We start from the raw sequence: 216,241 nt of genomic DNA on the forward strand, positions 1-216,241 counted from the left end.
ATACTAAAACACATATTTAGAAACGACTTGATTGCTCAACAATTACAAAGCCTAGACCAAAGTAATGTAAACTACAAAAAACAAAATACCTTCTTGGAACAAATATACCTAGAAAACAAGAATGAGTTTCAACAGCTATACTTACAACACACTACAGAGGTTCAAATCTCCAACGTTTCAATTTTGGATCAGATACCAGAAACACAAATAAGGAAAAAACAACAGTCACCAGAAGTAATGCGAAAAGAAGTCATGCACATGTTAAACACTCAATACCCAACCTTTACACAAATCTATACGGATGCATCAAAATATGCGAATAAATGCGGAATTGGAATATTCGAAGCAGACAATAGCAGAGAAATTAGCATGCATCTTGAAAATGAAGTTTCTATAACCACAGCAGAACTCATCGCTATAAAAACAGCGCTGGAAAACATCAACACTGAAACAACAGTCAGAACATTAATCCTCACAGATTCTCAAGCATCTTGTTGCATTCTAAAACAACAACAGGAAACAAACGAATTTGACGAATTGACTTTCCAAATTCTCAAATTAGCTGATACAAAGAAGACCACCATACAATGGATACCTGCCCATATAAACATCCCAGGAAACGAGAAAGCGGATACCGCGGCCAAACATGGATTATCGAGTCCGTGTATATTAGTAAATAAAACGAGATTCAGTGACAAAACGCTGAAGGCGAAAAAGGAATGGATGAATTCTATCGATAGATGGTATAAAGAATATACAAACACAGCACAAAAAGGATCAAAATTTTATAGATTCCAGTCATCGTTCAACAAAAAACCCTGGTACTGGAATAGTAAACTGAAAAACACACAAATTCGAACCATGAATCGTATATTAAGTGGACATGATTATTCCCCTTACTGGCTCGGAATAATGAGAATTCGCGACACAACATATTGCGATCTCTGTGAAGAACCCTTTACAAGCGAACATATCATCTTATATTGTATTAAATTCAATCATCTACGCAATTACTACGATTGGGATAAATTTACTAATCTTCTCGAGCTATTTCGAGATTTCGATGAAAATCGTATGAAAGAGGTCCTATCTTTCCTTGAAAAAACGAAACTTAAAATCTAAAAATAATTGGCAACATTAAACACGAAAAAATAGTCATAGTCAAGTTAGTGGTGTTATAGAGTAACGTTCTCTGGCCAAAACATTAAAACGAAGAAGAAGAAGAAGAAGAAGAATTGTTTCGAAGCAAAAAGGAATCGTGATCACAGCAAAATCTTGGGCATAACGTGCTCAGGATTTAGCGGATATTTACAGCAAATAAGAGCGTTTATGTAAATCAGCATTCAATCCTTGTCTATTGGCCAGCGTTCTTCAAGATGCTGCTACATTGCTTTCTAATTTACGCGATGGATACGCGAATAACTTGTATTTCCTGAAAGTTTGAGGCTCAAACGCGTTAATGGTTGAGGTGAAAAACTTACACAAAAGTACTGAGTGTACGTGTTTCTTGTATCAACATGTGTGTGTGAGTGTACCTTCCCTTAACATTATGAGGATGATTATAAAGGCTGATCGAGATCAACTCCAGACCAAATCAAAATCTAACATACAGAAAGAATATTCGTTGTTTTTATTGATATTCTATGCGTAATAATCATACAATTTTCATTTTAGCCACTTTAAAATTACATCCATGTATGCAATTGCCTCTTCAAAAATATTACAAGTGGGAATTTCATAGTTGGTCTATTTAAGGACAAAAAAAAAATGAAGAAGCCTAAAATGCAGTTTACTTATAGAGAGTCGACGACGCCTTTTGGAAAAATTAAACTCTATAACGCAAGGATAAACAGCTTTTGGTCACCGTTGTCCTCTTATTCATCCGCGATCTCCAGGTCAATCTTTTCAAATTCGTTCTCTTTGTTAATTTTGGCACAACGTTCCGTCAACTCCTCCTGCAAAAATTAAAAAACAAAACAAAATTAAATTCAGAGGAAAAAGGATTACTCTTTAAAGTTCTCAAGTACCTCCTCCAGCTCCAAGCACTTGCCCCACTCCTGCAGGGTGATCCTGTGATCGTCGTTGGGATCGCAGCTCTCCAGGAACGGAGCGATGCAGTGCTCCAGGGCCATCAGCGGGGCTCGGATCGGGAAAAGTTCATGCCGCGAGACGGAATTATCGTTCGGGTACCCGTCCAGGTCACACCACTTCCAGATCGCTGCATTGGTCCATCGCTTGGTCATGTTGGATTCGGCTTCGTGTTCCATCTCCAGATACGCTTCCGGCAGCTCGTTCCGGACGGCCAAGTCGCGCATCACGTTGAACAGCCACTCGCGCATACGCCTCGGGAAGTCGGACAGATCGTTCTCGGAACAATCCTAGGGAAATGTGGAGGTTTAGTTTCAAGAAATATCATTGTTAAGGTAGTCTTCGAATTACCGGCATGGTTCGGCACTGTCCGTAGTAATCGATGTGCACGTGATGTACTTCCGGTCCTCGACAGCGCGGATCATCCGTATTGCAGAGACAGCGCTGACGATGGACTTCACAGGCCGAATCCCAGGTCTCGTTCAAGTTTGTGCAGACCTTGCGGCGTACATCCACCTCCGAGGGGCACTCCGGGATACAAACGCACTTGGCTTCGGTTCCCTCGGCCTGGCAGATTCTTCCGGCACCGCATCGGACTCCCTTGCACGGATCAACCATCCGGGGAGCATTTTCGATGTCCTCTGGGAAATTGTAGTGCTCGGCAGCTATTTTGGCGGCAAGTTCTCGGGCCAGAGCATCCTCCCGGTCGTACTCTCGCTGAACGTGCTGGGCCTCGATCTGCCTGAGTAGTGCCTCGTCCTCTTCGTCGAATTCTTCCCCGGCCGAATCGTCGTCCATCAGCGAATCTTCGTTCATGATTTGAGCCCTTGTGCCTTGCACCAAGAACACCGATAGCAGCAGCAACGCTGCGCTTAACTCGATACGCCTCATTTTGCGCACCAGCAGCGTTTGTCGTCGTTCAGAACTTTTCTGATGCAGTGTCTACAACGCGTTCTGGGTCATTAATGATGTGAAGATTTTATCGGGCAGATATTCAATTGAAAGAAAGTAGAAGTGAGGAACGAGAAAAAACAGAGCACAATTATAATGAGTGTACCAGATTGGCTGTTGATAAGTTGAAAATCAGACTGCTGGAGTAGAAGTTTTATTTATTTATGATGCTGATTCGCGACCGAATGAACGGATACGATCGGTCTGGAAAATATATTAACATTAGGTTTGCCCTTAGTTGGCAAGCAAAAAATGCATGCTCGAATGATAGAGATGAACTGGCAGCTCCGATTATGTTTCGATCGGACGATATCTTTCGAAAGAAAAGATATTATACTTACATAAATGTCATGATATGATGAAATAAGTCAAGCTTTTCCAAATTTCAGTTTACTTGGAAAAACTACGACTGACCCCAGGTTTAACGTTATATAACCTTAAACAACAGAAAAATCTAAATCTTTGAATGAAGACCTGAACCAAGATGGTCAGGGCTGGAAACATTTTATTAATTTTTGATAAAGTAATGAAAGAATTGTGTTTTGGAATATTGCCGTCAGTCCGCTTAAAAAAACTGGATTTAGAACATCGTACTAATCCGATTCAAATTGATGCGATACCATAATGAACTTCTAGCAATTGACAACTTCTAGTAATAATTCTAGACATGAGAAAGTTTTCTTGGATATGTCTGATTTGATTTAAATTGATTTTAACTTAATTTATCCTCGAGCTTCCAAATATACCAATAACTTTTTTTATGAAGTTCGGTTATGCAGAAATTTCGAAACAGCTCGTAACAAGAACTTTGCAAAACTCTGTCATAAATGCCGTTAAAAATAGACAGTAGAGTGCCCCAGATGACCCGACTTTTGAAAAAGTTATGCGCTGCAGGCTAATATCGATCCTAGGCCTAGTACAAGATCTCATGCCAAATTTAGGCCAGATCGGATCACGGGAAAGGGTCGCTCAACGAGCCGGAAGTCTGTATGACATTTTGAGACATTATGTTCGGGAGAAACATGAAAACCCAGTGTTTATCAATAACTTGCGTTCCCGTTGGCCGATTTCTTTTGAATACGGTTTTTCCGAAAGCCTAAACTATGACACATATTTTATCTGAAGACTGCATTTCGATGAAAGTTAAGATAAAGGAGTTAATAAGCTTCAAAAATGGCCTAACTTTTTTAATGGTGATATTCATAACTGTTAATGAGGCGCCAATATGTTCGACTGCCCCGACTCATTAACAGTGATGACTATCACCCTTAAAAAAGTTAGCCCATGTTTGACGCCTAATAACTTTTTTACATTGACTCTTATCGAAATGCAGTCTTCGGATGAAATATTTGTCCTAATTTAGGCTTTAAGAAAAACCGTTTTCAAAAGAAATCGACTGAAAGGAACCCAATTTATTGATGAAAAACTGGTTTTTCATATTTCTCTCGAACAAAATGTCTCAAAATCTCATACAAATTTCAGGCTCGTTGAGCGACCCTTTCTCGTGATCCGATCTGGCCCAAATTTGGCATGAGATCTTGTACTAGGCCAAGGGTCAATTTCAGCCTGCAGCACATAACATTTCACAGGTTTTAAATTTCCCATACAAATTCGGGGCAGTCTGATAGACAGTCTCTGAGGACTCTAAGGATAGAATCCAGATTTTTTTTTGTTAATATTCTTTTAAACTTTGAACTCCATTCAACAGCGTTCTACGTATCAAGATAACAGTTTTTGCGCATTTACAGTAAGCATTTTAACAGTCCCTTAACAGTTTTCCTTAAACCTCAAAGTTAAAAATTATATAAAAATTAAACTTTCTAAAACCATTCCTACACGTAGATCACATTAAAGGGTGATCGGTCAAAATTTGGTCAATATCTACATGACGTATTTCTTTCAATGTTGCATTTAAAAAACCTGAACACTCCTGATTTTGAAGGTGTGTGTGGAATGTTGCTCCTATTTTGATTTTGGAATTCACTCTTCAGTTGTCGAAATGCCGTCCAAGGAAGAAGAGCAGCTGGCAAAATCGCTAAAAGTTGCCAAACCATCGTTACAAATGTAATTGAAGTGTTTGGAGAACGTTTGTCGACAGCCAGGAAGTCTGGATCGAGGGGAAATCGCAAAACCGGAAGCCGCTGAGACGACAAAAAGAGTTGTCGGTAGTTTCAAGCGAAACCCTAACCTCTCTCTCCGAGATGCCGCAAATAAGCTGGGTGTATCGTCTACAACCGTGCATCGAACCAAAAAACGAGCCGGACTATCGACTTACAAGAAGGTAGTGACTCCAAATCGCGATGATAAACAAAATACGACGGCCAAAGCCCGATCCCGGAGGCTGTACACGACGATGCTGACGAAGTTTGACTGCGTGGTAATGGACGACGAAACCTACGTCAAAGCCGACTACAAGCAGCTTCCGAGACAGCAGTTTTATACGGCAAAAGGAAGGGGAAAGGTAGCCGATATTTTCAAGCACATGAAACTGTCAAAGTTCCCGAAGAAATATCTGGTTTGGCAAGCCATCTGTACCTGTGGCTTGAAAAGCAGCATTTTCATAGCTTCCGGGACTGTCAACCAAGAAATTTACGTGAAAGAGTGTTTGAATAAACATCTGCTGCCTTTCCTGAAGAAACACGGTTGTTCCGTACTGTTTTGGCCGGATTTGGCATCTTGCCATTACGGTAAAAAGGCCATGGAGTGGTACGCCGTCCTTGGGTGTTTCCCAAGGACAAGAACCCTCCCAACACGCCAGAGCTCTGCCCAATTGAGAAATACTGGGCTATATTGTCAAGCGGAGCCTAAAGAAGACCAAAAAAACTGCTAAGGACGAGCAGCAGTTCAAGGCAAACTGGCTTTCTGCGGCCAAGAAGGTGGACAAGGTGGCTGTACAAAATCTGATGGCAGGGGTTAAGCGTAAGGCCCGGCAATTCGGATTTGGAAAAGCGGAAGCCTAACTGAAATTTTTCCTGAATTTTATACTAATTAAACTTGAAAAAGAAATTTTTTAAATAAACGATTTCACCGATTTACACGCGTTTTACCTTGACCAAATTTTGACCGTATCACCCTTTATTTCACATACATGTTTTCTTTGATATTTGATGTTAAATACATTCTCAACAATGGATCCCGATAAAGTACAATATTCACAAACAGTGCAGCGCTTACAATGTGCCACATAATGGTTGCCAGCCTTAGAACAGCCGCGAAGCGTGGTCAATTAAAATTTATTAAAATTGCAATCACATTGCATCAAAGCGGGTTTGCATTACGCTTATTTGTAGTCTGTAGGACTTGGAACGCATGCTGAATGGTCGTAGAAAATAGCTCAAAAAAATCTTTCTCCGATAGAGAGTGCATGAGTGAGTGTTGACGTGATGACAACAGAGCAGCGACGAAGCGGAAATGCATGTTGCCACTTTTACTACTCTATCATGCATTTGATCTAGACGTTTTGTGTTTTTTTGTTCTATGAAGTACAACCAAGATGTCACGAGTTGGATGTGAAGTTGTACAAATGTTCAGAAAAATCATAATTTCCCTCTATTTTTGAAAAAAATATAACTTTTCAACTACAAATACAGATTTCAAAACATTTTTGAACTACCCTTATGAAGTGGTATTTTATGAATCTTTTCATAACGCGCACTATTTCGCTTTCCATTTGAAGGTGCGTTTTTTCATCTCCGCGCACATTTGGAATGACATCACTTTGAGGAAAACAAAGTACCTACTGCAGCAAAATAATCGAATCACAGCTTCACACATTCTGTGCGGAAGCACAACTACTGAGCCAGCATTAAAACGAACAGATGTTTGACAAAATGCTCTTATTATACACATTGCATTTTGATTTTTTGCTTCAGAACTTCGGCTCCATCGCGTGCTTTGCAATTGCTACCTCATTCATAATTCTTGTTTTAAATCCTAGGTAAAAACTTAGCACCTACACGTGAATGTTTATTTTGTTCAAAGATAATAAGTCAGTATAAAACAGTTTAATCCAGAAGATTTTTGACCTGTAAAATGCGTCAAAACGTCCTTGCATAGCATATATTCAGGGCATTATAAAACTACGAGAGAACGCCTTAATCTTTATTCAAATTTTCATTTCGCTATCAGAAAATCATATTCCAAAACACTGGGAAGAACCTTAACACCTTATTTGCAATCCTTGGCCAAATTTTGTCGTTTTTATTCTGTTTGGAAGAAGAGTCAAGAACTCAAAACTGAATTTATGTTTGTTACTTGATTCATCGGCCTTATCGGTGAAAATTTATGTCCTTTTTAGTGAGAACATCTAAGGGGGCATCCATTTACTACGCAACGCTCCTAGGGCGGAGGAGGGGGGTAGTAAGCTCGAGCGTTACAAGTTTTGACATAGGGGAGAGGGAGAGGTATGCTCATCGTTACGTAACGATTTTTTCCACCAAAAATTTTATTTTAATCGCAGCTACTTTGATGTCATGCAATTTTTGCAGAGGAAGGATGAGCAAACCAAGTTTGTTGAATTTGGATGCTTCAACAGCTTCAAAGCCGCAGCCCGTGGCGTGGAGGATAGCCTACAAGTCTTCTAAGGCAGCGGGTACGAGATTGAATCCCGGTCACGACATACATAAATAGTACAATAGTGTGGTATTTATCACCGTTACGTAATTTTCAGAGGGGGTGCGTCGCAGCGTTACGCTTTGTGATACACGCGGGGAGGGGGTCAAAAAGAGCATTTTTGTGTGACGTAATTAATTGAGGCCGCCTGAAGAATTTGAAATTTAATACGCGGATAGAAAGTTAGAAGAAATGAAAGATGGTGAAAATGAGGGGGTAGAATTTTATTTAGAAGCATTATCATCACATATCAAATTTTTGTTCAGCATGGGCTTACAAGGGCATCAATTTTCACCGATAAGGTCGATAAATCAAGTAACAAACAATAATTATGGTGATTGTTCTCTTCTTAAAACTGACTTTAAGCTTTGCAAAGAATATTCCTACACGAGGAGATTTGCTACAAAAAGATAACATAAGCAAAAAAAAATCCAGGTGTGTCTTAATCCTTAAAGATTCTGATTTTCATAATTGGTAGATTATGATAATTGTATAATCTTTATTGATTTTAGAATTTTTTTTTTATTTTTTCTCTCGTTCTTCTTTCACATTCAGGCGAGGCTTTTCAATGAAAAATTTCTGACAGGAGATTCGCCAGGTGTCCGCTAGAAAGTTGTTATCCATTTCCTTCACGAATTTTTAAAAATTCCACCCCGCTAACGGTTCTACCATTTTGCGCACGATTTAACCACCGTATTTTGTTTATTTTATCGGTGGACAGTTTTTTTTATCATTAGGACACGATTCTTTGGTCTGTTTTATTGTTTGTTGGGCGAATCAGACAGAAAAATTGACCTGCTTCACCACTTATCCAATTGAAAGGTTCAGATGACGCTTTGTTAAACCCCTCACTTCACATACATACCTTCATGAAATTGATCATTCTTACTTTTATTAAAATTTAGGTTACTCTTAGATCCTCTAGGACTTCTGAAACGATTTACCACATGAATTTAGATCGCACAGTTGATTTCCAGCTGTTTTGGTGTCTTCAATGGGACTTCTCTAGATTTTTCAAGATCCTTCCCAAACATTTTGGCAAAAAATTCATTAGACGCTATCTCAAAAACTACTTGACAGATCACCACAAAATTTTGCACATGTTTTGCACATCGCATTTTTTCTAATACAGTCCTTAGAGTAATTCTACCTCAATGCAAGTTAGGTTGATGATCTTGACACTTGACAAAAAGTTTAACTAAACAGTTTAACTTTTCAATTTAAAATAAGAGACAAGTGTAGGGCATAGAGATCAAAAGAGGGTCAACAAGATCCAAAAGTTCAAGTGTTCGAAAAACAGTGACTTAAAAATTTAAAAAGATAATATAAAACATTTGTCTGTGCCCTATAGTTTCACAGGCAAATGAGAACTTCTAGTTCAAATGAAATCCAATTTGGAAACGGCCCCTCATGAGGAGGTCTTCCATCTAAACCGTCCAATGCACAATGAAAATTCGGGCCCAAAATCGAAAAAAATACGATGCCGCCGGTTTGTGAGTCTGGAATAGCATTTATCACACGTGAAATTTCCTCAGAAATCTGCCGCTGAATTTAACCGGAGCCATCTGAGTCAACTGTCATTTTTTTCTTTATATGTCCTACCAACATAAAGTTTTGTGTCATTAAAAATTTCATAGAATGAACTGAAAGATATTTAAAACTTTTTTTAAAAGTGCCTATTTACTGGTGAAAGGATAAAAGGACGCGATCTGTTTTGCCCCCTTGCACCCCTATGAAGATGTGATTTTATAAAAATGTTGCTTTAGTACTCACTTGGAAGTCGATCGATTTTTACATAATGAATATAAATTTAAAGCTTAAAAATGGACTCAACCACGCCCAAAGTTCGTATGATTTATTGAATACATCTTTTCAAAAATTAATTTATTTTGAATATCTTTTTCATGAAAGTGGTATTATTTGTTGAATGTAACCTCTGTAGCCAGGGCCGTAGGAAGAACCGACTCATGCGGGGGGGGGGGGGGGGGGGGGGGGGTTTGGTGACTAATTTTTACCTATGATTTTTTGTCTAACAACACACGAAAAAAATTAAAACAAATTAGGTTTGTAACCATATGATTATTCCTTTTAAAGTACTCGTTAATAGTTTTCGTATGAAATTGTAGCTTTAGAGAAGACACGAATGCTACAAGGATGGTAAAGTGTCATTAATAAAACCTTAAAAAAGTAACTTTAGAAAAGTTGTCCTTAGCCTAAAGGGTGAGCTAATTTTTTTTTAATAAAGCCGCTTGAAACAAAATATGAAATTTGCTTTCATCGATGGTTGAAATTTTTGAATTTGTTTAAAAGTCTGGTAGATCAAAGTTAGTTGATTTAAGCATAAAATAATTTCTGTTTAGGGTAGTCTACAATTTCTTTTAAAAAAACTTATTCAATACTCAAATCAAATAAGCCCAATTTTCTAAACTCATTTGCAAATTCCAAGATTCTATCTAACCTTTGATGAAAATTAATAAATTTTTCCGAAAGAAAAAAAACAGTAAAAGATACACAATTTTCTAATCAAATTTGCTTGATGCGAAATTGAACTAAATTTATGATTTTAGTTTGAAATTTAGCTTTTAAAAAAGCTTCAATATTAATAATTTTAAACAATACTCCGAAATAAAAAAAAAAGATTTTTAAGGTGAAGATCAGGTACATGTTTCTTAAACAGGAAATATTTTTCATAAAGAATCAATTCCATACTAAAAATCTTGTGGATGATTTTTTTTCAATATAATTTAGGATATTTTACATGAACCAAAATTTAGAAAATAAACTCAAATTCTACTTTATATTTGTGATTTCCAGCTGAATTGTGTGTACAAACTTATTCTGATTCAAAAACTTTGAAATCTGGAAATTGAATTAACAAGCAAATTTTTAGGTTTATGTTCTCTTGAATTTCTCAACAATATTATGTTGATTGAAAAACTGATTCACAAGCTAAATCTTTTTCTAAATTTTAAATCTGAATTCTATAAACCTGAATTCAAAAATTGGACTTTGAATCTGTTTCCGAATTTCTATACGATTTCCGAAATGTACAAAAATATGATTTCCGAATATAGATTCCAGATCAGAATTTCATGACTCAAATCTTAGAGCACTCATGAATCTTTTATTTAAATCCTGTAGCGCTGGTTTATCTTAATTCATTATTTCTATTATTTATTTTGGATCGCCACTTAGAAGCTTTGAATGTTAAAATTTTGTGTTAGAATAAAGTTTAAGAACTTCGAATTTGAATATAAAACAAATTTCTTCTTTTTTCCATATTCGGAAAACTTTTATCAAAATATTGAAAATCCATTTGATTTTCGAAAAACATGATTCAAATTTGATATGAAATTCAAAACCGAACTCGAACAAGGATTCCAAAGCAGATTTTCATTCCTGATTTCTTATGATTATTCGAACTGAAAATCAAGAATCTTAAACTTGATACAAAATCAGAAATACGAAAATATGTAGAAATAGAATTTCGGTTATAGGAATATGGAGTCAGAACCTCCAAAATGGGTTTAATTTAAAATTGTATATTTAGACCTGAATTTCTATGATAAGGTTACCAAATTGCCCGGTTTTAACCGGATTGGCCCGAATATTTAATATAAAATTTGGAAAACGTCCGATCCGACACGGTTGCCCAGATTTCATTGGAAAAGCCCGGATTCTCATTCTCATTCTCATTCTTAAATCAAACTTAAAAGAAACAAATTGTATTGTAATATTTTTTATTTATGCGTCCAAAATTTTTGCAGCAATTTTCAAAAAATTATCATGAAAATTTTTTTAAGTTTTTTTTTATGATTTTTGATGGGCAATTGCTTGGTTTGCCTGGTTTTGCCTGGATTTGGTAGACAAATTTGAAATCAAATACCAGGATTTCGCCAGGTTTTTATATAAAACAGCAAAATTTGTCCCGGTCCGGATGCGTGCTGAAAAAAAATCTGACAACCTTATTTTATGAAAAACTGTAGCAGAATTTTGAGTTTGAAATGGAGATTTGAGGTTTTTTTTTTATTAGTTTGTAGTTCAGATAGTTACTCTTGAATATCTTTGCTCTATAAGTATAATTTAAATATGAATTTAAAATTTTGAGTGGAGAGTAGTATACCTCGCTTGCTTTTTTGGACACTCATGGGGGGGTTTAACCCCCAAAACCCCCCCCGTTCTTACGGCCATGTCTGTAGAATTTCATCAATCTTCAAGAAACATTTATTCCACATTGAAATCTTTTCCAACAATTTTCCGGCTGAAAAACTGGCCACGCCAGCGATCATGGAACTCGAAATGTATTGTACGTTGCTAAAGTTTTGTGCAGGGACCAATTAAAAAAAACAATTTTTCTTTCCAAAAATGAATTTTTTCAAATGTTTTGATCTACTTCTTCATGTTTCATCCAGATAGAAGGTAGGGTTCTTCAGCATTTGAACACGAAACAGTGATGTAACTCACATACATTATAGCTGATTTCTTTGGTTAAATAAGCGTCCTCCTTAAGGTGGCTCTTATCTCCTCCAGTTATTCAAATATCGTAATTTTACAAAAACCTGATGATTTCACATTGAAAAAAAAAATTTCGTATACCTGCCTACACCAATAGGTAGTAAACCCTTAAATTTCACTAAGTTCGTCTTTGGCAAATGAATCAAACTTTGTTCAAAATTAAAAAAACGGTCACTAAATATGATTCATCGGCTAACTGATCATAAGAAATCGTTGCCCTCTTGATCAACTGCAAATCTCCGAAATAAAATTCGAAGAAATTTGTTTACAACAAAACCTAAATACACAAACTTCTGATTGATTTGTTGATCCGTACATGTGGAGCGTTAGTCAAAGCGGAAAGGAAATGGATATATGTATGTATAACACGTATATTTAGCTATATGTTTGCCTAACCTTGAGGGACGATCTTTTACGACGATCGTCAAAACTATCATCATCTGCCGGTTGGTTGTCGAAAAACGTTTTCTAGGTCATAAGATCGACTTGGATAAGCGGAAAATTTTGTTGTTGACTAATATTTGTAATATAATTTAAGATCATTTTTTTTTAAAGGCTTGCCTTATACAACACAAAAAATCTCTAAAAATTACTATAAAGAGGGAAAAAAATTATAGTTATTTAAATTCATGGCAACATCTTAATCGTTCTTTGATACATTTGAATACATGAATACTTCTATTTACAATCACCAAATTTTCTCATGTGAAAATATGACTGCAAAACCTTTTTTGTTTTGACACCGTTTACGCATTCGAAAAGAACCTCAAAATCCTTGAACTTTGATGTTATCGCCCGGATGGCTATACATAATGACGAAACTTTCCTCAGTCTTTTGACTGATTTCTTCCCAACAATCGTCTCATTTCAGTCACGATCATGTATGAATCCTTCCGTTTCAAGCTGGAAACTGAAGCAGCAACATATTCGTATGCGTACAAAATTCGAACAGACAGAAGACAAAAAAAAACAATCTGTTCGGCTCATGTGAAGCTTATCAACAAAAAACGCTCCACATTCATCACATGTCGGTTTGGTATTTTTTTTCCTGTTCTTTCCGTCTTCCCATGAGCTGAGCGATTGAAGACCACACATCCCGCGATAGGAACTGCACTCGTCACAGTTTGATTTCTGACTCCATTTCCTTCCGAAATCACATAACTCACCGAATAGTTTGTTTAAACCACTCTTTACCTGCACTAAATCAAGTTTGTACTTGAACACGTTACACCATAACAAAAATATACACAACACTTTACACCTCGTTGAACATTCTGGAGTCAGTCACAAACTATCAAAAGAAGCCGAAAATTTTAACCTTACGCCTATAAGCATATGCATTTGAGTCGCGGCTTACGCGTGGAGTCATAAATTTTCTGAGCCGTTGCTGGGTGTTGGCGTACTGCACTTTCTCAGTACGCCAGCCTGCAGTTGTTAACGATCGATCGGTTCGTCCTAAAAATAACAATGCAACAATCCCCTATCTTCAATGTTTCTCGCATTGGGAGCAGCAGAGGAAAAAAACCAATCTTTAAAACATTTGCATTGCTGCTCAACCCACCCAGAATATGTATTATTCGTTGGTTGCCCACACTTACTTACTACAGGGAGAGAGAAAGAAATTACACTTCCAGAATAACCGGATAACGATCGTGTTGTGAAAAACGGAGGAAAACCAAGCGACGATCTTTACCGTACGAGCTACAGGACTCGACTGAGCTCGATGAATGAACTAGTAAGTAGAAGTTCATACACAGCATCCAGCCATCCCGATCCGTTGATGATCGTCATTATCATTGTTTCGGTTACAGTGCAGAATACTTTTCTCTGTACTCTGGAACGTTGTAAATGTAACTTTCATTTAGCGTTGATATTTTCCCCAGTTACAAAGATACCTTCTCAAGAAGAAAGGGATTTTTTTTTTCTTGCTCATAACATTACAAATAACCAACCTGCTGGAATTGATGATGTTATAAACTATTATTCAGAATACTCAAAATTGTTTCAAAGTATTGATAGATTTGAAGTTTTTTGAGCTGGGGCTTGCTATCAACTACGGTCCATCTGCGGCCCCTCCTGGCCAATGGTTTAATGGTTGCACTCAGTGATTGGTTCGAGATGATCAACATTGCACAATGAACCAAAATGAAAGATAGCTGGGAACAAGCAATACAATCTCACTGTACAAGTTTGAGGATCTTCTACTTTCAAATGAACCAATAAAAACGCCGGCCAAGTCCGTGTAGTCGATAGAGGAAGGGAAGTGCAGCACATGTGATGATTTATTTTGCAGGAGACCGGCTGTACGCCATCCATCCACAAATCTCACGCTGAATGTTAGGGGACAAGGGTAATGTGGCATGGAATATCACTTCGGTAAGCGATTGGCCACGGGAAAGCTTCGTTCCTAAGCTCCTAAACTTCCTAAATGTCCTATTAAATCTAATGATTAATCCTAAAAATGCGAGGTTAGCAGTATTCGACAGCATTCGACTAAACTGAATAATAATAATGTTTAAGTTAATAATGATAGAATTGAAATTTCAGAACCAAACTCATTACAAAAGCAATCCGAAAAAGCTGTGTATTTCGAAATAAAAATCTTGAGACCCATTTAGTTAACTCTATGGAGCCGCCCAATAATGTTAGCCCTCGAGGTTATAATTTAAAAATACATTTCTTTTTGTAGTACCCTACCATGGATTCATGTTCCAAAGCTATTAAAAGATCACGATTTTTGAAGCTATGATTGCAGAATGATCTCCTGCTATATAAATTGAAATCTTTTTTTGATCAGTCGAACTTTCCACGTCTCAACTTTCCACCGGTTTATAAGGCATTCTTTTCATAACAGCTTCTTCTATTTTTGTTGAAAATGTTTTAGTGAGAGGGAAGATTAAATTTTCAAAAACTTGAAGATATTAATCATTTTAATACGAAAAATGTTTTAAAATATCGACTGTAGTTTAGAAGGAGTCGGTTATTTTTTCAACAGTTTTGTTTGATTTGTTTCGTTGAGCTCTTCAAACCTTTTATAGTAGAAATGTTGTATTCATTGATTTTATGCGATATTATACTTTATTTCCCCATTCGTATTTTCCATTTTTCCCAAGTTCACAGTTAGCATTTCAAGGATAGTTTTTTATGCACTTTTACCCTTTCTATTCCGGATAGGGTCTAAATTTAGTTCACCAGATTTTTTTCAGCCAGACAAATCCGGGCAATTTTATATAAATATTTTGCGAAATCCGGGCGTTTGATTTCATAAATGACGACCACAAATCCAGGCAATAACCGGGCAAATTTTGTCAAAACCCAGAAATTACTCAACAAAAATGAATAAAAAAAAATTTTTGTTTCACATTTAAACTCATCAACAGATTTTAAATTGTATTTTAGGCTTCCCAAAGGCATTTCATGAATATTTTTATAAAGCATTGTTTTAGAGACACTAATTTCAATTTTCCATGAAATCCGGGCAACCGGGTCGGACCGGACTTTTCCAAAATTTTGTATAAAATAGCCGGGCAAATCCGGATAAAACCGGCAATCTGGCAACCTATGACTAAATATATGACTTGAACTGTACCTTCCAGATGCGATATCCCAGGAACAGTTGAAGCTAGATACATGTAATTTTCTGACTTTTCATAGAATGAAAAGCTCTACAATCCTTCATTTTTAAATTCCGATTCTCCGGTGCATAGGGCCGTGGTGAAAGACCTCCACTGTTGACGATCCGGAGCCAGCGTCTTCACTTGGTCCCAATCAAGATTCTCGTCGACAGTTCGGATTTCGGCGGCTAGGCTTCGCCACCACGAGTTTCTGGGCCTGCCTTTTTTCCGATGTCCTTCCGGATTCCCAAATCTCGTTCTCATGTTTACGCAGCGTGTGCCCAATCAATCTCCACTTACGCTCCCGAATCTCGATTTCTAGCGCCTTTTGATGACGCCGGCGATGTACTTCCTCATTTGAGATTCAGTTGCCTAGCCACCAAGCGCGGATGATATTCCGTAGACAGCGGTTTACAAATACTTGCAGTTTTCGCGCCGTTACCGCATATGTGCACCGTACAGCAACACGGATTTGACGTTTGAGTTAAAGATTCGAATTTTCGTTCGTAGACGTGACGTGAGTGTCAGATGTTCCGGAGACTCGCAAATTGCAAATCGGGCTTTTCTGATACGGGTTTCGATGTCTTTCCTCCATCATACCTTTAAACTGGAGGGATTTCCAGTGTTGATCTCCATCGACTTGGTCTTTCCGACATTGACTTTGAGACCTGCTGCCTTGGAGCTTTCGGCGAGGTCGTCGAGTTTGCTCTGCATATCCGATTGAGTTTGGGCTAGCAAAACAATATCGTCAGCTAGGTCAAGGTCGTTCAGTTGCTCCATTGTTGAAGGATTCCACGGAAATCCTCGGTTTGGTGTACAGTCAATCGACCCAGTCAGAATCTAATCCATTACGATTAGAAAAAGTAACGGTGATAAGATACATCCCTGTCTCACTCCAGCAGTTACCGGGATTGGATCGGACAAGACACCGTCGTGCATGATCTTTAACGAAAATGTGTCATACTGTGCTTCTATGAGATGGACTAGTTTCTCTGGGACTCATCGTCGCCTTAGCGCCGCCCAGATGTTTTCTAGGTTCAGTCGGTCGAATGCTTTTTCGAAATCAACGAACACCAGCAGAAGAGAGTCCTGGAATTTGTTGATTTGTTCCAGTATGATTCATAGCGTTGTGATGTCGACACAAGTTTGTCCACACAAGATCGTCCGGATCGGAATCCAGCTTGTTGCCGTCGGAGTGTAGCGTCGATTTTTTCCGGGATCCTGTTCAGGATCACTTTGCAGAGCACTTTGAGGGTTGTACAGATCGACGTTATGCCTCGCCAGTTACCGCACTCTGTCAGGTCTCCTTTCTTCGGGACCTTTACGAGGATACCCTGCATCCAGTCGGCCGGGAATGTTGCAGTATCCCAGATGTCAGCGAAAAGACGGTGCAACATTTGTGCTGATAGGGCAGGGTCGGCTTTCAGCATTTCAGCAGGGATGCAATCGATCCCAGGTGCTTTCATGTCCTTGATTGCCGCTTCTATTTCAGCCAGCGAGGGCGCTTCCCAGTTGACGCCATTAATGCGACTTACTGTTGGCCATCACTATTCGTGACTCGAAAGAGTTGTTCGAAGTGCTCAGTCCATCGTTTGAGCTGATCCTTTCGATCGATCAATAACAAATCCGCTCGGTCTTTCAGCGGCATTCTTGCATTAGTCCTTGCACCATTAAGCCGGCGAGAAATGTCACAAAGTAATTGAATATCTCCAATGCTGGTGGCCCTTTCTCCCTCTTCGGCTAGGGAGTTTGTACAGGCGGCTCGATTCCGCCTTTGCCTTTCTCCGATCGTCGATCATCCTCCAAGTTTCATCCGACATTCATTCACTTCTTCTTCCATTGGGACAATGGGATGAATCATCCAATAGGATGAAAATCCCAGCAAAAAAAACTTCTTCCACAAACTTTACCGAGAGTACCATGGCTCGTCGTGATAAAGGCGGACGTCGTATCGACACCCAACTTTCCCCTTGCCGTTGGACACGCGCAACTCTCAGTCGTATCTCGCCAAGGACCAGGTGATGGTCAGATGTAATGTCTGCGCTTTATTTGTTGCGGACATCAAGACGACTCCTCCATTTTCGGCTGATGCAGATGAGGTCAATTTTAATTTCTGTTCGGCCATCTCGGGATACCCAAGTGACCTTATTTGCTGGTCGATGGGGGATTTTGTTGCCACCAATTTTACAAACAGATCTCCGTTTTCGCTCATCTGTCCTAGAACATGGCACCCCATGATGCGCTCAAGGTCCTGATTGTCGGAGCCAATCTTTGCGTTGAAGTCACCCAAATGAATTTGAATGTCACCCTTCGGAATTTTCTCAACCACGCTGTTCAGTTGACTGTAATACTGCTCGTTCTCCTGCAAATCGGGAACGTCAGTTGGCGCATAACACTGGACCATTGTAAGGTTTCTAACCCGTGTTCTGAATCTGGCTACGATTATTCTTTCGTTTATCGGTTCCCATCTAATGAGGGCCGCGTAGGTCTGCGGGCTTAACAGGAAACCAACTGCTCGTTCCCGAGTAGCATGTTCTCCTCGTATGCCAGAGTAAAGCAAGACTTGCCCGGATTGTGTCTTGTGTTCTCCAGTATTAGGCCAACGGACTTCGCTCAGTCCCAGAATTTCAAGCTCTCTAGCAAGTTGTTCCAGTTTGCCTTGTTGGGCAAGGGTTAAAACGTTCCAAGTTCCAATTCTAGTCCGTGTTTTCATGCTAAAAGTCGTCGCCAAAGTTCCAATTCGGTTATTTCTTCTCTCAGTTTCTGTAACAATACAAGATATCAGGACTAGTAGGTTGTTAGCCTAAAGTCCCTATCCCGCGATGGGGCTGCCATCTTGGATTTAGCTGGCGGGAGCCGCATTTCATAAATTCAGCCGCTCGCTGCGAGACAGACGCTGTTTGAGCCGCCATGACCTGGAGAACAGACGCTCGGTTGTTGTTGCACGCCGTCCCTGACCTGGGGAACAGACGCGTGCGTCCACCTTCTCAGTCTGCATGCGACCAAAGCATCCACCGGGGTTGGGTACCCGATCTCCGCTTAGGTTACTCGCATCCCAGCCGGTACCACGGGGAGGTAGAGATAGGAGTTGTGAATAAGAGGTGATATGACCACTATGGGGTCTCGTGTTGCACATTATCCACCGTTTACCAGCCATTGCAAATGAGTCCCAATGGGCTAAGTTTATCAAAGCTGATTTCAGATGCACGGAAAATGAAAAAAGGTAAAATTTATCGAGAAGCGAGGTGATTTCCCATTCACTGATTTGAAAGGTAATGCTAGTTGGTTTGATTGGTTTCTTCAGTGCAAAAAACACGATCGTTCACCTTGCTAAGCCGGCAAATTTTACCTTTTTATTATTTTCCGTGTGTGGCAAGTACTTTACAACTAATTTTAACATCCTCTTCCCATCTTTTTTATGGTAGAAATAAGTTTCCGTAAGTAGTCACGGTAGCCAGCGGCCTTGGCTTAGAGGTTAGAGCGTATATCTTCTCAGCCAGAGGTCATGAGATCGAATCTCGGACACGGCATATATAGTATGGGAGAGTGGGGAATCATGGGCCACTTTTTTCGTTGTTCCATAACTTCTTTATTATATAAGGTAAAATGAAAATAAAAAATGGTATGGTTTTCTACATTTTCAAGGTACCACAAGGTTTTTTTTTAATTTTTAATAAGTTATTTTCCCCAAATTCTGACTGTTTTAAAAAAAGCAATATTTTTTGGATTTTGAAAAAATGCTGGAGTATCGTGGGCCACTAAATCCAAATTGACCAAATAACATGCAAAGTTTATGGGTTGACCCAAAACTGTGATTTCATAATTCATTGCCTTATTTTAAAGCAATTTCAGATGATGAAATAAAAAAGAGAGCTGTGTATGATCGAATAGATTCCAAAACCTGGTTCGCGAACGTTTTGGCAAAATTCCTTGTATAGATGGAAAAAATATTTTTCATAACTCTTCATTTGGCATAAGAAAAGTTTACAGATAGGGAAAACGTATTTTAAGTTCAGAATGTGTATAAAAACATAAAAATATAGGTGGTTAAAGATGTGTGGCCCACGATTCCCCACAAGCTATGATTTGCAAATTGGTTGCGTTTGTGTGACTTATTGATGTTTCATCAAAAACTCCTTTTCCACGTGAAAGATCAAGAAAAAACTAAGATCATAAGGGTTTGAGCTTATTTTTGTTATGAACTTTAGGTTCCCCATCGATGCAATTAGCGGGTGTATTTTTAATTATGAAAGTAAATTTTTCTAACTTCTTTTAGCTTGATAAATAAAAGAAGCATATGATGCGTATTTATGTCAACAACATATAGAAATATATCAGCACCAACACGTGAAAAGGGTCTATGTTCATTTATGACGTTTCGAGAAAAACGCGTTTGAATATTTTGCAATCTTTTTTAAATCGCTAATTAAAATTCACGAGGAATCTTCCAAGTCTATATGGTCGAAACGGTGCGTAGGATCATTCTAAATATGTTTTTATCGATACGACAGTGTTATGATGGAAAAATAGCCCGCAATTGTTTATAGACCCTGTGCGTCCTGCTTCGGGCAAAGGAGTACTTACAGCTCGTATATCTAATAAGCTCCTTCCTGACATTGCCGGTGGTAACGCTCGGCTAAGGATTCCTGGCGCTGGGAGGAAATGCCCGTTGCTTGCTGTACTCTCGAGTTCGAGTCTCGCTCGAAGGAAGGGCACGATGGAACTGGCGGGCGAGCGAATGACCCAGAAGAGGGATGGATGAAGAGCGATGACAATATGGGTTTATTCACTCACACCTGGGCGAGGGAATGCGTCTGTCATTCAAAGGGTGGAAAGTTAGCAGCGTCCCACTCACGCTCATGATGCAACTGTATATTGTCAAACCACAGTCGACGTCATCGGGAGTTAGTCGACTAACGAGGGGCTACTTAGTAGCAACGCTATTGTATTGTAGAATAACTATCTAACTGCGATAATAAAGTACTATGCCATATCGACGCCCCACATCCCCCTTCCACTCCAAAAACAAGAAAAGATAACCATATAACCAAATTCAGATCGCCTCTTTGACAATTTTTTTGTTTTAGAATATTTCAAAAAGAAAATTAAGGCTTTTACACCCTGATCAAATGTTATTCCTGGTTCGTGAATTGATGTTCAGTTCGGATGACACTTTGATTTACGCATATTTTGATAGGTTTCATTTTTGCGTGTGAGGACGGATGTAAACAAAACGGAAAACTAAACTTTGTTTAGAATGTAAACAAGTCGATACATCATTGGATTTTTGTTTTAATCAATCGTTTTACAAAACCAAACCTCGCGACTTAACTTGTTCGTGCCACAAATTTGAATACGTTTTCTATGGTAAAGACTGCATTTAGTAAGTCTATAAATTTCATTCGAAAGATTTAAGGTTAATCGTTGTATGCAACTATATTTGGGACTCCACAAATTTGGCTCTACTTCATCAATGGTTTGCAGGAGATACAGATTGCCAGGCATCAACTCGTTACGCAGAGCAAAGATTACCGATTGGTCGGCGGAGATCACACGGCCTATGCATTCAGGAGTATCAGGCATACCCGGTATGATGGATATATGGGACGCGATATCGGAAAACAGAAGCAAACGGATCCAAGTAGTTTCCAAAGCAACCATTGGCGATTTGATAAGACTGCAAGGCCTGGATCCAAAGAACGAATTGAACACTTCAGACTACCGTGCAGAAGGTAATGATTAGATGCATTCAATTGCACCGGCGAGGGTGTGGAAAAGTTTTCTTGTTTCTTTCTTTTTTTTTTTAGATACTCGAATTTATACAAATAAACACTCTAAACGGAACGACATCAACGCGACAATGAACCTACAGCGCAGAACTTCAATATTTGTAGGAAATAAGCTCCAAAGAATGCGGAAATTGCTAGATCTAGAAGAAACGTTCAGTCGACGGTTTTTTTGTATGTTCATCTGATTTCGTTTAAGGACACGAGCACTTGGGCAATCTAAATGCCTGCATCGGAGCTGAGTTTTGTTTTCTATGGCGATATGACGTATGCAAATGTGAAGATGGCAGTGGAAAATCAAAGCGGTTCTGCACGTAGTTTTGGATCGTTCGGATCGCAGCTATTACTATGCGATGCCGGGGTTCTGGACGAAACATCCAGCTGGACCAATCCTAAATAGTTCCTCTTTTAAATTCAGAACAGACTTATGGAAAGAGGTAGCCAAACCTGGAGCAAACGGCGCGTTTCTGTATTGCATCGCCATGGCTATTTGTCGAGCGTACTGGTGCCCCCCTTCTCAAGACGGTCTTATGCGTTATATTCATTCTGATCCTGTACAAGATAAAAGTTTAGAAATACTGCGAACCACCAGACGAAATGCTTCATTTGTTATTATAGTGATTCGATGTGCAGAAGTCACGATTTCCTATTCTCAAGTTTGCTACAACCTATGTTAATCCTGGAACATAAACAAAAGATGAACACAAATGCTGATTCTTCAATATTCAATCATGGTGACAGTGACCGACGTGTGAATGTATGTGCTATCATAGCGAAATCATTCTGCTCTCTGGAAAAAAAACTAGTGGTAGGCATTCCAACAATATGAAGCTGTGCTTTCATGTACAAACCAGAAAACGTGTTCCTAATTCTGATTCGAAAAGTCTGGTTAAGCTTAAGTAAAGAGGGCGCTGCAAAAACAATAGAATAAGCTAAAATCTGAATCCAATCATTTGGGGTTTCCTTGTTTAAAATTCACTTGGACTACTTTGTCAGCCAGGCTAGTCCGATCTGAAGGAAAAGGTCAAATCTTTATTGCTTACGATTGCCCTTGCAATATGACTTCGTTCGTTCTATCTGTTCGATCAAATTCATGTGAACTGGATTTAATTTAAAATAACACTTCGAGCTCTCCAACATTGTTTATATGAGTTTTATAACACGATCATTACAGTTTGTTTTTTTTTCTTGTACTGGAAACGTTCCGTTCTATATTTTTTCAACTAGACGGCAAAATAAAAGTTCCGGAAGTAAGTGGAAGTAGAGTTAGCTAGCAAGTGCACAAGGCCGTTTATTTGTTCGCTGCGTTTCTCTAGCAGAAACAAATTAGGGGAGTCTGTATCACTTGAGGCTTTGAATCTCTCAAAACAAAAAAAAAATCTTCTTTTTACACGAAATTTAAATAGGATAAGGTCCTCATAGCAATCTCAAACACATTATCTTTGAGAGTTTATTCCGCGCTTTGCAAAATTGAAATTTCAAAGGTCTAGCTTGAAGGAAGTTAGTTCCTATAGGAAGAAACCCACGTCGTGCCTTTGAACTGTCTTTAAATCAGGCGGCTGCGTTTCTAGACTGGCGTTACGCAAGGCAAAGGCCTTCAACGTGCTATTAAACTCTCATTATTTCTGACATCCCACTAGACATCAAGTCAATTCAGGACATTCAACTAGGCGGAAGCTCTCATCGCGCCATCAACTTTAAGTAACACTGAGCGAAAGTACACAGCGCATCATCAACTCTGAATTAAACCAGGCGGAAGTCCTCATCGCGCCATCCATCTTTCGGAATACTAGGCGGAAGTCCTCATCGCGCCATCCATCTTTCGGAATACTAGGCGGAAGTCCTCATCACGCCATCAGCACTACGTCATACTAGGCGGAAGTCCTCATCGCGCCATCAATTCTACATCATGCTTGGCGGAAGTCCTCATCGCGCCATTAATTTTCCAATACTCGGCGGAAGTCCTCATCACGCCATCAACTCATATCATACTAGGCGGAAGTCCTCATCGCGCCATCAACTCTATGTCATACTTGGCGGAAGTCCTCATCGCGCCATTAATTTTCCAATATTAGGCGGAAGTCCTCATCACGCCATCTACTCATGTCATACTAGGCGGAAGTCCTCATCGCGCCATCTGCTTTGTATTAACTAGGCGGAAGTCCTCATCGCGCCATCAACTTTACAACATACAAGGCGGAAGTCCTCATCGCGCCATGTGCTTTGTATTAACTAGGCGGAAGTCCTCATCACGCCATCTGCTTTGTATTTACTAGGCGCAAATCCTCATCGCGCCATCTATTTTCCAATACTAGGTGGGAGTTCTCTTCGCACCATTCGTTTCACACGAAACGGAAGTTAACATCGACTCTCTCAATTTACACTTAATCATTTTTTTTTAGAAAGTGTCAACGACAGTCTATTGATATACGATAATAGGTCTGTTATACGGAAGAGATCAATATTTAGAATTAATCACAATATTAGCATTGCACTGCATCAAATATTCAAAATGGCCACCAAACAGCCATTCATTTAAGTACGTAAAATTTCTAATTTTTAAGTGATAGATTCTCAGGCTCGCTAAAACGTGTAAAATAGTGAATATCCGGCAGGATCGCCAATTGTGCGTCCTGCTTCGGGCAAAGGAGTACTTACAGCTCGTATATCTAATAAGCTCCTTCCTGACATTGCCGGTGGTAACGCTCGGCTAAGGATTCCTGGCGCTGGGAGGAAATGCCCGTTGCTTGCTGTACTCTCGAGTTCGAGTCTCGCTCGAAGGAAGGGCACGATGGAACTGGCGTGCGAGCGAATGACCCAGAAGAGGGATGGATGAAGAGCGATGACAATATGGGTTTATTCACTCACACCTGGGCGAGGGAATGCGTCTGTCATTCAAAGGGTGGAAAGTTAGCAGCGTCCCACTCACGCTCATGATGCAACTGTATGTCAAACCACAGTCGACGTCATCGGGAGTTAGTCGACTAACGAGGGGCTACTTAGTAGCAACGCTATTGTATTGTAGAATAACTATCTAACTGCGATAATAAAGTACTATGCCATATCGACGCCCCACAGACCCTAGCTGGAATATGAAATTCGTCTAAATGTTTTATACACCCTTTGCTTTGTACTGTACTTCTCATATGTGTGAGTGAGATGGAGATATAATTTCCCCTATTTTTTGACAAAGGCTTATGGTTCTCGCTATAGGAGTGAGTGAATAGCATTCTTCCCCTTTTAATGTTTTGCTTCAAGACCGTTTGCTTTGTTGTGGAGTAAAGGGTGTATAAAACAATCTGTGTGAGGAAAATGTCATTTTTTGGCTCTGATTTTTTTAGATCCTTTACTCAAACTGCATTATGAATCTTACGAAAACTGAAAAACTAAAAACGGTAAGTAGAGCTCATATTGGGCTATTTGAATCCACTGAAAACGGGTTTTGTTTACTTTGTCTTTTATACCCTTTTCACATGTTGGTGCTGATATGCTCACGCAAAGCGACGACGATGAAAGTTGGTTCGAGATTTTTATCTCAACACACATATGAGATATTCAAAGTGGCCCACGTTTCCCCATGGCCCACGATACCCCACTCTCCCCTACTTCTTCTGGAGGCTGGCGGTTCTTAGCTTTTAAAGCATGGTAGCTGCCACTTCTGGAGGTTTGTATGCTTGAGTACTTAGATATGGATGGACCTTTCAAGGGAACATACGTTGCACTTTAATCTCTTGTGTAAACTAAGGTAACGTAAGGTTGCACTTAGGATCCAACATATATGTGTGCTCATCAAATGCTCAAGCAGTTTTTACCTGGCACTTATCGCTAGTGGCAGTGTATCTGGAAGCATATAGTAAAAAAAATAACGCGGGTTAATGCTACAAAAGATATAACAACTGGTCGCTGTGCTCCCTCCCCCAAAAAGTAGTAACGGTCCAGATTGAAACTGATTTCGATGATTTTTTGAGACGAGTGGATGGTTTTCAAAACCGGGGTTTTGATTCGTGCAAATGGCTGCGAATTCAGGGTCAAATTAGATTAAATCGTATGAATGACTTTCGGGTCAATTCTCGACTGAAGAACAAAAATTCCCAATAAGGTGAAATAGTTGAAATTCGCACTGAGGACTTTTTTTTCGGCCAGTTCTGAGGAGAACCATACACCCAAGTGTTCTAGATCGGGCACTAAACATTTCCAAGCATTTTTTATTCGAAAGTTTGAAGAACTCGAATTAAGAACACGCTAACGGTCGTTTGCCAGCAGATCGTGGCCTAGTGGATAGCATACTTGTCTTCTAAGCCAACGTTCATGAGATCGAATCCCGGTCGTGACATAACCTGGCACACATAGTATGATGAAGGTTGGCGGTTATAGCATTAGTGAAATGCTAGCCGTGTATACCTTGGAATTGTACGCCTCAATAATGCAGCATGTAGTGTATTGACTATTATTCAGGATTGGAATAGTTCTCTGCACACCTTGCCATATCTACCTTGTATTATGTCATATTGCTACCACCAGCATATACACATACCTTGGCTTGCTGACGGGCGAGCTGTCAGGTAGCCCGCCACTCGATCGGGGATTAAGTTGCAGACTGCGAAGAAGGACGGACGCGAATCTTACAACTGGCGACGATTGGAAAAATCGAGGAAATTAGAGGTAAATATACAACTCGTGGAAAACTCTTCTTGTGAGGAAGGGGAGGAAAACTTTAGCTAGAAAAGTGAGCTACTGGTGGCGGCTTGAATAGTGTGTTTAAACGCGAGAATCAAGTAGGATTTTCCGTGGGTCGAACTTTGCGAGAACCAAAGTGGTTCTCATGGCGTTGGCGGGAATCATAAGGATTCCCCCTGTATGAATAGCGAGAATTTCTTAGAATTCTCCTGGGGGCAAAGTTCGAGAGAATGTGGAATTCTCAAGGAGTAAGCGGAAATCTTGGGATTTCCCTGAAGTTGATTCCGAATCGGAAGGATTCAGATTGTATGACGGGACGCAAAGCTTGATGTTCAAGAGTGAGGTTATGTCAAAGAAAACTTTGCTCTGTCCAGGATATTCCCAAGCATGTTTTCTTTCCCTCCAGGCGTCATATTCGGGGTTAATTCACGTTGGAATTAATCGGAGTTAGATTCACATTTACAAGTAAATGAATGTGTTGAGAGTAAAGTTTTGTTTTTGTCATTCCAGATGGAGGAATCGCGAGCTGTTCCACCCTTTCGTTGCGATAGGATCGAAACGGGAAAGCTTGCTCGGGAGTGGAAAGCGTGGAAAGAGTCCCTAGAGTGTTACTTTGCTGCCTATGACATAACCGATCAAAAGGTTATGCGTGCGAAGTTGCTCCACCTGGGCGGCACTGCCTTGCAGTCGGTTTTCAAGAACCTTAAAGACCACGACCACGTCCCACTAGTAGCACTTGTTCCACGATGGTACGATGTGGCGGTGGAGAAACTCGATGAATTTTTCGAGCCACGGCATCAAAGTACCTCCGAGCGCAGAAAGCTCCGGCTGATGAAGCAGAACCCTGGTGAGAGGTTTGCGGACTATATCATCCGACTCAAGCAGCAAACTGCCGAATGCGGATTTGAGAAATACGGAGCCGAGATCGAAGAAGTTTTGAAGGACATTTATCTTACCGACGCTGTGGTCAAAGGATGCTCTTCGAATGAAGTACGCAGGATGATTTTGCTAAAGGTTTGTTGCTGATGTTTTTTTTATGAGTCAGACTGGTTTAATAGATAGGTTTTTTTGTATTAAAGGATTTACCCTTCGCGGACATTGAAGCGATTGGTATGACCCAAGAAAGTGTGGATCAGCAGATGGTTGAGATTACTTCGACCCAGTCGGCATCTCGCTCAGGAGAGAAAATATTTAGCGTTCACCCACAATCTCGGGACCGCCGTGCAGCTCCCAGGAATGACACCAACACCACGTGGCAGATGAAGACATGTTTCAATTGTGGCCGTACTGGACATTTTTCAACTGCTTCAAAATGCCCAGCTCGCGGGAAAGAATGCCGCAACTGTAAAACACACGGCCATTTCGAGAAGCAATGTCGTAAACGAAAGTTGCTGCACACAGGACCCTCGGAGAGGAAGCAGGTTCGGGTGATTGAAACCGTCAGCACGGACAACGCTCTACGTGTCGAGCCACTTGAGAATGAATACAAAGAAAACTCTACGCCGGATAAGGTGTACTACGCCTTTTACTCTGGTAACGAGTCCAATGTGCTTACCTGCGTCGTCGGTGGTATCCCAACGCAGATGTTGGTTGATTCTGGCGCTGATGCCAACTTGATTAGTGAGGTGGCGTGGACGAAAATGAAAAAGGACAACGTTGCGGTGTACTCTTCAATGAAAGGAAGCAATCGGGTGCTGCGGGCGTATGGAAGCAACAATCCTTTGACCATTTTGGGATCCTTCGTTGCAGATATATCAGTGGGTGTTAAGACCGTTCAAGCTGAATTTCTCGTCGTTAAAGGCGGTCAACGGTGCCTTCTCGGGGACTTGACGGCAAAGCAACTTGAAGTGTTGCATGTTGGACTGCCCGTTAATCGTGTCGAGATTGCTGCGCGTCCATTCGGAAAGATCAAGGGAATCAAGGCTTACATTCATATGGACCCCGAAGCTGTTCCTGTATTTCAACCTATGCGCCGGATCCCTTTGCCGTTGGAGGAGGCTGTCGCCAAGAAAATTGATGAATTACTGAAGCGTGATATCATCGAGGTCAAAAAGGGTCCCACCAGCTGGGTATCTCCTCTGGTTGTCGTAGGAAAAGCAAACGGCGAACCGCGATTGTGCGTTGATCTTCGGCGAGTGAACGAGGCCGTTCTCCGCGAGCATCACCCGATGCCGGTCGTTGAGGACTACATTGCGCGATTGGGAAGAGGATCTGTTTGGAGCAAGCTAGATATTCGTGAGGCGTTTCTGCAAATCGAACTAGCAGAAGATTCTCGAGACGTTACAACTTTTATGACTAACCGTGGACTATTCCGCTTTAAGCGATTGCCGTTTGGCTTGGTAACGGCACCAGAGCTTTTCCAAAAAGCTATGGACGAGATGTTGGCAGACTGTAGCGGAACCTATTGGTACATCGATGACATCATCGTCGAGGGAAAGGACGTCGAAGAACACGATGATCGTCTGGAGAAGGTACATTGATCTGCAGATTATTTGATAAAGCTTTATTTCTTGTTTCTTTTCAATTCTTATATAAAATAAACTAAATTTCTCGAACTTAACTCCTATCGTTATGAAATAAATATAACTGGGTCTTAGTAAGTGTTTTGTTTCTAGGTTCTTTCTAGATTGAAGGATAGGGAAGTTGAGCTCAAATGGGAAAAATGTCAACTGCGCGTGGACGAATTGGAATTCTTGGGGTATCACATCTCCAAACAGGGAATTAGGCCTTCCGAGGCGAAAGTAGCAGCCCTAATGTCATTCCGCGAGCCTCAGAATGAAGCAGAGGTACGTAGCTTTCTCGGCTTAGCAAATTATCTGAACAGATTTATCCCACACCTTGCTACTATGCAGCAATACACTCAATAATGCAGCATGTAGTGTATTGACTATTATTCAGGATTGGAATAGTTCTCTGCACACCTTGCCATATCTACCTTGTATTATGTCATATTGCTACCACCAGCATATACACATACCTTGGCTTGCTGACGGGCGAGCTGTCAGGTAGCCCGCCACTCGATCGGGGATTAAGTTGCAGACTGCGAAGAAGGACGGACGCGAATCTTACAACTGGCGACGATTGGAAAAATCGAGGAAATTAGAGGTAAATATACAACTCGTGGAAAACTCTTCTTGTGAGGAAGGGGAGGAAAACTTTAGCTAGAAAAGTGAGCTACTGGTGGCGGCTTGAATAGTGTGTTTAAACGCGAGAATCAAGTAGGATTTTCCGTGGGTCGAACTTTGCGAGAACCAAAGTGGTTCTCATGGCGTTGGCGGGAATCATAAGGATTCCCCCTGTATGAATAGCGAGAATTTCTTAGAATTCTCCTGGGGGCAAAGTTCGAGAGAATGTGGAATTCTCAAGGAGTAAGCGGAAATCTTGGGATTTCCCTGAAGTTGATTCCGAATCGGAAGGATTCAGATTGTATGACGGGACGCAAAGCTTGATGTTCAAGAGTGAGGTTATGTCAAAGAAAACTTTGCTCTGTCCAGGATATTCCCAAGCATGTTTTCTTTCCCTCCAGGCGTCATATTCGGGGTTAATTCACGTTGGAATTAATCGGAGTTAGATTCACATTTACAAGTAAATGAATGTGTTGAGAGTAAAGTTTTGTTTTTGTCATTCCAGATGGAGGAATCGCGAGCTGTTCCACCCTTTCGTTGCGATAGGATCGAAACGGGAAAGCTTGCTCGGGAGTGGAAAGCGTGGAAAGAGTCCCTAGAGTGTTACTTTGCTGCCTATGACATAACCGATCAAAAGGTTATGCGTGCGAAGTTGCTCCACCTGGGCGGCACTGCCTTGCAGTCGGTTTTCAAGAACCTTAAAGACCACGACCACGTCCCACTAGTAGCACTTGTTCCACGATGGTACGATGTGGCGGTGGAGAAACTCGATGAATTTTTCGAGCCACGGCATCAAAGTACCTCCGAGCGCAGAAAGCTCCGGCTGATGAAGCAGAACCCTGGTGAGAGGTTTGCGGACTATATCATCCGACTCAAGCAGCAAACTGCCGAATGCGGATTTGAGAAATACGGAGCCGAGATCGAAGAAGTTTTGAAGGACATTTATCTTACCGACGCTGTGGTCAAAGGATGCTCTTCGAATGAAGTACGCAGGATGATTTTGCTAAAGGTTTGTTGCTGATGTTTTTTTTATGAGTCAGACTGGTTTAATAGATAGGTTTTTTTGTATTAAAGGATTTACCCTTCGCGGACATTGAAGCGATTGGTATGACCCAAGAAAGTGTGGATCAGCAGATGGTTGAGATTACTTCGACCCAGTCGGCATCTCGCTCAGGAGAGAAAATATTTAGCGTTCACCCACAATCTCGGGACCGCCGTGCAGCTCCCAGGAATGACACCAACACCACGTGGCAGATGAAGACATGTTTCAATTGTGGCCGTACTGGACATTTTTCAACTGCTTCAAAATGCCCAGCTCGCGGGAAAGAATGCCGCAACTGTAAAACACACGGCCATTTCGAGAAGCAATGTCGTAAACGAAAGTTGCTGCACACAGGACCCTCGGAGAGGAAGCAGGTTCGGGTGATTGAAACCGTCAGCACGGACAACGCTCTACGTGTCGAGCCACTTGAGAATGAATACAAAGAAAACTCTACGCCGGATAAGGTGTACTACGCCTTTTACTCTGGTAACGAGTCCAATGTGCTTACCTGCGTCGTCGGTGGTATCCCAACGCAGATGTTGGTTGATTCTGGCGCTGATGCCAACTTGATTAGTGAGGTGGCGTGGACGAAAATGAAAAAGGACAACGTTGCGGTGTACTCTTCAATGAAAGGAAGCAATCGGGTGCTGCGGGCGTATGGAAGCAACAATCCTTTGACCATTTTGGGATCCTTCGTTGCAGATATATCAGTGGGTGTTAAGACCGTTCAAGCTGAATTTCTCGTCGTTAAAGGCGGTCAACGGTGCCTTCTCGGGGACTTGACGGCAAAGCAACTTGAAGTGTTGCATGTTGGACTGCCCGTTAATCGTGTCGAGATTGCTGCGCGTCCATTCGGAAAGATCAAGGGAATCAAGGCTTACATTCATATGGACCCCGAAGCTGTTCCTGTATTTCAACCTATGCGCCGGATCCCTTTGCCGTTGGAGGAGGCTGTCGCCAAGAAAATTGATGAATTACTGAAGCGTGATATCATCGAGGTCAAAAAGGGTCCCACCAGCTGGGTATCTCCTCTGGTTGTCGTAGGAAAAGCAAACGGCGAACCGCGATTGTGCGTTGATCTTCGGCGAGTGAACGAGGCCGTTCTCCGCGAGCATCACCCGATGCCGGTCGTTGAGGACTACATTGCGCGATTGGGAAGAGGATCTGTTTGGAGCAAGCTAGATATTCGTGAGGCGTTTCTGCAAATCGAACTAGCAGAAGATTCTCGAGACGTTACAACTTTTATGACTAACCGTGGACTATTCCGCTTTAAGCGATTGCCGTTTGGCTTGGTAACGGCACCAGAGCTTTTCCAAAAAGCTATGGACGAGATGTTGGCAGACTGTAGCGGAACCTATTGGTACATCGATGACATCATCGTCGAGGGAAAGGACGTCGAAGAACACGATGATCGTCTGGAGAAGGTACATTGATCTGCAGATTATTTGATAAAGCTTTATTTCTTGTTTCTTTTCAATTCTTATATAAAATAAACTAAATTTCTCGAACTTAACTCCTATCGTTATGAAATAAATATAACTGGGTCTTAGTAAGTGTTTTGTTTCTAGGTTCTTTCTAGATTGAAGGATAGGGAAGTTGAGCTCAAATGGGAAAAATGTCAACTGCGCGTGGACGAATTGGAATTCTTGGGGTATCACATCTCCAAACAGGGAATTAGGCCTTCCGAGGCGAAAGTAGCAGCCCTAATGTCATTCCGCGAGCCTCAGAATGAAGCAGAGGTACGTAGCTTTCTCGGCTTAGCAAATTATCTGAACAGATTTATCCCACACCTTGCTACTATTGATGAACCGTTGCGAAAACTTTTGGTCAAGAGTACTAAATTCGAATGGTGTACTAGAGAATCCGATTCTTTTCAATCAATCAAAACTGCATTGAGTAACGTGAGTATCTTAGGATTCTATCGAGTAGAAGACCATACAGCTGTTGTTGCCGATGCCAGCCCTTCTGGGCTAGGAGCTGTTCTACTCCAATTCGACCATGAAAATAAGCCACGCGTCATCAGCTTTTCATCCAAATCCTTAACAGAAACCGAACGACGGTACTGTCAAACTGAGAAGGAAGCGTTAGCCGTCGTTTGGAGCGTGGAACGCTTCCAGTACTATCTACTTGGAAAGAAGTTCGACATTATGACTGACTGTAAGGTTCTTGAACTTCTGTTTTCTAAGCGCTCAAGACCTTGCGCACGCATAGAACGCTGGGTCCTGCGACTGCAAACATTCGACTACAACATCGTACATGTCTCTGGTGATAAAAACATAGCTGATCCTCTGTCTCGCTTAGCTGTCCAAGAGCCGAAACCTTTCGATACTGCGGAGGAAATATTCGTTCGTGAAGTAGCCATGCAATCAGCTAATTGTGCAGCACTTACATGGAACGAAATATTGAAGGCTTCAGAGGCCGACAACGATATTCTTGAGGTTTTAGATATTCTGAAGGATGGCAATCTACAGAACTTGCCTGTAGAGTATAGGGTAGTTGCCAATGAGTTGTGCAGCTTCCAAGGAGTGCTGCTACGAAGCGACCGAATCGTTATACCTGTTTCATTGAGGGAAAAAGTACTAACAACAGCTCACGAAGGCCATCCCGGTATCGTGATGATGAAGGGTCACCTGAGATCCAACGTGTGGTGGCCCAAAATGGACCAGGCAGTGGAACGATTCGTCAAGCGCTGCAGAGGCTGTGCATTAGTTGCTGCACCAGAACCACCAGAGCCAATGAATCGTAGTCGTCTTCCTACATCCCCTTGGCAAACTCTTGCGCTGGATTTTTTAGGTCCATTACCTGAGGGACAACACTTGTTGGTTGTAGTTGACTGCTACAGCCGGTACATGGAGGTAGTTGAAATGGAAACAACGACTACGAAAGATGTTATGCGGGAGTTAATGATCATGTTTAGTCGGTATGGCATTCCATCCTTCTTGAAGGCTGATAACGCGCCACAGATTAGTTCGGATTGTGAGGAATTTCGGGAGTTTTGTTCGACTAACGGAATTAAGCTGCTGAACACCATACCCTACTGGCCTCAATCCAACGGAGAGGTAGAAAGGCAAAATCGGTCGATTTTAAAACGCCTTCGTATCTCACAGGAACTCGGGAAGGATTGGAGAAACGAGCTACGGCTGTATTTACTAACATATCATTCCTCCAAGCATCCAACCACAGGAAAATCTCCAGGAGAGTTGATGTTTGGACGTCCGATCAAAAGCAAACTACCGACCATTTCAAACTTTCCTGAAGACGGAGAAGTGCGCGAGAGAGATGCTCTCGTCAAAGAAAAGGGGAGAGAGTATAGTGACAGAAAGCGGCATGCAAAAGAAAGCGATATACGACAGGGGGATGTTGTACTCGCTAAACGGATGCGCAAAGCGAATAAATTGGACACAGAGTTTTCGAACGAAGAGTTCGTAGTTCAGCGTAAAGAGGGGACTGATACCCTTATACAGTCAAAGCTCACTGGTAAACAATACAGGCGTAGTTCGGCGCACCTGAAGAAGATCGAGGACCAAGAAACCATACAGGAGACTCACAGCGATGAACTACGAGATGTTCCGGATCTTATGCCGGCAACGGCTCAACATGAATCCGGACCTATGACGGAAACAGAAAACACACCATCGGAGACAGCATCTTCCCTAAGACCTTCAACTACACGACGAAGGAATGCACCGTCGAAGTACCAAGACTATGTTCCGCATTGATTTTCTGATTTTGAAACATTATTAAATAAATCTCTTATCGTTAAACTATTTTGCATTTTTATTTCAAAGGAGGGATTGTAGTGTATTGACTATTATTCAGGATTGGAATAGTTCTCTGCACACCTTGCCATATCTACCTTGTATTATGTCATATTGCTACCACCAGCATATACACATACCTTGGCTTGCTGACGGGCGAGCTGTCAGGTAGCCCGCCACTCGATCGGGGATTAAGTTGCAGACTGCGAAGAAGGACGGACGCGAATCTTACACAGCACATGCATGTGGATGGATCTTTTCAAGGGAACTTAGATTGCACTTGGAGATCCTACCTTGATATGTGTGTGCTCGTAGTGCTACCGGTAAACAACTGCAGCTTCAACCAATAGTGCAGGGGTGTCAAGTAGCATAGCAAAGTAAAAATAGTAACGCGGGGTAATACCACAATAGATCAACTTAATGGTCGCAGTGGACTCTCTCCCCAACAGGAAAAAAAAAACGGTCGTTTAAGAGATATTCGTATAAGCAAGGAATAATTTCGAAGAACTCAACACAGTTTAGTTAGAACAGTTTCGTTTTTTTGTGAAATAATTTTTATACATTTTATTGTTTTCTTCTCTGTTTGTCTCTTGTCACAACAGCGCGCATCAAAGACCTTCAAAATTTGCCTTCACGCAAACGTTTGTATCTCACAATGAATTTCTCGCATTTTCTCGGTGTTTTCTTAATATTTGAGTAAAAACAGCACAATGAAAGATTTAAAATATAGGGGAACCATTTTAAAATAATTAAAAAAAATATACGGGGAACTATTTACGTCTCTGGGTTAAAAATTATGTCTGAGAATTCGGAAAATATGACTTGGTGGTACTGTTGATGATGATGTTGTTTGTATGCTAAAAATGACAAAAATAAATGAAAGATCGTTACTTTTCTGAAATATGAGGGTGTGTATTATTGCAAATTGATAGTTTGATTTTCACTGGTTGTCTATACATAATTAGTTATGAGATTCTTTCGTTTTTTTTTCCTTGCTACAGTTTGACTTGGTCGTGTTTCTTGTTACACTTTTTTTTAACAACAGTTGTTGGAGGAAATTCTTTTTAGAGAGTTTAACTTTCGTGTGAACATATTTGCCTCGTAGGTGGGGACAAAAGTTATCGAGAAAGAGAACATAATGTTTTTTTTTATTTATTTACTACACTAGTTGCGCTAGTTAAAAATGTGTCCGCTTCTACAACGCGGCGCTCTTCTATATGCTATAATCAGTTTTCTTTAATTTTTTGTTTTAAAAAGATTCTCAATAAAATATTACAATAATTTCAATAAAACGTATATTTCTATACTTTTGACTATTTACAACATCTACACAGAACGGGGTTCTTAATTTTTGCGTTAAGTTGTCGAAAGAAATTTTGCTGTTTTCAAAGAAAACAACTCTTCCTTCACAAGGCTACCTTCCTGAATTGTTTTTTTTCATTTTCATATAAATGGAGCACATTTGTGGCTTTTAACCCTAACTTAAAATCAGACCATTTCGTTTGAGTGTTTTTCTGTGTCATTTTATGCTTTTTACAGAGGAATTAACTTGTAATATGACCGCGAAAAAGTCGCGAAACGTTTGTTTCCTGTATCAATAATTTAACGTTACAATGGATGTTCCGTTTCTTTAGCGCAATTTCGTTCGAAAATACTCCGAGTTATTACCTACTATTTCTGCTTTTAAAAATTAATATATTTATAAGTATATTGTACATTTTGTTTTGTCTTTTTCTGCTAAAACAATCTGTCTTTTAATAATAAAATTTCTAATAAAAATTTTATCCTTAATTGCGTCTGTTCAAGCAAGGAATCTACAGTTTTAAAATACTGAGGAATGGCTCTGGTTCCTCCTGATAAAACTTTCTTTTAAAAAAAATCGCACATACATAACTCATTCACACATTTTACGCACACATAAACTTGCATTTTAAAATTTTACGCAATCCACTTCGTAAAAGAGCACGCAAGTTTTTCGATTTGTTTGTTTGCTGAGTGGAAGTCTTTTTTGTAACAATTACATGCTACTAGAATTAGTTAAATTAACCAATAAATTATCACTATCGCGCTCCGAATGTGCTTGTGTCTGTGTATGTGTGTGGGTGTCTAGATCCGTTCCTACAATCGGAACTTATCGCTTTTTACGTGACACCCGTTAGATAGCAACTTCGGAGGGAATGGGACGCTCTGTACAGTAATGAAGCTGTAGGACGAGGCACTTGCTAGGTTTCGGAAGACGCGTGTCCACTGCCTACCGCTCTCATCATCAGATGTAGATGGCTTCCGAACCTTTGTTGGCTTGGTGGCCACCGGGAGCCGCACTCGTCACGTACACGTTCATGTTGGCGGCGGCCGGTGAGTGGACACCCTCGGACCAGTCCGAGGTAGAGTGAGGCGAGGAACTAGACCAGTGGCCGGGCGATTCCGGCGATGGCGTCGGGTAGCTGTCCAGCGTCTGGACCAGGTGCTGCGGCGTCACGCCACCGCTGTGCTGACTCGGCGGCGTCAGATACTGATAGAACGACGACTGCTGACTGTTCAGGGTCGACTGTTGGCCGCCGTGGGCCGACGCCGAGGACATCGGCGACAGGTGCGACGACGACATGGTCGAACTCGATGGCGACGCAATGTTGGCCGGATTCGACGATTGAGATCCTTGACCTGGTGGTTTGAAGGAAAAAAAAATAGGGTTAGTCTTTTGAACCTTACATCTCCATTTGTAGCGAGGTTAATTACCTGTGGGACTACAGAATCCGGCTAGTTCCAGTCCGGTGGAACCGTTGACGAAGTTCATCTGCAGGCTAGCCAGCATTGCACTATTGCTATTGTTACTACTACTGCTTTGTTGCTGTCCACCACAGCCTATACTACTACTCTGTTGCTGCTGCTGTTGTTGCTGTTGTTGTTGCTGCTGCTGCTGTTGCTGTTGCTGCTGTAAGCTTCCATTGGAGATCATTTGTGCTGCACCATGTTTCTGCTGCTGGGCATGTCTCATCGCTTGGATATGTGTCGGAGACGTTGGCAGACTTGGTCGCGTCTTGGCAGGAGATGGCGACCCTGTTAAAGAAATAAAAACCGTTTAAATTATTTCTCTTGTCTAAAAAAAGGCTAAACAACCAACTTACCAATATAACCTTGCGGTGATAGGGCCAGATTGCTCTGCACCGAATGCGGCGGCGATTGGTTCGAGTAGGGCGGACTCAGCCCGCTCTCGCCCATGTGCATTGCGTGTAGCATGTTGGCCGCGGCCTGACCACCTGCGCTTCGCTGGTTCATCAACAGGTCCTGGAACGGGGTGTTTCCGTTGCCAGCCGCCCCTCCTCCCATGGAGTAGCCGTAGTTGTCCAGGTTCAGGTTGTGTAGCGACTGCATAGATTGAGCACTCTGCGGAAATTAGCGGAAAAAAGAAAAATTAAATCACGTTCCGAGAACGATCTCACTAGTTCAGAACCTACCTTAATACAGTCTTCGTAACTCGGTGGCTTCTTGTTGCCACTCGGCATGGTGTCCATCTGGTGCACGGCCATCGCATTCGAGTACAGGCTGACCGTATCGTAGGGACTGGGGATGTTGGCCAGCGGCGATTCCACCGAACTTAGTTGATCCTCGGGGATTTGCATATCACCAACAAGGTTGTTGTTCTTCTTCGCACTGCCGTTAGGCTTCTTGGCAACGGCCTTTCGTCGGATACTTCCATCATTTTCGGGACTATTAGGGTTCTGAATACCCTGCATGCCACCGTTCATCTTGGCCCGTTTCTTCTGCTTGTTCTGCTTCGTCGAGGCGATGATGGTAGGATGCGTGATGAGGTGTGGATGCGTAGTCGGAGACATAATAGTGTTGGGGATCGTCGTCACCATCTGTGGGCTTCGTGGCACGTGTTCATCCAACAACCTCACGATATCCTGATGTATCCGCTCGCTGGCAACGTCCCTTGGCAGTCTGTCCATATGATCGGCAATGTCCCGGTTAGCAAAGTTGTCCAGCAGAGCTTTACAAGCTTCAAACGATCCTTCTCGAGCTGCCAGGAACAGTGGGGTTTCGTCCTTATCATCCTGAGCATCTCGATTGGCACCATGAGTTAGCAGAATGTTGACAGCATCAACGTTGTTAACAGCCGCAGCCCAATGAAGAGCAGTCTTTCCACTGTTGTCTGCAGCATTGATATCCGCGTCAGCCGTGATCAGATCTTCAACCATTCCTTCGATCGCTAAACGAGCGGCCAAAATCAGTGGAGTCGTACCGTCATGCATGCGGGCGTTCAAATTCGTAGCTCGGTTCCTCAACAAAATCTGGAACACACCCATAGCGTCAGCAGCTACGGCAGCATGCAACGGAGTTCTACCGGTGTTATCTTGACAGTTTGCATCAGCTCCAGCATCCAATAGTCGTTTAGCGGCATCCGCTCGAGCATACCGAGCCGCTAAATGCAGTGAAGTTTCGCCAGTCTTGTCCATTGTGGCGTTCAATTCTGCGCCTTGAGCCACCAAATCGGAAATAATCTGCGCCGTAGAATCGTCCGTCTGATCAATATCCTCACCGGAATCCATTCCACCCCCTCGAACGGCGGCCACCATCAACGGAGTCATTCCACAAGGTCCACGAACATCCACATCGTTGTGACCACCATCGTGATGCGTCGGTGGAGTCATCATGGCTGGATGATCTCGGATATCGGCCGCTTCGAAGTGTTGTTGCGCCCATACTCGTGGTTCCGTTTCTTCGTAGTCCGTAATGGCCGTATGATCGCTCGAATAACCCTGATCGATAGCCCGCAAACGTTTAGGTTGCGGCATTTCCGATTCATCATCGCTGTTGCACCATTGCTGCGAGTGACCCATATGGCCATTCGACATGTCCACCATCGAGGGATTTTTGTTCAAATTTCGCATCTCCTGACCATCCGGGCGACGTCTCGAAGGTCTACGCACGTTAGTATTAGTTGTGAAGAAGCCTTCCGGGAACCAGGTGACTCCATGAGCACGTTTGCGATTCGCAACGAGTACTCCGCAGAAAGCAAACAACAGCAAACCGATGAAGAACCCAACCAGAACATAGGTAGAGTTGGTAGATTCAGGAAGACCATCATCATCCGGATTAACTCCCCTAACTTGATAAATGGGGAACTGTTTGGAGAGCGAGTGCTTCGAAGCCGTAGCTGCCAAGAACTCAGCCGCTTCATTCGCGGTTCCGAAACATTCCGCCTCAATAGAACCAATACACTTACGGTTGTCCAACTCCAAAATTACCTGAATACCAGTTTGACGTGTTTCGGTGTAAACAACGTGGTGTTTCCTTCCAAATTCACTCTCAGCTAATCCCTGAAGAGCGGTCCCACCCTTCCACGGGAAAATCATTTCCATTCCAGCATTGTTCTTCTTTATTCTTACCGTGGTTCTCAACTGATGACCTAGATCACGGAGGAACTGTACGGATGTTTTTCTAAACGTCTCCAGATCCATCAACAAGATGATCGATATGGCACCTTCGGCCAGTTGTGCCGGTTCCTTTTCGTTTTCACAATCCAAACCGTCCCAGTTACATTCAGCATTGTTACAACCGTAGTCACAGAAGCCGTTGGCGTAGTGCTTCTGACAGTACGCATCATAAACCGGATTACAAGGTTGCAACTTCTTCTCGCAGTCCCTTCCATCAAATAGACACTGGGCATTGTTACATTCCTCGTTACAGAATCCATCCATGAACACCTCCCAGCAATTGATGCTAGCGGTACAATTCAGCCAAGGGTTGATACCCAATGAACAATCGTTTCCATCGAAATCACAAGCGTAGGTGTTACACTCTTCGTCACACCTGTGATTACCCTGCTTCTCTCGGCAACCCTTCTTAACGCATTGAGCCCGCTGGTATTCCAAATCAATGGCATACGTATTCAAGATACCCTTCTTCTTGCTGGCACTCTCAAACCAACCCTTGAACATCGGATCATACAGATTACAGGTCTTACCGGCCCATTTGGGAGGACAGAAGCACTCGAAGTCACCTAGTTTGTTCTGACAAGCAGCACCTCGCTCACATGGGCTCGAAGTACACTCATCCAAGATGTCATTCTCACAATTGATACCACTGGTACCCAGCGGACACTCGCATCGATAACCACCTCCGTCGGCAATCTGGCACAACCCGTTGATGCACGGGTTCGAATCGCAATCATGTCCACTGAACTCGCAGTTCTTACCGTAGTATCCATCGGCGCACACGCAGTGGTGACCAGATTGACGCGTCGAGCAACGACCTCCGTTCAAACAGGGGGAATTGGCACAGAAATCGACCTTAATCTCACAGTGACGTCCCATGTGACCCGGCTTGCAGTTGCAGTGGTAATCGTTTACCAATTGGACGCAATCCAGTGTTCCCGGATTGGAACACGGGTTCGACAAGCATTCGTTGATGTCTCCCTCGCAACGGGATCCAACAAAACCAGGGGGACAGCGACACTCGAATCCACCCACCTGTTGATGAGAAATTAAAAAAAAATGAGTAATCATCCTAAGCACCCTCAGTATTGACCAAACCTACCTTATCGATACAGCTTCCATTGTTGTGGCAAGCCCCCGGAACGCAATCGTCGGTGTTGATTTCGCACAGTACACCCAGCGTTCCCGGTGGACACGAACACTTGTAGTCGTCGATGAGATCGTGGCAGATACCGCCGTTGCGGCACGGGTTCGGTTTGCATTCGTCGATGTTCAGCTCACAGTTCTGACCCTGGAAACCCTTCTTGCAGATGCACTTGTACGAGCCGATCAGATCTTTGCAGTGGCCTCCATTCCGACATGGTTGGCTTTCGCATTCGTTGATCTCCTTTTGACAGTACGACCCGGTATATCCATTTTGGCAGTGACAGCGGTGAGAGTTGCCGAAATCTTCACAAGTTCCGTTATTGCAAAGCGTTTTTGGATCCCGTCCTTTGCGCATGGCTGCGTCCTTGCAGGAAACCATCTGAACGTCACACAGTTTCCCGGTCCATCCAGGACCACAAGTACATTGGAAGACGTTCTCCCGCTGGGTACAGGTGGCTCCATTTTCACACGGCGATTGCGAACACCAATCTACGTAGTCCATACACTGCTTACCGGTGTATCCGTACGAACAGTGGCAGGTGTAATCGTTGTCATAATCGTAGCAAGTAGCTCCATTGCGACAAGGTTGCGAGTCACACTTGTTGATCTTGTACTGACAATTCGACCCCGTGAATCCCGTCTGACAGGAACAGTTATAGCTGTTGATACCATCGATACAGGTTCCGCCATTCATGCAAGAGCTTTCCGTACAATCTTCGTCATTAGTTTGACAATTCATACCACTGAACCCAAGAGGACAGGTACAAGTATACGAATTGACGTACTGGGTACAAGTTGCTCCATGTTGACAAGGCATCGAGAGGCATTCGTTAACGTCTACTTCGCAGTGTTTACCTTCGAAACCATCCACGCACAAGCAAGTATAGTCTCCAATTCCATCTAAACAGGTTCCTCCGTTTTGACAAGGGAAGGAAGCGCAATCGTCGGTGTTCACCGTGCAGTCCCGACCTTCGTAACCTTTAGCGCACAGACATTGATAAGAGCCGTTGGTATTTCTACAAGTAGCGCCGTTGCGGCATGGTGACGAAAGAGCACACTCATTGATGTCTTCATCGCAAAGTCTACCGGTGTATCCCAAGGTACAGCTGCACGAGAAATCCAGATAATTTGGACTCGGTGAACATTTGGCTCCATTACGGCAACGATTCGGTAGACACGGATCCATCTGCGACTCACAATCACGGCCGGTGAACGGAACCCTACACACACATTTGTACCCGTTGACCAGATCAATGCAAGAGCCTCCATTACGGCACGGGTTGTTGACGCAATCGTCGATGTTGATTTCACAATTTCGTCCCGAATACCCCGGCATGCATTGACAAGTGTACGAGTTTAGACCATCTCTACAGATTCCTCCGTGCTGGCATGGGTTTGAACTACATTCATCGATATCCGTTTCACAGCGACGACCTCCATAACCAGGTGGACAGTGACAGATAAACTGGTTGACTCCGTCCTCACATCGACCTCCATTAATACACGGATTCGAAGCGCATTCGTCAACATCGCTCAAACATCTAGCGTCGAAGTATCCCCTCGGACATTCGCACCGGAATCCGTTGATCAAATCCATACAAACTCCACCATTGGCACAAGGATCCGAGGCACATTCGTTGATATTCGTCTCACAATGCGTTCCCGTAAATCCAGGAACACACTGACAGGTGTACCGGTTAATACCATCGATACACTTGGCTCCATGTCGGCACGGATTACTATGGCACTCGTTCACATTAACTTCACAATTCGGACCAGAAGTTCCCGGTTGGCACCTGCAGATGTATCCACCGACCAAATCCTCACAGTGTCCTCCAAACTGGCAAGGGTTCGATTCGCATTCGTTGATCTGAATCTGGCAAAGGTACCCAGTATAACCTGGGTTACACTGGCAGCTGAACGAATTATCTCCATCGATACAGACACCCCGATGGCAAGGATTCGACTGACAATCGTTGATATTCGTTTCACAGGACATCCCCGTATACCCCGGAGGACACTCGCACGTATAACCGGCAATCGAATCGTGACAGATCCCCCCGTTCCGGCACGGCTGCGACAAACAATCGTCAATATTGATCTGACACCGCAACCCGGTAAACCCGATCGCACAGGTACACTTGAACGAATTGATCAGATCCCGGCAGATACCTCCATTCAGACATGGCTTGGTGGCACACTCGTCGATGTCGATCTCGCACTGCGTTCCGGTGAAACCTGGGAAAAAAAATAAGAAAAAACAACTTATTATCTATCATTCGTTGGAAGGTTGCTGGGTCGAATATTAGACCAAAAGGCAATTTTATAAATTTTAACGAAACTACACGGGACATTGGCCAGAGTTGAATAATGAAATCGCCTTGAAATCAGGTTAGGGATTGCAATTCATACAGGGTTAATTCTAGTTCAGTTCATCGAGCTGGAAGAAATTCTTATATTCATCATACGTTGGAATGTAGTTGGGTCGATAATTCGGCCAAAAGGTAACCTTGTTAAATTCAAATTAAACTGAAACTAAAGGCAAACAGGTAGTATAAAAATCGTTTTAAAATGTTTCTTTTGATACAGTAAGAGCACGTGCGCTTCAAATGTGACATTCGTTTAAGCTTAATTATTTTACTGCTAGATAATCCGTCAAGAATAAATTTTTGGGTTTACTTTAATTTTTTTTAGCCTTTTATAAACATATTACTCGGGTCCGAATTTTTCACCCGCTATTTTCAATATTTGCTGTCAATTTCGTCTACATCGATAAAGTTATTACCTTTCATTACGTTTTTATCCCACTAGAACAATTTAAACAGGGGAAAAGCATGAAACACGACCTACTGGCTAACAGCATGTTTCAGCAACAAGAAGCTGTAATCTTTGCTCTTCGGGAGGATGTTCATATCCTAGGTAGGAGAATCAATTACGTCAATTACCGTTCTCGTGATTGAGCACGTGTTCTTTCAGAGGTTGCTGCTGATCCGCGCGCCAGATAGGTTCTATATTATTTAATTAATAACTAGTCACCGGACAGGTTTTTTCTGTTCTTCTACGAGGGAGCAAAAAAAAATCTGTCAGTGGGTTTAGAAACTGGGAAACAGTTATCAAATCAATCCCGCTAATCTGGATTAGAGGAAATGGAAAGAATGGAAGAGAATTTGGTGGTAGCAATAAAAGAAAACTGTGGGCTATTGATAATCCGCCTCGAGTTGCGATGACTAATGATAAGTAAACAATCTCCCGCGGCGTTCTGGATCTCGATTTTCGAAGCAAAGTGTGGCGAGATTTATTGATCAAACACCGGCGCAGGTGACCTCTTCCCGTTTTGCATTCTACTTTTTAAACCCACGCAGCAGCTCGATTGCTCTTCAACTCGAATCGAACGATGAGGTGTCGTCGCGTGGATGATATTTAACCTTTTGTAAAGGTGAGTGGAGGATGAAAGCTACGATAAATAGCTCAAATTCAGCACAAGTACGACAGCTAAGTCCAGGGACTCCTTTTAGCTTTGTAATTATTCTCTCTCTGTATTTATAGTTTTTTAAATACATTTACGATCAACTACAACTAAGGGTTCCAAGGCGTGATGCCTACTTGAAGTCTGGTACAGCTAAGCCATCTAAGGCCGTCGTTATATTAATGGCGGATGAACGAGAATAGAGCAGAGCAGCGGTTATTATGAATCGTACCAATGCTGCTGTGGAAAAAAACTCGGCCAACTCGCTGACTCGAGAGCCACTCAGGCGAACGGGTGATAAATATTCCTATAAATAATTTTCGTAAAACCGGTTTGAACTTTGGGCAGCAGCAGCAGCGACTCGGATCGCCTGCTAGTCGCGCTACTCGGAGCCTAGCCGTGCACAGAATAAGGCTTAATGTGAAAGCTAAATAAAGGGTGGCTCCCGTGTTCGTTCCGATATTGGAATTGTTTGGACCGAGATCTACATGTTGAGGTTCACCAGAAGTCGAGAGCGCCCTCCCAGCTCAACGGGGCCAACTCGAAAAGGTTTAACTTTTTTTTTTATCGCGGTCTCTTTCCTTTTTACCGATTTCTGTCATGACGGGATTTGGATCCCGTCGGAAGAGTTGACACATATGGAACGTATCAACATTTGTCGACTACCTGTAACAAATTGATCATGACATCTATTTGTCAAAATTCTTGTCGCCGAATGCCCCAAAACAAGTTGTTGATCATCTGGTAGCTAATTTTAAACCAGCATTTTATTGACCATTTTAGTATGCTAAACATCGATTCCGAAGCCACGAACCAGATCTAATTGCTCATTCCGATAACCGGAGTCGATCTGAAACGCAGCTCAAAACAATACTCTTATCGCAGATGTTATCAGCGAACAATTGTCTAACGAATGTGCAAATCGAACAGAACTCAAACGAATGAGTACGCGATCTGAATTCTTGAGCAACTCCATGCAAAGAAATTGCAAATTTACATAACAACTGCCCGACTAGCGCTGAGAGACCTATAAAGTTGCCAAGGGACCCCAATAGAGCGTGCAGAGCGCCACACCATTTCCAAGTCTAAGCCGAGTCTAAGCCTAAGCCTAAGTAAGGGCTGGGTTGTCCGCGATCAATAATAACAACAACCATCTTTCGTGACGACCGCTACATATTTCGTGAGACGACACAATACGACAGCCGAGCCGGGCAGCGCCTATCATAGGATTTTTAAATAAATCACGCCGTGCAACGAACCTCGAGGGAAAGGGATTGGAATATGAAAATTTATGACATTTCAGGAATACACGATGTGGTTCAGAGCACTCGATGACCTACTAGGTACTCTAATCGGTCCGGACGCGCCTATTGTGGTCAGTTTGCAAACGTTAGCTTGTACTTGGGTTTCGGTTCTCGAACATGACCATATGTTGTCTGGGGTCAGAGTTTCGACACCGAATTCGGATTATGATTTATGGTTCAATTTTGTGGTTTGTTTTTGAACTCTAGTTCTTGAACTGAATCCTATTGAGTACCTATAGAACACTTTGAACAAATTCAAACAAAACTTTCAAAAAAAAAAACAGTAAACAAATTTGTTACGTAACTAATACGTGCTCATTTTGTTGAGTGTACGCGAATCTGCACTGAATAAAAAATTATACTTCAAAAGTATGTGGAAGTTCTTGCGGCAGTAAAAATTGATCAACTTTTTCAAGTAAAGTTTTAAATGACCATATCTTTGTGAAAAAGAACACTCTGATTATTACTTTTTTCCTCTAGCCTTTGCGCTTTGCAATCTTCGTCAAATTTCTACCCAGAGAGTTTTCCAGTACACTCCATCTATCTATTGATTTATTTTATATTGCACGAGAAGAAAATATTTAAGAAAAATAAAAAAAAACGACTTTTTCCGAACAAATTTTGGCGTTTTTCCATACAAAACTCTAAATAAAAACACAGATACCTTTATCTTATTTAAAAATCTGGAAAAAAATTACACGTTCATTTTTACCAAAAGAAAACTGTTTAGGTGTTTTGAAATTCGAAAAAAAAAAATGTAATTTTGCACATCCTAATGCGCACTTACTTAATTATCATTTGAATTCTTAGTAATATTTTTTTTTACTGTTTGGTCAAACTTCAATCGTCAAAGAAGTAGAATCAAAACGAAATTATATTCCCGTAAGAAGTTCAAGACTAGCTCAAGACAGTATTGATAATTTTTCCTACACGAGGGAATCCAGCTTTTGAGGAGTTAAAAAGGGAAAAAAGATATTCCTATCAAGCGTATTATTCGAAAATGATCAAGTCTTTCACATGTGAACAGTCTGAAATTTTAAGTAAATTCATTTGATAATTATGTAAAACTTTCAAATGACGGTCGTTTTAAATTTAGATGAAACCCCCACACTCAGAAAAATACTATTATGTATGCCATAAGATTCTCTTATGAAGTGGCGCCATAAGAAAAATTAATGAAATTCATTAAATTGTCTTATGACGCGAATGAATTCTGAAGATGAACGCCTACTGCAATGAGAGGTTGTTGCTTTTCATAAGAGATTCTTATGGAAACAATAAATAACTTTCTAATAAGAATAATTCAAGATATTTCATGCTGAAAACATTCACTTTATTGTTGGCCAAATTTGTTTAAAATTTAATTATTCATGGTCAACATCAGCAGCGCATCAACAGACGGCTCCATCAAAGTTTTTTTTTCCGCATCTTGATCTTCGACCTTGCGTTTTTGCCGACCAGCTTGCTGAAAAGTAAATGGATAATGTATTTTAGTTTACTAATATATTAAACGTTCACACCAAAAACATCAAATCGAACTTACCATTCCGGAGATAACAATTACATTTAACATTGAAGCAAAACTATAATATCTATGAACTGGCGATTGCTTCGTACTGTTAGATGATGGAAAAAAAAACTGATGCAATGAATGAATGTGTTCATTATTTTTTCACAATGCCGTTTCTTCTATTTTTCATAAGAACATCGTATGACAATTGAAAGAATTTCATAAGACTCTTATGAAACATTATTTTACACTCTAAAAAGTGGTTCATAAGATGAATCTTATGAAAATTATAATAACAATTTGCCTGAGTGCATGGAAGCTACTCATTTTGTCATGTGAAGTTTCTCAAGTGTACGCAAATCTACATTGAATCGAAGTTCATACTTGAAAAGTACGTGAAAATTCAAGCGACAGTAGAATTGGTTGGACAAATTTGGTTTGAAGTGACCATTTCAAAGTGATCAAAGTCATTTATTCATTAAAGATCAAAGTTATTATTTAAATGATTTGCAACTATTTTTACTTTTTAATTTTTTTTAACAGACCAAATATTATTGTCGTGTGTATTTTCTCCAGTGTTCGTAAATGTACACTGAATCGAAGTTCGTACTTGAAAAGAACGTGAAAGTTCAAGCTACACTTGAATTTAACTTTTTCTTTTTTTTTTAAATAAGCACTTAATACTTAGCATTCATTTTTATTTTGTTTACTTTTTATAACAGGCCATGTATATTTTGTAGATTGGCCCAAAAATCTGACCTGTGCAAAATTTCAGCTCAATCGTATTTGATTCAGGGGTGCCTCAAGCCGCTCAAAATTTCGGGGAAGTTAAAATTTTGATGTCCAATAACTAAAAAATACATAAACGGCGTGTGTAATCTCAGAAAAAAAAAATCTGGCCTTAAGTCGTTTTACTCACGGAAAATAATAAAAAGGTTAAATTTACCGAGATAAAAAGGTGAAATCTCGTTAAATTCAAAAAAGGTAACTTTTCCCTCGTCGAGGTGAAATTCACCTCACAACGAGGTTAAGTTTACCTCAATCGAGCTGACAAAAAAGGTAGAATTCACCTAAAAAAAGGTAAATCCAAAAAAATGGTAAAGTTTACCTCGTAGCAAGTAGAAGATTACCTGAATTGTGCAGAATAAAAAGGTACAATTCACTGAGAAAAAGGGTAAATTAAAAAAAGGGACTTTCTACCTCTTCGAGGTAAAACTTACCTTGTAGCTAGGGGAAATTGACCTAGATTGAGCTGAACAAATCTGTACAATGCACCTAGGAAAAAGGTAACTATTTTATTAAACCATTTATTGCGGTAGAGCTGTTATTTCATTAAGGAACAGGTTTTGTATTCGTGAGCAAAATGTGAAAATCGAAACAGAATGGTAAATGTAGTTTAAATTTCATTTAGTTGTGGGTAAGTTCTCGTAAACTTTGCTTCCATTACAGATTGGCCCAGTTAGCTTCGAAGTGTTTTCTACATTATGATATTGACACATTATTGATATTGTTATGAGCGCATTATGAGCGAAATTTACATTTCTGCTAGGTGAATGAAAAATAGGTAAATTCTCATTTTTTCTAGGTAAATGGAAAAAAGGTAAGATATATCGAGAACGATGGGTGGAAAAAAATTACCTTTGTTTCTCGGTAAATTTTACCTTTTTTTATTTTTCGTGCAGGAACCAAGCCGTTTTTCGGAAAACCGGTGACTGGAATTTTTCAGAATTGCCTTATAAAATTGATCACAAATCGCTCCAAACGACGTCCGTCACATGTAAACTGTTTGAACGTTTCAGTAAAATTTACTCGACCGACATTCAGGATTTTCAATTGATGATCATTTGAATTGTAACAGAAAAGCCCTTAAAATGTTCATCTATTCATTAGTTCATGTGATTTATAAGTGAATTTAATTTTCAGTTTACACACGCTTGTTTTAATATAACCATATATGGTTTTATTTTATAACAATACACTTTCTGCCGACCTAGCTATTTAGACATTTTTAAAATTATCATTTCTGATAATTCCTAAATATCTATCAAGATTTTGAAAAAATTCCAAAACCAAACCCATTTGAAGTGTGTGGAAAAATAAAGCTCAATGACCCTCAGCATTTTCCCCCCATTTATCTGTTCATAATACTTTTGCGCGCTGATGAACTCAATTGGATTCGCCCACGTGAAGGTTGTCAAGTAACTGTGTGTACCACCCACAGGCCGTTTCGCGGTTGTTGTCCGACTACGATTCCGATTCCGATCTTGCACCGAGACAACATTGCATTGGCCAGAAGCCCAAATAAAAGAGATTAACGATTACCCACGGGAAAGGTTCTTCTCCACACTCTTGAATAACCTACCTTGAAGGAGGGAATTTAAATGTGCATCATCGTCGTTGTTTTTTCGTTGAATTTACATAACCGCACATGCAAACCTGTGTGCCACCCTGAGAATCGGCATTGTGGAGACCCCTTTTCCGTTTCCAAATCGAACAACACGAATCTTAAATTAATTTAATAATCATTATAGACCTATACATTGTGAAGTCCGAAGTCATAGGGTTTTTGGGGGTCCCCAGTAAATTCGTCTTGTCCGTGTCCTCCTTTTTCCTTTTAGTTGACTGACCACCACTCGTCGTCGTCGTCGTCGTCGTCAGTGCTTTTTGCGGCTTTTTTGTTATTGCCGTTTATGACTCGGTTATTGATCGTCCATCGCGTTTGGACCTTTTGGACCTTCTTTGCATTCGTTCATGTTTTGTTTGGTTGGGAATCGCGCCCAATAAGTTGAGATTTTCTGGTAATTTCACTTGAGGGCTCCCCGACAACCGGCAACCGAAATGGGACTGTGGAGCCACAATAATCGGCACAAATAAACATAAAACCTTTTGCGAAACCTACCCTACGAATTGCCCTGGGGCCATTCGAGGTTGGGCTCCGGCGCGGAGTCAATCGAATGACCATTTAGGGAAAACGAACCGCACAGTCGAGGGGAGAAATCTCGGTGACTTGTCACATTGTGTAAAGTACCGTGCGGTAAGTTTTCGACCTGACAGAGCGGTTAAATGTTTACCAGTTAAAAAATGAGGCAATAATTGGAAGATTACCACGACAGCATCCATCGGATGATGGTTTTTTTTATAGTTTTCGGTGAAGAATCTTAATTGTCATCCTTAAAATTGCGGTAGTAATCATTCAAGAGATGGGCAGGTCAGTAAAAAGTTAGGCAAGGAACAGTGTTCATGAATAAAGTTTTGTTGGGAACCCTCATAGATTGAATTTTTTGTTAAAATTTAAACGGTTAAACCAGTTGATTCCGATTTTTAAACACTTCAGGCAACTGTAAACAACGAGCCTGTGTAGCTGTGCTATCCCGAGTAGCATTGGAATTACTTTGGACTGAAAATAAACGCGATTACCGTTCCTCGTAGGCTGCGCAAAGACAATTTACAGAACAATTGAAGGAGTTGGAAGAATGTCGACCGATACAATTCCCCAAAATTTGGCCTTAGTAGTTATCTAACTGCAACAAAACCGTTGTCGGAATAATTTGATGGAAACAGTTGTTTTATCCACCAATTTTTTCTCCCGCTCTACGCTCTACTTTCGAATGCAACATTGCCAAACGTGGCCAGAAGCTTGCACACCGTGAGCTGAACGTGTTCCGCATAATTAGTATTAATCAATTGCACATCATGGCGATTGAGCGCATTCCCACTGTGTGCTGCTGCATGAGTTCCAAAGCAAAATATGGCCAGGGCAACCTTCTTTCTAGCTAGCTGCTAAAGTCATAAGACATTCCACACCATATCCCCGAGACGACGACGACGGCGTGATTCGATGCAATGTTGCGTCCCACGGATTGTCCCCGGGTCCTTTGGGGAAGCTATCTCCGGATTTATTTATCTTACTAGGGCTGGTAGTTTGTCTCGAGCTCCAGCTACCTACTGGGAGTACCTACCTAGTAGTGTACCATATTAGCTCCGAAGACGGATTTGCGCAGCGCAAGTTCCAGATCCCACCAAGATCGCCAGCCCTGCTGCTCGATGGTTTCGGGAATGATAACCCACTCCACCAGCATCCCGGCATGGCAAAGGAACGCGCGACGACGACGACGAAGAGAACATAAATATTTCCACTTGATTTTCTTTCCAGATTATGTCTCGCCCTCGCGCGTTTGTCGTCTTTTTTCTTACTTCTTTTTTCTCTTGTTGCTCAGTAAGAAGCTGGAAGTTGGAATAGACCCTCGATGATTTTTGCTTTCCAGTTCAACATTTTTTCCGCTGAGCAAGCAGTTTCCCATCTCATCTCATCTCTCGTATATATGGGTAGTTTCTAGAAGCGCGCTACTTGAGATGAGTTTGCCTTTTGTCCACAGAAACCCCACGTTTCTCCTCCGTTTCGAAACCAACTAGGTAAAAAAAAAGCTCGTGTACACTACTGGGACGAACGCGCGAGTGGCTTCCCCAGAAGTTTGTGCCTTCGCTGGAAGCGGCTAGAATTACCAGAAACATCTTAGTCATCACAGAAGTTGTTGATGCAGCATCATCACGGAGGGCCAAACCCATTCGGAGACGGACCACCGTTAGTTGCAACGTGATCTGATAATATGTATGTGCTTGGGTTCATTATTAAATACATTATTGGCACCGGGACCCCGAGAACACACGGGGTTGCGTTCCAGATGGAAGCAGCAACAGCAGCATCAGGTGGAGGACCTCTTCTCACGGAGGATTCTTTAAGGGGACACATTCCAAATGTTTGCCCTTTGTGCTCCCACACACATGCCCGAGTCTGTTGACGTTTGCGATGTTTGTGGGCTAATGAGCTGGAGCCTAGGTTGAAGTGTTGAGTCTCCCTTCGGGCTCCCAACCGGGACTATGCTGTTATGACAGGTTGTGCCAATTACTGTCTGCCAAGTTATTCCAGGAGAATTTTGTTCGGGAATCTTGGGGAACTTCCGGTCAGCCAATAATGGGCTAACGTTCCTTGACTACATTCTGGATGAGCAGGTGTGAATTTATTTCTCTGCGATTTTGACCCCGAGAGGGTCATTCGTCCTCGGCATTCCAGGCCGGGCAATTCCGAGCGAGTTTTTTTTTTAAACCTTGCCAAAACCGGCATTTATTTTAAAGAAATCCAATCAAAAACCGAGCAAATCTGGGAAGAATTCATCCATTATTCTTATAAAATCAAGAAAAATACAGGATAAATTCACTTGAAACTTTAATTTTTCCTCGAATCACATCTAATTAAGTGCAATACTTCCAAAAAATTCTAGTTAGTTTAAATGAAAATAGCTATGAAATATATGTTTTCGGACCCGAAAATAAAAATTTATCATTACTGAATTTTAATTTTTTGTTAATTTTTCAAATAATGTAAATAATACGGGAAAAATCTGGACATTTTTTTCATAAAATCCGGTCATACCGACCGGACCAGACGCGCTTAGAATTTTTTCCTAGAATATTCGAGCAGCCCCGAAAAATAGGGCAATCTGGAATGTACAGAAGCACATATCTACGCTCATTCACTTCTGAGATTCAGCCAAGTAAACTCAAATAGACGATTGAATTTGTTCAAAATTTTGTGACGATCCGTCACATCCGATAGCCTTCAATTAACAAATTTTTTTACTCAATTTTTTGGCAGGATCTTGAAAAATCGAGGAAATTGCTTTTAAGAGACCCCAAAAAAGCTGGATCAACTAATCATCCAAGTTGATGTTATAAATCGTTCCAAAAGTCCTAAGGAATCTACAAAATGTGGCAGTCAAGCCGTGCGCAAAATAGTTGGACAGCTACAGGGAAGAAATTTAAAAAAAATCGAAATGGGCGGCAAAACGAAAATTTGAATTTGTTCAAAATTTTGTGACAATTGATTTTAGAGAAAGCGTTCAATAAATAAATTCATTTACCAAAATTTTTGGGCAGGATCGTTAAAATCAAGGAAATTGCTTTTAAGAGAGTCCAAAACAGCTGGAAATCAACTATTCATCCAATTTGATATTATAAATCGTTTTAAAAGTCCTAGGAAATCTATAAAATATGGCGGTCAAGCCGTGCGCAAAATAGTTAGACAGCTAGAGGGAAGAAATTAATAAAAAAAAAATGAAATGCTGCAAAACTGAAATTAGAATTTGTTCAAAATTGTGACGGCCCATCAAGTGGTTTTAGAGCTAGCGTTCAATGAATAAATTCATTTACTAAAATTTTGGGGCTATCTATTCATCCAAGTTCATGTTACAAATCATTCCAAGTCCTAGGAAATCTATAAAATGTGGCGGTCAAGCCGTGCGCAAAATAGTTACGACAGCTAGAGGGGTGAAATTAATTTTTAAAAAATCTAAATGGACTGCAAAACGTACATATCTCGCCTGGATGTTCCGGAGAAGAACAATTAGAAAAATCTTAAAATTTCATGTACTTTTAAAAATGTGGCTAGCAAATCAGTTAGTGGTACATAACGATTGTCACAAAAACGGCCTAACATACAAGGAAGAATGCCTCTAAACAAGACCGTTTTACTTCCATTGCATTTCCATAGGTCTCACAAAGTTGATATACTATTTTGGTTGGATTTTGGATCCTGACATTATGAGAAAACTGTGGAGGAGTGATAAAAAGTCAGCGATGTTGTTTTTTCGCAGAAGGAGGACAATGGCTGATATGAATAAAGCTCTAGTTGTTGCTTTTGCTATTTTCGAGCAGTTTTGCTAAGCTTGTAATATTAGGTTGCCAGATTGCCCGGTTTTATACGGTTTTGCCCGAATATTTAGTACAAAATTTGACAAAAGTCCGGTCCGGCCCAGTTGTCCAGTTGGATTTCATCGAAAAATGCCCGGATTTTGCCCGAATTGATTCATTACATTTTCCAAAAAAAAACAAACTGCGTTTTAAAAAGTTTTATTCATGCGCCCAAAATGAAATTTTTTGCGCAAGTTTTATCAAAATAATCATGGAAGGTTTTTTGAAAACCTAAAATACGATTTTGAAACTGTTGATAAGTCATGATGACAAAAAAAAATGTTTTCAAGTTTTTTTTTCTTGATTTGTGTTGAGTAAGTCCTTGGGTTTGACCAAATTTCCCTAGATATTGCCCGGATTTTTGGTCGACACTTTGAAATCAAATGCCCGGATTTAGATAGGTTTTTTATTTGATAAAATAGCCCGAATTGGTCCGGCCCGGATACGTGCTGAAAAAATTCTGGCAACCTTATTGTAATAACTTCAATCAAACAAAAACATTTGAGTTAGTTTGTAGGACAAGGTTAAAGAAATAGAAAACACCATCCAAAAAATCCTTAGCATCGTAAAATAACGACAATTTGATTTGGAAAAGAGATGGATCATGGGAGAAATATAAATGGCGCACAAATATTCACAGATTTCACATTTTTTTTAAAACTTGTACGCATTTCCGAAATTATAAATTTTTGATTTTTAACTTTGTTTGGAAAAAAATTATAAGATTTGTAATGTTTACCGATTTTTTCTCAAGTAAAATGAAAAAAAGACTCAACTTTTCATGACTGTTTAATGAAATTTATACTATTTTCATCACAGAATTTTTCAGAATATCGGAAAAATTGAAATTTTAATTTTAATGTCAAATGACTTAGAAATGCATAAAACGTCGAGATCTGATGTTATCGCGAAATACGGCTTAGTCCCAGAAAGTCGATTGTTGACCAAGTTATTTGGCACCAAAGTTAAAATTTCGATTTTTCGGATTTCCTGAGGTCCTTCTTCAGTGATTTAATAAATTTTAAAATCGATTTTTGACAAAAAATCTTTTGAGTTAACACCATATTTCGACGTTTTATCTCAGCAAACATTTTTGTAGCGATATGCTCATGCGGTTTTGATATACGTTCCACATACAATATAGAAAGATCGTATGAAAGTAAAAAAAACAGGATTTACCTACCAAAGTGGAGGCAATATACATCCATGAATATCATCTTTTTTCTTAAGCGACAAAAACAACACCAATTTAGCGTTATCCGACACCTTATTCGTACCTTTCAGAAGAATTCAAGAGAGCGTAAGATTTTGCTCTCATAGCCTTCAAATCGTTCCCAGCGACAATATTTTCCAGTTCTCGCATTGGTCAATATAACTCAATTCCTCTCTGATTTCAAAACATCTGGGTGCACTGCTGGTTGTAGAGAGAACATTTCGATGATTTTCTCACTTGAAGCTCGCGCGGGAGCAAAATCATTTAAAAATTTAAACATGGCGAACTTTCTATCATATTCGATTTAAACTGACTTCAGGCAACATTTTATACGATCTTTTCACAATGCAGTTAGAATTACGATTCGCAACACCATTTTAAACGACTTAAGTTATCATTTCTGATACGATTACATGTTTGCTGGGATGCATTTTCAAGTCATTTGGCATTGAATTTTTTTTTTTTTTTGATTTTTCCGATTTCCTTTGGCCCCCCTTAGGTGATTTTTGAAGGTAAAAAAAAAATTAAACTTTGAGCGCTTTGAGGCACCCTTTAATCAAGTCCGATTGAGCTGAATTTGCGCACAGCTCAGTTTTTTGGGCCAATTTACAAAATGTATATATGAAGTCGGTTTTAAAAACTTGATCATGATATTTTTCCCATACATCTAATGTCACACTAGTGTATATCTTCAAAAAGTGTATATATAGACACAAACCGACCCTGTGCACAGTTTTCCCGAATGTTTGGATAACGTGTCGATATTATTAAGCTTTTTTTAATTAGCTTGCGTAATCTTACATCTTTCCCTTCCTGCGCAATTGAATTTTCTTAGCGAAATTACATACCATATTTTTTCTCGATTATCTATGCGCTATCAAAATAAGACGAGATCAGTTTTAGAAGAGCAAATGTACCATGATGTTCCGTGAATGATCCAGTTTTCGGACACCTCGGGATGAATATACCTTTGAATTTCAAATCCTACTTAACCCTCATCCGTTATTTTTACCGTTACAGTCCCTGGAGTGTCAATTTGACACTGCTGACTAAAACCAACATATCTCTTTTGTATCCCAACCGATTTTTACAATATTCATAGTTTTGGAAATTTTGTAATGTAACTCGAATATGTTTCTCAATATGAATTTTCAGAAAGTATGTCACATTTCTATTTATCATATTTGGGTGAAGCGCTAATGTAATTACACCACTAGAATCGGTATGATATTGGCTTTCTGGTGATTATAAATTTATTGCGAAAATCAGCCTTAATATAATTGAAATCCAGTGCAAGTCTTAGAAAATCTAAGAAATTGCAAATTCACAAAAAGTTTGAAAATTCGTCAAAAATTCTGTGTTTCGTATTTTGAAAATCTAAAGATGCGAAAATGCCAAATAACGTCAAATTTTCAATCCTATTTCCAAATTTATCTGGAATGGCTTAATAGACTGAGTCGATTTGGGGTCATTTTTGAATTTCTCTAACCCTGGGGTCTCAAAAGCTTCGTTTTGGTCGAAAACTCATCCATGATTTTTTGCAGAATTTTCAAGTAACGTTTACATGAGTAAATTTGAACTTTTAGGTTTGTATGGGAAAATTGAATATTTTGTACTGAAAAATCAACATCATTTTTGTTTCTTCTGTGGAACCGAGCCTGCTAATGTTTTTTGTGCCAATTTATAAATTTCTTGCAGGAAATTTTTCGCTGAACAACTTTGTCGAATATAATAACTTCGTATCTTTTCAGACAAAAAAGTTATTAGCTGTTTAACAGGTGTATATTTTTTTGGATTGATAAACCATGAATTCAATTGACACCACTGCTTGTGCCCCACGAAGTATGGCATGAAAAGTGGTCTTGCAATACTTTGCTAGGCACCCAGCAGTGGTGTCAATTGAATTCATGGTTTATCAATCCAAAAAAACATACACCTGTTAAAGAGTCAATAACTTTTTTGTCTAAAAAGATACGAAGTTATGATATTCGACAAAGTTGACACTCAAGGTCTGATTAGGGAGTTTTTTCCTAAGCTTTCAGGGTGCGTCCTTAAAAAAGTAATGATGCAAAATTAAGGATTTCAAGAATTCATTGAGGGTCCCGAAGAATTTTTTTTATTTGGATGCGCCCGAATATACCGTCAAACGGGGCATCATGCAAAAGCAGGGTTAGATGCAACATTTGTATACTACAACACTCATTCGATTTTAATTGCAATATGCCGTAATAAAGTTATCATTGAATGATAACAAATTGATGATGACATAGTTTTTAACATCCTGAAAGAGTTTTTTAAATTTTTTGATTCTCATAAAAATTTTAAAAAATCGAGCAATACATGTACAGTTTTTTACATTTTTCGATGCCGTAAAAAACTTTACCTAGTATGAAAGATTGGCTTAATGATATCGCCTATAAACTTTATATTGCTTCCATGATCCTATACCAACACTGTTGGTGTATACATATTTTTCGAACAATCTCCAAATTTTTTTAAATAAATATTTTTATAATTTAGTAAGCTGTCTGGGGCAAAATGCAACAAAATGCAAATCAGAACTAAATCTCAAAAATCGCGTTTCCACATGCTGGGATATGATTGTTTTGCATTATGCGTTTGTTAACATTAAAATTTCATCCAAACTAAGGTTTATTTACATGATTTAAGAAAATAGAATATTTTTTTGTAATTCTTACCCCTTAATTAATGTATGCAGCAGATTAACACTCTTTTCTAAAAAAACATTTTTGACAGAAAAAATGTAAAATTTAATTCGAACAAAAGCAAAAACTACTGCAATTGGTGCTTTATGCGTTATGACATCACAAATGTATCAAAAACTATAAATAAAGTCTGCTTCATTTAATATTGGAACAAATTCTTTTGCTCATTGTGGCGCTCCTAGTGGACGGATTTGGAAACTTTTTTCACCCACGTGTCGGGAAATTCATTACCTTTCACCATGTATTTATATCATAACACCAAACGATAGCATTTTGTAAACAACCGCCATGGAAGCCGAACGGAGAGATCAAATTGTGCACAGTTTTCTTACGAGTACGAGTACGAGAATTTCTTCGAAACAGCAATGAATAATTTTTTTAATTTTTTTTTTATGAAAGAGTAAAGAAAATGCTACATTTGTATGAAAAACAAATTATGAATTCGTTAATGAATGACTGAACTACACGCAATTGTTTGTGTTCCAATATTAAATGAAGCAGACTTTACATCCGTCGAACTTGGTCAGCACTTGGTCATACAGCTTTCGAGCACGGATTCTGGCCACATTGTACTGCATCAGCGTCCGATTTGGCTGTTTGCTGGCTCGGAATGACCTTATTCCTTCCCGGAGACGAATTCGTCGCACCGTACTGTGAGCGGCCTGGAACTTATTGGCCAAATCGCGGTCTGAAAGATTGGGATTCCTCTTGACGGCCTTGATGACTTTCCCACGCAGTTTCCGGTCGACAGTTCCACTCCGACGCTTCGAATGCGGCTTCCGAGCCGTCGTCAATGTTTCCTTGTACTGCTTGATAACACGTCATACGGTATTTCTGGGCATTTTAAGCTGTTTAGCTAGCTTCGATGCCGACAACAATGGATTTTCAAGAAAACTGTGCACAATTTGATCTCTCCGTTCGGCTTCCATGGCGGTTGTTTACAAAATGCTATCGTTTGGTGTTATGACATAAATACATAGTGAAAGATAATGAATTTCCCGACACGTGGGTGAAAAAAGTTTCCAAATCCGTCCACTAGGAGCGCCACAATGAGCAAAAGAATTTGTTCCAATATTAAATGAAGCAGACTTTAGTCAAACGTTTTCATTTGATTTTTCATTAATTATAGAGTTTGTTGCAACTTACCCCTTTTTCATAGTAGGGTGAAAATCGCATGTTTTTGAAAATTTCAGAATAACTGGTAGAACCAATAATTTATCTGACTACGTTAATTTGGTGTCCCATAAACCTTAAAACTTTTGATGTACAAGAGGTATGATTATCTGTAAGCATTAAGATTTTAGAAGCCATTGAAGTTGAAAAGTTTTGCATGTTGCCCCAGTTGACGGTAGCTATAAGTCGTCAAACTTCATCGTCATATTGACACTCAAGAGCGGATTAGGGTTAAAAAAAACTAGACTCCATTTCGTTTAATTTAATAGCTTTACGTTCCTGAAGCTATGTAAAATCGGTAAGCTTATAACATGAGTGTATCTTGGGTTGTTAATTGTTTTGCACTATTTTTTTTTCATAACTCTTCCCGCAATATTTTGAGTTGCAAAGCTATAAATGCAACTTATTGAACATCACTTTGGAACTTATTTTTCCAGATTATAAACCTCCTTACAAGAAAAATATCGCACCAATGCTACATTTTGAACTTCATTAAACCAATTTATGGTACTGAGTCCTGACGCGGTAATACCATAAAACTTCGGTTGGTTGGATATTGCACGCGCCCTGAAGCGTTGTCGCGATCGTTGTACACCTCAGAAAAAAAAACAAGATCGCAAACGGGACCATACGACACACTGCCATCATCGTCGTCGTTTTCGCAAAACGGCTCGTCGTCACGTCTGCGAAACTGTCACGACCGGAGGCCTTTAAGTTAAATAAAGCAAGAAAAAAATGAGTATTACTTTTAACACCAAATCTACATTATTGTTATGGTGGTTGGGGTCGTCGTTGTTGTCGCCGTTGTAGGACACAGAGTTAAGTTGCGCACTAATCCTGGCTCAATCCGATAGCCCGGAGGCAGAAGCAGCCTCCGGAGTCCGGAGTCAATCGAGTCGACCTTTTGGTCTGCAGAAAGAAACGGCCGGTCTTCTGCCCTCCTCTGGGTCTTAAGTAAGTAAGTGAGAGCAACCAACCGATGGAAACCGCGCGTGTAGGCGTTAAAATTATCCACGGACATCAACCTTCCGTACTCTTCCATAGTAAAGGTAGGAGGATCGCCGAAGCGGTGAGATCCGAACCGGTGAGATCCGAGATCGTAGCAGTAGATTTTCATGTACTAATCAATTGAGTTTGAACGAATTTGCTTACTTCCTCCTCCGCTTCTCTGACTTTTGCGGCTGCTTGCTAATGCTGTGCCAGGGACCTGTATCTGTCAGTTAGCCGTCCGCAAAAGGGCCGAGGGAGGAATTAAAAGTTCAAAGTAATTAATCGGAGTCTTGTTTACATACCGATTCTGTGCTGCTAGAGGAACGCAAGAGGGAGGAAGCCCGCGTTCGTCGTTGTTTTCACGGTTGTTCCGAACCCAGTAATGGTTATTGGGATCAGGTTCAGGCGCTGCCTGACGTGAACTTTACATTTTATCGCCTTTCACTGGAGAGCTTCCGACCGACGAGAATGAACCAAGACGTCTACGGCGAAATGCAACAGTGCTGCTGCTGTTTCGCTGACTCAATCTCTTGTTCCAGCACTTCTGCTTTTCTTTTATGGTGGAACGAAATAGTGTTAAATAAATAAGCACATAAAATTTTAATAATCTTCGACTTCGATGACCACGATGTCGGTATTCCGAGGGGAAATGAGGCATGAAGACGTAGTCTTCATGTTCGACCACTAACTGATGTTTGCTGGTACTTGTGCAATATACCCATGTGTTTTTAAGAAAAGCTTTGCGTGGGCTCAATGATTCTTCCCACTTTTGTTTGACGTTTGAGAAGTGTTCAGCTAATAATTTCATCTTACTTGACTCAGAAGTCAGGTAAACCCTGATAACCTACCAGAAAATACTTTTTTCGCCAGCAAAAAAACTGACCACTTGACCTTATCAGTGATTTGACTATAGCGAGATATACCCAATAGCCGAAACCGGTTATTTTCTACCGAATTTTCATTATTCGAAATACGTTGAAGAATTCGTTAATACCCGAGTTATTCAACAGCTATATTTACCGAACAAACAGTAACAAGTTTATTAGTTCGGCGTGTTTATTCTCTAAATTTGGGTCATGGGATAATTGCTCATAATTGCAGAAAAACATATCCTTGTGCGAAACGTATTCTTGGACACTAAGTGATATTTTTTATCTACAGTCTTTTTGTTTTTACGGATTTTTTCTTAGACAATGAATAACGAAAACTGAAGTGTTGTAGCTGAATACTGTTTGAAAAATTTTCAGATAGGAAAAAAAAAGAAAAAATCGGTTGAGAAACAATAGAGATATAGCAATTTTAAGCGGGGAGTGTCAAATTGACAATCAAGGTCTGAATAAGGGAGTTTGTATTGTCTAGGTAATGATGAAAAATCTAAGATTTCAAGAACGAATAAGGGTTAAGCCAGCTTAAATGTCTCGATTGAATCAGCTTTAGCATAATAGCCGGATTTCTTATCTCTCAATTGCTAAAATAGATCAACGTATGGTATTACGGATTAAAATTAAAATTGAATTATCCGAAGAATGTTTTCCCTACGATAAATAAAAAAGTAGTTTGCCCGTGCTGAACAAAAATTTGGTATGTGATGAAAATTCCTCTAAATAAAATTCTACTCGCTCATTTTCACCGTCTTTCATTTCTTCTAACATTCTATCCATCTACTATAAAATTTCATAGTCTATAAATATTCTTATTAAAAGGACATCCCTTTTACCGATAAGGTCCATAAACTTATTTACACCTTGTGGACCAAATACGAGAAATCTCGTTTTTCAATCGCCACGAGTTCGCCACACTTAGAAGCATAACTCAACTGCACCAAACTTAATAAGGATTCTAGATGCGACAAAATGAAACACAAAACTATGTGTAACTCTTAAATACTAAATTTGTAAAATTGGCTTTTGTGGTATCTGAGATGTATAGTACCGAATTTTTCGGCATCCATTTCTTTGAGGTCCTTAATGTGTTAACAAACATGACTAACGGTGAGTAAATTTTCATATAATAAACAACAAAATATAGAGTTCCTTTATGTTTCTGCCTAATTAAAGATCAGAATAAGACATACATATCACATATCAGAATAACACATACACATGATGTGAGCGAGTGTTTGTATTACATCACGGCACATTTGCTCTCCTGTTGTAAAAATGACATCTGATTGCGTCTTATTTTTGTAGTGCATAGATGATCGAGCAAAAAAAATGGTTTGATGGATCCAAACCAACACGGTCGATAAGAAAGATCAATTGCGCAGAGAGGCCTTTCCGCAAGCAACATAAAGTTTTAAAAGTGGAGGTTTTTCCAAATGAAAATAAAACCATTTTTTTTCTTTTTGATAGGAGTTTAACCCGTGAAGGTCATTCTTCCTCGAAAATAAAACCATGGAGTGATATGCTGCGCACAATTGAAATTATATTCTCTTCAAAGAGAACGTTAAACAGATACGAAAAAATAGTCACTAGGGAAAGTACAACTGCGATTTTCAATTATACATTCCTGGTTGACCTCTCACATTCATCTATAAATATGATAGAGTCATTTGTGATAGTATAATTGATTCAACTGTAAATATGACAGATTCAACTACAATTGTATGATTTATTTTATGCATTCAACTATAAATATAAAAGATTAAACCAGTGGTTTTCAAAGTGGTCCCTACCGCCCCCTTGGGGGCGATGAGAGCTTCCAGGGGGGCGGTGAGCTCAATGTTGAAATTTGGGGGGCGTTGGAAAGGCTCAGGGGGGCGGTGAGGTCGTAATCCACATTTACACAAATTACGAAACAACATAGATTTGGAATAACAACGAGTAAGTTTGATGCAAAAAATGAAATTACGTTACAAAACTAGACATCAGGTTGAAGACTAGGATATTTATGATTTCACAGAGCTGCAAACAAATGTTTTGTTCCAGTATCTCAATAATTATTTTTCAATGAAACTAATGCCGTTTTCGTTTTTCTCCACTGGCGCGGGGCAAAACTTTCTCCGAATAAACAAACAGAATCGTCACCCGGGACGATGCAAATATATGGTTGCTATAGCCAACCTTATGCTTACCCCCAACACTGACAACTTCTACGGGTTGCAACCGCCTGCTTGAAGTTCAAACCTCGGGCAAAACTAGTGGACTTCTGAATTAATAAACGAACACAAAAACAGCAGTTCGGGCAAAACTCGTGGATAACTAGGTTACCACTGGTAATAAACGAAAATACTATAAAAGATTTTTTTTTAAATTGTCACTGATTTTGTATGGGTTATACTAAAACAAGAATAATTTTAGATGGCAATGCTTGATAATCTTTAAAATGTATTTTCTCCAAAAATCTGATAAACAGAAAAAACATTTGAAAAAAATCTGTATTCAAAGGCGATATCTGTGATTTAGTGATGGATTTTTTGTTAAAGAAATTGTGTAAGAATTATTTTAGATTAGAGATTTTTTATTTTAAGTTCTTATTTGTTCATCTCTATTTCATTTGATGCAAAAAAACAATTGTGCCATTTGCCATGAATAAACTTTTAATCTTTTCGGTTATCACGAGCATTGCCTGGATTTAGTTATCAGAATCTTTTTTAAACTTTAAGACCCGTGAATGCTGCATAGCTTTGAACAGGACTCAAATTCAGATATCGAGAAGTAATACTTTTCTCACGTTATTTTACCGGCTTTACAGTATTTGTATTAAATAACGCAATTTAGTTTTCAACACTAAAGAAAATTAATGGTAAATAGAAAATTTTGTTTACCAATATTTAAGATATATGATTTGATATCAAACTTATTAATCAGTTTAAATAAGTGTCCAGGAAACTTTACATAGAATTAAGTGTTTACTGGAGGTTTGAAGCAATATGAGGCCCTTGGAACCAAATGGGTATACGTTAAGGTAGCCAGATTGCCCGGGTATTTATTAAAAAAAAAACGTCAAAAGTCCGATCCGGCCCGGCTGCCCGAAATTATTCACTTCATTTGCCAAAACAAACTAAATAAAATCAAATTGTGTTCTTGAAATTTTTATTTATGCTTTCAAATAGAATTTTTTCGAGCAAATTTAAAGGAAATAACCATGAAAAGTTTTTTGAATGCCTGAATAAAAACTGCTGATAAATGATGACGAAAAAAATTTTTTTTCAAGTTTTTTTTTCTTGATTTTTTGTTAAGAAATTCCTGGGTTTTGAGTCAATTTACCTGGATATTATCCGGGTTTTTGGTCGACAATTTTGAAATCAAATGCCCGAATTTTGCAAGGTTCTTAGATAAAATATCTCGGATTTGTCCGGCTCGGGTACGTGCTAAATGCGAATTAAAGCAAATTTCGAGAAAACACGCTTTTAATTTTTCATGTTTACTAATTTTCCATATATTTAAAAAAAAGTTCTTTTCTTTCGAATAAAATAGTATGCAAATAAAATTCTAAAAATCGGAAAAATTATGAAATATAGTTCGAAATATAAGAATCGATTGACATTATTAAATCAAAATCGACCATTTTGACACTTATGATACCCTTTTGGCTCTGCGGGCCTCATATAAATTTAAATGAATTTTTAGTTAAGCCTTACAACAACATCAAGTCAAAAGCTAATAGCTTTTTAACTATCCAAATTTTCATTTATTCAATAGATTTTCTGAAAATTTGCTTAGGGGGGCGTTGAGCTCGAAAATTTTGCAAAAGGGGGCGGTGAGTGAAAAAAGTTTGAAAACCACTGGATTAAACTATACATTCCTGGTTGACCTCTCACATTCAACTATAAATATGGTAGATTCAACTGTAATGGTATAATTGACTAAACTGTAAATATGGATTCAACTACAAATGTATGGCTGATTTTAGGCATTGAACTATAAATATAGTAAATTCAACTATATTTTTATGATTGATTGTGTGAAAGGCCAAAATCGAACGGTTTTTTCATCTTTTTTTTTATTACCTTTTAGTAAAAAATAAACCATTGTTATTATTATTAAGTCATTTTTTTTATAATTTTTTGATATTTTTTGTAATTTTTGTAATTTTTAATCATGTATTTGACACATTCATAACTTTTTTTTTGTTACGTTAAGAATATTCGTTATTTTTATTATATTTGTTATTTTTATCATTTTGCATCTATTTTTTAGATAAATTTTGTAATTTTTATTTTTTTTATTGTATTTATTTTTGAAGTTTTTGAAAATATTATGTTTTTTTTGTCATTTTTTAGTACTTTATATATTTTTTTAACTTTTTTTGTTGTTGTTAGATTTTTACAACTTCAAGAACGTAAAAACGCATTTATGGTGTTTTTTTTTAATTATATGGTCCTGTTATAGCGAAAAACTATATGTTTTCAGCAGCAGGCAGCTCGTGTTTTATCAATGGCAAAACAGGAGATAATTAGCAAAGGAGGTACAGGAAACTTTCAGTTTTGGCAACACGCTCGTTTTTTTTATCAACTGTTTTCTTACCTTTTAGTAAAAAAAAAAACCATTGTTATTATTATTAACTCAATTTTTTTTTTTTTTTTTTAATTTTTGGCCATTTTTGTTATTTTTTAATCATGTTTTAAACCCATTCAGAACTATTTTGGTTATGTTTAGAATTTTTCTTATTTTTATCATATTTGTTGTCTGCATCTTTTTTTTTTAGATATTTTTTGTTATTTTATTCTTTTATTTGTATTTATTTGTTTTATTTTTTTTATTTATTTTTTTTGTCATTTTTGAGTGCTGTATGTTTTAAAAAAAATGTTTTTGTTGTTGTATTTTATCAACATTCAAGAACGTAAAAACGCATTTCTGGTTTTTTCGTTCAAATTATATTGTCCTGTTATAGCGAAAACTATGAGGTAAAGTCGTTTTAAAAAACCCGGTCGTTTTTGGCACATGTGCCAAATTCGGATGATGCCAAAATTGAATGTTGCCGAAATCGAATGTTGCCTAAAACGAACCCAGTATGAATAATTGGATAGCACATTCACTTGTTTAAATTATATTATGACAAAAGTTTCAAGGTTAATTTTAGCCAGATGTGGCAGCAATTTAGTTGCAGCAAGCAAAGGGAACGATGTCGCTGCAGGAATCGGTAGTAGACATTCCGAGTTTGCGTTTCATCGAGATGCAGAAATGTCTGGATAGTGCCAAAACCATTGATGTGCTGATCGCTAATCCGAACAATGCATTATCATAATATTCGTTGTTAACATAATCTTGTTTGTGCTTACAAATAAACAAAATATGTATAAAATCGAAATGAAAATAAAAATAAATGTAGGAAAATTACAAAAAAAAAACGAGAAAATATAGTTGAACGCTTAAAATCAATCATAGAAGTATAATTAATTCAATCATAGAAGTATAATTGATTCTATCATATTTATAGATAAGCTGTGCCATAGCTGTATAGTTTAATCTACAATATATTTAGTTGAATTTCCAACATCAATCAGTATACATAGTTGAATTTATTATATTTTTGGTTGAATAAATCATACAATTGTAGTTGAAGCTATTAAATTTTTAGTCGACTTCAAAAACACAATCATACAAATATAGTTGAATATTTAAGAAATATAGTTGATCGAGAATCACTCATCAATATGATTGAACATAGGCGAAATATAGTTGATAAAACTATACTTTTTTTCTCGATGTAAAGCGACTTAAAAAATATGTCAAACAATGTGAAAAAATTCAAACAAAAGTTTCCTTTCCACTGAAGAAGATATTTTTTTTTATTACAAAAATCATAATTTTGTTTTGGAATAAACAGTCAATCCTGAAGGAACACCTTTAAAATATCAGGGTGATATCCATCGATAGTTGTGCCAAATTTATTGAATGGATTACAGTAGAAATCGTTTGAGTTAGAGTGTCTATTCTCGGAAAAATTTCATGGCAAATTTTATTGCATGAACAAATTGTGAAAAGCTGAAACCCTACGGATATCGGATGAGCGATATTCCACTAAAAATATGCTGATTTCATGAATATTAAACCTATCTCAAAAATTAAAAAAAAACTTAAACTGAATGGATTGTCAATTGTCATCTAACCCAGCTAGGAAAGCTGATGCCCCCAATCAATCAGACACGCTTAAAGCTCGCAAATAATTGGAAACGTCATCGATGGTCTATGCTGTCATCGCAAATTTACTGTTCGAACTGGTTTTGAAAAATTATTTCAATATGTGATTCACATAGGACTTCAGGTCCGGAATTTCCAGATTGAGTCTGTCTTCGATTGAAAAGCTCTGTAGTGATTTTCGGAAATTATTACCAAAATAGAAGAAAAAAGTTATTAAATGTAACATTGCAATTTTTTTTCTAAAACCTCAACACCGAGCTAGGCAATTTAGTGTGGTTTCCTAGTGTCCCAAACTTGGCCATGCCAGGACTAGGACTAATGACAAAAGGGTCCATTTTACGACCACCACAGTAATAAATCATAGCGCACTTGATTATCTCCCTACATGGCCCGGAACGGAGTTCGAACCCGCGAAAAGTAAGTTGGCACCGGGACTAATTCATCATAGAACGACGAACGCCTCCAGGTCCAGGTAAGCTAGCTAGTTGCGGGGGGAGACTTTCTCTCTTCAACTCAGCTCCAATCTGGACTCGGCCGAGACCCACCAGAGAGTGAGGAAAACCATGCTCACTCGCTGGCGTATGATGACGCCCAGCCGAACGAACAATAACCAAAAATGATTTACCGCTATGACCTTTCCCCGTGTGGAGCCTAAACCTTGTTTCGTTTGGGGTTTGTAGACTTTTTTTTTCCTGGGATGATAGATCTTGGAGGGACTTACCTGGCATGCAGACGCAGCGGAAGGTGCCCGGATCGTCCAGGCAGCTGCCCTCGTTCTGGCACGGATGCGATTCGCACTCGTTGACGTTGGTTTCGCAGCGGGGTCCGGTGAAGCCCTGGGTACAGTTGCACGCGAACGATCCCGGCGTGTTGACGCAGATGCCGTTGTGCTCGCACGGAGATCCTGTTGTTTGAGAGAGGTGGATTAGTTGTTAATTAACCAACGTTGTCTTAGGTTTAATATTTACCTTGATCACACTCGTCGATGTCCTCGGAACAGTCGATGCCCTTGTAGCCCATTGCGCAGGAGCAGGTGAATGACCCATTGATCGGACTAGTGTCACAGATGGCGTCCGCATGACACGGGTCCGAGGTACAGGCGTCATCCAGATGGCACAGGAGTCCAGTCTTGCCGGGCGTACACCGGCAGTAGAAGCTTCCGACTCCATCTATACAGGTCGCCCCATTGAAACAGGCCGCGTCCACGCAATCGTCGATGTTGTTGCTACAATCCGGTCCGTTCCATCCGTTTACGCAGATGCAGTTGTAGCCGCCGTGGGTGTTGGTACAGGTCGCCCCGTTTTTGCAGATCGTCGGCTGTTGAACGCACTCGTCCACGTCCGATTCGCAGTACTCGCCGCTAAAGGTCGGCGGACACTTGCAGTGATAGGCATTGACCCCGTCCACGCAGGTGCCCCCATTTTGGCACATATTACCCGGACAGTCATCGATATTCTCCTCGCAGTTCTTGCCCTGGAAACCTGTGCCGGAAAGGTGGACGAGAAAGAATGACAAAAACAATGAATTAAAAAAACGGTCAATGATCAGAGTGATGATCGGATGACACCTGTTCCAAAAAATTGTGATATGTCATCAGGTGGTGAGGTAACAGCCAAACGAAGGACTCAAATTTGTTGATCATACAGTATACTCCAAATGTCAAGTGTAGAGAACCCCGCTGAACATCACTTGACCCCGCGCTCAACGGGATACTTAGAACCCGTCGGGTTGCGCGGGTGACTAATGCCTATACATAATTTAGAGAGAGAGCCCTGTCCTGTGTGTCTCTAACCTGTTCCGAATCGACCTTAAATCGTTCATCGAGCGGCGAGGATATCGAGAACATCTCCCCAATCAATTCCCTTGCACGGCGACCGAACTAGTTTTTATAGCCCCGAGCGCTCTTTTCTCCGTATAGGAGGACCAACGCTTTTGTTGTTATGTTGCTGCTGCTGCTGCTTTTCCTCGAACGAAGTTCCAGCGAGCTAGCGCATACGACGATCATCGATGCTTATACGCGAGAAACCGAGCAAAACCAAAAGCAAAAAAAAAATCAGGCAAGCAGCATCGTAGTCGCCTTGTGGTGTGGTTCTGTTTTTTTTTTGCGCGATCGACGGACATCGTCAAGATTCGCCTCAGCCAGCCAGCCAGCCAGTGACGACAAATATGTATGCAGCCAGTGTACGGTGCTGCGCGCGCTCTTGCGCACTTTCCCACGGTTTCATATCTGTTTATAGAGGAAGTAGTGTACATTCGACGCTCTCGCTTCGCCTCGCCTCGATCGCCTCTTCGTGTTGCTCGCCGTGTGTTCCAGAGCAGCCGATCTCGTTCTGCTGGCAACGATCCGGTTCCCTCGGTCTCGAGTGATGTGTATGTGTGTGGGGAACACAAGCAATTTCGAGGATCACAAACACCACGAACGTTCGTATTTGTGTGTGGGTGCGGGTGTATGATTTCATTGAGGATCAACTCCATTCTGGTTCGGGCGGCACACAGCTATGTTTAGTTCGGAGCGCGATCCACACGTGCGTGACCGACCAACCGACCGTCGTCGTTTGGTGATCGTTGATGGTGGTTGTTACACGTGTGGCTGGCATCGGTTCCAGGAGCTCCCACCGAAAGTGGTATTGGTATTCGGTTCTTATGCTGCTGCGAAGTGGTTGTTTTTTTTTTGTTTTATTACCACTCGATACCACCGACGGAGGACTCTCGTCTTTGTTGTTTATTTTGCATTCGAGGTCCCCTCCCTCTCCAAGTTTTCGTCAAAGATGGAATGTTGTGTTTTAATTTGTCAAAGATGAAATTTCAATCCTTCTCGTTGCTGATCATTGCTTGTCACAGCTTTGGAGAATCCTCAGAATTGTTGTTTTATCATGATGTTCTTTGTAATATTTTTCTCTCTTTTCATCACTTTTCAAATATTAAAAATTAAATGACAGCTTGTGGCAACGTTTGACAAACGAATGAAATTTTAATTTTTTCAGTGTAGGTTCGCTGTGAAAAATTGATTCATTTTTCATGGTTTTTCTGAACTGGGTACTCAATACCCAGTTAAGAAAATCGGTCCGAATTTTGTCATTCTGGTTAAATGTTATAAAATGGTTGTAACCTAACCAATTTTTTAGTAGTTTTCGTTGTATAATGTAACTTCATTCTTTTATATTTCTAGGCAACTATATTTTATGTATTTTTACTGTATTTTTTGCTGATCTATTTGAAAATGTACAAGCATTGTCAAAATAACCCCTTAAATTTTAACAGCAATTGGTCCATTGAAAAAAAAAATTGAGAATAGGGCCATGATGGCCCGGTCATCATTCATTTTAAGATTTTCGAACCATTTTGTTATTTTTTAAGTCAACGATTTCGGATCATTTTTCCGAACAGAGTCAGTACCCAGTAAATATAATCGATCCCTATAAATAGTAAAACGATAAAAACTGATCGTTTAATGAAAATTTTCTGTATCTTGTTGTTGTTTGTTTATGATGTTTTTTTTCTTCTGTGGCATCCCTAAGTGCACAGTTTTTAAGATGAGTTTGGGCTCTTGGGATTTAGAGTGCGATAGAAGAGATAAAAGTGGAGGTGTATTTTCTATTGTTTCTATTGTTTCGTAGTTTGTAATATTGTGTAATGCCGGATATTATATTGGCGATCCTGCCACGAGAAAGCGATTCACGCTGAAAAGGTATGTACTCGTTTGATAGTGGACAAAACAACATTTTCGACAGAATAAACAAATTATTTTGGCTCTTAAAAATACATTACACTGAAACAAATGATTAGGTAATGTTTTCATGAATCGATTGTAGGTTAGCTATACTTAAAAAATGCTTTATTGTTCATTTTACAATGTGGATCAAAAGCTAACTTATTCCAATAAAATAAAGTAATCGAAAAGTCAGCAAATTAAAAAAATAGTTTTTTTTTAATATTTCTTGCTTAAAGAATTTTAGTCGAAGAAGTCATAGTCGAAGCTAAGTTCCTTGCCTGAGCTCCGTACTAAGAAATGTGTTTTTAAATGTATACATAAACACAGAAATAACTACCTTGAGTAGAGTTAAGCTCTTTGCCAAGGAAATAATTATCTACTGATATGTGTTAAGTAATCAACTGTTAAACATCTTGAGTAGAGTTCTGCTCCTTGCCAAAAATTATGTTTAACGATTTCAGTAGAGTTTGACTCATACTTGGTACGAAAGCAAACATTCAGTGGAGAAATATGCACACTAACACCTTGAGTAGAGTTTAGAACCTTGCCAAGGAAATGCTTATTGATTTGTGTGAAGTTGCCAAATGTTAAACATCTTGAGTAGAGTTAAGATCCTTGCCAAGAATCATGTTTAACGACTAGAGAAGAGTACGGCTCATCACTAAGAAACAACAGTAAACTGAAAGCGAAGAATTAAACATCTTGTGTATAGTTTAATTAGCTCCTTGCTAAGAAGGATGTTTAAAACCTTGAGTAGAGTTAAGCTCATTGCCAAGGCTATTTCGCTGAATTTGGTCGTCGATTTTGGTCGGAAAACTGACCGATTTTGGTTGGAAAACTGACGGATTTTGATCGGAAAACTGACAGATTTTGGTTTGGAAACGGTCTGGTTGTTTTGACAGGTCACTTGAAAAAAATATCGTCGTCAGAAAAGTTGTGTCATCAGGGCACTGAATTGTTTCGAAATTGGTTGGATTTCTAGTCCGATTCACGGGTTGAACGGACCAAAACCCGACCGATTTTGGTCCGATTTTTCGATCCGGGAAAGATGTGTTTCCTATAGTGAATATTGTTTCGTAGTTTGTAATATAGTGTGATGCAGAATATAACAGTTCCAAAATTATTCGTTGCATCGATTCATGGTCAGGCTAAAGATTACTCAAAATCGTACGGTTGAAATCTGAGGGCAATCGTCAAATGAACCATAAAAGTTGAAAATAAATGTCCTTTTTTCAACGAATTAAGCAGAGTTTCTACTAGTTACGATAAACTAGTAAATAAAAACCGAAGTTGAAGCTTTGTTAGTTTGAGGCTGTTATAGTTTTTATTTTGGACTGGTTTTGTTAAACCTTTGAGCAATCCAGTTCGGGTTTTTTGGTTTATCGAACCAAACCGATCAAGCGAAAAGAATCGCCAGAAAGGTTGTGTCCCCAGATCACGAAATTGTTTAGATATCTGTTAGTCTCATGATGAGATTTCTGACAAATCACTTAAACTTACAATAAACTTACACGCTCTTTTTTAAACTCAAAATTAAGTTATTTTGGTTCAAAACAGCACTTCAGTTGCAGCCTTCAACTTTGAGTTCGACTGGGTAATCGCAAAAACTAAGTTCTGACTGGTATACTTAAATCTAAGTTCGACAGCCAAACTGCAATTTGAACTTTCTTCATTCCTTTATTCGTAGCTACTCAAAATTCAGTTCGGCTGCCGAACTCGCTAAGTGCTTTCAGTTCAAGTTAAAGTTCATAGAACCGAACTATGTTTTGAACCTCTGTCAAACCTAATTTTGAGTTTGAAAACAGGAGCGTGTAAACCGATATCTGCCTAATTTTTTAATCAGAAGGCAGTTAAGGAAAAAAACCTATGTCGCACGTGCCTTGTTCTCCATAAAAATGACCGTGTCGATCTACGAATGAATGTGGCATTGGCGGTTGTCGAGCACCCCTGAATGAACGCACGTAACATGTTCGTAACTCTTCGAAAGAATTTGATCAATATGCTGTCACTACCTTTCAAATCAAGAATCAGAGAAGTCACAGTAGCAAAAACGGACAAAAATCTCTGTATCGAGTCACATCGAGCACTGTTCGTAGAAATATTCAGTCTAACTGAGTCCAATTTTTCACGGTCGCCATTGAAATAGTAAGATTACAAAAACATCATTTAGACGATCCTTGACTTAGTAGCGCAATTTCCATTGCAAAAATATGTCATGGAAAAGTGATCGTTGACATTTCAGGTCAATGAAAAAGAAAACTTTTTCTTGATTTCGGAATGTTTTTGTTCCAAGTGGTTTGTTTCGAGAGATGTCGAAATCTTCGACCCGTTGACTTTTATTTTAACTGACTGATGAGTTAGGTAACAACACCAATCAACGCATCAAAAAAAAAAAAAAAAAAATGGAATGCAACACCGAAAACTTGCCATAAATTTGCGAACTGCATACGCGCGTAGTTAACGCGCGACCGACAAAAAAAGAACATGTCGTTACCGTAATTTATATGACAGCGACGAGTTCTGTTGTCCCGCTTAACATCTGTAAGCGGCTAGGCTGCCTGACCTGAGCAGTGACAACGACGAATTGCATTGCATTTGCCACAACAGGAATGAGGGTCATAAACATCCCGACCGCGGATTGCGCGAGGAATAAAAGAAGCATCTACCACGCGGAGTGCCCTATGAAAGTGGACCGAAAGCAGAAGAGTACAAAAAAAATCTGCTATGGAACTATGAGAATCGGACCATCTTGGTTCGAGGCCAGCAGGACTTTTTGGAGGTGCCGCAGCAGCAATAATGGTGATGGAATTTTTACGGTAGTTCGAATGGCCCGGACTCGGACAGCGATTTTCGACCCAAAAGCATACGGTCCGATAATTACTTTTGAATCTAAACGAAATTAAAATAACTGCAACCGTACTTATCGCGGTTTTTTTTCCCTTCGGTTTATACTCTCTCGCGCCAAAGATCGCTTTGCATTTCTTTGGCCAGGCAAAAGAAAGCAAGCTAAGTGCTTGCTCGAAGGGTCACTCGCGTTTTTTTGGCTCTAACCTTCCAGGGCCGCAAGCCGGGACGTGCAAAAATGATCTTTGCCGAAAATTGCACGCCGCCGCCGATTCGAGAGATATCGTCTCGATCGGGAGGGGGGAAGCCAAACCTCAAAAAACAACAACTTAAATAAAGCAAAACAAAACCACAACCGATTTCGACTGGCCCGGCAAAGTAAAGTGGCTGTGAAGTGCTGCCCATGGGAAATATTTTCGGCTCAAGAGTGTTATTTCCCGTCATATTATCGGGGCAAGTTAACCGGTTTGTCAATCGACGATCGATCGATCGTCACAACCGGTATGTCATCCTTGGAAATTGAACCCTGGCCAAGTGCATCGGTTTGGTGTGACGGGACAAATGTGTGGCGAAGATCAGAACTGATCGATTGCGTATCGATCAACAACAGCAATTCGGAATCGTAAAAGTAGAATTTAAAAAAACGGACGAATCCAAACCGGGTTGCGTGAAGGTGATTGCCGGTGACACTTTGGAGAAAAACGGGTGGCAGCGACTTTTCGGGATGATCGAGGAAGAAACCGGGATGCTGTTATGGGAATTCTTTCGGAACGAATGACAATTTGATGGAAGTACCGTTTGTGTGCGTTATTATTATCGATTCTCGTAACAAAACTGTAACGTCGGTCATGCATAATTCATTTCAATTTCATGCAATTAATGCCGGCAATGTGACCAATGTCAGGTATTTCGATCGGTTTGGGTACTGATCGCTCCCCGTGAAATGCAACCTAATTTGTGAACCAAAAGCCTTTGAAAACCGTTACGGTTATTTTCGGGATACAATTCGAAAAAAACCTGAAAAAGTTTATCCGGTTGTGAAGGTAGAAGTTTTTTTTTTATCCGGCACGAGTGTTTAAAATATATTAACCGCAAGAAGCGGTTAATCAAGGTGTTTTTTCGACAATTCTTCCAGCCGGGACAGTTATCTCAATTTACATTATAAAACATGAGCTTGATCTAACCATGACGAGCTACTGTCAGTTTTATGAAATATTGACTGACAATTCGTCCAGATCTTCAATTTTTTTTTCGAGTGTTGTGAGAGTTTTTTGCTGCCAGTATAACAGTGTTTGACAACTGTTATACGATGTCAAATGCCACTTGAACTTGAGTGTTTGCGTTGTTTTAGTGTTTCCATTCAAAGACGCGGAAGCGTCATCTACAAACATTTTGAAAACAACAGGGCTTAGTTGAGTCCCTTAGGGTACATCAAAGGCATTTGAATAATTTGCAACGTATCTGTTGGTTTTGAAATGGTGGGAAACTTGTTCAGCTAATGCTTTAAATGATTAAGCATTTGTCGAAAGAATTATGTGCCTAATCGGTGGCAATCTAGTCAAACTAAAGGTCGCAAAATTCCACGCTTCATCTAATCGCAAAACTCATAATAAAAGTGTTTTACGATCGGGTCGAAACATGTTCAGCATAAGTAACGAGAGCCGAGGACCCAACTAAATTGTCAAAGCGTTGTTGTTTTGATTTCCGGGCCCGGTCGATCGTTCGGCTGTGATTCGAGTGATAAGCGAGAACGAGCGGCACCTCTCGCCACTCACTCAATATTCACGTCACGAAAGGGTAGTTTTATGTTGCGGTTACCCTGGAACGATTTCATTCATGGAATCAAAACTAAACGCGCGATAAGAGAACCACAACAGCCGAATCTATGCTATCGTATGTGCCGGCACTTGAACTAGCCAAAGGGGATCGCCGAAAGGAAGAGCACATTCTAAATCATTTTATTCCCCAGTGTGCCTCTTCTCCATTCATCATTCCGTGCCAACGAACTTTGGCGCTTTGGTGAGAAACTGATGAATGAATGGATGAATTAATTTTGCGCGGCATCAGGTAGGTACTTACCTGAGCACATCGGATCATAAAATCGACTCAATCGACTCAACCAAACCATGAGTGCGTGAGGCAAAACAGAGCAAAAACGAAAACCCACCTTTAGATGCTTCTATTATTATGTGTGGCCACGATCGGTTTTGGCGAACAAACACCAAACGGAGAAAAGCTCTGAATGCACAAAGAATTGGTTTTGCATTCAACTGCATTACCGATCCGCATGCAACGATCTACGCCTGCAAGACGCGTGATTGGTGGGTTTACTCCCTATCGTTTCGAGGCAAATGGAACCTGTCATTATGCTGTTTTTTCACGAACGAATACCGAATTTGGTTGTTTTTTAGCTAACGTGGCGCCTCATGTGGTGTAATCTTGAAACTTGAGAGTTTCGATCAAATTTTGTATTTAGTGGAATAATGTTTATCTCAGTTCACTCGTTAATTTTTTTTTGAACGATGAAAAACTATGCATGTTCATCAATTTCCTATAGGGTATAAACCACACACTCAGAAAATTCCAATAATAATTTTCAGAAGACATGTCGTGTGAATCACTTTTTATCCCAAAATGTTTTTTTTTAATAAGGGCACAAACAAAGTGAGCGCGAAGCGAATCTTATGTGCCAGGACCTTGTGGAGACTTCGAAAATCAAATTTTTGACGCCATTTTGAAATCCAAGATTAGGCGGCTTCCGCCTGGCTTCAAAAGGCTTTGAATGACTGAAAATCATATGAAACAATCACAATATGGGCACGGGGAGAAAGCGACTCAATTAGTAAAAGTCGAGTTGCGCTTTCTGACGCTTTGATATACCATCTTGAAATCCAATATGGCGGCAACTGTAATATATTTTAAATGACTGAAAATCGCATGGAAATAAAATTTTACAAAAAAATAGCAGAAATAGAACAAAATTATGGAAAAAATATGACAAAAATATGACAATATTTTGACAAACCAAATTACGAAACTCTGACGAAAATATGAGAAAAATATCACAAATGTGAAAAATGACAAAAAATGACAGAAATAATGACAAAAATATGAAAAAAATTATGGCAACAATTTGATAAATCTGACTATAAATGACAAAGCCACGACCAAAATATGAAAAAATAATAATAATAATATGACAAATGGCAGTAATTTTCCAAAGAAATGAATAAGTCTGAAAAAAAACTATCAAGAAAAAATTGACAAAAATATCTATAATATAGACAAAACTCTAAAATAAAACTTAAACAAAAATTTGACAACATTGTGGAAAATATTACAAATGTGATAAACACTGACAACTACAATAATTTAAAAAAATGACAAATATGACGAAATTTGGCATTAAAATGACAGACATCTGATAATACTACAAAAATATTACAAATCGGCTAATAATTTGACATAGTTACTACTATGTCATTATTTCGTCATATTTTGATCACATTTGTCATATTTATGTAAATTTTTTGTCATTTTACTGTCGTATTTATCATCATTTTGTCAGAACTTTTTTATATTTTTATTCATTTTTCATAATTTTATCAGATTTTTGTCGTTATTTTGTCATAATTTTGTCATATTCTAGCACATTTGTCATATTTTTATCATTTGAATGTTCATGTTTTGCGATATTTTAACCAACTTTGTCATAGTTTTATCACTGATCACACTGACATGACACGAAATCGAGTGTCCAGTCAGTATAGTCAGTGGTTTTATCACATGTTTGTCAGATTTTTGTGATTTTATTGTAATTTTTTTGTTATTGTTTTGTCATATTTGTAAATTGCTTGTCAAATATTTGTCCTTATTTTAGATTTGTCAGGTTTTTGCATTTTTGTCATATTTTTATCACATTTGTCATGTAGTTTAGGTATTTTTGACATTTTTTTTTTCATATTTTTGTCATAATTTTGTTTTATTTGTCATATTTTTGGCATAAACTTTTACTATATTAGTTGTGATTTATTCAATTTTTTTTTCATTTTTCACTTTTGTGTTTGTCATATTTTTGTCATAGTTCTTTGAGATTTTTGTCGTTTGATTGTCAAATTTTAATCATAGTTTTTTGTAAATATTTTTTCCACTGTTATCACAATTTTTTCATAATTTTGTCTTATTTTTATTTCATTGGTTTTATATTTGTATAATTTTTTCAGTGCTTTCACTGATTTTTGACATTTTTTTGTTAAATTTTTGACAGTCATTTGTCATCTACTTTTTGAGCCCCTTCACTCATTACCCATATTGTGGATGGTTCTTGGGATTTTCAATTGTTAACAGCATTTGGAATCGAAGTGGAAGCCGCCATATTGGATTTCAAGATGGCGTCGGACAGCAAAATTCGACTTGTACTTATTAAGCTTTTTCACCAAATATGTACCCATATGTGCCATCATGTGCTTTTCAGTCACTTTCAGCATTTGAAAGTTACACGGAAGCCGCCATATTGGATTTCAAGATGGCGTCGGACTTTTAACTTCCATCCATTCAGTCTCTTGACCTTATAAACATATTGTCAGAGTTTCATGCCACCGGTCGTTGTTTGCCAGTTCTAATATGTTTAAATTGATTTTTTTTCGAAAATCCGCTAAAAACCGCGCATTTTTCATAACTATCAAAGAAACGGCGATGACAATTTAAAAACCAAACTTTAAAAAAAGATTTTTTGAGAAATTATCATTTGCGATGAAAAATACCCCAGAGAATATTCTCAGTGTATGATCGGATGAACTCTGAATGAATTCGAGAAACTTGTGATAAAGTTTCGATCAAGTAAAATTTTGTATTTAGTGGAAAAATGTTTATCTCAGTTCACTCGTCCAAATTTCATCGTAAACGACGAAAAACTATGCACGTTCATCAAATTCCTATAGGGCATAAACCATACACTCAGAAAATAACTATTATGATTTTCATAAGAAATATCGTGAGGATCACTTTTTTCCAAAAGGTTTTTTTTTTTAATAATAGTCTTATTAGTAAGTTTTAAGTTATTTAAAACAGAAAAAGCCGAACAATGTTTGTTAAAAAGCAGTTGGGAAAATTTGCCCAAAGCTGATCGTTATTGTTTCGGTTCTGTCCTTAAAAGTTGAGCTACTTACTGCCCGTATGTTGAAAAGCATTAAACCCCCAAACCAAAGCAGAAGGTCTCCGGGGGTCAACTATCGCCAAATTGGGACCCCGAAAGCCTCGGGTTAATCGGGAACCGAACGCGCGAGAGAGGTCAATTATACACACTCAGCACAGCAATTCTCACATACATCAGCGCGGGCGAGCTGAGGTAGACAGCCAAATCGAACAACTAAACTACGGAGTCCCGGACAAGGCAACAAGACAAGAGACATGACCGCAAATCCGTTTCAGCCGTGTGTTGTCCAAAGCTTTTGGATCGGTTTGATATATTGATGTGGCGGCTGCGCAGCTAGCATGATGGAATTCGTCCGATTACGTACGACTGCATTACAATGGCGATCCTGCCGTGTGGTGGACCCCTAAAGTGCCGGAGTAACTGCTCCGGTTACCGTCACAGGAACTTTGGTCCGAAAATTCGACTTAGGAGGCTTTGGTAAGTCTAAAATCGGCACATCGACCTTAAGTCAAAGGGACCAGGTACCGAAAACACGGCCGTAAAAGGCGCGGCGCACTTAGGCCCTTTCCTGATGGATGTTTGAGTTTTTCGGGGAGCTAACACGCGAGGGGTTGCAAGGGACCTCTCAAGAGAGAAGCAGGTCGAATGAACAGCATCAGAGCTACAGCTCGGTGCGGGATTTGGATCAAGCCGGATGGCCCCAGGTAATCACGGTCGCGCAATATTTCGCTGTTATTATTACCGCGCTTGGTGCAGTGCCTCGCGATGTTGTTGTAGTCGTTGATGTCCTCTGGCGGTCGCAGATTTGTTGCGCGCTGCATCCACTGAATGTGGAGGAGAGTCGAAACGATCGGTCGGAAAGATGCCCAGTTCGAGATGGGTTGCCGTTGTTGTTGCCACCGCCCGGAGGCAAGATAAATGAATGATCATTGCGTCGTCTTTTGTGGAGCTTTACCTCCTTTCGGGGTCCCTACTCTCTGGTCGTCGTTGTCGGAAGAGGTGAAAATGGATGCGAGATCAAGTCGCTTCAAGCCGAGGAGGGATCTAACAGGCAGCATCCAGCTCTCGCTTGTGCTTAGTAGGTCGAACTGATCTAGTTCCATGCTGCGAATTGTTGATTCATGTTGTGGGTGGCTGGTCGTCGAAGCGAGCGGAAGGGGATAAAACCAATAATTAATGACCCTTTCACCATGTAGTCGTCAACTAGACTCCAAACCTAGATCTTGTGAAATCAAACTGACACCGCGCGATTTCGGTTGATGGACACCGCGCCCGTCCACTTTGGGGGAACTTGGCTACTTTTCATGATACAACATTCATTCGGTCGGACTTCCTAGAGAAGGAATAATCAATTTCATGGGGCTCTGAGTGCCGACAACCCGAACCAACTCGGTCTGAGTGCGCGATCGAAGTACAGACAGACGAGGGCGAGCGCTTTTATTAATTATGGGTTACCTTCGATGGGAAATGACCACGGGGGAAATTCAAGCTCGGGATTAGTTCTATGCTGTTTTTCCCCCACTCTTCTATTTCCCCATGGGAGTTTCTTGGCCTCGATCGCCAATCTTGGGAACAATGAAACTCGGAAAGAGGGATTGCGAATTCCTACTCTTGGACTTGAACGCCGCCGACGCGTATGATCATTATGATGGCGGTCGGCCAATGGAGAAGGGTTAACGCAAAGCAGATAAGCGGAAAATTATCAGGGTCGTCCCTGCACTCGTCATGCGGAACGATTTTGGACGGTGGACGGCCGCCTTCAAGAATATGTCCCCCTGGGGAGGATCGTGCACGGCTCAAAAAACATGATCGCTCCCGGATTACGCGGGAACAAGACCGGATTCTCCGGAACTTAAGAACAGGTCTTCGCGCGGTCGGGATGCGCCTTATTGAAGAACATCTCCCGCCCCAAAACACCCGGAGGACTTCACGAGGAAAGTATTGTTCAGACTTTGGACTTGTTTTTTTCGTCTGTTAATTTTAAGGGACCGAGGGTGGTTCCCATGGGGTTTTACCAGGACGCCCCGTCATAGATCACCGGAGCTCGATTGGCACATTTCAGCAATTACGATGATCATGATGGGGGATCGAGAAATTTGCTGTTTGCTGTGATCCGGTGTGATTCCACATCATCGATCACGCCCCAGCCATGATTGTCTCAATTCTCAAGAGAATTTGCATAGGAATTGGTCAATTTTCTCCGGAGGAAAATTACCTTCCATACCAGCCTTAATCGCGCTTCGATTGAAATTGACTCTATGATCACTTCCCAGGTTAATATTTTGCATTCTTTTTGCGTTTTAAAGTATTCAGTTTTTATTGTTCAATTCCAATCAGAATTTTCTCCATCATTCGGAACGACAAAGTTGTTGCAATTTGTTCTCCAGCCAAAACCACATCTCGGTTTTTTTTATCGGATGTTAATCAGAAAGAAATGAATTCCAACCTGCACATTGAGAACGATCACTGCCTTTCTGGAAACTCATCTTCGTTCCAAAGATATCGCAGATTGTGAGCACCTGCCTGCCTGTCGTCTTCAATGGGCAGCGCGCCCGATGATCGATCTGTGTTCAGACAATTGCGGTAGCACTTCTCATAACTTGAGGTATTTTCATTCATCTCAAAATAATAAAAAAAAAACGGGATAAAAAATGAGGCTGAGGTGCTACAGAGTTGCATCAAACCGCAACATCATGCAAGATCTCTTAAGACTTATTCAATTTGTCACAGTTTACCAATGTGAGCAGAACAAAAATTGCATTTCTGCCATTTCTGCTCACTGGTTGATAGGCTGAGATCAGCTAGCTATCTGAAGTGATATTCATAATTTAAAATCGTCATTCAGATTCTATCTTTATATAGATTTAGGATCATGATTTCCCACTGTCAAGCTTCAATTCCGGAATCATAGTCAGATTTTATCGGAATTCGGTTTCAGATTGACATTCATATTTGATATTAACCCTATTTGAGTAGTCTCACAGAAGCGTGTAGAAAAAAAACGAATGAAGATTACCCACTGTTCAGTATTATCGCCCAAGCACTAAATTTTACTTCGGAAGTCTGGACTTCCGACTAACTTCCGACAAAGGAAAATGAAGTATTAGATTATCGGAAGTTAGTGTTCAGCTGTCAGTTAACAAGCGATGTTTCTAAAAATTTTATTCAAATGAACAATTCGAAGTTTTTGCGCTGGTGATTGGCAACCTTCCCAACCAACGACGATGAAAAATTCACCAAACACTTCGGCAATCGGCAACCCTTTCTTTTGTTTGGTTCCGACACGTGGAAGATGTTTGATAGATGTCTGGTCAACATGCGATGTCGTCAGTAATATCGCCGTCGCTGATGTTGGCGAAAACTCCGGTTTGGGGGTTGGTAACCTTGTCAACTAGTGACGATGGAAAATTCGTCAATTACCTCGGAAATCGGCAACCCTTTCTTTTGTTTGATTCCAGCGTTTGGAAGATGTTTGATAGATGTTTGGCCAACATGAAATGTCGTCAGTGATATCGTCGTCGCTGCTGTTGACGAAAACTCGGTTTGGTTTTTTTTTTCTTGAAAAGTCTTTTTTTTCTACTCCTGTTAGATTACTCATTTAAAGAATTGACTAATATTTCTCCAATTTTGAGGTACTGTGGTGGTGTTTCTAAAGGAGACTGTATTATTAAAAAACTTGTCTACACTCTTCTGAAAAATTCGTCAAAAATCGTTAACAAATAACCTTTCTGAATTTGAGTTATTATTTTATCAATTTGATTTGAGCATTCCAGACTTATCCGAGCTAATACGAAATTCTGACAAAGTTAAGTCTCATTGCTCGGGTGTCAGAATTGTGGTCGAATATTGTTGCTGAATCTGACTATGAATCGATCACGATGACGTAATTCCCTTTTGTGGTGACAGTCCGCAGGTCTTGTTTACAAAATTTTAGAAACGAGAAATTGGGATTGGGCCTGCTAAAAAGAATAAAGCCTGCTCTTTACTCTTACACAGATTTCCATAAGAATGACAGCTAATCGGAGTGAAATTAGAGCGAAGGCTATTTCTCTCTCTGTTTAACACACGAGAAATCGTACACCGGGACTGCGAGCGCGCCCATCGCCCATGGGGGGCGGCGAAAATGTTCGTGTAGCTGCACGGTCACGAAATTTAACTCAAAACTCAGTTTAAGAATAGCAAAAAACCAAGTCCCATTTTGTGAGCTAAATTTAGCGCATTGTTTGGTTTCTTGACGGAAATCTCTCCGGAAATGTACAGAAAGTTTAAAATTTTTTTAAAGTTCGAAAACAAGGTTTGTTTATTGAAATGTTTTAACATGTCTTTAGTTCCCTTTTTTTCAACATATTTCTTCTGGACCAACCAACTTTGCATTGAATATTTTGGGCCAGCACTCTCCTCGAATTGTCAAAATGTGGTAACTTCTAAAAAATTCGAATGAGCCGAATTGAATGTCCGGAAGCTTCTTGTGTAGTTTTGACCGGAAACAGTGAGCAAGTGCACATACGACACTATTCAGGGACAGAAAATCCAATATAGGAAAATTCTCCGGTAAACGTACTGAAAGAAAAGGTTGAACTATTCTGAATTTTTACGATATGATATTTTCGAGGAATAGTTCGACTCTTAAGTTTAAATCCATTTATTCCAATATTTCTGTTTTCAGTTAGATTAACAAAAAAATATTGATTTTTCATTTTTTTATACTTAAAACATATTATTTTTAAATTCCTTTTCAATTTTTTTTTTCATCCCAAAATTAAGCTGAGAACTATTGGTAAAAATTTGTAAGTGAAAATTAAATGAAGACTCAAATGTTAGCTTTGTTTCTTCAGCGTGTAGAATTGGAAAATTAGAAATCAAAACAGTAACTGCGAAGTGTCAAAAACAGTGAGTGAATCGATTCATTCCCGGATCAGAGTGAGTCTCACAAACGGACGGATTACTGTCAAAAGAAAGGTTGTCAGTTGAAAACCGTTGTATATTTGTTCGTTTTTCCGGGCAATTTCCCCGCTGCCTACGAACAGTTTAGAATGACAGAAATCGAAATCGATCAGTTCGAATCGGTTCGGTTTTGGTTGGAATTCGATCATTTTTTTCTGGGCCGAGCTAAAACCACTTGAAAGCAACATACAGCAGTGCAGAAAAACAACAAAAACAACAGGACAGAGCGTACGGATCCGATTTTTTTGTCCGAATTTTGTCGGAAAATTGGCTGATTTCGGTTGGAAAACTGTCAGAATTTGATCAGAAAACTAACTGTTTGTTTTAAAAGCTCACTCGCAAAAACTTATCGTCGTCACGAAAGTTTTGTTAACAGGGCACTGAATTGGTCCGAATTCGGTTGAATTTTTGGTCTGTTTTCTAACCGATTCACGGGTGGATAGGACCAAATTCCGATCGATTTTGATCCGATTTTTCCATCCGGGCATGTGACGTGCTTGTGTAAACTGACCACTTCTCACATTTAAAGGATTGTCGGTGTGTTTTCACTTAGAACTAGATAAGAATTTTAACGAAAAAAAGATTATTTTTATGAGTTTTCTGAAAGAACCTTTTGAATGAGTTTTGTGGAAGCAGCTGAACAGTTGCTTGCTTTATAATCAAAATTTTCCAACACACTTTCGTGATAGTAGTCATTTATGGTTAAAAATTAAGAATAATTTTTTTTTAATAATTTTAGATCAATAATACGAATTTAAAAATTTCTGATCAAATCTATTTCTTGAATTTTCAAATCAACTTGAGACCCTTGGAAATGCGTATTTCAGAGTCACCCAAAAATTTAGCTATTAAACCACTCTACTTCACGCTTTAGATACACGCTGAGTCTAAATAAGAGACATTAAGTAAAAACTTTAAAAATTTGTAACGTTTAAATCTTCAATCCGGACTGATTTTTTCTTGTTAAATCTTAAATTAAAATTACATAGTTCATAGTTAAATAATGACTGATGTCCGAGAGATCAGCATCACTCAGTCATGAAATGCTTAATTCGTGTCAATTTAATCACTTCCTTTTAGGAAGTGCGTAGTACTGTGCGTCCACTTCAGAAGTGCGTAGAACTGTGAACTGCTTAAAAAAAGTGCTAATGGATCCCAGATTTGGCTTGCTACTACTCACAACTGCGTGGTTGTTGACCACCCAAATGACATTCTTTTAATTTAATTTTTAAATGTTCGATTTTTTACCTGGTGGGCACTTGCATTCGTAGGAGAACTTCGTTGACTGCTTGCAGGTGCCTCCGTTTTGGCACGGCGACGGCGAGCACGGTATGTAGCGTGATTCGCAGTTCTTTCCGGTGTAGCCGGGCTCACACATGCATCTGTTTGGGAAGAAAAGAGATAGAAATTTTGCATTAGTTTGTTTGTTTTTCGATAAATTTATTATGTAAAAAGTTGTTGCGACCACTTCAAAGTTGCAAAAGATCACGATGATTCAGTACATGAGGAAACTAGTTTGCATCAATTAAAAACACCAGTTAGTCAGTGGAACACTCTCGGAAAGTGTGAAGCGCACTAACTAAGATGAATGAACATCGTACAAATCGGAGTATCGTGACTTGTCACCGAATCCGAGAGATCGCGTTGTGTTCAGTTGTCGCTTTCAAATGTCACTCGAATATGTCCACAATAGTCCAACAGTGCCCAGCATTCATTCAGTCTTGAATTCGTCCGATCCCAAAGATGCCTCATTTGCATATCGATTTCAAACCGAAATTTCACTAATCAGTTGCATATGCGCGGCCGATCCGATCGCTAATGCCGATCATTTGTCCCCCCAGCACCCAGTAAGGTGGTTGTTTAAGGTGCCAGAACTGTCATTTGTTATACACATCGTCTCGATTGGGTTGAGGTTAGGAAACAAATTGACATCCCCCCTTGGTTGGCACAGACCGAAAGACTGGGGCAGGGGTCACTTCGCATTTGAGAGGTCCAACCAAAACAAAAACTTAAACGGGATTTCGCTCCCACACAGTTTTTGCCCTTTTTTTCGCCTCTCTCGCATGGAGTCGTTCCAAGCCACTTAGAAATTAAAAAAAAAAGCAGACCCCAAACTACCTGTCAAACGAAAACGCGTGCTGGCTGGCCGCCCCAATGCTCGTCAAAACGACTAACGACATCATTAGGGTAGTTAACTGAATATCATTTAAATTCTTGAATAGCAAGAGCGACCGATCGAATGAGCAAATGTCGTCGTCGGTCGGTCTTCAGGTACCTGTTGATCCATGCGTTTGAATCTGCCGGATTGGCGCAAAACAAACAAAATAAATAGATGCGGAACGACACCACTACTGCCGGCCGCCTTCGTCGTCGGCTGGGGTCAGTTGAGATGGGTCAGTTTGTTAAATCGTGGAATGAGGATTTTTTTTTTGGGGAAAAATGGGTCCATAACGGAACGATTAACGTATTTTTAACGAATTCCGGAAAAGTTTGAATGGGTTGTTTTTTTTTAAAGAAAGCAAACTAATGTTGGCTTATGGGAAACATATTGGAAGGACTGCATGTTTATTGTAAAAGCACATTGAGACAACAGCTGATATTGAAAGGTTATTCGAAAGGGCTATTCAGCAAGTTATCCAGAAGATTCTTGAAACTACTCCTAAAATTACGCACAAACAAATAGCAGCTTAGGAGGACAGCTAAGAGTGTGAGAGTTGAGAGGACCGTTTAGTTTTACAGAACGTGTACAGTAGAGTGCCCCAAATGACCAGACTTTTGAAAAAAATATACGCTGCATGCTAAAATTGATCCTAGGCCTAGTACAAGATCTCATGCCAAATTTTGTCCAGATCGGATCACGGGAAAGGGTCGCTCAACGAGCCTTAAGCTTGTATGGGATTTTGAGGCATGCATTTTGTTCGGGAGGAACATCAAAAACCACTTTTTCAAAAATAACTTTAGTCCCCTATGGCCGATATCTTTTGAAAACGGCTTTTCTTAAAGCTTAAATTCATTCGAAGACCACATTTCGATTAGAGTTGAGATAAAAAAGTTAATAACCTTCAAAAATGGGCTAACTTTTTCAAGGGCGATATTCATCCCTATTATTGCTGCCTCACAAAACGTTTGAAACAGTGTCTCATTAACAGTGGTGAATATCACCCTTAAAGAAGTTGACCGAAATGTGGTCTTCGAATGAAATATGTGTCATAATTTAAGCTTTAAGAAAAACCGTTGACCAACAGCAATGAAACTAAAGGGAGATACGGTCAAAAATTTGGTCAATATCAACTTGACGTATTTCTTTCAATTTAGCATTTAAAAAACCTGAACACCCCTAATTTTGAAGGTGTGTGTGTGTAGAATGTTGCTCCTATTTTGATTTTGGAATTCACTCTTCAGTTGTCAAAATGCCGTCCAAGGAAGAAGAGCAGCGTATCAAAATTTTGCTCGCGCATCGCGAAAATCCGAGCTACTTGCACGCAAACCTGGCAAAATCGCTCAAAGTTGCCAAATCAACCGTTACAAATGTAATTAAAGTGCTTGGGGAACGTTTGTCGACTGCCAGGAAGCCTGGATCAGTGGGCGATCGAAAACCGGAAGCCACTGAGACGACAAAGAGAGTTGCCGGTAATTTCAAGCGAAACCTTTACCTCTCTCTCCGAGATGCCGCAAATAAGCTGGGTGTATCGTCTACAACCGTGCATCGAGCCAAAAACGAGCTGGACTATCGACTTACAAGAAGGTAGTGACTCCAAATCGCGATGATGAACAAAATACGATGGCCAAAGTGCGATCCCGGAGGCTGTACACGACGATGCTGACGAAGTTTGACTGCGTGGTAATGGACGACGAAACCTACGTCAAAGCCGACTACAAGCAGCTTTCGGGACAGGAGTTTTATACGGCAAAAGGAAGGGGAAAGGTAGCAGATATTATCAAGCACATGAAACTGTCAAAGTTCGTGAATAAATATCTGGTTTGGCAAGCCATATGTACCTGTGGCTTGAAAAGCAGCATTTTCATAGCTTCCGGGGCTGTCAACCAAGAAATTTACGTGAATTTACGTCTGCTGCCTTCCGTGGTAGGCCGCCAACAACGTGCAGGTGGTTCCCAAGGTCAAGAACCTTCCCAAAACGCCAGAGCTCCACCCAATTGAGAAATACTGGGCTATTGTCAAGCGGAACCTAAAGAAGACCAAAAAAATTGTTAAGGACGAGCAGCAGTTCAAGGCAAACTGGCTTTCTGCGGCGAATAAGGTGGACAAGGTGGCTGTACAAAATCTGATGGCAGGGGTTAAGCGTAAGGCCCGGCAATTCGGATTTGGAAAAACGGAAGCCCAACTGAATATTTTTCCTGAATTTTATACTGATTAAACTTGAAAAAGAAATTTAATTTGATTTTTTAAATAAACGATTTCACCGATTTACACGCGTTTTCCCTTGACCAAATTTTGACCGTATCATCCTTTATAATGTAAATTCACAATACAAAGATAGGGAATTTAATAATAATTACATTACAGGAAAAAAATGTAAAATTTCGTAGGTTTTCAACTATGTTACTTTGTTTATGTTTTCAAAGCAGCCGCCTAAAATACTGTCATATTTGCCACTTAAACTGTACGAAAGTGTATTATCCTGTAACTCTAACTCTGATTTTCACACCGACTTCGGGGGAGAGTGATTGACTTACTGTTTTCTGCGACTTGACGAGAGTGTCACAAACATTCGTCAGTGTTCGGCCAGGGACAGCCTTTCACGATAGGCTCTAACTGTTTGAGGTCAGCCGATCCGGCTCAACAGAACCACCATCTACAAAAACAACGCTGCCTGTAGATTTCGAAGGAAATGATTAATTTTACGACCTGATTTTTAAGACGGAACACAATTCGAGGAATCCGTTTTGATCAATGATACCCTACCGTCGTCGGTCCCTGATTGTTTTGAGGGATGAGGAGTAGGAGGGATTTCTGAGGGCCAACTCGACAATCACTGCTACTCGACCAACCTTAGATGATTACTTATTTCGTTGAGGCATTCAGAGATCGGCGACGATCAAGTGCAGCACCCACCCATCAAGGAGAGGGGTTTAGCGCGCTGAATGAGCTCTGATCTTCGCGAGATTAACCGGAGAGAACCGGTTTGACAACTTGTCGCGCGTGAACACACGCAAACGGGAGGTGTCCGGCAAATGAGTCTTGAAAGTAGCAATCATCAAGAATCCATCGATCGCGCTGGGCGTAAGTCGGGCGTATTACTTTGTTTTTAATAAATATGCAAAATTCGTGTTGTTGCAGCGATCGAGTCAACCAAGCGCCATAAGTTTGAATATGATTTGTCGATTTTGCTCGGGTTGCGTGCTGTAAAACCATTTAAGACTACACCGATTCAGTATTATCCACAATTGGCGACCCTGCCAAACGACATCTCTCATTTGGAGACTCTCTTTGGGCCATTTTTCTTGCTACTGGTCTTGATCGTTCTTTTTTGTGCGCTGCAGACGTAAGACTTCTGGGTACAAATTACCCCCGGAGCGTAACTTCCTTTTGCTGAACCATGCAAGCAATCCGGAGGACCGTGTGACAACATCTAGATTAATGACACGGACAACGCTTTCTCTACCTTGGCCAACAAAAATGGAGCTGCGGACTGCAGGCCAAAACGTATCAGATTTCTTCCGAGAGCATTACAATCTTTAGTAGCGAGGGACCCCTCATTCGGTGCGGTGGGCGGACAAACAGGCAACCAGGCAACCGATTCCAGTGATAAATCATTTTCTCGTGCGGACTATAAACGGTAGAAGCGATGCTATCACGCCATGTCGTGGACTTCATTCGATGCTGGAATTTATCTGCGGGGATCTCTAAGCACTTTGAGACGAATCGTCGGTCGGAGGCATGGAGGTGTAAATTTGCTATTTCATTAATCGTCTCACCCGGGACGTCCAGAGGAACGTCTGCCTCGATTTGGAAAACTAAAAATTCAATTGAAGGAACGGCAACCTTTTTCCCGGTTCCAGTAGATCGATCAATTGTGAGCAAGACGTTCTCTTTGACGCGGGAAGAGCTTTGAGATGACGTCGATCAATCGACGCTGATAAGGTAACCGCCGTTTGGTTGGATCACAACCCACCTTAGATGGAATTCAAAGGTGGTTTGTGCTAATTGACTCTGTCATGAACGTCGATCAGCAATCACCTGAATATGGACCCGGTCGGTGGACAGGCCTAGTCTCCAGAATTAGGCATACGGCTAACGGAAAACTCTTCAGACTAGAATCATATTTCCAATAGCAGCGATTAGCAGTAAAATTTTCTTCAATTTCATAGGCAAACCTGAAGACACTCAGCAAAAAGTTACTGTACATTTTACTGGAAAATACATTAAATTTGGTGACGTAAAGATTTTGATCCGAATGTTGTCCAAAGTTAGTTTTTTGCTAAGTTGTGATGTCCATTCGCTAACTTTGGAACGACCTTCAAACCAACTTTAGAATCCCTACGAGCTCAGATTCAATTAAATGCATCGAAAACCAGAAGAGTCTGAAGGAGAAAATTGCATTTTACCAAGGCACCCCAGGACAGGTTATCCCTAGTCACGTGATGCCAATCTGATGCCGCGGCCATCCTCCTTCTCGAGAGAAGTGTGGGATGATTGCTCGAATCTTCATTTCTTCCCTCCTTCAATCCGAACTACAAAACCGCAACTTCAAAGTCGACCCGGAGTCGTTTGTGACCAGAAATAAAAAAAAGGAGGGCGGCTCATTTACATATAGATCAGCTTCGTAAGGCTCCCTCGCTACTTACCATATACCTACTAGGGAGTGACGAGAAGGATTACGGGAATCATTCGGAACCTTTCGAAGATGAAAGCTGATCTGTATGTAAATTGCGACTTGAAGTTGGAATCGTTTGAAAACGAGTGACTCCTGGAGGCCAAAAGAGTCCCTCGGGCGACAACGTCGCCAAAGTTGACGATGTTTTAGGGTAGACTATCAATCAAAAATCGTATTAGGAGGCTTTCGGAACCGGGCGATCACAGAGACATGAAGCCTATAAAAATTCCAGGAAATGCGCAGTAGACGCCCCCACCAAGATGTATTCCGGCGGCTGTGATGTCGTCGGCGAGATCGCGTGCTACTGTAAGCATCCTGATTGAATTTAACCCGGCAACGCCAACGACGACCAAGGTCAAAATCAGATCCGCAAAATTAGAAACAAGTCGGCGGAGCACGAAAACTTGAGATTCGACTTCAGATGGTTTGTTCTTCTTTCTTTCTTCCAACTACCACACGGGCGGCGGCTAATTTAGCTTGGAAATGAGATTTGTGCATAGCAATTTGAGCGGCACAAGGGGTCCAATTGTAGACCCGCAACGGGTCCCATCTATTCGGAGTGTTCTCTCCCCGAAAGTGGCTCATCAAAAGTTAAGGAAATCATCACTTCTCCCGTCGAAAATGGAAAGGTGGCGCTCTGAAGCCTGGTGTTTGGGGTTTAAAAATTATTTCGAACTAAAAAATAACAAACAAAAATACAAATCAAGCATCAAGAAAATTTCAACATCAAGTAAGTTTAACCCATTTTGGGGAAAAAAACTGGATTGAATTTATCCATAAAATGACTCATTTATTTTGAGAGTGTTTTCTTCCATTTTCTTAAAGATCATTAGAAACTGAAATTAAATAACTTTAAAACACTGATGGACGTTAAAATATCAAAAAATTCCAAAGTCAAATAATCAACCCGTTCGATCGCAAAGTAAAAACATCGCAATAACTCTAGCAGTCGAAATGGGGTTTTCTCTCCCAACGGATGATGGCTCGGGATTAGGTAACTTCTCACCTTCACCAAAATGATTGCAGCTAAACAAATCATGACTCAGTCATTGTAAGCTGGCCTCGCTTTGATTAATCTGGTGAAAAAGATGGCATGGCCCGTTTATTGACAGGTCGAACTAAAAGTGTCAGTAAATATTGAGGTCGGGTAACATTTTCACCTTTAATTTAATTCAATCAAAGATGAGGAGGGTTCTGTGTTCGATGGCTGTAATCGTATAGACGTTTTATGTAAGCTACTTCACATTTACATCACACAAAACAATCGAAATACGTACAGAAGAACACTTTTAAAGAAAAAAAGAAATTCAACCAATAAATTTTTAGGCATTTTTTCACTTGACCGTGTATTGATTTGAAGTTCACGCTATAAGCCGACAAATCATATTCGGAAATTTTCGAATAAAACTTATTGAAAACAAAATGTTCCCTGAATTCTGCGGAATGCTCAATTTTCGATAGCTAAAATGAAAATAATTTATCAGTGTGCATTTTTTTCTTCTTCTTCTTCTTCTACTTCTTCTTCTACTTCTTCTTCTTCTTCTACTTCTTCTTTTTCTTCTACTTCTTCTTGCTGGTATCATGTCTCCTTCTGGATGACATGAAAATTGACTAAGGGCCAGTCTCTCAGACTATATTCCCTAACATCCGTACATCTTTACACTCATCCGAAAACGAAACGTTAAATTCACCTGGATTTTCACGTAGGCGCTAATTACGTGAATTTTTGCTTGACTTACGTGAATCACTTAGAGGTCAATAAAAAAAACAATTTATCCTTACGTGAAACTCACATAATTATATTCTGTCAAAATGAAAACACATTCGATTCACGTGAAAATCCAATTATCCACCAAGTATAGACGGAAAGGGTGCATTCTATGTGATGTTCACGTAGCTCTTAATGGGTCATTCACGTTAAATCTCTTTAAAAGAATACCGGTACTCAATATGGCGTGGTTCCAAGTTCTAGCACAGTTGTTACAGGAAATAGAGACATTTTGAAGCTGTTTTTTGTAAGTATAAAGAATTTAGCTGTTTGATTGTTATTTACAACCTTTTCTATTTAAACAGAATGTGGAATCGGGACAGCTGCAACGTCAGACGACCGCTCTGGAGGCACATCAACTTCGGGAAATGCCATTTTTTGGACGATGTTATTGTGTCAATTAACTGTAAAGTGATAGTGTAAATAGTGTAGTTGTGAAAGTGAAAAAAATGGCACAGTGTTATGTAAATTATGTGGTATAATAAAAATCCTTAAAAATTAAACATTTTTTCAATGCTTGATACGAAAAAAAATCCTACATTCTTATTTCAATGAAATCTATGTGAATCGCATGTAACACAACGAATCCCTTTTCCAATTCGATCTACGTTATTTTCACATACAACGCATATGAAAATTACGTGAATTCTGCTTGCTGTGTGAGCTCTGTTTGCTACCTGAAGTTCACGTAGGTTCCACGTGATTTTCATGGTGGCAAAAATCCATGTATGTACATTTTCACGTAGCGTTCATGTGAAAAGTTTTTTCCGTGTAATAACATGGCATTCTACACGATAAACAAGATGAACTCATTTAAAGGATGTTGTACACGCTCATTCTTTTATAACCATTTATAGTTCATTAATAACAATTTTATGGTTTTTACTTCGAAGCAGCCAAATCGTTATTTTTCAAAAAAATGTCTAGAATTTTTTTCTATTTTGGAAGTTTTCGAACATTAATTTGTGATTAATGTTCGAAAACTTCCAAAATGGTTAAAAATGCTTGGAAATGCTTGTGATGGTTCATCGCCGTCATTTTGAAATTATTGATTCCGCAGCCGGATACGTTTTACGAAGAGAATATATTAATCGCTTTATACTGCTTAAGGAATCAAATTCATACAACGAACATCCTCTGCTGAAGGTAAGTAAATTAAAGCTAAAATGCAAATTGTTACCACTACAATAGGATGCTGAAATATGGAGGTTCTTCTTTAATCGGGAGCTTTGAGAGCCTGGTACAGTTATTTTCCGTACCATACGGAAAGCTGAACCGATTCGGTTTGCCTAAAAAATGCTGGCCCTTGTGGAACCGATCGATTTGTTTGCTGTCGCTTTTAATTTTACGGAATTTAATGCAACAGGGATCTCCCATCATAAAATGTCAGATGGCTGATTTGGAATGATGACTGGACCATCGGAAACACTCCGAAGCTGCATTTTAGCATTCTCAATACGGAAAAAAGTCGACTAGTCGATTCAACAATTTCAGCTAGTTTTTCAAATATATCAGTGTAGGGGAGATGAGGGCATAACGAGCACCCGAGGCATAATGAGAACTACGCTTTTCTACGAAAGTGCGTATTTTCTTAAATAAATTTTCATGAGGATTTGTTTCGTACTTCCTATAGTATTAATTTTTCACAAAAAAAGGAATCTCCTTATCATCTTTACAGAGATATTTAAAAAAAACTAGCTTGGTTCTCAAGTTACGAAAATATTATAATTTTTGAGCACCACGAAATAAGCTCTTATGATCTTCAAATAACCTTGATCTATAATGTACGCACTGCATCATGATGTACACATTGTTTCTCAATTTTTACCATCATAAAATTTTTGATTTTTCACTTTTATCAATTTCAAAACACGTTTTTACTTAAATTTGTTGACTAGGGGCATATAGAGCACCATATTATCGAGGCATAATGAGCATTTTCTGCCGTAGAATCTAGCAGCGAATTAAAATTGATTTAAAGCGCCACACCTTGACTAGTTTTCATCCGACAATTTAGCCTATTGGTAAGGTGTCGGAGAGGTAATCAAAAGACTAGAGTTAGATTTCTGTTCGAGGTGATTTTTTTCCATTCACAATTCATGATCGATTTTTTTATTGTTACATTATACGGCTAGTAGCATCATCCTCCGAACAAAGCACTTAATGTATGAGCGTGCGTGAATTGTTTGTATTCTACAAACAGACCTAGATTATTTTATTATTGCTTTGTTTGATGAATCTACGACTCACCTGACTTCATCGAATTGAATTCGCTGCTAGATTCCCCGGCAAAAACGTACATCTTGCTCTGATTAATGGTGCTCATACTGCCTCAGGGGGGGTTCTCATTATGCCTCCACAGTGGCTGGTTTTCAGCTTTTGGCAAAATTTTTTGAAATGCATTTTTTAACGTTTTCATTTAGTTTTTCACGTTTCAGCCCGTTAGGGAATAGGCTTTTCAAGTGTCTGAACACGAAACAATAATGTAACCTCCATTTTATAGCTATTTTCTATGGTTAAATAACCGTTTTCCTTAAGGTGGCCATTATGCCCCCATCTCCCCTATTTAAATTCAAATATAATTATTTTGAAACAATTATATAAATATTTAAATTTTTCGATAAGCTCGATTTGAACCCCAATTTAAGTGTTCTACTACAAGAGTGTAGTGTGTGCTGCAGAAAAAAGAAAAAAAAAGAATGGCAAAATCAAAAGGTAAATTTGTTAACTTTGTTGAATTTTTTCGTTTAAACAAAAATTGTTATATTTCTCCACTTCTTGGTTATTCTCCATCGAATGCAACGAGTTTAGAGCTCCTTAATCGGCAAATTGGTTCATCTTCAGTCTCGAAATAGCCCCACTAACCCTTCGTTCAAAACGTGAATTTGTTCGAAGCTCCAAAAAAACCGACAGATTCCCAGAAGATCCCCATTCCCCAGGAAATAAATGATATTTCCGGTCAGCTATTAGCCAAATCATTTGTTGGAGCGAGGAGTCATATGTTATCGAAACAACTCCGTGGTTTAGATAAGTTTGTCCAGCCCAGCTCCGAGGGCTGTTGGTGGAGATGGCCAAATCTGAAAAAATTCGCCAGGAGGAATCAACGGGTAAATTTGTTAAACTTGGCAGATATTGTTTGTTTAATACGAATATCAAACATAATGGTTATTCTTTAACCATAAATGGTTAGTTAAATTCAAGTGTGTAATGAGATGTAGATGGATCAGTGACTACGACTATATGCCCACTGATGTTGGAATTTTTTTTTCGTTAGTAATATGTTATCACCATGTTTGTTGAAAGCAAAATTCGTCAGTAATAGAATCTTTCTCAGATTTTTTTTGTAAATTAACTTTATATTTATTTCAAAATCTATTAACTTCTCGGAATCTAAAGATGACATTAGGAATGTCATCAAAAGGTGCCCTATTTATGTTCATAAAGCTGAAAAGTTCAGTTTCAGACATTTTCTTCCATTATATTGCATGACGTCTTAAACTTTAAGCGCGCCAAGGAATCTGTAAAGGCAATTTGAATCCCAGGGTCTCAATTGTCCCACCACCTTGTTGGGGCGCCCTTTAGCAAGTCGTTGCATATTCCGAAACAATTCCCAAACCGGACTAATGTATTCCGCAACTAAAGCTGAAAACACACATATCGAAAATATGTTTCTGCTTAACGAAATATAAATTATCTCCCCACGATTGGCCATTTTTGGACATCATCAAATCAGCGTAAATAGTCTCCGCCGCGGTCCGGAGAATAACATGTCCCGAGCGATGTAAAACAAGCAATGGTGTCTCCTTTTTTAGGGAAATCTATTTGGCTAGGACTCGTTAGCGATTGGGAAAATCTACATAGGCGCACCATCCAAATCGGATCGGATCCGAAAAAAAGACGGGAATGCAAATTTCCACCCGATGCGCTTTCACGAAAAGGTACCCCTTGGGAGTTCCGATTTGCATACATACATGCTTTTATTTAAGGTATTTGTTCGGTTCGGGGCTCTTTTGTGATCCAAATCGCGGAGCGAGCCGGTCACAAATATCGGATTTAAATAATCATCGATTTCGCTTGGCGACGACGACGACGACCGGGAAAAATGCATCTAGCCGCGAACTGAAACGGAATCAGTAATGTGGTTATTATTATTTCTGGTTTCGATCGCGGAAAACCGAAACAGAATTCTCCCGAGGAGATCTGCTCCGCGTTCCGCGGAATTATTATTCTATGATTTTATCTGCTCACCATGGTACACGATTCTGGTTTTGGTCTTTGCCTGTTCTGCATTAATCGAAGGACATGTGAGTTGTTTGTTGGAATCAAGCGACGAACCTCGCCAACAACGTTCATTCGGTGGAAACCCAATCAAGTTTGAAAAAAAGAATCGGAATCTCGCGTGTCTCTTCTCCTTTAAGAAGTACTTGATGTTGTTTGGGGACGTTTCGGTGGAAAATCGAGAATCAAGCTTGTGCGCACTCGTCGGGCGCAAGTTTCCTAAATTAGAACGCTAATATGTGGCCGTTGCTACCAGTTCGGTATTGGCTCTCTCTAGAGATGGAGTGAAAAATCGCAACTTCTGGTGTTTGGGCTTATCAGAAATGTGCGAAACTCAGCGACACAGTGGCTGGTAGTCAGCCTGCCCGGTGATGATGCAGTGCCGTTTCCGAACATGGTTGCCGTACGCGCATCGAGTTATTTCGAACGTCTCTTTTCGGTTCGGATGAAACTATGAAAGGTGCAAGGGGGAATCAGGAGTCCGGTGGATACGACGCGACAATTTGCGACCTTTTTACCGGGTAATGGGTTCAAATTGGGGTTATTTTTTTTTCAAAAATGCTTGGTTTTATTTGAGAGTGTATGCATATGACATTTTTAAGATGCTACACTGAGCCAAAAGCATGGATAAAAGGCACTTGAAGAATGACCTAAAGAAAAATTTGGTGAATTTTGTTTCAATTAAGTGCCTCATACACTTCACATGCCTGTTTCTTTAATTTGAGTTTTAAACCTAGAAATTCTGATTATAATCTACATATTTTGGGGAGACCTTTGAATCTCTAAAGATTTACGTATAGCATTTATCTACCACAGATTTCACTTATTTTTTAAGGGAATTTTATTTGGTGTGCTTTTATCTCCACATGGCGTGGCAATAATAATTTCCTTCAAAATTAGTGTAGTTGATTTATTTTATGAATAAACACATTTTTAAATTGCAGGTTGGATGTACTTTTTGTCAGAAATTACCCGAGAATATTAGAGATGTGTCAGGTTTGTGGCCCGAACATTTGGCCGAAATATTCAGATGAAGGTTGTTCTGCCGAATAGGACACTTGATGTTAGCTTGAATGGTCGCTATGCCGAATGGACGTTGGGCCAAATTTATGTTAGATCGAATGGACGATTAGCCGCATAGTCGTTTAGTCGAGTGGATACGACGTAACAATTGGACATGGGCCTGCTAAAAAGAATTAAGCTTGTTCTTTACTCTTACACAGATTTCCATAAGAATGACAGCTAATAGGAGTGAAATTGGAGTGAAGGCTATTGCTTTCTCTGTTTAACACATGAGAAATCGTATACCGAGATTGCGAGTGCGCTCATATCCAATTTTCTACCAGAGATGTCTTCAAGGGCACCGGAGAGAACTGTTCAGAAAAAGTTTGAGAAAGTGCAATGTAACCTCCAAAACAGTTGGCCTTCCCCATACTGATTAACATGAGCGTGTTGCTAATATGAAACCAAAAAAATTAAAATGCGTTAAAATGCGCCTAGCGTGCAATTGCGAGTTAAAAACACCCAATACTGAGATGACCACACGGAGCGTGTACTGAAACTGTCAAACCGGTCACGCCAAAAAAAACGCCATTTTGTTTCAAGTGTTGGCGTGAATTGTCGCGGAAAAAGTGTCGCGCCCTGAAATTGGCCACAAGTTCCGCAGGAAAAAAAGGGAGTTTTACCGATTGCGTTCCGGAACTGAGTTGCGAGATCCACCAACATTGCCCAAGGCAGCTGGTATGTTCAACTCATAGCGGGAAACACAAATTCCTTAACGCCATTCCCGAAACTAGCAGGAACCCAACAAGCGTGGCCCAAGCAAGCCGCTCGGCAACTATCAAAGACAGGGACCAATACGGCCATACAATCGGGGCCCCAGGCATAGAGCGGCCGAATAGTGAAGCAAAGGTAACTGTGGTGTCATGCAGCCGGCGTCCCAGGAAAAGGGCGACTTACTATCGAAGGTAGAGGCACCAAAAATGCCATCCAATCAGTGCTCCGAACGAAGAGCAGTCGAGTTCAGAAAGCTGCAGTCCCAAGAGGCGTTTTAAGCGAGGAGCCCCCGGCGTAGGCGGCCGACTATCGAAGCGGGGATACTTGTAGTGCCACCAAATCGGCGCTCCAGAAGGGCCACCAAATTTGTGCCCCAGGCGTAGGGCGGCCGACTATCGACGTGATGGCTTCAGTAGGGCCACCACAGCGGCGCTCCAGGCGAGGGCGGCCGACTATCGAGGCGAAGGCTCCAAAAGGGCCGCTAAGGCGGCACTCCAGACAAAAAGCGGCCGATTATCGAGGCGAAGGCTCCAGTAGGGCCACCGAAGCGGTGCTTCAGGCTAAGGGCGCCTGAAAGCTAAGAGAAGCCAAGAATCGGCATGGCTGCGTGGGTTAATTTTAAACTCAACTGAAAAAAATAAATGAATTTCACATAGGTTTTCGAAGGTCGAATGGACGAAATACTGAATGGAAATTGGGCTGAATATTCAAAAAGCAGAATGGACGATAGACCAACACTTGGATGGATAAACTCTTGGATTTCCGCCAGATTTGCTCGCATATTGCCCGGTTTTTTAGTTGAAAATTTTGAAATCCAATGCCTGGATTTTTCCAGGTTTTAGAGGAAAAATGCCTGACTTTGCCCGGCCCAGACACATTCGAAAGAAAATCTGGAAATCTTAAACTAGGCATAACAATTCCTACCAATTCCGACGCAAAGTAGCTCAATTCAAGTGATTACCAATTTACCCACAATTCCCCGGCTCGATGACTTCCCAAGAAGGCTGCAAAAGGTCCACGTTGGCCGATCGAAAAGTCCAAACCACACACCGATCTCGTCCCCGCTCCGGTAATGGAAGTTTGGATAAAGCTAATGACAAAAAAAAACACACAATTTTTGTGTGTGAGCGCTCCGCATTCTTCGCAGGAATGTTTCGCCGATCGATTTGCTCCCCTAGAAGGAAACTGGTAACTTTCCTCATATTTGGTGTGAATCTTTTTTGTTCTTTCGATTCTGCGAGCCACTTTTGGTTGGGCTCCAGGGCGTATGGTGCTGCTGCTTGCCCCTCGACAACGTGATAACATTTTCCTATCTCGGAAGAGACGACGACGTCAATACATCGCATCGGAGTGGATCTGTTGCCTCTCAAACAAGCTGACAAGTGTTTGTCGCATCATCGAGGAGGCCCGATGGACGGCCACGCTGATGTTGGAACACGTAATCCGGGCAAGGTAAGACTGGTTTTTGCGCTGAATGTTATATTTAGCTGAGGCTGAGGTCTACGTCGTCGTGCCTTGATTCCGTGACATCTCCCCTGAAGGCGACTTTTCCAAAGGGAGATGTGGAGGGTTGTCAGTTTCTGACGGAGTGATAATATTTGCAAAAAAAGACATCCTCACAACTGCATTCGGGGACAAATGTCAACTTGAGCTGAAATGTGCTAATTGTCTGACACTCACTCTACTTAACGGTAATTGAGGAGACACGTTGTCTCCCGTAGTTGCGCAAGCAAATTTCATCAAGAATTGACTCCGATTTTATGTAATTTTTCGAGAATCGAAGCACCACGACAATAGAGCACAATTTGGCTATCAAGATGACATTTTTGTTCACCTTCTTCCTTCAAATCGAGGTAGAAAGACTCCTGGCGGGGGGGCCTCGTTATCGTTTTCATCACCTCGTTCGGCATGTCGGTAATGATGCTTCTTCCGCATTCTCAGCTGCCTCACTAGCTAGTTGCTAGCTTGGGTTGGCTAGAGTTCATTCACTTTCTTCCAAACTACTCAGGAGGGCCCTAAACACCGAATTCGTTAAAGTTCAATCGGCGGTGGTGGTGTCGCCGCTTCAGTTTGCCACAACAAAACCAACCGAAAAAAAAACTGTCTTGCACAAGCTTTGAAGCGTTTATGCTCCACCAATAATGTTATGGGAACAGCTCTCCTGGACTGGAGACTTCTTCGGGTCTTCTTCCCGTGGAACCGAGACGTGATATGATTTACTGTCCTCGGGTGGAAAATTGGCCGTTAAAACGAGGCTGCCCGGGGTACCTGAAATATGTAACAAAAGCACAATAAAACACCCCTCGGAAATCCCTTTAGGGAAACGAGTTGTTGGCGCATGAAGCACTTTTAAGTGGGTATTTGAAAGTTATCTCAATCACACTTCTGGAGGTGCTCCTTGCTTATTTGTAATTTGTAAAAAAAAACCCCGAGCGAAATATTTCCCAATGGGCTAGAAAAGGCTAAGACGACGTGTTATTAGGTCACAGTCGAAAAGGTTTTGAAATTAGTTTGCAACAATGTTGTTGTACGGTGTCCTTGGATAAAAATATCGAACTTCGTTCCAACATTAGGCTAAAATTTAACCACTGATTATACTGACTGACTCGATTTCGTTTGTTGGATAATTTTTCCAGCAGTACGCAATGTTGATTCCAGAGTGCGCATCGATCGCTTTTCATCAAATTCCATCCCAGTTGGGATGTGCCACCCAACTTTCAAGGAAAAATAGACAATTTCGACGATACAATCGGGCAAAAGAGGTTAATTTTTCCCACAGGGAATTTATTGACAAAATTTTGCAAGGTTCGCAATACCGGCGATAGGTGGCAAAATTAGACAGAAAATGATCGAATTTTTGTTCTAAGTGTCATATCAGTATGGTCAGTGTTTTAACTGTCAAATCTGTCTTAGGTTGATCTTCAATAATATTTCGGTATCAAATTTTGTATACGGCGAATGCGCCAACATCACTGTTTCGAGAAAACCGCGTTCAAAGTTTGACAGCTCCATAAGCTCTCAGCAAAAATTTAATTTTGTTTTCTTCATTTCTAGAAAACCAAATATTCTTTAATTAACGTTGTACAATCAAAATGAGGTGTCCGAACGTACTTTATCACCCAGCTGATTACATTTGGCTCACTCGCCCTTTTCAAATTTCACTTCCGATTTGTTTTGAAAACAATCCGGCTCAGAAGTAAATGTTGACATCCCTCCTAAGGTTCTGCCAAGGTGTGTATCTGTATGTCAAAGGTCAAGTTTACCTTTTTTCTAGGTAAATGAAACAAAGGTAAAATTTCCCGAGAAAGATGAGTGGAAAAAAATCACCTCTGCTTCTCGGTAAATGTTACCTTTATTTTATTTTAAGTGCAGCCGGTAGAGATTTGAAAACCGGACCGATTACTGCCAAACAAACGATTGACAGTTAAGAACTGTCTGATTCTGGTCCGGTTTTTTGTCCGTTTTTCCGGACCATTTTCCCACTGGCATAAAACAATTTTAAATGATGGAAATCGAAAACGATCATATTGAATCGGTTCGGTTTTAATTAGAATTCGGTTAGTTTTTCTGGGCCGGGCTAAAACCGCTTGAAAACAAAACAATTAGTTTTGGTTTTTCGATCACAGCAATCTGGTTTTTCTGTCGTTTGTGAACAAAACCAAAATTGATGGACAAAATAAAGCACGAAACCTGACCGATTTTAGTCTGGAAACGACCCGGTTGTTTTGACAGCTCACTCGCCAAAATTTGGTAGTCGTTGCATCACCAGGCCACTGCATTGGTCCGAATTTGATCCGTTTCCTGCTCTGTTTTCGGACCTTTTTACGGGTTGAACGGACCAAATCCCAACCGATTTCTGTCCGATTTTCCGATCTGGGTAGTGATGAGGTTATTTGACAGCATCAATGCTTGCGAGCGATCGTGACCAAGGTCTTTTGATACACTAGGTTATCCGACTTTCACAGTAAGTAGGCGAGGAGTGAGCGGGGCTCTCAATGAGTTTGTTTATTTTTTGCTCAGCTTTTCGGTGGTTTGTTGGTAAACAAACTTTATGAGTTCCGCATAGTTGCATAGCCTACATAGCCAAAATGGCTGAATCGGTAATTCGATATTCGGTAACACCTCCTGAATATATACACACCTTGATCGTGGCTTCAATTTCAAACTTCAAGAACTTAAATTTCAACTTTTACCAGAGAATCCGAACTCCATGCTGCGAAATCAAGTTCAAGATTAATTTTCAACAGGAAATAACTAGTACCCAATAAGAATTTATCTACACATGATAGTAGTCACCCCATAAAACATTATCAAAACATACACATTACAGCCAAACCTCCAATGAAAACAAAAAATGTTGATTGTACCAAAAATTCAGCCCGTTTCTGGCACACGCTAGAAAAAATGCCGACCTCTACCAAAATTGATGCAAACTAAGCCCTGAAACGATACGATTTTGTACTGCATTATCCATCCGAAAAATGGACGGACAGTCCTATAAACATTCATTGACTTGGCCCGGTTAGAAAGTGTTCCCATCAGCGATTTTGGGTATTGTTTTTTTATTGGATCGCTCGAATAACGAAAACAGAAGAAAAACAGCTCAGCAAGGCAACGACGATCAATAATATTTCCCCTGGAGGACGACGGTTGTTATCATAACAAACGGACAAATTTGTCAAAATCAAGAGTCTCTCTCTCGCTTGTGGCCGATAACGGCCTCCTCGAGCCCACTTTCGAGACGAAATATATTTCAAGCTTTATGACATTTAATGTGCAATCCAATTTTGCAGCGCTGAGCACTTCTCTGAAATAGATCCTCGCTTCTAAGCCTTCAGGCCACTTTTTTTTCCTCCATTCTTCGGGAATATCGGAATAGACCTACTAGAGACCTGGCCACGGTTGTTGTCATTATGCGAGCAGATTGCTTTCAGATTGAAATAAATTTTATTCATTTATTATACATGATTAGGCGGCAGGCCGGACGGGGGAAGAAACCATTTGGCAGAGTCGCGATTGTCTCGCACCTCGGCTCAGGTGTGGACATCGAATTGGGTCCCACCTTGGCTCAATTTTGGTGCCTCGGTGCTTTTTCCCAACTTCCCAACATCGTTATGCAGCCGCCAGGAATTGGCCCGGGTGTGCGATTTATGGCAGACCATTTGTCTGCTCCTCTTGTGTGAGGGCATTGGGTCATGTTCTTGTTGAATCCGCGGCGCACGGTTTTTTTATGGCGTTATACACCTTCTATAGTAGGGTTCCGAGCCTGCAGTTTTCGGACCTGAATGGAAAGCAGAAAACTGCTTTATTGGCGAATAAAATTGATAAATGATTTGATTCCGAGCCGGCCGCAGCATAGAGCTCTTTAAAACGGGACCGGGGCAATTCAGTGCTAGTTTCTATGCACGGTCGGACTTCAGCGCCGCTGTCTTTTCGATTCTAGAACTCGAAGCGGGGGGATTTGATTCAACAAGTCGATCAGACAATGTTCCGAAATTCCATGATTGAATATCCCTATTGAAATGGTAATGGGTAAACACTCATGTTGAGCGCGAGGAATGAGCTTAGTTGGGAAAGTTATCTGATGTACCATAAGGTAGTCATTTAAGGTCGCCACTCTTTGTTTTGATGAACCGGTTAAAAATTTAACCTTTTTTTGGGATTCCTGGTTTACTCATGGTTATAAGTTAAGCTTATAACCATCAGTAAGTTGTAACTGAAAATACTTTTCAGGTTTTTACTCGCTTGGCAAACGAAGAGCTGATTAATGATGTTTACAATTTGTTTTTGCATATCCGCTAAAATAAGAACAACATTAGGCATGTTCAATGACCGTGCAGTATCCAAATGGGATTGACTTCAAAATAAAACGGAAATCCGGACCGATTGATGTCAAATTGGAAGGTCATGTCATAAAAAAAATCTGGTTTTTGTTCGATTAATTCTCGCACCACTAAGCCAGCTTGGATTATCCTTGGCGTTCGGAGACGAGAAATTCCGACAATAAGCAGCTACCCAGACAGGAAAAACGGTACAAAATCGGTTCGATTTTCGTATACGAAATCGTGCCGAATTGAGTAGAAAATCGCACGAAAATGGAAAGCTTTTTCCCACCACTTATTTCAATAAAGACAGTCGAACAGTTCAAAACGTTCAACCAAAAACCGATTTCGAACTAAAATCAAAAGCGGATGTCGAACCCAAACCAGACAGATTTCGAACCGAAACCGGACGGATTTCGAACCCAAACCGGATGGATTTCGAACCGAAATTTGACAGATTTCGAAACGAAATCGAAAGAATTTCGAACCGAAATCGGAAGAATTTCGAGCCGAAATCAGAAGAATTTCGATCTGAAAATTAACGAATTTACGAATTTTAAACCGTTCGCTGCGGAGGAATTTTCTTTAATTGTGTTTTTTTCAAGGCTAGTTTTACTTGAATTGATAAAAAAAAAACAAGATCCTAAATCCACGCATTTATTGAATTTAGAAAAAATAAGATTTTGAAGCACCTTTTGTAACACATTCCAAATGCTGCAACACGTTTTTCCTCCCAGTAAGCCTATGGAGGGCCAACTGAGACAGCGTCGGAAGTTTACTTTCCTATAAGCTATCCGCCACTTTCGGTAGTAACCTAAAACAGGAATGGCGTTCTTGGATTGTTTGAAGCTGACAAACAGGCCTTAACAGAATCTCACTCATAGTCTAAAAAGTTGATTACTTCTGCACCGGATTGTGTCAACGATATCCACACCCATAAAAGATGTTGCAAAAATCCAATGCCTATTTAGCAAATCTCTGTGCCGAAAATCCGCTGAAATGTGCACTGTGCCTAAGATGATATGTTTGAAAAAGCAATAATGGCATAAGGACTCGTGTTTTCAACCAAAATTAAGGATATTTGGTCTTTTTCGGTTAGAACTTTGGCAATTCTGTGGCAACAACTTAGAAAATCTTACAGAATTTGATACAATGTTTACTCGCACTGTGAGTTTCTCATAGTAATCGTGTATACACCAGAGATGTTAAAATCGCGAGTCTACATACTCGCACTTTGCCCTTCTTTGCAGAACGATTTTATTTCGTTAAACTCAATCTGCAATGATGCTATCTAAAGTTCAACTCGGAAAGCATCAGGAAGTAAGCTTCGGGTAAACTCGGCAGGAGTAAACAGCAATCGGGGGAGAAACATCAGCGAAGCAAACGAACAGTTCAGCGAATTAAAGAAAAAATCGTTTTCGTTCGGCAGCCGAACACATCAATCGGACAACGCATGGGGGCGTGGCTAAAAGTGATAGATACAAGGGAACGGGAAACGAGCGAGAGAAGGGTGCGAGGAATGTTTACTCGGTCCATCGGGCAACGATCGCTCGTGAGCATTCGTGTACGGTAAGCTTCGTTCTGTTGTTTCATTGGTGTGATTTTATTCCTGCGAGGAGGGGAAAACATCAACTCGGAACTGTTCTCTTTGTTTTGTGTGCAATCACGTCATGATTGGAACGAAGATAAAATCAATCTGCACACAACAAGTTAAACTCGGAAAAAATTAGCCGAATGATTCTTTCCGAGGCGAGTTTAAACACCGCTGGTATACACCAAGCTGCCAAATAAATACACTCAAGGAAAAATAACTTTAAAAATTACCTGGTTTTTCAGATAGACTGCACTGATTATATAGATTTTTTGCTAGAAATGATTTTAATTCGAGGTTAAATGTTCTGTGTATTTCTTGTTAAAATTGGTTTGGAAAAAATACCGTAAAAATCACGACACACACTTTCAACGAAACGAAAATAAAAATGGGAACAGTAAGCAGTAATAATACATTATAACGACCAAAGCCGATCGAAATGAGGTTTTCAATAATCATGACATGATTCTGATTAATTCGGCAAAATTATACACGCTGCTGATAATCTTTCCTTCCAGTTTGATTCGTTGAAAATCGAACCGGTTTTACAAGTATTATCGAGCCTTTTAAAACAATGGGTCAGCCTTTTCAAAAATGTATCCAAAATTTTCCTGGATAACTTCAGTAATTAGATGATGTTTCCCCCCTAACGGTACCATCATTTAAATCCAAATTGGTACATTTCTCTGATCCGAGATCGCTGATATCCATCGTTCGGAATCCTTCCTCGCTCCATTCAAACATTCCATTCAAGATCGACCAATCCTTATCGAAGGCCGCCGCCTTGCTCATCGATAAAGATATGTTCTTTTACTTATCTGCCGGACTTTCGTTTCAGTCCGGTTCGGTCGAGAAGATGAGGAATGTATACATAAACTCACTGCCGATCATAATTGCGAATACGTGACTTACGCATCCAGATCTGGCCATGTGCCACGACGTATGGCTACGAGTAAAGTCGATGCGCAGTCAGGTTCATCTCTTGTTGGATCATAATATCCTGGTTGGGAGGAGATCCACATTAAATCATCGCTTATGCTCCGAGGGCGCTCCCGAATGCCCTCTGCTTGAATGAAATGGCCAAGGAATTATCTCGGTGATGTGGTCAAACATAGCGTTTTGTTCCGGAGACCCGACTATCAACCCGGGCAGGGTCAAAATGATGCTGCAGCTGCCGGCCGCCCGTCAGTTCGAGCTAAAGTGCAATCAATGCACCCGGTTCAAAACACGACCCAAACGATCGACCCCACCTGGCCCAAAGAACCAAGGTAGGTAATTTACATTTCATTCTACAAACATTGCCGGCTGCTCTCTGGGTCCGGGGATTGTAATGTTACATGTGGATATCGGTTTTCCACTTTTCTCTTTCTAACATTTAACTCTCTGTTAACAACGAACAAAATGAACATGAACACATTCGGTCAGTGATCGAAAATGGGAAAAGGCACTTGAATGGAAGTACATACTGTTATTTAGGTTCTTTTTTCGCTGCAGACCTCATTCGAACCTCTGCTGGTTTCTGTTCCCTGGAAAATGGACACAAGACTTTCTTCGGCCCTGACATGATCTTCTGAAAGGGTTAAATGAGCTGCGGATAATCTGCCGTCAAGTGAGGCATTTTACTGCATGCATGCATGCATGTACCAGTCGGATTCGCCGTGTTTCGTGCTCTCTTTAAATCATGAAAACAGCGAAAAATACTTAATTGCGCAAGGAGTCCGAACGAGATGCCCGCATCAACAACAATGTGAACCTGAGCAGAGCTTTAAGTCCGGAATGAAGAGGAATTTTAAGGAGTTACACACGAAAACAGGAGAAAAAATACGACTGCCCCATTCGTGAAGTGTGGCGAGTGAATTTCGCCCGGCTAATTGTCTCTGATGGGAATCCGTCATCTGGAGGATTCGAGACATGTAAACTTTCTACCTTACTTGGTACTTATTCGAACATTTCAGAAAAGTTCCTTTCAAAATTTTGATTTGAATTTAGATTACAATTTTTGAGCTCTAAGCTCCGCTTCCTGAGTGTGTTCTTAGTTCTGAGTTCTGAATTTTAGGCTCAGTGTTCTGTGTTCTGATTTCATAGTTCTGTACAGAGTGCTTCCAGCTACGGGTGGGTGCATATTGAGGAAATGTAGGCAAGGGGTACCAAAAGTTTCTCATTGGTGGGGGGTGGAGACGGAGCGCTTTTTGACAGCCAATTGTTCGCCTACCATGCTTACGATTACGATTGCCTGTCACAAGATGGACGATTCCGTGCATTGGTATAAGAACACACCTGAAGCTTTACACGCCTTGGTTCTGTATTCTCAGTTATAAGATATGCTTAAAGATAAAAGGATATGGCGCGTGTCCCCCTACCTAGACAAGTTTAGTAAAAATCGTTCAAAATAACAGAAAAAATTATTGATGTTCAGCATTGAAACAGACGCCAGGTATTTTTTTTGCTGATAGATGACGTAATTCCTTACGAGAAAAGTTGAAAAAGCTAGAAAAGCTCCTAAAAAATTTGTTTATAAACGCAGAAAAGTGTAAATTTAATAGACTGGAATTTTCAGAAATGTTGATAAATGTTTGTTTCGAGAAATACAGATGGTGGCGCATCTTGCTTGCTCTGCGCATTTTGTGCCCAGTTCCCCAACATATTTTCAACTTCTGGCTAAAGCGATAAGAATTATACAAATTGAACGATATTCGATACCTTTTTCATACATACTGAAAGAATGCAAGAGAACACAAGTTTTTGCTCTCAACGCATGCGAACCGTTGCCAGCTATAATATTTAATGCTTGTCTCGTTTGACAATTCTTTTAAAAACATCATCTGATTATAATCAATCTGGTTGCACTGCTGGTCGCAGAGAGATAAATGAGGCTGTTCTCTCACTTGAAGCCCATACGCAGAACAAATTGAGCAGAATCGTCTTCAAAATCTGCAAACATTGCGGATTTTATATCCGATTTAAACCGACTTCAAGTAACCATTTATACGACCTTTTACTTATTTTGTAGGGATTGCGATTCGCAGTAATGTTATTAACGACTCAAGTTATCATTTCCAATGCCATGTTATGTTTGCTTGTTTTTGTGCTCTGAGTTTTGAGTTCTGTTTTCTTGAGCTCTGATTTCTGATTTCGGGGTTCTGTGTTCTCAGTTCTGAGTTTTGAGCTCTGTCTTCTGAGTTCAGAGACAGTTTAGAAATCTGGGTTTTCAGTTCTTAGTTCAGAGTTTTAAGATCTGAGTTATGAATTCTGTGTTCTAACTTACAAGTCATATTTTTGAGTCCTGAATTATAAATTCTGTACTACGAATTTCGATTGGGTTTCCAGTTATGACTTCTGAGTTTTAAGATCTGAGTTATGAGTTCTAACTTCTGAGGTCTTTATTTTTAGTTATGGTTTGGAGTCCTGAGTTATAAATGCTGAATTGCGATTTTTTAAGTTTTGTGTACTCAATTCTGATTTCTGAGTTTTGAGCTTTGTTGTTTTAGTTCTGTGTTCTCAGTTCTGAGTTATGATATCTGAGTTCTGTACTCTGTATTATGAGTTCTGAGTTCTATAATATATGTTCTATCTTATGAATTAGGATGTTTAAGTCCAATTTCTCAGTTTTCAGATCTGTATAATTAGTTCTGAGCTCTGAGTTTTGAGTTCTGTTTTCTTAAGCTCTGATTTCTGAGCTTTGAGCTCTGTCTTCTGAGTTCAGGGACAGTTCTGAAATCTGGGTTTTCAATTCTCTGTTCTGAGTTTTAAGATCTGAGTTCTGAATTCAGTGTTCTAACTTTTGAGTTCTGAGTTATAAATTCTGTACTACGAATTTCTATTTTTTAAGTTTTGTGTTCTGAGTTCTGAGTTCGGTGTTCTGTATTCTTAGTTCTGAGTTATGAATCCAGTGTTCTGTATTCTGTCTTTTGAGTTATGAGTTGTGTGTTACAACTTATGAGTTGAGATTTCTGAGTTCTATGTTCTCAGTTTTCAGTTCTGTATTCTTATTTCTGAGCTCTGTGTTCCTAGTTCTGTGTTTTACGTTCTGAGTTTTGAGCTCTGTCTTCTTTGGTTCAGAAACAGTTTAGAAATCTAGGTTTTCATCTTTTAGTTCTGAGTTTTGAGTTCTGAGTGATGAATTCTGTGTTCTAACTTACGAGTCGTAGTTTTGAGTTCTGAGTTATAAATTATTTACTTCGAATATCGATTTTTTAAGTTTTGTATTTTGAGTTCCGTATTCTCAGTTCTGAGTTATGATTGCTGTGTTCTGTATTCCGTATTCTCAGTTCTGAGTTGTGTGTTACATTTTCTGAGTTGTGTGTTACAAATCCTGAGTTAAGATTCTGAGTTCTATGTTCTCAGTTTTCAGTTCTGTGTTCTTAGTTCTGAGCTCTGAGTTTCGAGTTCTGTGATCTCAAGCTCTGATTTCTGAGTTTTGTGTACTCAGCTCTGACTTTTGAGCTCTGACTTCTGAGTTCAGAGACAGTTTGGAAATCTGGGTTTTCAATTCTAAGTTCTAAGTTTAAAGATCTGAGTTCTGAATTCTGTGTTCTAATTTACAAGTCATAGTTTTGAGTCCTGAGTTATGAATTGTACTCTGAATTTTGATTTTTATTTAGTTTTATGTCCAAGTTCTGAGTTCTATATTCGGTGTTCTCAGTTCTGAGTTATGATTCCTGTGTTCTGTATTCCGTCTTTTGAGTTCTAAATTCTCAATTTTCAATTCTGTATTATCACTTCTCAGCTTCAGTTCTGTATTCTTCTGCTCTGATTTCTGAGTTTTGTGTTCTCAGATCTGAGTTTTGAGCTCTGTCTTCTGAGTTCAGAGACAGTTTAGAAATCTGGGTTTTCAATTCATAGTTCTGAGTTATAAACTCTGTATTCTAACTAAGGAGTCTTAGTTTTGAGTCTTGAGTTATGAATTATGTATTCTGAATTTCGATTTTTTTAAGTTTCAAGTTTTGTGTTCTGAGTTATGTATTCTGCATTCTCAGTTCTGAGTTATGATTCCTGTGTTCTGTATTCTGTCTTTTGAGTTCTCTGAATTCTGTGTTCTCAGTTTTCAGTTCTATATTCTCATTTCTAAGCTCTGAGTTCCGAGTTCTGTGTTCTCAATTCTATGTTTGCAGCTATGAGTTTTGAGTTCAGAGACTTGAGTTTAGACATGTGGGTTTCTAGTTTTGATTTCTGAGTTTGGAGATCTGAGTTATGAGTCGTGAGTTCTCAGTTGTGAGATCTTTAGTCTCTAACTGCCGAGTCCTTAGTTTTTTGTACCTAATGGTTTGGAGTCAGTTATGAATTACGTGCTTTGAGTTTCGTTTTTTCAAGTTTTGAGTTCTCAATTCTGATTTCTGAGTTTCTTCGCTTCGCTTCTTTGTTTTCTTAGTTCTGTGTTCTCAGTTCTGAGTTATGATATCTGAGTTCTGTACTCTGTATTTTGAGTTCTGAGTTCTATGTTATAAGTCCTATCTTTTGAATGAAGATATCTGAGTCAAATTCTCAGTTTATAGTTCAATATCCTTAGTTCTGAGCTCCCAGTTTTCTGAGTTCTGAGTTTTCAGCTTTGTGTTCTGAGTTCATCTTGAGCTTAGAAATCGGGGTTTCCAGTTCTTAGTTCTGAATTTTGAGATCTGAGTTATGAGTTCTAACTTCTGAGTTATGATTGCTGTGCTCAGAGTTCCAATTTTTTCTAAAGTTTTGAATTCTGAGTTCTGAATATTCAGTTTTACATTCTTTATGAATGGAATGTCTGTTCTGGTTGATTTTTTAGGGATTTAGACTGATAGCCGTTAAAAATCCTTAAAAAAATAATTTCACGTTCTAAATTTTAAGTTATTAGTTCTGAGTCCTGAGTTCTAAGTTTAATTTCGTGAATTCTGAGTTATGTCTCGTGAGTTCTGAGTTTTTAATTTTGATTTTTGAGTTTGGCAATAGAGATCATAGTTTTATTCTTAGTTTTAAGTTTCAAGTTTTGGGTTCTGAGTTAAAAGTTCCTTTCTGAGTCCTGAGTTATGAGTTTTAAAGTCTGAGTCCAGATCAAGGTTGCCAAAATCACAGAAGAACCTATAATTTCACAGAATTTTGTGGAAATTTTGCATCACGGAACCTGTGTCACAGAACACAGAATTTTGGAAATATTCACAGATTTCACAGATTTAAAAAAAAAATGTACGTGCTCTCAAAATTAAATTTTTTTGTCAACATAAATTTTAGATTACCAGCTTTGTTTTGGAAAATCATAATATGATTTTTAATTTCAATTGATTTTTATTTATTTTCTTCAGTTAAAGTGTAAAAAGACCCAATTTTTCAAGACTTTTATAAGAAATTATTGTTATTTTCATCACAGGAAACCATCTCACAACTTCTGGGTGGAATCACAGGAAGTCAGAATTTTCTTCGAAAAAACACAGAATTTTTTCGGCAACCTTGATGTCTGTGATTTGAATTTATAGTTTTGAATTCCAAGTTGTTATTTTTATTTTCAAGGTGGAAATGTTCTGTAATTAGCTTTGATCTACTAGTTAATTTTTATTCTAAAACTGAATTTTTGGTTTTTTTGAAATTCTGTCTACACAATTTCGTATTCTTATTGTCACTAACATGATTTAAGTGCTGAAACCATGAATTTTTAGTTAAGTTTATCAATAGATTTTTCGTATCTTATTCCTATTCCTTATTCCTTATTTGATGCTGAACATTTATAACTATTTTTTACAGTTTTTTCAATGGATTTAAAATTGCTCGAATTTGAAAAAAATCATCTTCAGATTTACTTAAAATTAAAATTCAGAATATATATTCAGAAATGTAGAGGTAAGAAAATAACTCAAGATTCAAGCTCGTAATAAAATTATTGGATTTCAATGAAAATTTTGCGACAGATCGACGTTTATTTGCCAATTTTGTTTTTCAAGCATAATTGCATAATAAGAATAATATTGGGTATTTTTGAAGAAAAGTGTTAAAAAACAATCAATTTGCACATTTATGTGAACTCTCAAAAAGTCGAACAAACTTTGGAAATTTTGAGATCATCAAATAAATCGTTAAAAAAGGTAATGGCAAAGCAAAATTTAAAATCAAACTTGGAATTTTGCAAAAATTTAGTTTTTAGTTTGATTTAGAGATTTTTATTACAAATCTCTTTAGAACTCAAAATAAATGAACAATTTACTCGAAATAAAACTTTCTGTACAGTGTTCAATAATATTTTTCAGGCAAAACTCTTGAGCTGGATTTTCTAAACCCTAAACTGAAAAAAACTGTGCAGAATTATCCAGATGACATGTTCTCGTTAATGATCAAACGATACATTTCAACCTAGCACTATTTGAACAAATTACAAAATTTCAATTTCTAACTAATTTTTCTGAATATTTGTTTTCCCCAGGAAGTATAGAAAACATTTTCAAAGACTTCACCGTTTAAAATTTAAATTTTCACAATACTTTAAATCAATAAATTTTTCCAGCAAAGCGCGAAAAATTTAAACTTGATGGCCGGAAATTTCACGCCATAAACAGGAGCTTGACTCTTTACCTGTTAGGAATCGAAAAAAAATTGATTGCCCAACTGAATTGCCTGGATCAATCTTCTCATTTCACTGTTAAAAGTCACTCCAAATTCGATCAAACTTACATATATTAGGAACCGGGATAAGAAGTGATAATGTTTTAAATTAAACGGGTTGGCAAAAGGGACAGGTGGCTGCGAAAAGTTGATGCCTGAACACGCTCTGTGTTGTTATGCTGAAGCAAATCTTGAAGAACCTCAAAACCTTTCGAGCGCAGTTTCCGAAAACGACTCCCGAAAAGTAATCTAATTATCGGGGAGGTTCGTCGCTTGGCCCATCAGCTCCACCGTTCAAGTCTTTTGATTTTTTCGGGTGCAGATTTGAGCTGATGCGTTCGTTTTTCATTCTTTTCGTTCCGAAATTTGCGTTAGAGACACAAAATTCTGGTTTGGAACCTGCACATTTAATGCAAATTATTCTGAGTGCAGCACCCGTTTTGCGGTGGGATGATAATTTTTTTTTTTCGACTAATAACTTCGAAGCGAAGGTGAAAGAATTTCGCTTCGGATGGGCACCTTTTGCCGAACACTTTCGGTGAGAAGTTCTTCTACTCCGGGAACTTTCCATTTCCAATCGATTTTTATTGGACTCGATTGGCAGTAATTTGGTGGCACCGTTTGATTTTTTCTCTTCTCATTTTTCTCAACAGGTAATTATAATGCGGTGTGTGATTTTTTTTAAGGGGGAAACCACTTACCTCGTGGGTTTATTAAACGAGGTTGTTCTTTTCCTTTTTTCGAAGTCTCAAACATGTCTTGTGGCAGTAGAATGTCGATTATTAGATTATCGAGCGCGTCTTTGCCGAGGGAATGGAACGATGGCAATGTCAGCGGGATGCGCACCGAGCGTCGTCGCTTCTGAAGAAGCCGACCGAAAACCGGTGGAATTTGAAATGTGAGGCGGTTTTTGCCGCATTTTCGAAGGGGTACTGCTGTGATAATTGGCCGGAATTTACAGAAAACTCTAGGAAGTCTCAACCCGGAACTACTAACTCGGTGGGATAGATCTAGTCTTTGGATGGAATGGAGTTCTCCCACGAGGTGCTTCCTGCCGTCAGTATTCTACATAGAGCTATTTTAAGATGTTGACTACAAGACAATTACACTGCTAAACAACATTTGTATAATTTAGACTAAGTAAATACTTATTGTGATTCGATTTACTTTGAGTACTATAGAATCAGCTTGTTGTCTGGGTCCCTCGACAATGACAACCCTCAATTATTATTCACAGATCCACCAAAGTACTAATTCAATTCAAAGAAGTATTTCTTCCTTCTAAGACGTTTGGCTAGAGAAAAACTGAAGCATTTTTTCTCCTTACTCCCTGAGTCAATCAAGAAGACGTCAAACTGAATCGCTACCCACCCCGAAAATAAGCAACTTGAGTCGCGCAGAACATGCTTATTACTGTCCACAACTGTCCATTGGTTGCAATTTCAAGCCGCAGAGCTGGCTGGCCACAAACATCTGAATCGTGAGTGACACACCAACCGCCACCAGTCAGTTCGTTCGTTCTTATGTTTGTGAGTTCAGAGTGATTCAAGCTCTGTCTTTGGCAGGGAGGCGATCGCGTCGCGTAACACATAAACATAAATTATTATCCACTTTTGGGTAGACTTTTTGCAACGTGCCGCCTTGCTCGATCTGACGCGTACTAGTCACCCAGTCATTTGAGCCGCGTTAGGCGTCCAAAAGTGGCAATTTTACGAAACCGCCCTCACCAGTAACAGCAACAAAAACAGCAAAAAAAAACTGCAACCCTCAATGGATCCCGGTGGAGAAAATGTGCACACGCGGCAAAAAATTTCACCAAAGCTGGGGATCGATTTGTTGTCACGATCGCGCTTTCGGACTCCCTGTAACAACAAATGAGTTTGATAGATTTACTGTCGCTCATTTGCACCTTCAAAAGGAAGGGCTCTACTCACTGCAGTTGGAAGTGCGCAGACCAGAAAAAGGCACCTCCATTCGAAATTGATGATAGAAATGTGGCTTTCTGACAGCTGTCTTGGCCTTACGGCCGACCCACACGTTCTCCTGCACATGTGGAGGGCAAGTTTTAGTTAAGCTTTAAATAAGGTAAGGGAGTAACCGAACTTTGGACCTAGAGCCTACTTTGGTCCTAAAATGCCAAAAATTGGAAATGATTCATTTAGCTGGCATTGATGTCAGATATTCCTATGCAAACAAAGAGCTCTTATTTTTTCCTAAATCTCATAGGGTTTCCCATCAAATCTAAGCAAAATGAACAGTATTGACACAATTAAGGAACAAATCCATTTTTTTCACCTTTATGTTCCCTATAGTCTTTTTTTACACTGATTCAATAAAAAATTAGATTTGAATTTTTGGTTGAAGACTGCTTATTAGCTTCAACACAGACTGATTTGCGTTGGAGAACAATCATCTCCATCTGAGGCAGTCTGCCTATTGGCGTAAGCATGCATGACTTTCAGGTTCAAAGTTTTGTTCACCGGACCCGGTTTCCGCCCAAATTTTTTTTGCTATCCTTTTCTATCTAGTAATGTTATGTATACGCGTAAAGAATTTGGTGACAATCTGTCAAGTGCTTTTTGAGATATCGTTTAAAAAATTTTGGGCAGAATCGAGAAAAATCCAGGAAAGTCCCAGTGGAAGACCCAAAATCAGCATGAAATCGACTATTCGACCAAATTGCATATGATAAATCGTTTAAGGCAGGCATGTCAAACTGGGGGTTTGCGGGCCGCATGCGGCCCGCGGCTTTGGTCAATGCGGCCCGCGTAGCTCCGTCTTAAATTGTCACAAAAAAAACACCACTGATTTTTATGTAAAATATTACTGCAAAAAAACTAAAGTTGAATGTAACGTTTTCAACTTAATGCAAATGTTTTTCGATGTTCAAATTTCCTCTCAGAAAAACACGCGTAACCTCTGAAAAACAGTTTGAGGTGATTCCCGCTTCCGTGTAAGATTGTGTGTAAACATGCATAGCGTAAACAACATAAATATTTTCCAATCATTTTGGTCCTATTATTTTTGTTTTACCGAAGGAACAACAGACATATTGTGATATTTTTTAAATTGAAGATGTACGTAAGCTTGAATATCAACATTATTCATTGTAAAAAATGACATACTGAATAATCAAAAATTTTCCGTGATTAAATTTGAAGCTCTGAATAACTTTATTTCAGTGACCACTTGACTAACGTTCAGTTAATTTTGCGGTAAGTGTGTTGATTGCACCGGAATTGAACAAAAACATATCCCGCCGCTGAAGACTTCTTATTGTCTCAAACCTATCCGAATACGTGAGTATAAACAGCATACATTTTTAATAACACTTGTTAACAATATTTTTTATTCGTAAATCGAGAGTCATGGTATTGAATATCGGTCACTGAATTAAAAAAAAAATCCGAAAAATCTGATTAGAGCAATTTTTGGAATACTGTAAAATTAAAAAAAATAGTTGTGTTTTTTAAAAAATATCTACTGTTCATAAAATTATCTTTTTCTATAATCTGACCAATATACAGCTCTTCGCAGATATTTTTTTGATTTCTATTAAGAATCAGAGGTCGATTTTAAATTTGAAACTTGACGTCAATAAATAATGTTCAGTTTTTTTTAAGCAATTGCTTTCACATCATATGAGGCCCTCAGAGCTAAAGGGGTATAAGTGCACAAAAGCTACTTTCAATATAGCACGCTTCAAAGTTTCTTTGTTGTGCGATTTTCCATATACTTTTTGGGAATTTGTAGTGTTTGTCCGTTCAAAATGAAAATGAAGATAAATTATAAAAATCTGAAATAGGCACTGAATAAAGATCTTAATACAACTAATGGTGCAAAACTACTTGCGAAAATAAGGGAGACCAACAGCAATTTCAAATTTACTCATTTTGAATGTATTATTCACCAAGAGGAATTATGCGCAAAGCAATTAAAGTTCCAAAATGTGCTAAAACCAGTTTCAGATAATATAAATTTTATCTGCTTGAATCATCGCCAATTTCAACATTTTTGGAAGACATTGGACATGAATTCGATTGTGTTCCCTACTACACAGAAGTACAAATTTCCAAAGAAAACCTTGTGCACTCCCTACGTGTCAAGAAGTGAAAAGATCAAATGAGGCTGCATCATTTGGTAAATACGTACTTCACCTAGAATTGTTACTGCATTCAAAAGCTGTTTTCTTGACTTTAATTCATACGAGCAAGAATTTTCGTTGTTTGTATCACCATTTCCGATTTTTCCTGAAAATTCTGCTAATAATTTGCAACTACAGTTGATAGCGCTGCAGTGCGATTCTTTATTAAAAGCGAAATACATTGAAGTGGCTGTACCAAAATCTTACAGCTATTTGCCTGAACGCAACGTTGAGTTACAGAAATTTGTTGCCAGAACTCTTACTATGTTTGCAAGTATTTTTCCATAATGAAAGCTACAAAAACTTCTCAAAGTTCAAGATTATCTGATACAAATTAATATCAATAATGAAAGTGTCAGTGACAAATTAACTTCAACCTGATATTAATAAACTAGTATCTCAGAAAAGATGTCAAGCATCAGGAAAATAGATAAAATGCATTATAATATAAGAATGTTAAACATTAAAAGCTTTAATAAAAATTTTACGCAAAATTTCATTCCAAGTATACTTGTACCCATATTCCATTGTATTGTATCTAATCTCCGCGAAACTAATATGTTATGTGGCTGCGGCCCTCTACGTCATACAAAATTTGTAATGCGGCCCACCTAAACGAGTTTGACATGCCTGGTTTAAGGAGTCCTACAGTAAGGTTCCCAGATTGCCCGGTTTTATCCAGGTTTGCCCGGATATTTAATACAATATTTGGGAACAGTCCGGCCCGGCCCGGTTGCCCGGATTTAATTAAAAAATGCCCATAGTTCGCCTGGATTTATTCACTTCATTTGGGAAATCAAACAAAAAAAGCAAATTGTTATGTGATTTCTTTTTATTTATGCCTCAAAAACGATTTTTTTTGACAATTTTTTATAGATATAATCATGAAAGGATTTTTGGAAGCCTTAAATATGATTTCAAATCGTTCGATGAGTTTTGATGAAAAAATGATTTTTTATCAATTTTTTTTGTTGAGTTATTTCTGGATTGTGAAAAAAATGCCCGGATATTGCCCGGATTATGCTCGTCAGTTTTGAAATCAAATGCCCGGATTTTGCTAGGTTTTTATATAAAATTGCCTGGATTTGTCCAGCCCGGGTACGTGCTGGAAAAATTCTTGCAACCTTATCCTAGAGGATCTAAAAGGGAACTGAAATTTGAATAAAAGTAAAGATGATTTATTCCATGAAGTTATGGAACGTCAGAGGTTTCATCAAGCAAAATTTGAAAATTTCAATAGAGGAAGTGATAAAAATAAACAATTTTTCTGACTGGCGTAAAAGCTGCCCACCGGTAAAATAAACAAAAAACGGTGGTAAAATCGTGCGCAAAATATTTGAACCGCTAGCGAAAATTTTGGAATTGAACAGCAAAACAAACGCTATAGTGGGCACCTGGCAGGTTTCTAGCCAAAAACTTTTTGTTGACAAGTCTCACCTCACCGTTAAGCTTAAAAAAACAGAAAAAGTCATCAAAAATAACTTTCACTTAGAACAAAGGTCTTTCATAGTATACATGATAGATGTCGCACGTGGTGCCCAAAATTTATAGTCGAAAACTTTCTTCATTGGACGCTATTTGGGGAACAACTTGAATAACTGGGAACCAATTTTGATAACGTTCACAGTTTGTACGATGAAAAATCACTGGTATTTCGATAAAAAATATTATCGTTTAATCGGTACTTTTGCAGTTTTTGGAAAAGAAAAATTATTAGTGACTGTCTGATGAAAACTACTGCACATTTGATAATATTTTTACAGTTTTCATTGAAAAATACTTAAATATTGGTGAAAAATAACCAAAAAGAATGATCATACTCACAGTACTAATACTACTCATACTAACAGTAATGCTTATTGTAAAAGTTATCAACTGTTTACAGTTAGTAAAGTAATAAATTTGGTTACTCGATTAAAAATACCGGTTTTACTATATTTACTTTACAGTTTCGGGTGAAAATGATTTATAATTAGGTAAAATATACGATAGTGATAACAATAACAATATCAACAATCATATTCATGATAGACTTTGAAATACACAAGGTTTTTTACAGAAAACAAGCTTTCTGGAAAACGACTGGTAGTTCCGCAAACCTGTACTCATAGTTTGGAAAAAATAGCTGGCGAATCGGTAAAAAAGTGGGAAAGAATCATTTGTGAATATTCAAAAAAAACTGTTTTTCGATATAATTACAATAAACTTGCCAGTTAAAATTACTTTGCGTTAGGTTATACACATTTTCAAATTGTTGGAAATTTAGTATATACATATTTTTACGATTTTTACTGTTCAATAATAGCTGCAGAACGCAATGATGATATTTACAGTTCATCCGGTAACATTAAAGGGTTTTTTTTTCATAAAACCATGTTTTTGGATTTTAGGTGTTTTACTATTTTTTCGACCTTTGCCGATTCGGCAACGTTTACATCATGAATTAAAAAAAAAAGTGTTTATTTGGTAAAACAAGTGATAAAGCATACTAACATTACGGGCAAGGTGGTCGAAATCACTGAAAAAATCTGTATTGTCACAGAATTTGAGCAAAGTTTCGTCACAGAATCTGTGACATAAATCACAGATTTTTTTAAATTTTCACAGAATTCACAAATTTTCCAAAGTAATAACTTTTTATGTCACTTTCGACTTATTATTTCTGACTCTAATTCATAAGAATATGAAAACAAGGTACTGTTATCTTATTTTTCTGTTAAAACTGTAAGTCGTTTCAAGTTTATTGATGTTTCACTTGATTTCCCAAAGAACTTCATAGAAATAGCGTCACAGTCACGTTTTTTTGTCAAAAACACAGAATTTTTTTAGGTAACTCGTAACCTTGATTACGGGTTGTTTGGTAAAAATAGTCCAGTGTTTGCCAAAGATTGACCTATTGTCCACATAGAAGTAAATTAATCAATTTATCATTTAAGTGAATACCGAAAAAGGGAATTTTGGGAAAAAAAACTTTGATATTTTGACGAAGCAAGTTTGTAAGAAAGCCTAAATGTAATTTCAAATAACTATCGGCAAATTTAAAGGGAAGCTCGAGATGAAAATGAATATTTAAAGGCGAGTTGAGAGGACAGCTTGAGTTATTAATGAAAAATCAAGCGAGTTGAAAGGACAACTTGAATTTGAAAGGCGAGTTGAGAGGACAGTTTGAAATTGAAAGGCGAGTTGAGAAGACAGCCTGAAGTTGTTGATAAGAGATCAAGCGAGTTGAGAGGACAGCTTGAAATCGTAAGGCGATTAGAGAGGATAGTGTGAGTTGTTCATAAGAAATCAAGCGAGGTTGAGAGGACAGCTTGAATTTAAAAGGCGAAAGGCGAGCCTGAGTTTTGATGAGAAATCAAGCGAGTTGAGAGTACAGCTTGAAATTGAAAGACGAGTTGAGAGAACAGCCCGAGTTGTTCATTAGAAATCAAGCGAGTTGAGAGGACAGCTTGAAATCGTAAGGAGAGTTGAGAGATCAGCCTGAGTTGTTGATAAGAAATCAAGCGAGTTGAGAGGACAACTTATAATTAAAAGGCGAGTTTAGGGGATAGCCAGAACTTATTGATGAGAATGAGAGAACAGCTTGAGTTGCTTTTAAAATTAAGCGTGTTGCCACAACAATTTTAGGTGATAGTGAATAGAGATGGAAAAGAGATCTGCTAGGATTTATTGTTTCAAATTCCGAGTTGTGAGGACAACTCAAAAAGCGAGTCAAGAGGATAACCCAAGCATCTTACCGATTTGAATCAAGCGAGTTTGAAGAACAGCTTGAGATAAGAATGAATCGTAAGGTGAATCGGGAAAACAATTGAAAATTATAAAATAAGTTAGAAAAACGCTGATAAAAATTGGAAAGAAACTTGATAATGATAAGGTTGCAGGAAAAAGTCTTTGAAATTAGAGTGAGGTAGCGGCTAACGGCAAATTGAACGAACGGGATTGAGCATGAAATAAGGTATAAACAACATGAACATTTTTAATCTAAATTTTTAGTGTGTTTAAAAGATAGATGTCTTCGGCTTCGATGAAAAATTACCAAGTGAAAGTGAAATTCTGCATAATGCAAGAATTTTTACGAAATTTCTAAGAAACTTTTAAGCAAAAATGGAGTCTTTTATATATGTTAAAGCATAAGGCAAATCGTTTCGAGGACTTCATTGAGGTTGATAAATAAATGAGTTATAATTAATGTAAAATATTCTGATAGTTTCTTGAGTTACAGTGGCGTCTTTTTACCCAAGTTAATATGATTCATGAACAAAATAATAATATGGGTGTGTGTAATAAAAAAAAACAGTATTTTCGATTGTATCCCATTTACCCGAAAACCAATGCCCAGAATGACTTTTCCCCAGAATGACAAATACCCGAAATCAAACCCCAGAATGAACCATTTCCCAGAAAAAATTTCCCCAGAATGCACCATTTACCAGAAATTTTTTTCCTAGAATGGAACATTTCCCAGAATTTTTTTCCCCAGAATAGAACATTTCCCAGAATGACACAAATCCCAGATTATTTCCTCTTGTATTTTATTTTTATTTTTGTGCTGTTAAATCTAATGAATTCTTGTAAATTTCATATGGTTCGAAATAAAAATTTTCAAAATGATTTTTCAAATGAAACCAATTGTTTGAAAGTTTCCAACTAAAATTATTTCAGAACCGATATTATGTTTTGTGGTTTGGGTACTTGAATTAATTCAATGCCAACCATGGTCCTTCCAAAACCGTTTTGGTTTCCGACTCCTCACGCTGCGCGTTCGAACTTTTAAGAAATATTGTCCTTCACGCTGTCGCGTGGCGGACGGGGCTAAGGGATCACCCCTAGCTTTCACGCAGACCTAGGAAGCCCCGGCAGACCTAGACCAATGTATTAGGGCCGCCGCTTCCGACGGCGGGTCGGCGGCCACCTCGGATTTGGGAGCTTCGGCGGCTTTGTGCCACCTCAGCCCCTTCATCCTCGTTGGTTGCGGCTTTGCCGCTAAAGGATAAAGTAATGAAACCCAATTTTTTGTAACATTTCCTTTTTCTTTTTAATAATTTCTAGTAAGGATAAATGTTTTCAATTTTCTGGGGAATGGTACTTCTGGCAAAAAAATTTCTGGTAAATGGTTACTTTTGGTGAAAAAAATTCTGGGAAATGGCACATTCAGGCGAAAATTTTTCTGGGAAATAGTTCGTCTGGGGAAAAAAATTCTGGGGAATGGTTCTTTCTGGCGATTGTAATTCTGGGGATTTTTCATTCTGGGCAATGGTTTTCGGGTAAATGGAGTACAACCAGTATTTTCCGAAGCATCGTGTTTAGATCTCGTCTTCACGCCAAGCTACCCAGCGTCAAAAATATGATAATATTCATAACATAAAAATTATACACCATAACCATGGCTAGTTTCTGCCGGAATGGCCCATTTAATCGTAAACGTGTCACGTCTGATTACTGATTTCTCACTCACAAATTTATTCTAAAAGAGCACTCGAGAAAGCTACATAAGCAGATGCCACCCGCCAGGAACCGTCCAAATCTGGGCTCTAGGTTGTAGCTGACGACGATCGTAACGACACCGATTACAACTCTAAGAATTGCTGTTGTCCCTCGTAAAATAAGTTGGAAGAATGAACTAGCTTAAGGCAGGATGATGATGATCGCCGTCGAAGACGACGACGACGACGACGTTGTCATCTTCATCATTCCTGAAATCTGTAAAGTTCTTAGACGGAGCCTTTCCTCGTCCCCTTCGAGTTATGTTCTCTGGAAGTTTGTCGTTTTATGTTGAATCTCGATTTTTTGGGGCAAGTGAAAGATATCTGGTTACGATTCAAAACCCACCGGGGTAAGAATCTGGTCGTTGTGACAAGTTCGTAAAAATCTCCGTTTTATATCATCAAAAGTTTGTGGTCTGTGCCCGGTGTGTCTCAATTCTCGGTAGATGGAAACATGTCTAATATTTCATCATCGAAGCTCGGGCTCTCGAAAAGACTCAAAAGCTTGGCCGGAGCTGCAATAAAACGGACCACGGGTTCGTTCTTGAAAGAAACGGTAAGAAAGAGGAGAGAAACGTCTTTAAGGTGCTCAGGAAGGAGGCAAGAGGTAAATGAAAAAACGTGTACCACTTGATTTCATTGTGGCCTCCTCAGCTGGATCGAGCCCCGCTATTTATGGCAGCAGAGGCAGACATAAAGAACGGTTTTGTCCGGTCCTCCAAAATCTGACAGGTCGCCTGGCCGGGTCTTTTACACGGGCCAAAGAAACATGCTACATCGCGTATTAAAATACATTAACATACCTCCCAAAGAAGTAGTTGGAAACATCTGAGGTGCTCGTGTGCTTTCTGGGCCACTTCGAGAAGCAGCTCCGAGAGAAGGAAGCAATCATAAGAACCCAAAGCGAGTAGGACTCACACAAACAAATTTGGAGCTGAGTCAGAGGCTTCAGTCCGATTAAACCCAAATTCGGAACTTCTCTCTCCATAGTTCATTGACTTAGTCAATCTGGCGCGCGGCCCGAAACTGGAAACGTATGTATGTTGTTATAAGGCATTACGGCAGGCCAGCTAGCATGCAAAGAAAGACTTCAGCGTTGATTTGTGGCCTCTCTGAATTGATGTTGTAGTTGCCGTCGTTGTTCTTGTTGTTGCTTGATGATGAACATGATAGAGTTCATAAAATTCCGCAGCAGAATGTTGTATGAAGAGGGGGGTTCCTATCCATTTCGGTTTACGACTTCTCCGAAATGGATTTGACGCAATCCTTGAACCCCCGAGGTCTCTAGGGACCAATTCCGCTCAAACTGGTCTTCTACACAAAATTTTAAACCTTAATCAAAGATTGATGATACTCACTGGTAGGATCCGTGGGTGTTGACACATTTGCCCCCGTTTGCACACGGGCTCTTGATGCACTCCTCGATGTCCTCGGAACAGGTTGGGCCCTTGAAGCCCTTGGGACAGGCGCACTTCGGTTGCCCGTTGGGCCCCGGAGTGCAGGTCCCCCCGTTCCGGCACGGTGACGAGGCGCACAGATTCTGTTTGTCACAAAATTTTCCTGTGGGCGGGAAGAAAGAGAGAGAAAACAAATGGAAAACATGAGACAATTTTATCAAGTTTAAACATACATCTACTCTACAGAAGGAATGAAATTAAACTGGTTGATTGAATTAAAAAAAAAAAAGTTTGTTGAAACACCGGAAACATCTGAAAATTCGGTATTATTCGTTGACATCTGAACCCTGGAGTTATTTTGCACGAATAAGCAGTCACACACTCTGATTTATTTATGTAGATGGAACACTTGGAAGAAAAGTTCTAGTCAATTGATAAAACAGCTTAATTTAAGGAAATGCCAACGTGGCCACTCAATTTCAATTTTCGATTACCCGCATTTTTCCCGACTTTTTCCCACTTGGTCTCACGAAATTCCCGATTATTAAAAACAAAAAAAAAGTCAAACAGAAAAATATCATATTTCTACCAGCTTTTTCTGAGTAACAATTGGACTGAAGTACAAAATTATACCGTTTTTGAGTTACTCGAAGTTTCGTGTTTAATTTGTTTGGTTTAAGTGTAAGGCTCATAAATTTTCGGTTACTCTGGAGCATTGAATGCACTGAAAATGTGCACTGAGCAGCTGAGCCAAAAATTACCGGGTTCTTGGAGGAATTCCCGACTTTTTCCCGCTTTTTCCGATAGATTCTAAATCTCGACTTTTTCCCGAATTTCCCGTCTTTCCCGAATGAGTGACCACCCTGAATTGCGAGTCAAGAGGGCAGGCTGGCTGTGGCTGTGTGGTGGTGGCTTATAGAATACTACCACTGGGATACTGGTCCACGTCGTAAAAGGCGACTTATCCAGTACTTCCCATATGCGTTAGTCATTCTTCAAATGCGACTATCACATTGGGAGGGGGGAACCTTGGCTTGGTTCCAAGCCAAGTTTCTTCAGGGAGGATTCACCAATTGTGCTTATTGCTATTAATGCGCATGCACGAGTCGTATTCTCCTAAATTTTGTAAACACCCGCTTCAAGGTGGTTCTGTGCCTGCGGGCCCCAAAGTGGGGGTAGGAGGGTGTATAATAATCCTATCTTAAGCAGAACGTTGTTAAGGTCTGCACTATAGCCAGGCACTGGTGCAAAGGGCCGTATTTTTCCTGGCAACTCGTGGGATTCAGATTATACACACGATTTTAAAATTTTCATCCTGTATGGGATACCCCGCTTCATGCGTCGATATGAAGGTGCAGAGGTTCTTGTGTGTGATGGAAATATGTGTGGAATTCTTTGATAGAAATGCTTTCTATTAAGGTTGCACAGATAAATCTGCAGCACAAAAGAACCGCTACACTTAACTTATGTCGTTTAATCCTTAATGGAACTGCATCAATCGCCTTGGTCCAAGAACCCTATTTCCGAAATGGAACTTTTTACTTAGGGAATTTGCTCAAACCAAACTTTACTGTGTTCAGTGTAATTGGAATGACTAATGCCCGAATAATGCCTCGTGCATGTATATTGATAAACAATTCTTTAAATGCAACACTTATACCCAATCTAACAACAAGAGATATTTGCGTCGTTCAGGTTTCGCTGCCTGATAGAAAATACGTCTACTGTTCAGCATACTCACCATATGAACAATCATCCCCTACGGATGATTTAAAAAATGTCATTTCATTCTGTGAATCACAAAATATACCTCTTGTAATTGGCTGTGATGCCAATGCCCATCATTTTGTATGGGGTAGCTCAGATATCAATCTGAGAGGCTTAAATTTAATGGAATATTTAAGCAGCACTGATTTAGAAATTCTAAATGTAGGAAATAAACCAACTTTTGTTAGGTGTGACAGAGAAGAGGTGATTGACATCACACTTTGTTCTAGAACAATTTCTCAGGAAATTTCAAATTGGCATGTGCCTAACGAAGAATCGATTTCTGACCACAGGTTTATCTATTTTGAACACTCAGGTGAGTTTTTAGAAACAATTACATTCAGAAACCCAAGAACAACTAATTGGGACCTATATTTGGAGCATCTTGCTACTAAATTTCATGGATATACACCTGAAATTACTACTCCTTCTGAGTTGGATGAAGTGGTTGCAAAAACCACCGAAATTATTTTAAATTCTTATGAAGAAGCGTGTCCCTTACGAACGTTGAAATTCAACAAAAACAGTACACCATGGTGGAACTCAAATCTCAGTAAATTACGAAAAAACTGCAGACGCTCTTGGAACCACGACGAAGGCGCACAGAAGGTTTTGATGCTTTCAAGTTGGCTCGCAGAGCTTACCGGAAAGCAACAAGAGCTGCCGAACGCTCAAGTTGGCAGAGCTACTGCACAAACATTTCAAGCTTGCACGAAGCAAGTAGGTTAAATAAAGTCTTAGCCAAATCAAAAGATTATCAGGTTTCATACCTTAAAACCCCTAGTGGTGATTATACATCAAACGACGAAGAAACATTAAGTTGTCTATTCAATACTCACTTTCCAGGATGTGTTGATCAAGATTCATCGATAGAGCCTGAGTTCTTTTCTGGAAGTCTAGATTCCTTGCATTTTGCTCGGAAAATAGTTACTACAGAATCGATCAAATGGGCAATCGATGGTTTTGCTCAATACAAATCTCCTGGAAGTGACGGTTTATTTCCAGTTTTGCTACAAAAAGGTTTCGATCATTTCAAACACATATTAAGAAAAATAATGATAAGCAGTTTTGCTCATGGATATATTCCTAAACTTTGGCGGCAGATAGCCGTGAAATTCATCCCTAAAGGGGGACGATCATCATACGACGAAGCCAAAAGCTTTCGTCCTATTAGTCTAAGTTCATTTCTATTAAAAGCACTTGAACGTTTAATTGATCATCATATCAGGCAAGAATGCCTTGTCCAACATCCGCTTAATGCGACACAACATGCATACCAAACAGGAAAATCAACATTAACTCTTCTGCACAACGTAGTACATAATATTGAAAATAGTTTTTCACAGAAAGAATCATGTCTAGGAGCATTTCTAGACATAGAAGGAGCATTTGATAATGTCTCATTTACATCAATAATGGATGCGGCACAACTTCATGGAGTGCCTTGTGTTATAACTAACTGGATTAGCGCAATGCTAAGTAACAGGAATCTTCATTCGTCTTTAAGACAGGCTTCAATTACAAAAGTTAGCACACGTGGTTGCCCACAGGGAGGTGTACTATCACCTCTTTTGTGGAACCTAGTTGCAGACGGCTTGTTGAGAAAACTCAATGACCGTGGAATACCAACCTATGGATTCGCAGATGATTATCTTCTGCTGGTAAGAGGTTTGTGCATAAGCACATTATTTGATATAATGCAACAAGCTCTGCGCTCTGTTGAACGATGGTGTTCTCATGTAGAACTTTCAGTTAATCCTCTAAAAACTAATATTGTTTTATTTACTAAAAAACGTATTACCCGCGGGGCGCGCCCTCTGCTGTTTTATGGTTCCGAAATCACCGTGTCTAATCAAGTTAAATATTTGGGTGTCATTCTTGACTCCAAATTAAACTGGTCTGATCACATCGAATTCAGAATCAAAAAAGCATGCATGGCCTTCGGACAATGCCGACGTGCAATCGGGAAAAACTGGGGACTCAAACCCAAACATATTCAATGGATTTACTCCACAATAGTAAGACCAATTCTGGCCTATGGGTGTCTAGTGTGGAGGCAGAAAGGAGAAGTTGCAACAGTTCGGACGAAACTAAATCACCTTCAAAGAATGTGTCTTTTGGGGATGTCCGGATCGTTCACTACAACTCCTACTGCAGCACTAGAGGCTCTGTTTTCTATCAAACCTCTACACTTGTTCCTAAAACAGGAAGCCTTCTCATGTGCTTTTCGTCTACAGGCAGTTGGTCTCTGGCTGTCAGGAAATATCGAAAGTTCATCGAGTCATACAAATGTGTGGCCTGAATTAGTTAGATTAAACAAGTTTAATCTAGCGCCAAACGATTTAACACTCTCGAGTAGTTTTCCCTACATGGGGTTTAAAGTCAAATTTCCTTCTCCTCAAGAATGGTTATCAGGTTTCGTAGAGGACCAAATGTCCTCTCATATTGTATTCTATACTGACGGTTCATTATCAAACGGCCGTGCAGGTGCAGGAATTTACTGTCACGAGTTGAACATAGAATATGCTCAACCTCTAGGAAAATATTGTACAGTCTTTCAGGCTGAGCTATATGCTATTATGTATGGAGTGCAAATTGCACTTCAAAAGAAGATTATGTTCAGAACAATTTATTTCTGTTCAGATAGCCAAGCAGCTATCAAATCACTCAGTGCTTCCAGTTCTAGATCAAAACTGGTAATCGCATGCCGGAAAGCAATCGAAGAACTTGCTGAAGGCAATGGATTAAACCTTCTATGGGTACCCGGACATAAGGGAATTTTTGGAAACGAATGCGCCGACGAACTCGCTAGAGTTGGATCGGAAAAGGAATTTTACGGACCAGAGCCGGCTGTCCCAATATCACCATGTTGGTTCAGAAATCAAATTCAAACTTGGTCCTCTAACCAGCATAAACGATACTGAGAAGAGTTGGACACTTGTCGTCAAACTAAATTATTTTTAGAAAAACCATCTCCAATCATATCGAGTTACTTATTAACTTTAAATAAATTTCATTGCAGCATCTTGATCAGAGCACTCTCCGGTCATTGTAAACTCAACTATCACATGCACAACATTCAGCGTGCTGAATCTCCAGTATGTGGTAGTTGTGAATCAGATGTGGAAGATCCCTTCCATCTTATATGTAACTGTCCCTCATTTGCCAGACTACGTTTTCGTACTCTGGGATCTTACGCTTTAAGCGAATCTGAGTTTAAGAAATTAAACTTAAAAAACATTCTATCATTCCTTACCGAATGTAGAAAAGAGCTTTAATGTTAATAATCCCTAGTGGAAAGGCTTTATGCCATCTTAAATAGATTGAATTTATTTCTTCCTTTTATAGGTTTTTCAGGTTTCTCAGGTAAATGATGAAATCTTGGATAAAAAAAAAAGGCTAGGCACAATTTTCCCGTATGTTTGGATAACGTGCCGCTATTAAGCCTACCCCCATTCTGGTACCTGATACCTGAAGTGTAAGGCTCATAAATTTTCGGTTACTCTGGAGCATTGAATGCACTGAAAATGTGCACTGAGCAGCTGAGCCAAAAATTACCGGGTTCTTGGAGGAATTCCCGACTTTTTCCCGCTTTTTCCGATGGATTCTAAATCTCGACTTTTTTTCCGAATTTCCCGTCTTTCCCGAATGAGTGACCACCCTGAATTGCGAGTCAAGAGGGCAGCTGTAAAAAGAGAAACAGCAAATTGAGAACAAATCTTTCAAATCTATATGACAATTTCAAGTGCTTCGAAGGACAATTGGAAATTTTAAAAAAATTGTTGAGAGGACACCTCTTAAATTACACAAAAACTCAGCTAGTCGGGACGACTGCTTGAGAGTATTTAAAGTTAAGAAAACAGTTACAAGATACAAGCTTAGCAAGTTTGAAGAGAATAGTTCAAAAATGTTAGTTAATATGTAAAGAGGGTTAAAAGGACAGCTTGAAATAGGAAAATAAACTTCAATAATGGAAAACCATCCTTACGAAAGTACAGCTACAATATATGTGTAACTCCTCCAAGAGCGTCGAGAGGACAATAAGAAAAAAAAATATCCGAGAGGACAGCTTAAAAAGAGACAAAGTCAACGACTAAAAATGTTTGTGAGCATTTCAAGTGGACTTAGGACAGCCCGAAATTGCAAAACAGCGAGTCAATAAGACAGCTCAAACAAAAATGGGGTGACCTCATTGAAACTGAAAGACAACTGAAAGGATAGGCAAAATTGCTGAATTGAGACGGCAGCTGCAAAATGTATGTGAGTATCTAAAATTAGTTCTGTGCTTGAAGTTAAAGTTTTATTACGAGTAAAGTTGAGCTTATTGAAAGGAACATACTTCGCAAGTTCAGAGGAAAGATTCACAAACATGTAAAACGGGTTGAAACGACAGCTTCAAAAAGAAAAAAAAGTGAATTGAGAGGACAGCATATAACAACCATTGAACATGACAGCTGTATGATGTCAATACACATTTCAAGGAATCGCATTAACGTGAATGGAGAGGACAGCCTGAAAACAGAGACTTATTCAGTGAGTCGAGAGCACAGCTAAAAAAACTTGCGTGAACATTTGAAGTAGATTGAGAGGACAGCCTAAAATTGCAAAAAATGACGAGAAAACAGCTTAAAAATATAAAAAATTAACAAGTCGAGACTGAAGCTATGAAATGTTGCTTACAAACATTGGGGTTACGTTTAGAGTTCAGCTAAGAAATGGAAAAAAGTCGAGAAAACAACTAAAAAAAGATAGCTGTTAATAAACATTTCAAGGGTATTGTGAGGACAGCTTGAAATCACCATAACGTGAATGGAAAGGACAGCCTTAAAACAGTGAGTCGAAAGGACAGCTAAAACATTTGCGTGAACATTTGAAGTGGGTTGAGAGGACAGCCTAAAACTGCAAAAAAATACTAGAGATCAGCTTAATAATGTAGAAACTCAACAAGTCGAGATTGAAGTTGTGAAATGTTATTTACAAACATTTGGATTACGTTTAGAGTCTAGCTAAGAATTGCAAAAAAAGAAGTCGAGAAGACAACTGAAAAATGGTTGTGATGTTTATAAAAATTTCAAATGCGTTGGGAGGACAGCTTGAAATCGCAATAACGTAATACAAGCTTAATACAGAGACTTATTCAGTGAGTCGAGAGGACAGCTAAAAATTTTGCGTGAACTTTTGAAGCGGGTTGAGAGGACATTCAAAATTCAAATTCCTTATCAAATTTTGATGAGCGGCCCAAAATGATTCAGGAGTAACAATCTCGACTCAGAACTAAAGCTAAAACCTCGAAATCTTATCTCAGGTCCACAATTCTACTAGTTATTTTTTTAAATATTCTCCCTTGTTGAGATTTAGTCCCAAATATCGAATTTCAATAACATTAGAACCAGCTTGTCAGGTTGCCTAGACTTTGCCCGATTTTTTCCCTTTTTTTTGCAAAATCTAACAAAAATTTTTAAAATTTGCAATCTTATTTGAATTTTTTTTTTCATATTTTAAGATAAACCTTGAGGAAGGCCAAGACCGGAGGCCGAAACGTCGAGCAAATTGTAAATTGAAAACATTTTGAGTTTGGTCCTTCGAGCCAGATTTCTTGTACAGCTTCTCTTAATTCTTCTTAACTTAGAACATCAGATTGGTGTCTATGGTTCGGGAATGATGGGCAAAATTAGGCCTTGAAAGCCTTAAAACATTGTTTCAAAATCGTTTTTTCAAAATATTTTTAATCGATTAAGTCAACCAGCCTTTAAAAATTTAGAAAACCTTCAAAATGAATCAACTTAAACCTAAAACACTTACCCGAGTACCCATTCGCGCACAGACACACGTAGTCGTTGAGCGTCTTCAGCTTGCACGTGCCCCCGTTGTTGCACGGCGACGAATCACACGCGTTCTTCTCCGGAATCTCGCACAAACTCGCGGTAAACCCGATCGGACAACGGCACGAAAACGACGGTCGACCGTCGCGAAACGTCACCTCGCAGGTGCCCCCGTTCTGGCAACGCGGCCCGCTCCCGATGTGACACGGGTTGGAAAATTCACAAAATTCACCGGTGGTTTTCGTCGTACAGCTGTGAATGAGAGGAAGAAGAAACGGGAAAGAAGGGTGGTGAGTTGTGGTTATTAATTTTTATAATTATCACATAAAATCGAGAGAATTATGGCGGACCACACAGACAGGTGGTCGTGCGGTGATGTTTTTGGTTATGGAAGGCGACCTCCAGGCAGTGATTCTGAACGATCGAGTCCAACGAATGAGTCCCATGGCCAATCATAGGCGACCATAGCAATTCAATCACGCTGTGATAAACTATTTCTGATTGGTTTCCGAATCGATTCCGAAAATTGGCTTCGCTCCTTCTGGAGTTCCTAGAAAGACGATGAAGAAGACGACTCGGGATGATTAGAAAACCGACGATGACTTCGTGCTGCGAACAATCGGAATAAAACACCGTTGCAGATCACATTTGATTGGTCCATTAGCCATGGGACTGGTCGGTCTCTACAAAAAGCTAGCTTTTCTAAATACACACCGAGAAAAATAGGTTTTCGGTTTGCCTATGGGAACTTTTTGAGGTTGAGTAGCCTCTGAGTGTCCTTCAAGCAAGCAAAATTGAAGAAATGATCGGGGATAGAATTCCGGTTGTTTCATTCAACTCCACACTCCCAAGAGTCTCATATTTTTGTATTTCGATCAGAAATCGTACAAATTGCAACCTCCCTCAAGAACGAGGGACTGGAATGGTCAAATCGGGAAAAACAATTTGCACCCATTTCTGTCAATCGTTCGTACCCATTTCTCATCGCTGCGAAATCTCGCAAATGAGTTCCCGCAATGGGGCTGCAGCCCTGTGAGAATGAGAAAACTGATCGGTCGGTCGAGCGGACGCGTTTCGGATGATTGAGAAATTGCTGCGACTGGTGTTCCAAACAACAACAACCACCACATACCTATGTCTTGTTATGAACATTTTCTTTTACGCGGAATTCGATGCAAGAGTGTAGGGGGGCCTCCATACGACGAATCCATCATCTTGTTTTGCCCTACCCGATAAGACGGCTGCTGGCTGCTGATGAGCAAAAGAATGTGTCGCATCCAACTGCAGAAGCAAAAATTTCCTCTTTGGAAAGATATTTCCCATACTGAGACGTTCCCTTTCTCGGTGCGGTACAACTTCTTTTCCCGATGAGGTTGTTCGAAAAGGAGCTCTTAGTTTAGGTTATTTAGCAGCTAAATCGATTAATCATTCGGTAACTGTAAAAAGAGTTATGAAATCTTTGAAGAAATATAAATTTTCATGATTTTTATGAGAACAAACTGAGACTGTTCGGTTTTCAAAACACTCCAAATGTTTTCCAAAGAGAGATGAATTTTAAAATCGGAGCCATCTATGTTAGTCTGAAATCTCGTATTTGCAATCAGATTCTAGATCTAAAACCTAAATCTGGAAACAAAATTGAAATCTGTACTCAAATATTTTCTTCAAGTGGGGAAGAATGTGGGGAATTACTTTTGGAATAAGTTTTCCAATTGGCTTGAAAAACACCCCAGCGTTCTTCCAGCGTATTATGAATTCCATAGAATGATCCTGAGGGTAATGAGTTTGCCAATAGTTCAAAAATGTATTCAAAGGTGGAGGAATCAGAATGGAGATTTTTGAAGCAGCAGTCAAAATCCAAACTATTAAGGTTTTGCAAAATTGAAAATTTTGAATTTTAAATTTCAGGATTGTTTCATGAATTTCAATCGTTCCTTTCGGCTATGAAAACACTCCAACTTTCTCCAGAAAGTGTTGCCAAAAGTTAAAAAAAAGAAATCATAATCAAAAACTTTAGTTCATTTCAAGTTATGAATATCCAAGCAGAAACTCTATCCAAAAGTTCAGATTTTAAAACTTATACTTTCAATATGCTGCAATCAGCTTTTGGATCTCAGGTCATTATGAAAACATACCTAGACCGTTTGGCTTGAATAACACTCCTAATTTTTTTCAGACTATTTTTAAACCAAAGAAACAGTGTTCGTGTATGAAATTCTTATCGTTTTCTGCCATCTAACTTTGAAATTCGAGCTTTTAAACGAAATCACACTCTAAGAATTTTTGGAATTCAAAATATGTCATCAAAAGTCAATACCCTGGCCAAAATAAAATTTTCTCCTCCCCATCGGCTCAAAAAATAGTCCAACCACCTTTCAACGTGCAATGAATTCCAGTAGAAAGTGTTGCCAAAAGTTAAGGATGTGAAGCAATCAATTGAAAACTTCTTTCTCCTCAATGACTTAACCACAACAAACCTCAAAGTGGTCAAACGAAAACGGCTGTACAGATAACTCTTCCTTGAAGGCACAATTTGAAGTGAAGACTTGCGGAAAAAAGTTAATGACAAAATGCTCCACTTGAAGTGAGATTGCCGATGGCGTCCTGCTAATGAGCATATTAGAAGTGGTGGTTGGGGTTTTTCTTCAATTTTCAAATGAGTGTCTTCCAGCGTTTTTGCGACAGACTGCCGCTGCAAAGTCTCACGCGACAAGATGAATTCTCGAAATAAGTTAATTTTTCGAACCGAAAAATTAGTTGTCAAGTTAAATCGAAGGAAGATTTCAAGTTACATAATCTGAAAGTGATCATTCTGTTCGAGAGATGTTAGGATCAGAAAAAAATTATTCTGGTTTAAGGTTAAGTGGTATCGAAACGTGATTAAGCTGTTGCTAGTGCTCCAAAATAACAAGCTCTTCCTGTGTGACAACAAAACGGACCAACTAACTAATTGTCCCCGATTTCCACATTGGTCGGCGGCAGCTAATGGAACACCGACATGAGCGAGCAGGGAAATGAGATGAACATAACATACACACACTCGAAGTTCCAGCGGCCTTAAGTAATGAGAATCGTTTTCCCACACCCTTTTCGAGCGGGACCTGAGTAGTCGTCACCGGAAGGTTCGTCGTCGTCATTTGAAGACTAGAGATGGCTTTTGGTAAATCGATTACCTTCTCTACTATAGTTAGAGCTGCTCATATGAGCGCTAACTTTCTCTAAAGTTAGAGCAGCTCGTCGAGAAAGAGGCTCTGAAGGCGGCAGTCAGACAGTTTTTGACATTTGCGCCCGAGCTCCTTCCAGCCATCGATCTGATTTGGGTGAGCGAGCGAGTGCTGATCACGATTTTGATTGAAAGACTGCTCGTCCGCTAGAGAAAGAAAGATACCACCTAGCTACATTGTTGAGCTCCGGGCCCGAATTGTGATAAAGATCGAATTAAGACGATTGCACTGTGAATGCTCGCTTTGGTTTGGTTTTGGCTTTTTATTGATGGGGTTTTGGAAAGGCCATTTCACAATGGAGATCAACGACTCTGATGGATTGCAAATGTCTTCCGAGACCTAGCGCGCGATTGATGACTGTAAATTTTTTGTTGAGCTTGCTTCAACTTTTTTGCCTACCGATGACGAACGACGAAGCTGGCGATGATATGTCTTCTGTGTGGAGAGATGATGTGAAAATGATATCTATGAGTAGGGTACCCCGTTACCCTAGGGAGTTTCCTCTGTTCCAGATGTTTCTTATACGGAGCAAATTTCAAGATAATGGAAATTTGCGGTTGTTTTGGGTCTTCGAGGAAGACATCCCGATCGCAACCACTGATCGTTCAAGACGAACGGAAAAGAGGAGCATTTTTCTTGGAAGAATCTCTCACACGGATTGAATATCGGCGAGTGAGTGTAAGAGAAATACGAAACCGATCAAGGAGACGAAACCGCAAAAATATCAACAACATTGGGCTCGATTTTTTTCGGTCTCACAGGGCAGATTTTGAGAAACAGAGAGAGATCGAACAAAAAAAGGAAAGGGGCAGGATCGCCAATGTGACGGATACGTGCTTACAATTTCCGGGGATTATGGGCATTGTTTTTTTCGCTAGAAGTTTACCACTAATGGGTTCACTAATAACAATAACAATATGATTGTTGGCAATAATCGTAAAACTTGGCATCCGAGCGGACTAGCAGAAAGGCTTAAGTCGATCGTTTGAACGAAACATGAGGAAAAAGCGATAGGATGATGATGATAGCTGCCGTTCGTTGTTGCTGTTGTTAGAGACGAGGTGGCTAATGGCATTATCAGGGCCCAAGACTAGAATCGGACGGCCATTCTTGTGTGTGCGGTCCCGGTTGCCACCAACTGGGCCGAAGCAAATTGACTCATTGTTTGCGTTATTAAACATTATCATAGAGACTACTATATAGACGGAAAGGTCAATCTCCCTCGGTGCGCCAGTCCCAATTGAGAGAGAGTTATTATTACTTTACGATGGCACAGAATCCCAGCTAGAACTAAGGTTATGGGAGAATCGTCCATTGGCGGGTTCCACGTAACTTTGTTTCGGCTGGCGGGAGTCCCCCAGAAGACAAACGAAACTAATCTGCGTAACAGGAATCATGCGTTCGAACCTAGAAGAGGAGAACGCCGAAGTTCATTGTCCATGATCAGACCAGGTTTTCGGAACCGCATCAAAGAACAACGCCCGAACTCCTCAGTACCGTGTCATTATCATGACATTCCCTACCCAAACCGATTTCGGAGGAATGGCAGGAATCGTCCAGAAAAGAGCAACCAGAAATCAGTCAAATTCCAGCGAAAATCGCACCGAGCGATCATCAGTCTCCGGACAATCAGGTTGTTGGCAGGCAAAAATCAAGTGCGCGATCCCTCCGCCGATCATGCGGGACACATAAATGCTCGACTCGAGGACGACGACCACCGTCGATCGAAAAATCGGATGGAAAAATCCATCAACCTTCGCGACTATTTTCGGCCATTTCGGGCCATGTTTTTTTTCCCCCTTTTTGGAGGGTTTGACAGCTTCGAGAGAAGTTCCATAAAAGTGGAGCAATGCTGGGGCTAATTGGACGTAATTATGCGCTGCAGTTTTGCGTGTAATTAAACCAGTGGACAGGTTGCAGAATCAAGAAGGAAAAAACGCTTAAAACCAACAACACGACTATAAAAGGCTACTGCCACAGACACTGGAATGAAACAGAGCCTCGAAAACGGTCGAGATTTTTGACAGATTTGCACACTTCTTCGTCGTTGTTACCCTGCAGGTAAAATGCCAACGACCGGACTCGAGCTCGATTAACACGCGTTGTTTTTCAACTGGTGACAATGTAGAAATGTTATTTTGGGACAAGGTTTAACTATATTTTTTTTGTTTTTGCTTCAAGTTTCATAAATGAAAATTCACTTACATGTCTGTGTACTTGTGTGTGCGCACGGCGTTTTGTTCATATGATTTTAGCCGAATTGGCCAATCCAATTTTGATCAATCTAGGCTCAAAAGATGCGGAATGTTGACTTCCACGACTTTTGAAAAAAATGTCCAAGAATTCTAGATATTGAAAAAGTCATACGCAAAACACAAAAAGTTGAAATGTTTTTTTTGACAACCCTGTTAAAACATCAACTCGTAGATAGGGAAAAAAGAGATCAGGGAGCGAGAGAAATCCATTAAGGTTTCATTTTTAACAGTGCGCGCAGTCCACGATCGCACTGATCTCCCAAATGAAGCAACAACACAGTGGAAGAGGCAAAAAACACGATCGATAAAAACCTTTTAATGTTGCGATACGTATGAGTGTAGGTATATATTTGTACAGCAAAGGTTGGTTGCTAACTTTTCAGACGGGCATCGCCATCAATGATGGAAATCAATTAAAATCCCCGCGGATTAATTGCTGACTGCTGTTCTTGTCCGTACGTTGAGGGGTCTTGACTTGACGAACGTATGTACGTTATGGACTACCGGACCCCGGTAGTTCTGCCCAGGATCGAAAGCCGGTAGGGCCCCAATCGAGTCTGTCAGATTCCCGGATTGATGGGACTACCCACTCACTCACACAGTATTCTCAATTAGCAATAAAAGTCACTAATGTCTGTCAGTCCGGGAAAAATCAACGGCAAGAGAAATTTCTTCTGTGGTACATTCTTTTTTCCAATAAAACAGACAAAAACGGCGGGGAGTCTTCCTGCTGTCAATCGAACTGACTCCAGAATCCTAATTTGTTTTATAGTAAAGATCGAATTGAGTGCAGATTTCTTCAAAAGTCGAATTCAGCCTACAAACATAATTTGTAAAATTGAAACAATCTTAACACTTTCTATCACTTTACCGTTCAAAATTGATACATTAAGCCCTCTTGGGTACTTGCAAAATTGCTTAATTGCCCTTTTTGATTGCTTTCATTGGTCCGCCGCATCGCACGATGAAAACTGTTTTCCAAATATTGAAAACTGCCCCTTTTCTGAGGTTTCGGAACCTCCCTAATGCATTTCAGACTGTTTGGTATCAACACGCTTCAAAAGCTGACACTTTTTAAAGTTTAGGATTAGGATAAGGACAATGGCTTGGACAATGATTTTTTTTTCATCCATTCGGCTCTAAAAATACCCTAACGTACTTCCAACGAATAATGAATCCTCCAACAAAAAGTGTTGCCAAAAGTTCAGGTCTTTTTTCTTTTGTTGATTTCAAACTTTTCCGGATTTCAATGGCATTATGAATACATACCTATGCCATTTGGTTTCAATAAGACTCCGAAAATTTTCCAAAAAGTTGGGAACTCACTAAGAACATGATTTTTCGAAAGTTTAAGCCTAAGAAATGTTATTTATGGCAACCGCAATCAAATTCAGACACTGGAAGGGCTTCGACGAAGATATGCACCTTCCGAAAATAAGACAGTACAGTTCAAATTTTGAGACCAATAAAATAAAAACTCGCCTCAACCTTTTGGTTTTAAAAATACTACCGCATTTTTCCAACGAGTGATGAATGCCTAGATTAATGAAGGGTGGCCAAAATTTCAGTTTTTTTTAAATTTTACATTTTTTGTTATTGATCTTATATAATAAAAAAATAACAGGTGCTTGTAAATGTGATTAAAGGGAACCGTAATAATTTGATTGATGTGTAAAGAATAGTCTCTCAAACAATGTTAACCAACTAAAATCAAAACAAAAAACTGAAAAAAACTTTCACATAATGTTTTTTGTTTTTGAAAAGTTTGAACTCGGTTAACATTTCAACAGACTTTATAAAAACCTTAAATCAAAACGCAGGAAGTACACGTTTTGAAAAACACACATCAATGTGGGAAAATAGGAACAATTAACGCCTTCAATCGTAACAAGCGTGAACGAGATTCCATCGATTTTTTTTCGGAATCTCAGGAAAAATGCTTCAGGGTGGTACGTTTCGTGTTCGGTTTTTTTTCGAAATCTCCTAGAGCAAGCTCCGCTTAAGGAAGGGGTCTTTCTTGCGGAAGGTACCTTCGTTCGTTTTTCGCACGCAGCTGATAACGATCGCTGCCTGGGAGCGCACTGAAGCTCTAAGCAGACCGGCGGGCGCAAGCCTGCAAAAAAACGCTCGCTGCCGCCAATCGCTAAAGAAATCTAAGCTCACCGCGCCGCCACCGCTGGCAGCTTGACGATCTCAGATGTAGATCTGCAGCAGCTCTCAGGCCCAACAACTTTTATTTTCTAATGAGATTTTGAGTACATTTTATTGGAATAGATCATATCGAGCTAGGGCGAGTTGCACGCCACACCGCACTTTTAATTACCGACCAATCGATTCCCGGCCTAGAGAGCTACAGATCTCTCAACTTTTGACAGTTGTGCCGAGGGTACGCGCTGTGGGACTTTTTTTTTGTTTTTTTTTTTTGCTGTTGTTGATTTGCGTCAGCCGAGGAACATCACGACAGACGACGAGCGAAAAAAGAATTAATTATATAACAATTTATTAATGGAACTGGACACATTTCAGATGCATACTAAGTAAGTAAGCAAGCAACGGCGTTTGTCCTTGATTGAATTGAGCCCCGCGTTGGCCAAAGTGTTTTTCATTAATCTCGTTGATTGGACGCCTCGCTAAGAGCTAGTCCAACTAAACGTTGGATAGCGGATCGATCGCTTAGTCATCGATATAGGTGTATAAAGACCGCAAGCACCAGAAGCCAACATAACATACGCGGCCAATCGCAACAGGATGTCGAAGACGACGACGTAGCGAATCGTGACGATATTAAGTCAACTTCGATCTCGACTCTCTTACGGTCATGTAAGAGACCCACAGTCAAATCTAAGCGATCGCTACCAATAATAAATATTAATATCGTCACCGCTCCCCATCGACTGAGACGATCAGTCGTCGATCTGGATCTAGGTGAGCTGAGTTGGGAAAGATTACTTATTTTTACGAACATAATTATCCGTACCTGAACGATCGAAACGGTGCCACCGAATTCAGTTCGCAGTTTTCCACTCATTAACCACTCCATTTAGAGTGGTCGAGCGAGAGTGACAATTCGTTTAAGAGCTGTGCGGAAAATAAATCATTCACGCCACGCCACCCCGTTCGTTGGTTGTTGCGACAATCTCGTTGCTTTTCCCACTGCCACGGTTTTTTTTTTAGCTGACTCTCCAGCCGAAGTTGTTATTTTAGAAAATACCGATCACAACTATCATGGGAAACGCGCTGGACTGGATCCGATCGGGTGGATCACAGCGAGACCAAACGATGGCCCGCGTGTAAACAAACCATTATTTGGGCGGCTCGAAATTTCGTCAACTTCGTATTTTTTTCTTCTTTGGGCTGTCTGTTTCGGTGCGTGTGAAGTAGTTCATGTTACACTTTTTTTATTGGTGTTATGACTAACTAAAACAGAGGGAAGCAGTACAATGTACATTTTAGTAAACATTCGTTGATTATCTCACGAAAACGTGAGATATATATTGACATTCAGAACTCGTTGGAAGAATTCTGGAGTATTTTTAGAACCTAACGGGTTAGGAAGGATTTCGTGTTGATGATCCTGAAATAATGGCTTGACTTTCTTATTTGTTTATGACATATTTCTTTATCAAAGCCTTCAAACTGTCTAAATCTAATTGCTGTTTCCAAAAATAAGGTTTCTGAATCTTTTTGAGACTATTTCTGCAAAACCAACTTTCAGTTAAATGAAAACTGAAGTTTTTCTTGGTGTATGAGTTTATAACTCTTTGGAAACTTTTCAGAGTCTTATTGAAACCAATTGGGCTAGGTATGCACTCATAACGTCATTTAAATTAAAAGAAGCTTAAAGTTAACCAAAAACTTTTAATCTACGAAGTTTTGGCAACACTTTTGTTGGGGAATTCATCACTCGTTGAAAGGAAGTTGGAGTGTTTTCAGAGCCAAAGGGTTGGTAAGTGTTTTCTTATTGATGACCTTCTAACACTACCCCTCTTCATTTTCCTATTCCCTGTCCTTGCTCTAGTCCTAGTTCTTGTTCTAGTCCTTGTCCTAGTCCTTGTCTTAGTCCTAGTCCTAATCCTAGTCCTAGTCCTTGTCTTAGTCCTTGTCCTAGTCATTGTCCTAGTTCTTGTCCCAGTCCTAGTTTTTCTACTAGTCCAAGTTCTTTTATTAGTCCTTGTTCTTGCCTAGTCCTTGTCTTTGTTCTTGTCCTTGTTCTTGTCCTAGTCCTTGTCCTAGTCCTAGTCCTAGTCCTTGTCCTTGTCCTAGTCCTTGTCCTTGTCCTAGTCCTTGTCCTAATTCTTGTCCTAGTCCTGGTCCTAGTCCTTGTCCTTGTCCTAGTCTTAGTTCTTGTTCTAGTCCTTGTCCTTGTTAAAGTCCTTGTACTTGTCCTAGTCCTTGACCTAGTCTTCGACCTAGTCCTTGTGCTTGCCCTTGTCCTGATCTTAGTCGTTTTACACATCACCTCTGCTTGATTCAACTGAGTGCACGGATCAGATCGAAACAACCATATTTATAGCTGAATTGAAGCGTAATTTCACCGAAGGTTTCACTTCCACGGTTAATGTGAATCAGAAAACTTGTAATGCTGTTTTTACGGAAAATGGCAAACAACTCTGCCAACGTTGGCGAGCTCAAATGTCAATTTTGAGAGCTGCAACAAATTGACTCGGCTTTCATCCGAGAAGCTCATTTTGTCCATGAAATCACGATCGATTGAAGTGGTTTCCAATACAAAGATTGTTTACAGCCCCATAAAGATCGTTCCTACCAGCAGATGAACATCGATGTTGTATTTGTTGAGTCCAAATCTTTTGGATAGGTGCTATCCGACCATTAAATTCGTCGTCCGATCGTTTATGGTTTAACAATAAAAAAAAAAATGAGTAAAGCACCCTGTCCCAAAGAAAGGTTGAAAGACTTCGTTAAAAATTTGGATGTCCGCGAGCACAGCCGGACACCTGTCATATTTATCCTCCATAATGGAGTGGAATCTCACTGCTTTTTTTGTTAATTGAAAAAAAAAAACCCCATTGAAGGGGTCACCCCTTCGAAGATCGATCCAATGATCGATCGATCTCTACACGACTTGAAACGCATGTACCAGCACCCCGATGCGATTGGATACCTGTAGGTATTGGTAGTGATCTTCTGCGGGTGCGCGGGAGAGACTCCTAAATTGAATTAAGAGTATAAACGTTGATTGGTTCGATCTCGCTCGATGTGTAGTTGATCTACAACAAGTCTGCTTCTGCCGTCGTCGTTGAGTACCCGTGAGTCCAGTCCACTTAAAGTGAGCAAGTTTTACTTGGTACAGAGGCCGGGGCAAGTGTTCAGGAGAAATGGCCAACCAATAATTCGATTTAATTGTCAGTCTTATTGGTGGTAACCTCGATTTATATATGTGCGCGGTTTTTTCTTTAATTTATTTTCCTCCCGTCGGAATTAGCCGAGCCTACGGAGTGTTGACTTTAACGGTTCTTTTGAATTTGCCGTGGCAGAAAAAAAAACAAGACGCACAATTCGTGACAACTCGAAAATCAGCCCAATTATGCGCCGATCACGATCGATGAGATGCGAATGCGATCGTTTGCGATCCAAGAGAGGGAGAAAGATTTTTTAGGGCCAGTAATGATAATAAAAAAAAATGTGGTTGATCATCTACAGAATCGTACTACATCAAAAGGGTGTGTTGTGCTCATTTTTTTTGCGGAACCGGTTATTTTTTAGTGCAGGATTTTTTCGGGGATCTCAGATGGTTGAACTCATTTTTAAAGATCGGTTAATTTAGCTTCGGATAAGTACGCGAAGCTTGAGCGTTTATAAGGTCGAAAGTCAACCGAGAGCATAGAATTATGGTAAAGGTAAACAGAAATTCTGATCAAAATTAACCAACTGTCTCGATGATGAGTACCAGTATCAAACGCTATATGCCCTAGAGTCACCAAAAAGATTTTTTCTGAAATATGACTCTAGTTTAACAATCAAGTGAAAGTTGGCCCCGCGTAACCCGAACGTCAAACGAGGGGTCCCTCGAAAAGATCTTAAGCAAACATCCACAGTCGAAAACCCTTTCAAAAACGCAACAAGTAACAACGGAACCATTCGCACTTAAAAGCGCTCAAAGTGAGACAAGAAAGGGGAGTCTAGTTTTTATTATGATGCCTTTTTCCTCTCGGAGGAGGATGGAAGTTCCTAAACATCCGAAATTCCGGCTGATTGGCTCTCCTCCAAGCATGGGTTAATATAACCGAAGAAAAGATTTGCCCCCGGGGCATAGAGCCAGGTTTATTTTTATGATCGTTAAAAACTCCCATCTCTACGAGACGAGAGATTCTCCCAAACGTTTGTCGCTCCCGCTAGAGGTGCCTCTCGGAATGGGATCGGGAAATGACAAACTAGTATAATTAAGCAATTTTATTTATATGACTTTTGGGTGGCTCCAGTCGTCACCGAGCTTTCTGGTTTCTAGCGAACTGGAGACGTGTGACCCAAATGGCCAGCTCTTAATGTGGGCCTGACCAAGGCAAGACCAATTGACAGAGGAAATGATTTATGGATCTTGGAAACAGGTGCGGAAAAGTTCTTTACGCTTCCTTCCGAGCAGCGGAAAAATTAACTAATGTTAGAACGCTCGCTTGGGAAAAATTTCCCAACTCTTCCAACGAGATGGACGGCGCTAAATAGGGGGTCATTGATTCGCGTAATTCGATATTTCTCTCAGCACATTCGGTGGGATTCGTTCGACAGGTTTTATGGTCATCGAGATCGTGTCTTCCTCAACTGGACATGCCGTCCAATTTGACTGCTGGCGATGCCGTTGATGATGATGAATGTGATTCCGGTTTTCATAACTGATCGATGGGAGTCGTCGTCATTTGTGCCGGGGCAAATGACGAAAGATCTTCATCAGGTTTCTGGGAAGGTTTGAAGCGTGAATTTCGGCATTGGCAATTCCCCGGAACTGTTTGGAGATATAAACATTAAAACCTCCCAACATATTGATCACATTCGCTGGTAATTTGATAAATGCCGACTTTGGCGCTTTGCCTAATGAGATCCATCAGCTACGATTTCTTCAAAATAAACCAAACTACGGTTCACTTTTTTTTAGTTCAGTAAACAATTATTTTTCCGAGATTCGGTACGGTAAAATACCGAAGAATGTTTTAAATTCAAACTCTGCTGCTCTCAGCAACGAATGTTACCGATGCTTGGCTACTAAAATCTTTGGAAGTGTTTGTCGCAAACAAACAATCTCAATATATTATATGCAACAGCGTAAGAAATGTATGCTGTTTAGCTACTCATTCCGATTTACCGGACCAGAAAAATGGCAAAATATAGTTCATTCAGAATTCGTTGGAAGAATGTTGGAGTGTTCTTAGAACCAAACGGGTTAGGAAGGATTTTGTTTTGATTATCCTGAAATATTGACTGAACTTTCTTATTTTTGGACGCCGTATTTCTTTATCAAAGCCCTCAAACTGTCTGAATCTGGTTGTTGATGCACGTAATAAGGTTTCTACGTATTTTTAAGTCTACCTTCGCAAAATCACCTCTCACTGAAATGACACCCGATGTTTTTCTTAAGTTAATGAGTTCATTACCCAAGTAACCAAAAGTCACATAGCTACTTAATCTTGTACGTTTTAAGTTCACATTTCGCTGAGTAAAAGGTACTCGAGAGAAATAAAATCCGTTTTCCTTAAGTGCTTCATTTGGACTTCTGAACGAACATAAAAAGTCTAAACAAGTAGCATATAACATATTTGTGCGTTCTAAGTACCTTAAAAAGTCTGGATATCAACTCGGCTTATCGTGCTTCGTTACGAACTTCTTGCGAACTATTTGATTCCATGCGGAACTTCTTACGAACTTTTTGGTTCCTTGCGGAGCTTCTTACGAACTTTTTGGTTATATGCGGAACTTCTATGGAACTTGAATGCGAATTGAGTTGTGTCAAAATTTTCAATTTTGGTTTGTTTACATTCTCTTAGAAAATTTTTCGAAAGCATTCTCAATTTGTGAACAAAAATGGATTATTTACAAAAAAAAAGAAAGAATGGCTTGTTTTATTACCGTCGCCGGCTATTGGAACAAAATGGAATGAGAAAAGAAAATAATATTATGAGAATATTTTACTAATTAAAAGTCAAATTTCAGCACCAGCTTTCCTTGAACCAGAGTTGTCAAACACAAACTCTTTAGTTTTGGAACATTCTTAATTGGTAACAGTTCGATCTATCATGCTCATAAGTTTTCCCAAAAAGTTGCGTTATCCCTACTTCGCTGGTGAATTGGACAAACATGGGTGGAGGAAGAAACATAAATAAAGAAAAAAATATTTGGGAAATGCATATTTATCAGCGATTGTATATTATAAGGTTATAAATTTAAATTACATATGAATATTCACTATCAGACTACATTTCATGGTTTTAACGATTTCCGCATTAGTAGAAACATAGTGATTCCGATTCTTCTTGTTTCCCTTTTCAATGAAAGTAACTCTCACAGCAATATTAACGACACATCCAGCACCTAGTACATTCCAACAAATATCAAAGGCAGATTATTTCGACGGGAAGTTCATCGATGGACGAAATGTGGGTCGATTGAGCTCATTATTATTCCGTTGAATGCGAGGATTTGCCGTAAAAATCGATAATTTTCTTAATTTTTTTTTTCTTTGGTTTCAGCCAATCTTAAATGTACATGAAATGAACTGCAAATAAACATTATACAATGAGATACATATGTTACAAAAAAGAATTCAGTTCGTGCACTTACGTTCAAATTTAAATGTGGATACGAAATTGAGGCAAGGATAATTTATTTCGTACGGCAGTCCTCGTTTCACAACTTCTGTTTATACTTTTTGAAGCTGATTGTTTACTATTTTTCATCCCGCCTACTTTTAAAAGGATAACCCGTAAATTATTTCAAATAGATGTTTTAAATACCATTGAATCAGAAAACAGCCATGGTTCAAAGGTAACGTGCTCAGCTTACATTCCACAGGTTCAGGTTCAAATCTCCATGCAGGAAAATTTTTCAAGTAAGTTTAAAATTGTTGAAAATAGAAACAAATATAAATAGTAACAAAGATTTGAAGCAGATCCAAATTCAAAGTAAAAAAGTAACGCTTTATTTATGCAAGATTTTTTTTTTCAAAGTTTCACTTGAAGCTGAGTAGCCTTCTACTCAGCTTTGTTTATGGAACTTGAAAGTATCAATAAGAACTTAAAATTTCAGCTGAGTAGAACGCTATAAAGCCTTCAATCAGGGCTGAGTAAGCTTCTAAGAGACCATTCTATGGAACTTTTGGTTACTTGGGTTACTCTTTGGAAATTATTCGGGGTCTTTTTGTCACCAAATGGTATAAGTATGTCATTCAAATAAAAAAAAAGCTTGAAAATAACCAAAAACTGTAATAGCCTTCAAAATCTGTGCCTTACTGCCACACTCCTAGCAAACATGAAATCGTTTCAAAAATGATAATTTAAATCGTTTATAATGGTGTTGCGAATCGCATTTCCAACTGCATAGTGAAAAGATCGTAGAAAATGTCGTCTGAAGTCAGTTTAAACCGGGTATGATAAAAAGTTCTCCATGTTTGTAAACTTTGAAATAATTTTGCTTTCGCGTGTGATTCAATTGAGAAAATCGTCGTAGTGTTCTCTCTGCAATTAGCATTGCATCCAAATGGATAAAATCAGATGGGAATCGAATATATTGACCAACAAGAGAAGTTGCAAATATTGTCGCTGGCAACGATTTGAAAGCTATGAGACCAAAATCTTGCGCTCTCTTGCATACTTCCGATAGGTACGAATAAGCTGTCGGATAGCGCCCAATTGGTGTAGTTTTGTAGATTGCCTCCACTTTGGTAAGAAAATGCTGCTTTTTCAACTTTTATACGATCATTCCATAATGTATATTGAACGTATATCAAAACAGCATAAGAATATACCTACAAAAATGTTAGCTAGGACTCCGTCTTAGTTAACAGGGCCATTTTATTTTATTAATTTTCAACATATCCGGTGTTCGAATAAGAATAAATTTTTTCGTGGCAGCCGCCTTAAAAATCTGCGCTCCCTGAGCCAATCTGTCTTATTTACCGGTGGTCGATTGAGAAACAATTTTTTCACAGCAACAGCCTTAAAAATCTGTGCTCCCTGTGCCAATCTGTCTTTTTTTTACCGGTGGCCGTTTCAGAAACAATTTTTTGTAGCAGCAGCCTTAAAAATCTGTGCTTCCTGTGCCAATCTGTCTTTTTTTACCGGTGGCCGAAATAAGAACCAATTTTTTCGTAAAAGCAGCTTTAAAAATCTGCGTTCCCTGTGCCAATCTGTCTTTTCTACTGGTGGCCGGATAAAAGACTATTTTTTCACAGCAGCAGTCTTAAAAATCTGCGCTCCCGGAGCCAATCTGTCTTCTTTACTGGTTGCCGAAATCGAAATTTTTTCGTAGCAGCAGCCTTAAAAATCTGCGCATAGATCAAAGACTGAAATTGTAATTTTGAATTTTATTTTTCGTCAGTGTTGCCGAATTTATTGAAAAAACTCACTAGGTCTAACCCCTTTTTCAATATTTTTTGTCCCATTTCTTTTAAATTTAGATAGCCTTCCAGTACCTCAATTCAAATGAGTTTTCTTCGAAATAATTTCAAAATGGTCATGTCTGTTTCAACCATGCGTTGTCAATGGCGGACGGCAGCCAGTCCCTTTCCCAAAAAGGGGCAACCCAGAGTGGCCCCCGCGTTTCAGCTTTGAACCTTTCAGGAGAACCTTAAAAGGATCTACACTCCGGCAGCCAATATTCCTTAGGGATTGTAGCGCAGCAGAATATGAGAACAGAACATTCGTCGCCGGTTGCTTTCAAACATTCGTGTCTGTTTTCTTGGATTTGCTTTCGATTATTATTGCAATTATTGTCTCTTTCCCAATCTTCTTCCCGGCTTGCTGCTGGTGACGAACTTGGACCAAAAAGAATCCGCAAAAATATCGAGTGGGAAGCTTGGAATGATAAAATAAATAATATTGAAAGGCAAACTTTGTCGCGGTTCCAAGGTTGGTGTTTTCCTAGCCCAGGGAACGATGATAACTGTCTACGAGAGACTCGATGTGTTGGCGGCACCTCGAAGGTCCAGAATCGTTCCTCGGGAACGTTCGTTATCTTCCCCAGGACCCGATCAGAGAACAATGGAATCGTCCCCTTCAGCGAAGGGGATTCAACAATTGCAAATTAAAAAACAAAGACCTTTTTGGGAGGTGCGCTAAAAACCGGTTGAATCTATCAAGGCAATGCACGCACGCACCCACACACGCTCTCACATTGCTTGCGGTCTCATGATCATCGGGATGCATCGAATAAGAACACTTCTACATTGTTGTTTCCCTTAAGAAAAGAAAAAAAAAATGAAAACAACCGAAAACGAGAGGAATAATTTAATACAACCAACCTCGGCGAAGATGCGCGGACGGCAAACATCGAAAATCAATTGATATTCGATTACTGTCCGTCCGTGTCGGCAAGTCACGGTGTGTTTCCTTTTTTGTTCATCTCACCGTTCTTTCTTTTTTTATTTTTTAAGATTTTCAATTGAATTAAAAAAGAAAAGATTTCCAATTTCTTTTGTTCCAGTCCCGCGCTCTTTTTTTTTCAAACCGTAGAGAGAAGTGACTCGAAATTGATTTTCGAGAATTCGGAGGCTCATTCAAGGTCACTTGACAGTTTGTTGATATGTTTATGGTTTCTGCATCCCGATAATTTTTGGGATCCTGTCATTTGGCCTGGAGGCTCTGCTGCAGTTTCGAAATTTGTGTGACGTCGTTGTTGCCGCAATACGCCATTTCGGCGGCGGCCGGGTAGCTCGTTAGAAACCAATCAAATAGGTCATTGTGAAGCCAAGTCGTGCATCCGCCTCATGCTCCTTTTCTTCACTCGCATTCGAGCTAATGGAAGCTGTCGTTTTGTCGTCGCGTTTAATGAACATGTTACATAAATTGAAAAAAATATAGAAGCTGAGGAAAAAAAGCAAACTGAAACAAAGATCACGCCGTCTCCTAGGTCTAGGTGCTTAACTAGTCAGATCTCTCGAGACGCCGCAATTGCACCTCTAACACAACAGCAACAGCAATTCCTCGTCATATAAAATCAAATTTATTAGACACGTTTTCGATTTCAACTGAGCGCGTTTGTTTTTTTTGTCTCGCTACTTCCATATCTCTCGGTATTTCTAAACGAGCGCCCGTGTATTTGACATTCTTACGCTGGGCGCTCTCTGCGATTCAGTTTGGTATTGATACACGGCCTAAGGTAACCAAACGAGGTTTTTGTAACCTTTTTGTTACTGCTAGAGAAGTACAAGCGAATGGTTTTGGAGGATTTGACTGATTTGAAGTCAATCAGGATGATTTTCCATAAGAGGTTACTATTAAAGGACCTCTTTTAATGACACAAAGTCAAACCATTTCTAAATAGTCAAAGCACATTAGGCGGTTGAATCCTAAATCATAAAGTTGTGATCGTGATCACTTCTGACACGGTCTGTTTAAACGGAGAAAAAAGGCGACAATTGTTCCAATTATTCACCTTGTTATACCAATCATCGAAATGTTGATTTTATCACATTCAACTATAAATATAATAGCTTCAACTACAAACTGCTGATTGACCTTTTGCAATCAACTATGAATATGATAGATTCAACTGTAATGGTATAATAGATTCAACTGTAAATATGATAGATTCAACTATAAGTGTGATTTTAGACATTCAACTATAAATACAATAGATTCCACTACAAACTGTTGATTAACGTTACGCAATGTACTATGAATATAATAGATTCAATCTTGTTTTTGTTGAAAAACTCAAGTAGTGCTATTCTTATTTCGCACCCAATTTTTCACATTTTTGGTCCTCAACGCCAATTGCTACGTCCAAAAAATGTAAACTCATGCTTGATTTATCCGTTAAGCAATTCAGAACAAACTGTGGAAGAAAATTTTCGTAATTTTCAATCATTCATAAAATATGAAGCAAAACACATAGTGGTGCTATTCTTATTTCGCTCACTGTATTACCCAAGCAACCAAAAGTCACATATTTACTTGAATGAAGGCATTGAAAGTTACATATTGGTTGACAAAGAGAATCAACTGCTCAATTCCCTTTAGTGAACTTTATGTACTCATTAATGAACTTGAAAGTCGCAAAAGTGATTATTATGTACGTTGTATGTGACTTGTTTTGCCCAATGAGTGAACTATATGTGCTCATTAACGAACTTGGAAGCTGCAAAAGTGATCTATACGTACGTTATACGGGACTTAAGTCACATAAAGGGCACAAAAGTGCTCAATACGGGATTTGGTAAGTCACATAAAGGGCACAAAAGTGCTCAAACGGGATTTGATAAGTCACAAAAAGTGCATTGATGTGCTTTCGAATCAAATCACCTCTTCAAGTTTTAGTTTCAGTTAGAACAACATCTAGGCGTGGTCTCGTGGTAGCGTGTTCGATTCTCACCACGAAGGTCGGGGTTCGATCCCCAAGCCGGGCAAGTTTTTTTTCAACAAGTAAATTTGTACTTGAGTAACCATTCTGATGCGATATATGTAGGAAATGTAGGAAAGAAGCAATTGAGCAATTTGTCGAGTATGAAATCCGGCACGTGGCATCATGGCGGCACCGGTACAGAACACATAAATAATCAAGAGAAGGTGATATGAACCGAAGTCAACGGTTCAGTTGAGATAGAGAGAATTTTTTTTGCTCATTTTGCGATTTTTTGGAAGCTGAATTAAGAGACCGCTGGAAGCTGAATAGAAGATCTTTAAGACTTGTTTTGGAACTTGAAAGTATCAATAAGAACTAAAATTTTGAGCTGCATAGAACGTACTTCATATCAATGATGGGGCTGAGTAAGCGTTTTTGTACCTGTTTTATGGGACTTTTGGTTGCTTGGGTTAGAGAGAAAATAATCCTAGAAATTTTCTTTTGTCAAAAAGAAGGCAAATACTGATTTTTGTCAGAGTCACATGGCAGCACTGATTGAGGCCATACACTCACTAATGTTTATTCAGGAGCCAGCACTAATTTTTACTTCGAAAGTTTGAAATTCTGACATAGGAAAACAAAGTACCAGATTGTTCGAAGTCTGTGTTCAGCTTTCAGTTCACCAGCGACGTTTCTAAAAATTTTAATAAAATGCACAATACTTACGTCGGTTTATTGCCATTTATTGGCGTTTATGGATGGAAAAGAAAAAAACGCTCTAAAATATTCAGTGCAAAAAAACGGGCGGATAGCCGACAAATATGGTCGATTTTTTGGTTAATTTCCTCGAAATTGAAAAGTGTTAGCGAAACTAGAACTTGTCGATCTTTGATCGATCTTTTCAACTCAGTTATTCGATTTTTTAGATCGATTCTTTAGCATGAAAAAAATCGGTTTGGTAGTTCGGTTTATCTTCGATTCGATCCATCGATTTTTGGAACCAAATTTTGATAACCAATTTTATGTCAAACAGTGCCATCTGTGGGACATCTATTTAGTCGATATCAATACTAAAAACTAGATTGGATTTGTTGAATGTTTGTCTGCATATTAAAATATATACAGTACCGAAATTAAAGCATTTCAACTCTTTTTTATCATTGTCATAGAATGTCAATGCGTCTTTGAAACTTCGTGTCCTTTTTTTTTTATCTGGTTTTTCTTGTAAAAAATGGAAAAGATCGATCGATCCTTAAGCTAAAATTTTTTCAGTGGATAGATCCTACGACCATCTATCTGAATCGATCTTGTTGATCGATTTTTTCCTGAAGATCGAACAATCCTAAATAAATGCCCAGAATTATGTCACGAGTAATACTAGCGGCTAATACGACTCCAGAGCAGGGTTGCCAATGTGCCTGATTTTTTTTAATTTGCCTGATTTTTGGAGACCCATCCTGATAAGCCTTCATTTTTCCCTGATTTTTGGAAATAAGCTTGAAGCCTGATTTTTGTGAATATGGTGGAAAATGAGTAGTACGGAACTGCATTAAAGACATAAGTGGAGGTCTAAATGTGAATTGTGGACTGATTTTTATTTCTCATACTCCTGAATTTTGAAGAAAAAAATTTAGCAACCCTGCTCCAGAGTTGTTTTTGACATTTCTTTCGCACAATTGCTGACTTTAGAGTGCAAAAATGACCTCAAGAAATATCAGTGCAAAATCCGGACAGGCAGCTGAGAAACACTAGTGGCAATTTGGAGTATACCGATGTTTAGGAGCTCAAGAGGACTAGATCATCACCAAGAACCTATAGGTTTTAATGACCCATTGAACCACGTCAGCTAGTCACCCTAAGCACAGTTGACGATCTCATAACGTTCTGGTCAGCTTATTCTTGTTGGAGAAAAAAACAATTCAATTACCTTTGACGTCTGTCTCCACATCCAATAGTCTAGTTCAGTCCCCATCCGAAGGAAGCGAGGTTAAATAGGAAAAATGGACCCTTAACCGATCACGTTAGCTGCTGAGCTCAAGGCATTACAGCAGCACAACCGTTCAAAGTTGACGCAATTAGTCGAGTAAATGCTACCGATTTCATGGTTCGAAGGACCAGTAGTATACGGGACATATTCCCTCTTCGTCTGGAGGGGCAAATATGGATATGGTGGCTCCTTATTCTCCGAATAATGACAATGCGAGCCATTGTTCTTTTTCGGAGCTCACATTACCTATACGAAACATGACCAGAATGTGCGGGACAACCCGTCACTTATCGGTTCGCGTTTCGAGTTCTGACCGCCTCCACTCGTCTTAACGGAGGACGACGCGTCGAGAAGATAAAGAAATAAAAACGTAAGAAATTATTAAATCCATAAAAAGACAAGAAAAGATGAGTGCCGCTCCCTGCCAGCCAATAACAACAACAACAACAACGCTGGGATGTGTCGTTCGTTCGTTGTGGGCACATTTGCAAATGTGCAATGTGTCTTATCTGCGCGTTCCTTACCTCCAAGGAAGGGGCTTACCGCAAACCGTAACCCTATCGAGCGTGTTCTTTGCTCGGTTCCAATCCTGTCGTCAACATTAGAGAGCCTGGCTTAATGTGGTGCCGTGTTGTGTACAAACATTTCGGTCCGAAGCAAGATATATTGCCTTGTGCTTGTGCTTGGTTTTTTGCTCGCGTATTCTCCTCGAATGCCAAGATGTGGACAGCACAAGTCAAACGCTGCTATGTGTCTGCTTCTTCCTGATCCTTTACCCCATCCTCTTGAACTCATAGCTGCCGGAACCGTGCGGAGGAGTCGCTGCTGCTGTTAGCAGACTGGTCGCTTTATTGGCTTCGTTATCTTGTTCTGCTGTCTTCTCTATCCAGAGGCTGCTGCCGTTATTGCTGCGCACAGCGTCGTTGATCATCGCAAGGGCCGAGCCCGTCGTGTTCAATTGAGCCCCGATGCATCTTCTCCCGTGGCTGCTGCCCGTTATGTCTGTAAAACCGCATCAGCAACGTGATGGGCACGCGTGGGCGGAGATGTGAGAACGCGATGCTCACCGTCGAGTCATCCCCGCCACTTGGAGATCCTGCCCAAACGACCGGCCGCAATCGGCAAGGCTAAATTTATCATTGTTTCGCATATAAGCGGATTTGGCGAACGAAACTGGTTCCATCATCGTCGTCGCCACTTCACCGAGAGCGAGCGAGGGACGAAGGGGGCCAATTGCTTCCAGCTACAATTTCATGAGTCTCCGAGTACACTCCGTCAAATGGCTCGATGTACTGTTTCTATTTGAACCATATTTGCCGGGGCCGGGGCACACGAACACCCCTTCGGATGGCTCCAACGGAGAGTCGTCGTTATCCAATAAATTGACTCTATCGCCCGAGAGCATTTATTATGGCGGGTGATAATTTTACATCTTCCATTCCGAGTTCAAGAAAAAGATTCAATGCAAAAAAAGAGCTGCGCATCTTATCTCCTGCTGTGGTGAGCTACTTTACGAGAGAAACGCGAACTACCCACGTGTTTTATGAAAGACACCGCGCGCCGCTCCAGGATTTCGATTTTACTAGGCACTCGAAGCTAATCTCAATTCCCCGTTTTCAATTGCTATGCACCACCGTCATTGGAGCCAGTGGGCTCCTCAATTAATCGGTTGTTTAACCCGGGTGGACTCCATATTGGCAAGTCAGCGGCGGCACCGAGATTTGCGAAACATTGTAAACAGCAGCTTAGATAACCTATAAGCTGACTGATCGTTCATTGAATTGTGGTCACCCCTTGAAAGGGGAGAAAGGGTACAGGTTTTACAACAAAGAGAAAAAACACTCGCCTATTGATGGTCGCCGCAGAATTCAATCGATTCGAGAATCTCTAAAATGTATTAAAGATTAAAAAATGTGTGTGTGTTTTTTTCTGGCATTGGACAGGAAACAAAAGTTTAAAATACTAGATTGGTAATCCAGACTTATAACTGGTGTAACGGACGGCATATTTTTATCTTCCGAGACATCCGGACAGCTAAATTCGCCTTAAACTCGTTTAGCCCTTTCAACCAATACCCATATTGTGAGGTTTTCATGCGATTTTCAGTGATTTATAGCATTTTTTAAGATAATCGGGAGCCGCCATTTTAGATTTCTAGATGGCGTAAGTTTGCGAAATTTGACTTCTACTCGTTGAGCCATTTCGGCTAATACCCATATTGTGGATGTTTCATGAGATTTTTAGTAATTTACCGCTTTGAAAAGGAAAGCGGAATCAGTCATCTTGGATTTATAATGGCATCAAGCCATTAATTTGTATAACACAAAAAGTGAAAACACCCCTAAATGAAAACTTCTACCAACGCAAGTTTGAATCAAACAAGTTGTCGAAGATGTAATATTTCTCCTGGTATTATTATATATTTCATAACTGAAAAATTATTCATATTTCATAGCTGAAAAATTATTTCTGCCACCTTTTACAAAAACAAAATGAAACTATCTTTATCAGTAGTTTAACTTGCAACAAAAATAACAAATTTAGGATAACTGTATCATAATAATAAAGAAAAACACTTATCTTATCACTAAACAGTTTTCCTGAAGATTAACTTCTTTTCCGAAAAAAAGGTGATCCTGCACCATTCCGGAGGGTGTTACAGCAGTCTCTTAGTTTCAATCAGTTGGATTGAAAGTACATTTTCATCATTTTCATGATTTTCTTCACTTCACTTTACTTAAAAACACACGACACGAGTACTCTTAATTGCTTAGCAGAAATCACAATTATCTAAAAATTAAGTTATATTAATGAGAGCAAAAATTTGAAGCGAAAAAAACACCCGTCATAAACAGTCACAGCCTACCAAGTCATTTTATGTATATTTTTTTTATTTAACTCAAAAACAACAAACATGACTTATCAAAAATGAGTAAAATTAAGAATTCTAATTGAAATATATTTATTAAAAAAGTTCAAAAACAGCTTGGAGCATACTTCTTAGTTTATGTTTTGTTGGAGTTTTCATAGAGCATTCAGAGCTCTTTCTAAACAACTGTAACAGTATAATTAATAAAAGCTTTATTAGCGTTTTCAGAACTCCTACCTGAAAACAAATGTTTGAATCAAGAATCTAAGCATTTCCCGTGACCATGATAAAACTGTTATAAAACTGACCATAATAAAACATTCTAATGCTAGTTGGCTTAATCTGTGTTCCTTGGGCTTGCATTGATGGCCCTGTGGAGGGCTGATCTCGCGCTTATTAAGAGTCGTCGCCTAAGCTCCACTTCTTGGGGTCCTTGCGTTCTGCATCCTGCGCTTCTCGGCCCAATGGCAGTCGGCACGCAGACACGCGATTTCCTCTTTCCACCAGTGGACGGGTGGCATAGTGTCTTTACGCTTGGCCTTTCTCGTCATCGCAGATAGTACCCTCGTCAGTTCTTCCGCGGACAGGTTGTTCAGGTTCCTCTCCCAATTCAACACCTCGACAAAGACATTCTGGTCGAATCGTGTCGCCTCCAGAGGCGTTCAGCTGTCCTAGACTCTTGTCTACCTGTCCGCGTACTTGATCCCAACCGATAGCAGAACGCGAAGTGACCGCTATGCTTGTAGGGCTTACTAACCGTCCAATTTCGTCGGGAATCATCCGAGTCGTTGCGTTAAGTCCCGCGCGTGTGCCGTGACAGGCGCGAGTCTAGGATAAGCTGCTCTCGATCAGGCACACGACAGGCAAGGTGGCAAACCTCGAACCCTGAAGATAAGATGTCGGGCCTCGAGTCGTTAGAGGAGAGGTCAGGCCTTAAACCTTCAGGCGGAGAGGTTTGTGTGGTCAACCCCGAGTCTTTATGATAAGAGGTCGGGTCCCGAGTCGTAAGAGGAGGGATCAGGCCCCTTACCAACAAGAGGAGGGGTACAAGTGGTCACCTCGAGTCATTACGAGGAGAGGTCAGATTTCAAGTCGTTAGAGGAGAGATCGGGCCTTGAATCGTGCAGAGGAGAGGTAAATCTCGAGTCGATGCGAGTAGGGGTCGGATCTCAAGTCGCTAGAGGAGAGATCAGGCCTCAAGTCGCGAAGAGGAGAGGTTTGTGTGGGAATCTCGAGTCATTGCGAGGAGATGTCGGTTCTCAAGTCGTTAGAGGAGAGTTCAGGCGTCGAGTCGCACACCAACCCCGGGCTACCGAAGGTGGCATCTATGATTGGTTCGCTCCCATTCCAGTGGTAGGTGAGTTACGATCGTCAAGTCTACGTTCAGTCTTGCTAGGGCTTCTAGTAGGATTTGACCTCTGGGGTTTGTGAGACGGCTACCCCTTTCCTCGGCCCATGCGTTAAAGTCGCCAGCTATAACAACGGGGCTCCTCCCCGTAAGTATCTCTACAATCTTGTCAACCATAGCGTTAAACCTCTCCAAGGATCATCTTGGAGGAGCATAGCAACTACAGAAGTAGATCCCGTTAATCCCGTTTGGCTATCAGCATGCCTTCGTTTTCAATCGCCACCACCTCTGGTATGGGGAAGCTACCTGTTACCCAAATCGCGATGTCCAACTTTCCCTCAACTGCCGTACGCCGCAACAGCTGGTGTGCTGTATAGCAATAGTTGAGATTGAGTTGGACGATCTTTATGTTCTTGGTACTGCCTGTGCCTTCTTATGAACGGGGCACCGAGGGTTGCCATCAGCGTAGCTCTGTCTTGTCCAGTGCAGTTAAACGACTTATGGCCGAATTCCGTGCACATATCTGGTTGCTGGGGAATGGATATCTGACAGATAGACCATCCCACATTGAGCCGCCCACACTCAAGTGCTACGTTTGCTGATGCAACCGGAAGCTTCACCAAACCGGTCTTCATTCCCGATCTGGGGGGAGGGGGGATCCGTTCCTCAAGCTAACTGACATCTGGTCTTTTTTCTCTGTTGTGACCTCCAGGTTTCTAATCCAGATGGTCACCTCTTTACAGAGGGCGCGTACCTCAGTCTTGTCACCAAGGGCTTCAGTCGCCTTAGCCGTGAAGGTTTTGCTTAGCCGTGAAGGTTTGCCGCGCCGCGCTTAAGTTCCAGGATCAATTCGCCGGTGCGGTTCCGACGGATTCTCCGGACGTTGATCGGCGAAGGTCTCATCGGTACGCATCTGTCTTAAGACATTTGCGTACGTGCCCTCGGGTGCCTGCCTTGACGGCAATCAACCCTCTTCCTGACGCGACGTTTGCGTCGTTGGGTTCAAGGTTTGGCTTTCTTCGTCTCCGCGTCCCTGGACCTCCCCTTTTTACGCGATACCGTTTGTCACCCGGTATTCGGGCTTCTTTCCCTTTTTAGCGCTGGCCGCAGGGTTTTGCCGGACTGACGGATCCTGAGCTCTTTTCTTTGGGTCCCCGGGTCTAAGTTCACATGGGGACCCTCTCTTGCGTTTGCCGTTACCAGCAAATACAAGTTCACCCTCGGGTTCTACAAGACGTTTCAGCACAGCTTTATTGACTGTGATGGAAAGCTGCATCACCCTGGCTAGAGTTTTGCGTATGTTAGACTTCCCCTTCACACATTCCACAAGGTCAGTAATGCCAGGCATGGCCGTCACGATTTCCACCGGTGATTCCGGGACTTGGAGTTCCGGAGAACTCGTATCCACCGGGTTGGAAGGATGAGCCGGTGAGCGCTTAAACCTACTCCCTCCCACGAGTAGCGAAGTTAAAATATGGTCAACTGCGCTAGTGACCTGCTTAGCGCAGTAAGGACTGGGATACTGTGGGGTGTGTCCTGGTGTCCCAGCCTTCCAAGCTCATTCGCAAGGCCCAGTGAGCAGCAAAACTTGTGAAGACGGTTTCCAATGGGGAATCCATGGTCATATTCAATATCCGTTGCGAGGGTATTTATACGGGGGAGGGTGTAGTACATCTGCAATTTGCAGACAAGTTTCGGCTCTGTACCACGTGGAGGTGGAACTACTTCGCAGAGGAAACTAACGTCACTAATTTGTATACCTATTCGTTGTGGATATCCAATCCACACACAAACAAAAGTAAGTGAACATTATTACAGTATTGTGCAGTAGACTGAGTCGATTAGGGGTCAATTTTCAATTTCTCAAACCCTGGGGTCTAAAGCTTCGTTTTGGTTCAAAACTTATCCATGATTTTTTGCAGAAGTTTTAAGTAACGTTTATATGAGTAAATTTGTCAAAATCGACTCAGTCTATTGATTCAGTATTGTGCAGTGCTGCCGAAGCCTTGCAAAGTTAACTACATAAAACTATCCAATAATTGTCGCATTCGGTGCCATCTCGTATACGTCGATTTTGAATGTCATTTATCATCTCCGCCATCATTCGCCGGTGATTTTAAGTCTTAAAAATCCACTGAAATATAAAAAAGCTTTTTGTCATTAACCATTTATTGAACATGACTTCGACGGTCGTTTCGAAGCTCACCACCAACTCCCCTGCCTGTCCGGCGGCCAGCTCTCAGCATGTGACATAATTCTACCGGTCATTATAAAGTGGTGGCTTACGCGGCCGGACTCCTCAAAAGTCTCCAAAACCAGACAACAGTCACCGTCCAGCTCCATTCGAGAGAATCCGAAACCCTCAACAAACCCAGCAGGGGGTGGTTCTTGAAGCGTCTTCAGCCACCAGCCATTTGGGCAAACTTCTACTGCAGCGAGTATCGTCGACACATAAGTATAATGAAGTCAACCGGCGCGGGCACACGGTTAACCAAAAAAAAAAAAAAAGAATTGATACACCTCCTCCTCCAAAATGTCAAACGATTTGTAATAATTTATGAATTATTTTTGTATATTTTATCGTTTGCGTCGTCGTCGTCGTTTGATTTTCCTTTTATTTATTTGCCCTGTTCGAAAGATGTGTTCTTTTGGAGGGACCCACTGGGAGAGCGCGTTATTATCGAAAAATTTTGCTGTCGTTTGGGTTTTTATTAATTAGTTTTAGATTTCGTGCGTTCGAGCGTGTAGGCCGACGGTGAAGGAAAAAAACCGGGAAAATTTTGTGAAAACGCATCTCGCCCACGGTTTTTCCCACAAAGTTCGCCTCGGCACTCGTGATGTCATCAACACTATCAATTACTAACCATCGTTTTAAAGGAAGTAAGTTGTATCTGTTTTATGCAGTCGGAACTATACTGATTGTTTGTCGACTTGTTCAAAAGTAATGGGGGGGAGATGTGACGCGAAGCACTTGGCCATATGTGCGCCATCGCCGGGTTTCCTATGGGTTCATCTGACAATTGAACGCAACATTGTCTAACAGCTTCATGTGTGATGAAAGATGGGTTTGTTGATTTTCATTCATCCCATCCAGCTCCGGATTCCGCCTGAGCGCTGGGATGAAGAAGAGATGGAAAAAAATCCGGCGTCCGATTGTAATTACCCCTTTTAGAGAGTTGTTGGATTGGTAGAGAAGTCTTCAAATTCTACGCTCAGCTATCAGATCTCAGTGTAGTGGTTGTTTCGGTGAGCCCGGCTTAAAATAACTATTCATCAAATTTTTCCTTCTCTTTCCTCTATTTTCGAGCCAAGGGAAAATAGGCAAAAGCGATTGCGTTTCCCTCAACAACAACAAAAAAAGCAGTAGGGGAATATGGTTTGATGATTGCTGAAGAACGGAAGTGCCGCCGTTCGTTCGTTCTGCTGGTATTGGTGGTGTTTTTTTTTTCATCAAGCACCAGTAAAATGTGTATAATTTTATTAACAGATGTTCTAGGCCTATGCGGTGGGAAAAGCGGTTTTGGAAAGTGTGGCCACTGCTTTTCGGGCGATGAACGATGAGTGAAATTATTCACAGGTGGCACTATTCACACGGTGAATTATTGGAGCGCGCAAAACACGCGAAGTTGTGCGACCACATTTTTGGGAGTTCTTTCCGGTGCGTGGTGGCATCGCTTGTCGCAATGAAAGGAATTTCTCGACCGATCCACTTTTTACAGTTGGTCGACCCCTCGTTGACTTAAGAGCCCAGAGCACCGAAATTAAGCTAATGGATTCCGGACTATCTCATACATCCTAATGACCTGGATTCTTTGGCCAATTCTTCGCAGACGTTTGATACGCGCAAAAACGTGCTAGCATTTCGACCTGGAGGTTTTTATTAAAAACAAAAAAACTCGCTCCAGGTTAACGATTTCCAGAACAGTAGCTTCTTCCCGTTCTCGTTCGATCGAACACGATTCCGCAAAACCGATCGAACCGAAATCGAACTAACAATGATGATGTCTCGGATGCATTCCCGACGGGTCCCATTGTATGCTAAAGAAGTCATTCTTCGGAACGACGACCGAAGTCCTGTCTGAATAAAGGGACTTTTGGGACTTCATACAGCAAAAACAACAGACAAGCAAAAAGAAAGCCCAACTTGGGTATATTGTTGCAATTTTCGCTTTGTTTATCCTTCGTATTCCAGCTGAACATCCCATGAGGATTCGATCGGAAGAAACCAATTTCGGTTGGACCACAGAGGCAGTGCGAAAGATTCTGGATCGGGATCCCGAAACCCGCCACTTAGCTTTGCTTGGCTCAGCACTTTCGTTCGTGTTGAGAACAAAAACAATCGTCGTCGTCGTCTTCGTCGCTTCGTCTCTTCCGAAGGTCCCATCCCATCCGATGTATTGTTATGTGTCAGTGCCCAGCTCCTGCCAATGGCTAATTTAAATAATTTATCGATATAGTCTCGTCAGAAAACGTCTCGCCCCTTGCACCCCTTCTTCCAAGTTTGTGTTTGGCCATTTTTTCGCGTTGTTATTGTGCCTTCAATAGTGGACTGACTGAAGTTGGTGACTACTTTTCGGCGCGAGCATACACGACGGGTATTATTGAACACGTACCGGTTCGTTATGAATTTTGATTAGGTTCTCAGAGACGCCCGCCCATTTATCCGGACCTGGAGGACCGGTTCATTCCTCGTATGAATATGCGACCGCGACACGCTAAGAACACGGTTTGGTTGAAGGAGGCTTTATTATTGATGTCACTTCGTTCGATCCTATCCTACTTATTCGATGGGAAGACGATTTTTCGAGTTGTCCCTGGATCCGCAGTTTGGTACCGAAACTGTCCCACACAATTGCTATCATACTTAAAGAATGTATGACAAAGTTTGAGTTAATAATCTGGGAAAATCGTGGAATATATAGTTTTCAAGAAATAAGAACACCACATATGTAGTTGATAGGGACAATCCAGAAGTAAGCTAAGATAGGTCGATCACTCTTAACCGGCAAAGTTAATTCAAAATGAACGATTTTCGCGTAATATTGCGTTATTGGCGTCCGTGATTTTTTTTTATTTCTGTTGCATTTAAGTTTATACCTACATCATTACGAGCGATTGGCAAAAGTAACACAAAAAAAACCATCTCCATATTGATTAAAATTAGCGTGTTGCTAATATGAAACCAACGTTGATTGAAATGCGCCAAGCGTGCAATTTAGAGTTAACGACACCCAATAATGAGAAAACCAAACGGAGCGTGTATTAAAGTTGTCAAACCGTCCACGCTTAAAGAACGCCATTTTGTTTCAAGTGTTGGCGTGAAGGGTCACGGTAAAAGTGTGGTGCCCTGAAACTGGCCACAAGTGCCGCAAGGAAAAGTGGATTTGACCACTTGCGTTCCGGAACAAAGGTGCGAGGTCCACCGACATTGCGCAAAGTAGCAGCAGGAACCCGACAAGTGTGGTCCAGGCAAGCCGCTCGGCAAAACACTCCACACCTTAGGGCATGCTATCCGCTAGAATAAGGAGATCGCATGGGGCAGCTGACTATCGCAAGCAGAGGCACCAATCGGGCGGCCGAAGAGCGAAGCAGAGGTAACTGTGGTGTCATCCTGCTGGCGCCCCAGGCGAAGGGCGGCTGACAATCGAAGGCAGAGTCACCAAAAGTGCGATCCTATGGGCGCCCCAGGCGTAGGGCTGCTGACGATCGAAAGCAGAGGCACCAATAGTGTCATCCAATCGGCCCCAGGCGAAGGGCGGCTGACTATCGAAGGCAGAGGCACTAAAAGTGCCATCCAATCGGCCCGAAGCGCGAAGCAAAGCCACCAAAAGTGTCATCCAATCGGTCCCAGGCGAAGGGCGGCTGGCTATCGAAAGCAGAGGTACCAACAGTGCCACAGGCGTAGGGTGGCCGATGCGCGAAGCAGAGGCATCGAAAGTGTCATCCAATTGGCCCCAGTCAAAAGGCGGCTGACTATCGAAGGCAGAGGCACTTAAAGTGTTATCCAATCAGCGCTCCTGGCGAAGGCTAGTCAGCAGAGGTAGAAAGCAGAAAGCAGAGGCACCAATAGTGCCATCTAATCGGCCCCAGGTGAACAGCGGCTGACTATCAAAGACAGAGGTACCAACAGTGCCGCATCAAAAGTGTCAACCAATCGGCCCCAGGCGAAAGGCGGCTGACTATCGAAGGCAGAAGCACCAAAAGTGCCATCCAATCAGCGCCCCAGGCGAAAGGCGGCTGACTATCGAAAGCAGAGGCACCAATAGTGGCATGAAATCGTCCCCAGGCGAAGGGCGGCTGACTATCGAGGGCAGAGGCACTAAAAGTGCCATCCAATCAGCGCCCCAGGCATAGGGCTGCTAACGATCGAAAGCAGAAGCGCCAATAGTGTCATCCAATCGGCCCCAGGCGAAGGGCGGCTGACTATCGAAGGCAGAAGCACTAAAAGTGCCATCCAATCGGCCCCAAGCGAAGGGCGGCTGACTATCGAAGGCAGAAGCACTAAAAGTGCCATCCAATCGACCCCAAGCGAAGGGCGGCTGACTATTGAAGGCAAAGGCACCAATAGTGTCATCCAATCTGCCCCAGACGAAGGGCGGCTGACTATCGAAGGCAGAGGTATCAACAGTGCCATCCAATCAGCGCCCCAGGCGTAGGGCTGCTAACGATCGAAAGCAGAGGCGCCAATAGTGTCATCCAATCGGCCCCAGGCGAAGGGCGGCTGACTATCGAAGGCAAAGGCACCAATAGTGCCTTCATACGAGATGGTTTTGAATATAAGCAGCATTTAGTATTTATGGCTATTTAATTTTGAGTATGTAGCTAATTGTGTAAGTTCAAACCAAAGCTGAGTGTCTAGGATTAAGAGTGTGAATGTAAAACCTAAATTCCGGAAGCTTTCTAGGTTCGATATCTGTAAATAAGCTACATTGGTAATCTAAGCGCTTTTAAATCAATTGAAAGTTAACTTGGAAAAACAGTTTCTGTTTTTCAATCAACCGCAAGTGAACTTTTTAGTTCCAAGAGGCTCAAGTTGAAAATATCAACATAGATACACTCACCTTCTAATACCTTGGCATCCTTAGAAGAGCTAAGTAAGCTTTTAGGAGTACGTTCTGGGTCTTTTTGTTGCTCGGAAAATTATTGTAGCCAGAGCTTTTAAAGATCAATTCTATCTTAAGCATTGATATGCGTGTAAACTATGCACTAGCCTCAAAATACACAATTCTGAGTACAAATCAACCCCGAAAAATGCACTGTATCCGATCAAAGCAGTCTTTTGTACCTTATGTACAATAGACAACCAAGATAATAGATGTTTACTGAAGTAGTAGAGTGGCAGAGTATGTCAAATTTAACAAATTTTAGAATCATGAATGAAAGAAATCTACTTGAGACGTTAGTAATGCAAAATTATCGTGTACAGAAGCGTTTGCACGCTCACGAATATTAACGCATTCATGCTTTAATTTAAACAATGTCGAAAGTTTTTTGTGGGATTTATGTTACATATAGCCAAATGATTTGGACTTCTAAATTTAAGAATTCACCAAAAAGGTAAACAAATTTCATAATAGACCCACATAACCACGCTCAAGAGGGTTTTATTAAGAAATTCGTTATGTCACCATAATCGATTTTGACACAAAGCTCTCAAACGAAAGCGAAAAAAAGGTTCTCAAAACAACAATCGCCATAGCGCCCCGGTTCCAATCATAATCTGTCTGCCCCCTTTCGCTGATCAAGCAAATCAGCATCCATATGAGAACCGCAAACTCCGTGCAGACTCAGACGAAGACGACGACGACCATAGGGTAAACAACAATCAAACAACGAAAAATTGTCGTGACTGAAAATTATTTTAATTGCACCATAGGCTCAACGGGCTAAACCTTAAATAATCTCAATTCACGACGACGACTCACCGGAATCGTAAAAGGTGGCTTCAACTTCAATTGGAAAGGAAGGTGGAAAGCGGAGGTCGTCGGTCGATACATATATATTTTAATGGTTTTTAATAACGACCTCTCCTGTTGGGGTTGCGGTTTTATGCGATAACTTTCCTAAGATCCTCGCCTATCCTCTTTAGCTCTCATTCGACAAATGTCTGACAGTTCGAATCCATTGTTTTTCGATTGTCGCGATGCATATGTTGGTTCATCCAGTCGACTGCCTTGTGTCGTCAATAAAACCAATTTCGTAACGGAATGTCACACAGAGAGCGAGCTCCCTTTCTATGAGGCTTCAATCGAGGGGGAAGTGATGTCTAATTCGCGATATGACATTCCCTGTCGACTGAATGACTGCCTTGCGTCGAGTTGAGTCGAGTCGTGGTTTAGGAAAGCACAGTCATTGAAAGCGAAAGTTTGTTTTAGTTTCTTCACGCGGTGAAGATTTTGCCAATTCTACCGGGAGGTCGCCTCGCACGATCATACGTGAGTATCATATGTGAGCATGTAGACAAACAGGGGTTCAAAACATCGACACTTACTTGCAGTAGGATCCTCCATTCGGTTTGCTGACGCATGTTCCGCCTTGTTTGCAGGGCGATGGAGAACACGACAGAAAGCCTGTAACGAGAGAGAAACAAAAAAAAAATGGGAAAAAGTTAGTATTGGTTGTTGTAAGTACACGATCAGCGATCGATCGCGGAATTGAAATGTCCACCTTCCTTCGGAGGAGGTAGCAGTAAAATTAGATCAAGTGTCCCCCCTCGGTGTTCCCTTTTTTGGTTTAACAGCACTGCAGCTGGCATGTTTTATTCAACACAAACTTCTACTCGGTTGGTACGATTAAGCTGAATTTGGCTAATCTTTGCCAATTATTTTGTGCACTGCAAATATCCCTAGAGAATTGGTTAACAAACAAACCAAAATGCCATTGCCAATCGGGATAACCGGTTCTGTTTCAGCACCAGCTAGGGACATTTGTGAGGTTAGTTGTTGCTGGTTTGGGAGCACGTGGATTGCTCCAGACGCTGTCGTTTTGTGTTTGATTGTGCCCTCGTTAAAACAAAGTTCTTTTGGAACAATTTTTTTTATTATGACTCATTTTATCATTTGTGGTACCAACAAGTACTATTAGTTGCAAAAATTACCCAACACGAGTCAGGCTCGTTATTTTCGCTTACGGTACAACTTTGGCTCAAGAATTAGACACGTGTTTTCACTTATAAAACAATTTCTTTATCATAAGTAAGTATTCACTTTTTACAAAATTTCTTGGCCACGAGTCAGACTCGTTGTTGTTGTATAAAGCACAAACTCATATCACGAATGAGACTCGTGGTATTTTTTTAGGACACACTGTTTTTAGCGAGGTAAACTCAGCAATAGAAGGTGAAGACTATTTGAAATTAATCGAAATTAATCGAATGCGTTTTGGATTAAAGAATTACCCAAACATTTTTCAAAGCGAAATTCATGAGGTGCCTTTAGAATTTTGTACATTTTACGAGCTGAAATTTATCAAGCTTCTTTTAGATCTAAGAAAGTATTTAAATTGTTGAAAACGATATTCATCGAAAGCCTCTGGTAATATGGATCAAGTTCTTTTTCGATTAAAGATTGACCCAAGCATTGATAAAAGTGAAATCAAACGAATGCCTTTTGGTTCGAAGAAAGTTCCAAACATTTTCCAAAGAGAAATTCATCCAAAACCTCTCGTAATTTTTATCAAGTGCTTTTATGATCTGACTTCATACAAGTAAATTTATTTTTTTTAAAAGAATCAATCGGATGCCTTTTGGCTCGAAGAAAGTTCCAAATATTTTCCAAAATGAAATTCATCGAATGCGACTTGAATCTGTGGCATGTAGAATTGTTCGCATACCATTTGGATTATCAAATGCTCCTGATAATTTTCAAATGTTAAAATATGGGAGTGCCTTTTGTTTCAAACTTTATCGCAACTATTTTTCAAACTGAAATCAATCGATAACCTTTTGAAGCAATCGGATGCCTTTTGGCTTGAAGAAAGTTCCAAATATTTTCCAAAATGAAATTCATCGAATGCGACTTAAATCTGAGGCATTTAAAATTATAGAACTGTTCGAATACCGTTTGGATAAACAAATGCTCCCGAATATTTTCAAATGAGAAATTTGCGCGTGCCTTTTGGTTAAAACGTTATCCCAACTATTTTTCAAAATGAAATCAATCGAATACCTTTCGGATCAAACACTGTCCCGAATATTTTTCAACGCGATAACTGCCCTTTTCCAGATATTATAGAAACACTTGCTTGAGCAATCACGGTCCTTTAGGTCGTTTGGTGCTAAGGTCTTTAAATGCTTCTATTATTCTCGCAGGAAATTTACCATTTCCTTCGACACAGAAGATCCCAGATCCCAGCTAGGGTATCAATTTAGGATCCGGGACTGTTTGTTCTAACCGCCCCCCGACTCCAACAAACAATGGCACTCTTCCGCGAGTGATAAATCAATGCTGCAATGGCTCAATCTAACCTTCCTTGTTATCCGTAACGGTCGCTGCTAGTACTATCATTCAAAAGTGATAAATAATAACCACCCGCTTGGTGCCTCTCCAAGTGGATAATAATCTCATTAGAATTATGAACCACTTCCGGAAAAGGCGCTCAATCAAAGGGCATCCAACCGTAGAAACAAAAGACGACGACGACGACAACGACAACGTTCTGACTTGGAGGCGCGCGTAAATGTCAATAACTAGAGTAGGTACTAACTAGTAACCGCGGGATCGCGTTTCGGTTTCCCACTCTTTCGGTTTTGTTTCTCCGGTTCATAACAATTAAGTAACTATCGCGTAGAACAACAAGACGAGAAGACGACGCTGCACAATCGCGGCGGTGTACAACAGCAACAACTACAGCGATTGAAGCATAATTAGAGTGTAAATCGTGTGTATGTAAAGTCAGCCAGCAAGACGATCATCAGCGCAGCTCCAGGGGCTTAGCTTTGACACGAAAAATTAAAATCTCATTTGCATTTTATTAAAAAATCGTGTACTCTCTCATCTTCTTCACGATGCCGGGCGGCCAACTTCAGGTTCGGAACCGAGGAAAAACAAAGCTGAACTGGATCAGCTTGCTCGTTTCTGCACAAGCAGCGCGATCTCGTGCCACAACGATGATTGAGTAGCGGGTGGAGGAGGTTGGGGTTCAAAGCTTGCAAAGCTCTTGTGGACTTTTTTGCTGCTACCTCTTTCAACATTTTCCACACCGCGATCGCGCGCTTCGCAAATCTGTTGAACCGTGGAGTGTATTAATTAAATATAAATAAAATGTAATTTAATTTACTTTCTTAGCCAACTACCTCGGGACTGACTTCGAAAGCAAAAGATAGGAAAGGGGGTGGGTGTCATGGCTCAAGCATGGGAATCGAATCGGGCCACGGCGGCAGACTTTTGCACGGCGAACGAGCGAGAGTCTAGAGAATTTGGTGCCAAGATGATGATCATCTTTTTTTTCTTATTAGAGAGACCCAGAGAAGCGCAATGAACCAACATTTCGTGCAATTATGGTAATTAATTGAGCAAACTAGTAGAAAACAATACACTTCTCCTACTAAATAGTACGGGGGTGACGGTGATCGAGGCTTCAACATGCAATATTCCCATGTTGCATGGTGATCGTTATAATCATAATTCGAGGTTGCTTCAAAGCAGTACCTTCTCAGGTGCTCGACTTCATATACGGAGAAGAACCCAGAAGAAAAAAGCTCGGTAGCATAGTTATGGCACCATAACTGTCAGATTAGTCACAGCACATTCGTTGCAACAATACTCTCTATTGAATGGGATCAATTGAGATGCGCACTATAGGTTGGTACTCGTACCACAGTCGATGAACGACCCAGGCAGGAGAAAGAACGACCCATCTCACATAGAGACGACCGGTTCTGCAGGAAGAAACGAAGAGAGGTCGTCGGATGTCGTATCCGAGAGGAGCCGATCGCGTGCTCAATTGTGCGATCGCAACCGAACACAGTCAGGCGATCGCCGGGTTTGCATATTCCACCAATCCTATATGTATTCGAAGGGGCAGCAGCATGTTTTGATTGAAGTCAGCCCATAAATATTCGCTGATCGTTGTTGTGGTCATGTCGTTCGGTTATTGTGGGTATTGAATTGAGAAAAAAAAACTGAAGTTACGCGCACTGTCCGAGCTCCATGAATGTGGCGCGCGGACAGTCGCTGCATTATTGTTATTAATTTACGAGACGTCGAGGACATGACTTGCGTTTGGGAGTGCTTTCAGTTTTGGCAGAAAAATTGACGGAAAATGTGTAGGTTTTTAAACAAGGGATGAGCCTTGTCAGCTCGAGGAATCCGAAAAAAATAGGTGGGGTTGGCCTTCTTCGGACTGCAAAATGATGTAGCCAGAATTGGCAGCTATACATGACGTAAGCGTCCTCGTGACAAATATTCGGACTGGCAAGTGTAAAACACATGTTTTCGCCGTTTCGGAAAGTGCGCAGTTTTTCGGATTTTTTTTGTCATGAATAACGCACATAAATTAAGCTTACTCATCAGCGTTGAAAGAGTTGATGAATAAATGGATCATTTCTTGAAGTCTATTTCAGTAAAAAAAACTTACAAACTTTTTTTTAAAAAAATTACCCCTTGTCGACATTTTGATCACAACCAAATAAAATTTCGAGTGTTTTAAATTTCAAAATTGCTTTAAATTAGGTTGATCTCATAACTTTTGGATCGAAAAATGTCCCGGATGTTTCCAATTTGAATTTTTATAAGGCCCCCCTTCTTTTGGGCTCTGGAAGTGATTCCAATAATGTTTTGTGGGTCTGTCCCAAACTTTTTACAAAGGGATACCCAAGCAACCAAAAATCACATATTAACTTGAATGAAGGCTTTGAAAGTTACATATTGGCTGGCAAAGAAAATCAACTGCACAATTCCCTTGAATGAACTTTATGTATTCATTATTGAACTTGAAAGTTGCAAAAGTGATTAACATGTACGTTGTATGTGACTTATTTCGCCCAATTCCCATGAGTGAACTATATGTACTCATTAATGAACTTGAAAGTTGCAAAAATGATTTATATGTACTTTGTAAGGGACTTAAGTCACATAAAAGGCACAAAAGTGCTCAAAACGGGACATATTGCCCGATTCCCATGAGTGAACTATACGTACTCATAAATGAACTTGAAAGTTGCAAAGGTGAATAATATGTACGTTGTATGGGACTTAAGTCACGTAAAGGGCACAACAGTGCTCAAAACGGGATTTACTAAGTCACGAAAAGTGCATTGAGGTGCTTTCAAAATCACATCACCACTTCGAGTTCTTGTTTCAGTTAGACCAACATCTAGGCGTGGTCTTGTGGTAGGGTGTTCGATTCTCACCACGAAGGATTCGATCCCTAAGCCAGGCAAGTTTTTTTTTTAAATAAGTAATTGGAACTTGAGTGACCATTCTGATGTAGGAAAACTAGGAAAGAAGCAATTGAACGATTTGTCGAGTTTGGAACTGGAAGCTGAATAGAAGGTCATTAAAATTTGTTTAGGAACTTGAAAGTATCAATAAGAACTTTAAATTTGAGCGGCATAGAACGTACTTCATATCAAGGATGGGGCTGAGTAAGCTTATTTGTACCCGTTTTATGAAACTTTTGGTTGCTTGGGTATTTATTGAGTACCTTTTGTGTCCCGAACATTTTCCAATCTGTAATAGATCTCAAAATGAACTAAACATCTCCCAAAACGATACTCATCAGATGCCCTTTATGTGCCGAAAAATGTTTCCCATTCTGTACTTAATGGAATATCTGTTGGATTTTGGACTGCCCCTAACGATTTCCAAGACCAAATTGCCGAGTGCCTTTTATGGGCTGCAGATTTTCCTATCTGAAACTAATCGAATGTCTTTTGGGTCTAAGAGTGTGCCAAACATTTTCCAAAACGATATTGATCGGATGCCTTTCGAATTTTGTCCCGCTTTTTTTTCAAAACGAAGTAGCTTTGGAGTACAAAAATGAACCGGAAATAAACCGGATAAAAATTGATCGATGTGCTGTTAAAATAAATTTTGTCAACAAGAACCTTTTGAGTCTTAAAATGTTCCGAAAATTTTCCAATATTTAATAAAATCAAATATCTTTTGGATCAGATACAGTCCCAGAAATTACCCAGTGAGTGATATTTATCGAGTGCCATTTGGATTGGAGAAAGTCCCAAGCATTTTTCAAAGTGAGATTAAAAGAATGCCAACCTGAGATCATTTCAATAACTTTTGGATCAAATATTAATCCGACTATTTTCCAGTCTAAAACTGATCGATTACCTTTTGGACCAATCTAAGATTACTCAAATGCTTTTTGGATCAAACATTAACCCGACTATTTTCCAGCCTGAAACTGATCGATTACCTTTAGGACTAAACACTGTCCCGAGTATGTTTCAACGCGAAAATTTCAAAATGTCTTCAGCCCATCAAGACTACAGTAACGAACATCTTTTGAAGTGATTTTAAACAAGTACCTTTGGGTCTAAAAATGTTCCGATAGTTTTCAAATAATAAGATCAAATATCTTTTGGATCAGATACAGTCCCAGATATTTCCCAAAGAGTGATATTTAACGAGTATCATTTGGATTGGAGAAAGTCCCAAGCATTTTTCGAAGTGAGATTATACGAATGCCTTTTGGCACTAAAAACCATCTGAATCTTCTCCAACTTGAGATTATTAGAATACCTTTTGGATCAAATATTAATCCGACGATTTTCCAGTCTGAAACTTATCGATTACCTTTTGGACCAATCTGAGAATATTCGAATGCCTTTTGGATCAAACATTAACCCGACTATTTTCCAGTCTGAAACTGATCGATTACCTTTTGGACTTAACATTGTCCCGATTATATTTCAACGCGTATATTTCAAAATTTCTCTAGGCCATGAAGACTACAATAACGAACATCTACCCTTGTTCCGATAGTTTTCAAATAATAAGATCAAATATCTTTTGGATCAAACACAGTCCCAAATATTTCCCAGTGAGTGATATTTATCAAATGCCATTTGGATTGGAGAAAAGTTCCAAGAATTTTTACAAAGTAAGATTACACGAATGTCTTTTCACTCTAAACACTTTCTGAATATCCTCGAATCTGAGATTATTCGAATGCCTTTTGGATCAAACAATAACCCGACAATTGTCCAGTCTGAAACTGATCGATTACCTTTTTGGACCAATCTAAGATTAATCGAATGCCTTTTGGATCAAACATCAAACCGACTATTTTCCAGTCTGAAGCTGATCGACTACCTTTTGGACCAAACATTGTCCCGAGTATGTTCCAACGTTTATATTTCTAAATTTCTCTGGGCCATAAAGACTACAGTAACAGTATATGAAGTGTCTACCTATGTTATTAAAATTAGAATCCAATTAGCAGCAGATCCCGAAAAAGGAAATAACCGTTACTATTCCACACCAATCGGTAACATCTGAGCGTTCGATCGCCTTCGAATAACGAATTGCTCGCTAATATTCGTACCCCGGGCAACGATCAATAATTGCCCAATCACCACCGGCCGAGTGGAGCGTCGGCCAGCAGGACCAATTTGTCTACATTCGGAGATCGCAGCAGCGCTGACGAAAGTGCGCTCCAAATTAGATAGGAAAGCCCACCAATGGACAGTTCGTCAACACTTTCGCCTCTAGTTTGTTGGAGCCATATCGGCGCGGCTTATGGCAGCTGCTCCAGATTTGGATCACCCATATGCCGTCGTCGGTCGACCAAGCCAGTTTGAACTGGGGAGCCAGAGTTTGGGCAGAAAAATGTTAATTCCAACCAGATTGAGATGCCATAGAGAAAAGCTGACGACGACGACGACGACGATGGTGCAGCTTGGCAATATCAACAACTTTACAAGTGGTGGTTGCTGCTGCCGAGACATTTTCCCACGAGTTTGTTTTCATTCTCCACTACTTTCAGTCAGCCACACACAACTAGTAGCAGTCCGTCGAACTCATCGCGCCAAGTTCGGTTGTTGGTTGCTGCCAGTTTCTCATTGAGCATTTTTTCTTCGGTTTTTGCTTATTTTTCTTTACCACTTTTTCACCATCTTCATGGCGTACAGCAGTAGCTTCGAACCAAGAGTTCTGCGGCGGCAAACTCACGGCAGCAGCGTTTCTCGTATATTTTAATAACAACCACCGAGTTAGCACTGCTCCATAGTCTTCGGGCAGCTCCTCGCAACTCGGATTGTTTAATGGTATAGTACGGGAATGTATTTATTGGTTCGTTGCTTCTGCTTTTTCGATGCGACATGATATGGTATATTAAGCGAAACACACTAAAGAAAAAAACTCACAGCGTCGCAGTATCAAGAACCTGTAAGAAAAAAAAACCAGGCTTATGGGAAGCATCACATTAAGGCTTAGCGCATTTTTCTCAAACAAATACTTGTCATCCGGGAACCGGGCGGCCGTCTTCGTCGTCAGTAGAAAAAGATGACTAATGTCCTCGATTACGAGGCGATGTGTCCCGTCCGTCGATCAAACGCGGAACACATGTGCAACCAATTTGGGCGCGATTGTTTGTCTGTCTTTCACTCGAAATCCGTTCCATTTGGGAAGACGTTTTTCTTTCATCACTTATTCCGGAATGGGAGGAACCATGGTGTAGAAGAAGGGAAAAAAATTGGTCAACAACTAAAGTTATTTCCATCGTTTTTCCGGCCATCAATTTGCCGAAAAAAAACCAACTAACTTGGAACGAGCGCACTTCACCAAAAACTTACTCTCGCGGTCGAAAGAAGGAAGAGGGAAGAAAATATGAACGAGTTTTCACACGGTTCATCTAATTGCAATACAGCCTAAAGTGTAGCAACGGCCATGCCTCTAATCACTAATTACGCTCTCTTTCTTGCTGTTGTTTTTTCTTGGCGCAACTCCGCCATAGTCTACTACGATAATTATGTTTGTTCGCAAACATTTGAACGATCACACTTTCCGACGACGACCAATTCTACCCAAAGCTAGAGAGTGAACATCCAACGTCCGACTTCCTTCCTTTTGGGGTTTTACGACCACCACCGGACCAAGAGCCCGGGGAAAGGTCGGCGGCACGCCGCCCATGCGAAAATTGCCCCTTTCTCCTCATCTCTGGAGCGCCACTAACTGAGTCGAACCATATCGGCTCGAAGCCGCCGGTTGATGGGAACCAAATCGTGTCCGGACACGTTTTGCCGAGTTCCGAGCTGATAACGACACTTATCCGCGGTTGCCGCGGGTGAAAGTTCTCATCAGCTGCTTGCTAGTGTATTCGCACGCCCACGCGACCTTCGTCCGCCCATCCATTGCAGCCAGCCGCCCTCGCTAAACGTCAGTCAGGCGTTTTTTTTTTTCGATTATTTTTAGAAGCGCAACTTGCTGAACTTTTTTCATCGCCCGTCCCTGTTACTGAGAGCTTGCGGTTGCGAAAAGGTTTCTCTCTTCTCCCTTTTCAGTGGAGATTTGTTTACACTTCATGGGAATCGACTCCCTAACCACATCCGGTCACCGGAAGGGACCTGTACCGGTTTCAGTTCAGTTCAATTCAATTCAACAGATTTGCAAAGCCAACTGCGTTAACGATTACTTGAGGTGTCAATTGATGCCTTAATTGACAGCTGAAATGTTAACAATGTCAATCGGTTATTGCCGCCGCGTTATATGTCTCAATTCCCGATCAACGCCACCGCCGCAATTATTCGATCGATTTTAATGAACCCACTTGAGGCTGGAAAACTAGCCGTCTCGCCGCAGCCATCGTCGGCTGAAGCGCTTGACATTTTTCACATGGTTCGTCCCCATTCAACCGTGTTCGTTCCCTTTGGCTTAGCTTAGCTTCGCCTTGCGCCGGCAAGGCGCATTAACAGCTCCGGATTGTTTACAGTAATTTTCCAATTGAGCCGGGCACATATTCTCGAAGAAGAATACACATACTCGACCGAACTCGACTCCTCAAAATACCCCGGGTCTCTCTCCACGGACGAACTATTTGGTATAGATAGAGATAGACAGAGAGCGGCGCGTCCGTCGGCTGAGGTTTGTCGAGTGCCATTCGTTATCGATACACAAAACATCAAATGGCCGCCGAAAGCCGACGCCGCAAGGCAAGGGGTCCAACGATTTTCGAATGTCATACGAACTATCACCGTGGAGATAACTGTATTTTTTTTCGATTCAAACACCATTGCAGTGGGGGAAGAGGAGCAGGGAAGGGCGGCAATTGTTGGCTCCATCAATGAGCGAGAAGCGCGGTCACATTTTGGCGTACCCAGGCCTCAGAGGTATTTGTGACCGGCCTGAAACTAGAACTACCGGGGAGGGGTCGCCATAAGTGGTCACCTACTTCCAACTGGCCAATTCATTGTCAACCGTGTAGAGTCGTTTGTTTTATTAGTGGCATTTTGAGTTGTTTTCTCCCTTTGGCTGTGAAAACAATGAGCATTTCTAATTTTTTTTTTAAATTTTAACACTGACAAATTTACCAAGCAGAATTTAGTAGAATTGCTTTAAAATGGCACCCGCTTAACGAAAAATTAGCTTGGAATAGTTTTAGGCCCAGTGATTTAAATTTGGGTGGATTATGACAAAAATTTGATATTTATTCCGGCTTAATTGAGACGTAGAATAAGTTGACTCGAAATGTCAACAGTCACTTCAGTGAGTTTTTTTAATTGATCAAAATCATGAAGGAATCTTTCGGAATTTGTTTTAGTCGGACACGATGACACGTTTGACAAATTTCCGGTAACAAGCCGCAGCCCGTAATGGCAAATTATTGTTGTTTGTCAAGTTTACAACATTCATTAGTTTATTTTCCTCTCGTTCGAAGAAAACTGAAAACCTTCATCCATATCTCGGTCCGAAGTAAGTATTTTTTATCCGGCGACAGCCCACGGACTTCGGAAATTAAGATATTTGATGTGTTGTTGACTTTCAAAAACTTCGACATACTCTGGTCTTCGGGGCGGACGCACGCGTATGTCTATTTGCGCAAGGTTTGTGTTTTTCTTACACCGCCTCGTTTCCATAATGCAAACAGTATTCACTTTCGGTCGCGCGCCTTCATATGTTGTTCGCTGTGCGCAGCAAATCGTTGATGGATCAGGCAGAATGTCAGCGCGCTCTAAAACCTAAACTTCAAAACATACCCAGCCCCACCTCAGCACGGAACCATTCGCGTCCGTTGCCCGATTAGTTACCAATAAAATGATTTATTTAAATATCAATTTCCTCGCTCAACAGATTGTTGTCCCCCAGCAAACTTCCAGCTCAGCGCTTATCGCTCCCCAACCCCCGGTAGACTTCCGACCGACCAAGCGATTGTGCCCTCCGAACGGCCGAATTGCATTAAGTACAGTAATTGTGTCCACTGCAGCACGTTCCCCGGGACAGGCCGAAGAACAGTTAGATTGCGCGGGATCCGATTACAACAGAATGGCGGCAGCCGTCGATCCTCAATCGATCGATACCGGAGTTGTGCTTACTGACTTACTTTATTTACAAAATCGGGCAACACCGATGGCTGCTTTGATTGCAGGAGGTATCGAATGCCCCGCACTCGATTGCACTCAGTGAATCGAAATCGACTAAATAACGAGAAATTATACTGTCAACAGTGGCGCGACGAGCTTTGTGACACGTGGCTATATATACAAAGCGGTTATCGGGTTTGGTCTGTTGATATTTCCGATTAAAGTTTTCTGTTCCAATAACTTATTGTTGCCTTCAGTTTTTTTTTTGAAGGCAATCCTCAGAACAGATTTAGTTGGTCATTTTTTTAACTATTGAAGTCATTTCCTCCCAACGACCTTCAAATAACAACGTCTTTTAGGCCAAAATCGATCACAACAAGCTTCATGCTTTAATGAGGTTTAGCTTCATTAAATTTGGGGCGCATGGCGAACTTCAGGTCGCTGGACAGTTTCAAGACCGTCTGACAATTTAAAATCCGCCCGATTACGTTGAGGCTGTCGGATGACTATTAGGTCGTGGAAGAACTACAAAGCCTCTCGATCATCGAAATACCTTCGGAGACCAGAAGCCTCTCGGAGAACTGAAGACTCTCTGAGACCTAAAGAACCTCGATGACGCAAAGATCTTTAGAGACCTTAAGACTATTCGGGACCTGAAGATTTGTGATCCTCAGAGATCTGCAGACTCCTTTAAACCTTTGGCGACCGATGGATCAAAATTTTTCGGAGTTTTAGAGAGTCTCGGATGACTCAGGTCGTAGGACAACTTCGAAGCTTCCGGAAGTTCCTCGGAGAAAACTCTCTGAGACCTAAAGACCCTCGGAGACCTAAAGACCCTCGATGACGCTAAGACCCTTAGAGACGATAAGACCATTCGGGACCTGAAAACTTGGAACCCCCAGAGATCTGAAGACTCCAGGAGTCCTTCAGACCTTTAGAAACATAAGAACTGTCGGACCTATAGTTCCTCGGAGCTCAAAAGACCCTCGGATGACTATCAGGCCGTAGGACAGCTTCGATGCTCCGATTAGTACACTCTCAATTATCGAATGATCTTCGGAGACCGGAAGCCTCTCGGAGAACTGAAGACCCTCTGAGATCTAAAGATCCTAATGATCCTAAAGACTTGAGGACCCTTGATGACGCAAAGACCATTAGAGACGTTAAGACTATCCGGGATCTGAAAACATGGGATCCTCAGCGATCCGCAGACTCCGCGAGTCCTTAAGACCTTTGGAGACTTGTAGACCGTTGAATAAAAGTTTCTGGTAGCTCTAAGGGTCCTCGGATGACTATCAGATCGTAGGACACCTTCGATGCTCCGACCAGTAAACTCTTGTGATCGAATGACCTTCGGAGACCAGAAGCCCCTCGGCGAACTGAAAACTCTTTCAGATCAAAAGACCCTCAATGACACAAAAACCCTTAGAGACGTTAAGACCATTAAAGACCTGAAGACTTGAGACCCTCAGAGATCTGCAGACTCCGTAAGTTCTTAAGACCTTTGGAGACCTGAGGACCGTCGGACCTAAAGTTTCTCGGAGACTTTAAGACCCTCCGAGACCTGAAGACCCTCCGAGACCTGCAGACCCTCGAAATCCTGGAGACGCTTAAGACCCTCGTAGTCCTAAGTATCCTCAGACGCATTAAGACACTCGGTAACCTAAAGACCCCCAGAGGCCTTAGAACCCTAGATAACTTAAGACCCTGACTGAAGATTCTCGGAGTCCCAAAGACCCTCGAAGACCTTATGACCCCCGTAACCTGAAGAACCTTGAATAGCTCAAGATCCTTGAAGACCTTAAGACCTTAGGAGACCTGCCGAGCCACGGACTCCTGAAGATTCAATAACATTGAAAAAAATATGCTTTGCACTATAAGGGCCCATTAAGTTTACATTTTCAGATCTCAGAAACCTCGGGACTTTAAGACCCTCGATGACCCAAAAATCATCGAAGACCATTTGGGACCGAAGATTTGGGACCCTCAGAGATCTGCAGACTCCAGGAGTCCTTAAGACCTTTGGAGATCTGAGGACCATCGGACTCATAATTCTTCGGAGCTTTAAAGACCCTTGGAGATCTAAAGACCTTCAGAGACCTAAAGATCCACGTAATCCTGAAGAAACTCGGATACCTTAAGACCCTTGGATTTCTAAATAACCTCAGACGCCTTAAGATACTCGGTAACCTCGGAGAGCTCAAGACCCCCGAAGACCTTGGACCCTTAGATAACTTAAGACCCTGACTGAAAATTTCCCGGAGTCCTAAAGAACCTTGGAGACCTTATGACTTTCGGTAACCTGAAGATCCTTGAAGTGCTCAAGATCCTTGGAGACCTAGAGACTCGGAGACCTGCAGAGCACTAAAAGGGCCTTATAAGTTTACATTTTCAGATCTAAAAATCCTCAGGACTTTAAGACCCTCGATAATGCAAAGACCCTCGGAGACCATTTGGAACTTGAAGACTTGGGACCCTCAGAGATCTGCAGACTCCGGAAATCCTTAAGACCTTTGAAGATCTGAGGACCATCGGACTCATAATTCTTCGGAGCTTTAAAGACCCTTGGAGATCTAAAGACCTTCAGAGACCTAAAGATCCACGGAATCCTGAAGAAACTCGGATACCTTAAGACCCTTGGATTTCTAAATAACCTCAGACGCCTTAAGATACTCGGTAACCTCGGAGAGCTCAAGACCCCCGAAGACCTTGGACCCTTAGATAACTTAAGACCCTGACTGAAAATTCCCCGGAGTCCTAAAGAACCTTGGAGACCTTATGACTTTCGGTAACCTGAAGATCCTTGAAGTGCTCAAGATCCTTGGAGACCTAGAGACTCGGAGACCTGCAGAGCACTAAAAGGGCCTTATAAGTTTACATTTTCAGATCTAAAAATCCTCAGGACTTTAAGACCCTCGATAATGCAAAGACCCTCGGAGACCATTTGGAACTTGAAGACTTGGGACCCTCAGAGATCTGCAGACTCCGGAAATCCTTAAGACCTTTGAAGATCTGAGGAACATCGGACTCATAATTCTTCGGAGCTTTAAAGACCCTTGGAGATCTAAAGACCTTCAGAGACCTAAAGATCCACGGAATCCTGAAGAAACTCGGATACCTTAAGACCCTTGGATTTCTAAATAACCTCAGACGCCTTAAGATACTCGGTAACCTCGAAGAGATCAAGACTCCCGGAGACCTTGAACCCTTTGATAACTTAAGACCCTGACTGAAAATTCTCCAGAGTCCTAAAGACCCTCAGAGACCTGTGGATTTCTGAAGAACTCAATATTCTTAGAGACCTAAAAGCCATCGTGGACCTGCAGAGCCACGGACTCCTGAAGCTCCTCTACCAACCTTTTGATTAAAAGACATTCAAAAGGATATGCTTTGCACTAAAAAGGGGCCTATTAACAGCTTATTATTTTTTTTGATAGCTCATCATGCCATTCCTTATTGTGCGATGTCTCGGAGTCACCTATATCACCGATCCAAAAAGTCACCCGAAACTAACATGATTCTATTCCAAATCGAACGAAACGAAAACGAATAGTTTCCCATAAAATTTCCATGTAATCGCTCGATTCCGGTTCAATTTGTCTATTCGAAAACATCTTTTAGGAAAAAAAAACTGTCACCACAAAAACCGCAAATAGTTGTTCAATTAAATCGTTCTCGGTTGGCTCGAAAGTGGGGGATGCGTGAGGGGGGTTGCCAAACAATTAGAGATGGCTTATTTTCACGTCGTCAATCATGGTGAGCTAGTGGACAAGAGAAGACTTTTGACGAAGGTGGTGGGTGTCGGACAAGTTTTTAGTCACTCTCATTGCAGCAGCATCCCCACGTGAGAAATTGAAGGAAAGAATTGGAAGCGAAAGTACATGTTTGTTGGAGGTATCCCACACCAGTCGAGTCGTCGGTCCCGATTGCCAGGTGAGTGGTGGAAATGCTAAAATCTCAGTGATTTTTTCTTTCTTCTGGCGTTGGGGAGACCGACCGCAGAATAGGTGGAGCGGGGTGAGCTCTGCATTATTATAAACAACATGGAAACAAATTGTTTCGACAGTCGGACCAATCTTCGTTGTTTCGTCTCGGTCGGCAAAACGAGCCCATGATTACAGAGATCGAGATGGAGAGAAAGGGAGGACGCGCGGAGTAGTTGCAGGAAAAAAACAACACTCATTTAATGTTCTTGCGACGACGAGGACGACGACGACGAATGGAGTTCGTTGTTGCATTTCTGCATTCGTACAATCGTCGATGGCGGTTTTTAAGAGACAAGAGGGACACGAGGGTTGCGGGACCAAGCTTTTAATGAAATAGGATCAGCTTTGAGACGAGCGGATATTTACCGAGAGGAGTGCACGAGGGCAAATAATTATAAAAGCATTCAATTAACATTACACACCTGCACCCAACGCTCGAGATGCAAGCTGATTATGTTACTTGAATCTGAGACTGAAGACCGACAGGAAGTTTAGCGAGATTTAAAAGTATACGACGACATTTGAAATTTTAGTTGAGTTTAATTAAGATTTATTGAAAAAGCATCCAGATTTTCAAAGGCCATCCGAAAATCTGAAGGGTTCCGACCTCTTGAATACCATCCGGATGTCATCCGAGTTTCAAAAACCCTAGGACTTTTAAAGGCCCTCTGACATCTACAGACCTCAGGCTTCGCAAGATCCTCTGATTTCTTAAAAAAACATCCAAAATTCCAAAGACACTCCGGAAATCTGAAGGCTTCCGACCTCCTGAATACCATTTGGAAGTCTTAAAACCCTCAATCTTTTAACGACCTTCTGACTTCAAAAAATTCTCGGATAACTTAAACCCATTCGAGTTTCTAAAAACCCTCGGATTTCTGAAGACCCTCTGACATCCAAAGACCTTGGCTTCTCAAGAACCTCCGATTTCTTAAAAAGGCATCCAGACTTCCAAAGACTATCTGGACTTCTGGAGGCTTTCGACCTCCTGAATACCATCCGGACTTCTTAAAGCCCTCAATCTTTTATCGACTTTCCGACATCCGAAGATTCTTGGATAACTTAAAACCATCCCAGTTTCTAAAAACTCTGGGACTTCTAAAGACCCTCGGATATCTACAGACCTCGGGGTTCTCAAGATCCTCTGATTTCTATAAAAATAAGCCATCAAGACTTCTAAAGACCATCCGGACTTCTGAAGGCTTCCAACCTCCTAAATACCATCCGGAAGTTTTAAAACTCCCAATCTTTTAACGACCTTCCGAGTTCCGAAAATTCTCGAATAACTTAAAACCACCGAGTTTCTAAAAACCCTCGGATTTCTGAAGACCCTCTGACGTCCAAAGACCTTGGGCTTCTCAAGTTCCTCCGATTTCTTAAAAGGGCATCCAGACTTCTAGCGACCATTCTGAAGGCTTCCGACCTCCTGGATACCATTCGGACGACTTAAAACCCTCAATGTTTAAACGACTTTCTGACTTCCAAAGATTCTCGGATAACTTAAGACCAGCCGAGTTTCTGAAAACCCTCGGACTTCTAAAGACTCTATGACATCTGAAGACTTCGGATCTTCTGATTTTTTAAAAAGGCATCTAGATTTCCGAAGACCATCCGAAAATCTGTCGGCTTCCGACCTCCTGAATACCACCCGGACGTCTTAAAACCCTCAATCTTCTAACGACCTTCCGACTTCCAAAGATTCTCGGATAATTTAAGCCCATCCGAGTTTCTAAAAACCATCGGACTTCTAAAGACCCTCATTCAGAAATCTGAAGGCTTCCGACCTGCTGATAACAATCCGGACGTCCTAAAACCCTCAATCTCTTAACGACTTACCGACTTCCGAAAATTCTTGGATAACTTGGAGTTTCTAAAAACCCTAGGACTTCTGGAGACCCTCTGACATCTAAAGACCTCGGGCTTCTCAAGATCCTTTGATTTCTTAAAAGGGCATCCAGACTACTAAAGACCATCCGGAAATCTAAAGGCTTCCAACCTCCTGAATACCATCCGGGTGTCTTAAAAACCTCAATCTTTTAACGACTTTCTGACTTCCGAGTTTCTAGAAACCCTCAGACTTCTATAGACCATTCTGGTTTCGCAAGACATTTCGTCTTCTGAGCACTTTCGAACTCTAAGAGCATCCGAACTTCTAAAGACCCTTTGACTTCTTAAGACCATCAGACTTTAAAGACTTTAAAGATAGTTTCGAATTTCTTGAGGCCATGCTGACTTCGAAAAACTCTAAGACTTCTGAAGACTTTCAAATTTAAAATGATCATTCGGACTTGAAAAGACCCTCTCGTATTTTAAGACATACACCGTCTTAGTCTTAGCCTTGGCTTTAAACACCTTTGATAACATTCCGGACTTATAAAGACCCTCGAACTTTTAGGAACCATCCAGACTTATAAAGAGTCTTCAAACATCCAAAGATCCTAGGAATTCTGAAGATCATTCAGAATTCCAAAGACCACTCGGATTTCTAAATATCCTCTGACTGAGACCATTCAGTTTTCCAAAGATCATTCGAACTTCCAAAGACCTTTGAACTTTTCAATACAATCTGGACTTCTAAAGGCTCTCACAATCTAAAGACTCTAGGATTTCTTAAGATCTTTCGGGTTTCTAGAGACCCGTGGAATTCTTATGATTATTCGGGAGCCTGAAAACCCACAGATTTTAATACAGCCTCGGACTTCTTAGGACCTTCCGGACTTCTAAAGATCTTCGAACTTCTAAAAACGGACTAGAAAAAGGTTGCTAAGGAAACTCGACCTTCAGAAACTACGTTAGGGCTGAAGGATGACTATCAGGTCGAAAGACAACTTCAAAACTTTGGAGACCGGAAGCCCCTCGTAGAGCTGAAAACTCTTTGAAACCTAAAGACCCCGGGATTTTGAGACCCTCGATGACGCAAAGATCCTTGGAGGCATTAAAACCACTCGGGACCTGAAAATTTGGAACCCTCAGAGATCTGAAGATTTCGGGAGTCCTTCAGACCTTTAGAGATCTGAGGACCATCGGATCTAGAATTCCTCGGAGCTGTAAAGACCCTCGGATGATTATCAGCTCGTAGGACAAATTCGAAGCTCCGACCTGTACACTCTTGGTCATCGAATGACCTTCGGAGACCGGAAGCCCCTCGTAGAAGTAAAATCTCTCTGAAACCTAAAGACCCTAAAGGACCTGAAGGCTTGGTTCCCTCAGAGATCCGAAGACTTCAGGAGTCCTTCAGACCAATATAGATCTGAGGACGGCGAACCTAAAATTCCTCGGATTTATAAAAAACCTTGGAGACCTGAAGACCTTCCGAGACCTGAAGACCCTCGAAATCTTGAAGATGCTTGGATATCTTACGACCCTTTGAGTCCCAAATATCCTCAGACATCTTAAGGCACTCGGTAATCTGAAGACCCCCGGAGACTTTGGACCCTTAGATAACTTAAGGCCCTGACTGAAGATTCTCGGAGTCCCAAAGGCCCTCGGAGATCTTATGACCCTCGGTAACCTTGAAGAGCTCAAGATCCTTGGAGTTCAATTTTGGACAACTTTCATGGTAAGAACAGCTTAAATTCTTTTTTTCATTTCATTTTGCTAAAATACAGAAATTTTTTGAACTAATTGTGAATCACATACCATTGTCTGGCTTAGTCTAAAGATTTCCCTCTTTTTTGTTGAAAAATTTTCAAACCGTTATCTTGATAATTTCCGATTCAGGGAATCGATGCTTCGAGTGGGGTGTTTTAGTTTGATGTCGACTCAGTTGTAGTAATGAACTCGTGCCTCCGGGGCATACAGGAGGATAAACCTGATCCATGATTCCGAACCTGCCGATTGCCGTCGATCAGTTCAGCTATTGAAGCGATTACGTGCCAACGGCGGATTAGCCCGTCACCAAATCATCGACGATTCTCCAACGAGAGTGTTTCGTCGAAGATAACCATCATAAGGCTAGTGATTTTATGACACCCGTTCGAATGGGCTTGGGCAGAAGTCTGCGCCCAGTTCACGCACCTTCAGTAAACCGATCGAAGCCAGTTGTCGTCTGCCTTCTTTTAAGGTATCAAGTCGGCTGGATCGGCGTCAGCGCAATAAAAATCAATTAATAGTGACGATAAATTTCGCTGAGGTTTCGAGTCTTCTGCGGAGAGCCTACCGTTATAAATGAGGCTATGTGGCTTCGCTTAAGATAGCTTTCAACAGCGCGTACGCGCAACGATTACGTTGCATATTCCGCTGTATTCTGACTTTCAACTTGAGGGTTAATCAATTTTTATCTTGGGCACGATCTTTGGACACTGAATTTTAAAGTGACAGTTCTAATTAAATGATATAAATGGTATAACCTAGAGTTTGTTCGAAAAGTATTTTCAAAAACTTCCTGCTTCAATCCACTTTTCAAATCGAAGTCAACTAACGGTACTCGATTGCCGAGGTCCCAACCTAGGCCAGCGAATAGCTGAAATCGCACAAATTGGTCAACCGCGGGGCCCGGGGGATAAGTAAATGCATTTTGTGCTTGCAACTGCAATCTATTTACAAAGCCGCTGCTGTGCAAACATCAAAATGCTGCCCCACCTATATGGCGACCGTCGCACAATTCCCCAGTCCATTCATCACCCGGGCACAAACGCAGGACAAAAAAACGACGACGGGGGCAAATATTTGTTTGAATTACCCTTCTACAATCAAATGCGCGAACGACCCGGTCGGTCCATCATAATAGAAGCAATAAGCCCGGCAGGCCGGCCGGGCAGCAGCAAAATGAGAAAAGCAAAGAAGGAAAAAAAACGCTGATGCATGCGGGAATGGTCGCGCGAGCCGCAAATCCGCAATAAATATGACACACAGCTCAGTAACAACAATACCATATCAACTAGTACGTGTTGTCCCGGTTCTGTCCCCAGCAGCAGCACCCCCAAGTCCAGCGGAGGATCGCGGCTTGGACCCGGGACTTTCGGAGACCGTATCAAGTCTCCAGTGGCATGCGTTATGAATTAATTTGAAAGATAATACTGCTCATCCGGGATGCGGGAGCGAATCATACCCACCCGTCAAATGGAATTGCGCGCGCCTACTCCGTTAACGAATCATCCCGGTTCACGCTCCTTTTTTGGTACTCTAAATTAGGTTTGACCGTGGTTTAAAACAAAGTTTGATTTCATGAACTTTTAGTTGAGTTCCATTTTTACTACTTGCGATGGTTCAAATCGGAACTGCATTTTGGGTAGCTACGAATAAAGGCATAAAAAAGTTCAAATTGGAGCTCGGCTGTCGAACTTAGTTTTGAGTATGCCATTCAGAACCTAGTTTTGCGGTTGCCTAGTCGAAGTCAAAGTTGATGACTGTCACTGAAGGACTGTTTCGAACCAAAACAACCTAATTTTGGGTTTGAAAAAAGGAGCGTGTTGGTAATGTGTAAATGGTACATCACATCTCCCCACGTTTGGGTTCCGAGGGTTGAGGTTGAGGTTAGGTTTTGTTAACAACGACGCGCGCTCCTTATGACTCCAGAAAAAAAAATCATCCACACAATCGGCACCCGATACTTTCACTTCTTTGGATGGGCTCGAAGAAGTCCCGATTCGATTGAAACTCAAACCGTTCGAATTTGAATGCCCGGTGAAGATCATTTACCTCGCTTTGTTGGTGTTGCTGTTATTGTTGACGGGGTCACGTCAATGATGAGCCTTTCCCCAACTTCAACTTCGTAAGAAAAAAAAAACCCAACCGATAGTGAATCTTTACAGCTACAGGCAGAGATGTCCGGGCGCAGCCATAAATTCAATTGGCAGAAGAGAACTATAAAATGTCAAAAACCTTTCACCCGAATCACTGCCTTTTTGACGGGTTATTGGTTGAAGACAGAAAGCAGGCAAAAAAAACAAACGAAAAAACTACACCATCGCTGAGCTTCACGTACTCACGCTTGGCTGAGGTGAAAATGTGCCAAGAGAACGGGCGCTGAAACGATGGCGTTGAGGAGCTGAGCGCCACCATTTTTATGGTTCGTTACCTCAGTTGAAACAATACCGGATTCAGCTTGCTCACCATTCAGTAGTAGTTAATGGTTTGGTGGCTTAAGACAATTAATTAATCTTTCAACGCCACTCTGGGCTTTACCGGCTTGTGAATTACCAGCACCTGTATTAAGCTGCTGCACCTTCTTCGTCAAACGTGAGCTTAGACTATGCTATATGGCGACCGTAAGAAAAGATGAACACTTCTCGATGTTACTTTTTTTTAAATTTTTATCCGTTCCACATATTCCCAGGCAGTGCTATGATGGATGAAGTAATTTACTCTCGGTTGTCATAATTGTAGTAGATTTGATTTTCCTCAATTTGTACAATGTTGTTGCTGCAGCGAGTCGATCTAAACAAATCGTGGCAGCAGAAACAGTTTTGAACGCTCGCGGTGGGTGCTGTCAAATTTAATTATTCGAACAACTACAAAACAATGCAGCCGATTTCGAGAGCAAAACTTTTCGTCAGTCTTCGTTTAGTTTCGTTTTTTTTTTCGTTGGGTACTTCTTAGATTATGAGAAATGACGGGCTGAGATGTTGTTTCCAATTAGCCGCCCACCCTTTAACGTGCTTAGCTTTCCGAAAGGTGCTAGAGGGCTCTGTATGTTAATCAAAGAAATCTTTATTTGATCCCAAACTGGAACAGCTGAACTGAGCTTAGTATTTCGAAAGAAAAATTTGCCTCTAACTGCAAAAAGATGGTGATGTTTCCTTTTATGGTAAAATGAATTTCAGCTTTTTTTTCTGAGATTTTAGTCGAAATGGTTAAAAAATTCAACATCAAATGTTACGAAAATGTTCCCAGAAAAAGGTCGAGGAAAAAAGCTTAGAAACATCGGCCAAATATGACCAACTTTTTGATGATTTCCGAAAATATCAAATCCTTGACTAGGAACTTGAATCTGAACCTGAATCCTGAATCTAAATCTGAGTTCTGAATTTGAGTTCTGAATTCTGAATCTGAATTCTGAATCTGAATTCTGAATCGGAATTCTGAATCTGAATCTGAATCTGAATTCTGAATCTGAATTCTGAATCTGAATTCTGAATCTGAATTCTGAATCTGAATTCTGAATCTGAACTCTGAATTTGAATTGTTAAATCTGAATTTAGATTTTCAATTTGAATCTGGATTGTCTATCAAGATTATGATTCTGAAATGCTGGATACTTTTTTGGAATTGGAATTTGTTTGCTTAATTTAACACTGCGTTTTGAGAGAAATTTCAATTCTTAAAACTTAATTACAAGCATTTTTTCCTGGATTTAAAGTTCTAAATTAGAATTCATATGAAAATTCTGTATTTCTGAGTAAATTGAGATAAAAATTAAGGAAGTCATGATCCAAACTTTAGAGGCACCTCAAAAGTGAAACAACCCAGTCGATTTTTGGTAAATTACACTCCCTTTTTAACCCTATCATTGTCGTCGTTCGTCAGTCACCGATCAGCAGTGGGTTATGTTAAATTCTTTTCAGTGGTCCTTTTCAAATAACATTAGGCCAATTTTTTTTCGGGACCCTATACTTCCCGAAAATCACAGCCCTCCGAAAGCACTTTGAGTTGCAACCCAGCCAAAAAAAAAAAAAAGAAAACGAACAGAGAGCAAATGGTAAATTAATATCTTTCAACATCCTTTTTTCTCGGTTTCGTTGTGCGCTCCGGTTCATCATTTTGCTTTCCCTTTTGGGACCGATCACACCGGAGCTCTTAAAGAATCTCGGGCACAGGCTGGGCCACTTTCCTGGGCCAGAGAACTTTGTGTGAAAGAAGAAGTAAAGTACAATTCCGAGAGGTGGTCGTTATTTTTCCTATAACACAGCACAACACAACACACCCAAACATCCGAGTCGTTTCGGCATGCGTCTTGCTTGCTTGCTTGTTTGCTGCTGTTTTCCTCCTTTTGAGTCGGTTGAAGGTGTCTCACCTCGATCGGATCTGGTCCGGTCTTGCAAGAGCACGCACGTGTTGGTGTACTTTCCACAGTTGAAGAAGGGTCTACCTTGCGTAGTTGTAGTTGTAGTGGCACCATAAGCAAGCAAGCAAGCAGCTGCAACCTCCCGCAGATCCTAGCAAGCTAGCTAGAGTCGACGAACACGGACGACCTACAGACAAGCAAAACATAGCACAGGGCCTACTTGTTGCCCCGAACGAGGCAATCCGTTGAATCGCACCAATACATTGACATTTGTGAACACCCCTCGGGTCTCGCCTTGCCTTGCTCGATACTAGCTGGAGATAGGTTAGGGTAACGAACGTGCATTAACAAGAAGAACATGAGCGAGCACACAAAACGACAACATATGGTGAAGTGGCGGTGGCAGCCTGTTGGCGTAACAACGGACAACCACCGGCAACAGGATCAACTGCCGTACAATGCGCAGGCGACATGAGGGGTGAGCTCTCATATGGGGAATCGAGCAACCCAACTAACTACTCATACATCGGTAGGATTAAGTGGGCCTTTTAAACACGGGATCGAGCGAACACGCTAGGGGGAGCAGAAGAGGGACCACATCGAAGGGCAGAAACAACAACGGCAGCCACCACACACAATACCAGGAAGATATTAAAATGTGGAACGCCGACGCGACGATATCGCGCACTCTCTCTCCGAAATCAACCACTGAAAGAAGGGTCCTCTGTGCTCCGTTGTCGAAGCGAGTTAATGATGATGATGAGGATGATGCATTGTGACAGGAATATGACGACGACGAAGACAACAGAAACAGCAAGGGCAAGGAATTGGGTTGCAGCACCGCCGCCGTCGAGATTCCCGAATGGACTCAATGGAAGCTACACCGGGGTTGGATTTCAATGAAGCATGCATGGTACCTTCACTGGAAAAGGTTTGAAAACTGATACCTTTTCACAGTTATCAATGTTGCATGTTGGGACGATTTTGTTGCTGCTTCGGTTTCAGTTTTCCACTCACTCAAGAATCGCTAATTTACTGCAGACCCAAGAAATAGCAACAAATAACAACAAAAACAGGCAACCCACATCGTAGTCGTTGTCGACGTCTTCCGGTCGCGGTCTTCGGTGTACAGGTAATACACCTGGAAGAATTTCGAACCATTATCAGTGTCGTCACCAGAAGACAGGGCCAGGTGACGACTTACTTGTTGCTGTTGTTGCTTGAAAAGACCACCTCTCTTCTAAGACGATACACAATTCAACCCATTGTGATCGCAATACATTCTTTTTCGAACGAGAAGCGCGCGAGGGCAAACATCAAATACCAGGTGGATGACTCCTGGAGCAGAAAAAAACGGCCTTTATCGAAAACATTCATGGTTTAGCGATTTTTGCATACCACCTTCTGCAGACTATCTCTGCAATGGATAGGTGATAACGTCATCAAAATGGACACTCACTGTTGTTTTACGCTCAAACAGGAAATTTTTCAGACAAGCTTCAGGTACAATTTGGATTTGGAGCTGCAAAAAATTAAAAACTTCGAAAAGTTTTGATGAATTTTTGAAAATTTCAAGGAAAAGTCAAAACAAAGTTGTGAAAAATAATAAAAACAATTCAGACCTAGGAATTGAGATTCATGTTATTTGAAGGTTTAACGAGAAATTTAAAATGATTTCTTAGGTAATTGAGAACAGGAAATTCTTTCACGAATTCTCTCTTTCGGAAACGCGAAATTTTTTTTTTCTTTTTTAAAGCTCCAGCTCAATAACCTGAACGCCTGATGATCTTAAGTTGGTCCGACGACCTTATAATGATGCTTGACGAGTTTATAAGTTTGTAAGTTGTGTGATAAAATAAAATTCTTATTCAAAAAAAAAAATGCAGTAGCGTTAAATATACCATTGGGCTTGTGATATAGCTCAGTTGGCAAGTCTGTTGCTTCCTGAGCCGATGTCCGCGAGTTCGAGCCCAAAAGTAAATATCGAACACAGTTGTACCGGATAAGTTTTTCAATATTTGTCCGCCAACTGGAACGTTGATAAATTCGCGAATGCCATAAACTATAAAGATGGTAAAACGACTATAATCGAAACAAAAAAAAAAAAAGTTAAATATACCAGGCGAATCTACAATATCTACAGTTGGCCTCATGAAATCAATCATAAAATTATGATTGAATCTATTATATCTATAGTTAAATCAACTATACCTTTATAGTTGAATCAACAATATCTATAGTTGGCTTCATGAAATCAATCATAAAAATATAATTGAATCTATCATGTCTATAGTTAAATATAACCTTATAGTTGAAAGTAGGGCTAGGTGGGGTAATTATGAACAAAATTTCTTCATTTGGCACACTCACAGCCACCATATGTTTATTTCTTATCATAAATTCTGAAAACCTGCCAATATTGAATGTTTCCGTGCTCTTCATCATTCTGTAGAGCAACTTTTTTTTCTTGGTCGCAACCCACGTCCTTGAGACGTCTGTTCATAATTACCCCGTCTGTTCATATTTACCTCCCTGTCTAGGGGGTAATTATGAACACGGATTACGGACTTGGTATAAAATTTTTGAAAAGTAACAGTATTTATACGTTACATTTACCCATAGTAAGCAGTGTATGGTGATTTTTTTCTTAAAAACTTATGTTCATAATTACCCCAAAACCTGTTCATAATTACCCCGAGACTTGTCCAATATGATTTATATGGTGTCAGACAATCTCAACTCAACACCAAATAATGAAAATAATAATCAGTTATAAGAAAATGGATTGTTTTATAAAAAACTCAATTCAATTCATGTATAAAACTTATAAGTTAAAGAAATGTAATCAAAATTTAGAGGTAAAACAACGCAAAAATAGCTATTTAGTGTTCTTTTGTATTGATTTTTTCTATCTTTTTTTTTTGGTAGTTAAATTTTTTGTTGCATCTTTTACGTTTGGTTGGTTTCTTTATCTTTCATATCTTTATGTCGTTGCAGATCATTTTTATTTGATAGAACCTCTCCATACGAGTGAAATTTTAGGCGAGTTAGGCTACTCGATAGTTTTTACATCCGTTTTGAATGTCCTACGCAGCAAACATAAAGTTTTCACCTCAATGTCGTAGGTTATGCTTTTCACGTACGTGCGATATCATGAAATTGAAGCCTATACATATACAGAAAATTCTAATTTTTTTGAAAGATGGTTGTTTTACAAAAACACCCATTAAAATCTTCTTGGATCAGTGAAGAGTCATATTTTGCAAGGCTTGTCAATTCTATATGATCGACTGTTTTTTAAAATATTTACACTAATTAATTTTTTTATCACCTGTACGAAATTTCACATTAGTAGCTCTATTTTCTCAAAACAAAATTATTACTGCAGAAGTTTTCATCACCAAACTGAAAGAAAAAATCTTCAAACAAAAGATTTTCATTTTGTTCTAAATTTTAGAAAAATGTATTCGAACAAATAAAGATTGAAAAAAGTAACTAAGTATAAAAATAAGACTGCAAGAAAATAGATTTTGGATCTTTGTTATCCGAATGTAAATCATAAACAATTGTTCTTTGCTGTAATTCTAATGCTCTCAATAGCAGCACGTTGTCCAAACATACAAGAAAGTTTGTCTTTTTGATCTTTGTTTTGTGAACTTATTCATCTATTAAATTGATCGTGGTTTTTCATATATTTTACTGTTGACCACAGAGATTTAAGGTTCATAATAATGTTAAATTTCACGCGGTAATACATATATAAAAGCTCGAGCAGCAAACCTTTTGTTAAAAAATGGTGAATTTTATTTTTAGTATAATAAAAAATTACTCCAAGTTTAGTTTATAACCTTGTTATTTTTTTTTTTTTTTTTTTTTTGTTAATTCTTTATTTGAAACGGCTCATACCTTTAGGCTTTAAGGAGCCAAACTCTTTTTGTTTTTTTTTTACAATAGTTTGCTTACTTCTAGTTCACTTTTTTTTTAAAGAAAAGAAAATAGATAGGGAAATATGAAAATAAAAAGAATTATAGACGAAGATCAATAGCTTTAAGGAAAAGATATATTTCGAACATGTAGTCCAAGTCTATCACTGCCAGCACATCTCTCACTGGAACATAGGGTGGTTTTCCTGGGGCCCGAAGGGAGTCTATGAAATTCGTTCTAGCGACAAGATGGACCTCGCACGACCAAACAATATGCTCGATGTCGTGGTAACCTTGGCCGCAACTACACAAATTGCTGCCAGCAATATCAAAACGATAGAGTACCGCGTCTAAGGAACAATGATTGGACATGAGACGGGAAAATATACGAATAAAATCCCGACTCAGGTCCAATCTATTAAACCATGGTTTAAGGCTTACCCTTGGGATAATCGAGTGCAGCCACCGACCATCCTCATCCTCGTCCCATTTGCGTTGCCAGTTGACAAGAGAGTTTCTTCGAACTGAAAAGTAAAATTCGTTGAAGGCGATTTCACGCTGATACGTGTCACCTTCCATCGCCCCCACCTTTGCCAGAGAGTCTGCCTTCTCATTACCCTCTATCGAACAATGGGAGGGAACCCAAACAAAGGTGATGGTAAAGCGACGTTTTGATAAAGCACTCAAACTATCCCGTATCTTCTCGAAGAAGTATGGCGAGTGCTTTCCCGGTTTTATTGAGTGAATTGCTTGAACAGAACTCAGACTATCCGTTACAATAAAGTAGTGCCCGACTGGCCTTGAAGCGATACTGTCCAAAGCCCAATGAATTGCTGCTAACTCTGCTATATACACAGAGCATGGTGACTCGAGGCTGTAAGAGGCGCTAGATATTTCGTTGAACACTCCAAATCCTGTTGATTCCTCTATAAGTGATCCATCAGTAAAGTACATTTTATCAGCATCGACGTGTCTATAGGGGAGAGTGGGGATACTTGATCCCCTTTTCTTATTTTTACCATATCTTTTTGGAAAAATTTAGCAACTCGCCGTCTTTGACATTTTCTGACAGCTTGTAACTTTAAGTTTCTATGCTCCAAAAATTAGAACGATACTTGAACCCGTTGATGAACTAGAAGCATTTTCGTGGGAGTAAAAAAATTGCGATTTTTCTGAAGTTAGGGGAGACTTGATCCCCTATTGAAGGAGACTTGGTCTTTTATTCAGGAAACCTAATCCTTGTATAAAAATCAAACAAAACCCCAAGATAGAATGTTAATTTACTATTTTGGTCATGTTTGTTCTCATTTCACAATTTATAGCAGACATAAAAAGAAAATTCTATAACTTTGTCTCAACGCTAATAACATTGCTTACTTAAAGGGGCAATTTTTTATAGTTAAGAGAAAATTAATTATTTTTGCTCTTTTCTTCAGACAATTGTTTGATAAATATTAGTTTTTGGATAAATATTAGTAATTTCGTAATCAGCAATCATAACGATCAATTCAGAAGAAGAATACGCCGTTTGGAAGGGGGATCAATTGTGCCCAACTCTAGGGGATCAATTGTACCCATATTCAACATTTTAGAAAACTTTTTCTGAAAAAAGTTGAGAGTTTTCCATTGCCTTGAAAATATGGCATTATGAAGTTCATTTTACGCTCGAACGATTGATACATTGGACCAATATTTTTTTCATAATTTTCCCATGTAAGGAACATTTTAAAGTGATGGAAAGAGATCTTCAAGTTACATTTTGTGAAATTTTTCAAACAAAGTTCAATTACTCAAACAATTATTTTGTTAAATTTTTTTAAACTACAAGCATTGTTATTTTGCTCATTTTGGCACATTTTTATAGAACATTTGATCTTTGTAAGACATTCCAGTTTCGAGATATAGCTAAGGAATCAAGTATCCCCAGGGATCAAGTATCCTCATTCTCCCCTATTTAGCTTCGAAAATTCTTGGAATCAGAAGTGGACGATGCGGATCCGGGATTCCACGAATTTCCTGCTGCATAGACAAATCAAACTGAACAGAAGAATTATCGTAGTCTGGGCTACAAACACGAGCAGGAGAATACGAAGAAGGGTTTACCTGCATTGACATGAAACCTTGTTATTTATCAATACAAAAAAAACTGGTTTTGGAAGGCCTTAAAACCTTTCTTCGGTGCTAGAAAACTATTCCTGGAATACAGGTTTTCGGTTTCGGTATTACTATCCGTACGCACCACTCACTAAATCTGAGAAAACATTTGACTGCATTTTTTTCTATCAACAAAAAGCAAGTTCTTACCATTATTTTTTTCACAAAATTAAGACTCGTTTAGATGCTGATTTAGTTTTTTTTTTTTAATTTCTGCACAGCAAGAAAAATTCGTGTGAATTTAGATCGAAAACGATGCACGAAAACGGAACATCGATTTTGATGTAAAATTCTATCACGGTGTATTTTTTTCATGGATGTAATTTTTGAGGCGTGTAAATTTAGATCGAAATCAATGCACGAGATCGGATCACAAAAGTCGTCGTGTAAAAATACACAGGGATGTAAATTTTAAAATTTATTATCGTAAATATAGATATTTTTGTTAAATATTCAGGTTTTTGTATTGTCTTTGAATGAATACGCCGCATGTATCATTTTTAAATCACATTTATTTCCAAAACTGAACATTAAAAAAACCATCACGGAAAGTGTCAGGCTGGAATTGTTGTTGGATCCGATGATTCCCAGCACGGGGATGTTTTTCGGATCAGCATCCTCGAATGGTTCCGGGATGTCATAATTTTTCTGTCAGCATCACCTGTACACTGAATTGTTCTGACAACACTTTCTCTGGATAATCACATAGTCCGGATATCAGCCACTGCGAAAAATCTGACCTTTGCTGTAGTGGAGAGAAAACTTATCAGTTTCAACCGCATTATTCATTTCACGTCTCATAAACTTACTACTTTAAAAGACTCTTAAAGAAAGTGCTCCTGTAACTACCGCCTTTGAACGACTCGTTTCCGAATAATTTTCCGACTTGTTTAATTTGTGCCCGAAGCGCAAACCAACTTGAAATATAAAAAGGCACAAGTTAAATATTTGCATTCAATTTTAAACCAACAAACATAATTTTACACTGTTTGGGATATAAATTTCATTGACCGGATGATTTTTGCATGACGCAATGTAAAATTAAATCGCAACAGTTTATTTTTATTCAATTTTGGAAAACAGACTAATATTACATCGAAAGAAGTTTAAAATTACATCTTTTTGTAATTACATTCAAGAAAAAATAGATCAACCGTGTTTTAGATTCCGTATACTTTTAGAAATTTTTTGCTGTGTGCTTTATAAATTTTTTTCACTCTTGAAGTTTTATTAAGTTTTGATAAAGTTGTGTGCGAAACATTTTTTCAAAGACTGAAAAGAACTGGCATAGCATTTTTTCTAAATCCGAATCTCGTTTTTGGAAGAAAAAAAAATCAATTTCTCAAAAATTCAAAACAAAACACATTGCGGACTTAATTTAATTATGAAATTTATGAAATTTGGTCCAGTAAGTTCCTGGGATATAGAATGCCGAGTGTTGATTTTTCCTGGCTAAGATTTCTTCACGGTCCTGTGTTAAGATCTTACAGAAGGGGGAGGGGGTATTTTTGTGAGAAATTTCTTACAAGGGGAGGAGGGGGAAGGGGGTCTGGAAATGCTTGGGTAATAAATGAATGGCCCCTCAAGTTGATGAATAAAACATTTGACCATCAAAAAGCCAAAGAAATGTCAGGAAATGTGTGTTCATAATTACCCCATAGGACGAAAACTATGGGGTAAATATGAACACTCATCTGTGCACCAATGCGAATAAAATTTTTCAAAAATTTTTCAAAATCAAGATAAAGCATCATAAACTGGATGTAAAACAGGTGATAACAACATTCCAGCTGGATTTCCTAAGATCAGATATTCAAAACATTGAACATTGTCGAAAACGATTTCCGTTTCTCGAGGTAATGGTTTTTTAAAACCTCTGAAATGATATCATAAGGATTTGAAAATAGATCGGAAACAGTTTATAACTATCAATTTTATGTTAAACTACCACTCTTGGAACTTTTTGTTTTAATTTATCCCCCACAGCAGCGCGTATGGCACTTGTTCGGAATTACCCCGTGTTCATAATTACCCCACTTGACCCTACTATACATAATGTTTAATGCAGAGGATCAATCATACGATTACAGTTGAATCTATTTTATTTATTTTTGAATGCATAAAATCAATCATATACATAAAGTAGAATGTATTATACATATGTATTATTGAATGCACAAAAAGAAACAGATTCTAAATTGTATAGTTAAAAGCTTAATATTTATGGCTGATCGAGAATCAATCAGAAATATGATTGTTGTGTTGTGATTGAAATAAGTGGATTGTTGTTAGAAAAACTAAACTTTTCTTTCCATGTAAGGCTGCTTGACGAATTCGGAGTCGTCTTCCGTAAAATCTTCGACAAAGTCAAAACCACCAGACGATTTCAAAATTTTCGGACGACTTCAAGATCTGACTACTTCAAATCTTTTCGACTAATCCAAAATCGACGAACAAATACAAGGCCGCAAAATGATTAAAAAGCCGTCACTAGACATCGAGACCGTCTGATGACTACAAAGACATCTGAGGCCTTCAACATTGCCTAATACCGACAAAGCCACCGGATGTTTTTAAGGCCGCCAAACAACTCTGAAGTAAAAGGCGTCCAGGTCGCATTTCCATTTTGAAGCCGCTCGCCGACTTGAAAATCGTCGGACATATTCAGAACTACATCAGGGAATCAACGTCAACAAATTAAAAGCCACCAGACGGTTTCAAGATTTTCGGACGATTTCAAGATCGTCTGACTGCTTAAATCTGTCTGACTACTCCAAAGTCACCGAATAACTGGAACAACTACAAGGCTGCCGAACGCTTTAAAAGCTGCCGTTCGAAATCGAAACCGTCATCTAGACATCTGAGGCCTTCATCATTGCCAAATACCGGCAATGCCACTAGATGTTTTAAAGGCCACCGATCTAATCTGAAGTTACAGACGACCAGGTCGGATAAGTTCAGAACTACCTCAGGGAATCAACACCGACAAAGTCAAAGCCACTAAACGAACGCAAGATTTTCGGACGACTTCAAGATCGTCTGACTACTTGAAATCTGCCTGACTACTCCAAAGACCGTCGAGACCTTCTGATGACTACAACCACTTCTGAGGTCTTCAACATTACTAAATATCGTCGTGGCCACCGGAGGTTTTTAAGGCCGCTGAACAACTCTGAGGTCACAGACGACCAGGTCGCATTTTCATTTTGAAGCCGTTTGCTGACTTGAAAATCGTCGGACAAGTTCAGAACTACCTCAGGGAACCAACGCAGACAAAGTCAAAGCCACCAGACGATATCAAGATTTTCGGATGACTTCAAGATCTTCTGACTACTCCAAAATCGCCGAACAACTACAAGACCGCTGAACGATTTTTAAGCCGCCGAACGATTTTGAAGTTGCCGAACAAGATGGTCCGATGACTACAAACACATCTGAGGCCTTCAACATTGTCAACAATACCGTCAAGGCCACTGGGATTTTTTGAGGCCACCGATCAACTCTGAGGTAACAGACGACTAGGACGCATTTCGATTGTGAAGCCGTTTGCCGACTTGAAAATGGTCGGACAAGTTCAGAACTACCTCAGAGAATTAACGTCGACAAAGTCAAAGCCACCAGACTTAAAGATCTTCTGACTACTTTAAATCTGTCTGACTTCTCCAAATACCTCCATCGAGACCGTCTGATGACCACAAAGACTTCTGAGACCTTCAACATTGCCAAATACCGTAAAGGCCACCGGATGTTTTAAAGGCCGCCGAACAACTCTGAGGCCACAGGCGACCAGGTCGTATTTCGATTTTGAAGCCGTCTGCCGACTTGAAAATCGTCGCCCAAGTTCAGAACTACCTCAGGGAATTCATGCCTCCACCTTCAGAAACCACCTTCAATCAGCTACAAGGTCAGGTTAAATGATTTGAGAGGCTTCGGACATCTTTGAGATTGCCTGAGGAGTTCCAGGTCACCGTGTAGCTTGCAAACCGACTGGCTATTTCAAGACCGCCTGTAGACTTGAAAACTACCAGATGATATCCAGGCCACGGCATGATTTGAAAGTAGCCGGACGATATCAATATTGCTGGACGACTCTAATGACTTCAAAAGACCAGGCCGTCGATCGACGTCAAGGCAGTTTGGTGATTTCATAACCCCCAAACAACTGCAGGACAACCACCATACAACTTCATTATCCGAAAGCCTCAAAACCATCAGTCGGCTTTAAATCTTCGTCCTGGTCGTCCGATGGCCTTTAACACGTTCGGTGGTCCTAAAATCATCTGATGGCCTTAAAATCTATCATGCGGCTTCAAACCCGTCAGGCAGTCTGACGATTTTAGCGTCACCGGATAGTTTTTGAGGCCGTCAGATGATTTTGGGACCACCGAAACCGTGTTAAAGGTCATCGGACGACCAGAACGAAGATTGACTTTAAAAGCGTTCCACAACCTGAAAGTCTCCGGTTTACCTCAAGACTACCTGGTGGTCTTAGAGTCTTTTTGAAGGCTTAAAATCGTCAGGTGACCTCAGGTAGACTTTCAGGTTGTGAAACGTTTTTAAAATCAATCTTCGTCCTGGTCGTCCCATGGCCTCTAACACGTTCGGTGGTCCTGAAATCATCTGAAGGCCTCAAAACCATCAGGTGACTTCAAACCTGTCAGGCAGCCTGACGGTTTTTAAGCTACCGGATGGTTTGGAGACCGTCGGATGATTTTGGGATCAACGAACGTGTTTAAGGCCATCGGACGACCAGGACGCCGATCAACTTTGTAGCTGTTTGACGAATTCAAGGCCGCCTGAAAGTTTGAACGTTATCTAAGGACTTTAAAGCCACCAAATGGTTTCTGAACTGACAAACTACTTCAAGCACGTCTGATGACTTCGAAGAATCAGACAACTCAAAGGCCAGCCGAGGATTTCAATGCTTCCGCCGTCGAAATACCTTAAGACCTAGACGCTTACCGATATTAGTGCCGGCTGACGATTTGAAAGACGTCGGACAACTTTAAGACAGTCTGAGGACCTGAAGGCCACCGGACGACTTCTGGATCGTCTGATTTCTTCAAGAACATCTGACGAGTTGGGATTCTCCTGGCAACTTCAAGGCCATCGAATTATTTTGAATTCACTGTAATATTCGATCGACAGGCAGCTTGACGGTTTTAAGCCCCTAGATGGTTTTGAGTCCGTCAGACGATTTTAGGGTAACCGAACGTGTTAAAGACCATCGAACGACCAGGACGAAAATTGACTTTGAAACCGTTTCACAACCTGAAAGTCTTCGGTTAACTTCAAGACTACCTAAGGCCACCTGACGATTTTAATGCTTTGAAACGACTCTAAGTTCAACAGGTGATTAGGTCGCCGATTAACTTTCAAGCTGTCTAACGATTTGGAAGCCGCCTGAAAATTTTAAGGTCATTTGAGGACTTTAAACACCAAATGGTTTCTGAACTGTTTAACTACTTTAAGCACGTCTGACGATTTCGAAAAATCAGACAACTGAGGATTTCAAAGCTTCTGACCTCGAAATACCTAAGGCTTAGTCGATCATCGATATCAAAGTTGCCGGATAACTTCAAGATAGTCTGAGGATCTGAAGGCCACCGGACGACTTCTGGATCGTCCGGCTTCTTCAAGACCATCTGACGAGTTGGGATTTTCCAGGCAACTTCAAGGCCATCGAATTATTTTGAGTTCACTGCAAGATTCGATCGACAGGCAGTTTGTCGGTCTTAAGCCACCGGATGGTTTTGAGTCCGTCAGACGATTTTAGGGCCATCGAACGTGTTAAAGACCATCGAACGACCAGGACGAGTATTGACTTTAAAACCGTTTCATAACCTGAAAGTCTCCGGTTAACCTCAAGACTACCTGAGGCCACCTGACGATTTTAAAGCTTTGAAACGACTTTCAGTTCAACAGGTGATCAGGCCGCCCGATTAACTTTGAAACTGCCTGACGATTTGAAAGCCGTCTGAAAACTTTAAGGTCATCCGAGGACTTTAAAGCCTCCAAATGGTTTCAGGACTGACTAACTTCTTCAAGCACGTCTGACGACTTCGAAAAATCAGACAACTGAGGATTTCAAAGCTTCTGACCTCGAAATACCTAAGGCTTAGACGATTATCGATATCAAAGTTGCCGGACATCTTTAGAACAGTCGGAGGACCTGAAGACCACCGGACGACTTCCTGATCGTCTGGCTTCTTCAAGACCGTCTGACAAGTTGGGAATCTCCTGACAACTACAAGGCGGCCGAATTATTTTTGTTGAAACTTTCGATTTCCTATCGGTTTCTCCGGCATCTCGCACGAGCAGAACCAAAACATTGTTTGTTTTGGTTTCTCTTGCTATGTCCAATTCGCAATTGATGATTTCTGTGAACATTAGCATGGTGGCCATGATGACAGTACAAATGTTTACATCATCACACGGTTAAGCGAGACTACTCAAACTAGGTTCATGGTAACACAACAGTGTTGCCAGAAATTCTGAGTAGAAGTACCAAATTACTCATTGAGAAATGAGTACTTTCCCGGTTAGGGAATTTAAGAGGTGGAAAGTGACAAATAGCTTTCACTTATGTATTGGGTAGTTATTTAAGGACTTGAAAACCATATGTGAATAAAAGATAACTCTATTCCACCAATGAAACCTGCGTTGATCACTCCTTCGAACAATTTGGAATTCTCTGCAAGATTCTAAAGCCGTCTAAGAACGCCTGATTTCTTCAGACTCCGAATCAAATTCAGGATCAGATTAAGGTTCAGAATTTTTATAAAAATGTCAGAATTTTAATTCCGACTTCAGATTCAATTGTCAGAATCAGATAAAAAAATCAGAATTCAGGAAAGCATAAAACGTGTGAAAATCTTTTCGACAAACGTTTCCCCCGATGCCGCACTTAAGTTGATCCATGAAAATTTGAAGTTAAACGATTACCCTACAGCGTTAATAAATAGATTAGTGCAGAAAGCGAACGAAACCGACACCACCAGCCAAAACACACAAGATACACCCACACAACATTACCGATCCATACTGAACATCGACGGCCTAACTGCGAACATAGTTCGTTCACTGAAAACAGACTATCCGCAAGTACGCATCGGCACCACGCAACAACATACAATACGCAGCCTACTGCCTGTGGTTAAGGATCCGATACAACCGATCGATCGTTCCAATGTGGTATACAACATTCCGTGCGCAGGCGCATCCGACCGTAACGAGACATGCTCAAAAGTTTATGTTGGGCAAACTAGCTACAAACTTCGTACTAGAATGTCCAAGCATAAATGCGACGTCACCAAATTGAACCGAATCATCGCCTCAGGGTCCACAGCATCAGACCCAGCCATCAGAGAGCTACGACAATCGGCCGTTGTTGAACATTGCTTCAACCAGGGACACATGTTCGACTTCGACAAAGCCACCGTTCTCGATAGCTCCAACAAGCACCGCCGGCATCTAGAGGTACTCGAAATGTGCTATATTCAAAGCACTCCGAATACCGTAAATATACAGAACGACACAGACGGAAGAGCGATCTCCTACGGCGGAGTGTTCCACACACTCTCTCGGACTGCTCACAAGCACTCATCGGCGCCGGTTTCTGGCTATGAAGAAGAAACCCAAACAACAATAACAAACTGTGAGTCGAGTGGATAAAGTGTTGCTTCGGGACGTCATTCGGAATACGGATTAGGCGCCGCCGCCCAGGCCAAATTATAGTACCGGGCACCCAGAAACCGACGATTGATGAACGCTTTAGGAGCGCATCTGTTTCAGACTATAGCACGAATGTTCGAGTAAGTGAACATTTTTTGGTTCCATAAGAAATATGTTTTATGCTTTATGTTTTATTTTAGTTCCTTGAAAAAGAATAAATATTAATTCGAAACGTTGGATGAAGAGCACATAAAAAGTGTTGTAAATCTTGACCGAAAGACCGAAAGCCGAACATAACCTATAGGAAAGCAACAGAAAAAAAAATCAAAATAAAAAATCACCGTTTTGGGATTGTGGGATTGGGATTGTGATCGAAGTTTTCTAAAACTCAACTTCTGTTCAACTGTATGAATTCGGAATATGACAAAGTCTAAGTGTGACCTCCGGGTGAACTCGTCACGCCTTTCGTATAGATTTATCGTAAATAATCCAAGAGCCGTAACTGTTCCGCCGTTCGAAGTGCTCAGAAAGCCCTTGCCCGAACGAATCAAGCAGAATGCGATCGATTGTTTCGTGTTCGGGCGTCTAAAGGTACAGCACTTTTTAGTACCAACATGTTAAAAAATACATGCTGTAGGTTACAGAACCCTACACGCAACACAGTAGCGCAACGAAACTCATCTTAAATCCAGCAGCAGCGGCGGCGGTAGGTGACACTAATGACTCAAAAAATTCAGTAGTCATATCCAATTAACAACCTGTGAGACCAAAGATGACGACGGACCTGGACGGAGACTTTTCTTCTCAAACCCGGTCGGTCTGTTTACACATTAATAATACATTCATGGGTAAACAGAACGCGATGGCGATGACTCGACCACAGGTACTGCACCATGGAACCTCAATTCAAGTTGGAGCTACCGTATTTTAAGAGTCCGATTCTTGGGGTCCGGGACCACGGCGGCGGGATGAGAAATTTATGACCACATACACCTTACTTGCTTGGATGCTTGAAACCTTACAGTATACGCAGCGAAGTGAAACGGTCCACGATCGATGCTCTAAGTCAACCTAAGACGACGGAATCGGCCAATGTTTACTCTGAAGATGGCGGCGGCGCGCGGTAGTTGGCTCTTGACAACAAAAGCAGTAGCCGGAAGATCTCCGCGTGCGAGGGTGTAATTTAACGGTTCTGTTGCCGATGTTGATAATTAAATATTTGAGCGGGAGTTGCCGCCACGCATCGGCCAAAGTTCCGCTTAAAGGTTGATTAACCGGGAGTCGGATTAATCTTGAGGTAGTTTTTGGGGAATCGATTCCCTTTCTCCAGAATACAAAAAAAACGGAGACAAAAAGTCACATTCCTTGTTTGTGACGATCGGTGATCGTTTCGGAGAAATCTTGGGCGCTGCAGACAGCTTCGGGGCAAATTTTCCAATCGAAACCCGCACGTTCCAATAGAAATAAAAAACGATAAAAATAATTTGTATTCTACACCCGATTGCCAATGAAATACAATATTTTCTCCAACAGCAGCAGAGCAACGGCTAGGCTAGACCATGGTCATTCGGGTTCGATCCGTTGTTCATTCTAGCGCGCTGGTTGAGTGAAGAAAAACCATTTCTCTGCCATTCCAGCTCATTCAGCTATTATTATTATTATGAATAAATTAACATAATTCCATCCTGTGTTCCTCTTTACGCATCGATCGCTCGATCAGCGCTTGACGGATTCGAGAATTCTGGATCGCCTCCTTCTACTTGTGAAGGTTAAATTATCAAAGTTCTACATATTTCCATCATGTTCGATTTCTACCTTCTTCGAGTCGAACTCGACCAGCAGAAACCGCAGCACCAATAACTATTTGCTGTTGCCTTTCGTGCTTTCTTAGAGGTTTGCTTGCTTTTTTGTTTTCCTTCTGTGTTCGAGGTTCGAGTCTTTCGCCTTCGGGCCATTCGTTTCCTGCCGTCTCCTTTTACACGCGAATCAGCTTTGGGTCCATCTTGGCTCGGGCTAGGGTGAACTCTGAAGAAGAAACCAATACCGTTACACCAACCACCGACCGAGAGACCCCTCCATCTGGTGTAGTTTAGTTCGGTTTGTTATGATTGTATTGGTGTCCAGTGCACTTCTTTTCGGTCGTCGTCGTCCGGAATGGAAAAGTTTAAGACGCTGTTTTCTTCTGTATGGAGAGACTGCTAAAATCACGGATCAAGATGACTGACTCGAGCTGTTTTGGGCGACCGCTGCGCGATTGTGTGCGTGAGTCTTCTACCTTCTTCTTCCAACCTCACGATTCGTGGTCCTTCGAGCCGGATTCGAGTTGAAAGGGTTACACGGAGCGATCAGATTGGGCTACTCGAAGCTCGATGATTCTTGCGTTTGGCTTCCATTATCATTAGCACCAACAAAAGTGGGATGCTGTTACCTTTTTTTTTTCTTTTTTCGATCGGCGGCAATCGATTGGGTGTGTGGGATGGCGGCAAAATGTGCGTGCCAGCTCCGTTAGAGTCCTTGATGGGTTTGTTGTGTTGTTTCCAAGGTTCTCCGCCCAACCCAAGTCAGTATGATTGCACATACTTGCATACAAATCAGGGCACCAACGCCGGATTTCACACGGCAACCTCTGTCTCTAGTCTAGCGATGCATTAGTCGATCGATGCAACGACGGAGGACGGCTTTCGTTTAATTATCACCCGAGGGAGGATGTTACATTCCGTTTTTTTCTGCCTTCTCGATTTCGTTGCTCGGTTTCCCATTGCTGTCGATTTGGAGAATTTGCAATCGCTTCGAATCGCCCGGAGCGATCACGCGAATCTGTGGGCTCGGTCTGGGTCCGATGATCATTGCGTATTATATCTGTGGTAGCCTTCTTCAAAACACTTTTTCGCTGATTCTTCTTTCCGTCAGGTCCGATGTTGATTACAAATCCGGACCACGAAGCAGTCGTATAAAACCGAAATCAGCGGGCTCAAAATTCTTCTTTATGAGATATGATTTAACGACCTGTTCGCTCACGGCTGCTTGGTATTCTACATGAATGGGGTCCTCAGATAATCGGGAGTGGTCTACTCAAATATTTCAGAAGGATTTGCGGTTTTCGTCCCCACAAACCGCGGATGATTTACTGAATTGCCCGAATTAGAGTTCTAACGTCAACCGCGATGGTTTTGAGGCACCATACCGAAAAATAATCAGCTCATTTATATTCTTCGATTGAAGTCCACCATTATCGTCCGGAGCAAATGTCCCACACACATGACGATCATGATGATGGTATTGTGCGAGTTGCCCCATTCAGCAGTTACAGCACCACGAAATTTGGGGCCAAAAGCAACGCGGCCACAAGATTCGGTCACACGGTCTTGCTCCGCACGAACCAATTCGTCAGCTCCGGACAAGAAAAAATGAACGAAAAACAGGTACGCGCGCACAAGGGAAAAACAAATTTCTTTCTCATTCTTCTCGCCGCCAGCCGCCGCCCTTCAACAACAGTTTATGTGAAGCTATTTCGTGTACAAGACCCCCTTCCGCACCCCGAAAGAAAAACAGTTCGCTTCCAGGGCACAGCAGCAGTTCCACAATTTTCTGCTGCGTCGCCGCCGCGCTACTGGAGCGCCAAAAAATCATTCAAGAAAATCTGGCTTTGTGGCTGGTAATTTGTTGTTGTGCAATCGCGAGAAGCTACTTTGTACGTGCTTCTCGGCGACGACGACGACAACGACGATCAGGGAACGCAATTTCCTGCCGCCTGGGTCGAGTTTTTCGCCAACCAATCTCACGGTCATCCCCAATCATCGTGGTCATCATCATTCGGAGCCATTTCTTTGGACTTTGGAAAGGCCGACCGACACGATGACAACGACGGCGATAGCAATCGCGCGTATGTGTCAGGAATGCACGAAGGAACGACCTTTTGATCTGCCAGTTGATAACCGTTTGCTGAAAGTGCTAGCCGAGATCTTCGTGAGCGGAATGTCAGCGTACTTTACTTTGGAAATTGCACTTCATTCATGTTCCTGATCCGGGAATGATATCAAACTTTGGTTGGATTAGATAAAATTCAAATTTCAAATGAGGGGCCGAAACTTGAATCATCAAAAATGGCGCTGATAGCTTAGAATGCGGCAATTGTACTGGTCGCCACTCATCCAGTTCCTTCAATATACTTCTAAAATTGAAAAAAAGCACAAAAAATTCCTCTTTTTTAAACTAGGTTCTTGATTTAACTTTATCGAAACCTTTTTACTGAAATCGATGGTTCGAATATTACGTTAACAATTTTACGTTCGGAGTACCTCAGTTTTTACCTTGAATAGTGTGCTTACAGATTCAAATTCGTGGCACATACTTGAATTTTCAGGTTCGAATATTATGTCAACTAATCCACGTACGGATTGTTTTGAAAGATGTACAACTAACTTCGCTTTAAAATATCCTAAGTTAAGACTGCATTTATAGCTTATTTTCAAGGTTTTTCGTAGTTTTTAGAACCAATCACTTCAGCTATTGAAAATCTAAAAGCAGAAATCAAAGTTCAAAATCAGGATCGAACTCAAAGATAACCTCAAATATTATCGTTTCAAATTTCAGTAAAAAAAAAACGTTAACCATCAAATAAACAACCTTTCGGAAAGATGATCGGGGCTGACAGGTTTCGGTTACATATTTAAACGACCCCATCAACGATGGTCGGAACAAATTGACAATAATTACCCGAAACTTGACCCACTTCCAAAACTCAGCAGCAGAAACGCCAGCAAGATCATCGCCATCGCCATCGGCTCGCCAATCACCGTCCACAAAACGGCATCACTAAACGATCTCGGTCGGTAGATGACTCGGATCGAATCACTTTCTAAAGGCGAATTGAAGAGATTCGAGAAGGAAAAAACCTCACAATCGAGCGCGTCAACCGAGGTTAGGTTGATCGAGAAAAAAAACCTCCTATAAACCGAAACGTCATTCGTGATGTTGGTCGTGCTCGAATCAAAGTCCAATATCATCCCCAGAGAGAGAGGGAGCCACCATAACAGCTCACATATGATCGTGCGTGACGAATAACCTTTCGTCCCTCTTCAGACGTTTCATCGTCGCCGAAATCATCCGTTCACATTGGCGACCCTGCCAAAGTGATATTAGATCGGGTCCGCCGCCATTGGATTGGACCACATCAACATCAACACAGCATCGTCGTCATCATCATCGTCATTCGTCGTGTACTGGAGCCAATCTCCCGAAAAACAACTTCGTCATTAAAAGCCTATTTATCGGAGGCGCGCTCGGCTCGCTGTCGTCGTCGTTTTAGACGCGCAAGAATACACCCAAAACTGCAGATAATTAACTTTTTTCTCATCGACAGCCAAGCCCACCGCGAGGGACCCCAAAATCCGTGTGGCGGCTGCGACGGTGAAGTAGCGTCGTCGTCCGTCACTAGTTTGGTTGGTTAAGTTGTTTAGAGATTGAGGAAAGCCTCTCCCTCGATGTTTGCCCCAAACAAGTTGGAGGCTGCGGAGGGATCGACCAATCTAGTTGCGTACATTAAGTAGGGTGCCATGCAGAAGATTTGCGATGCCTCCTATTGGTTCGGTTCCGTCAGTGCGATTAAGTAATGAACCTTTGACGGTAAAGCGAGGGGTAATTTCGAAAGTTGGTACCAGCTCCGGCAGAAGAGGTCACACACGAGCCCATGGTTGTTGGTTGATTGGGTGGTTTTGGGTGATGCAGATTTTTTGGGCGAGTGGCTGGGCCTAATGGACCCCATTGCTTTTCTTATGGGCCCCGGTTGCTCCGGGTCTAATCAAGTAGTTAGTGACGACCATTTTTGGGCTACGCTGGAATTAGGTACTCCAAGTGGCTTTTAGTGTGTACACAAATATTCTCGTTCGCTGGGTTTAATTTGGGTTCACCAAAACCGTACTCAATTGCTTGTAAATGGGTGAGCGAACAAGCTTTTTGGAATCTAGTATTATGATTAGTTTTTTATGAGACTGCTCAATCTTTAAACTCTGATTTTTGATTACATAATCAAGTAAAACGAAAACATAATCGAGATTAAGTGATGAATTTGTGTCAAATTAATTCTTGATTTTTCAACCTGTAATATTTTGTTAACATATTTACGTTCGGGTACCTTCAATTTTTTTCACGTTGTAGTATTGTGTCTACAAATTATTCATTCAATTCATTTTCTCTGTTGTAACACTGCAGTGTGTTTAAAAATTAACGAATGAGGTACTGTTTTATGATATGGTATCGTGTTAACAATTCTCGATTGAATCTTTCTAATATTTGACATTGAAAAAGCCCCGATTGAGGTACTTAATTTTTTCACGTTGTGATACTGCGTTTATAAGTTCACGTTTGGTGTAATTGAATTTTTCACCTCGCAATATTGTGTTAACAAATTCATGTTCGGAGTGCTAAACTTTTTCAACTTGTAATACTGTGTTTACAAATTCACGTTCGATGTAATTGAATTTTTCACCTCCCAATATTGTGTTTACAAGTTCACGTTGTGGGTAGTTAAATTTTGTACCTTGCAGTATTGTGTTCACAAATTCACGCTCAAGGTATTTTTCTTTACTCTGTAGTACTGAGTTTCGAAATTCATATTCGAGATAAGTACGTCATTTTTGTATCCAGTTAAACAGTGTTAACGTGTTCACGATCGTGGAACTAAAATTTTTCACCTTTGAATATTGCGTTTACAAATCTACGTTCGGGATTCTTGAATTTTTCACTTTAGAATATTGTGTTTACAAATTGACGTTTACACGGAAAAAAACAAAAAGGTACAATTTACCGAGATAGCAAGGTGAACGCTCGTGAAAGCCGAAAAGGTAACTTCTACCTCTTTGAGGTGGAACTCACCTCACAGCGAGGTAAAATTTACCTGAATCGAGCTGAAATAAAGGTACAATTCACCGAGAAAAATAGGTAAATCAAAAAAAGTAAATCTTACCTCGTAGCGAGATGAAGTTCACCTGAATTGAGTTGTATAAAAAAGTACAATTCACCTAGAAAAAAGGTAAATCCAAATAAGGTAAAACTTACCTCGTAGCGAGGTGAAGTTGACCTGGATTGAGCTTAACAAAATGGTACAATTCATCTCGAAAGATAGTTTGCAGAACCCATTTTTTGAGGCCAAACTGTTCCTGAACGACAAGAATAAGTATTGATTCGGGGGGGCAGGGCAGGAGGATTCAAATTTTGAATGAATTATGCTTTTTTTTTAAATTTTTATTGAAGAAACCAATCCAACCAACTAGTATTTAACTTTTAATTCAGTTAATGGGTAAACGGTATTACTTTTTATTTTGCTAGGTAAGTGCGAAAAAAGGTAAAATTTACCTTTTTGCTAGGTAAATTGAAAAAAGGAAAAATTTACCTTTATGCCAGGTAAATGAAAAAAAGGTAAAATTTACCATGAAAGATAGGTGGAAGAAAATCACTTCGTTTTTCGGTAAATTTTACCTTTTTCTATTTTCCGTGTATTGGATTTTGAATTTGGAAATTAAAAGATTTCCAGAATTTTTATCCAATTGAAACTTACGATGCAATTCTATTTTTGATGTGTTTCAAATTTTGAAGTTAAATTGCCTTATTCGCCTTGCATTGCCATTGCCAAAATAGATTCAAAATTTAGTATTCATTCTCTTTAAAATTGTTTTGGTCCTTTGAGCCGGATCTTCCTGTCACTTTTTTATGATTTCATCTTTTAACGGGATATTATCTAAAGAAATTTCAAGTTTTCCAAATGTTGAATTAAAATTGCCTCATCGCCATCATTGCCTTATTTTCTGAGGATATTACAAGATTTGGTACATCCATTTTAAGGAGTTTTTCCTCGGGCTGGGTTTCCCTTCTGGGTCAAAGTTCAAGTGCAAATATCGACGAGATTCTTATTATCAGTGTTTATTGAATTTTGTGAAAATATATTCAAAGGGTAATGAAAGTCGATTTGTGGCAGAAAATTACTTGACAACTCAAATAACCAAAATATTTTCACTTTCAAAAGTCGGTTAAGGAAACTTTTTCTGCATGTGAAAGAAACTCCCAGTTTATTTTTTATAATTTTGTAAAATAAAAAAAAACCAGTGAGTCTGACTAGTAAACTGATAGCTAATCTGGAAGTTCAAACAAAGGATGTCAGATTGCTCGGATTTATCCGGACTAGTCTGTATATTTGACAAAAAAAAAAATGAAAACAGTCCGGTCCGGCTTGGTTGCCCGAATTTTGGCAAGAAAGGCCGGATTTATTCACTTCATTTGTAAAATTTAACAAAAAACTATAAATGCGTTATTAGGAATTTTTATGGTAAGTAAGTTTTATCCAAATAATCATGACTGGTGTTTTGGGGCCCTAAATTACGATGTAAAATCTGCTGATGTGTTTTGACAAAAAAATATTTCAAGTTGTTTCTTCTTGATTTTTACCGAATTGGCTCGGATTTCGGGTTGAACATTTTTAAATCAAATGCCCGGATTTTTCCAGGTGTTTATATAAAATTGCCCGAATTTGTCTGGTCTGGATACGTCCGGAAAAAAAAACTGGCAACCTTACTTTAAATACATACATCATCGCCGAGTTTTGGTCCTTCGAGCCGGATCTTCCTTTGTGTTTGTCCTTATCTTATTTTGAATTTTTGTGATTTTTCGCACCAGATTTTTGTGTTATGACCCAAAAAAAACTTATTTGGGCTTTTGAAAAATGAAGTGAATTAGGTTGAAAAATCGGCATTCGCAAAGTCTTCGAGCATTCGCAAAGTCCTTCGAGCCGGATCTTTATGTTTCGTTTTTGTTGAATTGCAACTTTAAACAAGATTCAAAATTTTAAGAAATTCAAAGCTGTTTCAAATGTTGAAGTAATAAGCACTCATATTATTACAATTTCGTTTATAAAGGACCAGTTACTCTGACTAGTGGTCTGGTCCTTCGAGCCGGATCTTTATTTTGCCATTTTGTGCAATTGCAACTTTAAAGGGGCCGTTCAGATACCACGTGGACAGAAAAATGAGATTTTTGACCCCCTCCTCCCCCTCCGTGGACAAGCGTGGACATTTGGCAAACCCCTACCCCCCTCCCCGGATGTCCACGTGGACAGATTTGAAATAATTTTTTTTAAATACCTATAATTTGGCAGTTAGAAAACACCACTTTTTGCCTTTTTGTTATAGAATTGGCTGATTTTGAAAAACACCGAGTAAGAATTTCCTGGTATCACAAATTTTCAAAAACATTAAATTTGTAAATTAATATACTTATCACTTGCTTCTAAGTAGCTAATCATTGTTTAAACTTAAACTGGAAAGCTTTGCTATTTTAAGATTTTGATTTTAACCTCTTAATATTTATTCACCTTTAGAAAATATTTTTAAAGTAAGTATGTCCACGTGGACATGACCCAAACCTCTACCCCCCTCTCCATGGACAAGCGTGGACATTTCCATACCCCCATCCCCCCTCTCAGGTTGTCCACGTGGTATGTGAACGGCCCCAAACAAGATTCAAAATTTTGAGAAATTCAAAGCTGTTTCAAATATCGAAGTTATAAACACTCATAGTTTTACAATTGTGTAAAATAAAGGACCAGTTACTTTGGGAAAATATTAGAAATTGAGAAACCAATAGACACAAATTGGGACCCATAAACACACATCATGGGATCCAATCAAATGAACCCATTTTTCCCTGCAACTAATCCGGACGCCATTATCTACGCGGTCCCCTCTCATTAGCTGATGAATCCCCCAAAAAGCCGTCAGACGTTTGTCTGTGCTAAAAGCCTCCGAACCCAAAACCGCATCGGTCATCGGCCCTGCTGCTCCAGGAGGTAGGGGTGTCTCACGAATGGGATATTTTACCGGTACTGCACCAGCCAGAGAGTGGCGGACAGCCGAAAATCTCCTAATTTATGGTCTACTTAAGCGAAATTTGTTCCTGTGGTGATTGGAGCGACGATTTTAAGTCGATGTTGTTGGTGTTGCACCAACAACAACAACAACAACAACAAAAAAAGCACCGGACTAAGTGGTAAGGTTGCAAATTGTACGCAAATCCGTTCTGCCGTGGCTCTGAAATTCTTAGCGTGTGGGTTGACAGTGTGCACGAGATTCGCCTTAAAGGTGCGGCCGTAAAGTGTTTTTAAAAGTTCTCTCCGTGTCCTCCACCGGCATGGGGAGATGTCGCGCCCGTAGCTCGTGTCGCTTTGTCTTCGCGCTGCGCTGCCTGCTTTGATCGGGAAGGGGAGAGGTGTAACCGACGCGAGGTAATCTCTTGAATGCCCCCGGCGGATTTTCTGTGGAGTCATTTTGCGGTCATCCCCGGAGATGCTGGAGTTTCTGAAGACGACGATGAAGAGCAACGCGCAGCACCGATTGCGTCCATTATAATACCATATACATTTGTAATACTTTATATAGCGATGTTTTTTTTATCATCCTTTTTCATTGGCTTCTTTGCGCCACTCTACGGTGAGTCGTCCACAATCTGGCTATGTGGCTTTTTTCTTTCAAGCTTTAAGATTTTATTTTTCTTAGTTGCTTTTTTTGGACATGGTGTGCCTTTTTTAAGCCATGATCATCTTCCTCTCCGGGCTTTAGGTATGTCTCTCGTTCTACACACAATCTACCATCTTCTTTCATTGCTCGGATGTGTGTTTGTTATTCCAAGATTTGGCCGGAAAGCTCTACGCAATACCTGCCCCTTTGTGCGGTGCGGTGGAAGCAAATTTGGAAAGATGATGAGCAATGCTTTCGGTCGGACGTGATTGTACCCTTTCCTTCTTCGGGCTTTCGGGTCGATCAGCCACTCTCCGAATCTCTTCAAGGCGGTCTAAACTGTTGGGTTTGTTTCGATTCCGCAACTGGCAGCTAGAGCCACAACAATTTGATGTCGGACTTTGCGCGCTTGGAGATCAGATTAGCAGCAACAGCAGCCATTCTTCGTAGCGTAGAGTTTCATTTGTTCGCCCTCTCTCTCTTCTGGGCCTGTTATTACCTAGAAGCTGCTGGCTGGAGTCTGTAATCTTCCGAGATCATTACCCGGCCAGGTTGAGCTGCGGTTTAGGAGTTCTCCGCTGGAAGAATGAAGAACCGAAATGTAGCACACGTGTATCACGATAACCCGAACGGGATTTAAGATCCGTAGATTGTATGTGTGTGTTGCTCCCAAATTTGAAGGTTAATATCTCGGTCACCCAGCTAAAAAGACTGTCCGCGGAAGATCAACAATTGTTTCAATAACAATCAGACAAAAGTAGGTACCTATTCTCAATGACTCTTGTCATACTTTTGAGCCAATCTCGAGAGCAACTCGAAGCAACTCAGAGAGATCTACAGTTAGCTGGAGCTCGATCGAGTCGTGTGATCGGTATGTACCCCTTCCACACAAGTGGGTTCGATGATCTCGACTCACTTGGCTCTAGAATGCCCAATTGCTGCTACTTTGAACAACCGAAATCAACCGGCCGGATTCGATCGAGCCGGACCATCATGTGTCAGGGAGCCTTAGCCGTATCAAGCACACACCGGGACCGCGTGTTCCTCGTCCGTATAATCGGATTATAATTAGAGAAAAACAGAGAGTTGGACCCGTGAAATACTACCGGTTTTAAGGGGCCATATTGAGGGCAATTTGGGGAGGAAAACGACCATTTTAGATATCACTTTACGCTTGGCGAATAGCCAATTTTTTTTCTTTTTTTAAAGTCTCAAAATTTTTAAATTTTTTGTGGACAGGCTTTTTAGATTTGAATTACCTAACAATAATATAAGAAAACTACTTTTGAGATTCATACACAAGAATATTGTTAATTAAGAAATTAGCGTGTTCTATGTTTTGGTCCTTCGAGCCGGATTTTTTCTCAAAAGACATACACCGTCTTAGCTGATTTATGCTTTGCAGACTGAATAAATGATTTGGACAACCTAATATAAACATTTAACTCCCAGTACCGAGATGAGAATCGAACCCATGCTGTCATTGGACCAGCGATTACCGTCTTACCAAGCTAACCAAAGTTTGATCCTTCGAGCTGGATTGTTTCTGCCATGAGTCTAAAGAATGCCTAAATTACCATTTAAGCTCCCATTTATAGCAGAAACTTTCCATTTTGTACAGCAATTCGGAAATATGTCGCTCAACTGTCGAACATAAAATTTTAGGTCCTTAGAGCCGGATATTCTTGTTTTGTTTTTGAACAGTTGCAACATCGAAGAACAATTTTATCTACTTTCCATTTTCATCCAATTCAACTGTCATTGTTGCCTTACAGTTAAAAATTACGATTGCATGGCTCACAGGAATATTTTTATTTTAATATTTGTTAGAAGTAAGTAAAATTGTGTAATTTATATTTTTCTTCCCAGGACCTTATTTATTTTTTAAGTATTTCGTCTTACGACATAACCTGATGAGCGTACTTCCTCCAAATAACTTGGTTTATGGAAACCGTTTTCCAAGAACCTTAGAGCACCTGTATCCGTGGTCTATTCTTGGGTTTAATTTTTACAATAAAGGAATCAACTAAATTAGTTACAATCCAGTGAAAACACTGGCAACCCTACTGGTGTTTTATTACCTGTCAAACGGTTTAGAACTACGTCAAATTGGGTGCCAATCTCATCAGTTTTGGGGCAATTGCGACTTTATAGTTCTTAAAAAGTGTTTTGAAAAAAGATTTGAAATTGGTATAATGGGCCACGGAAACACAAATTTGATGATTGATAAAAATGAAGAATTGCTGAACTATTGGATTTCACGAAATATCTGGTCCTTTGAGCCGGATCTTCCGGTAGCGTTTCTGTCCAATTTCAAATTTTCGTTTCCATTTTGGCTTAGGAGTTTCTTGAAGATTGATGATGAACTACTTTATGGAACTGTTGGTCCTTCGAGCCGAACCCGGTTGCATTTTAGGCCAATTGCAACTCTCGATAAGGTTTAAGTTTTAGAAAAACACTCAGTTTCAACTGTTGAAGTAATCATCACTTAATTCGTTACTGATGTTTCTCGAAAATTTGATATTTATCCGCTAAAAGAAGTTTTCGAACACTCAAGTCAACCTGTGTGTTTTCGATTGAAAATTTTTGAGAAAATCCAAGATATTTCAAATGTCAAAGCACTCAACTCAACTCTAAGAATTTTTCAATTTTAAGAAGAATCTTCTATCACGTTTCGTTTGATGGGAATTTTATACACGAGAATTCTCGTTTTTCGCTTGCCGCGATTGTGATAACCTAGAAGCAAAACTCGATTGTTCTAAATCCAATAATGAAGCTTTATTCTACAAAATTCAACACAAAACTTTAGGTAACTCAAAGAAACTAAATTTGTAAAATTTGGTCTAATGGTTTTTCAGATATAATGCAAATTTTGGCATTTTCCGGGTAAGAATGTGTTAATAATATTTTTGTTCAGAGAAAATTGAAATAATGCTCACTGCTTTAGTTTCAAAAGTTACTTATGGTATAATCTTGAGAAAATTGGAGTTGTTTCAGCTGTCGATTGATTTTCATCAGTTTCTTAAATGTTGTTTTCAGTTATTTACTTAAAAAAGATTTTGGTCCTTCGAGCCAGATCTTTCTGTCAAGTTTTTTTTTTAATAGCAACTTTCTACAAGATTTGAATTTCCAGAAATTCAGAAGTGATTCAAATGCTGAGTTAATCTGTGCTGCTTTAGTTTTAGAAGTTTCTACAAAATTGAAAACTTTCCACTTCAAAAAGCTTTTGGTCCTTTGAGCCAGATCAATCTGTCACGTTTTGGTCCTACTGAAACTTTCGACAAGATTTAAATTTTTTAAAAAATTGAGGTGTTCTGAACGTTGAACATGATTGCTTTAGTTTGAGAAGTTTCATCAAATTTGAATATCAATCCTCTTTTACTTCTCGTGAAAATGAACGTGAGAAATCTTATTTCATCAATAACTCAACAACGCGATTAAACTAGATTTCGTAACATAGTGAAATCGATGGAGAATGGTTGAAAGATGAAAATCCATCTAGTCTTGTTGTTTAAACCCTCCTAGAACTGTTT

General features: G+C 40.2%; 4 protein-coding genes and 1 long non-coding RNA gene across 6 annotated transcripts; 3 read left to right on the forward strand and 2 right to left on the reverse strand.

Moving 5' to 3' along the window:
* Nucleotides 1–1,607: 1,607 nt before the first annotated feature.
* On the reverse strand, nt 1,608–13,889 carry LOC129753582 (SPARC). Of its 2 annotated transcripts, none has more exons than XM_055749416.1 (4): nt 13,764–13,889; nt 2,440–3,042; nt 2,028–2,378; nt 1,608–1,955 (listed from the first exon to the last, which is right to left on the reverse strand). In XM_055749416.1, the coding sequence occupies exons 2-4, from the start codon at nt 2,977–2,979 to the stop codon at nt 1,875–1,877; spliced, it is 972 nt and encodes a 323-aa protein (XP_055605391.1). In that variant the 5' UTR covers nt 2,980–3,042; nt 13,764–13,889; the 3' UTR covers nt 1,608–1,874. The 2 variants fall into 2 exon arrangements, with proteins under 2 accessions (XP_055605391.1, XP_055605398.1); XM_055749423.1 differs by having other exon boundaries at nt 13,768–13,877.
* Nucleotides 13,890–21,037: 7,148 nt separating this feature from the next.
* LOC129740580 (uncharacterized) lies at nt 21,038–22,263 on the forward strand. The gene is made up of 3 exons (XR_008736295.1): nt 21,038–21,162; nt 21,264–21,511; nt 21,587–22,263. It is a non-coding gene; the product is annotated as an uncharacterized LOC129740580 (long non-coding RNA).
* A 3,829-nt stretch (nt 22,264–26,092) lies between these two features.
* On the forward strand, nt 26,093–28,722 carry LOC129760063 (uncharacterized protein K02A2.6-like). Its single transcript, XM_055757642.1, has 3 exons — nt 26,093–26,227; nt 26,753–27,256; nt 27,322–28,722. Exons 2-3 carry the CDS (start codon nt 26,753–26,755, stop codon nt 28,720–28,722), a joined length of 1,905 nt encoding a protein of 634 aa, XP_055613617.1. The 5' UTR covers nt 26,093–26,227.
* Nucleotides 28,723–29,799: 1,077 nt separating this feature from the next.
* On the forward strand, nt 29,800–34,128 carry LOC129760074 (uncharacterized protein K02A2.6-like). The gene is made up of 4 exons (XM_055757652.1): nt 29,800–29,808; nt 29,873–30,376; nt 30,442–31,833; nt 31,978–34,128. Exons 2-4 carry the CDS (start codon nt 29,873–29,875, stop codon nt 34,126–34,128), a joined length of 4,047 nt encoding a protein of 1,348 aa, XP_055613627.1. The 5' UTR covers nt 29,800–29,808.
* A 930-nt stretch (nt 34,129–35,058) lies between these two features.
* On the reverse strand, nt 35,059–165,974 carry LOC129760086 (neurogenic locus Notch protein). The gene is made up of 12 exons (XM_055757661.1): nt 165,914–165,974; nt 165,539–165,617; nt 131,839–132,110; nt 124,231–124,432; nt 84,869–85,002; nt 67,934–68,446; nt 67,687–67,869; nt 40,708–42,989; nt 37,623–40,640; nt 37,293–37,551; nt 36,904–37,224; nt 35,059–36,828 (listed from the first exon to the last, which is right to left on the reverse strand). The coding sequence occupies exons 1-12, from the start codon at nt 165,972–165,974 to the stop codon at nt 36,434–36,436; spliced, it is 7,719 nt and encodes a 2,572-aa protein (XP_055613636.1). The 3' UTR covers nt 35,059–36,433.
* Nucleotides 165,975–216,241: the final 50,267 nt, after the last annotated feature.

The sequence above is a fragment of the Uranotaenia lowii genome, chromosome 1, assembly GCF_029784155.1.
Source record: "Uranotaenia lowii strain MFRU-FL chromosome 1, ASM2978415v1, whole genome shotgun sequence".
NCBI lineage: Eukaryota > Metazoa > Arthropoda > Insecta > Diptera > Culicidae > Uranotaenia > Uranotaenia lowii.

Excerpts from the sequence above, each read along its gene's own strand:
- LOC129753582 (XM_055749416.1), bottom strand. The coding sequence starts at position 2,979 with ATGAGGCGTATCGAGTTAAGCGCAGCGTTGCTGCTGCTATCGGTGTTC. Across the intron at positions 2,379-2,439 it reads GACAGTGCCGAACCATGCCG|GATTGTTCCGAGAACGATCT; the intron begins GTAATTCGAAGA and ends ACATTTCCCTAG. Across the intron at positions 1,956-2,027 it reads AGTGCTTGGAGCTGGAGGAG|GAGGAGTTGACGGAACGTTG; the intron begins GTACTTGAGAAC and ends TAATTTTTGCAG.
- LOC129760063 (XM_055757642.1), top strand. The coding sequence starts at position 26,753 with ATGGAGGAATCGCGAGCTGTTCCACCCTTTCGTTGCGATAGGATCGAA. Across the intron at positions 27,257-27,321 it reads GCAGGATGATTTTGCTAAAG|GATTTACCCTTCGCGGACAT; the intron begins GTTTGTTGCTGA and ends TTTGTATTAAAG.
- LOC129760074 (XM_055757652.1), top strand. The coding sequence starts at position 29,873 with ATGGAGGAATCGCGAGCTGTTCCACCCTTTCGTTGCGATAGGATCGAA. Across the intron at positions 30,377-30,441 it reads GCAGGATGATTTTGCTAAAG|GATTTACCCTTCGCGGACAT; the intron begins GTTTGTTGCTGA and ends TTTGTATTAAAG. Across the intron at positions 31,834-31,977 it reads ACGATGATCGTCTGGAGAAG|GTTCTTTCTAGATTGAAGGA; the intron begins GTACATTGATCT and ends TTTTGTTTCTAG.
- LOC129760086 (XM_055757661.1), bottom strand. The coding sequence starts at position 165,974 with ATGTCCCTAGCTGGTGCTGAAACAGAACCGGTTATCCCGATTGGCAAT. Across the intron at positions 124,433-131,838 it reads GTGCGCGAATGGGTACTCGG|GAAAATTTTGTGACAAACAG; the intron begins GTAAGTGTTTTA and ends TCCCGCCCACAG. Across the intron at positions 67,870-67,933 it reads CATCGACGAGTGTGATCAAG|GATCTCCGTGCGAGCACAAC; the intron begins GTAAATATTAAA and ends CTCAAACAACAG.